At 47.9% G+C, this 206,455-nt stretch overlaps 11 protein-coding genes and 1 pseudogene across 22 annotated transcripts; 8 read left to right on the top strand and 4 right to left on the bottom strand.

The window, feature by feature from the left end:
- Positions 1-18,826: 18,826 nt before the first annotated feature.
- Exoc7 (exocyst complex component 7) lies at positions 18,827-39,506 on the top strand. 4 transcript variants are annotated; one of them, XM_027955650.2, is made up of 20 exons: positions 18,827-18,947; positions 19,130-19,195; positions 20,504-20,688; positions 20,885-20,990; positions 24,302-24,524; positions 28,080-28,247; positions 31,135-31,227; positions 32,085-32,153; positions 33,103-33,248; positions 33,515-33,667; positions 33,966-34,064; positions 34,407-34,469; positions 34,740-34,806; positions 36,265-36,330; positions 36,582-36,702; positions 37,133-37,228; positions 38,523-38,586; positions 38,824-38,865; positions 38,972-39,105; positions 39,332-39,506. In XM_027955650.2, exons 1-20 carry the CDS (start codon positions 18,888-18,890, stop codon positions 39,432-39,434), a joined length of 2,124 nt encoding a protein of 707 aa, XP_027811451.1. In that variant the 5' UTR covers positions 18,827-18,887; the 3' UTR covers positions 39,435-39,506. The 4 variants fall into 4 exon arrangements, with proteins under 4 accessions (XP_027811451.1, XP_027811453.1, XP_027811452.1 ...); XM_027955652.2 differs by lacking the exon at positions 31,135-31,227; XM_027955651.2 differs by lacking the exon at positions 32,085-32,153.
- A 938-nt stretch (positions 39,507-40,444) lies between these two features.
- Positions 40,445-43,553, bottom strand: Zacn (zinc activated ion channel). Its single transcript, XM_071603866.1, has 9 exons — positions 43,475-43,553; positions 43,274-43,398; positions 43,080-43,124; positions 42,861-42,967; positions 42,505-42,674; positions 41,622-41,746; positions 41,281-41,491; positions 41,002-41,163; positions 40,445-40,635 (listed from the first exon to the last, which is right to left on the bottom strand). The coding sequence occupies exons 1-9, from the start codon at positions 43,551-43,553 to the stop codon at positions 40,445-40,447; spliced, it is 1,215 nt and encodes a 404-aa protein (XP_071459967.1).
- A 1,383-nt stretch (positions 43,554-44,936) lies between these two features.
- On the bottom strand, positions 44,937-47,455 carry Galr2 (galanin receptor 2). Its single transcript, XM_027955802.2, has 2 exons — positions 47,046-47,455; positions 44,937-45,749 (listed from the first exon to the last, which is right to left on the bottom strand). Exons 1-2 carry the CDS (start codon positions 47,408-47,410, stop codon positions 44,972-44,974), a joined length of 1,143 nt encoding a protein of 380 aa, XP_027811603.2. The 5' UTR covers positions 47,411-47,455; the 3' UTR covers positions 44,937-44,971.
- Positions 47,456-53,213: 5,758 nt separating this feature from the next.
- Srp68 (signal recognition particle 68) lies at positions 53,214-89,974 on the top strand. The gene is made up of 16 exons (XM_027955723.2): positions 53,214-53,393; positions 55,358-55,424; positions 64,112-64,225; positions 65,826-66,021; positions 66,947-67,029; positions 67,249-67,358; positions 68,094-68,176; positions 69,307-69,447; positions 76,077-76,175; positions 79,857-79,921; positions 83,892-84,048; positions 84,795-84,889; positions 85,953-86,082; positions 87,645-87,720; positions 88,345-88,397; positions 88,833-89,974. Exons 1-16 carry the CDS (start codon positions 53,228-53,230, stop codon positions 89,058-89,060), a joined length of 1,863 nt encoding a protein of 620 aa, XP_027811524.2. The 5' UTR covers positions 53,214-53,227; the 3' UTR covers positions 89,061-89,974.
- Positions 89,975-97,434: 7,460 nt separating this feature from the next.
- On the top strand, positions 97,435-114,556 carry Evpl (envoplakin). The gene is made up of 22 exons (XM_027955761.3): positions 97,435-97,559; positions 99,842-99,941; positions 100,274-100,428; positions 100,508-100,634; positions 101,418-101,543; positions 101,740-101,778; positions 101,929-102,090; positions 102,171-102,278; positions 102,376-102,471; positions 104,036-104,158; positions 104,492-104,638; positions 104,888-105,042; positions 105,216-105,313; positions 105,561-105,709; positions 107,066-107,244; positions 107,325-107,463; positions 107,591-107,784; positions 108,086-108,236; positions 109,405-109,488; positions 109,590-109,700; positions 109,797-109,889; positions 110,580-114,556. Exons 1-22 carry the CDS (start codon positions 97,435-97,437, stop codon positions 114,024-114,026), a joined length of 6,108 nt encoding a protein of 2,035 aa, XP_027811562.2. The 3' UTR covers positions 114,027-114,556.
- On the bottom strand, positions 114,516-119,024 carry Cdk3 (cyclin dependent kinase 3). The gene is made up of 7 exons (XM_027955759.2): positions 118,877-119,024; positions 118,471-118,548; positions 118,280-118,400; positions 117,983-118,153; positions 117,790-117,891; positions 117,299-117,502; positions 114,516-115,226 (listed from the first exon to the last, which is right to left on the bottom strand). Exons 1-7 carry the CDS (start codon positions 118,990-118,992, stop codon positions 115,104-115,106), a joined length of 915 nt encoding a protein of 304 aa, XP_027811560.1. The 5' UTR covers positions 118,993-119,024; the 3' UTR covers positions 114,516-115,103.
- A 624-nt stretch (positions 119,025-119,648) lies between these two features.
- On the bottom strand, positions 119,649-137,673 carry Ten1 (TEN1 subunit of CST complex). The gene is made up of 4 exons (XM_027955750.3): positions 137,465-137,673; positions 128,340-128,437; positions 125,888-126,045; positions 119,649-120,100 (listed from the first exon to the last, which is right to left on the bottom strand). Exons 2-4 carry the CDS (start codon positions 128,426-128,428, stop codon positions 119,979-119,981), a joined length of 369 nt encoding a protein of 122 aa, XP_027811551.1. The 5' UTR covers positions 128,429-128,437; positions 137,465-137,673; the 3' UTR covers positions 119,649-119,978.
- Positions 137,674-137,730: 57 nt separating this feature from the next.
- On the top strand, positions 137,731-164,444 carry Acox1 (acyl-CoA oxidase 1). 3 transcript variants are annotated; one of them, XM_027955748.2, is made up of 14 exons: positions 137,731-137,941; positions 138,376-138,535; positions 151,195-151,355; positions 153,302-153,409; positions 155,155-155,274; positions 155,415-155,530; positions 155,960-156,129; positions 157,657-157,819; positions 158,383-158,573; positions 158,808-158,987; positions 159,113-159,218; positions 159,334-159,477; positions 159,585-159,791; positions 160,314-164,444. In XM_027955748.2, exons 1-14 carry the CDS (start codon positions 137,833-137,835, stop codon positions 160,362-160,364), a joined length of 1,986 nt encoding a protein of 661 aa, XP_027811549.1. In that variant the 5' UTR covers positions 137,731-137,832; the 3' UTR covers positions 160,365-164,444. The 3 variants fall into 3 exon arrangements, with proteins under 3 accessions (XP_027811549.1, XP_027811550.1, XP_071459670.1); XM_027955749.2 differs by lacking the exon at positions 151,195-151,355 and adding an exon at positions 144,810-144,970; XM_071603569.1 differs by lacking the exons at positions 137,731-137,941; positions 138,376-138,535 and adding an exon at positions 144,882-144,970.
- LOC114108158 (U6 spliceosomal RNA) lies at positions 163,109-163,204 on the top strand (annotated as a pseudogene).
- Positions 164,445-164,821: 377 nt separating the features above from the next.
- On the top strand, positions 164,822-188,868 carry Fbf1 (Fas binding factor 1). Of its 6 annotated transcripts, XM_071604002.1 has the most exons (31): positions 164,822-165,512; positions 166,153-166,239; positions 167,150-167,177; positions 167,910-167,938; positions 168,185-168,226; positions 170,587-170,680; positions 171,484-171,535; positions 172,084-172,134; positions 173,774-173,915; positions 174,503-174,580; positions 175,073-175,192; positions 175,483-175,618; positions 175,747-175,880; positions 176,633-176,738; positions 177,613-178,065; positions 179,177-179,278; positions 179,606-179,694; positions 179,857-179,915; positions 180,625-180,879; positions 181,026-181,126; positions 181,269-181,475; positions 182,365-182,472; positions 182,558-182,697; positions 182,779-182,897; positions 183,356-183,478; positions 183,561-183,746; positions 184,868-185,044; positions 185,115-185,252; positions 185,339-185,456; positions 186,726-186,844; positions 187,445-188,868. In XM_071604002.1, exons 4-31 carry the CDS (start codon positions 167,932-167,934, stop codon positions 187,526-187,528), a joined length of 3,540 nt encoding a protein of 1,179 aa, XP_071460103.1. In that variant the 5' UTR covers positions 164,822-165,512; positions 166,153-166,239; positions 167,150-167,177; positions 167,910-167,931; the 3' UTR covers positions 187,529-188,868. The 6 variants fall into 6 exon arrangements, with proteins under 6 accessions (XP_071460103.1, XP_071460102.1, XP_071460101.1 ...); XM_071604001.1 differs by lacking the exon at positions 167,910-167,938 and having other exon boundaries at positions 164,822-165,443; XM_071604000.1 differs by lacking the exon at positions 167,910-167,938 and having other exon boundaries at positions 164,822-165,478.
- Positions 188,869-193,133: 4,265 nt separating this feature from the next.
- Mrpl38 (mitochondrial ribosomal protein L38) lies at positions 193,134-197,940 on the top strand. The gene is made up of 9 exons (XM_027955763.2): positions 193,134-193,236; positions 193,322-193,501; positions 194,833-194,967; positions 195,043-195,251; positions 195,712-195,784; positions 195,951-195,996; positions 196,964-197,122; positions 197,325-197,461; positions 197,603-197,940. Exons 1-9 carry the CDS (start codon positions 193,170-193,172, stop codon positions 197,737-197,739), a joined length of 1,143 nt encoding a protein of 380 aa, XP_027811564.2. The 5' UTR covers positions 193,134-193,169; the 3' UTR covers positions 197,740-197,940.
- A 1,333-nt stretch (positions 197,941-199,273) lies between these two features.
- On the top strand, positions 199,274-206,229 carry Trim65 (tripartite motif containing 65). Of its 2 annotated transcripts, none has more exons than XM_071604050.1 (6): positions 199,274-199,958; positions 202,848-202,943; positions 203,182-203,415; positions 203,521-203,677; positions 203,808-203,879; positions 204,341-206,229. In XM_071604050.1, the coding sequence occupies exons 1-6, from the start codon at positions 199,557-199,559 to the stop codon at positions 204,913-204,915; spliced, it is 1,536 nt and encodes a 511-aa protein (XP_071460151.1). In that variant the 5' UTR covers positions 199,274-199,556; the 3' UTR covers positions 204,916-206,229. The 2 variants fall into 2 exon arrangements, with proteins under 2 accessions (XP_071460151.1, XP_027811552.2); XM_027955751.2 differs by having other exon boundaries at positions 199,275-199,958; positions 203,500-203,677.
- The last annotated feature ends 226 nt before the right edge of the window (positions 206,230-206,455 follow it).

Here is a 206,455-nt window from a genome sequence, read left to right as displayed (position 1 = left end):
GTGCTCTGACCCTCTGCCCTCAGTCACACCATCAGGTCCACTCTATGAGGGACCAGGTTACTAGAGTCCTGATGGGGAAACTGAGGCACGGTACCTGTCTCTAGGTGACAGCCGGCACCATTCGATCCCCTCACCCTAGTTTTGTCTGTTACCCACCTCCCTACCCAATCCCCACCCAACCCCACATACATGCCTCTCTGGTGTGCAGCCATCCCCGGTCCCATACACACACACACACACACACACACACACACAGAGCAAAAAATGGGCACTGTCCTGAGCAATCCTGCCCAGCCTCCATGGACTGCTTTCTCCCCGGTCCCTTTCTTGCTCTGTCCTGAGTTGGGCTGTAGGCCAGCCTGGCACTCCTCAGTCTAACTTGCTGCTTTCACTTGCTAATTATTCCAAATATTTCAGAAGGTCACACACACTGCAGGACAGGCAGGGTTGGGGCCTTACTGAGCCCAGAAGTCAGTCCCTGTCTCCTTTACACAGAGAGGGCTGCCCCAGCAGGGCCTCCACTCCAACAGCTCCTTCTCCCTCCCCACCACCCAACACACCCCTACCTTTCCGGGGACCACGGCATTAAGAGAACAAGAAGAAGGGGAGTCCAGCCTCTTCACTAACACCCAGGATCAGCCTCCAGCCCTGGCCAAGGTGGGTACACCATGGATTGATAGCGGGCGAGTCACTGCCTGCCCTAGCCCATGCTGGGAGGAAGGGGGGCAATGTCAGGGTCACCAGAACCTGGTTGTGCACAGGGCCATAGAGGCAGTGTGAGGCGTGCCCCTGGCTGCACTTGCCCAAGCTGCATGTGGACCAACCAGAGTAAAATCTCTGGAATGGGGCCCCAGCTTCTGCATTTTTAAAGTCCCCAGACACTTCCAGTGTGCAGCCAAACCTGCGAGAGGGCTCTGGAGGGGGCTTGCAGGCAGCGTCAGTGGTAGGGAAAGCCCCATCTTTACACGCCTCTTCATTCCCACCTGCCCCTTAGCAGGGTGGCTTTAAAAAAAAAAAAACGTTCATTTACCTCCTATTTATTTATAGATTCAGTGTAATCTCTACCAAATTATATTTTGTACCATTCAACAGCAAGTTGCAAACATGACACCCTCTTATCACTAAATACTTCAGTGTGCATTTCCATAAAACAGGGACATGTCAGGCTGGGGTTGTGGCTCAGCGGTAGAGTGCTCGCCTAGCACGTGTGAAGCACTGAGTTCGATCCTCAGCACCACATAAAAATAAATAAAAGTAAAGGTATTGTGTCCATCTACAACTAAAAAAAAAAAAAAATAGAAAAAAAAAAAAAAACAGGGACATGTCTACATAGCCATCAAAATCAGAATTGATGATCTCATCCAAGGCACAGAATCCATCCAAATTCTGCAGGCTGTCCCCCAAAAGCTCCTCTCTGCACCAGCATTGTGATCTAAATCACATGATACCTTTGCTGTTCTACCTCATTTAAGCTGTGTGGCTTTAAGCTTCTGACTCAAGTTCTCTGAGCCGGTTTCATTCCAGGATGCAAACCCCTTTTGCAGTAGTGACCAGTGCCTGAGGCATTCATTCTTTTTCCTAAGGGAATGAGCCACTCTTCAGTCCCCAGTGTCCTGCCTTTTCCCTCTAACCCCTCTCCTATCTGCCCCCCAGCCCAGCCAGAAAAACTGGTTCCAGAAAGGGAGGAGAAAGGACAGCAACTGAACTTTGGAGGCTTCCTCCTCCCTTCCCAGGACACTTCCAGTTCCATAGGACAGGCCACCCAGGGGGTATGGAAGTCCCCTGGGGATCCCCCTGGTCCCATACTTTATCCTGCTTTCCTGGAACAAACTGGCCAGGCCCCCTGCAGAGCTGAGCTAGACCTGGAGAAGGAATTGTTCCCACCCCCAGCCCCTGGCACAGACAACCCATACCTGGGGCCCAGACCACTGAGGACAACAAGGGGGAGCTGGAGGGCAGGCAGAAAAGGAGGGGGTGCTAGGAGTCACTGCTGCTCCGTCCTGGGCTCAGGCCCAAAGGTACACAGGTGTATTTGGACTCCAGCAGGGGCAGCGGGCTGGCCCCAGGGGCAGGTCTGGGCCTGTCAGGGTGGGGAGTAGGGTGTTGTTAACAATGGGGTGGGCCATCGGCCCAGGTCCTGCTGACACATTCTTGTATGTGGAGGAGGAAGCAAACACAGGTGAAAAGGGAAGGGAGGACCTAGGCAGAGGAGGGGGCTTTATGAGGCCACCCATGCAGGGCCCAGGGCCAGGCTGACCGGTGTGAGCTGCAGGGTAGGGAGTGAAGCGCACGGGAGCCCACAGGTTGCCTTCCTCCCCCTCCCCGTTGTGTCCACGCCTCTCTGTTGCGTCCAAGTGGTGTGGGTCACAGCCACCTCAAAGGGTGGACATGTTGGGGCCTGAACTTTCCCTGTATGGGACCAGCTGGAAGGACACTGTCCCCCAGAAGCCAGGCAAGGAAAGGTGGGGATGTACAGTAAGCAAAGGGGGATGCCAGGCCCCAGGTCTCTCTGCTGGCCCCTTCAGCTCCCCTGCAGCCCTCAACTGCTGGCCCCGGGCCCCACCCCCACCATAATACCCTCTTTTGAGGGTAGGACTAGAGGCCCAGCCCTCTTCCCCCTAGAAGGAAGCAGCTTAGCTGAGCCCTCAGGAAGCAAGAATACCAGGAACTGGACAGGGTTGTGGCCTGCACACCCCCATCAGCTCACCTCCTCCACCACGGCCCACCCCCACCTGGCCTTTTGAAGCTGAGCCTGGGTGGCCCTCTGCTGTTTGCCCAGGGGATTAAGCTGAAGCTGGGAAGTGGCCAGCTGTTCTCAGTCAGTGGCCCTATCCCCACAGGCCGTCCGCCCCCCTCCTCCCTCACTCAGGCAACTTGCCCCAAGTGAACTGTGCCTGAGTTGCGCAGTGGTGAGCAGGGAGGGTAGAGCAGACGCAGCCCCTATAGGTCCACAGACCCCTGTGGGCAGACAACCTGGCGGTCTTGCTCCTTCCTACAAGTGGAGCCTGCAACAGCGGCCAATGTGCTGAGTGTTTAATGAACAAATGAATGAACGTGCTGACTGGCAGGTCAATCTCTCTCTCTCTCTCTCTCTCTCTCTCTCTCTCTCTCTCTCTCTCTGTCTCTCTCTCTCTCTCTCTCTCTCTCACACACACACACACACACACACACACACACACACACACACACACACGGAAGTGGAAGTGGCCTGGGCAAAATGCTCGACCTAGTCAACATCAAGGGGTTCTCAGGACACTGGGCTGGGGACATTCCTGAAGCCCCTGGAGTCTGTGGTTCTTCCCATGGGTGGGCAGAGGCTGGGGAGAGGGCATTCCAGCCCAGGGAGAACTCCGAGGCAAGCCCATGCTGCTTTGTGGAAGCAAGGACTGGCCACTGCTTGGCCCTGTGTGTTTGGGTGGCTCACCTGTGGAAAAGGCAGTTGGTGCCCTGAATGCCACCTGAGGCTGCCTGGGATTTTGCAGGAAAGGAGCCAGAGATGGGATACTGGGCAAGAAGGAACCCAGAGAGGGAGGCGGGAGGCAGAGAGGCAAGGAGACCTTCATTCTCATCTGCTCCTCTGGCCTCAGTCCCCCTGGGCTAGTCCCAGGTGTCCCAGGAATGAGAAACACAGAGAGCCAAGAAGCAGGGCTGGTGTGGAGAAACTGGCACTCGAGTCCCCTCCTCTTCTTTTATTATTCCATCCAAACCCACAGAGTCAGCAAATGGGCCTTTTACCTATTTGTACGCTGACCACAAGGTCTCCAGAGTGGAGCCGTGCCCAGCTCAGCTATCCTTACCAGGCCCCACTCCACTGTGCACCAGGACAGGACAGGGCCCTGAGATTGCTGAGCCCGGTACTTCAGACCCCTGGCAGCCCAGGTTCATGTGGCCAGTGTCCAACACCAAGGGCGGGGGGTGGACTCAGGGGGAGCCCGAGAGCGCCAAGGCCTGGTATTTAGTTAAAGATTAACCCTGGCTTCCTGGAGACTTCCCTGTCTTCTGGGCAGGATGGGGAGGGGTGGGTGAGTGGACTTCACCCCCCACACACACACTCCCTGGGCCCCTCCAGCTCCCTAGTTCATGTGCAGGTTTTATTGGAGTAAGTGGAGCATTAAGAATGTCCCAGATGGAAAAAATTCAAGCAGGGGAGAGAATAAGCCAAAGACTACTCTCCAATTGGGCCCAGAGAGACAGGGGCCATGAAGAGGAACTGATGTCCATCCCTGACCTCCTGACCAAGCTGAAGACTCTACACCCTCAGACCCAGGGAGCTCCCGTCTGCAGGAAGAGCTTAGGAAATAACCAGGTATGTGGGGTGTGTTGGGGTGGGTGAGGGACGGGAGGCCCCTGGGATACCCTAGGGTGGATGGGGTGGATGGGGAACAGGTCAAGCACCGTGAGCTGTTCTCCATAGGTCGCCCTTAACTCAGGGTGTGGAGTGGCCCTGGGGCCCATCGGTACATCACAGCCTGGTTGATGCCCATAGAAGAAAACTCCCTCCACTTGCCTTGAACATTGATTCTCCATCCTGTTCCTCCAAGACCCCTCCAAGCAGGTGACCTCTGGTGGCCTCCAGCAGAACTTGGGAAAGGCACTGCTCCCTAAGAGAAGAGATGAGGCACAGACCCGAGTGACAAGCAAGATGCAGCTACAGGGCTGGGGCTGGGGCTCAGGGGTGGAGCGCTTGCCTAGCACGCGTAAGGCACTGGGTTGATCCTCAGCAAAACATCAAAAAATAAATAAATAAAATAAGGTACTGTGTCCCTCTACAACTAAAAAAGAAATTAAGCTGCAGCTACAAAATGAAAATCTGGGAAAACTGAGGACAGCTAGGTACATTGACAAGCAGAGCCCACCTGGTCGGGGCATTTGCTGGCTTCAGCACGTCCTATGGAGGTCACCCTAGTGTGTCTAGAGGAGACATCATCAGCAGGTGGCTACCAGAAACCCAAGAGAGAGAGAGAGATCCAGGGCTAAGACAAGTCACAGGGAACATGTGATGAAGGATGCGGCTAAAGGCCCAGGTGCATGGAGTCTCACAGAAATGAGAGCTGGCAGCAGAGACAAGGGATGGGGCTTCAGGAAGGGCCACTGTTAGGGGACAATAAGGCAGGGACCAGGGTTGAGAGCCCCAAGAGGGGAAAAGAGGAGATTCCAGCCATCCAGATGCTGAGCATGCAGGGGGAGTTCTGCCTCCCCCGCACCCCTGTTTCCATGGGCCCCACCCGCACCTTGCAGCAAGAGAGAGTCCACAGGGCCCAGCACTGCCCATGGAGCGGCCGGGGTGGGGTGGGGGGCAGGAAGGCAGCATCTGCCCAGGAGGTCCCTGTGGCCTCCTACAGAGCAATTTTCTTACAGGGGAAGTGGGGATATAGCCAAAGTCTGAGAGCAGGCCCCAAACTCAGCACTCCTAAAAGGGAGAAAGGAAGGAGGGGCAAGGTCAGTGGTTCCAATGAGGACAGGCCTAAGGGAAGCTTTCAAGATTGGAGACCAGAGTGTGTTTGATTAGAGGAGAGAAGGGCATTTCCCCGCAGCCCAGGAGAGAGTGGATCCAGGATGTGGGGGGAGGAGAACACTAAGGGCTAGAAGAGGAAGAGGGTCTCAAATGGGCAGGAAGGGAGGAGAGGGAAGAGGCTGGGTGTGGGCTGCTGGGGTGGACAGGCCCACATGCAGGAGTCCAGCGCTGGCTAGTGGCAGCCAGCAGGGTGTGAGGAGGGGGCAGAAGTAAGGGGGAAGGACACTAAGGGAGTTGGGGAGGTACTGACCACCAGCAGGTCAAACTGTCGCTGGGAAGAAGTGCCTCTGAAGAAGGGTCTGAGGAGTTCCCGAGAGGAGGGGAAGCTGGACTCAGGACCAGCGGGGTCCTTGGCTTACATGATGGAAAAGAATTTCAGGTACACACAGGTTCATTTAGAAAAGTGGATACAGGGCTGGGGCTGCGGCTCAGCAGGATGCGCTCACCTAGCACGTGCAAAGCCCTGGGTCCGATCCTCAGCACCACATAAAAATAAAGTAAAATAAAGGTAATGTGTCCATCTACAACATATATATGAAAAGTACACACAAATTCAAGGGAAAACGCTGCGGCCATCTCAAGAGAGAGATTCCTTTGGGGTTAATCAAGAAATACACATTCAAGGGAGAATGGGGGAGAGAGAAAGAGAGAGAGACATTTCTGGGGTTCCTGGCTCTTCTTTTAAAGGAAACTTGGTGACGGATGGGTATGGAAAGCTGTGTAGGATCTCAAGATGATCTGGTCACTCTCTGGATCCTGAGGCTGACATGATCTGCATTATCCAATCCACACAGTGCTGTAACGTCCCCTAAATTATAGTTTCCTCAAGATATCATATCTCTCTTTGCTTAATCTTACTAATGGGGGATTAAGCAACACTGAACAGGTAGATTTTCGGATTTTTCAGGAAGCTGGGAGTAGCAGACTTGGAAGACCTAGAAGGGAATGACAAGTTTGAAAAGTATGCAGAATTTCTGAGTTAAAATCCCAATTTCTTGTCCTTCCTCTCTGTCTCCTTTCTACACCTCCCTCCCTCCCCCCCTCCCTCTCTCTCTTTTTCTTTCTTGTACTGGGGAATGAACCCAGAGGCACTCAACCACTGAGCCACACCCCAGCCCTACTTGGTATTTTATTTAGAGACAGGGTCTCACTGAGTTGCTTAGCACCTCACCGTTGCTGAGGCTGGCTTTGAACTTGAAATCCTCCTGCCTCAGCCTCCCAAGCTCCTGGTATTACAGGTGTGTGCTACCACACCTGGCTCTTTCTTATTTCTTTTATCCTACCTCAAGACCAGCTCCAGGCAACTCCTGTCTCCAGTTAGAGGGACTCAGATGGGAGCAGGAGGGGGATTTCCAGTGGCGAGGGAGGAAGCCCAGAATGCCTGGTGCTGGACACACAGGCCAGCTGCTCCTCTGGTGACCTGATTCCTAATACCTTTGGGCTGAGTTGGAGCAGGGGTTGGGGGAGGCCACAGAGATGAGCAAGACCTCTGGGCTGGGGAGTATGTGGCCTTACTGCAGTGACTGGAGCGGCCTCTTCAAGCTGGGTCTTCACTCTTTCCCTGATGTGCTGGAAGTCCATGGCGGTGCCCATCAGTATGGGTCTTTTGTTGTTCATTGATGGGCCTCTTATGGACCTTTTTAAGCTGAGAAAGTGTCTCAAGTGATTTCTTTCATAATTTCTTTCCCTTCATTTGGTCTGAGATTACTATTTTCAGATGTTTAACCTTAAATAAATGGATTATCCTTTCTCTCTTGTTTTCTATCACTTTGCCTTGTTTGACTCTCTGGGTGATTGCCTCTGCTTATCTTCCAGTGTTCCAGTGGAACTTTGTTTTTCTACTACCATATTTAAATTCCCAAGACCTCTTTTAGTTCTGATATCCCCCCCTTTTTAAAAAAATATTTATTTATTTATTTTAGTTTTCGGCGGACACAACATCTTTGTTTCTATGTGGTGCTGAGGATCGAACCCGGGCCGCACGCATGCCAGGTGAGTGCACTACCGCTTGAGCCACATCCCCAGGCCCCCCCCCCCTTTTTTTTGATACCAGGGATTGAATTCAGGGGCACCCGACCACTGAGCCACACCCCCAGCCCTATTTTGTATTTTATTTAGAGACAGGGTCTCACTGAGTTACTTAGTGCTTCACCATTGCTAAGGCTGGCTTTGATCTCTATCTCAGCCTCCTGAGCCACTGTGCGATGTGCCACCACAACTGGCTGATTTTTTTTTCCTTTTTATATATCATCTTGGTTTTGCTTCATGGTTGCAATATCTTTTACCTTTCTTTTTTAAAAATATTTTTAGCTGTAGATGGACACAATACCTTTATTTTACTTATTTTTATGTTTGAAGCACTTGCCCAGCACAGTGGCGCACACCTGTAATCCCAGCTACTTGGGAGGCTGAAACAGGAGGATCACAAGTTCGAATCAGTCTCAACAATTCAGCTTAGATTCTGTCTCAAAAAAACAGAAAGGGCTGGGGATGTGGCTCAGTGGTGGAGTGCCTGTCTACTGAGGAGTCTCTGCATTCAGAGCACCCATTTACTTCCCGGCATCACCAAAAGAAAAAAAAAAAAAAGCGCTAATTGCAAGCTCAGCAAATGGAGTAGTTGGTCAAACTATTGGACTTCACTGTGAGATGACCTGGAGCCCTAACAATCAGTACCAGCAGACTACTCCCCTGAGGTCGTTTTGTTAGTTCAGAGAAAAGTCTAGTTTATTCCTGAGGGCTTCAGGCTGATGTAGTGGGTGCTGGTCCAGGAAAGGGGTCTAAGGTCTCTTTGTTCAGGTGGACTTTAACTTAATAGCCTTGTTTTCAGACCAGTGACTAATTCCTACCACCCCAAGTACCTGATGTGCCTTGGTCCAGAGCCTGGTTCCATTGCTCCAGAAAAGGAGCCTCTAATCTCAGTGACGTAGAGGATGAGGAGGGCTACAGTCTCCCTGTGCAGCAGGTAGGAAGATGGGGCAGGGGTGCTCCAGATCTGCTGTCAGTATACACATTTCAGCTCTGTGCTCTGACCTTTTGCAGAATCTGGAGAAAATCATGTGACATCTTTTTGGAATTCTATGCTGCAGGTCCACCGCAGTTCTGTTCTGTGACATTGATTCTCATTGTCATTCTCCTCTGTTCTCAGCCTAACCCTATTGAAACCCCTCACCAGTTTTTGTTTCCTCTCCCCTGTCCCTTTCTGTTTTCCTCTTATGGATTTTTTTTTTCTTGTTGAGGTAAAATTCACATACAATTAGCCCTCAGATCCGAAGCCACTTACTGTTCAGTCATTCTGTTTTGTTTTGTTTTCAGTACTGTGGATTGAACCCAGGGTGCTTTACCCCTGAGCTACATTCCCAGTCTTTTTTTATTATCATTATTATTTTATTTTGAGACAGGATCTCACTAAGTTGCTGAGGGTCTTACTTAACAGCTGAGGCTGGCCTTAAACTTGTGATACTCCTGCCTCAGCCTCCCAAATTACTGGGATTACAGGCCTGCACCACTGTGCCTGCTTGTTCCATCAGTTTTGACAAATGCCTATCAGGACATGGAAAGTTCCCTTGTGTCCCTTTCCAGTCAATCCCCACCAAGACCCCTATTATGGTTTAGACATGTGGTACCCCCTGAAAAGCTCAAGTGGCAATGCAAAAATGTTCAGAGGTGAGGTGATTGGATTATTAGAGATGTGACATCATCAGTGGATTGATACCTCTGGCAGATTGATAATTTGAATAGATTACTGTGTGCTAACTCTAGGCAGGTAAGGCATGGCTGGAGGAAGTAGGTCACTGGGGACATGCCCTTAGGGAATTATATTTTGTCCCCAGTTCCTCGCTCTTGCTCTTGGCTCTCTGACTGCCATGAGCTGACAGCTCTCCTCCCCCCAGGTCCTTCTGCCATGATGCCCTGCCTCGCCTCCGGCCCAGAGCAATGGAATCAGCCAACCATGGACGGAACCTCCGGAACCATGAGCCCAAAATAAACTTTTCCTCCTCTAAGTTGTTTTTGTCATATATTTTGGTCACAGCAAAAAAAAAAAAAAAAAAGACTAACACAATCCCATTCCCAAGCAACCACTAACTGGATATCTATTGCCATGGTCAGTTTTGCCTGTTCTAGAATTTCACACACATGGCCCCATTCAAGTTTGTCCTTTGTGTTTATCTCCTTTCAGCATGTCAGATTTGAAATTCAACTCTGCTGTTGCATGCATCCTCTTTATGGCTGAGGAGTATTCCGTCAGTGGTTATGCAGGTCATTCACTCATTGGCCTCTTGATGGAGATCTGGGTTGTTGCCAGTCAGGCTATGGTAAATAAGCTTATGTACATTCTTGTATGAGGCTTTTTTTTTTTTTTTTAATTCCTTCACTTTTAATTTGGGTGGGGTTTAGGAAGAAAAAAGAAACATAGACAGGTGTGGTACAGCTGCCATATTCAAGGGCACCACCCCAGGTTCATTCTTAAAAGAGCACACATGGACATTCACTTCGAAACCCAGAGAAGAAAGCAGTTCCAGGCGGAAGGAGGGGAGTGGGTGAAGGCTTACAGCTTTGAAGTACAGTCCATGGTTGGCCAGCTTCATGGCTCTGGGCCCGAGGTGAGGCAGACCGTCCTGGCGGAAGGTCCTGGTGGAAGGGAGCTGCTCAGATCATGGCAGGCAGTGGCTGGCAGACCCAGGGAGCTGCTGGACACTCCATACGGTGGGCGTAAAGTCCAGTGTGACTCTTGACAAGTGCACCTTTACCAAGTCACTTCTCTGGTCAGGACACTGCAGTGGCTTCCCGATCGAAATCCTCCTCCTGTTTGCGGCTCATCTTGCCATCCAACCCTCCCCTCTGTGACTAGTCACATTAACATTACTTGGAATCACTATTTCTACTCTTCCAGCCCTTAACCCTGCCCTCTACCCTTTCACCCTGATAACGCCCTTCAGGACACAGTTGTGGGGTGACATGCTCTGAGTCCCCAATCCTGGCCCTTCCATCTGGGCTTCATATGGGTCTGGTCTCCCACAGCATCCTCAACACAATGCACTGTCCTCCCCACACCTGCCTGGGAGACCCCTAATGGAGCAGTGCAGGAGTGCCCGTGATTCCCGTGTTCAGCAGGGCCAGGACAGGTTCACCATACCCAACGGCCAGACCACTCCAGGGCCAATCCTGATAGAACTCGTGCCAACCCTTCCTGCTCTCCTGTGGGAAAAGGCAGTTGGTTATACACATTGGGGGTCTCACACAAACTTGAACCAACCTCAACACTGGCAATGCCACATTAGGCGGGAACAGGGCTAGTGCTTCTGGATGCTCATTCTGCCTCCAGCTGGCCAGAGTTCTGGATAGCCTGTCTTCCCTACCACCCTGACCCCTGGCTCTTCTATCTGGTGGTTCAAGAACTCAGTCTGGGGCCAACCTCCACCATGCTCCCTTCCCCTTTTCACTCCAGCAGTCTGCAGAATGCCTCAAGGTCAAAGGACAAATGTTGGGGTTCTGTCCTCTGCCTGCCCAGCACTCATGCCCTTCCCCTACTGATGGCATAGACTGCTCTCCTGGGGCTCCTGGCTGCTGTCTGCAGCTCATGTTTGTGGGGAAGATCTTGGGCTGGGCCCTGAGTTCTGGAAAAGCATCAGCTGTTTGGCCTCTGGCAGGCAGCAGGCTCTGAGTCTTGTCTTGGGCAGCTAAAGGCCCAGACACCTGGAGGGGTGAGGGTGCCCTCTCTGTGGGAGGAAGGGAGCAGCTGGAGCAGTTGTCCATCATAGAAGCAGGGACCTTTAGTCTGCAGAAGGCCTTGGGAGCCTTCTGGTATGGCTTACATAACAGGTCTCTGAGGTACAGAGGGAGGACACAGCTGAGGACACCAGCATAGACAAGGCAGGCTAGATCCAAAAGACAGAGCTTGTAGCTGGGTAAACAGTGGGGAGCCAGGAGAAACACAGCTCAGGTCTGCAGTCCCTGCCCTCAGAGATCCCAGGCCCAGCCTCCTTGAAATGTGGCCTTATTGAAAGGTAATGTACACTGAGAGCGTTTGCCTGTCTCTGGCCTCTCTATGATCACTCATTCACTCAACAAATCTCAGGTATAAGGAGGACCCTTCTATAGGTGTGGAGGACACGCTTAGGCAGACAGAGGAAAACCAGCTAGGTCCCAAGAGTACACTGGGGACCACTCCCAACCCACAGAGTCATCTCTTGCCTCAGGTAGTTACCAAGCAAGGGAACGAACTCTCTGGGTTTCCAACCATAGTGACAAGACCTCAGCTTGGGAACTGGAAACTTGGCCCTCAGCGGCTGCAGACAGGACTTCCCTTGTCCCCCAGCCCTAGTCAGTAGTTCTAGAGAATCCCCCAACCCACCACCACCACTTCACACAGTGTCCCACTGCCTGAGTCCTGATGGTCTCACTACTGCCTCCCTGCGCCCACTCTAGTTATTGCCTGGGTCACTGGGGTGGCCTCCTCACTTGTGTCCAAGTCACAGGCCATTCTTGCTTCTCAGCCTGTCCCTCTAAGGCTCCTGGCCAAATGCAGCCCAGCCTTAACTGATACCTGGACCCCAAGGATTCACTCCCTCCATTCCTGTCAAACACCTCTCTCCTCTGGACTCTCTGGACACCCTTGCTCGCTTCCCTACTTCCCATAAATAGGGTCCTCTTCCTGAGGTCCCTCTTCGCATCCTTCAAAACCCAGGCCACACACCTGTCCTTCTCAAAGTCCCCTGACCTGCTCACGTGGCTTGTCTTTTTCTCTCCAATCTAGCCCCATAGCCCTGTGCTCCCCATGCACCCTCTGAGCAGATGCATCGAGGCCCTCCACAAGGGAAGTGACTTCCCCAGTGTTCTGGCGGGGGGGGGGGGGCATGTGTGGGGCACCTATGCAGACCCTGTCCCCGTCCCCAAGCCCGGGCTGCGGTCCCGTGCCCTCTAGCCCTGCAGGCCGAGGCCCGGTGAAAGCGCTGAATCACGTTCCGGGCACGCGGCCCCGGGGAGCGCGGCCTGCAGGGCGCGGGCTGTGCCTGGGCCTGCGGGAGCGCGCCCGGGTCTGCGGGGCAGGGACCTCTTGGGGCGCCCGCACCCGCAAGCCCAGCCCCACCGGCGTAGCGGTTGCCAGGAGCCGCGGCTGAGCTGGTGCCAGCGGCTGACGTCACCGCGGCCCCCGGCCCGGCGGGTTGGGAAGAATCCGGAGGCGGAGGCGCGCAGGGCACCCCGGCAGGCCGCCCTCCCGCCGCGGTCCTGCCCGGGCTGCACTCCCGCCCCGCCCGCCCGCCCCTTCTGTGTCCCTCTCGTGTGCCCCTAGTGTTTGCTCCTGTCGGTCAGCACGTTCCTTCCCTGGGCCGCCCCGCGCCCCTCTCGGTTCCTGCTCGTCCGCGGCCCCGGGCCTCGCGGGTGTAGGTCAGCACGGAACGGAGCGAAGGCCGTCGAGAGCGCCCCCTCGCGGCCACAGCGCCAGTCTGAGTTCACGGACCAAGAGCGCCCCCCGGCGGCACAGCCGCGCCGCAGCGCCCCCAGGGCTTGGAAAGCGGGCACTGGCGCGGGACGCGGGCGGGGCAGGGGCTGCTGGGCAGCGGGAAGGCGCTCACGTTTGTTATGGGGCCAGGCGCGGGCCGCGCTGGGAGGGCTGTGGTCTGAAAGGAGGGGTGAGGGAGCGGGGATAGAGAGGAAAGAGGGAGAGGTACATGGGATGGACTACAGGCACAGTGATGTGTGGTGACTGTAGCCTGTGTGCATTAGGGTGGGGCGTGTGTGAGCAGAGGCGAGGGATGGGGAACTGAAGCTGAGAGACAGTAGTAAAGGGACAAGGAGGGCTCCTGGCCCTGGTGGAGCCAGTGGTGAGGAAGAAGCATCTGCCTCTTTGACCTGCCTTGTCACTTCTCTTCCACTTTGGGATCCAGAAGACCTTGGCCAGACCAAAGTCTTCAGGATTCCCCAGGACCCCTGGTTGTTGTGGCCTTCAGGTACACCATCTAGTCAGGTGGGACTGTGGCTAGCTATGGAATGTTCCAGGTGGTCCCAGAAGGGTCATCCTGTTGGTGGGTCACTCTGAAATTGTTGTGTGCAACATCACAACGGACAAAATGGAGTACCTGCTTTCTGGTAGCCTAAGTTCTGGACAGTTTATCCAGAACCTTTGGGACCCTCCCCCTTGTCCCAAATCATTCATAGAAAGCATCTTGAGCCATCTGGCCCCTCATCCCTTCCAGCGAGGCTGCTCTGCAGTGCTTTGTGCCTGATGGGTTGTTTAAAGAGCAGGAACCACATGGCACCCGCTGAGGGAACACATGAGTGGCATTTCCTACGTGTTTACAGGCCAGGAAGTGAGCCTGCAGGGTGTGTGTGCTGAGCCAGCAGCAGCCCATCCTGATGCTTCCATGTTCCTGGCAGCATGCTGAGCCTTGTGAGCTGTTCTGAAGTCCTGAAAACAACCTGTACATGGGGAGCATTGGGGGTGTGAATTATTGTCCTTACAGAAGGAGAGACGGAGGTGCAGAGGCATGTCTAGAAGGTGCCAGAAAGTTCCCTCCAGACAAAAGGAGGTAGGATTCCAAAGGTTCTGGATACATTGGCTGTTTGGACTCAGAATATGTTTCTAAGCCATAAAAGCTCACTTGAGAAGCCTGTTGAGTTCCTAATATACTCCAGTAGCTGGCAAGGGAGTGTAACAAGGCTGCTGGGCCCTGATTAACAGCTATGGAACACTGATTATGTGCAGGCCTTTTTTTTTTTTTTTAAACAAGTTAAGGCTCTTTTTCTTTTCTTTTTTTAAGAGAGAGGGAGAGAATTTTAATATTTATTTATTTTTTTAGTTTTGGCGGACACAGCATCTTTGTTTGTATGTGGTGCTGAGGATCGAACCCGGGCTGCACGCATGCCAGGCGAGCGCGCTACCGCTTGAGCCACATCCCCAGCCCTATGTGCAGGCCTTTTATATACGCTATGTCACTTAATTCATCCCAAATCTCACGGGCTTTTTTTTTTTTCCAGTATAGACTCTTTAAAAAAAATTAAATTTGTTTTAATTAGTTATACATGACAGCAGAGTGCATTTATGCACTTTAATAGATCATACATAGATGGGTATAATTCTCATTTTTCTGAGTGTTCGTATTGTAGCATCACACTGGTCATGCAGTCCTACTGGGCTTTTTGTTGCATGTGGTATGTTACTCAGCTTGACTGAGGGCCAGAGCTAATAGGTGGCAGGGCTGGGATTGAACTGCCATTTGACCTCATACCTGGTCTCTTTGCCACCCAGGGTGCTGGCTGCAGTTTTGACCATGGGGAACATACTCTCATGTGAGTACATGTCCTCAGTTCAAAGTCAAAGCCAGCCAGAACCCCACCTCTGACAGTGCCCTCCTGAGACCACCCTGGATAAGGAGAGAAGTGTGTTTGCCAGCGGGTGTGTGGGGGGGTCTGGCCACAAGAGAAGCAAGAAGAGATAGAGATTCATCAGGTCTCATGCCTGTGCGTTTCTACTGCTCAGGCGTATGTGGCAGATTCTCTGGTCAGAGGCTCATGGTTTTCCCAAAAAGTGCACCCAGCCTCTTTCCTCACTTGCCCACTCCAGGACATGTACACCCATCCCTTTAGTCCTCCCCCACACCACACTCTCTGGATTAGCCTCAGGCACTTGTTGGTTCATTTATTCATCAGCGATTTATTGGGCACTTAAGCACCCCATGTTGGGTCACAGCAGGGAGCTGGGAGGCAGCCCTGAGAAGGCCTGTCCAGGGATTCTGGTCACCATGGAGATTCCATCAGCCCTGCCTGGCTTTCCTTCTGCTTATGTCCATCAGCTGTGAAGAGAGCTGCCCCCACCCCCTTGCCTTTGATCTGTCCATCAGGGCTCCTGCTGCCTGGCCACTCCTCCACTCCAGCTTCGGCCTGTGAGGTCCAGGAATCTTCTTCCTGGCTTCAAGCCTCTCTCTCTGTGGCCATGTCACAGGCGCCACCAGGAGGATGCTGGTCCTCTCTCTCCAGGGTCACCTTCATCCAAGAAAGAATATCCCCACCTAGTTCAGTGGTGGAGAAAATGCCCCTAGGTTCAATCCCCAGTACCAAAATAAAAGTAAACAAATAAATAGAATATCCCCACCAAATATTAAATGCATAATTCAGTTATAAAACTGTGTTACTTTATTTTCATTTATTTTTGTGGTTTGGGGATTAAACTCAGGGACTGGAGGAAAAAAAAGTCTTTTTACCTTATGCCTTCCTTAGAGTTTGAGTTTTATATTTTTGAATAACTGTCACATTTAATTTTAAAAATAGTTTTAAAAATCAAGTTACAGATGTCAGCCCGTAAAGAGATAAAAGCATACAAAGCATTTCCTTTGCTTTCTGTTCCTTATAAGAAAAAAAAAAAAAAAGAAAAAAAGACTGTCCACCCCTGGGCTTTGGGTACTCTGGGCCTGTTTCTTATTTTCATATCTAGAGGATTTCAAGAAAAAAAAAAAAAAAAAAAAAAACAAATCCAAAACAACCCGCCAGGTCCAGCAGCTTGGGATGAGGCTGAGGCCAGAGGATCACGAGTTCAAAGCTAGCCTCCTCAGCAACTCAGTGAGACCCTGTCTCTAAATAAAATATAAAAAAGGGCTGGGGATGTGGCTCAATGGTTAAACACCCCTGGATTCAATCCCCAGTACCCCCCACCCCCGCCAAAAAAAGAAAGAAAGAAAATCCCTTCTGATCAATGTGGTCTCCAAATGAAGAAAATAGACTTAAAAAAATATATATATATATTATGGAAAAAAATGTTTTCTCAGAATTGTTTTAATAGTAAGGTAACTTAAACCAGGTGCATTAGTGCATACCTGTAATCCCTGTCACTCAGGAGTCTGAAGCAGGAGGATTTTGAGGCCAGTCTCAGCAACTTAGCAAGGTCCTATCTCAAAATAAAAAGGCTGGGATGTAGCTCAGTGGTAGAGCACCCCTGGGTTCAATTCTCAGTATATATATATATATATATATATATATATATATATATATATATATATATATAACTAGAGAAAAAGGACTATCTATCTACTTGACATCATTTTAGCATTTTGTGGGTTTTTCCTAAAGTCTTCCTGGTGCAATGTATCTATCATATTTCAAGTGGTTGTGATCCTAGGTTGTGATCCTATTTGGAGGAAATGTACATTTGACTACCAAGAAGGAGCATGAAACCTGGAAAGGAAGTTAGAGCTGAGGGTGTGGTTTGGTGATAGAGGCTTGCCTGGTACTTGTGAATTCTGAATCCCTGGTTCCACCACTGGTACCACAAAAACAAAAACACAAATCACGCTGTTGGGGGAGGAGGGCCTTCAGTCCCTCTCCATTCCCCTTTCTTCCTTCCCACCTTCCCTCTGGAAACAGAATCCCTGTGAGTGGATAGACAGGGGCTTGGCTCTGACTGGCATCTTTGTATTTTGTATAAGTTTGTGGATGTGAAAACCAAGGCTTCTAAAGCTATAACTGAAATATCACTTTTTCCTTTTCAGGTAGCCTGTTCCATGCTGAGCATAGTTGGAGATTTATAGCTTTTACTGAATCAATATTTACTTGCCAACACATGCCTGATATTGGAGTGAAAATGAACTTTTTTTCATTCTGTCTGTCTTTTAGAAGATATACTTGTCATGTCTGTCTTTTAGAAGATATACTTGTCATGTAAAATCAGATCGGCAGTTCACATGATAACAAAACAAAGCTACCCAGCCTGGGACATGGAGACAGCCTTTTTACCCTCTCTTGGCCAGCTGTGTTGACTTAGTGCAGCAGACCTCTGAGCCTGAGTTTCCGCATCTGCAGGAGACAACAGCTGTTCCTGACTTGTAGGTTTACCATGAGGATTAGACGAAATAATGCCAAGGATGGTGTTTGCAACAGAGCTGAGCAAACAGAAGGCTCCCAATGCCCAGTAGTTAGCTGCCAAAGTACATTCAGACTTTCAAGAAAAAATTTTTGATTCAGAAAAGCATATGCATATGTAGTTTCTTTACAAAAATGTAATGATGTGTGTGGCATATGCATACGTAGTTTCTTTACAAAAATGCAATGATATGTGTTTGTGTACAAAATTTGAAACATCATTTCTTGACAAGCATGAAGAATTCTTTCCCTAAGACCTACAGGGCAAAATGTTATCAGTATTTGTCTTGAGCACCCACTACAAGATAGATTCTATTCTCTAACTCAGAGAGGTTAAGTCCTACACCAGCCCCTGTACGATGGTCCAGAAGCAGCCCACTAGCCCTCCTATTCTGTTCCCACCACCTGACTGTTTAACCTTTTCCCCCATTAGTGTCTCAGGACTGCACAAGGCCACCTCGGTAACCCTGACTCTTTATCTTCCCCATCTGCAACAGGGCTGCGCCATATGAGTACTTTCCTCATCACCACCTTCACAGCAACCCAAGAAGTCTGAAATTGTCCTCCTGTGTCAGTGGGAGAGCTGCCAATCCCTCTCCCTACTCTATGCCCCATTTCCTCTTCCTCTTTGATTATCTGGATTCCAGAAGTAACTTGGGAACCCTATGGTTTGGTGCCCCCAGACCTTTTCACCCACCAGCACATGCCTCATTGTCTATCTTCCTTTGCCTGACACAGGACCCACAGAGGAAGTGAAGAAAGCCAGAAGGCCGTTTACCTCCCTGTGGCCATAGGCCACGGGCAGGAGGGCGCAGGCCACGGGCAGGGAGAAGATGAAATGATGGAGGAAGGTTTTTGGAGGAAGGTTTTGCAGGGGCCTGTCTGGACGTCCACCCTCGGGGCCTCGATCCCCTGCACCTCCCCTCCCAGGCCCTGGAGCCGTGGTTAGAGCAGCTGAAATGCTCTGCAGCTCTGGAGGAGGGACGCCCAGGTCCCGCTCAGTGGGCTTTGCAGAGCATAGGGCAGAAGAGGAAACGACCCCACAAGCCCTCGGGAACACAGTATGAACCACTCGGAGGGGAACCCGACCTCGGGGCCTGAACCTAAAACGCGATCTCGAAACCCGGAAAGGGACTTCGCCGCGTTCTCTAGGGACTTTTATCAAAAGGATCAGTCTTCCAACAACGATAGAAAATGAACTGTAGGTGTCCTGCCAGTCGCCAGACACAAGGTTCTTCAAGAACCTTCGGCTGAGCCAGGGAACCGGAAACGAAGGGAAAACAGCATAGGCGGGGGACGGGATGTGTGCGTGCGTGTGCATGTGTGCGTTCTCACGTTCCAGACACACTCAAGATGGCTGCATTCCACAGCCCGTGAACTCCGTGCAGGAGCACTTCCTCCTGTGACTCCCAACATGGCTCCACCAGTGCGCCCTGGGGCGGGGCCTAAGGCGGAAGTGGGTGTGACAGGGACGGAAGCTGAGGAAAAATATAGGAGAGTGCGAGACACAGGATTTGGGACGATGATCCCCCCGCAGGAGGCGTCCGCCCGGCGGCGGGAGATCGAGGACAAGCTGAAACAGGTGGCGCTGGGGCTGGGGAGCGGGAGGAGGGAGGGGACATCTAGGAGGGCCGGGACATCTAGGCGAGGTGGGAAGGGGCTCTCGCTGGGCGGACTCCGGGTGTGGGGCTAGGCCGTGGGGCCCGGGAGCCAGTCTCCTTTAGCCTGGGCTTCTGGTGATGTCCTGCCCTGCATTCCCCTCAGGAGGAGGAGACGCTGTCTTTCATCCGAGACAGCCTGGAGAAGAGCGACCAGCTCACCAAGAACATGGTGAGTCGCCTCTTAGCTGGGAGGTGCAGTCAGGCTCCAGGAGGAGAGCCCTGCGACCCGCGCTTGGGACCTGCCGCCTGGGGTTCTGCGTTGGCAGTAGTGGTGGCAAGTGGGCTTCTCTCGCGAAAGTGGCATCTCTCTTCCCAGCCCCCTTCCACCGTTTCACTGAGGATACTGCAGCTCTACTGGCCTGGACTTTCTGCTTTCGGGCTAAGCTCTCCAATTCTTCTTTCTCTCTCTCAGGGAACATTTAGTGAGACTGCCTAGGTGGGCTGGGTCTGATCGCGTGTCATTGCTAATTCAAGTGATGGATGGCTTCCAGCGAGGTTGACACATTGAGATTACTGAGGGAAGAGAATACTCAGCCTTCACCCCAAGGGACTTTAGGGTAGAATGGGCTCCCAGGTCCAACAAACCTGGAATGGAGTCCTTGGCCTGCATCTTACTTTTGTGGCTCCTGGCAGGTAACTCTTGAGTTTTCAATAACTGGACTGCTATAACAGGGACAAGGCCAGCCTTCCAATATGCTTGTGAAGGAAACATGAGCTGATGCATGTGAATACATCTCACACAGTGCCTGCTATAAATAAGTGCTCAATAAACACTTCTGGGGCTGGGGATGTGGCTCAAGCGGTAGCGCGCTCGCCTGGCATGCGTGCGGCCTGGGTTCCATCCTCAGCACCACATACAAACAAGGATGTTGCCTATGCTGAAAACTGAAAAATAAATATTAAGGGGTTTCTCTCTCTCTCTCTCTCTCTCCTTTAAAAAAAATAAATAAATAAAATAAACACTTCTGTATTCCTTAGAGCAACTGGAAAGTCACAAATTGAGTAAAAACAAACTTGGATTTGTATTTCCTCACATTATTATTATTAAGTCCTAGTCCTGATGTAATGAGATTCACCCTCAGAAAATGGGGTTTGAAGGTACAGCAGTGCATTTGAGGCTACTCTGTATTAAACTACTTCCTGTTCTGTAACTTCAGAGAGAACAGAAATTGATATTTAGCTTTAAAGGATGGAAGTGAAGCCATCCGGAGGTGATTATTGTATGAAGAATTAATTTGATGTTTGGCTTGCCTTCAAATCAAATTTCAAGCAATTTGTCTTGTACCATCTACTAGTTACTGGGCACATGGTAGGTGCTAGAGATACAGTAGTGAGCAGGTAAACCCTGTCCTTTTCTTGCGTGGAACTTATTTTCTAGAAAACTAGAGAAAAGTCAAAAGTGCCAATGTCTGTGGGTGGGTAGAAGCAGTGCTGGGTCATCCTTAAGGCCTGAGAGCAAGAGGCTTCTGTCTTTCAGGTATCTATTTTGTCATCCTTTGAGAGCCGCCTTATGAAACTGGAGAATTCCATTATCCCTGTGCACAAGCAGACAGAGAATCTGCAGCGGCTGCAAGAGAATGTTGAGAAAACCTTATCCTGCCTGGATCATGTCATCAGCTACTACCATGTGGCCACTGACACTGAGAAGATCATCAGGGAGGGGTGAGCTAGGCACTGAGGATCACATTCCTAATGACTCTTGAACTCATGGCCCTAGGCCTTGGAAGGGGAGGTAGAATATATTTGAGCCTAGATTCCCCTGTGTGAATTTGCTTCTTCTTCTTTCATGTACCATGCCTTTAATCCCTCTACTTCCTCCCCGACCCTTCCAGACTGATTGGACCCTTTTCCTTCCCAGCCCCACAGGTAGGCTGGAGGAGTACCTGGGAAGCATGGCCAAGATTCAGAAGGCTGTGGAGTATTTCCAGGACAATAGCCCAGACAGCCCAGAGCTCAATAAAGTGGTAAGGGACCAGTAGAGTAATGCAAGAAGTTTGTAGGCATCAGTCCCTGTCTTGAACTCATAAGGGACACTGGACAAGTTTAAAGAAATATGTAAACAGAAAGATATAATACAGTACTCATACTATAGACATTAAAGTCTCTGCTTTAGGAATTTCATGTATACACTTTTATAATTTAAATTATAAATTATGTTTCAAGTGCAAATTTAACATTTTTTGGGGGGAGGTAATGGGGATTGAACTGAGGGCACTTGACCACTGAGCCACATCCCCAGCCCTATTATGTATTTTATTTAGAGACAGGGTCTCCCTGAGTTGCTTAGTGCCTTGCTTTTGCTGAGGCTGGCTTTGAACTCTTTTTTTTTTTTTAAAGAGAGAGAGAATTTTTTTTTAATATTTATTTTTCAGTTTTTCAGTGGATACAACATCTTTATTTTATTTTTGTGTGGTGCTGAGGATCGAACTCAGCGCCCAGCGCATGCCAGGTGAGCGCGTTACTGCTTGAGCCACATCCCCAGCCCTGTTATGTATTTTATTTAGAGACAGGGTCTCACTGAGTTCCTTAGTGCCTCACTTTTGCTGAGGCTGGCTTTGAACTCTTGATCCTCCTGCCTCAGCCTCCCTCGCCACTGGGATTACAGGCATGAGCCACTGTGCCCAGATAACTTTTTTTTTTTTTTAATAAATGCATTTGTGGTTCTTCATTGTGGTAGAAAATGCATTATCTAAAACTAATTGTTTTACCCTTTTTAAGTTCAGTGTCATGAAGTACATTCACATTGTAGGCAGCCATCACCACAATCCTTCTCTGGAACTTTTTCATCTTCCCAAACTGAAAGTCTATCAACATTTAACACAAACTTTCCACTCCACTGGCTACTCCCATTCAACTTTCTATCTCTGTGAATTAATGACTCTAGGAGCCCGCATCTATAGGATTTTTTGCATCATATCTTTGTGTTTATTTTATTTTGTTTTTTGGTACTGGGTATTGAACCCAGGTGCAGTTAACCACTGAGTCACATTCCTCTTTTATTTATTTATTTATTTTATTTTATTTTGAGACAGGGTCTCTCTAAGTTGCTTAGGGCCTCACTAAATTTCTGAGGCTGGCTTTAAACGTACAATCCTCCTGCCTCAGGCTCCCAAGTTGCTGGGATTATAGTGTGCTGCCACCATGGTTATATATCTTTGTGTTTTAAGTTTTGAGTCTCTTGGATTATCAAAGCAAGATGAGGGAGGCTGGAGTGGGGTTTGTGTTATGTGTGAAGGAGGGAGACGATGTAGACAGGGCAAGTGGGAACAGAGGCCTCAATGACTAAGAGGGTGAGGAGTATCGGAGGTGCCATCTTCTACCCTGTCATTTGGCACACCTCCCTGTGGCACCACATTTCTAGCCCTCCGGTGCATATCTTGCCCAGAAGGGAGCAGGCTGGGGAGCAAAGATGGGAAATTGACTTTTCTTCCAAAGTCTGTACTTTTGCTTAGCACAGACTTGCCACCTTTTCTCCCATCACATTTATTTCCGAAGTGAGGGTATTTTTGTAGCATTCTGGGATGAACTGGTAACCAGCTGGTGGTCTTGGACTGTCTAAGGTCCCACCTGGCTGCCTTGAAGACTGATCCAATCAGTACTTTGTCACACCTGTAACCCAGAGGGGACACACCAGCCCGTGGGTGGGGAGCCTGTGTCTCAGAGATTGGGATGTCAGAAGCCAGAGAAGTTTGATTGTAAGGTTCACAATCAAGTTTTGATCAGAGTGCAGAGTTCTGTATTAGAACTTCAGAGTAGGCTGGAGAGGGAGAATACAAATTGTGAAACTAGAGCTTGGTCCTGGAGGACTGACTACATTCAAGCAGAAATAATTCTTTCTGTCTTTTTTTTTTTTTAAACATGTTCATTGTGATACAGTTTACATATCATGAAATTTACCCATTTAAAGTGTAAAATTCACATATTCATAAAGTTATGCAACCATTATCAGAATCAATTTAGAATATTTTCTTCATCCAAAAAGAAACTTATACCCATTTGTAGTCACTTTCCTTCCTCCTCTCCCCCATTCACTCAGCCTCTGGTAATCCTTAACCTATTCTCTGTCTGTAATCTATAAGATTTGCCTATTTTGAACTGATATACAAATGATGTCATATAATATGTGGCCTTTTATAACTGGCTTCTTTCTTTAGCATATGTTTTCAAGGATCATCATGTTGTGGTATGTATTGGTATTTCATTTATTTTTATCACCAAATAATCTGGATATGGATACACCACATTTTGTTTAGCCATTTATCCCTTGATGAACACTTGAGGTGTTTCTACTTTTTCTTTGACACTGGAGATTGAACCCACTGATCCTTTTACTTTTTATTGAGATAGGGTTGAGCCTCAAATTTACAATCTTCCTAACTCAGTTTCCTAAGTAACTGGAATTATAGGATTATGCCACTGTGCCTGGCTGTACTATGAATCCTTGTGTACATTTGGGGGTTCTTTTGGTGTGGACATTGTATTTTGTTTTGTTATCAGGGATTGAACCCAGGGTCAATTAACCATCAAGCCACATCCCCAGCCCTTTTATTTATGTTTTATTTTGAGACAGGCTCTTGCTAAATCCTTAGGCCCTTGCTGAATTGCTGAGATTGGTCTTAAATTTGCAATCCTGCCTCAGCTTCTCAAGTCACTGGGATTGCAGGCATGTACCACTGTGCCCAACTGGACATGTGTTTTGAATTCTATGTTCTGGATAACTGTCCCTTATCAGATACATGATTTGTGAAGATTTTATCTCATTCTGTGGGTTTTCTTTTCACATTTATTTATTTATTTACTTACTTAGTTTCGTGTTGGGAACTGAATCCAGGACCTTGCTATGCTAGGCAAGTGCTCCACCACTGAACTGTATTCCCAGTCATGACTTTCTTGATGATAGCATTTGATGCACAAAAATTTTCAATTTGATGTAGCCCAATTTATCTGTTTTTTTCCCCCTTTTGCAAATTCCTTTCTAACAAGACAAATTAACATTGCAAGTGAGAAAATAATCAGCCAATACTTTTTCAACAGCTCCTCCTTGCAAAACCCTCAGTCTTATCTGTGGACATCAATTTTGAGAGAACATAGGTTTTTCTTACCTTACCTTCTTTACCAAGGCTGGCTTCCTGATGTTTCTTCTCTAGGCTAAAGGAAGGAGGACAAGCGCAGGGGGAGGCCCTGAGTCAGGAAGGTGGAGCACAGGCAGTGGGTGGGGAGAGCTGCAGAAGGCGGTATAGCAGCAGCAACCTGCTTCCTTCTGCTGTCCCTGCAGAAGCTGCTATTTGAGCGGGGCAAGGAGTCGCTAGAGTCTGAGTTCCGTAGCCTGATGACGCGGCACAGTAAGATCGTCTCCCCTGTGCTCATCCTGGATCTGATCAGTGGCGATGACGAGCTGGAGGTCCAGGAGGATGTAGCCCTGGAGCACCTGCCTGAAAGTGTGCTCCAGGATGTGGTCCGAATCTCCGGCTGGCTGGTAGAATACGGCCGCAACCAAGGTGAGAGGTTGCCTACTGGCTCTGCCTGATAGCAGACCAGAGGGAATGGGAATTTTTCCATTCCCTCTTTATTCTTAACCTATCTGGATTTTTTTTTTTCCTTTTTGTTTCGTACTTCTGGGGATCAAACCCAGGGCCTCATGCATGCTAGGCAGGTACTTTACCACTGAGCTACACCCCCGGCCCCCACCTTTTTTTTTTTTTTTTTTAATAAAAGGAGGTTCAATAGGAAACAATATGAGCAATAATTTAACAGCTTATATATCAAATTGTGAATCTAGCCAAATCCAAGCTTTTTTTTTTTTAGAGAGAATTTTAATATTTATTTTTTAGTTTTCGGCGGACACAACATCTTTGTTTGTATGTGGTGCTGAGGATCGAACCCGGACCGCACGCATGCGGCCTACACTTGAGCCTCATCCCCAGCCCCCAAGCTTTTGTTTTGTTTTTATTTTTTATTTTTTGCACTGCTGGGGATTACCCAGAGCCTCATGTGTGCAAGGCAAGCCCTGTACCATAGAGCTATACCCCTAGCCCAACCAAAGCTTTTCTTTATATACTTTACTTTTATGTTTCTGAACTTTTTTACTTAGTTGCAAAATTTTGAGTCAACAGAAAGCTGTCTGTGAAAAGTAAGTCAGGCCCCTACTTCCTTGATGCCTATGGCATCATCAGCCAAAGAGGAGCACTATGAAGATTGATTTATACCCCTCCAGAAAATTTATGCCACTGTATGTGTGTTTGTGTTTGAGAGATTAAATATGTGCACATCCTTGCTTCACAACTAAATGTCCTACATTTATTCATACAGTGTTTATGCGTGAAACACTGTGAAATATCTACAGTGTTTTAAACACTGTCCTATTATTTTTTTTAACTTCATTGTATGCCTTGAGATTGTTTCATATCAGTACATGTAAATTTGGCTTCATCAGTTTTAAAAGCTGCATAATATTCTGTGGTGTGAAGATACCATTTCTTTTGTTTTTCTTTCTTTCTTTCTTTTTAATATATATATTTTAGTTGTCAATGGACGTTCATTTTATTTATTTCTTTGTTTGTTTATTTACTTATGGTTGAGAATTGAACCCAGTGCTTCACATACCAGGCAAGTACTCTACCACTGAGCCACAACTCCAGCCCAGTACCATTTCTTTAGCCACTCTTGAGATTAAAAAAAAAAAACTTGAGATAAGCAAAATTTCTGAAAAATAAAAGCTCCCTAGATAGTCCATTTTACACTTGTCATTCCTCTAGACTCTTCTCTTTGTTAGTGTGTCTGAATAACCATATTGTCAGTATGTGCTCTCTGATTATCCTGATGGGCTCAGTGGTTAAGTGCCCTTGAATTCAATCCCTGGCACCAAACAAAGCAAAGGGCTGGGGATGTATCTCAGTGGTAGAGCACCCCTGGGTTCAATCCCCAGCACTGCAAAAAAAAAAAAATTGCTATTGCCAGTTGCTTCTCGGATTGATGCCAGTCAAGGGACTTATTGACAGTTCTACAGTTCCATATATACTTAGTCTTTATTAGTCTTTATTAATTTTATCATTTTTGCTATTTGATTGGGGTCCCCCCCCCCCCCCAGTGCTGGGGTTGAGCCCAGAACCTCACACATGCTAGGCAAGTGTTCTACCACTGAACTATATTCCCAGCTCTTTCCTTTTCCTTTATTTTTTCATTATATATATATATATATATATTTTTTTTTTTTTTTTTTTTTTTTTAGTTGTAGGTGGACATAATACCTTTATTTTTATTTATTCATATGTGGTGCTGGGGATCGAACGCAGTGCCTCACATGCACTAGGCATGAGCTCTACCGCTGAGCCACAACCCCAGTCCCTATTTTTTCATTTTTTTGAGATAAGGTTTCACTATGTTGCCCAGGCCAGCCTTGAACTCCTTGGCTGAAGTGACTCCTGCTTCTGCCTCCCAAGTAGCTGGGACTAAGGCTGTGCCACTCCACCTGGCTACACCACCCATGTTCTGCGCAGGCGATGGAAACAGGGTTCCCTCCAGTGGAATGGGCTGGCTGAGAAATAAAGGCTAAAGAAATAAAACGGCGAAATAACCACAGAACACAGAAACTAGTTTCAAAGCTAGGGCAGGACAGACAACCTAATCAGATGGGTCCAGCTTCTAACATACAAAGGAGCCCACAACTGCTTTATTTATATTGGAAGACATCAAAGAAATTCTAAAGAAAGTTTTTCCCAAAATAGGATAAAGGTGGGGACAGGTAGGCTGCTCAGTTCTTAACGGGTTATGCCCATCTCTGGTGCTACTATGAGGGACCTTTCTAGCCCAATGGAAGGTCATGTGCATTGGGTGGTCTGTCTCCACGAGAGAGCCACAGGAAGTTCCCACTGCCACTGCCAGACCTATTCCCTGGCTGCAGTGCTGAAAAGAGGTTCTCATGCATTTCACAGATGGCTTTCCAAACTATAACTTCTATTTTCTCTATTTTTTAAAATTTGGTGTCTGTGTGTGTGTGTGTGTGTGAGAGAGAGAGAGAGAGACACCAGGGATTGAACCCAGGAGGCTTTACCATGGAGCTATATTCCCAGACCTTTTAATTTTTGTTTTGAAACAGAATCTCCCTAAGTTGTCCATTTTGGCCTTAAACTTGTGGTCTTCCTGCCTCAGCCTCCTAAATATTTGAAATCACAGACACACACCACCATGCCTAACTAATTTGCTTTTTTTTGTGGGGTACCGGGGATTGAACTCAGGGACACTCAACCACCGAGCCTCATCCCCACCCCTATTTTGTATTTTATTGGGAGACTGGTCTCACTGAGTTGCTTAGCACCTCTTTTAGCTGAGGCTGGCTTTGAACTTGTGATCCTTCTACTTCACCCTCCTGAGCCGCTGGGATTATAGGCATGCGTCACTAACCCTGCTAATTTGCTTTTTTTTTGGTACCAGAGATTGAACTCAGGGGCACTCAACCACTGAGCCACATCCCTAGCCCTATTTTGTATTTTATTTAGAGACAGGGTCTCACTGAGTTGCTTAGCGCCTCACTTTTGCTGAGGCTGGCTTTGAACTCTTTTATTTTTTAGTTGTAGTTGGATACAATATCTTCATTTATTCATTTTTATGTGGTGCTGAGGATCAGACCCAGGGCCTTACGCATGCAAGGCAAGCAGTCTACCACTGAGCTACAACCCCAGCCCTAATTTCCATTTTTTCATGGCTGAAGATATGATATTTTTTTCATTCATTGATAATTTATTGCCTTTTTACCTCATATAAATTACACCCTTTTACCAAGTTAAATCTGGATGTTAACTTTTTAAAAAAAATTTAAAATAAGACTTACTGTTCAAAACTTGCATCTCATTATCAGTTCTATTGAGGATGGTTTTCTCTTTGAAATTTTGCATGACTGAGATGAGGCCACATGGGTGACTTTGAGCCAAAGCAGATGCTAGAACAGGGTTAGCCAGGAGCCATACAGGGCTCTGCTGCTGCCCTGGGGGAAGTATGGTACTGTGGCAAGCAGCAGCAGGAACCCTGCTGCCATACCTGTGTTACTCTCTCCACAGATTTCATGAACGTCTACTATCAGATTCGCTCCAGCCAGCTGGACCGCTCCATCAAGGGCCTGAAGGAACATTTCCGCAAGAGCAGTTCTTCCTCTGGGGTTCCCTACTCCCCTGCCATCCCCAATAAGAGGAAGGACACACCCACTAAGAAGCCAGTCAAGCGGCCAGGTGAGGTCCAACCTTGGCCATTTAAGCAACAGCTAGAGGGCTGCCTAGAACCTGGGATTGCTTTTGTCTACCCTGGAGTCAGCAAATTCAGATCCCTCCATAACTTGTCTTTTTAATGACCCCAGCTATAGGTACACAGGACAGAAATGAAGGGTCTTCCCCCTCAGCAAGGCCCTGTGGAGTGAGGCCCTGATACTCACCAGTCTGGGAGTTACATAGTGTCTTTGGAATGAGGGGTCACAGATGTGTTCAGTTAGCCCTCCTGAGGTGTGCTGACAGAGCCACTTGGGAGGCCCCTTCCTCTTCCTTCATTGTTCTGTTGGGAGGCCAGGTGCTTCTGCCACCCAGACAATGGGAGAGGATGGGCAAGCACTCCAGCTTTTACCTTCCAGAAAGCCAGGGGGACTTGAAGTGATGCGCAGTGGGGAAGAGGCTGGGGAGGGTTTATACTTTTACAGTCAGTCCCGAAAGGAAAGAAATCCCAAACCATCTTCTTGGAAGAACTCGGACTTGCTTTTGGACTCCAATTCAAAGTCCATGCCTGGTTATGAAGTCATTGAAGGGCATAGCATGGAGAGAGGTTTGGGTTTATGGTCATTGGTGTTCTAGAAGCAACACACTGTTCTTTCTGCTGTTGTTATGTCCCCTGTAGCCTTTGCTCCAGGTGGACATTGTCTCTGTGTGTCAGCCATGGCTTGGCGAGCCTGGCTGTCTCTGCCTGGAAAATGCTGCCCTTGGTTCCAAGAGAGACTGAATGTCCCAGGGTTGGGGCTAGTGAGCTAGTAGCATGGGAAAAGGCAGCCAGTGAAGCCAGGAACTGCACCCACCCTGGGGTCACCCCAGCTACAGCTGCAGGCACCTCGGTAGGCACTGCCCAGGAGATGTGTTGTTGTGACAGCAGGTGGGAGAGCTCACTCCCTGTTTCTCCAGTGCCTAGCTGCCTGTGCCCCTGAGAGAGCAAGGTGTCTGTTCACACTGATGAGATCACCTGCTCCTCCTCAGGCCTTTGATTAGGGTTGGGAAGTGAGGCCAGTGGAAGCTGCCCTCAGGGGCACAAGTGAGGAGCAGAGCATTAGGGAGTTGGGCTGCAGGAGCCCGGCAGGAAGTGTGCTATCTTCTCCCCTCTGAGTGGATGTCCTGGCTGTCCCCAAAGAACTTGCTGCAGTGACTCTACTAACCCAGCCTGCTTGGCTGCGGCTGCCTGTGTAGCCAGCTGGTCTGTCTCTGTGCCTTAGTTGTGTGGAGCAGGAGCTATCCCCATGAGGCTGCCCAGCTGCCGGGCCTCAGCTGCTCTGTGCTCACTTCTTCTGCCTTATTCTCTGACAGGCTCGCTGGAGGCCCTGTAACCCTGCTTGAACTGCCCCAGGAGTGCCCTCTGGTCATTGGGGGCCGCAGAGGCCTTTTGGGAAGAGGCATCTGACCTTGGGGATTGAAATGAACCTAATCTTTCCTTGTGGCAGAGATACAAGCAGGAAATTGGCTGTGAGGACTCCTATGGTCTTGTAGCATTTTCAGAGTTGGCAGGAGCTGGTGGGCTCAGGCCTGAGATCAGGACCAGGGTGTCAAGCTTCTGTTTCTGAACATCTGTTCCCAGCTCTAAGGAGAGGAGCAAGGAGGTCTTGTCAGTGACCTCAACATTGGGCCCTGGTAATTAGGCCCCTAATAGGTTTGGCAGCTGCCAGGTTAGCATCCCCGATCCTCTCCAAGCCAACACACTGCTGCTCCTGTTTGGTGGTGAGGCAGGAATATGATTTGCTCATTAGTGAGGTGCTCACTGAAGTAGGGAACACAGGGGAGACAGATGTGAGCCAGGCCCGCCCAGCTGGGTTATCAGTAGCTAATTGTGATGTAGTGTGGACAGAAAGAATGAGCCATCTGGGCCCTGCCCTGTCTCCCTCAGCCTTGTGGGGAGCTGCCAGGACATGGCAGCCTCACCACAGTCAGATACCTGGAGGGTTCTCCAGGGAAGATGGACCAACTTAGGCTCATGGTGGCCTCCCCTACCCCAGTACATTTTGTCAGCGAGGCAGCAGTACCTGTCTGATTGAGTGCTATTTTTTATGCCCACATTTTCCTCCCCAAGATGTCTCATTCCTGCAGGCGCTGACCCCAGAGGCTGTGGACTGGCAGTTCTGTTGCATTGTTTTCACTTGTGATACTAACTGTTCTTTTTCCCCCCTTGCCAAGAGCATGTGCACTGTCCTCCTGCTCTCCCTCTTGGGTGGTGGCTTCTGTTAGCCCCTTCCTAGCTTTTCAGTTTGTTCCCATTGCTGTGGTGGTTTGGGGAACTCCCCTGGTGTGGGGTCTGCTGCTCTGGGTCGTTTAGCCTGTCTGGGACACAGCTCCACAAGAAGCTCAATCCCATCTCACCACCTCCCAAGGGCTGCTTGCCATGGACTGCTGTTTGGCCTAAGTCCCAACACTTGAGCATGCTCAGGAACTCTGCCTTGGATTTTGGGGCTGACTTCCAGGGGCTTCCAGGGGGCCCCAGGGGTTAGGTCATGCCCTTGGTTTATGAAAGTTTCATCACTAGCTCCTTCATCCATACTGATTAAAATGCTGCTCAGTTGAGTTTTTTACTTTGGACTTTACCTGGTGGATCTTTGTCCTCTTATCTCTGTCATCCTCTGCACTTCCTAAAAGGAACTCAAATCCAGCACAATGAGTGTCAACAGCAGAGCCCAGAGCTACATTTGGAGGATGAAATGTTTTCTTCTCTCCAACCTTGGGGTCTCTGGTGGCCCTGGTGAAGGGCTTGCTAGGAGAGGTGTACAGGGGCATGCTCGCTATTGGGGCGGCGTGGGCCGGGCAGGTGGAGGCCGCTGCTGTTTTCTCTCACTCATTTCCTAGGTCTTCTTATCTCCTCTCTGTGTGGCTCTGGTGACAGGGACGATCCGTAAGGCTCAGAACCTTCTGAAACAGTATTCCCAGCATGGTCTAGATGGGAAAAAGGGGGGCTCTAACCTCATTCCTCTGGAAGGTAATCACCCCGTGCTCCCCTCCTGTTCCTTCCTCCACTGTGTGTCCAATCACTTGGCAGGGCAGAGCCTCCCCCAGGAGGGCCTCAGGAGAAACCCCAGAGGTGGGTAGGGTGGGAATGGCAAGTTCCTAATGCCGCTTAGGCTTCAACAGGCACAGGGACAGTTTTGTGGCTCTGCTTGGCCCTGTCTGGCTGATGGCAGCTCTGCCCTCCCTGAGGCTTCCCATTCCCCACTCCCTGTTTCTGTCCTTGTCTCCCGTGTGAACTCAGAAAATTCTTTGTCTTGGGGCAGCCCTTTCACGCTCAGACCAGCAGTGGCAGGACCAAGTTGATGAGGCCTCCTTGCCAGCCACCTCTTTAGGAAGGGGGCTGTGTGCAGCAAGGGGATAGGCTGTCTGGAGGCCACATCCCCCCCTTCTGTCTGGGTAGGGACAGCCAGATCAGCTGCCCTGGTGGACTCAAGCGTCCTTCATAAGAATCAACCTGGGAAGCAAAGGAAGGTGGCCCCCATTTGCCCTCTCTTACTTGGTTCTCTCCCCAAAGTGAGCTGGGCAAGCCCCCTGGGGATGAGCATCACACTCTCCTGGGTCTACCCATCTTTCTCTCAGCCTCCAGGCTCAGGGAAACAAGCAGCCAGGAATGGTCCTGGGCAATCGCTGCAAATCAGGCTTGAAACGGCTGTTCCCGTGGTGGTTTGAGGCAAAGGAGGGGCTCGGAGGCCTCCCCGATGCTCCCTTCCCTGTGCCACATCTCCCATCCCCCTTCTGGAGATCAAGGGCTTCTTCCCCATGCCCCAAGGCAGCTTCCTAGCCCCTGGATAAATGCTGCTTGTATTTGTGCGGCCGTCCTCTTGCTAGGTCACGAGCATGATTTCCGAGTTAAGCACCTGTCCGAGGCCCTGAACGACAAGCACGGGCCACTGGCCGGTGAGTATCGTAGCCCAGCCTCATGGCAGCCGCTGACACTGCCTTTGCAGTGGTCCCCGGATGGCCTGCTCCTGCCTGCCCAGCCAGGCCTGCTATGCTCCAAGGATGGGCCAGGCCTACAGCCTCACTTTCGCTCTGGTCTCTTTTGGGCACTAGGTCTTCTTGCTCCTCTTGAGATGAGAGTGCTTGCCTGGCTCTTAGGGCCCAGCGAGGGGAGAAGCTGCAGCTCGATGCTCAAAAAGCAGGCAGGAGGGAAGGTCCCTCGAGGGCAAGGAGCCCTGATGTCTGTCTCCTTGGAGCCTGTCCCTCAGCATGTAGGACCAAGCTGTCTTGCGCTGGCTTTGTCTGCAGGCACCCTCCCCCAGCCTCCAACAGTGGGATGTGGTCTCTTCCTGGGGCAGCCTACCACCAAGGAACCCTTCCTCTCCGGGGCCCACATACTTCCTCCCAGATTTTGAGCTGAGGTCAGTTAGTCTCTAAGCCATAGCCCACTGCCCTCTTACACATTCCAGAAGGCCTGGCTGGCTGGTGATGGCTTTCATGAGCCCAGCGTTTTCTCAAAGAGAGGACCCCAGTACCTGCCTCTGGGAGGTGGGCACTGCTGCCTGCCTATCCTGAGCTGCCCTCTTCCAGGCACAATTCAGAATTCTTAGACCTGGGGTCCAACAGGCCTTATCTAGGAAGTAGGTTTAGGGGTCGCCCTTCCTCTCCTTTTATCCTTCTCCTACCACCTCTAGTATCTGATGCTCTGGGGACACACATGCTGTCTGCAAGAAGCTGACAATGAAGCCAGGATGAAGGCTGGTCTTAGCTCCTGATCCCCCCCAGCCCTGGGCCTGTGGCCAGTCTGTGCTACAGGACAGGAACTGGGGAGATCCACTGCCCCCTCCCCCACAGGGTGAGTGGCTTTCCCCAGACCAGCAGCTCAGGAGCACTACTGTTCCCTCAGGGAGAGATGACATGCTAGATGTGGAGACTGATGCCTACATTCACTGCGTCAGTGCTTTTGTCAAGCTGGCCCAGAGCGAGTACCAACTGCTGACATACATCATCCCAGAGCACCATCAGAAGAAGACCTTTGACTCCTTGATACAGGTCCTGCCCTACCTCGCCCTACCCAGAGGCTCTGAACAGAGCAGAGGCACAGCAAAGCTGTCTGTACAGGCTCTGAGTGTGGGGCAGGCCTGTTGTCCTGAGCCCTTATCTCCAGCTTGTGGCCTAGAGCACTGTCCTAGGTGGCTACTCTGTACTTTGTTATTTCCCATCTTCCTGCCACAGCACACTGGCTTCCTATTGTCATCCCTAGAAATCATCTCTCTCCCTCTGCCCCTCCCTGAGCTGGCTCCTTGTCCTTCTCCCAGGACGCCCTGGATGGGCTGATGATTGAGGGGGAGAACATTGTGTCTGCTGCCCGGAAGGCCATCATTCGCCATGACTTCTCCACGGTGCTCACAGTCTTTCCCATCCTGAGGCACCTTAAGCAGACCAAGCCTGAGTTTGACCAGGTGCTCCAGGTATGTGAGTGGAGAGCCCTTGGGGACACAGTAAGGAGGAATCCTGCCTCCCCATATGGCCTCCCCAACTCCTCCCTGAATCTCATTCTGTGCTCTGCACCTCTCTTTTGCATGAATGGAAGCAGTTTCTGTAGGGTCCTGGGCATGTCTAGATGCTTACAGGGTGATTCAAGGAGAATTGGTGGCTACCTTGCTGGAGAGTCAGTCCCCTGGTGTGGGGGCAGGGACATGCACAGCCCACTGTGGAGAGCAGTAGGCTCTGGCTTTGGCTAGGGTGTGCAGCAGTGTGATTTCTCAGGGCACGGCCGCCAGCACCAAAAATAAGTTGCCTAGCCTCATCACCTCCATGGAGACCATTGGAGCCAAAGCACTGGAGGATTTTGCGGACAACATCAAGGTATCTATCTGCCTTCCCTTCCTCTACTACCACCAGGCCTGGCCTGCTGATATGTCTCTGGGGACTCCCCAGAGAGCAGACCTGCAAGAGGGATAGGCTTGCCCTGTAGGAAAACCACGGTACTGCTGGTCCCCTTTCAATCCCCCTTTCCCTCCTGGAGCCCTCAGAGGTCAGACACTACTGTCTTGATTTCTTCCTCAGCCTCTGAGGCTGATGGACATCCTAACATGGACAGACCAGGAAGTGGTGCCATGAACAGACCAATGGGCATGGGGGCATGGGGTGGGCTTGAGGTTGCCTGTGGAAGCTGTTGCAGAGAACCAGGAGCTGTCTTTTCCACAGAATGATCCAGACAAGGAATACAACATGCCCAAGGACGGCACTGTGCATGAGCTCACAAGCAATGTAAGTGCTGCCCGAGGACCCCTGGGGAAATGGGGAAAAGTGGTGTTCAGTCCAGACCCTGGGCACAGCACCAGGGGAGGGGACCTGACCTGGCTTAGAGCCACTTCCTGGTGGAAGATAATTGGTGAGGTGTGTAGCATCTTTAACAGACAAGGCCTGTTGGGTAGCCAGAGCCCCCAAAGGGTGAAACAAGAAAGCTTTTAGCCACCTTCTCACTGGGCAGAAGGGCCTTGCCCCTGACCTTCCTCCTGGACTGTGTCCCCCCACCAGGCCATCCTCTTCCTGCAGCAGCTCCTAGACTTCCAGGAGACAGCAGGTGCCATGCTGGCCTCCCAAGGTACTCAGCACCCAGCTGACCCTGTCTGCCCCACTGCTCCTTCTTGCCTGGGAACATGGATTAGCCCCCCAAAAGAATTGACCTTCATAGGGTGAGGGCAGGGCTTGGGGCGGGAACTCCTCCAGTGCGTGGAGTGGGCTAGAGACAGCCTTTGGGGGACCCTGAGCCCACTGGGCCATCCCAGACTGAATATCAGAAGAGCGAAGTTTGCCATCTCTTTATTGGCCCCCCAGCCCTTTTCCTGCATTCATGGCCATCCTTGCACTGGGTGGGCACTGCTGGTCTGAAGCATCCTTCCTGCCCTCCCCTCCTTCCACATTTCTCTAATTCTTCTTGTGTCTACCTGTTCTCTTAATCAGTCTGACCCTTGGTGGGCTGGTGTCTCAGGGTCAGCTGGGTGTCCTCCCGCTGGCCACCACCCTGGAACTAGAGCATGGGAGGTTGGCAGTAAAGATGAGCACTCCTCCAACTCATTCCACACCCTGTGGTTCCCAGGTCTCCCCTCTGACCCATCTTGGGGACAAGGAGCTAAGGGGCTGCCTCTGCCCTACGGTTCTCCACATCTGCATTCCAGTGTATTGCCTGGTCTTGAAAGGGCTTGCCCTGCTGTGTGCTGCCTGTCTGTGTCTGTGTCTGGCTGTCATGGGGAGAGGTCTGCTTGACTCGGGGTGACATAGCCGTTTCTAACCTGTTTTTGCACTTTGCATCTTTCTCCCTCCTCTGTCTCCCTCTGTCCCCTCTGTGTGCACTGCCTTTCACTCCGTAGTTCTTGGGGACACATACAATATTCCTTTAGACCCCCGAGGTAAGCAGTGCGGCTCTGCAGCCCCCTCCTTCCCCGCCAAAGCCCTGATTCCCTGGGGACCTGCTCTCAGGATCTGTTGGGGGTGGGGCCCGAGGGGACATGAGACCTCCCAGGGTGCTCTTACCTTACGCTGCTCCCTTCACAGCCACCTTGTCCCTGAGCCAGCCTCTCCAGCCTGCCATGTTCAGCCCCTCAGTCTCCCTACTTGGCCTTCTGCTCTGCAGGCAGTGTGCCCCCCTTACTCATAAGGGCCTGGTGGGGGGATTGTGGGAAGTGGAAAGATGATAGACCCCATTCTGAGAGTTGGCTGTTGGCAAATGGGAAAAGTGGGCCTTGTAGGTACCGCCCAGCATGGGTCGGGGCCAGGGGTGGGGAGCCTGGTGTTCCACTCCTGTCCCTCCAGCCTTTCTGCTGACATGGGCTAGCTCCCTAACTATACCAGCCCATCACAATAAAGCATCACCTTGGATGCCCAAAAGAGTGCAGGGGCAGCACTCCTGCCATAGGATGCAACCCAGCAGCTCAGCAGGCACCAGCTCTCCTGAGGAAGCCAGGGACTCTCCCAGCATTTCCTCTGCTGCTCCTTGGGTGGGGGAAGGCCACTGAGGATCTTGGCCATTGCCACCACCATCACAGGACTTCTTTTCTCACAGAGACCAGTTCGTCAGCCACCAGCTACAGCTCTGAATTCAGCAAGCGACTGCTGAGCACCTATATCTGTGAGTGTCTTCTAGAACCTTTTCCCTCCCTTCCCCTTTCTGTGTTCGCCAGCTATTCGTGCATCCCTCTCCTGACCTTAGAATAGCAACCCAAGCTCTAGTTCAGGGGCCAAGGAAGTTGAGAAGGGCTCAAAAGGCCCTCAAGTCAGGATGACAAGGAATAGTCAGGAATAGTCTCATGGTTGGGTCCCATGGTTGGGCCATCTGGGTCAGGCTGCCTTGAGGGTGTTGTCCCATCTTTCCCTGTGCAGGTAAAGTCCTGGGCAACCTGCAGCTGAACTTGCTAAGCAAGTCCAAGGTGTATGAGGACCCAGCACTTAGCGCCATCTTCCTGCACAACAACTACAACTACATCCTCAAGTCCTTGGAGAAGTAAGTGGCTGCAGGCAAAGCTCTGCACCCTCACCTCACTCACCTCAGCCTGGGCAGCCATTCCAGCTTCTGCCCTCCAGGGCTGGCTGCTCCTGAGTGCAGGCAGGGAGGGCCACTTTGCTCTTTGTAGTCCCCAACTAGCGAGCACTGAGTGCTGCTGCCTTCTAGCTCTGGAAATTTCAAGATGGGATCGGGGGCCCTCCTTCCTGGTAATGCTGCCAAGGCCAGCAGCCTCTGGGCCCCAGGAACCCATTCTTTTTTTTTTTTTTTTTAATTTTTTAAAAAATATATTTTTTTTATGTGGTGCTGAGAATCGAACCCAGTGCCTCACGCATGCCAGGCAAGCATGCTAGCACTTGAGCCACATCCCCAGCCCCCCCCCCAGGAGCTCATTCTGTCCTTCTCTACTCTATCTCTTTCCTGCATCCAGGTCCGAGTTGATCCAGCTGGTAGCCGTGACTCAGAAGACAGCCGAGTGCTCCTACCGGGAGCACATCCAACAGCAGATCCAGACTTACCAGCGCAGGTGAACAGCCACCCATCCTCCTGCTGGGCCCAGGCTCCTAGCCACGTCCCTGCCCCGAGCCCACACATAGTCTTCGTTCTCAATGCCTTATAAGAGGAAGTCAGTAACTGCTGCCCTGTGGACGCCATCCTCCTCTTTTTTGTTGTGTTTTGGTGCCTGCGATTGAACCCAAGGCTGCATCCTATGGCAGGAGTGCTGCCCCTGCACTCTTTTGGGCACCCAAGGTCACTGCTTTATTGTGATGGGCTGGTGTAGTTAGGGAGCTGGCCCATGTACACTGAGCTGCACCCTCAGCCTTTTATTATTTTCTTTCTTCACTTATTTTTATTTATTTATTTGTTTGTTTATTTGCTTTTTTAAATATTTATTTTATAGTTGGACACAATACCTTTATTTCAATCATTTATTTTTTACGTGGTGCTGAGGATCAAACCCAGGGTCCCACACATGCAAGACGAGCGCTCTATTGCTGAGCCACAACCCCAGCCCCACACTTATTTTTTTTTTAATATTTATTTTTTACTTATAGGTGAACACAATATCTTTATTTTATTATTATTTTATTTTTATGTGGTACTGAGGATTGAACCTAGTGCCTCACGCATGTTAGGGGAGTACTCTGCCACTGAGCCCCAGCCCCAGCCTTTCACTTATTTTTTAATCAAATTCACATAGTGGAGAGAGGCCCCCCTGCTGCCTGCTGTCCCTTGGTTTCTTCAGAGTGGGCTGCCAAGTATCATGGCTAAGAATAGTTGAAGCTCTGACTGCAAAAATGTGGGTAATGTTTAGCCCAAGAGTAGAACAGAGTTTTAAGAGCCTTGAACTTGGCTGAGCCTTGTTCTTAGGTCCTCACTGCTTCTCTGGCCCTCTGTTCTCCTTGGCTTGTTTCTTTCCCTTCAGTATCTCTCTCTTCTCTCCTCTGCTCCCTCCTTTCTCATCTGTTTCTTCGTCTTGGCCATGATATCAATGCAGTTGTCAGTATCTGTTTAGTTTATTGAATGCCCTGTTTCTTGTTCTTAATTTTTTTTTTTTTTTGGAGTTGATTTTTAATTTTTTTTTTATTAGTTGTTCAAAACATTACAATGCTCTTGATTGTTCTTAATTTTTAAAGTGAGCAGCTTAGACATTTTCTATTCCCAAGGAAAAGATCCCAGTTGTTTTGTTTAGTTGTAATCTAGATCGATTCCCAGCCCCCAACCCCCACTGTAGATCAAGAAATTAAAAAAAAAAAAAAGCCAGGGCCAGCAGAGGCCCTGTCTCCCTAGCCTCATGCGCTCTCCCTGCTTTCTGGCAGTTGGTTAAAGGTGACCGATTACATCGCAGAGAAGAATCTACCTGTGTTCCAGCCTGGAGTCAAGGTGGGCTTAAGGTCTGGGCTAGGAAGAGACATTGAGCAAATGTGATACTTTTGTTGTGTTTCTGGGGAAAAATGGACAAAATCCCTCTGGGATCAGAAAGCAAAGGATGTGTATGACCACGAGGGTAGCAGGTGGGTGGACTGGGACCCACAGTGTTAGGAAAGATCAAGGCAGGTTGATTCTGCACTGAGCAAAGCTTTCTCTGGCCCGCTTCCATCCCTCTCCCTACCCCACCAGCTCCGGGACAAGGAGAGACAGATGATCAAGGAACGTTTTAAGGTAAGTTAGGATCTTTCTACTCTGCTGCTTGTTGCTGCTATTGTGCCATCCCAGACCCAAAGTTTTTGTCTCTGGTCCCTTCTCTTTCCACCCTTTTTGTGGCCAGGGCTTCAATGATGGCCTTGAAGAACTGTGCAAGATCCAGAAGGCCTGGGCTATTCCAGACACAGAGCAAAGGGACAAGATTCGCCAGGCACAGAAAAACATTGTCAAGGAGGCCTATAGGGCCTTTCTGCACAGGTAAACCCTGCGTTGCCCACTTCCCCACTGGGCTTTGTGCCCTCCTTTTCCTCAAGGAAAGGAGGAGGGTGTGGTGGACCTAGGCAGAGATCCAGTCTGGGCTTTGGGACATCACTAAGGGGTATCCCACTCCATCTCTGAAACCCTATCAGAAGTGCCTTAGGTGGAGGGTGGAGTTGAGGAGGAGTTGGCCTCTCCCCTCCCCTTGACCCTGGTGCTTGATCAGGTATGGCAGCGTGCCCTTCACCAAGAACCCTGAGAAGTACATCAAGTATCGCGTGGAGCAGGTGGGCGACATGATCGATCGCCTTTTTGACACCTCTGCCTAAGCCCGCCAGTGTCTCTGCCTGGTTCCACCAGACTAACCATGTTATTGGAAAGATAAACCAGTGTTAACTTGCCTCTGGGCTGGGTGAGTTTGAAGTCCTTTGGGACAGAGCCCTCTCTTCACCACCCCTTCCGGAAGTCCTATCCCTTTAGACCTGGTGTCTGCTTCTTCCAGGCATCCCACATTCCCCACCAAACCAGCACTCTCCCAGAACTCAGAGGCTTTTCCCACCTTCTATGGCTAAGCACAGCTGGAAGGACCACATAATAGCATCTGAAACAGGAAAGAATGAAGACATGGTGGTTCCCCCAGCTACCAAGAGCAGGAGGGCAGACCCTAACCCCAGTCTAGTTCAGAACTAGAGATGGAGATCTCCTTTTTAGCTCAGAGATGTGGGTAGAGATCAGAGGAACAGGCCATACCACAGCCAGGAGGCTAGAGAAAAGGCGATCAGGGCTGACCCACTCTTTTGGAGTTAGTGCATGGTCCACTGTCCTGAGATCTGGGGAAGTTCCACCTCCCAGAAGTTCCCCAGGTGTTGGGGGGCATGACTGCTCTCTCTCCATTCCCTCCCAGGAAGTGTTTAGAGGAGTTCTGACCCGCCCTCTGGGGCTAGCCGCTCATATACCTGTCTCCCTGTCCCTGGCATCAGTGAATGGCAGCAGTGGTCACAGAAAGAGCAGTAAGGTTGAGTGTGTGGGGCGGGACACTGGTGGATAATGGCCAGCAGTTCAGGAGCAAAGTATAAAGGGTGTAAAGTCAGGCCTCACCTACTTAGGATGAGAGTGAACAGTTGGGTTCAATGAAGGCAAACCCTTGAGGTGCACTTGCACCGGGTGATGGGTTTATTTCTCACTCTGCTGCTACACACACAGAGGGGCGAGCTCAGGGTGCTCAAGGCTCCCAAGAGTTAAGCAAAGAGCCATCCCCTCTGTCCAGAAACCCTGTCCTTCTCTCCCTCCAGTCTCAGGAAACCACACCTCATCCTAAGGTCTACAGCACTGGGCCCTGTTACAGCCTGGGTGGCCCACCATGAGGGACAGCCTTGCCAGGGGCTGGGTCAGACTTGCATGTTGCCCATATCCATGTTCCAGCAAAGATGAGCTGGATGCACACCACACTGGTCACATATACGAGGAAGAAGGTATGATCAGCAGCCTCAGCCCAGCTTCTCCTTGACCTCTTTCCTCCGCTGGGGTCTGCTGCGGGGAGAGAGGTAGGGAAAGAAATGGTTCCCAGGGCTCCTTCTCTCAGAACAGAAGGGTAAACCCTAACAGTTACCAGCTGTATGCCCCCCGCCTTAGATTCTCAACTAATGAAATTTCAAATCTAGCCCCTCCCAGGCTACTTCCAGCAGAGAAAAAACCCTCCTAGAGAGTTCTGCAAGACATGGGGTTTTCTGGGGGGATCTGAGGTTACCTGGGCCACTACCCCAGATAGACATGCTTCTTCCCAGGGAGGGCACAGTGGAACCCAGGGACAGTGGTGCCAGCTTCTGCCCTATCGAACCTGCTACTAAAGGCTTCACTCCTCACCACTCTCAAGAAGGGGCCTTAGTGCCTGCCCACCTTCAGAATTAGGCCCCAGGTTCTCCTTTCTCTGCTCTCTTCTTGGGCCTGGGCTGGGGCTACTTTTGTCCCCAAGACTATCCCGAGCTAGCAGCCCAGCCAGCAGCACGGTCTCTGTGGTGCTAAGAAAGAGCAGCAGTAGCAGGACTGTGAAGTAGTAAACTGGGAAGGGGAGGGGACAGGAAATCAGGGGTTTGGCTGGGTAGAGGCTCAGGTATGGGGGAGGGGGGCAGGCCCACTAGAGTCCTACCCAGAGCCAGGGGAGGAAGCAGGCCTTACTGAGCAGTGGGTTGCAGGAAGAGGAGCTAGGCAAGGCCTGCACCAGGGAGGAGTGGAAGACCAGGTAGCCCAGCAGCAATGTCACCTTGTAGGCAATGCGTTCCGTAGCCTGGAGGGGCAAAAGCCCCCCACACACATCAGCTAACAGCAGCGCCTCTCCAGGTACCAGCAGCGCTATGATGGACTTGAGTGCTGTGTTCTTCAGGCTCAGCTAGAAGGAAAAAAGCGTTTCCCAGGGGATGGGAGGATGGGCAGCAGAGGGATGGTGTCATGCCTTTGGCTCCTAACCCACTCCCCTCCCCTTGATCAGCCTCTGCCAGTCGCTTCCTAATTCCACTCACCGTCACCTGGAAGCAGGGTACTACCTGCAGGGGCAGGACTTGGGTTTTCAAGTCACGAACCACATATTCCCTCTTGACACTCACAATCTCATTCACCGCATGGGCCCGGAACTCCAGCTCCCTCACTGAAAGGAATGGGGATGGGAATGGTGAACCACTGGGAAGGAGATATCCCTGCCCTGCCCCCCAATCTCTTGAGGGTAGGAATAGAAACAAACTGGAGCCCAGGGATGATGCAGACATCTGATGACTCTGGGGAGCAGAGATGGAGGAGGAACTGGTAAGTAGGAGGGCTTGCCAGACATTTTGCAGCACCTCAGATTGTCTTCAGTTAAAGGAAGGGTCTTATCAGATTCACTGATGAGTTTTCATTGTAGAAATAAATGCACTTTGTACCACTTGATGGCAGGGAAGTGATCACAGACTCATCACTGGCCCATCATCTCATACCTGAAATATTAGGGTCTGTGGGCACTGGCTGTGGTCTTTCATAGAGAAGAGAGATGTGAGGGGAGTTAGGAATTCCCTACCAATTTAGATGCCACCTGTTTGGTCTGTGGATATTTATTATCCACAGTTTCCTTCAAAAAGTGGGGCCACAGCAATCTGAGCTTCTGGGCTTGACACAAGTGGCCCAGCCACTGCAGTTGGCCCTGGCTGTTGAGAACAGGTGCTCTGGGGAGGGAAGACTGAAGTGAGCAGGCCCCTGGATGAGGGCAGGGAGAATGAGGGGAGATGGGCTGCTGTCTGGGAGGCACAGGTGAGATGCATTTCCATTCAGCTCCCTTAAGCCAGGGGATAGATTGATCTGAACACAGACCTGTGCTAGAGGTCAGGGTCCCCTCCCCTCTGCCCTCACCCCCAGTCCCCACCCTGACAGCACCAGTGTTGCTAAAAGCGAAGAAGCTGAGGCTGCAGTCGCTCTTGTCTCTGGGGAAGTGGAGGAGCTCAAAGTCGCAGTTGGTCTCTGTGGTGAGAGCCAGGTTAAGCTCCACATGGCCATCTGGGTCTACTCGGGCCTGTGGGTTCTGGTCCTTCCAGTCCACCCAGAGCCTGTGGAGAAAGGTGCACAGACAGAGGCCCAGCCTCTTCTTGGACTGGAAGGGAGCGGGGAACTACATTTGGTACTGGCAGCACCAGGTGGGGAATAGCCACCAAGAATGCCTCTGGGCTCTAGGGGGAAGGGGAGGAAGGATGTACACCATGGGTTTCTGGAATGAGAACTTCTGCCTCACTCACGCTTCCCGGATGGTGAGTCCAGGCGTCCAGAGTGATTCACAGGGCAGTGTGACTGCATGCCGAGAGCGCGCACTAGCATTCCAGGCCAGGCGAGCATCCAGCCAGGACTGAGGGTACAAGGATACCATTAAGGTCCCATTCACACATACACACCCCCAAGATTAGCCAGTTGATGAAAGCCACGTTCTTTGTCCCATCTCAGCCAGGACAGGAGCTCACCAGCCTGAGCATCATCATAGAAGACACTGTGTACCGCAGGATGTCCTGGGAGAGGGGAGCAACATATCACCTCACAGTTAGGTGCTACGTGACAAAAAGAGGCAGGAGACCCAGAACTAGTGGACATTAAGTCCTGCCCCTTCCCCAAATCAGCATTTGGGTCCTGTCCCCTCCCATAGCCAGGCGGCACTTACCACATTAAACACATTGGACACAAACACCTGCACATTCACTTGCAGGGGTGCACTCCCGTTGTTAGGAATCTGGATGGTTTCATGGACCTCTAGGGGTGAGTTGAGGTCGAGGGAGGATGGCCAGGCTGAGGGGTAAAGGTTGAAGTTATTCTGAGGCCCCAATCCCAAAGCTTACTCCCTCCACCTGGCAACTAGACTTACATAGGCTGGATCCTTGGACCCAGGATGGGATGCTGCTGAGCCCAAGGAAGGCAAGATGGAGCAGGATCCACAGGGACATCATTTGTGGCTCCCTGGAGGGCTGGATAGAGCAGCAGGTCCTAAGCTGTGACCTATATTTCAGTCACTTACCTGGGGCCTGAGCAATTTGAGGGAGGCAGCTGCTCTGCTCAAGGACTGGGACCTTGGGCTTAGCAACCCCTATGGTTCTGGTTCCGCAAACACCCAAAGACAAAGGCCAGGACCCAGCCCCACCCACCTTGCACCTGCCTAGGCGTCCCTGCCCTGCTCCATTTCCACCACCTGGAACCTATTACCTCATTCAAAGCCTGCCAAAGCAGGTGGGGTAAGCTTGGGACCCCCATCTCTCCCTTACATGGTTCTTCCACTCAGGGACAACCTTGGCACAGGCCTCTTCTATATTTTGGTGGCTGGCAACAACCTGGCTAAACCCTTGTCCAAAGTGGCCTCCTCTCAGCAATGAAATGGGGGCACCTCTGAGTGTCCTTGCCTGTACTTCAATACTGGTCTGACCTTATGTAAAAAGCATTGGCTCACTGGGCCCAGTGGGGCATGCCTGTAATCCCAGCGGCTCCGGAAGCTGAGACAGGAGGATTGTGAGTTCAAAGCCAGCCTCAGCAACTGTGAGGCACTAAGCAGGTGTCAGTGAGACCCTGGCTAATAAAATACAAAATAGGGCTGAGGATGTGGCTCAGTGGTCGAGTGCCCCTGCATTTAATCCCTGGTACCCCTCCCCCCAAAAATAGTGCAATGGCACAAGAACTCTGGGAGTGGAACAAATACAAGGACAGATAGAGACTAGCTCTTGAGCAATGCTGTAGGGTATTCTAAGGGTAGAGTGGCTAGAGAGTACCCAGAGTAGAACAGGCCAGGGGTGAGACTGACATGCTGGATACCTGATCCTGCCCAGATGCAGCCAGGTAAGGAAATGCCAAAACCAAAAATGGGTAGGCATAGGATGCACTCAAAAGGACCTCAGGAAACTGGATGCAGGTGAGGACCCAATGCATTGAATGAATGCAACCAGGAGTACACATTTTTGCTTGTTATTCACAGACTTTATCCAACTCACTTAAATACTAAGCCTCTGTCTCAGGTATTGGCTGATGGTTCGGAGATCTGTATACGTCTGCAGCCTCAGGATGGTCACTTGTAAAGAGCCTTTGGTAGTCCCTCAATCTCCAGCTTCAGTTAGGGATTTTTTTAAAAATTTAACCAGGCTGCTCTCAGTGCCCATTTCAGGTAGCTCAGCAAAGCATATTGCACCCATATTGCACCTCACAGAGGTCCCCAGAGGCTTTTCACACAGGGCATCCTGACTCAGAAATTTGGAGACAGCAGGCATACACTGAACGTGAAATGATTGACGAGTTTTATTAACAAAAGAGACTCTCCCTACAGTTCCCATCCTCAAACTCCAGCCCTTCAACATCCAAGCCTGTTTCCTGTTGGGTGCTCTCAGGTCTCATTAACTGTCAGGATGTTGAGGGTCTTTTGGTGCTGGGAAGGGCCAAAGGCTGCACAGCTGGCAAGATCACGGACAGAGACAGGGAGCCCAGCCACCTCGCTCACATGTGTCAGATCGGTGGACTCACGCTCCAGCACGCTGCCACTGTGGGTGCCGGGTGCCGTAATGCACACGCGACCTGAGGCTTGGCGTGGTGTGCTGTCCAGCAGGCCTGCGAAGATTTTGCGGAAGCCCTTGCGGAAATGCTTGGAGACCAGCGCATAGACGATGGGGTTGACGCAGGAGTTGGCATAGGAGACCAGGTGTGAGAAGATGCGCAGCGCATAAGTGGCGCCCGTGAGCGGAAAGTGACCGAACCACACGCAGAGGATAAGCGCGTGGTGGGGCATCCAACAGAGGCAAAAGAGCGCGGCCACAATGACAATCATACGTGTCACCTTGCGCTTGGCGCGTTGGGCACCAGAGCCCGCAGCCACCGGGTCGACTGCACGCCAGAGGTAGCGCAGAGTGAGAGTGTAGGTCAGTCCAAGAACCAGCACTGGCAACAAGTAGCTGAAGACAAAGGTGCAGAGGTCCATGGCGCGACGGCGTGGCGCGCTCCATGCTGGGTGGCACACTGTCAGGTTGGCCAGCTGCGACTGGCGGTAGTAGCTCAGGTAGGGCCCAGAGAAGAGCAGCGCCAGCACCCAGATGAGCCCGATGGCTGCCAGCGCGTTTCGAGGCGTGCGCAGCTCGCGGGAGTGCAGCGGATAGCGGATGGCCAGATACCTGGAGGCCAGGTCGAGAAGGAAGAGGTCAGGTGAGCCCTTGCACCTCAGGCCCCCGCCTGCTCTCAAGGAAGGTCCCTAAGGCAAGGTTATACCACGTCACTTAGTTAAGCCTCAAAGTGATACAGAGGATGACAGCCTCAAAGTGGTAGAGAGGGTGGCACACTCCTAAGCCACAATTCTGTTGCTCCCCAGGGCTGTGACCACAGCCATACTCCACGTGGGAGGGCACCCACCAGTTACAGAGAACTTGCTACAGGGCTCTGGGAAGCTGTGATTATTCACTAATGAAGGTGACCTGGTAGGAAGAATCCTGGTGCCTGAATCTCTAGAGACAGCTTGAAGAAGACATGTCCTGCAAGGGAAATCCTGAGGGAAGCTGGAGCTCTGTGGGTCCCACCAACACTAGGAACCGGCATACTTAGTGCTAAGTGGAATGGGAGGCGAATGGGGAGTGTGGCCTCACCTCCCTGCTCTTGTGCAGGAGGTCCAGAGGGTGTGAGAGAAAGGGGGAGATATCAGAGTTCCACTGGATTTCTTCCCCAGTTTGAAAGGACACATCCTTTTGAGATTTCAAACTCCACTGAGTCCTGCACTCTCCAAAAGGTGCCTCTCTCACTGTCCTCCTCTGGCTGGGGAGGGAGAGCCCAATGGTGTGCTCCTCTCCCTGACCCCCAGTTTAGAGGAAGGGTGCAAGGCAGGCTGGAACTGAACCAGGGACCTTCAGGCAGTTCACTTGAGCTATGGCTTGGGTCCTCAAAAAGGACCCAAGTTCCACAATCTAGATTCAACCCGACTGCTCCAAGCAACCAAATTGTGGCTTTAGATGGAAGCATGGTGGAGGAGTCTGAGGTGGGCATTAAGAGACTGACCAATTGCTTCAAGAACAAGATTACCGGCTGGCAACTCTGTGCCAGTTATTTTCGACCTATCTCTTCTGTAAATTGGGCACAGAAATCTCTCCCATCCCATCCCACCCCCACAGGACTGTTAAGCTCAAGTGAGCTTAATGTGTGAAAACAACGCTGGGTACCAGGACATGCTGCACAGTGTCAGGCAGACCTGAGAGCCAAATTGTCCAGACTGTGAGGCCCCCAGGTGGCACCTGAGAGACACCACATCTCCCGTTCCTAGTCCTCTTCCTCCTTTTCAGCGACTGCTTGTCTTTTGCTGGCTTGGATCTCTTTGAGGCCTGTGCGTCCTCTCACTTCCTCCTAGGTCCTAGGTCCCCAGGTCCTCCTTCTCTCCAGCCCCTGCCCTGATGCCCAACTCTCAAAAACCGCCAGAGTGTGCTCACCTGTCCAGGGAGACGGCAGCCAACGTGAAGCTGCTGGCGTGCATGGTGAGGAAGATGAGAAAGTGCACGGCCTTGCAGAGCAGCGAACCGAACACCCAGCCGTCCAAGGTGTAGATGGTGGCCTGGAAGGGCACGCAGCACACGATGAAACACAGGTCGGCCACGCCCAGGTTGAGGATAAACAGATTGGTGGTGCTGACAGCCTGGCCGCCTCTCAGCAGCACGGCCAGCACCAGCACGTTGCCCACGGTGCCCACGAGGAAGATGAGAGCGAAGAGCAGGGGCACGAGGACCGCCTCAGGTTGCCAGCCCGCGCCGCCCGCCTGGCTCGCGTTCTCGGCCACCCAGTCTCCCAAACCATTCATGTTGTCGCCTAACTCGCAGCTGCCCGGGATCCTGCAGTCGTCTGGGTCTTGGACCTCGCAGCGCCCCGTGAGACTCAGTCGAGCTGCAGTCGCCGAGCTGGGGTGCGCTGGAGTTAGGGGGTGGAGCGAAGAATCAAAGGGTGGGATTTTCCCCGCGGAGGCCAGCCGCGCAGGGGAAAGTGGCCGCCCGCCGAGTGGCCGCCGCGCGCTTCCAGGCCCAGGCACCCGCAGTCCACCCCGCTACCGAGAGCGGCACTGCCCAGGTCCCCGCGCCCCAGATCCCAGGCTTAGCTGTTCCAAGCTAAGTCGAAGTACTTGGCTTCGGGGCAGACACAGGACTGGAGGGCGCAACCCTGGGACCTGCGTGCGCCCCACCACAGCAAGCGCTCTCCGGGGACCCGCGCGCCCCAGCGCTGCCCTGCAGCCTGGAGGGCGCGGAGCACCCTCAAGAGTTGCGAGGGGGATAGGGAACAGGTGACAGGGTATTTGTTTGTTTGTTTCCCTTCTTTTTCCACAGCAAAGTGGGACAGCCGGCCGGGCGCTGCCTGCGTCTGTCCATTTCTCATTCTTGGGAACATCAGTCCTCACCGGAAACCCAGAAAGCAGCTGTGGGAGGCGGAAAGGTTTCTGTAGGAGCTTTAATTACCTTCATCTCACTCTCTTCTTTCGGTCCACACTTTCAAAAAAGCCAAATTGACAAGAAAGGGACATGTAGAAAACAATGGTGCCTCACGTCGTGGGTTGGCACATACCACACACCTCACTCTCTCCTCCTGCCGCACGTAGAACTAGCAGGATGACTTTGGGTACCTATTAACTCCATTGAACATTTCTTTTCCAATTAAATCCTGTAAATGTTACATGGGTGGTAACGCAGGCGCGTTTTTGATCCCAAGGACTCCAGAGGCTGAAGCAGGAGGACCACATGGCCGGCCTGGACAATTTAGAAAGGCCCTCAACAATTTAGGTAGACTCTGTCTTAAAAAATAAAAAGGGCTGGGGATGTAGCTGGGTGGTTAAGTGCACCTGGGCTCAATCCCCAGTATTGTCCCCTGCCCCCAAATCTAGTAAATATTTACTGAGCTTCTACTGAATGTGCCAGCCGCGGTCTTTGGCACTGGGCCTCCGTTTTCTCAGCTGTAATGTGGAATGGCAACACTGCTTTCTCAGAAGACTCTGGTGAAAATATAGTGAAATGTGTGACTTGAAGCCACTTCTTTAAATCTGAATTAATGAAATATTCAGATCTCCAAAAAGGGGAAACTTTGAGGAAATTCAAAACAGCAGAGTCCCCTGCACCAGCAGCGTTTTTCTGAATAGTGTGTAGGCTGCGATATCTGTTAAGCATTAGTTTCTGCATCAAGCATTGGTAACAGTGAATCATTGCTATTTGTATAGAATATAAGTCTCCCAGTTCCCTAGATCTAAAATTAACTACCTTCTGCCACTGCACCTTTGTTTCTACTTCACCCTCTCCTGCCCTGTTTCTTGGGTCCTAGCCAAGAATATTCTTTTTCCTTTCCCCCAATGATCTCAGACTCTCAGGAAATCAGCTAGGGATTTTTCTTAGTAGGGAGATCTTAGTCTCACTCTGCCAGTCTGCTTACTCATTCAACAGAAAGATGAGGAGGTGAGGGAGCTAGCCAAGCAGACACCTGGGGGAAGAGTATTACACATAGAAGGGAAAACCAGTGAAAAGTTGCTGAGGCAGGAGAGTGCCTGTGTCCCTAAGGCAAGGATTCTGGTAAAGGAAATTGGCAGAAGAAGTAAGAGGAGGAATTTTCCCCCCTTGGTACTAACTATTGAACCCAGAGGTGCTTTACCACTGAGCCACATCCTCATCCCTTTTTATTTATTTATTTATTCTAAATTATTTTTTAGTTTAGGTGGACACAGTATCTTTATTATTTTTTTTTAATGTGGTGCTGAGAATCGAACCCAGTGCCTCACGCATGCTAGGCGAGCACGCTACCACTTGAGCCACATCCCCAGCCCCCCTTTTATTTTTTGAGAAGGGGTCTTGATGAATTGCCCAGGCTGGTTTGGAATTAGCAATCCTCCTGCCTCAGCCCCCTGAGCAGCTGAGATTATAGGTGAACACTACCATGGTAAAAGAAGGATTTTTTCCTACTGTAAGAAGTTGGTGTTTTTTTTTTTTTTCCCTGTACCAGGAATTGAACCTAGGGGTATGTAACTACTGGGCCACATCTCCAGCCTTTTTTTTTTGTTTTTTATTTTGAGAGAGAGTCTTGGTAAACTTCTTTAGGGCCTTGCTAAGCTGCTAAAGCTGGTCTGGCACTTACCATCCTTCTGCCTCAGCCTCTGGAGTCCCTGCACTACAGACTGCACCACCATGCCTGGTAGGATTGTGGCCTTCAGTCTAGTAAAATGAGGAGGCAGTGCAGGATTTTTACTAGAGGACTAACATAATCTGAGCTTTGTTCTTGTTTTGTTTTTGTGGTCCTGGGCATTGACCCCAGGAGTACCCTCCCACTGAACTACATTCCCAGCCCATTTTATTTTTTATTTTGAATCAGGGCTGACTAAAGTTGCCCAGATTGGTCTTGAACTTTCAATTCTCCTGCCTCAGCTTTCCAGTTGCTGGAATTCCAGGCACAAATCACTGTTCCTGGCGTATAACCTTTTTTTTTGTAACAGCTTTATTGAAATAAAATTCACATCATACCATTTTCCCATTTAAAGGATTTATTTGGTTCAGAGTTGTGCAACAAGCGCTACAATCATTCCTCCCCACCAAAAGAAGTCCCTGCCCTTTACCAGTGGGCCTCACTTTCCCTTTTCCATCCCCCTTCCCCAGGCCTAGGTCACCACTAATCTACTTTCTGTCTCTAAAACATTGCCTATTCCTGGTGTTTCATACAAACAGACCATGCAATATGTGGCCTTTTGTGCCTTGCTTCTTTCACTTAGAATAATGTTTTCAAGGTTCATCTATGTTATAGCACCATCAGTACTTCTTTCCTTTCTATGGCCAAATAATATTCCATGGCATGATTTTAGCACATTCTATTTTCCATTTATTTGCTGATAGGCATTTAGCCATTTTAATTAATTAATTTATTGGTACCAGGGTTTGAACCCAGAGATGCTCAACCACTGACCCACATCCCCAGCTCCCCCCCTTTTAAAATATTTATTTTTTAGTTGTAGTTGGACACAATACCTTTATTTTATTTATTTTTATGTGGTGCTGAGAATTGAACCCAGGGCTGTGCTAGGTGAGCGCTCTACTGCTGAGCCACAACCCCAGCCCGCCCAGGCCTTTTTAAAATATTTTAGACACAGGGTCTTGCTGAGTTGCTTAGGGCCTCCCTAAGTTGCTGAGGCGGGCATTGAACTCCCAGTCCTCTTGCCTCCACCTCCCCATCTGCTGGGATCACAGGCATGTGCCACTGCATCCAGCTAGCCACTTATTTTTAAAATCAAACAATTTATTGTTATTTTTGTGGTGCTGGGGCCTTGAACATGCTAAGCAAATGCTCTACCACTGAGCAATATCCCCAATCCTAAAAGAAATATTTTTAGAGCTGGGGTTGTGGCTTAGTGGTAGAGTGCTCACCTAGCATGCATGAGGCACTGGGTTCAATCCTCAGCACCACATAAAAATGAAATAAATATATTATGTGTCCACCTACAATTAAAAAATAAATATTTAAAAAATATTTTTAATTGTGGTTAAATACACTTTACATAAATTTAATACTTTAACCTTTTTATTGGCACTGGGGATTAAACCGAGGGGCACTCTGCCACTGAGCCACATCCCCAGTCCTTTTTATTTTTTATATTATGACAGGGTTTCACTAAAATGCTGAGGGTCTGGCTAAGTTGCTGAGAATGGCCTCAAACTTACAATCCTCCTACCTCAGTCTCCCCAGTCACTGGGATTACAGGTGTGGGCTACTGCACCTGGCTCACTTTACCATTTTTAAGTGTATAGTTCAGTAGTATGTTCACATTGTTTCAGCCAATCTCCAGAACTCAGTTCATTTTTGCAGAACTGAAACTCACTACACAACACCCCATTTCTTTCCCTCCCCAGACACACAAAAAAAACCCCATTATCCTACTGTGTCTAAGAATTTTCCTATTCTAGGTACCTCTGATAAATGGGATTCTTTTGTGACAGGCTAACTTAGTATACTATTCTTAAGGTTCATCTATATTGTAGCATATATCAGAATTTTACTCCTTTTTAAGATTGAGTAATATTCCATTGTATGGATACACCATATGTTATCCTTCAAAGGATAATGGATTGTTTCCATCTTGTGTCTACTGTGAATAGTGCTGCTATGAACGTGGATGTATAAATATCTCATCTGGAACCTGCTATCAATCCTTTGGAATGTATACCCAGAGTGGACTTGCCAGAGCATATGGCAATTCTACTTTTAACTCGTGCAGAGCCTCAACACTGTATTTCACAGTGGCTGTACCATTCTATTAGTTTTTATCATTATTGTTGGTGCTGGGGATTGAACCAAGGGGTGTTTTAGCACTGAGCTCCATCCTCAGACCTTTTTATTTTTTATTTTATTGTGGTTAAATACACAATTTAGGGTCTCACTAAATTGCCTAAATTGGCCTTAAATTTCCTATCCTTCTGCCTCAGCCTCCCCCAGTTTCTGGGATTACAGGTGTGCACCAGTGCACATGGCAGAGAAGAGGCTTACTTTGAAAAGTCAATTTAACTTATTTATTTATTTAGGGATGCTGGGGATTGAACCCTCTGGGGCTTTACCACTGAGCTACATTCTTTTTTGAGACAGGGTCTCGCTGAGTTGCTGAGGCTGGTCTCGAACTTGCAATCCTCCTGTCTCAGCCTCCAAAGTTGCTAGGATTACAGGTGTATGCCACCACATCCAGTGTCAATTTTATTTATTTATTTATTTATTTGAGACAGGGTCTCACTTTACTACCCAAGCTGGCCTCTAACTTCTGAGCTCAAGCAACACACCTGCCTCAGCCTCCGAATTAACTGGGGCTACCAGGAGGCACCACCGCATCTGGCCATTTTAATTTTTAAAACATCCGTTTTAATGGATTATCCTCCTTTCATCAATTTAGAGGGAGATTAAATCACTTGCCTAATATTTCCCAAGCAGAAATGATGCAGCAGGGATGGGAGTCTGCAGATTTAGACTCCAGAAACTGCAGTGCCCTACTGTAGAGCAGATTCTTATCCTCCCACGTCTCAACACTCGGTCCCTGGATTCATCGCCCCACAATCCAGAGAATGCCACAGGTCCAAGCCGCCTGAGAAAGTCCCCATCGGGGCACAGACTGCTGAGTGCGCGACCTTCCTCCAGCCATTGCTCTCACCGTTCGCCCCGGAGAAAAGCCCAGAGGCGGTCCCTTACTATCGGGTTGCTTCGGAACAAGGAACCCCTATCTCCTAAATTCCCATTTAGGCAGAGCGCTCGGAATCAAAAATTCTTAGTTCCGCGCTTTCTGATGTGCGGGACGTGGAGTCCAATCCCCCTTGCAGAAATGCAGGAAGTGGTCATCCATCGACGTTCTTCCCATCCCTGGTGGACCAGAGGTGGGACTGCCCTGGAAAAAAACCTCAGCTGCCAAGGTGCCGCAGAGGTTGCGAACCTCCAACCTCTCCCGCCACGACTCACGAGCCCGAGAAAGCCCAACTACGCGCAGGCGCGCCCCAACAAGCGCACGAAGGGGCGTCCGCGGCGGAGTCCGCCCCAATCCCATCAGCCCGACCGGCCAGGTGCCGCTCTCTCCCGCTGGGTCGTCTCGCCTCCCCTATCCCGTCCTGCTCTGCGGCGCAGGGGCAAGATGGCGGCTGAGAAGCAAGTCCCGGGTGGCAGCGGCGGCGGCGGTGGTGGTAACACCGGTAGCAGCGGTGGACGCGGTGCCGGAGGAGAGGAAAATAAAGAAAACGAACGCCCTTCAGCTGGATCGAAGGCAAACAAGGAGTTCGGGGATAGCCTGAGTTTGGAGAGTATCCTAGAATAATGGCCTAACTCGTAATGACTACGTGTCGATCTGTTGGGCTGGGGGCGGGAGAGGCAGCAGGTCCTGGCACGTCTTGGGCCCGAGAGGCTGGGGGTTGTGATTTCGGTTGCTCCTACTTTTTGACCCTTAAAGGTTCAGGGTCTTTTTCTCGACCAGTCTTTCTTCGCATCCCCTTTGCCTTCCAGGTCGGGGGATATCCTTTCCTTCCAGGTGGCACATAGATATTGGGCAGGATTCTCTTGCTGGCCCGCAGTTGTCCATTTGGAGGGCAAATCCCAGGTTTGATGCTTGTGGCCACGCTGCTGTGCTCTTGCCTTCTTACCTTGAGCCACTGAACTGGGCAGAGGAAACTGACGTTTGAACTTAATGCTCTTGTCTGACAGCTGTCACAAACTGCTGGTTTCCAAGCTTGATGCTTTGGAAGTGGAGGTAAAGATTGACAGCTGAGGAAAAGCTTCTGGCCCGTTTTGAATGTAAATTATCATAGCTTGTTAATCATTTGTGTAGTTTTCTCATAAGTCCATAGGCATTTTAATCTTGTTGGGAGTCTTCAGAAGAGCTGGATTTGTAGTTTTCATTATTGTATATGTCAATGTGTGGTGCTGGAGTTTGAACTCAGGTCCTCACACAATCTAGGCAAGCACTCCACTACTGAGCTACATCCCCCAGTTGACATTTTGAAATGAATAGCAAAGAAAATGTGGGCAAATTTCTGAAATAACACATTCAGCTTAATATCTTAATGTGGTTGTTTTCAGGAGTTTGGATTTGGTGGTATTGTTCCAGATGGATGTTAGAATGCTCTGATCATACTATGGGCTCCATATGTCATTATCACCTTTTCTCCCTACTGGGAACTGGATCCAGGGTCTAGGTGTACTAGGCAAGCAATCTATTATTGAGCTACATCTCCAGCCCTTCTTTCTTTTAAATTTTATTTCAAATTGGTAAGTTGTCCAGACTAGTCTCCAACTTACCATTCTCCTGCCTCCTGAGTTGCTGGGATTATAGGTGTGTACCACCTTGTCTGACTCATTGACCCTTGTTAATTATTGAAAGAATCACTACTTAAAAATAATAACTAAAAAACAATTAATTATTTTATTATTATTTAATGAATGAATAATGGAGAGGGGTTGAGGGAAAGTTAAAAGAAAACTAAAATTGTACATAAAGATCTTTGGGCTTCCTAAAGTTTGGTACATCTTAAATATTTAAAGATTTCCAGTTGGACTTGCTGGTACATGCCTTTAATCCCAACAACCCAGGAGTCTGAGGTAGGAGGATTACAAATTCAAGGGTATCTTAGCAGACCCTGACTTAAAAATAAAAAGAGCTGGGGATATAGTTCAGTGGTAGAGCACTCTTGGTTAAGTCCCCCGTACTGCAAGACAAACAAAACTTTAAAAGGAGAGTTTGGTTAGGGATTCTTCTTTTACAAGAAAAACTTTAATGTTTTTATGGACTCTATGGTCTAGCTTTGTTAACGAGCTAAACATAGGCTCTGGAAGCATCTCAGCTGTTAAGGAAAGTTATATTTGGTAGATGTTGAGGCAAATAGAAGTACATGTCATTTACAACCTAGATATGTTTGAATGAATAAAATGTGGTGTTTAGGTATAAATCAGTGGGAACCACCTCAGTTATAGTTAGCATTTAGAATCCAGCAATTTATTTAAGCTATTGGGTTTTGGCAATCCCCAGTGGCTAGTAATGCCTTCCTTTTTTAGTTTGAAAATTGTAACAGTTCAGACAATCAACTTTTCTGCAAACTTAACCCTATTCTATGACAAGTCAGTTGTTTAAAATTTGTTACAGAATATTTCACTAGTTAATGTACCAAGAATTTCACAAATACTTAATGTGCTGTTGTTTGACACACAGAGTGGTATGGGCTTTGATTTATTTGGATTCTTGCCATTATAAGCTTTTCCTTAATCTTGACTCTAGTTCTTCAGATTATTAAGGAATCCCAGCAGCAGCATGGTTTACGACATGGAGATTTTCAGAGGTACAGGTTAGTATCGTGTATAAGATATGGGGAGATCATTGTGGGATTTTTAAACTTGGTTTGCTTTTGTTAATATCAGTATATTGCATGCCACTAAATCTGCTATATCAGAAAGTATACCCACAAAATTTAAAATTTTATAATAAGCTGAGCACTGTGGTGCATGCCTGTAATCCCAGCGGCTCAGAGGCTGAGGCAGGAGGATTGCAAGTTCAAAGCCAGCCTCAGCAACTTAGTGAGGCCCTAAGTAACTCAATGAGACCTTGTCTCTAAATAAAATATGAAAAAGGGCTGGGAATGTGACTTAGGGTTAAATGCTCCTGGATTCAATCCCCAGTACCAAAAAAAAAAAAAAAGATTTTATAATGAATAAAAGGAGCCAACATCATTTTTATTCATTTTGCCTCACAATTTTTCAGATACATTTGAAGGCTTCTGAAAAATAACAGGTAGTTATAGTAATCATTTTTTATCTTAACCATATACCTCTATCTAATTTTGGGTAAATTCAGTGTTTAGCTGTACTTTTTATTTTTTTAAATTTTTAATTTTTTAAAAATATTTGTTTTGTAGTTGTAGTTGGGCACAATATCTTTAGTTAATTAATTTATTTTTATGTGGTGCTGAGGATCAAAACCCAGGGCCTTGCGTATGTTTGCGAGCACTCTACCACTGAGCCACAACCCCAGCCCTAGCAGTACTTTTTAATATAAGGAAGTCAAACCTCATAATACCTGCAATCTAGAAATAGGTATCTCTGCTTTCAAATAATGAATATTACACAGTCATTTTTTTAAGTCAAATTAAATTCAACTTGAAGTTTGTTATGTCATAGAAATTCCCCTTAATGTTTAAAATGAAAACACTCAATATCTCATTTTCTTTTTCTTTCTTGGTTCTGGTGATTGAATACATCTTAGATTCTTGTTCATCTACTCATTCATTCAAAAACATTTAGTGAGCACCTATCAAAAGCGCAACACTGTTCTAGGCACCAGAGAGTACTAAATAACAGAGGCAAAGTTCTTCCTCTTGGGAAATTTATAAGCAAAACAAATTACACAAACACAATTGTCAGACTATGGTGAAAATTAAAGAAAGGAACTCTTATGAAGGGGTATTAGACTGGGGGTGGGTCAGGAAAGGCCTGACCAGGGACGTGTTATCACAAGCCACATCCCCCCAGGGTTTTGCTAAGTTGCTTAGGGCCTTGCTTTTTGCTGAGGCTGGCTTTGAACTTGTCCACCTGCCTTAGCCTCCTGAGTCGCTAGGATTACCAGCTTGTGTCATTGTGCCTGGGTCAGACAAAAGGCCTTTCTGAGATGAAGCATTTAACAGGAACCTGAAGGCTGAGGAGTCAGCCATTTGGTGATGGGTGAACAGGACTGGGCAGAGTGAGCAAGATGGTGTGAGATGAAGTGGGAGAAATTGACAGGGCTGGAATAATGAGTTCAAATATTAATGTAGGTGTTGCAGGAAGCCATTAGAGAGTCTTAAGCAGGGAACTCTTTATTTATTTATTTTTTATTATTAAGGAAATTTCCAAACACATGTAGAGCTAATAGTCCTTTGAACCCTATGAATCTGTCTCTTCATCGCAATGATCAACTTTCTGTCCTGTTTCATCTACTTTTTTTTTTTTTTTTGAGAATTTTTAATATTTATTTTTTTAGTTATTGGCAGACATAACATCTTTGTATGTGGTGCTGAGGATCGAACCCGGGCCGCACGCATGGCAGGCGAGCGCGCTACCGCTTGAGCCACATCCCCAGCCCCCTGTTTCATCTACTTTTGAAGGATCTTTAAATTTTATTTAAGTATAATTTTTGGGGGTGGATACCAGGGATTGAACTCAGGGGCACTTGACCACTGAGCCACATCCCAGCTTTGTTTATATTTTATTTCGAGACAGGGTCCCACTGAGTTGCTTAGCACCTTGCTGTTGCTGGGATGGCTTTGAACTTTCAATCCTCGTATCTGAGCCTCCTTAGCCACTAGGATTATAGATGTGAACCACCATGCCGGTTATTTAGTATAATTTATAAACAGAAAAGTATATAGATCCTGCATCTTAAAGTATATAACTAGCATCCAGGTTATCAGATAAAACATTATCAATATCCCAGAAATCCTCTTTTGTCCCTTCAAATCACAAACTCTTTCCATGGGTCACCACTATCATGACCTTAGATTAGGTTTGCTTTTTTTAAAAAATATGTGTGCATAGCATCACATAGTACCATACTTCTTCTTTTAGTACTGGGGATTGATCTCAGGTAATGAATGCCACTGGTAAAGCTATACCCCCAGCCCTTTTTATTTGTTATTTTGAGACAGGGACTCACTAAATTTCCCAGGCTAACCTTGAACTTGCAATCCTCTTGCCTCAGCCTCAGCCTCCGGAGCTTCTGGGTTTATAGGTGTGCACCATTACACCTGGCCCCAGCCCTTTTTAAGATTTTTTTTTTTTTTTTTTTTTGTATGTATGTTTTATATGGTACTGGGAATTAAATCCAGGGGTGCTCTACCACACAGCTACATCTTTTGCCCTTTTTTATTTTTTGAGACAGAGTCTGTCTTGCTAAATAGCTTAGGCTGTCCTTGAACTTGTGATCCTTCTGCCTCAGCCTCCTGAGTTGTTGGGATTACAGGCTGCATTGCACCTGGCTTCTTTTTTAAAAATCTAATTTGAGGCAGGATCTTACAAGGTTGCCTCAAACTTGCCTCAAACTTTCAGTCTTTCTGCCTTAGCTTCCTGAGTAGCTTGGATTACAGGCATTTGCCACCATAACCAGCCAAATAAAGCTTTTGAAAAAAATAACCAAAAATACCGTTATCCCACCTAACTGAATTAACCTTAATTTCTTACTATCATCTCATACAGTATTGAGAATAATGTAAAAATAGTCTTTATTGTTTATCCTAATTTCTTTAAAATGTATTTTTTTTAAACACTGAGACTTGTAGAAAAGTTGTAATTACCCTGCAAATAACAGGCCTTTTCAGAATCACTGAAAGTAAATTGCATTTGTGTTGTCAGTTACCTCTGAATACTGTACATTTTTAACAAAGAAGGACATTTTACCATATAACGGCTGCAGAGCAATCAAAATCAGGGAACTGATGATAAATTACTATCTTTTTTTTTTTTTTTTAAAGAGAGAGAGAGAGAGAGAGAGAGAGAGAGAATTTTAATATTTATTTTTTAGTTTTCGGCGGACACAACATCTTTGTTTTGTATGTGGTGCTGAGGATCGAACCCGGGCCGCACGCATGCCAGGCGAGCGCGCCACCGCCCGAGCCACATCCCCAGCCCCTAAATTACTATCTTCTCATCTTCAAATCCCATTCAGGATTCCCTAGTTGTTCCAGTAGTTTCCTTTATAGCTAAAGGATCCACTTCAGAATTGTGCATTGTATATAGTGGTCATGTTCTCTTTAATCTTAACTCTAGCTCAGATCCTCAGTCTTTTCATGGTCTTGACTCTTTTTTTGTTGTTGTTGTTACCCAGTATCGAACCCAGGGGTACTTAGCCACTGATTTACATCCCCAATCCTTTTATTGTTATTTTATTATTATTATTTATTTTGCTGAGTTTCTTAGGGTCTTGCTGAGTTGCTGAGGCTGGCCTTGAACTTGCAATCCTACTGCCTCAGCCTCCTGAATTGCTGGGATTGCAGGCATGCACCACTGCACCTGGCAAGATCTTGACTTTGAACAAGATGACAGGCCAGTTATTTTGTGGAACGTTACTCAGCTGGGTTTATTTGATGTCTCTTTATGATGAGATTTACCTTATATGTCTTTGGCAAGAATATCACAGAAGTGATGTTGAGTTCCTATCCTGCCCATCCAGAGGCACATGATTTCAGTTTGTCCAGTTTCATTTGATAAGGGTGGGTTGGGGCAGGCTTCTCCACTGGAAAGTTACCCATTTTCCTTTTGTAATTAGGAAGTATTTTATGAGGAGATATTTTGAAACTGTGTAAATATTGTATTCTTTTTAAAAATATTTATTTTTTTGTTGTAGATGGACACAATATCTTTATTTTATTTATTTACTTTGATGTGGTGCTGAGGATGGAACCCAGGGCCTCTCAGGAGCTAGGCGAGTGCTCTACCACTGAGCCACAACCCCAGCCCTAAATATCCTATTCTTTGGGTTATTTTTTTGGTTCTACGGATTGAACTCAGGGCACTCAACCACTGACCCACATCCCTGCCCTGTTTTGTATTTTATTAGAGACAGGGTCTCACTGAATTGATTCACTCAGCGCCTTCCTTTTGTTTGCTGAGGCTGGTTTTGAACTCAAGAACCTCCTGCTTCAGCCTTCTGAGCTGCTGGATTACAGAGCCTCTGGGATTATAGGCCTGCTGTGGAGGGTTCTAAATATACTATTCTTAAGGTTACAATGTATTAATTTGTATCTGTATGTACTCATAGTATCCTATTTTATTTTGACGTGTAATCTGTTTAATTTTGATGCTTAAATTGACCCATAGTATAACCTTTCTGGTGGCTACTGTGACCTTTGACACATCCTTATTTATTTTTTTTATAAAGTCAGTTTTATTTAACTATTGTTTATATATAGTAGGTATACAGTTTGAGTTTTGACAGGTGTATGTAGTTAGGTGGTCACTACAAATTGAGATATATAGAGTGATTTCATCATCTCAAAAAGTTCCCCTGTGCACCAGAGTTTTGCTTTTAAATTATTTTCTTTTTCATATCTCTGGCTTCTTGATAGCTCTGTTGACCTCATAGCCTTTTTTTTTTGACCTCATAGTCTTTTAAATATTTTTTTAGTTGTTGAAAGACCTTTATCTTATTTATTTATATGCAGTGCTGAGAATCGAATCCAGTGTCTCACACATGCCAGGCAAGTGTGCTACTGTTGAGCCCCAGCCCCAGCCCCACATAGTCTTTGAGGCTGAGCTGGCTTCCCAGCCTCAGGTCTGCATGTGTGTTATCTTAATTCCATAACTTTGAAGTCTGGCCCACTTCTTAATTCCCATTATTCTGGCATGTCTGCCAACCCTTTTTTTTTAATATTTATTTTTTAGTTGTAGTTGAACACAATACCTTTATTTTATTTATTTATATATTGTGCTGTGAATTGAACCCAGGGCCTCGCACGTGCTAGCCGAACGCTCTACTGTTGAGCCACAACCCCAGCCTCTCTCTTTTTGTTTTTATTTTGAGACAGAATCTTACTAAGTTGCCCAGGTTGGCCTTGAATTTGTGATTCTCTTGCCTCAGCCTCCTGAGTAGCTGGGATTTCAGGTGTGTACCACTGTACCTAGCTAGACTTTATTTTTTAAAAAGTTAGATTTTTGAATCCAGGCGTGGTGGCACATGCCCGTAATTCCAGTGGCTAGATTTTGTGTGCGTGTGTGGTACTAAGGATTAGATTCAGGGTTTCATGCATGCTGGACTTTAAATGGTTTTTATTGCTTTAAAAGGTTTTTATTTGCATTTATTTCATCATGAATGCAGTTGTTCATTGTGTGCTTAAAAGCCACGTATGTTTCTGGGTTGTGGATGTAGCTCTCTGGTAGAATGTTTGCCTAACTTGCTTGAGGTCCTGTGATTGCCCAGCACTGGGGGGAAAAAGTCATTTATTTAGTTTTTTAAAAATTTATTTTTAGGGGCTGGGGATGTGGCTCAAGCGGTAGCGCGCTTGCCTGGCATGCGTGTGGCCCGGGTTCGATCCTCAGCACCACATACAAACAATGTTGTGTCTGCCGAAAACTAAAAAATAAATATTAAAAAATTCTCTCTCTCTCTCTCACTTTCTCTTTAAAAAAAAAATTATTTTTAGTTGTAGATGGGCACATACCTCTACCATTTATTTATTTATTTATTTTAATATGGTGCTGGGGATTGAACCCAATGCCTCACTTTTGAGGCAAGCGCCCTACCCCTGAGCCAAAGCCCCAGCCCCCCTCATGTATTTCTTTTTCTTTTTTTAATATTTATTTTTTAGTTGTAGTTGGACACAATATCTTTATTTCACTTATTTATTTTTTATGTGGTGCTGAGGATCGAACTCAGGATCTCGCACATGCAAGGTGGTGAGCTCTCTATCACTGAGCCGCAACCCCAGCCCCTGTATTTCTTTGCTGTATATTAGAAATAGAAATACAGAGAAGTATTGGGCTGGGGACGTGGCTCAAGCGGTAGCGTGCTCGCCTGGCATGCATGAGGCGCTGGGTTTGATCCTCAGCACCACATAAAAATAAAATAAAGATGTTGTGTCCACCGAAAACAAAAAAATAAATATTAAAAAAAAAAAAAGAAATACAGAGAAGTATAAAGACTAAAACATATTCCCAGTGTCCAGAAGTCAAACCATGTTTGATAAAACGTGAAAACACAACAAAGCAAAAGCCCTCTCCTTCCCAATGTATTATCACGTGTTTCTTTAGTTGATTTTTACATCTTTTAAATACAGAAATACATTTGAATATTTGTGTTCACTAAATACTATTTTTGGTCTCAGTCTTTTTCTACTCATTTTTGTAAGTTTTGTCACATTGTGTATAAAACTTTGTATCCTGCTTTTTTCTGAACCTTATATTGTAAGCCTGTATTTCTCATGCTTATAAAAATGTTTCATACATTTGTTTTATTTGTTGCATTGGAGTCCAATGTATAGCAATACCAAAATTTAGTCCCCCAAATTAGTTATTTATTCAGTACCCAGTTCTGTAGGCTTAAAAGTTTTGTTCCAGGCCTGGAGTTGTAGCTCAGTGATAGAGCACTTGCCTAGCATGTGTGAGGCACTGGATTCGATCCTCAGTACCACATCAAAATAAAGTGAAGGTATTGTGTCCATCTACAACTAAAAATAAATGTTTAAAGATTTTTTTGTGGGGCTGGAGATGTGGCTCAAGTGTAGCGTGCTCGCCTGGCATGCGCGGGGCGCTGGGTTCGATCCTCAGCACCACATAAAAATAAAATAAAGATGTTGTGTCCACCGAAAACTAAAAAATAAATATTAAAAATCTCTCTCTCTCTCTCAAAAAAAAAAATTTTTTTTTGTTCCCATGAATTTCTGTTCATAATTCTTTGTTTTGTGTTTTCATTATTTCTTTTTTTAAAAAATATTTCAGTTATAAATGAACACAATACCTTTATTTTATTTATTTTTATGTGGTGTTGGGGATCGACCCCAGTCCCTCACACATCCTAAGCAAGTGCTTTACCACTGAGCCCCAGCCCCAGCCTCTTGATTATTTCTTAAGTGTAGCGCGGTATAGAAGCAGACTGGAGGTTCAGAGTATGACATTTTTAAGGATCTTGAAAATGCATTCATATTGCCAAAAATATTTACCAATATATATTTCCACCCATAACGTGTAAGTGTTCAATTTGATGTTTGTGTAAATGAGTAAATAATTAAACTGACATTAGGAATTGAGTGGGAAAGTCCAGTTCATAGATTTAACTCAGATTATCATCATCATCATCATCATCATCATTTTGTGTGTGTGGTGCTGGGGCTCAAAACCAGGGGCTTATGCTTCCTAGGCAAGCACTTTACCACTGAGCCACATCCCCAACCCTATTTTTTTTTTTTTTTTAATAATCTGTGTTCTAGTAAGATTTTTTTTGTTCTTTTTTGTTTTTGTTTTGGGTATTGGCAATTGAATCCAGGGTCACTTTACTGCTGTGCTAATCCCTAGCCCTTTAATTTTTTTAATTTTGTGATAGGACTTTTTTTTTTTTTTAAAGAGAGAGAATTTCTTTTTTAATATTTATTTTTCAGTTTTCGGCGGACACAACATCTTTGTTTTTTGTATGTGGTGCTGAGGATCGAACCCAGGCCACCCGCATGCCAGGCAAGCTCTCTACCGCTTGAGCCACAACCCCAGCCCTGATAGGACTTTTTTATTTTACTTAGGGCCTTGCTAAATTGCTGAGGCTGGCCTCAAACTTGTGATCCTCCCAGGTTGTTGGGATTATAGGTGTATGCCACCATGCCCTGGCTGCTGCTTTTTTTTGGCGGGGGGGTACTGGAATTGAACTCAGGGGTGCTTTACCACTGAGCTACATCCCCAGTCCCCAGTCCTTTTATTTTTTATTTTGAGACAGGGTCTCATAAAGTTGCTTGGGGCCTCACTTAGTTGCTGAGTGAGGCTGGCCTTGAACTTGAAATCCTCCTGCTTAGCCTCCTAAGTCACTGGGATTACAGGCATACACCACCTTCCAGCTTGCCTTCTTATTTTTATTCATGATTGCAGTTCTTTTTCCATGTTCTTTCTTTCTTCATTCTCTTTCTGATGCCTCTTCTCCTCCTTTACAGCCATCAAAATCCTACTGATTCTTTCAAGGCCCACCATTCATCCATTCTAGCCAAGAGTTTTAATAAGAACAGAATGATTACACATGTTCATTGAATTTGACAGTTACTTAGTTTTCCTGGTTGCCTTTTTAGCTGCATGATCCTCTTATACTGGAGGGTGGGTTCCTGAGAATGGGCATTGTGTCCTCTCTCTTTTGTGTTTTTACAGTTCCAGTCATACTGCCTTACTTGTTTTTAAGTTTTTCAGTAATTGCCAGCTGATATGTCACATCTGTAGTCGCTTTAAGTGGAATATCCTAAACCTCCAACCTTAATATAGAATATCTTATCCAAAGCACCACCAGCTTGGCTGAAAGAGTTTTGCTTATATTTTCTTACAGGGGCTACTGTTCCCGCAGACAAAGACGTCTCCGGAAAACACTCAATTTTAAGATGGGCAATAGACACAAATTCACAGGGAAAAAAGTAACTGAAGATCTTCTGACTGATAATAGGTATTGACTGCTGAGTGCAAGGCACTCAGTACATCTTGCTAATACATCTATTGAATAGTTACAGTGTGCCAGACATTATCTCAAACCCTTTAATTATCTCATGTGACTCAGCAGCTCTGTGGGATGTGCATTTTATACTATTCCTGTATTCTAAAGTGAAGAAACTGAGGCTCAGAGATTCAGTAGCTTGTTCAGGAACTGTGTTAGGATGGTAAATGTTAAAGTTAGTCATTAGAATCCAGTCAGTTATTTTCGGGCTGAGGGTGCGGCTTAGTGGTAGAGTGCATGCTTAGTATGTGTAAGGACCTGGGTCAATCCCCATTGTTTCAGGGGAAAAAAAGGAATCAATTATTAGATAAGATTGTAGAATGCATATTTCAATGTCTAACACTTAAATCAATATATCTTAAATTTAACTGTGTGTAAATTATCACAGAATCACTTCAGTAATGTCTGTTTCCACACTGAGTACACTGATACTTCACATTTGGTGAAAAATCGGTCTGTCAAGCAACGTGTATTGAATGTCTCCACGTCAGTTCCTCAAACTTCAGTTAGGGCTATATCATTTTCTTGCTACTTGTTTGTGTAAATAAAGTTTTACTGAAACACAGGCATACCAAAACATTTTATTGTTTATGGCTTACTTTTGTGTTATAACAGCAGAGTAGTAGTGACAGGGATCATGGCCTGCAAATCCTAAAGTATGTACTGTGGGGGCATTTACAAAAAAACCCATGTGCTCGCCAGTGGTCTGGTATAAGCTAGATGCCTTGTTGTATATAGAAGAGGGAAAGGAGGGAAAGCTCAGACAGATGTTAGTTCCTACTCTAACAGTGCAGAGTCTAGGAGTCTTGTGTAGAGGGCATAGTCAGAAAACTGGAGTGTAGAGAGAGTGATGGGTTGTGCAGGACTGAATGATTAGATCTCATGAGGTCCATTTAGAGTCAGAAATTAGGTAATGAAATATGACTCTCTTAGGATAGCAGGATTCTTTATTTTGGAGAGACTTAGTTTTTCTAAGTTTAAAGAAGATTAAGACAGTAATTTGAAGAAAGATTCACCCAGGATAGTAATAAAGGAGTTAGCTTATTGAGCACTTAAGAAGTGCTCTCTGGTCTAAGGGTCTTGTGTATATGACTACATGGGAAAGTGAGACACAGAATAATTAGTACTTTGCTCAAGTCACACAGCTAGTGGAGGCACTGGGATTCCAATCTGTTCTCAGGAGCCTTCATTCATTACCACTTCAGTACTGCCTCTTGAGGACTTAGTTTCTAACTGGACTGGGATGAAGGAGGTATTGATTCAAAGATGAAGCCAGATCAGATGCCTGGACTACCACTGTTTGACAGAATTTAGGAGGGAGAGGTCAGGATTTCCAATTAGATGTGCCTAGCTGGTGATTAGAAATCTGAGGTGGAGCCTGAGTTGAGGTAAATGCTGATTTGGGAGTCAAGGCTGATATTGTGAGAGGAGGAGGGAAATGAGATTCTGAGTAGAGAAGAACCCCGAAGTGGGAAGCTGTGCCCCAGGGACTGTACTAAGTCTAAATGTCCTGGCCTTCGTTGTTCAGCTTTCTCACCTCTCTCTGGTCTAGATATTTGCTTCTGGTTCTGATGGATGCTGAAAGAGCCTGGAGCTATGCCATGCAGCTCAAACAGGAAGCCAACACTGAACCTCGAAAACGGTTTCACTTGCTATCTCGCCTTCGCAAAGCCGTGAAACATGCAGAGGAATTGGAACGCCTGTGCGAGAGCAATCGTGTGGATGCCAAGACCAAGTTAGAGGCTCAGGTTAATGTCTTAACAATCCAGTGTTGTTTTACTGTGGAGATTAGAGATGTGGCCTTAAAAAAATAATCTGTAGCTAAACAGAAGAGAGTTTGTTACCTTATGAATTGATAGAAGAGGAAAAATCCTTTCTGAAACTTGGCCTGGAGTTAGGACATGCTTAGCATGTGTAAGGTCTTGGGTTCAGTCTCCAGTATCAAGAAAAATAATAGTAAATAATAAAAAGTGAAATTATACCTCTGTTTTCAAGCTCTTAGGTTTTTATAATTAGCTTTAACTTTAGAAGAAAGGTCATGGTGCTTTTGTTGTGTAGATGGAAAGCTCACATCTTCTACCTGGGAAAGTTCACAAAATAAGTTGTTTTGGTAATGAAAATTTTTTAAAAACATGACAGAAATTGTAAAGTTATATTTAACGTGTTGTTTTGTTTTGTTTTACTGGGGATAAAACCCAGAGCCTCAGGCTTGTTAGGCAAACACTCTACTGAGCAATATCCCCAGCCCTTTTTATTTTGAGACAGGATCTTGATAAATTGCCAAGGCTGGACTTGGATTTGTGATCCTCCTGCCTCTGCCTCCTGAGTTGCTGGGACTACAGGCATGAGTCACCACTCTCACCTTGGCCTCCCCACAATTTTCTTTTTTGGTACTGGGGATTGAACCCAGGGGCTCTTAATCACTAAGCCACATCCCTAGCCCTTTTTATTTTTTATTTTGAGCAGGGTCTCGCTAAGTTGCTTAGGGCCTCGCTAAGTTGCTGAGGTTAACCTTGAACTTGAGATCCTCCTGCCTTAACTTCCCAAGTTGCTGGGTGTATAGGCATGAACCACTGCACTCAACATTGACCTCCACACTCTTGATATCAGAGTTAGGCTAAAGTGCCAGTTCTTTGGTATTGAAGCAGTTCATCTTTCTCCATTCGTCTGCAGGCTTACACGGCTTACCTTTCAGGAATGTTGCGCTTTGAACATCAGGAATGGAAAGCCGCCATTGAGGCTTTTAACAAATGCAAGTGAGTCTTCTGGTCCAAAGACTGTTGAAGTTTTGATTAAAGGTCAAATTCAAGCTGTGGAAATGTTGATTATTTTCTTTTATCCTTAGAACACACTAGTTCTGGCAGTTGGAAAAAGAGTTTCTAAGGACCATTTTTTGGTCTTAGACACCTTTTTCTTTATTTTCTTAAAATAATGCTGCTGTAAATCTGGCTTTTTTTTTTTTTTTTTGCTTGCAGAACTATCTATGAGAAGCTCGCCAGCGCTTTCACAGAGGAGCAGGCTGTGCTGTATAACCAACGTGTGGAAGAGATCTCCCCCAACATCCGCTACTGTGCATACAATATTGGTGAGCAGGGAATGAGGCAGTGCATCTAACATTGGTAGGGTACTTGCTGGGAGTTCTTTTGAGAGCCTGGAGTGTTTATTTAACTTTTTACCCCTTCCCTTGCTTCCATGCTTGGCCTGAGCTTTGATCCATGACAAAAGTTGAGATGTCAAAATCGGCCCTGCTCAGCATTACAGAAGGCAGTTCCTTGGCTTCTCTTACCATCCTGCCACCTTCTTTAACTCCCCAAGAGCAAGCTTAATTCTCTAGCCAAGGTTTTTTTTTTTTTTTTTTTTTTTTAAACATTTTTAGAGCAATTTTAGGTTCATAGCAATATTGAGAGAAAGGTACAGAAATTTTCATTTATCCCCTCACCCCATACTTGCATGACCTCCCCTCTTATCATTGTCCCCCACCAGAGTGGTATATTTGTTACAATTGATGAACCTACATTGATACATCATAATCTCTGATAATCCATAGTTTACATTAAGGTTCATTTGTGATATTGTACACTGTGGATTTGGATAGATTTTTAAAGTTAAGGTACATGGATCTGCCAGAGTGTTTTCGCTGCTCCAGTTAAGTTCATTCTTTGCAAAAGGCCTTATCTTCAGAGAATAGATCATACTGTGGACTTGCTACCATGTGCTTGTGGAGTGGAAAGAGCTCTGTAAATGTGAGCTGCACTGAGTGGTTCTTAAGAAAACAGACCAGACCCTTAAGGATTTTCTCCTTTCTCTGATTCTCTCTCAGGGGACCAGTCAGCCATCAATGAACTCATGCAGATGAGATTGAGGTCTGGGGGCACTGAGGGTCTCCTGGCTGAAAAACTGGAGGTAATCTAGTATGTACATTTTTTTGAAAAACTTTGGTTTGAAAGAAATTCATAATTCCATCCCCCAGGGATAGTTGCTATTAATATATGCATGTTTATATCTATTTTTTTTTTAATTTTGTTTTTTGTGGTACTGGGTAGGGAACCCAGTGGTGCTGCACAACTGAGCTATATCCCCAGCCCTTTTTTATTTTGAGACAGGGTCTCACTGAGTTTCTGGACTGGCCTTAAACTTGTGATCCTCCGGGGCTGGGGTTATGGCTCAGTGGCAGAGCACTTGCCTAGTATGTGTGAGGCACTTAGTTTGATCCTTAGCACCATATATAAATAAATAAAAAATAAAGGTACATCAACAACTAACAAATATTAAAAACAAAAACTTGTGATCCTCCTGCTTCATCCTCCGGAGTAGTCAGGATTACAGGTTGATGCTGCTACCACACCTAAATTGTATCTGTCTGTCTATCTATCTATCTATTTTTTTGGTTCTGGGGATTGAACCCAGGGCTTTGTACATGTGAAGTAAGCACTCTACCAACTGAGCTATATCCCCAGCCCCCTATATATTTAAAAAAAAATTTTTTTTGGTTATAGATGGACATGACTTTATTTTATTTATTTTTATGTGGTTCTCAGGATCGAACCCAGTGCCTCACATGTTCTAGGCAAGTGTCCTACCACTGAGCGACAACCCCAGCCCTGTCTACATTTTTTTTTTTAATATTTATTTTTTAGGTGTAGATGGACACAACACAAATGCCTTTATTTTTATGTGGTGCTGAGGATCGAACCTGGGTCCCGCCTGTGCTAAGCAAGCACTCTACCGCTAAGCCACAATCCCAGCCCCTGTCTACATTTTTAACAAAAAAGTTCTTTACTTAAATACTGTATTTCATTTTATTTATTTTCTAAGCAAGCAATGTAGATTCATAGAAAAAGTAAGAAATGTCAAAGATTGGAAAAAATATATTTGACTTTTTATAAGCTAATTATATATGATATTAGAAAGGAATCTAAGCAAAAATTTTATGTACTCTACTATATAAGGAGTATGATATGTTGATTATAGAAAGAGACAGTAGATTTCTTTTTTTTTGCTGTCAAAGCTTTTAACTATTTACTGTTTTCCAGGCATTGATCACGCAGACTCGAGCCAAGCAGGCAGCTACCATGAGTGAAGTGGAATGGAGAGGGAGGACGGTTCCCGTGAAGATCGACAAAGTGAGGATCTTTTTGTTGGGATTGGCGGATAATGAAGCAGCCATTGCCCAGGTAAGGAGGGAGTCCTTACTCAGTTATGCTTTCTTCTGTGCATGTGGGAGGTTGTCCTCAAGTGTTCAAGACATGGTGGTTTGTTGGTGCTCATTTCTCACAAAACAAAAATTTACCTTAATGCCTTTGGGTATTTAATGTCTTTGGGTATTTAATGCCTTTGGGTATTTGGTAAGACAGGAGATGCACCCTCTTGAATAAAATTATTTTGAAAACACAACTTTATAGGGCCGTTATGGTTAGAAAGCAAAGAGATTGCGATGACAGTCATCCACATAAAAATGGGAGTTTTAGAAGGCTGCTTGAAGAAAGGGGCCTAGCAGGTGGTGCAGCAGTGTAAGACTGAATCCCTGCCTTCCCTCTGACCTGTTGATCTCGACTCCCTGCCCCAAGGTTCATCTCTCATTCTGGGGCTTTTTCAGGAGCACCTGATTAAATCTGAATGTCCTGTCTCGTGTGGGGAATACATGTAAGATTCATGCAGAACTGTGCTTAAGCTGCATGCCTGACGTATTTGCATGTGTGTGGCTGTGAGCAACCAGATGCGTCCTACAGATAAAGAGACTCTGGTGGTCCTGGTGACAGGAGGTGGACAGTGACTGAGGCACATTTTAGAGTTCCTTCTCCATGTGAGGTGAAGGACATCCTTAAAAACAATAGCTGCTGACTGGCCTTTCCAGGGACCAGTGGCATTTCTAAGACTTCTCAGTTCCACTGGGTGTAGGGTATAGAGGGGTGTTTTGCTAATTGTGTTGACAAGTTGTGTTATACATTCAAACTTTTTGACTTACTCCAAAATGGCTACTTTGGGTTGGAACAACATTGAGCAGTTGAAGAATTCGTACTGGTCATTGCCTCTCCCATTTCCCTTTCATTTGCTTAAAGGACACTAGAACGTTACTAGAAAGTTAATTTTTTCTTAAACTAAAAGATTAAGGAGGGCTTGGGATATAGTTCAGTCGGAAGAGTGCTTGCCTCGGATGCATAAGGCCCTGGGTTCCATCCCCAGCACTACACATACACGTATACAAAAAGACTAAAGAGGGGCTGGGGTTGTAGCTCAGTGGTAGAGTGCTTGCTTAACACTTGTAAGGCACTGGGTTGGATCCTCAGAACCATATAAAAGTAAATAAAATAAAGACATTTTATTTTTATTTATTTTTTTTTAGAGAGAGAGAGAGAGAATTCCAATATTTATTTTTTAGTTTTTGGCGGACACAACATCCCCGTTAGTATGTGGTGCTGAGGGTCGAACCCGGGCCGCATGCATGCCAGGCAAGCGCGCCACCGCCCGAGCCACATCCCCAGCCCAAAATAAAGATATTTTAAAAAGAAGGGGGGCTGGGTTGTGGCTCAGCGGTAGAGCACTCACCTAGCACGTGCAAGGCCCTGCGTTTGATCCTCAGCACCACATAAATAAAATAAAGATATTGTGTCCAACTACTACTGAAAAATAAATATTAAAAAAAAAAAAAAGACTAAGGGACTTTTTTTGAGAGCATTTCATGGGCATTTTACCTGCTCTGGTGGTGGTGGTACCTGCTTTGGACTAGGGCTCTGGTAGCAATAGTTTTAATTGTGTAAATGAATTAATTAGATACAGTTTCAAATGCTGGGAGAAGACAGACAGTTCTGTACCAGGCAACAGGGCATTCAGGAATTCTGGCTGGGAGTTTGAGGTGGAGGTCCATAGAGGCACATTATATGGAGGCAGCACCTTAGAAATGTATTGAATAAAGGATAAGAAAAACTAACATTTAAGTAATTTTCTTTCTTTTATTTTTGTAGTACTGGGGGTTGAACCCAGGGACACTCTATCACTGAACTCATCCCAATCCTTTATTTTATTTTTGAGACAGGGTCTCGCTAAGTTGCTGAGGCTGTCCTTGAACTTGAAATCTTCTTGCCATAGCCTCCTGGGTAGCTGGGATCACAGGTGTGCACCATCTCACCCAGCTCTGTTTTATGTTTTATCTATATGGAAGAGTTTTATTTAAAAAAGAAAAGGGAATTTATTAATTTAATGGAAATAGTTAAATTTGTTGGCGTAAAGATTTTTTTGTGCCTTTTTTTTTAGTTGTAGGTGGATACAATACCTACTTTTATTTTATTTATTTATTTTTATGTGGTGCTGAGGATTGATCCCAGTGCCTCACAAGTGCTAGGCAATGCTTGGCAAGTGCTCTACCATTGACCACTGAGCCACAGCCCCAGCCCTGGCATAAAGTTCATAATATAGTATTCTCTTGTCATTTAAATGTGTTTAGTGACAGAATGGTTGTCTCCTATTAGGTGCCTGGTTGATGTGCTAGTTATGGTGTATAAAATTATCTCTGGTTTTTAAGGATTTTGCAAAAGCTTAGAGTCACTTCTAAGTATTGGAGACCTTTAAATAGTGTAGATCTAAAAAACATAGATGAAGAAAAGTGTGTACTAACTCCAGGGCATTCTAGTAAGATTCTAACATTAAAAACAGTTAAATACCTAATGCCCTGTATTACACATATGCCAAATCAAGCCAGTAAGTAAAATAATTTAAGTAAAAATAAAATAAAGTCCTGCTAAATCTTTACATGTCCAGCTCCTTGGCTGGTTGACTGTTGAATGATCTGTGGGTTATTAATATGGGAAAGCCCTCTTTGGGCAATCGAGGGTAATCTCAGGAAGAACTATTTGCCCTCTTGGTGCCGCTGTCAGATTATTTGGCTGAATGTAACGGGTGCCTGGCCAGTTCTCAATTTTGTGTTGAGTTTTTCTCTATACTGGGAACCAAGAGCTACCCCTTAGGGATACATGTTGTTTAACTTCAATGTCTCTTATCCCAGCTCATATTGATATATATCTGCCCCTTACTAGGAATTGGAATGCAAGAGTTTAGAAGCCCTAAATTGAATACTGTAACTACCAATTTATTGAAAAGCATGGAAGGAAAAAATAATTCAGATAGGTAAAATATTAGACTGAAAAGACTTGGGCAGAGAGTTAACCAGAAGCGCTCAGTGGTAGAGCACTTGCCGAGAGTTAAGTTAGCTGTCAGAATCCAGTTTCAAATCCTTAATCTCTTTAGCCGAGCATTAAGTCTTCATCCTTAATATTGTCAAACTTTGTACTTATTTCTATATTGCACTTATTTCTTAATACTTGGTCTCTCCTGAATGGTCACTGGTGGTTACATTGTGAGGTTATTCTTAGTCAACTCTTTTGGGGGAGAGAGCAGTTTTAAGTACTGGTATGTTTAATAATTCTTTAAGTTCTGGCTAATTTTTGATGTTTTAGTGGAAGGGAGACTATTTGTCCTTTTCTTTAAAAAAGAAAATCCATTCTCTGGTGAGATTTGTCCCCTTCTTTAATAGATTTCCAGATTTTTTATTTCCTCCCTGGGCTGGATGAAGCCTGGTTCCTGTCCCCACAGTTCTCCTAGGGGTGTGGTGGGAATGTGGCCAGACTTGCCCTGAATGCCTTAGTCACACCATCATCTTCCAGCAATTTCTATAGACAAGTGAAAACAATCTGGAAAGCTGTCGTTAATAGCAGGGCACATAGCAGCAGTTTGCTCCATGCCTATCAGCCTGAAGACACTGCCTTAGACGTGAACCTGAGGCTGTAGACAGCTCATCCTGGATGTTTCACACTTTATAAAAAGGGAGCTAGAGTGTTTTAATTTTTTGAACTAGTAAGTAACACATTACTTCTGGACTTAAGATGTCTCCATTTCATAGGCGCCCCCTGGGGAAAAGGTCCAGCCTTTTCCCAAATTCTAATGCAGGGAGTTTGCCACTTGTGTTTAAGAACATGTCCTTGTTGATTGGGCTTACCACATGACAAGCTGGTGTGTAGGTGGGGCATCCTGCCCCTGCATGTTGAGAGGTGTGTCTTGTTTCATTGTCCTTTCAGGAGTGATCTTGGCCTCAAGTATAGATTCTATAATAAAGTGTAAGCAGCTAGATAGATATATTAAAGACTTCCTTTTGGAGACATTTTACTCTGGCCAGGAAGAATCATGACAAGTTCTACTCAGAGATTAGTGGTCTCTGAGTCACTGAGCTGTGGGTGTCAAAAGGAAAACATAACTTAGATATTCCCCTTTATTTTTTTAAATGTTTATTTTTTAGCTATAGGTGGACACAATATCTTTATTTTATTTTTATGTGGTGCCAAGGATTGAACGCAGTGCCTCATGCATGCCAGGCAAAAGCTCTACCTCTAAGCCACAACCCCAGCCCCATTAGTCTTCCCCTGTAGATGTGCTTTATTATTATTATTTTTTTCATTATAGACGAATGTGATATCTTTATTTTGTTTATTCATTTTTATGTGGTGCTGAAGATTGAACCCAGTGCCTCACAAGTGTGAGGCAAGCGCTCTGCCACTGAGCCACAACCCCAGCCCCGTGTAGATGTGCTTTATCCTTCGTTATTGTTAAGACTTTTGTAAAATTTCTAGTGGGGCTTCGAATTTTGTGAAGTGTTGGGGAGGTTCGTGTTCAACTCCTTGCTACATAGATTTACTGTCCTAGCAAATAAGGGCAATACATGGCAGTGAAGAGGTTTAACATCCTAGCTTTTTCTTTTGTACTGGGGATTGAACTCAGGGGCACTTTACCACTGAGCCATCTCCCCTCCCATTTTTTTAGACAGGATCTTCCTAAGTTGTTCAGAACCTCACAGAATTGCTGAGGCTGGCCTTAAACTTGTGATCCTTTTATTTCAGTCTCCTGTGTTGCTGGGTTTATAGGCATGTGCCACAGTGCCTGGCTTTTATTTTCAAGCTTAAGCTGTACCCTACCAGAGGGATTGGAGACAGATCTTATGTAGCTGGAAAAATGAAATTTGTTCTTTTGCCTATGCACCCATTGCCTGAATTGCTGATCTATACCCATCTGAAAATGAGTGTTGGTGGCATATTTGTTAGAGTGCATTTTATTCAGACTAGTGCAGAGGTTCATTCTCCCTGCTGATAATGTGGCTCTGGCTCCTGTGTGGTTGGCTGTTTGGATTCTGACGCCCATCAAGGTGCTCACAATATCTTATCCTATTTGTTAAGTACTAGACAGCAGCACTATTCCATAGGATTTGTACTTTTACAAATTTTGGCCAGCAAATTAAAGAATCTTGCCAACTTGTTGGATAAAGTGTATTTCTCTAGAGCAGTACCATCTAGTACAGTGGCCACTCAACATATATGGCTAGTTCCACTTGTTTATTTATTTATACTGGGGTTGAACCCAGTGGCGCTTTACCACTAGACTTTTTTATTTTGTTTTTAAATCTGAGGAAGGGTCTCACTAAGATGCTGAGACTGGCCTCGAACTTGTGATCCTCCTGCCTCAGCCTCCCAAGTCATTGGGAGATATGCACCACCACACCCGGCATCTAGTTCCATTCAAACTAATAAAAATCTCAAGTGCTCAGTAGCAACATGTAAGGATGCCACTGCATTGGATGGTTCAGAGAAAGCACTTCATTGTTGCTGAGAGTCCTGTTGTAGTGAACATGGACCCATGTCTGCTTAGAGTTACAGGCCTGTGCCTCTAGTTTGTTCCCCTTAGTGAAGAGTGGGAAACCCAAGTAACCCATAGGTGGAAAAGAATGTTTGCTTTAGATTGGGTAATTTACAGGGGAGACTTTTTTTTTTCACACTGGAAACTAGGAAAATCATAAGAGTTCTTAAGAGAAGAAAAGAAAATTTTCTTTAAGTTCCTTCCAACCAGCCTTTCTTTGTGCTTCCTTAGAGGTCACTTAAATGTTAAGACATTTTTTTCAGATAGAAAGTCAAGTACAATAATGGAATGTTGATGTTTTAATTTCACAGCAGGTCTGCCAGTAACACAAGTTCAGCTCCTTTCTGCCTTCCGTCCATTCCCACCCGCTCAGTCAGATTCTTTAGGACGATAATGTGGTTTGGCAGATGTTCAGTTAGTGAATCATTTTTTTCACTTCTCCCAGCTGTGAAGCAGAAGGTGACACCCAGTACTTGTTAAAGACTGTCATCTCATTCTTTTCCACCTTGTCTGCTCAAAAAGTTGTTCTCAAAATAGACCACATGCAATATCAGAGTACAGAATGTCTGTGGGAAAGAGAACTCATTATGATATTTAGGAGAAATGCTTTTGATTAGATATTGATTAGTAATGTTTATCACTTGCTTGGATCTAAAAGAAAGTCAGAATTTACACATTGGATTACTTTTGTAAAGGGTAGTTCTATTGTCGTCCAATAGAGCTTGCCATTTTTTTCTGGAAGGAGATTTCTGGTGTGCTGTGCCTTGCTGTGAGTAAGCCATAGCTTCTCTAGAGGTTCCAGGTGCCGATCCTGAGTAGAAGCATTGGAGGACAGCAGAGGAAAGTTCTGTGACTGAGGAAATGTGCAGACCTGCTGCTTGGCAGATCCAGATCAGCCATACAGATGGCTTTCTCATTACCTTCACTTTGAAAATATGATTCCCATTTCTATGTGAATAATGGACAAGGCTGGGATGAAACCCTGGGAGAGGGACAATTAACAGCATCTCTGATTTGGACAGATGTGTGTGTGGGGGGGTGCAGGGTCAAAGCACCGTGATGCCCTCCTCCCCATGGAATACTGAAGTTCATTCAGAACAGTCTCTCGCTCCTCTCTGCCTCTGTTTAGGCTGAAAGCGAAGGAACCAAGGAACGGCTGTTTGAATCCATGCTCAGCGAGTGTCGTGACGCCATCCAGGCCGTGAGGGAAGAGCTCAAGCCAGATCAGGTAGGACCATCAGCTGACCTGCCGCTGGGGTCCTCTCAATCTGTCCTGTCCTTAGGGGGTTCCCAGAGATCTCAGCGTATACTGCCTCAGCCACTGGGCTTTTTTAGGCAAAGTGGTCAGCTGACAAACATCAAGGGCCTCTGGGCTCCATCAGGTTGAAAAAATTCATTTCTTTTTATAATTTTCTTCCTAATGGTTTCATCCTGTGATCTCAATTTTTTTTTTCCATTTTAATTCTAGGTTTATTCAATGAATTTTCTTCATTCTACAGAACAAAGTACAAACACAACTTTATCTATAATGCTACAAAATTACAAAACCAGGGGCTGGGGTTGTAGCTCAGTGGTGGAGAATTTGCCTAGCATGTGTGGGGTCCTGGGTTCGATCCCCAGCACCACATAAAACTAAATAAACAAAATAAAGGTATTGTGTCCATCTACAAATAAAATTATTTTAAAAAAAGTCAACAAAACCAAAACAAATTTTATAATACTGACTGTACAATAAAATCCACCCCCCCCCCCCCAAAAAAAAAAGCAATGTACGTGTGTACATGTTGCCAAGGTTGATCTCAAAATTCTTACCTCCAGGCATACTTCTCTGTGTTCCCTTTTCCTAATAATGTCACTGTGATGCATTCAGCTTTCTGGGTAGAAACCTCCCTGTCACCAAGCCCACTTGCTATCCCTATGTAGTGCCTCTCACCTGTTGTTGCTTCCACCTGTTTTTGTTTTGGTCTTGCAGTGCTGGGGATCGAACCTTGGGCTTTAAGTATGCTATGTGAGTACCTTACCACTGAGCTACATCTTCAGCCTTTTGATTTTTTATTTTGAGACAGGGTCTCACTAAGTTGCTAAGGCTGGCCCCAAACTTCTGATCCTCTTGCCTCAGCTTCTCAGGTAGCAGGGATTACTAGCATGGGCCACTGTACCCAGCTTTTAATTATAGCCTTTCATTGTATACCTATACTATAAAGATCTCTTAATTGCTTGAATCTTTCTAAAGCTCATTCCACTGTCTAATTATAAAATAGTCCAATGATTTTTCCCTAGGTCTTTTTTTTTTTTTTAAGAGAGAAGAGAGAGAGAGAGAGAGAGAGAGAATTTTTTAATATTTATTTTTCAGTTTTCAGTGGACACAACATTTTTTATTTTATCTTTATGTGGTGCTGAGGATCGAACCCAGTGCCCCGAGCATGCCAGGCGACTGCATTACCGCTTGAGCCACATCCCCAGCCCTTCCCTAGGTCTTGATCAGTGGTCTCCAAACTTATTTTTATGATAATGTGCCCTGTAATTGAACATGTACCTCTGATGTGTTTATTTATAAATTATATACCTTTTTATTCTTCTGATTTGTAATATACAAAATTCATTAAAGTAACATTTCAAAACAGAGATAAACGTGACTAGAAGTTCTTATTTCCTCTGTACCTATGCTTCTTGGTCTCGAGTACCCACCCACTTTCAAGACTACCGTGTGGCACACCTAGGACAGGTTCCTTAAGCTGCTCCCCCAGCCTGCTTCTGTCTTGCGCTCTGCTGTCTCCAGCTGCTGCACTTGGTCTTATTGTGCCACTCCCAGCTGAGTGCTTTCCATACTCTTGAGTCTCCTTTTACTTCTCACTCCTGGATGCTCTTACCTCTCCCTTTCTACCTATCCAAATGCCACCTATTTCTTGAGGTTCACCTCATAGCCTACCGTCTCAGAAGTATGCCTATACCATTCTAACCCACAAAAATCTCTGCATTTTCTATATTTCTTTTATTTTTTTAGATGTTGGTGGACCTTTATTGTATTCATTTCTTTATATGCGGTGCTGAGAATCAAACCCAGTGCCTCACATATGCTAGGCAAGTATTCTACCACTGAGCCACAACTTTAGCCCACATTTTCTATATTTGTAATTATTCCAACTGTAATTTCTCTATGGTAGTCAATCAAATATTGCCTATTTCGTTTTTATTATTTTATTTACTTATTTATTTTGGTGGTAGGTATTGAACCCAGGGCCTTATGCATGCTCAGCACATGTTCTACCACTGAGCTACACCCCCACCCCTTTATTTTTACTTTTTTTTTTAATATTTATTTTTTCTTAGGTGTAGATGGACACAACACAATGCCTTTTATTTTTATGTAGTTCTGAGGATCAAACTCAGGTCCCGCCCATGCTAGGCAAGCGCTCTACCACTGAGCCACAATCCCAGCCCCTATTTTTACTTTTTTTATTTTTCTGTGGTACTGGGGATTGAGCCCAGGATCTTACACATACCAGGCAAGCACTGAGCTACATCCCCAGCTCATTTTATTTTATTTTGAGATGGGGTCTTACTAGGTTGCCTAAGCTGACCTTGAACTTGCAGCCTCCCTTCCTCAGTCTCCCAAGTAGCTGGGATTATGGGTGTGTACCCCACACCTAGCTAACATTACCTCTTTCTCAAAATGTATTGGATTTCTATTGTGGGAAAAGATAACAAATTTGCCATCTTTTTTTTTGGTTCTGGGGATGGTTCTGGAGCTGTGGCTCAGCGGTGGGGTGCTTGCCTTGCGTGTGAGGCACTGGGTTCAATCCTTAGCACCACATAAAAATTGTGTTCATCTACCATTAAATAAATATTTTAAAAAATGGTTTTTGAGTTGCTTGGTTTGCTCAATTAAATCACTGCTTACTCCAAGTAGTCATTTGCTTCCTTCTGCCATTAAGCTGTCATTACAGTACGTTTCCCTTCACCCTCAAGTAGTCCTCAGGTAGGCTGGACTCCATAGGACCTCAACAGAGGGTCCTATGGAGTCCAGCCTACCTCACTCACAGGGGTTGAATGCACAGGGGTTGGGGGGATACCTCATAGAATGGAACAAATGTGGCAAAACAAAGCTGCATTTGTGGTAATATTACCACATTCAGTGGCTTAAAATAACGTATTTATTATCTTACACTTTGGGAGGTCAGAATCTGAAGTGGCTTTTCAGTGCTGCTTTCCTGTTGGAAACTATAGAGGAATCTGGGGAGAATCCATTCCCAGTATTCCAGAGAATGCATTTCCTGGCTTCTAGAAGCCATCTGCATTCCTCCATCTTCAAAGCTATCAGCTGAACATCTTCTTTCCTCTTCCCTCTTCTTCAGTTCCTATACCTTCTCTAACTCTGACCCTTCTGGAGCTGCTTCTTCTAAGGATCCTGTGGTTAGGTTGGGCTTATTTGAATGATCCAGGATAAGCCCAGAAGCCTTTAATTTAATCACATCCGCAGTGTCTCTTCTACTTTATGAGGTGACATCGTCACAAATTCTGGAGGTTAGGATACAGGTCTTAAGGGGGCCATTATTCAGCCATCCAGAAAATGCAAGCTCTAAAGAGCACACAGCACAGGATTAAAGCTTGAGTATGAGGCACAAACCCTAAAGGGAAATTGCAGACTGTCTTTTTTTAATACTTGGGGTAAGATTTTGGGAGAATGGGGCAGGGAGCCTCAACTGGTCAGTATTCTGAATTCTGTTAGTCAAGGCCCAGTTTTAGATGACAGTGGTATGCTATAATATGTTACCAAATCTTTTAATAGTTGAGGACCCCCCAAACACTAGTCTGTGTATTCAGGGGATTTTGAGAACCACACCTCTGAAGGAGGTGTTCAGACCCACAGATAGGAGTTTTACTTTTTTACCTTTTTCACCTTCTGCAGAAACAGAGAGATTACACCCTTGATGGGGAGTCAGGAAAGGTATCTAACCTCCAGTACCTGCACAGGTAAGGGTTATTTTACTTTTTCTAATTTTCAAATATGTGTGTGAGTTTATTTTTTGCAGTGGATATGATCAAACCCTGGGCCTTGTTCATGTGAAGCAAGCACTCTATAAGCATTGAGCTATACTGTGAATTTTTCTACTATTATTGTTGTAAAATATATCTATTCGAACAAAAGAGTATAAATGTTTGTGCACATTTTATTTTATTTTGTTTTTGTTTTTGCAATACTGGAGATTAAACCTAGGTGTGCTTTAACACTGAGCTACATCCCTGGTGCTTTTTATTTTGAGACAGGGTCTTGCTTAGTTACTCAGGCTGGCCTCAAACTTGTGATCTTCCTGCCTCAACCTCTCAAATTGCTGGGATTACAGGCATGCGCCACTCTGCCCAGCATACATTTTAATTTTTAATTTCTTGATAGCATGATGGCACACATTTGTAATCCCAGCTACTTGAGAGGCTTAGACAAGTTGCAAGTTTGGGCAACTTAGACCCTATCTTAAAATAAAAATTGAAAAGGGGAAGAAGTTGGGCACAGTGGTGCACATCTGTAATTGCAGTGGCTCAAGAGGCTGAAGCAGAGGGATCAAGAGTTCAAAACCAGCCTCAGCAACTTAGCAAGGCCCTAAGCAACTCAGTGCGACCCTGTCTCTAAATAAAATATTAAAAGGCCTGCTGGTGTGACTCAGTGGTTGATGCAAAAAAAAAAAAAAAAAAGTTGTGTGTGTGTGTGTATAAAATGTATATGTATATATAATTTATTAATATGTAACAAGTAACATTACTGCATATAAGTACATTTTATCATATAATAGTATACGTACTGCAGTTGGGTACAGTGACACACACCTATAATCCCAGTGACTTGGGAGGCTGAGGCAGGAGGATCACAAATTCAAGTTCAGCCTCAGCAACTCTAAGCATGACCCTGTCTCTAAATAAAAACTTTTTTTAAAAAAAAAGGTCTTGGCATGGGCTGGGGTTGTGACAAAGCATGTGTGAGGCACTGGGTTTGGTTCTCAGCACCATATAAATAAAAATAAGTAAGTAAACAAATAAAGGTCTATCAACAACTAAAAAAAAAAAAAAGTCTGAGCATATCACTCAGTGGTAGAGTACCCCTGGGTTCAGTCCCCAGAACTAAAAAAAAAAAAAGGTTTGTATTCTGCTTTGTATTATATAATGTAAGCTTAGAAGGTAGAGCACGATTCATAATTTCAAAGCTCCCTGTGTCCCCCCCAGCTTATTCCTCCCCTTCTTCTAGAGCTAACCACTCTCCTTCCTAGTGCCAAGCTCTGATTTTTATTCACCTTTGTGTTCTGAACATTTTGAAGTTGTCCCTTTCATGTTTAATTTCTCCTCAAGTTTTATTCCATATGCAGTTATTTTTGTGTAAGGTAGGAGTCTGCTTCACTTTTTTGCATCAGGATAATGGGTTATTCTAGTACAGCTTACTGAGCACTCCACCCTTTCTTCATGCTCTGCGGTACATTTTCCTCTTGTGGACACCCTCCACTGCCTTCCGCTTCATTGACCTACTGGTCTTTACTTCATTGGTGCAGTGAATTACTGTAACTTCACATTAAGTCCTGAAAGCTAGTAGAGGAAGTTCCCATCACCAGGTATTTCCCTGGGCGTGTCTTGACCATTTTCTTTGTGATTTTAAAATCACTTTTGTCAGTTTGGTGTGTGTGTGTGGGGGGGGGTGTGGTATAGGGGATGAACCTAGGGCTCCACCCACATTAGGCAAGTGCTTTACCTGGGAGCTACACCTCCATTCCTGGTTTTCATTTTTTTTTAAATATGGGGTAGGGCTACAGGTATAGCTCAGTGGCAGAGCACATGAGGTCATTCAAAAAGAATAAACTTAGGTTATAGGTTATTTTGTTTTACAGAGGAAAGAAGAGTGACCTTTTTTTTTTTTTCCGCTAACATTCTGGGGAGAAATATTACCTCTAAAAACTACTTCTCATCAGACTTTTCCATTTGACCTTGAAAGTTTATTTCTTAGCCACTGCTTATAACTTAGATGATAAACCTACCATTTCCCTTGCCCATCTTCTTCTTTTTTTAATCCTTGTGTTTGTTGCTGTAACCCTGGGCCTTGCACACACTAGGCAGGCGCTGTATTACTGAGCCACATACCTAGTCCCTTGTGATTTTGTTTTTATTTTAAAAGAAAAAAAAAAGGGCTGTGGATGTAGCACAGCAATAGAGCACTTGGCTAGCACACACAGGACCCTGAAGTCCATCCTCAGTGCTGCAAAAAAAAAAAAAAAAACCAGGAAACAAAAATCAGTATACTTTACACTCGGTATCCATTTTTAGGTATTTGGTATTATGTGAATGTCATATTGACTGCCAGATGACTCAGATACATAGAATACTAAGTGAGAGAGGCCCTGAGATGTTATCTGTTTCAACAGCCTGAGGAGAAAGATGTGGCTCCTTGAGTCTTGGTGACCACTTATAGTCACTGAAGAGGCATCCAGAGTTGCTCTGACCTTGAAAAGACTCTCCAAAACCTTTACCAGTGCTGAGGAAGTTTGGAAACCTTGGGTCCATTCTTTCACCTTCAGATTAGCTAGTTTCAGTGTCATGGATTTCCATGATGGGAAGGCCAGATTTGAGGAAAAACAGATGAACCAGAAATCAGGTGGCTCGTATCATTTTGTGTATAATAGTGTTTGGCAGTCTGAGTTTTCTGCAAAGCTTTTTAGGAAATTTATCTCATGACCTTCTCATCCATTTCTTGGAAGCAGCTGTTCTTAATTTTGTTCATGAAATAAAGTCTTTTGGTATTCACCTCCTTATCTCTCTAAATGACATGTGTACTTGCTACTTCTTGATGAGTCATTTTTCAACCTTCCAGTGTAGCCCTAGTCTTGCCTGCTTTGTGTGCACACCACCATTAACTACATCCCCAGCATGGCTTTCCCAGTTTTTATGCCATCTAAAAGCTTATTTGTATTCTTTTATCTTTGTTGTTGTTGAATAGTTTATGAGATTTTTGTTCCCAGCAAAATCTGGTTCTTCCAGGTTGCTTGTTTTCCCTTTGGAGTTTGGCCTCCTCTTTCTTATTAGAGGTTTTTCTTAATGTTTACTGATCTTGCTCCCCACTCCAGTGGAAGGAGGGGGCTTCTCAGGTGGGGTTGCTGTGTGTGTGTGCACGGGGCTGCTCGGGCATGGTCCTTACTTAGGTGTTTGGCTCTTCTTTTCTATGGAAAAAAACCCCTAAGAATCTTACAGGGTTTTCTCTTGGGCTGGTCTGATCCCTGGAATATATCTGGCCGTTCTTGTTCCGGAAGCTGAGTAGAGAGGGCCTGGGGTTCACACTTGTACTTTATAGTCTCTTAGTCCTCATGGACATTATGAAGTTCTTGACCTCCACTGGCCTATGTCCCTGACCTCAGGCCTCTTTTGCATCCTCTCAAGAAATGGCCTCTAGCCGAGTAAGGTAAGGTTTGAGAGTGCTGAATTCTTAAACACTCACCATGTTTTTACTCCAACCTAAAATAAGTATTACATGTCTTCTTATATCCACGTGGCTAGTGAGCACAACCATCTAGAGAGACTGTCTCGAAGAAGGTCATTGAGGAATGGGGGCAGCTGTGCATGCACACACCTGCATAGGCAAGTCTTTGTTCCAGAAACTGGCTTCCACCCATGGACCTTCTTAGAGACTAGTAACAGCCTCTGAAGCCAAGAGCTGTGTGACTCAAAAAATATACAGAGGACCTAATTTAATCTGAAATAAAATTTTGTGATAAGATCTCATTCAGGTTCCCTACAAATTTGCCACTGAATAGCTGCTCAGTTAAGAGGCCCTGTGAGCCTAAAGCCCAGATCAGATAGCCCTGATGTGTGACACACCCTTACTTCACATGTCCCCTAGGTCAGTCCTAACTTATAGTCCCAACTCATAGAGCTTCTCTAAGTATGACCTGAGCTGACACATGGTCCATTCCAGCTACCTAACTTACATCAAGCTGTCGACGGCAATCAGGCGTAATGAGAACATGGCCAAAGGCCTGCAGAAGGCTCTGTTGCAGCAGCAGCCAGAAGACGACAGCAAGCGCTCTCCCCGGCCCCAAGACCTGATCCGGCTCTACGACATCATTCTCCAGGTGACCCTTGGGGACCAGGAAGGCAAGGACTGCCTTCTGCCTGTGTTGGACACCAGTGACTTAAGTTTGCATACAGAAGGGCCATGGCACCAAGGAACATTTAGTAAATGGATGAAAGACAAAGATCTTGGCTCATTTTAGTGGTCTGTGAGCCCCCATACTTCAATGTGTTGAAGTGGAGAGACTCATAAGCCCACAGGTATTAACTTCCCTATGTAAGATATTCTCTCTGCAGCAGTGGTACACCTGTAGTCCCAGCTGCTTGGGAGGCTGAGGCTGGAGGATCACTTGAGCCCATGGGTTTGAGACCAGCCTGGACAGCATAGTGAGACTGTCTCAAAAAATAAGTAAATAAAAAGATATTCTACCAGACGCTCTGGAGACCTGAGTTCCTACTGTCTCAGCCCACTGGGAGTTTGTTAGCTAGTAAGATTGCTATACATGCATACACACACACAAGGTATCTGTATAGCTGCCAAATGCGTGGGTCACTCCGAAATAAAAGTTCAGAGCTGGAAGATCCCTTCTAGTCCAAGAAGTCTCTGAAGGTGGGTGAGATATGAATTGATTGGTAAACTTGGTGTCTTAGAGGGGGCCAGGGGACACCAGATGCAACTATTGCCCTCACAGACTTTGCTCATCATTTTGATCACAGACTTTTTTTCTGCCCTTATCTCTTCTTATAAGGTCTCTGACAAGAACTTGTTCTGAGGTCTTCTCATTTTCTTCTTTCATCTGTTATACAGAATCTGGTGGAATTATTACAGCTTCCTGGCTTGGAGGAAGACAGAGCCTTCCAGAAAGAGATAGGCCTGAAGACCCTGGTGTTCAAGGCATATAGGTAACATCCTGAGAAGGACAGCAGGGCTGTCTTATGCCTCACAGTGGTTCTATAAGTTTTTGGCCATGGCCTACCCCATAGTAGATGGGGTTGTTACCTACTAGGGTTTTTGAAAAAAAAAAAAAAAAAACAGATGAAACAGGTGGCACACACCTCTAATCCCAGCAACTCGAGGGACTGGGAGGCAGGTGAATGGCAAATTTGAGGCTAGCCTCAGCAATTTAGCAAGTCCGTGTCTTAGAATACAACTTTTTTTTTTTTTTTTTTTTTTTTTTAGATGTTGGGTGGGCCTTTATTTTGTTCACTTATTTATATGTGGTGCTGAGAATCCAACCCAGTGCCTCGCACAAGCCAGGCAAGTGCTCTATTACTGAGCCACAACCCCAGCTCCCATGAATACACTTTTTAAAAAGACTGCAGATGTAGCTCAGTGTTAGAGTACCTCTGGATTCAATCTCCAGAATCACAAAAGAAGGAAAATATGAACAGAGATGAGTCATTGCAGAGAGTGGCAAGTGCGATTTTTGGGGGGAGATGGGGTACCAGGGATTGAACTAGGGGGCACTCACCTGCTGAGCTGCATCCCCAGCCCTATTTTGTAATTTATTTAGAGACAGTGTCTCACTGAGTTGCTTAGCACCTCTCTGAGGCTGCTTTGAACTCACAATCCTCCCATCTCAGCCTTCCAAGCTGCTGGGATTACAGGTGTGCGCCACGGGGCCCAGCTGGCCAGTGGGATTTATATTTCTGCCAGACAAGTGTTTCCTCCTGCCTATCCGAGGCTGCCACCATCCTCTTTTGGGGAGCTGTCCTGTGTTTGCAGAGTGCGCTAGTAAGCGAAAGACGGGCTATGTATTGAACCTAGGTGGTCATCTCTGATTGCTGGGAAGGACCTGTACCTTAGCCAAGCAAACCTGACCATTGTTGTGGGGGGTTCCAAGGTGGTGATCCTGAATTTAAAATTCTGTTTCCAAGTTTGAAGTAAGCCTAAACTGCATGGAAAGCTTTGCTCTTGGGCAACTATTGCTTTAGAATACTGTGGCTCTTTTTCCCTCCCCAACAGGTGTTTTTTCATTGCTCAGTCCTACGTGTTGGTGAAGAAGTGGAGCGAAGCCCTCGTTCTATACGATAGAGTCCTGAAATATGCAAATGAAGTGAATTCAGATGCTGGAACCTTCAGGAACAGCTTAAAGGTGAGCTATCAACTGCTCCTTGTCTCCCAAGTCCAGGAGGTCAGGTGGTGAGATGGTGCAGGGGCCCCTCTGGGGGCATGCCTGCAGGGTGCTTCCCAGGCTGGATTCCTGGTCCCCCTTGAGCTGTAGGCTGAGTAAAAGATGGGTGTCTGGGTCCCTGTCCTTGACCACCAGAGAGTGAACATGTACTTTCGAAAGCCTCTCAGTGATTCTAATGTGCAGTGAAGTTGAGAACCACTGGCAAGGCCTTCTTGTACAGAGTATGTCCAAGCCCAGTAGCATGGGGAGCTGGTTAGAATTGCAGACTCATGGGCCCCAGCCCTGACCTTAAGAGTCAAGAGTCTGTGTTTTAACTGGACCCTAGGCAATGTGGGTGTCCAGTCATGCTTAGAAAGTACCCATCTGAAATACAGCCTGAAAGACTCCACAGCTTGCCTGATCTCACTGATTGGCGAGTACTACCTAGCTACATAATCTTGTAGACTGCTGTGAGGAGACATAGCTTTTTAAACATTGGCTGGGCCAAGGAATCTATGTGTGTTTTAGAGTAGAGACTGTTGAAAAGAAAATTAGTTTTACTGTCATTCATGGAGTCACAGTCAGCATTTGAGAGCTGCTGCTTTGTGCCTGGGACACCAGGCCCCAGGAGGAAAAATGTCCTCCTGGTTTTGGCCTTTAGAGAGCATGTGGCTTTATAGTAGCCTGAAGACCCATATGTGGGAATCTTGCAAAGACAGAGGGTTGGGACTAGGACTCAAGGGCAGAGCACATGTTGAGCATGTATGAGACCCTGGCTTTGATCCCCAGCACCACAAAAGAGAGGCATGGTGTACAGACAAGGGAATAGGAAGGAGGGATGGAGGTGGGGCAGAAGAGGGGTATGGATAGTGGCAGCATCACTACAGTGGGATGTCATTTGGGGACAAAGCCACAAAGCAGTATGGATCATTCATCTCTGGAGAAAAGAATGAGCTGTTGTATAAATATCCACCTGACCTTATATGCTGAATGGTTTGGGGGAAGTGTCAGAGAATGGAGGCAGGAAGGATTATGTAGTGGCCAGACCTTGTCAGATCATTACCACTATGCCAAGTAATTCTGAGGCCAAGAGCAAGGTATCACTGTCCTAAAAGTGGGGAGATGTAGTGGCTTTGATTCTGAGCACCTGCTCTGCTCCCCAGGCTGCGGCTGCCACAGTCTTCGACATGTCCACGCTGCAGGATTTTCACCTGCCAAGTGGAGGTACAAATGATCCTAATTGATCCAGAACATTGAATCAACACCTAGGTGGACGGTTTAGAACAATGCTGGCACATGGGACATTTTGTGCATGGTCACTTTATTAATATTACCATTACTATTTCAGGCATCGTTACTGAAGCAATGGCATAGCTTTTCCCTCTTGAAACAGGCCAGTTTTGTTTTTGTTTTTGTTTTAAATAGAACCATTTTAAAAGCCCCAATCCTATGAGAATCCCAGTGGGATCGCATAACCCAGGTTAGTGTGGTGTGCCGCTCCGGCCAGGCCCGCTCCTGAGCGCGCCTTCTTGGAATCGTTGCAGGACCTGCCTGACGTGCAAGAGCTCATCACCCAAGTGCGGTCAGAGAAGTGCTCCCTGCAGGCTGCAGCCATCCTGGGTGAGCCACTTGCCTTGTCTGGGCTACTCTGTCCCCAGAGTTCCCTTTCCTGTCCCTCCTCTTCTCCCCCACACCCTCCCTACACTAGCCACTATTTTAAGCCTAATGTGGAAAAGGGTTGTTGCATTAGTTTGTTTAAGCATTTATTTTTCCCAGGCTTTCCTTCCTTTTTTGTTTGTGGTACTGGAGATTGAACCCAGGGGCATGCTATACCCTTGCCCCTTTGTATACTTGAGACAGGTCTTACTACATTGCTCAGGCTGTCCTTGAATTTGGGGTAAATCTTCTGCCTCAGCCTCATAATTAGCTGGGATTATGGATGTGTACCACCCTGCCTGACTGGGGTCTTTTCTTTTGCCACATTAGGCACTGAACTATACAAAGGGACTTAGAGGAACACTGTCATACTGTCCTTTCTCCCCCTCACCATCTTGCATCCAGCTGTGGCAAGGCCAACCACAATAGATCTGGGAATAATCATTCCTTTATATCAATTCTTGGCAGAATTTGGACCCAGAAGGGAGATGGCTAACTCCCTACATGCTGTCTACCCTTGCTCTTGGATTTAGAAGTCCCGCTTGAAAAGACTTCTCTTTTCTTATTGAATCTCTGTGATACTTTCAGATGCAAATGACTCTCATCAAACAGAGACTTCCTCCCAAGTCAGGGACAATAAGGTAAGCTGGCTGTGGTTCCTGAGGAACTGGAGGATTAATAACTCCCTTGGAATGAGTAAATGTATAGCAGAAGGCCCTTCCTTTCTAGAGAAATCCTCTATTTATTCTCCCCCACCCCACCCCACCATTCTCTTGTTCTGAGGCCTGTGAGTTGCCTGGGTAGTTGGGTGTCTGAATTGCCCTAGGGGAGAACACAGAGGAAGTTGTTGCTGTGCAGCTTTGGAGAGCTTTGACCTGAACTTCAGTAGACCTGTAACCCGTTGGTGTCATTGACTGACCTAGAGTATAGGGCTGTGGTAATGCTCCATCCGGAGATTGTGGGAATGGAAAGAGAGAATGACCATGGGAATGGAAAGTAGTGAACTGGGTGCCCAGAGCATAGTGAAGTCCCGCAGGGGGCTCTTCTGTGATTAACACCTTTGATTTGACCTCCAGCCTCTGGTTGAACGGTTTGAGACCTTCTGCCTGGACCCTTCCCTCGTCACCAAGCAAGCCAACCTTGTGCACTTTCCACCGGGATTCCAGCCCATTCCTTGCAAGCCTTTGTTCTTTGACCTGGCCCTCAACCACGTGGCCTTCCCACCCCTTGAGGACAAGTTGGAGCAGAAGACCAAGAGTGGCCTCACTGGATACATCAAGGGCATCTTTGGATTCAGGAGCTAACCAGGCTCTTCTTTGGAGGCAGGGGAGATTCTGACTCTAAATCTGTTGTGAGAAAGTCCCAGCAAGTTCCATGGTATTAAATCCAGGTCTATATTGGCCCAGGGTGGAGCTCAGCATGCTCAGCCCTGCCTTCCTATGTCTTGTGTGTTTGTGCACTTACGTTCTAACCCATGTTGCAAGGGCACCCTTCCCTCTTTGGCCATGTGTCAGGGTTGCTCTGTCTCTGTACCTCCTAGGGGACCTCTGTTGTCTGGTCCCCTGTGAGCCATGATTGGTTACCTTTGGTCAGTAATACAGTCAGGGTTCCACACAAGGATGGGTGGGGCCTTGAAATGTTAGGTCATGTTTCTTCAGTACCATGGATCTGAAATGAACTCATCCTTGCTGTGAGCATCCAGAATCCTTGAGGTTTGTTGATGACTGTGAAGCATTGGCAGTGTCACCCCAGAGTTATGGTCAGCCTTATCCCCTTCACCTCCAAGTGAACATAAAGTTTCAGAACAAGCAGAGAGCTCTATTTTTAGAAGAAATACGTTACATTCAGAAATGACGAAACCAAATCTTATATTAAAAGGCAAATATGATGGCGACTGTGCCCATTTTTTACATGCCCTCCCTCACATCCAGCCCAGCTCTCCTCGGGGCCCTGGTTGAATGAGCCTGTGAGGTTGAGTGCATCCTGGCTTCTGGCAGCTGGGTATATAGTCCATGCCAGATTCGGACCTGTTAGAAGCACCGTTTTTAAGAAGAGTTCCCAGTCTGTAATTTCAAATGCCATCACATTTTAAATCAGTCTCCTTCTTTACCCTTTTACTTCTCTCCTTAGTCATCCTTTTTTATTTTTACTGTGGCATCAATAATAGACACCAAAAAAGCAATGTAAGAAAGAAGGAATAAAAGTGATTTAAACATGAGCTATATCTGACACCTCTGAGTCCCTTTGGAAGTCGAATCTCACTTGTCTCACAACAAAGAAAACCCACCCAAGAAATAGCAGCTCATGTGTGGTGCAGACATTGAGCAGACAGGGCTGCTTGAAGGGAAGGCTGGAGACAGAGGGTCTGAGACTGTTACTTCAAGGCGGATCCCTGCAGTAGGCACAGCCAGGCTCCCTGTTTCCCAGCCATGGTAGGAAGGGGTAACCTGGAGCTGGACAAAGACAGTAGGAGACCTATGAGGCTTCCCCTTAGAACTACATGTTGTCGAGGGCTCTGGAGATGCTGGGGGAGAGGGGTCTGTTTTCCCCTAAGACTTGTTTGGGGTCAGAGAACCTCAAAAAGCTGTTTTGTTCATTCATGTGTTCAGTTTTATTCTGGTGCTAGGGGTCAAACCCAGGCCCTTGTGCCTGCCAGGCAAATATCCTGCCAGTAAACTGGGCCTCCAGCCTCTTGGGTTTTTTTTTTTTCATTTGAAAGTTTTACCATCTACTTCACACAATTTAGGCATATTTTTTTCTTCCTGCATCCCTTTGAAGGTACAACCCAGTCCCTGCCCGACTCTCTGAGTAGCATTGACTGCTGTTAGCCCCTCACTGACGTAGACCATCGTGTTTAGTATTAAAATTGTGTTTACCCAAGAAGACAGACCTGGCAGGGCCCAGGTCTCTTTTTAGCCCACGCAACCTCACATGGGGTCCCGGGACACTAAGCAGTCGGTGTCGTGCGGAACAGAGTGCTAAAAGCAGGGCTTGTCCTGTCCTCGGCTCCCCAGGTAGCTCTGCCTCTGATAGGACCAGGTCCTGAGTCAGGCCTTGCTGCCCCTCAGCTGGCACAATTTGCTAGAGGGTGTCCCTGAATGAGGTGGGTCCTGTTTCAGCTCATTTCCCTCCTTCCAGATGGACTCTGGTACCAGCAGAGGTTCTGATGCTGTCCATCTCTTCCTCTTTATCAAGACAGGAGGAGCTCCACAGAGAAGCTACTCAGTCTATTTTAAACCCACCCCCCCACTCCCCACCCCCCGGTCTGCTGCAGTAACAGTTTCTGTTTTCCTTTCTGCAATTGCGATGGTCTCCATCTGAAGGGACATTGGAGGCCAGCCCAGGGTTCTGTTTGGAGCAGTAAAAGGAGGCGCGAGAAACCCTGAGCATCTCTGGGTTTTTCCACTCTCCATGCACTGGTTTGATGTACTGTCTCCTCTCTGGTTTTACAGTAAGTCAGTATAAATTCTTGGACACATTGATGAAGTGAAACACTGCTGGGCTTGGTTCCCAACTCCTTCCTCTGGGGCCACCTGAGCATCTCACCATGGCTGCACGGTGATAGCCTGTGATGACAGCATGCCCCTTGTCCCACAATGGCCCTGCACCACAGCTGGATTTTTCCTGGTGGCCTCTGCTCCTCCAGGAGAGGAAGGCTGATGCCTGGGGTTTGGAGTATGAGGAGTGTGCTCTGTTCTCTGTCATCACTGTTGCAATGTGAATTTCTCACATGCAAGGCATCATTAATTACACACACATAAAATCAGTCACGGTTCCGGACAGCACATTGCTGTCTGCAGCCTTGAAACACTTGGAACATTCAGAGGTCTAGGAAAATATCCAAAGATAGCAAAAATATGTGTGTGTTCTATTTTTTTTTTAAAGACACTTGTTGCTACAAAGGAGATGGAAAGCAGATTTAGCTGTAAAATTTATTGATGTTCAAGCAAAAAGAATAGATTGGAAGCAGCCTGCACCAGCGAGTCTGTTGATGTTAAAGACGCTTATGCAGCGGGTGCTGCTGGGCTGCCAGGTGTGGGAAGGGGCAGTGGTTGGGGCCCTCTCTGGGGCAGGCTGGCAGGCAGTCCTTTTCAAACTGTTAAAGAGACTGGTCTCAACTTGTAGCCTGGTGTTTTGTGTGGGCCTGGCTTTGCAGGCAGGATTCTCATTTCTGCTTAACAGCCCTATCTGAGACCATCTGTGTGCTGAGCAGCTGAGACCTGTAGAGATCTTCAAGGAACTCAGGACCACTTTATTTTCTCAGCCATCCCTTTGCAAGCCAATGTTCACTGTTGGAAGAGTTTCTGCAAGGTGCCTGTTTGCAGCGGGTGATTGTGTTCAACCCCATTTACTGTGACGATGTTCTCATGCTCGTCTATACTTGAATGAATGCTCGCTGCTTGGCAGAGAACCACAGCCTTGCCAGTAGGCTGAACTGTTCCCAGGCATCTTGTGACAAGAAGCAATCTAGTGACAATAGATTCCATGAGAGTTGAGCACTGGTAGCTCTATCCATTTGGGAATGGAGAATGGTTGCCTGGCCACCAGCAACTTCTCCAAAGCCCCCAGAAGAGCAGTAGCAGAGAGAGCAGAATCCCACTGGGCACCACCATCCCAGGCCTGTTGGCCCTACCCAACTTGCTCAGCTTCTGAGCAGACTCCTCGCACCTACAGGGCAGGGGCATCTGTTTCTTACTCTGGGAGGAAGATGCATAGACATTTCCTCACTGTAAACTGATAGCAAGGACAGGCCCCCAGATGGTCCAGGCCCAGGATCCAAAGTGAGTTGGTGAGCAATGCACTAAGAGGCCCTCGAACTCGGACCCACCCTTCCCCCTCTGCCACCTTTTCTTTTCCTGTTTTTTTTTTTTTTTTTTTTTTTAAGTACTAGGGCTTAAATCCAGAGAGCTCTACCACTGAGCTACATTCCTCGCCCATCTTTTGAAACAGGGTCTCACTAATTTGCTGAGACTAGTCTCAAATTTGCAATCCTCCTGCCTCAGCCTTCTGAGTGGCTGGGATTGCAGGCGTGTGCTACCACACCCGGCTCCCCTTCTGGCTTCTGAGCAGAGTCCTGCTAAGTCTAAACAAAGCTGTTAGGACAACAGGTAGATAGACTTAGGCCTTTCCAATTTCCTGGTGATGAAGACAAGTTAAGCAAACCTCCCCTCAGCCATGAAGACTGTTGTTGGGTTTGAATGTCTGTTTTATGAACACTTTCTCGCAGAGCAGTGCACCCAGCAGGTGTGCCAGCACCCTGCTGCTGTGGCTCGGCTGGCAGGGCTATCAGCTGCGGAGCCCACAGGCCCCAGACCTATTGATTAAGATCTGCCATAAAGGTACCAGAGGCCCTGAGCCCAAGGGTAACTTGAGGAGGCCCAGAGATCCAGCAGTTCCTGAGCAAGCCTGGGAGGGCCATGCCCCTGGGGTGGGCAGTGGGGTGTGTTACACATTGTGGGAGGGAGGTGTGTGCTGTACCTGCACTGGTCCTACAGGTGATCGCAGGCTGGCCTCTGGGGCTCAAGGCCTGTGAAGGGGATCATTCATGGGGAGCAACAGATATGCCAGGCAGCTTTGGATTTGGGGACTTTCAGTGTTCCCATTGTGTTCTCTGGCCATTAGTATGAGTCCTATTCTCAACACAGGCAGGTTTGTGTTTGGGGGTTTGGTTTTTAGATGCTGCTTCTAGGTCCTCCCTGTAAAAGTTTCCAAAGGAACAGCCAGCACTTTCCCTCCTGGCTGCTCTGGTTAGGAGAGCCACATAGCCTTTGCTTCTCTCCAGCGGACCTTCAGCATTTCTTTTTATCAGACTGTTGGTCAAATTCACATCCAGAAGAGCCTCCTCCAGACAACCCTGCAGATTCCTGGGGCCTCGGCCTCTACCCCAGCCTTGAGACTGTGCAAGTGGAAGGTGGCCCAGCCCTCATATTTCCCTGCCACTTGCCTGTCCTCTCTAGGCCCAGCTGGTGCAGGCACTCTGCTCCTCAGAGGGTCAAGGGGCATAAGGAAGGGAAGGCTATTTAGCCTGGGTCCAAGGGTCTGTTGGCAGAGTACAAATAGCAATTTCCTGAAAAAGCAGAGCCTGTCCTCATCAGGGAGCAGCCTAATGATCCCAGGACAAGAGAACTGCCACCATCTGCTTCATCAGGGCCCCCTGAACTGGAGGAGAAAGTGGACAGCTAAGGACTTAAGCCCAGGCACGCTCACCAAGTGCCACCCTGTGGCCTGGCTGTGTGGCCTAGCTGCCTGTGTGCCTAGCTGTGCGTGGCAGCCTCAGGTGCTGGGAGCTATGCTGCTTTCAGTCTGCTCAGACCGCAGGCCCATGAGCTGTGTGGAGCTCCAAGCTAGCGATGTAAGCCAGCTGCAACTAAAAGTAGGGAATCCTGATCTCAAATCTCAGTCCATGGAAGAGAAAGCCATGAAAAAGCAAGGGAAGGACAAGAAGCCAGATGAGAGGAGATGCGCCAGGGCCAAGACCTGAGGAAGCTGGAAGGAGTCACCCTGTCTAGCTGCCAGGTCAGAGTCTCAGAATTCTATCATGAACGACAAAGGCAGGTCTTCCCTGTATTTCTTTAATTTCCTAATAGCCATATTTATTTATTTATTCTTGTGGTACTGGGATTGAATCCAGGGTTTCTACCACTGAGCCCCAGCCCTTTAGTTTTTATATTTTGAGCCAGAGTCTTGCTAAGTTTCTAAGGCCAACCTCAAGCTTACAATCCTCCTGCCTCAGGCTTTGGAGTGGCTAGGATTAAAGGTCTGTGCCACCACGCCTGGCAAGTGGCTACATCCCCCTACCCCACCCCATGGTGCTAGGGATTGAACCCAGGGCCTCATGCACAACAGGCAAGTGCTCTACCCCTGAGCCACATTCACCAGACCAAGAAACCACATTTTAAAAAGAAAAAACAACAGGTCAAATTAAGAATGCATTTCATTTAACTGAATATACCCAAAATATTACAACATGTAATCAGTATAAAAATTAATAATGAGGGGCTGGGGTTGTGGTTCAGAGGAAGAGCACTTGCCTAGTATGCATGAGGCACTGGATTTGACCCTCAGCATCGTGTAAAAATAAATGTATTGTGTACACTGATAACTAAAAAATAAATATTTAAAAACAGTGAGACATTTATGTTCTTTTCTCATAGTAAGTTTGAAATTCTGTGTGAATTTTACATGTATATTACATATCAGTTTGGGCCAGGCACCTTCAGATGCCCAACAGACACACAACAGGGCTTGTGGTGACTGTGGGACATTAAGAATCTTGGTGAAGGCAATTCCATGCTGGCCTTCTAAATGTAACGAGGGTGATAGGCCAGAGATGAAGCATAAATACAGCTATGCCTCTGCGTGTGTGTGTGTGTGTGTGTGTGTGTGTGTGTGTATGTTTGTGTCCATATTCTTTCTCCTGTGATTTATTCTTGGGGTCAGGGTCACTGCCATTTGAGCAGGAGCATCCCACAGTGATGAGTCACCTCAGTGTCCGGGTGTTCCTGCCCCGAAGCCCTCATCTGGGGAGCCAGTCTGATTTGATCTGGCAGGAGACAGTCATGTCAGGAAGTCAGCTCTTGTTTTTCCAGCAGTGAATCAGTTAGTGCTTGATCCCTGGGCAGGTGAGGGCCCCTGTAGTGCTCATTTATCACCAGGAGAGCTTCTGCAGAGAGTGGCGAAGCTCAGACAGTCCTGACTTTGGCTGAAGTCTAGACATCCCCCCACAGAACCCCTATAGCCACCACCTCCCAGGAAGGGCCTAATGTCAAGGGTGGAACGGGTTGGCCTCTGCACCCTGCTGTCATTTAGATGAATGAATGGCCCCTTCTGAGAAAGTGGATTGCAGGTGTGCCACTAATGGTTATAAGGAAGATGCTCAGGCGGGGGATACAGCTCAGTTGGTAGAGTGTTGCCTCTCATGCACAAGGCCCTGGGTTCAATCCCCAGCAACACACACACACACACACACACAGGAAGATGCTCTCCAAGACTAAAGAAAGTGGGGCTGGGGTGGGGGCTAGGGTGCAAGCTGAGTGACGTGCCATCTCTGGCACTATCTCGCTAATCACACTTTGCCAGGAGCATAAGCCACCTTGGTTCCTGTTGCTACTTGTTCTGACAGGCCTCCTAGGCCCTCCCATCCTGCTCACTGCCAACCCTCTCCTCAGGAACTGGGGACTCCTTGGTTCCCTCTCCAGGGCCAAATTCAGTGGCTTGTCCATGAGACACTGAGCTAAATGAGACAAGCTGAGGATGTAGCTCAGTTGTAGAGCACTTTCCTAGGATGGGCCAGGCCCTGACTTCATTCTCCAGTACCAAAAAATCAGTAAGTTGGACCTCATCAAAAGAGACTCAGGCCTCTTCTGTCCCACTGGAGCATCTAACCTGGATCAGCTTTCATCCCTGGTCTCCTCAGTCTGCCCTTCCTCTCCTGACAGGATGTCCCAGCTCCCAAACCAGCATGACTGTGTACCTGACCCTTGCTCTTCCTCCAGCCCTCCTTCCAAACCCAAACTCTGTGGTTCTTAGAATGAAAATGACCAGGGCTGGGGCTGTAGCTCAGTGACAGAGCACTTGCCTATCATGCCTGCAGCACTTAGCACCACATATAAACAAACAAAATAAAGGCATGTTGTTCATCTACAACTACAAAAGATTAAAAAAAAAAAAAAAGAAAGAAAGAAAAGAAAATGACCACGTCTATAGGAGGGGCTTGGAGCTGGGTCAGTAACAAGAGTGCCTGACCAGCGGTGTGGGGGAGGAATGGGATGGGAGACTACAAACCAGCCTCTCTGTTGGCCACTCAGCTGACATGGTAGAAGACACCAGGACCACTTCCAGGGAGGGGACAGGGAAGGAGGTCCAGGAGGAAGCCCAAGCCTAGTGGGTCAGCTTGTCTTGGGGTTGGGCCTAGCATCACAGCTGGCCAACTGTGGTGGCGCTTGGGAGAGTGTCCAGAGGCCTCAGGGCCTTTCTGGAGCTAACTTGAGACTCTTATGTGGGGTCAGCCATGCCTATGACTCTGCAGCCATGGACAGATGGACCCCAACCCAGCCACAACAATGGGGCAGCAGGACTCAAGGGCGTGTCCTGGTGATAAGAACTTTAGAAAATGTTCCTTGTGCCATTTTGTGGGGCGGATGATACCCCTCTGCCCCATTCGAGGACAGAGCGCCAAGCCCTGGGCTGGCGGGCGGCGCGGTGCCTGGGGCCCGGGTGATAGCGGGGCCTCTGCGCTGGCGGGGGAGTTGGTTCACCCAGCTCTGGGGCCGGGGTTCGCCGCTGGGCCCGCGCCTGCATGAGTGCAGTCTCTGCGCCGCGCCGCCCGCCCGGCTGTTTCCCCATCTGGGTGTGTCGCCGCGCACTCCCCCGGGGCGCGTGGGTGTAACAGGTCCCGGCCTCCGTGGGAGTCGGCTCTGGCCGCCCCGCCCCGCCCCCTGGGCCTCGCCCTTTCCTCCCGGACTGGTCGTGCGGGAGCGCAGCGGCCGCGGCGGGGCATGCGCGGCGGCAGGGCAGGGCGCTCCTGCTCACCTGCGGGGCGGGGCCTCCCAGAAACTGCCTACCCCGGCGGGCCCGCCTCGCCACAGCCCGGCCAGAAGCCAGCCAGGACGCGCGCCGCCGCCCGCTCTCCTCCCGCGTCGGCGAGCCCAGCCCGAGCCGGCACCTGCCTTTACGACCATGTTCAAGGGGCTGAGCAAAGGCTCCCATGGAAAGTGGTCCCCCAAGGGGTCCCCAGCCAAGGGGTCCCCCAAAGGATCGCCAGCCAAGGGATCGCCCAAGGGATCCCCCAGCAAGCACAGCCGGTGAGCAGGGCGCGGGTTGATGTGGGGTTGGGCGGTGCGAACCCCAGATGTTCCCAGCCACCTGGCGAGCAGCTTGGAGTGCAGAAGCCCAGCGCTGGTATTTGGCGTCCGGAGGCCTGGGGGCTTTTCCTGCCTCAGGAGCTTCTGGCCAACTGCAGCCCTCGCAGGAAGCAGCGGGTGGCCTGGGGCTCCCCACCATCTCCAGGGAGGCCTGAGGGAGAGTGCTGGACAGGGGCCGGACAAGCCGCTTTCTTCTGCTGGGAGGCATGAGAGCCTGGCTTCAGCCCAGGGCTCGGACCCCAGGGTTACATTTGGCTGGGATGACCCTTGGGACCTGGGTGCTGGTGGACAGAGGGCATCTCTCCCTTAGGTGAGAGGGCAGGATATCTGCACCTAAGCTGCACCTTTCCCCAGGGTTCTCAGCTGGGGCCTTGAGAGCAGATAAAGAGTTGGGGGTTCCCTTCCATGTGGATGTGGGGAGGGGGTGCTGTGCCTCCCTCAGGTCACCCAGCTCTCTTCAGACAGGCTTGGCTGTGTTTTTCCTGCTCTCTGGCCTCAGCCCCTCTGCAGGTGGAGGTGGCACCCTCCCACACATTCCAGGTGTCAGGGTGCCATGGCATCAAGATAAGAGCAGAGATGAAAGACTGGGGTGAGGATGCCCATTACCCTGATTGGGATCATGGAGCTGACATGGAGGCCGGGCGTCTGGGTGGACCAGGAAAGACAGCCGTTAAGGCTCTTACTGGAGTGACCTGTCCTCCCTGGGGCACCTGAGTCCAGCCCAGGGTGGAGTGAGCAACTTCTTGTGGGAACAGCCCTCCCATGAGACTAGACCTGAGGACAGGACTCTCTTGGACAGTGTGTTGCTGCCCTGGGCAGCTCCATCCACAGGGTCCTACTGGCTCTGGCTGCAGACCCGAAAGTGGGCTCCTCATTCCACTCATGTGCAGTCTGTTAATGCAGCACCCACGATGTGCCAGGACACTTGTAGGGTCTTGGAGTGCTGCTATAAACAGAGCTGAGGGTCCCTGCCTTCAAAGTGCTTACATTCTTGTGCAATAAAATTAACATGTACTGGGTGCTGACTGCACTAGGCTCTGTACTGGTGTTTCTGTTGGGTTAATTCTTTTAACACAGTAACCCTGTGTGAAAGATATTATTAAAATCTCACTTTACAAGTAAGAATCTCAGGCAGAGAGCTTGAATAACTTTTTTTTTTTTTTTTATGGTACTGGGGATCAAAAACCCAGACCTTCTTGCTTGATCATAGATTTCTTTCTTTCCTTTCTTTTTTGGTGGTGCTAGGGATTGAACCCAGGGCCTTATGCATGTGAGGCAAGCACTCTACTTCCTGAGCTATATATCCCGGGCTTCCTTGACCCTAGATTTCTTTTGAACTGCTTTGTCTTCACTGGCACTGCCCTTCTGTCTGAAGCCCCCTTTCCTTTTGCCTTTGATTCAAGTCCCAGCTCAGTGAAGACTACAGGACACCACGTTCATAAAGCTTGGACCACTTGGCCTTTTCTTAGGTCTATTTGACTCTCTGACCCTCTGACCCTCAGAGTGAGTGAAGCATACACTAAAAGCTCTATAGAGTCTTCTGAATAAATGTATGCAGCGGGAGCTCTGTAGAGACTGCTAAATTAAAGCATGGAAAAGAACCCTGGGACCTAAGCAGCAGAGTTACCGTCTGTTTCTGACTTTGTGACCCACAGCAAGTCAGGTCCCAATTCTGACTTGGAACTTCTGAGTCTGGAGAGTATTGGGGTGCCTCAGCCATGTCTTGGCCTCCTGCCTCAGCATTGTGTGGCTCCTCCAGGTGGTTACTAAAACCTTGACCCTGGCAAAGCCCCTTGAAGGGCAGGATGGGGTGGAGGGAGACAGGTGGAGTGGAGGGGTTGGGGTGGAGGGTGTGCACTGCTCCTTTACCCCAGCCAGCCCACTGCTCCTCCATGGGCCCAGCCAAGCCATCTCAGGTATTAACGGGCCACCCACCCAGCAACCTGGCAGGCAGCTGGGCATGGTGGGAACCTCACTGCCAGGCCAGCTGGAAGAAGCTGGTCCAACCTCTCCACAGCACCACACACCCCTGGGACTGTCACTTTCTGAATCCTCATGGGGAACAGTGTCCTTACCCTGTCCCCAGATCTATCTCAGAGTCCCCCAGGCAAAGACTCCTCCATTCAGGCCACACAGCCTGACTGTGGAAGGGTAGGGACTGTACCTGGTGAGGCACACAGGAACCTTCCCCCCATGCTACGCTCTGTCCCCCCATCCGCCAGGGCTGCCACCCAGGAACTGGCTATGCTCATCTCCCGCATGCAAGCCAATGCTGACCAGGTGGAAAGGGACATCCTAGAGACCCAGAAGAAGCTGCAGCAGGTGAGGCGCATGCAGCAGCCAACAGATCGGGTGGCATGGGGAGCCCAGTGTCTTTCCTGGCAGTCCCCTGGGTGCCCTCTGTGATGGTGAAGGTGGGACAGACACCCTAGTCTTCACTGCCTGCTCCCCAACACTGCTGGAGACAGGACTCAACCTTCTTCTCTTCTGTGTTCCCTACTTTGGGGACAAAGGGAGGCGACGAACCTCCCCTGCCCCACATCCCTGGCCTGCTGCGCCAGTGTAGCTTGGGTCCCAGAGCTGAGGCTCAAGCTGGCAATGAGGTCAGCAGGGACAAGTGGGGAGGATGTGGTGAGCCTGTTTGCTGTTCCCAGGACCGGCTGAGGAGTGAGCAGAACCAGGCCCTGCAGCACCAGCAGGAGACTGGCTGCAACCTGAAGGAAGCAGAGGTGCTGCTTAAAGACCTCTTCCTGGACGTGGACAAGGCCTGGCGGCTCAAGCACCCACAGGCCGAGGAAATGGAGCAGGAGTGAGTGGGGCTCATGGACGGAGGTGGGAGCACTGGGGAAGGCCCAGCCCAGCCTGACCTGCCGGCCGATTCTTGGCAGCATCAAGCAACTGCATGAGCGTGTGACCCAGGAGTGTGCCGAGTACCGCGCCCTGTATGAGAAGATAGTGCTGCCCACCGATGTGGGGCCCAGGGTCGACTGGGCACGGGTGCTGGAGGAGAAACAGGTCAGGGGCTCCCCCAATGTTTGAGATGTCCTTGAAGAGCTCAAAATCACACCTTGGCTCATTCAGAGAGCAAGACAGAATGACATTTGTCCTGGGCCTGACTTTGGACTTAGAGATGGCTCAGGATCTAGGAGGAGCCAGCAGAGCAGACAGTGCAGTCAGGGTTGTCTTCCTGCAGAACAGGGCGCAAGAGCGGTGAGAGAATTTAGCTGGGTCAGTGGTGAGGATATTCCAGAAGGAAGGAAAAAAGGCTCCTACTAGGAGGTGGCCTGGATGTAATGGAAAGTGGGCTTTTCTGGGCAGGTGGGCACCACCAGGTCACAGGACACCCTGATCTCCAATCTCCAGGTGAGGAGTTGTGCTTTGAGGCTGTAGCAGGGGTGTCATGATGACAATGAAGGGACGCGAGGAAAGCACCTGGGTGATCAGGGTGTGCTGAGGGTCCCAGAGTTTGGCTGGGGGTATCTAAGCAGTAGGCATTGAGACTGGGACTACAGAAGAGGCAGGGCAGAGTAGGGAGACTTCAGAGGCTGAGCCTGGAACCAGGGGGATTCAGGGACTGTGGTCATGGTGGCACTAGAGAATGGCATGTCCCCTTGCCCATTTATCCAGGCTGCTCACCTGGCTGTCCACCCTCTGCCCAAATGTTCCACACCATATCTCCCAATAAGGATTCAGGGAGGGTGGGAGGTGCTGTGTGTGAGGGTTCTTTGGACTCCCCCTCCAACAGGGCCCTGCTGGCAGTACTATGCCACCAGCACTGAGTGGCTGTCTCTTCTGCAGAAGCAGGTCTGCGAGGGCCAGTACGGGCCAGGCATGGGGGAGCTGGAGCAGCAGGTTGCTGAGCACAACATTCTGCAGAGGGAGATCGAGGCTTATGGGCAGCAGCTACGGACACTGGTGGGGCCGGTGGGTGAGCTGCGCCAGGCGGGAATCCCAGTCCAGCCCCAGCTCCAGCCCCACTTTCTCCTGTCAGAGCAGAGCTAGATCTGCTGGCCCTCTGGGGGGGTGGCAGAGGGGGCAGGGATGGCTGGCCCAGCTGTAGGGTACTACCTTTTGCACCTGCCTCTTATTGGCCCTGTATTTCTCTTTCTGGTTGAGTCAGGACGCAGCCAACATCAGGAACCAATACCAAGACCTACTGGTGAGCAGGAGGAAGGGCCAGGGGCAGGGTGCAGGGGTGAGCAGGGTCTGGTCCCCTGAACCCTTGAAAGGGTCAGTGTTTCTGGGCGCCTGATGGCTTCCGTTGCCACCCCTTTCTCTCCCCTCTCGCGGCTGCTGGTCCTGAGCACAGAAGGCGGCCTCGTGGCGCGGGCAGAGCCTGGGCAGCCTGTACACGCACCTGCAGGGCTGCACGAGGCAGCTGAGCGCCCTGGCGGAGCAGCAGCGCCACATCCTGCAGCAGGATTGGAGCGACCTCATGGCTGACCCAGCGGGCGTGCGACGGGAGTACGAGGTCGGCAGGGAGAGGCCAGGGCGGTGGGGGTGGCCAGGGCCGACCTGGTGCTCACCGCCTGCGACCCCGCCTGCCCCCAGCACTTCAAGCAACACAAGCTGCTAGAGCAGGAGATGAGCGTGAACCAGCTGGAGGACGACGGCGAACGCATGGTGGAGCTCGGGCACCCGGCGGTGGGGCCCATCCAGGTAAGGAGGCCCCGCCCACGGCCCGGTGCTCCGCCCATCAGCGGGATGGAGGGCTGGGGTGGGGCGTGGTCGAGCACTTGGTGGTGCGTTCTTGTAGGTCCACCAGGAGGCCCTGAAGGTGGAGTGGCAGAACTTCTTGAACCTGTGCATCTGCCAGGAGAGTCAGCTGCAGCACGTGGAAGACTACCGCAAGGTGAGTCTGCAGCCAGGGCATCAGGAGCTGCAGGCCCCAGGTGCCTGGAGGGCACCAAGATCACCTGCCTCCGGAGAGGCCGGGCACCGCCAAAAAGAACCGTGTCATTGTGCCTAGGTCCCAGAGGCGAAATAATGTCCTTCCTGACAGGGTAATATTGCCTTGGGACAGGGGTTGGGGGTGGGTAGGGGAGTGTCAAAATTGATTCTTAAAGGTGAAAAATATTTGAACTCTCTCAATGCCAATGCAAAAAGCACAGATCCTACATACAGCAGTGCACAGACGGGCAGCGAATCCGAAATATTAAAAGTTCAGGGAATGTGGGGGAATTTTAAAAAATGACTAAAAAAGCCCTTTACTGGGATAATAATGAAAAAGGGCTGAGACACTGATAATAGACAACTGAGATTTTCTTTGTTATTATAATTTCCACCCAAAATATTTCATACACTTTGTGTGTGTGTGGTGCTGGGGCTGGAACCCAGAGCCTCAAGCTTACTAGGCAAGCACTCTACCTCTCTGAGCTACTTCCCCAACCCTTTCATGCATTTTTTTTTTTTTTTTTTTTTTTTTAACCACAAAAGAATAGGATTTGGGGCTGGGGTTGTGGCTCAGTGGTAGAGTGCTTGCCTACCATGTGTGAGGCACTGGGTTCAATCTTCAGCACCACATAAAAGTAAAATAAAGATATTGTGTCCACCTATAACTACCAAAAATAAATATTTAAAAAAAAACAGGATTTATTCAATTGAGAAGAAAAAAGACACAGCTCCTTCAGGGTGAGAGGGGACCCAGTAGGGTTGCCCCCTTTCATGGACTTTTGACAGAGACAAACCCCAGGAGTTTTCTTGTTTCCTTTGTGTTGAAAGACATTTTCCTATGTAACTACAATACCAGTATGACAATACCCATTGACAGTAATTCCCTGGTGTCATCTGACCATGGGTGTTTTTTTAAATACACTCCAGCTTATTGGGATAAGCCCAATCCAAACACCCCATTCCAGCCAGAAGGACCACAGGTATCAGAGGATGGCAGGTGAGGAGGCCCTCACCTGTGCAGGAAACACAAAACCAAGTGTTTAATGACATGCTTTAAAAAATTAGATTCAGTGAACAAAAAGTGCCCATTTGCACACTCTCCAGGTCCTGCTGCTGGGTGTGGTAGTGCATGTCTGTAATTCCAACAGTTTGGGAGGCTGAGGCAGGAGGATAGAAACTTTGAGGCCAGCCTGGGCCACATAGTATGACCCTGTCTCAAAATAAAAAGGACTGGGGCTGTAGCTCAGTAGTAGAGTATCCATGGGTTCAATCCCCAGTACCAATGATAATTAATAATAATAATGATAAAATAAAAATAAGTAAAAAGGTTCCATTGCCTGGGTAGATGGAGTGGTTTTTTGGGGGGCCAGTTGGGAGTTAGTCTGGTTTGTTTAGCTGGTTTGAGAGAAGCTGGTCTGGGTTTAGCCTGGTTTTCTTTTAGCTCTGTTACACTGAGATGGCTTGCAGGGTCACTGGGCAGCCAGTTACTCCTGGCTCTGTCCTTGACAACTCAATGACCTCAGTTCCAGGAAGAGGCCGACTCTGTCAGCCAGACCCTGGTGAAGCTCAACTCCAACTTGGACACCAAGTACAGCCCTGCCTCGGGCCCCTCTGGGTCCCCCATAGAGCTGGTGCGACAGCTGGAGGTGAGACAGCCCACCAGGCCATAGTACCCTACTCTGCAAATTGTCCTGCTTGTCTTTTTGGGCCCCACTTCTCTCCACCCAGGTTCCTAGTCATGCCCCAAACCCTGAGAAAGCTCTCTAGCCTCCACTCTGAAGGCCTGGGTAGCCTAGCGCTTCCCGCACCCGAAACCAACAGATCCCACACCGGAGCCCCAGGTGGGGCTCCTTTTACTCCAGTATGATAGGACCCTATGATGATGAAGGCCAGGCCCTGATCCTCTTGGGGGGCAGCTATGGGGTAGGTGGTCTCTAGTTCAATCTGGCTTGAGCCCCCACTGCCTGGTCCCCTGGCAGGCAGAAGAGAAGCAGCTGGCCATGGCCGAGAGGGCCATTGGGAACCTGCAGCAGAAGAGCCAAGAGGTCGCCCCTCTGCCAAAGCGCAGGACCCCATCCAAGCAGCCCCTGCACGTGGACAGCATCTGCGACTGGGACTCAGGAGAAGTACGAGCTCTGCCTACCCTGGCTGGACTGACTTCTGCCTCTGCCACTACCCACCCCACCCTGCACGGCCCTCTGCCTCCCAACTCCCCAGGCCAAGGCCCACCTCCGATCTGTCCCTGTCCCACCCTGCATCTCCTTCTCCTGTTCCAGCTGCTCTCCCTGTCCTTTGCCCCTATCTATTTTGACTTTGGTCACTCGACAGCCCTTGCCTCTGAGCTTGCATGAGCCCCTCCCAACCTGTCCCCCCAGGTGCAGCTTCTGCGAGGAGACAGGTACATGCTGATGGACAACACTGACCCACACACCTGGGTTGTGCAGGGCCCTGGTGGGGACACCAAGAGCGCCCCAGCCGCCTGCTTCTACATCCCGGCACCAGACCCTGAAGCTGTGGCCAGGGCCTCCAGGTGGGTCTGCCCAGGGACACTTGGGAGAAGGAGTCCCAGACCAGGCCCTGTGTTCCCAAGGTCACTGCCCACAGACCCCTGCCCAAGTGTGCCTTTCCCTGAAGCACTGAATGCCAGGTGGGGAAGGCAAGAGCCATGACGGTCGTCGTTTTCTGATCTCCTCTTCCTTCCAGCCTGGCTTTGGAGCTGCAGGCCCTGAAGCAGAAGCTTGCCACAGTGCAGAGCAGCCTGAAGGCCAGTGCTGAGGAGCCGTCAGGGCCCGGCCAACAGGGTACTAGGGGCCGGCCAGGGGGTGGGGTTGTTGGGAAAGTAATTCCTATTTTGGTCTGTGATGGGTGGTGGGTGGCCCTGGGTTCAGAACATCTGCTCTAGGGACTCCATCTCCTCTCTGTCACATCTTTGGGGCTGTCCTTCCCTTAATTAGGCTGTTCCCAGACACTCCATGGACATCCAGGGAGGGCCTCTCACAGGGAGACATGAGGTAGGCCCCAGACCCTTACCAGCACCTCTGCCCACAGCTCCAGAGGCCCAGAAGCTCCTGACCCAGATGACCCAGCTAGATAAGAACCTGGGGCAGATAGAGAAGCAGGTGCTGGTCTGGGCCCGAACCCCGCTGAAGCGTACTGCTCCGCTGGAGGACCTGGGGGGCCGTATCCACAGCCACAAGGTGGGTGAGCAGCCAGCAGGGCTGCTGGGATCCGAAGTAGCCCTGCCCTGGGGTGCACACACTTTAGGGTGAAAAGGCAAGTACAGAACAGCTACTGGGGTCCAAGGTGGGAGAGGAAAGTACAAAGGCCAGAGCTCAGACAAGAGGGTTCCATCCTGGCTCCTCCACCAGTGTGCGCTGTCACCTTGAGCAAGTCACTTAACCTCTTTGGGCCTTCATTTCCTCATCCCTGGGATAAGCACAGTACTGCCCATTTCATCTGGTTGTCCTAGGATGAAGGGTAGTAATGCCCAGGAAGTTTCTAGCAGGGGCCAGAACAGAGGCCCTGCCCCCAGGAGGTCCTCAGGTTAAGGTCCTGAGAGCAGCAAGAAAGCTTGGGCATCTCAGGGGGCGGTTTCTCCTGGAGAGGCAGCAGCGTTGGGTAAACATCATTACCAGAGAAGACCGTGTTCTCTACTGGTGAACTCAACATCCCCAAAGTACCTCGAGTAGAAGCTGCCCCTCCCCATGCCCAAGGGCCATGGTCTGGTTATCCTTCCAAACCGGTTTCTGTTCAAATATATTGTATCGTTTGTATTTGGTTTTAAAAAATGTGAACCATGCTGTTCACGTTGTTGTGCAACCTGTTGTTTCCCTTCGATGACACAGCGTGGGTGTTTGAAGGCTGCAGTTCAGCAGGGGGTGGAGGGGTGGGCAGGAGGGGCTTCCCGAGGGGGCAGGCATGGGGCTCAGTGCTGCAGGTTGGGCTAGGAGGCCACTCTGGATGGAGAAATGAGTTGGTGTCCACTGGGATCTTCTGGGTAAGGCACCTGTGAAGAGGGGAAGGACACAGGATGGCAGGGGGCTCACTGGATGCCTCCTGGGCATGGCTGCCCTCAATGTTTCTGATAGCTGAAGCTGTCACCAAAATAGGTCATTGGGTTTTGAAGTCCTCGCACCTGCCACTTCAACAGTGTTGGGGGTGAAAAGAAGTTTTGTTGGATTGAACTGTTGAGTTGGCGCTAAGTCACGATTTATGGAACTAGTTGAGTGACTAACTGGTGACCCCAAGTGGACAGAGCCAGGGCTTTGGTGGCCTGATCCTGGAGCAACAGGGTGAGGACCTGCATGTTCTGGGAGCAGGACAGAGACATGAAGATGGCAAGAGGCAACTGTGTCCTTGCTGTTGCTGTGGAGTGCCCATTTCATTCTCCCGTCAATCATTCCATAGATAAAGAAACCGAGTGTCAGAGAGGTTGGCCTGCCATCAGCCATCCCCAAGGGGCCTAGTGGGGCCCGCCTGAGCCCAGGCTTGTACCCACCACATTCTCCTGCCCCCATGGGCGCAGAGATCACTGAGCCTGCCCTCCCCTCCAGGACATGGTACAGCGCCTGCAGAGCCTGGGAGCCGAGAAGGAGGCCGCCCAGCAGGAGTGTGAGGCGCTTCTGTCTGCACAACCTGTGGGCTCAGCTGCCCTGCAGCTGCCTGTGGTCCTCAACAACGTCAAGAACAAGTACAGGGATGTGCAGGCTCTGTGCACCCTCTACGGGGAGAAGTGAGTGTGCAGGGAAAGATGCTTGGTGGGCAGCAGGGCGTGGCCAAGAAGGCATCTGACCCTCCCCTCTCCTGTGGCAGAGCCGAGGCCGCCCAGGGTCTGGAGCAGCAGATCCAAGATGCAGACAGGATTATCAGAGGGTTTGAGTCCACCCTGGTTCAGGAGGGCCCCATCCCTGATGGGCCCCGGGCTCTGCAGGAGAGGATCAGCGAGCTGCAGGTAGGGACTGATGGGCAGCATCCTGACTGGAGAGGGGGCACAGCCTGACCAAGCATTTGGAAGTCAGTGAAGGTGGACTCGCGGCTCACTAATCTTGAGGGTGTGTGGTGCCATGACCCCCCTGCAGCGCCAGAGGAGGGAGCTGCTGGAGCAGCAGGCCTGCGTGCTGGGGTTGCACCGCCAGCTGAAGGCTGCCACGCACACGTGCAGCGCGCTGCAGAACCACTTCCAGGAGTTCTGCCAAGACCTGCCCCACCAGCAGCGCCAGGTGCGGGCACTCACCGACCGCTACTACGCTGTGGGGGACCAGGTGGACCTGCGGTGAGTGGCTGGGTCCTCAGGGCACAGGCGTGACACGTTCCCATGATACACAGGCTGTTGCAGAACCCAGGCACAAGCCGTTTCCCCCATCTTTTAACTTGGGATAATAATAGCACTTAACACCCTGAGAGGTGCCAGCAGAGACCATCCATTTCATCTCAATTCCCAGCCCCAGCACAGGGGACAGAGAGTAGGGGATCTTGCTGGCAGCTCACACACACAGCTGACCTGTCCCAGGGAGGAACACCAACAGCCTCCCCAGAGGACAACTCTCACCTCTGCCCTGGACCTTGTCCTGCAGGGAGAAGACATTGCAGGATGCCAGCCTTACCTACCAGCAGTTCAAGAACTGCAGGGACAACCTGAGCTCCTGGCTGGAGCACCTGCCCCACAACCAGGTGTCGCCCAGTGACGGGCCCAGCCAGATCACCTACAAGCTTCAAGCACAGAAGGTGGGGCTGGGGCTGGGGCCGGGGCCAGGGCAGTGGGTGGCCTGCCCAGAGCTATTGAATGTCTCAAGCCACCTCCACCTCCCTGGCCACGACTGCCGGTGCATGTGTTGCCCCCTAGTGGCCAACGGTCAAAAGCACACCAAGGCCTCAAAGCTGAGCAAAGGCCTTGGCCCTCCCCCAACCCCCACCTGCAGCGCCCCACCCACTTAGCCCATCTCTGACCACAGGGTCAGTGGGCAATGAACCAGGGGTGAGGGGGCAGCTCACAGTCTCTTGGGGAAAGCTGGTGCAGCCCAAGTCAGAGTGCTGTGGGAGCCCCCTGGTGGACATTCATGGGGGTGTGAACAAGCAGTGCAGAAGGAACCAGTTCCTGAGACCTGAGGAATAAGTAGGGGAGAACTGTCCCTCACAGAGGTCACAGCATGCTGGCGAAAGGAGGGGGCTCATGGGCAGAGGAAGAGCAGACTATCCAGGCCTTTCCAGGCTTGGGAAGGAGGCTGGATTCTGCTGTGTAGCATCTGGGGGCCCTAGGAGGGGCGCCCTTGGATGGGCATTTGTGAGTTGTCTGTGGCTCCAAGTGAAGAATGGCAAAGAGGGAATGGGAACAGCGACAGAGAGGCCCTGAGGGGCCAGGGCAGAAGTGCAGTTGAGAGTGAGTGGGACCAGGACAATTTAGTTGAATAGTTGGGGCCAGAGATTCAGTATCTTTGTTTTTAAGTTCCCAGGTGAATAAAGGGGGCAGCCAGGGTTAAGAGTGATTGTGGCAGAGCAGGGCTCTCAAAGGGAGGTCCCCAGCCTGTAGCAGCAGTGTCACCCAAAAGCTTGTCAGGTACACCTTCTCAGGTACACCCAGAGCTGCTGAGTAACTGGGCACGCAGGCAGGTTAGTTCTGCTGCACGCTGTGGCCACGCTACTAGAGCCACTGAGCCACGACAGAATTCTGAGGGATGCTAGGCAGGAAAAAGAAATACTGCCCAGGAGAGGAAGGGAGGAAGGTCAGAGAGAAGAATGTCAAGGGAAGGAGCAACTTCTCAGGTCTCCCAGCCGCTCTCCCTGTCCCCTTTTCCCTGGCTGCACTGGCTACCTGTGGCCCTGGAGGCCTGGACTGGTGGAAAAGCAAGGTGAGAGAGTTTTCTAGCCTCCCTGACTCTCACCTCCTCCCTGGCAGAGGCTGATGCAAGAGATCCAGGGCCGCGAGCGGGACAGGGCCACAGTAGCCCGCCTTTCCCAGGACTTGCAGGCGGCTCTCCAGGTAAGCACGTTAGCTCGTCCCTTATTCCCCCCTGCCTCCCTCCCACTTCCCATCCTGCTCCCCCATGCCCGGCCTCCCTACTGACTTTCCTCCCTGCTCAGGACTATGAGCTGCAGGCAGACACCTACCATTGCTCCCTGGAGCCCACCCTGGCAGTGTCTGCCCCCAAGAGACCCAGAGTGACCCCCCTGCAGAAAAGCATCGAGGCCCAGGTGAGATTGGACTCGGTGGGTTCCCTAGCACCAGCTGTGCAGCCTCTGAGGCAGGAGCTAACTCCTGCCTTCCCTCTCTCCTTTTGCTCTGTCCAGGAGAAGAGCCTGGCCAAGGCCTATACTGAGGTCACAGCTGCACACCAGCAGCAGCTGCACCAGCTGGAGTTTGCCAGAAAGATGCTAGAGAAGGTACAGAGATGAAGGCCCCTCTATCCTCACAACAGAGAGAGACAGTGACCCCGCTGTCTTCCCTTCCTCTTTCCCTGCAGCCTGTAGGCCCTGGCAGGCTCAGCCGCCAGCTTCCCTCGAGCGGCTCTAACAGGCTAGTATCCTTTCGGTTTAGGTTCTGCAGATGTCCTTCGATGCAGTCACAACTTAGCCACCGGGCAGTTCTCTGATAGGGACAGGACCTCTAACCCCAGAGAGCAGAGAAAATCCTCACAGACTCTTTATCGTTGGACCCAGACACAATGGCAGCAGGCCACCTAGGTCTCCATCCCTGGTAAAGCAGGAGCCAGGCACTCTCTGTGGCTCCTGGTGGCCTGCCAGTCTTCTGCTCCCTGATCTGTACACCAGTGGGAGCTAGAGGAGGAAGGGCCCCTTCTGGGAGCCTGATGGAAGAGGCAGGGGAAAGGTTCAGAAGGGAGTACCAGTCACACTTGGCCTGACCCTGCTTGCTTCCTAACATCATGGCATTGACTAGGTCTCAAAATCTTGCACCAAGCATCTCAGGACTTCAGTCCCACCTCAGGAGCTAACGGAAGTCTCAGGAAGTGTGTGGGGGGGACTGTGTGTCTCTGATCTCAAGGACGGGGTGTAGAAAAATGGGATGCCTATTTCTTTCTCCCAGTATTGTCCCTTCTGCTTCTCCCTCTGCAGAAGGAGCTCAGTGAGGATATCCAGGTGGCAGGTGATGCGCAGCAGGGGTCTGAGTGCTCAGCCCAAGCAGGGAGGGAGTCAGAGGCCCTGAAGTCCCAGCTGGAGGAGGAGAGGAAGCGGGTGGCTCAGTTGCAGCATGAGTTGGAGCAGCAGAGGCAGCAGCTGCTGCAGCTGAAGACCCAGAGGCCCGTGGAGAGGCTGGAGGAGAAGGAACTGGTGGAGTTCTACCGGGACCCCCAGATGGAGAGCAGCCTGTCCAGGGTGAAGGCCCAGGTGGAGGAGGAGAGCAAGAGGAGGGCTGGGCTGCAGGCAAACCTGGAGGCAGTGGCCCAGAAAGTGGTCCAGCTAGAGAGCAAAAGGAGGACCATACAGCCTCCTCACCTGCTGACCAAGGAGGTCACCCAAATTGAGAGAGACCCCAGCCTGGACAGCCAGGCGGTTCAACTGGGCAGAGAGATCCAGCATCTGCGGGGGGAGAACACTGTCATCTCGGCCCAGCTGGAGGAGCTTCAGAAGGAGCTGCTGGCCCTTGAGCAGAAGGAGGTGAGTGTGAAAGAGAAGGTGGTGGTGAAAGAAGTGGTCAAGGTGGAGAAGGATCTGGAAATGGTCAAGGCAGCCGAGGCTCTGAGGCTGCAGACTGAGGATGCCGCTGCACAGAGGAAGCTGGCACAGGAGGCCACGGCCAAGCTACAGGCTCGCATAGCAGACCTGGAGCGGATGATCAGCTCGGCGGAGCCCAAGGTCATCGTGAAGGAGGTGAAGAAGGTGGAGCCGGATCCAGCCCTTCTCAAAGAGTCCACCAGGCTGAGAAGCCTCCTGGAGGAGGAGAGGAACAAGAATGCCATGTTGGCCGGGGAACTGAGGGACCTGCGGGGCAAGTATAGTGTGGTAGAGAAGCAGAAGCCCAAGGTGCAGCTCCAGGAACGGGTCAGTGAGATCTTCCAGGTGGACCCAGACACGGAGCAGCAGATCACACGGCTCAGAGCCGAGCTGCAGGAGGTGGCCGGCAAGAGGAGCAGCGTGGAGAAGGAGGTGGAGAGGCTGCTGCCTGACCTGGAGGTCCTGCGGGCCCAGAAGCCCATGGTAGAGTACAAGGAGGTGACCCAGGAGGTGGTGAGGCACGAGAGGAGCCCGGAAGTGCTGCGTGAGATCGACCGCCTCAAGGCTCAGCTCAACGAGCTGGTCAATGCCAGTGGGCGCTGCCAGGAGCAGCTCATCCGGCTGCGGGGGGAGCGGGACGAGTGGAAGCGGGAGCGGTCCAAGGTGGAGACCAAGATGGTGAACAAGGAGGTGGTGCGCCACGAGAAGGACCCAGTGCTGGAGAAGGAGGCCCAGAGACTCCGCCAGGAGGTGCGGGAAGCAGCCCAGAAGAGACGGGCCACGGAGGCCGTGGTCTATGAGCTGCAGAACAAGTACCTGCTGCTGGAGAGGAGGCGGCCCGAGGAGAAGGTGGTGGTGCAGGAGGTGGTGGTCACCCAGAAGGACCCGAAGCTGCACGAGGACCACAGCCGGCTGAGCCGCAGCCTGGATGAGGAGGTGGGCCGCCGGCGGCAGCTGGAGCGGGAGGTGCAGCAGCTGCGTGCCAGCGTGGAGGAGAGGGAGGGTCTGCTCAGCTTCCAGGAGGAGCGCAGCAAGAAGCTGGCTGCCGAGAAGGAGTTGCGGCAGCTGACCCTGAGGATCCAGGAGCTGGAGAAGCGGCCTCCTGCAGTGCAGGAGAAGATCATCATGGAGGAAGTGGTCAAGCTGGAGAAGGACCCAGATCTGGAGAGGTCCACAGAAGCCCTGCGGCGGGACCTGGACCAGGAGAAGATGCGGGTGACAGAGCTGAATCGGGAGTGCAAGAGCCTGCAGGTCCAGATCGATGTCCTTCAGCAAACAAAGTCACAGGAGAAGACCATCTATAAGGAAGTGATCAGGGTGGAGAAGGACCGGGCGCTGGAGGGTGAGCGGGCCCTGGTGTGGGAGAAGCTCACCCGAGAGCGTGCAGCCCGCCAGGGCCGGGAGGACGAGGTACGGCGCTTGCGCGAGCGGATTGACAAGGCCGAGGCCCTGAGGAGGACCTGGTCCCAGGAGGAGGCCCAGCTGCAGAAGGCCCGGGACCAGGCTGGCCAGGAATGCGGGCGGTTGCAGCAGCAGCTGCGGGAGCTGGAGCGACAGAAGCAGCAGAAGGTGCTGCAACTGCAGGAGGAGGCCCAGCTGCTCAGCCAGAAGACAGAGGGCGAGCGGCAGAAGGCAGCCCAGAGAGGCCAGGCACTGGCGCAGCTGGAGGCAGCCATCCTCCACGAGAAGGACCAGATCTATGAGAAGGAGAGGGCCCTCCGGGACCTGCACGCCAAGGTCACTCGGGAGGAGCTCAGCCAGGAGACCCAGACGCGAGAGACCAACCTTTCCACCAAGATCTGCATCTTGGAACCTGAGACAGGAAATGACATGTCCCCGTACGAGGCCTACAAGAGGGGCATCATTGACCGGGGCCAGTACCTCCAGCTGCAGGAGCTGGAGTGTGACTGGGAGGAGGTCACCACCGTGGGCCCCTGTGGGGAGGAGTCTGTGCTCCTGGACCAAAAGAGCGGGAAGCAGTACTCCATCGAGGCCGCCCTGCGCTGTCGCCGCATCTCCAAGGAGGAGTACCATCTGTACAAGGACGGCCGCCTCCCCATTTCCGAGTTCGCCCTGCTCGTGGCAGGGGAGACCAAGCCCTGCTCCTCACTCTCCATTGGCTCCATCATCTCCAAGTCCCCACTCGGCTCCCCAGCTCCCCAAAGCTCTGGTTTCTTCTCCCCCAGTTTCTCTTTTGGGCTCACGGATGACAGCTTTCCCATCGCTGGGGTCTACGACACAACCACAGATAACAAATGCAGCATCAAGACAGCTGTGGCCAAGAACATGCTGGACCCCATCACTGGGCAGAAGCTGCTGGAGGCCCAGGCGGCCACAGGGGGCATCGTGGATCTCCTTAGCCGCGAGCGCTACTCTGTGCACAAGGCCTTGGAGAGGGGGCTGATTGAGAACACCTCCACACAGCGGCTGCTCAATGCCCAGAAGGCCTTCACCGGCATTGAAGATCCTGTCACCAAGAAGAGGCTGTCGGTGGGTGAGGCCATCCAGAAGGGCTGGATGCCCCAGGAGAGTGTGCTTCCGCACCTGCGGGTACAACACCTGACTGGGGGGCTCATTGACCCCAAGAGGACGGGCCGCATCCCTGTCCCACAGGCTGTGGTCTGTGGAATGATCACTGAAGACCTGGCCCAACTCCTACAGGACGAGTCCAGCTATGAGAAGGATTTGACAGACCCCATCTCTAAGGAGCGGCTGAGCTACAAGGAGGCCATGGGGCGCTGCCGTAAAGATCCACTGAGTGGCCTGCTGCTGCTCCCAGCTATGCTGGAGGGGTACCGCTGCTACCGCACGCCCTCCCCCAGCCTGCCACACTCCTGCGTGCGCTGATGGCCTCCCAGCAGCCAGGGGCGGGTGCCTGCCCCTTCCCCACAGTAGCCTAATCCCAGGCAGCAGCTCTTCCCCGCCCACAAATGGTTTATTACTCAAAGGTTCCTGGTATTCAGTCCCCCCCCAACCTCGGTGTCCATCCATCCTCCCCCAGACCAGATTAGCAGCTCAGCTCTTCCCTCCTCCTCCCCTGCCTGGTGCTTCCAATAAATGAACTCTCCCAGGGCCCTGTGTGCTCACATTTGGGGATGTAAATCGACGTGTCTGGGTTTGCATGCAGGGCAGACTTTGCTTAGGTCCTTCCCTGGGTCAGGGCATGGACATGCCCAGCTTGCTTGCCTGCTGGTCAACAGGATGTTCATGGAGTGGGGTGGCTCCTTGGATTCTGGGCAGGGGTGCAGTGGGAGACCATAGAAAGAGATTGCAGGAGAACACTCTCCCCTTGCCAGCAAGCCCAGGTGTCCCCAGAGCAGAACAATGCCAGAAAACTTAGGAATGTGTCACATTTATTTCACATTTGTCAAATAAAAGAAAACCAACTTCAGTATCTTCAGTGGCGTGACAGCTACTTAGAACAGCCACAAGTGTCCAGACCTCTTTGGGGGTCAGGAAACTGTCCCTCTCCCCTACTCACCCCTCCTGTTTAACTTGGGATTCCCAAATGGAACTTTAACTCCTCCTGCAAACACTTTAAATCCAAAAACACCAGCAGGGGGCTCCCTTTCATCCATTTGGGGTGGGGGGTTCTGGTTCTGCCACTGCAGCTAGGTCAGGTGAAGGGCCTGGGGACCCCTGGAGCTCACTGCCTGCAGCTCTGGGCAGGCTTCCTGCGCTCCACTTGGCACTTGTTGTTCCAGTGCCAGGGGCACCATGCATGGAGCATCTGCTCTTCTATTTTGAAAAGGACCGTCGAACCCAACAAACAACACAGACTTGCTAACCTGCTAGCAGGACTAACCCAAACTCAGCCCTCTGATGGCTGATCAAAATTCCTTAGAGCTTTACCCTCTCCCCAGGTTTGTTCTCTTGGGAGGTGGGTGGGAGGCAGACAGATTGAGGTGGTGGGCCTCAATGTTCTCAGCGGCAGAAACCCTCCAGCACACACTGGGAGGCCGGGGAGGGCTCAGGGGATGAGAAGTATGGGTGGGCAAGAGCGGCCTTGGCCGAGATCCTCCGGCTGGGGTCATACTGCAGGAGTTGCTGGGAGGAGAGAAGAGGCGTAAAGGGGTTGAGCCTGGGTGCGGCCAGACCGGGGAGAGAAATTCCCCTCCCAGGCCCCAGCTAGAGGGCCCAGGCCCAGAACCACATGAAGCCACTTGCCTCCTAGCTCTGGAGCCAGTTCTGGATACTCCCAGAATCTAGGGACAAAGGGTTAGTTCTGCTCCAGCCTTATGAGTCAACAGTCTCCTTCAGGCAACTGAAGCCCAGTCATGCCCCTTCCTTGCTGAGAGTTCCAGGTCCCAGCCTGCTTCTGGCTGAGAACACTGGCGTGTCCCGTGTGTGGGTAAGCAGGCCCCAAACCTCAGGTTTGGGCATACTTGAGGTGGAGCAGGAATACAAAGAGCAGAAGGAGAGGGAAGGAGGAGGCAACAAGACAAGGGACCGTGGAGTCATGGGGAAGCCAGGGTGGAGGAAGCCAGTGCTGTCCTGGTTGGATAATATGCACAGACTTCTGGAGAGCTGGACACGCAGCCTGAAGATGAACTGCCTTCCTCTAGACTCCACCAGAGTAGACAGAAAAGCAGCTCGAGGCTGGGACCAGTGGTGTGTGCCTATAGCGGCTTTGGGGGCTGAGGCAGGATTCAAGTCCAAGGTTATTCTGGGCAACTTAGTAAGACTCTGTCTCAAAATAAATAAGAAAGGGCTGGGGATGTAACGTGGTGGTAGAATGTTGGCCTAGCATGTATGAGGCCCTGGTTTGACCCCAGCACCGAAAAACAACAACAAAAAAAGTGGCTCAGAGGCTTTGTGGTCAAGCAGGGATGGCTTTGGCTGAGGAGGCCTCTGGGCACTCTGGCCAGTCCAAGGGTCAAGGTGGTGCTATAAGAAGGATAAGCGAGGACAGTGGCAGGGTCCCAGGCAGCAGGGAACAGTCTGTTCCGAACAGCCTGTGTGAGGGCACTGGGGGAATACCACGGCAGGAGGAGGGGTGGCCCCTACCTGGGGTAGCAGGCAACTGACATTAGCAGTGAGGTCCGCAGCGGGAGTGATCCAAAACGCCAGGCAGGGCTGGGATGTGGCTCAGTGTAGAGTGCTCGCCTAGCCTGAGCAGGCTCTGGGCTCAATCCCCAGGACCCCCAGAACAAAAAAACACACACACCAACTAGGGGAAGCAACAAGTGCTGTGGCCTAAGAAAAAAGCTCAACTAGAGGAGAGAAGGTTTAAACGGGAAGGTGAACCTTGGACTTATCACAAAGAGGCCTCTAGATGGGACAATCAATACGGCCTGGGACAAGCCAGGTGAGTACAAGGGCCAGGAAGGAGACCAGCCTGGACTCAGAAAGAGTGAGGGTTGCTGGGCACAGTAGCACACACTTAAAATCCGAGCTGAGGCAGGAGGACCGGAAGTTTGAGACAAGCCTAGGCAACTTCTCAAAAAATGGAAAGAGGGCTAGGACTGTAGCTCAAGGGCTGAGCGCTTGCCTAGCATGTGTAAGATACTGGGTTTGATTGTCAGCACCACATAGAAATAAACAAAATAAAGGCATGCTGTCCATCTACAAAAAATTTTAAAAAATTAAAAAAAAAAAAAAAGAAAGGGGGCTGGGGTTGTGGCTCAGTGGTAGAGTGCTTGCCTAGCATGCATGAGGCACTGGGTTCAATCCCCGGAACCACATAAAAATAAACAAATAAAATAAAGGTATTGTGTCCACCCACAACTAAAAATAAATAAATAAATAAGTAAAATAGAAAGGACTGGGAATATAGCTCAATGGTAAAATGCCCCTGGGTTCAGTCCTCCATACTGCCACCACCTCACCCCAAAAAAGGAAGAATGAGGGTTATCCCAGCTACTTGGAAGGCTGGCAGGGGGACTACAAGTTTGAGGCCAGCCTCTTAGTGAGGCCCTGTCTCAAAAAAAGGGCTAGGAATACATTTCAGTGGCAGAGCGCTTGCCTAGCATGTATGCAAGGTCCTGGGTTCAATTCCCAGTAACACACACACACCCCATAAAAGAAGAGGGTTACATAAGAGGCTGGTTACCAAAAGGGACAGTCTGGTTGGAGCAGATGCTGGGGCTAGGAGGCGTTTCTTGCCCACCAGGACCTACCATGAGCAGATCCTTGCCCTTGGGCTCCAGATTAGGCACAATTTCCTCCAACCCCTTCCTGGTCCACTTGGGGAAGCTGCCCTTATAGTCAGGCAGCTGGGTGACCCCTGGCCATGTGGCTTCACTGGGTGTCCCCAGGGTGCGAAAGATACGAAATAGTTGGTCAATTTCAGAGTCACCGGGAAACAGTGCTTTATGAGTCATCTGGAAAAGGGAAGAAGAGAAGGCGTGTGTTTGACAAAGTGTCACAATGAATCCATCCAACGCCAGAGAAGTGGCCAGAACCAGGGAGCTACCTTTAGGAGGTCATTCCCAGGGCTGTGCTAACCGTTCCAGCCTTTTCTGAATAAAGCTGGGTTCCTGGTCCTGTAGCCAGTCCTAGCCACCCCTCAATCCACCTCTAACAGAGGTATCAGTGAGCCCCACCACCACCCCATAGGACACTGCCTATGCCTCCTTGGGACCAGGCTCATCTCTCTCTCTCTCTCTACCATCTCTGCAAAGATGCAACCAATGCTCCAGATATCCACAGCTGTGGAATAAAACTTGCTGCCCAAGAGGATCTCCGGGGCTCGATACCACAGTGTCACCACCTGTGGAGTCAAGAAAGAAATAGCATAATTCAGGGTGGCTGAGAGCACAGGTGCCATCCTGTCGTTCCCTCCCCCTTGTCCCTCACTCTACCTCATGGGTGTAGGTGCGCAGGGGCACCCCGAAGGCTCGAGCCAGGCCAAAGTCGGCCAGCTTGAGGGCTCCAAACTCATTGATGAGCAGATTCTGGGGCTTCAGGTCTCGGTGGATGACCCGATGAGAGTGGCAGAAATTCACTCCCTGCAGTAGCTGGAAGAGGTAGCTCTGCAGAAAGGAGTAGGAGGAGCCCCCTGAGCCTAGGTGGCTGGTGCGGGGCCGGGGCGGGGTGTGTGTGTGTGTGTGTGTGTGTGTATGTGTGGCCGCCTTGCCCTTCTGTCTGTTCCTTGGCACCTTAACTAAGCGCAGGGGGAGCTCTGAGACTGGCATGGAGTCCATGTACTTCTTCAGGTCCTGGCTGAGGAACTCGAACACCAGGTACAGCTTCTTCTCGCTGTGCACCACATCCAGCAGCCTGGCAGGGAGATGGAAGTCAGGACGCCATCTTCTTGGTACCACCTTCCCTGGCTCCTTCCCCAGCTCACCTGACAATGTTGGGGTGCTTCAGTTCTTTGAGCAGGGAGATCTCCCTGATGGCAGTGCTGGGGACCCCCTCCGTTTCCCTGCCGGAAAGGAGGGCACAGCCAACGGGTAAGAGCAGGAGTCACTTCTAGCCAGAGGGATCCACTTCTGTGGTCCTCACTCCCATAAGGATGACCTGTCCTGAGATGGACACCCTGAACACCTCAAGCTTCACACAGCAGTGCCAGGGCAAAGACTGACCAGGGGACAGGGAGTAGGGACGAGGACAAGGGCTGCACCATGGTTGCAGTATGACTGGACAACACCTGGAAAAGGGGTTGAGCCTGAACCCTTGAATTGAGGACATGGAAGGGGAGCTCCCAGGCGGTGGGTTGCTGGGGCACGGGTTCCCATCATCCCAGCACTCACAAATCCAGCCTGATCTTCTTGAGTGCCACAAGCTGCCCAGTCTCCTTGTTCTTGGCCTTATAAACCACCCCATAGGTGCCCTCTCCAATCTTCTCTACCTTCTGGAACACATCCATGTCCGCAAAGCTGTCCAGGAAGAGAGACGATACCCCGGCATTTACACCCTGTGCACGGCACCCCCGCTGCCCGCCTCCCGCCTCCATGTAACACCCTGCCCAGCCCCAGCCTGTGTCCCTGCCCCCCCTGCACACTGCCCATTCTGCTTGGGAACCTGTCCTAGGGATGGCGCTGCCCCTCGCTGGGACGCTGCGCAGCCCCAGACCTTTTGCCCAGTGCCTGGCTACGGAATGCAGGAGGGCCCAAACTTCTTCTGCCTAAGCCCCTGTGTCAGCCCAGCCAAGCCCAGGTTCTGGGAGCACAAGACTGCCCAGAAGGGCTGCCAGGGATGAAGGACAGTGGGAGGCAGAGGTCATAGGTTAGGGAGGGCTTCTGAAGCCATAGTCCTACTCTAGGCCACATGGTCAAGGGCCAGGGCCTAGGCTGGGCCTGTTTGGCCATGTTTAGCCTCCTTTGAGGGCAGAACCTTGGCAGGGGCAATCCCTGTGAGTTCTGGGCCCCCCACCTGGCTCCTGGTCCCCCAAACCCTTCCCTCAGACACCCAGCCCAGAATTCACCAGAAGCCTGAGCGGCTGCAGCCTCACTACCAAGTGGGTTGCCTGCTCCACAGCTCCCCCTCCTGGTCCCTTCCAGCACAACACCACATGCACACACGGAGAGGTCATGCCCACTGGGCCTTTATTCAGGAGGATCTTCTGGAACCTTCTGTGACCCCACAGGAGGCATAGCCCCAGGGCCTTGGAGCTCCACTGTCTGGAGCCTCCTGGAGGGTAGGGGTGTCAGACCTTGACACCTGCTCCTAGGCTCTCATTTCTGGGACAATCCCAACATAGAGGAAGAGGCTGGATTGGCCACCCTGCCCCTCTACTCTCTGGCTCCAGTCAGACGCTGTCATTCAGGGAAGCGTCTACACTTCTGCAGTGGCTCTAGCAGCTCAAAGGTTTGGCCTCAGGAGTAGGTGGGGGGCTGCTGGCGTCCTCACTTCCTATTGGCTGCTGCCTCTCTCTTGCTGGTACAGCCGCTGCTCCAGGATGGCTTGTTCTAAGGAAGGCAGATTTATCCCTTCCACACAGGTCAGCAGCCGGGCCTTCACCACGTAACCGCCATCTGAAAGAAACACCAGGGCATTGGCATTGACTAGGATACACCCAACCTATGCTTCTGGGGATTTCCACTTGCTGGGTCCTGAGTTTTGACAGCTAGAGGTGGAGGCAAGACAGATGGCATGTGCAACGCTGGCAATTTGTCCTCTTGGGCCTCAGAACTGTGGGCCCACATGCACACAGCACATGCCTGGAACTTAGCCAGCATCCCGAACGTTCCATATTTGGGGAGGTGGGTTCTGGAAGATGGACCCTCGACTTCCCACCTTTGCCACATAATTTCTTGGCCTCCTTTGTTCCCAAGTGCCCAGGGTCAAGGAGGGGTCCCATCACCATCCTAGCTCTCCATGTGTCCCAAGGAAAAGGCCTCCTTGGTACCTGGCAACTGGAGACCAGGCAAAGAGAAACTCATGTTTAGTAAATACAAGGGACTGAGTTCAAGGCAAGTTGGTCCTGAGAGGGGCAAGTCACCCAACCCAGAATGAGACTTGGAGCTACTAACACATGCAGTGGTGACCTGATACTTACTATCAATGTTCAGGTGACAGCACACAGGAAGGGCATTGGGGTTTACACTAACAGATGCCCATCTATTTTCAGGTGGACCAGTAGCTTACACCTGTAATCCCAGAGACTTGGGAGGCTAAGACAGAAGGATCCCAAGTTCAAGGCCAGCCTCAGCAATTTAGAGAGGTCCTCCGCATTTTAGTGAAATCATCTCAAAATAAAAAATAAAAAGGGTTGGGGATATAGCTCAGCGGTAAAGTACCCCTGCATTCAACCCCTTAATACCAAAAAAAAAAAAAAAAAAAAAAAACACTTGTGTTCTCTCTGCTCTTTGGACACTTTAATAAATATGTTCAATGTTCCGGGACATTATCCTGTCTTCTTTTGATGCACAGAAACTCTCTGATTATTAGATAAAGACAAGCCTACTCTTCTTTCCAGTTCAGGCCACTTATCCACTTAACACTGCCTGGGGGAGAATTCAGTGTCCACTGTCTAAGAGGGGCTTGTGAGGTTGCCTGTGTCAGCTTCCATCACCCCAGCGCTGGGCTGCAGACATAGCACAGTCAAGGAAGGCATGGGTGCAGAGTTTGGGGATGTATCTCAGGGTAGAGCAATCACCTGAGGCCCTGGTCTCTATCCCCAGCATGCACATGCGCGCGCACACACACACACACACCACACAGGAGTGGGTGCGTTACAAAATCTGGGTCTACTGATGGGTGTAGGTCGTTGATTCTCACCACGCAGGCCTCTTCAGTCTGGTATCTACCCTGATCAATCAAACAGTATTATTTTCCTATTTCCTCTGTTTTTTGTTTTTTTTTTTTTTTTTTTTTTTTTTTTTGGTGGAACTGGGGGTTGAACTCAGGGGCACTCTACCACTGGGCTACATCCCCAGCTCTTTTTATTTTGTTTATGTATTTATTTAAATTTTGGGTCAGGGTCTCACTAAGTTGCTGAGCCTGGTTTCAAGCTTGTGATCCTCCTGCCTCAGCCTCCAGAGTTGCTGAGATTACAGCTCAGTGCCTAGCCTGCCTAATCTTTACTAGACAATGAGAGCCTGGCCCTCTTAGGACACACACAGCCCATAAGGCAGCTGCAGGTGTTCAGGACAACCGGGCAGAACAAGAACAAAATCAGAGCACTTTAATTCACAGTTGGCATTGTTAAAATTTTCAAAATAAGGGCGAGGGGTATATTCAGTGGCAGAGTGCTTGACTGGTGTGCGTTCAGGCCCTGGATTCTATCTCATCACTGAAAAACAAAACTCAAAATAGGATCCTATATCAAATATTTTCATACTTCCTGTATGAAGATTTTCTTAGGAATCTGCCTAAATTTCACAGAATTTTCCATAGCGTATGCCTAGCAGCTATTTCCTCCTTGGGAAACCCAGACTTCTGTATCTATATTGCAAAATATGTTGCTTCTCCTATGAATGAGAAAAGGTATTAACTTGTGGGGGTGTAGTGGTCACACCTGTAATCCCAGCAACCCAAGAGGCTAAGGCAAGAGGAGCCAGCCTCTGCAATTGAGTGAGACCCTGTCTCAAAATTAAGAAATAAAAAATGAGCTGTTTGCATAGCTCCGTGGTAAAGCACCTCTGGTTTCAATCCTCAATACCATTAAAAAAAAAAAAAAAAAAAAAGCATTAACTAAGGAAGTGAGCTTTATGATAGTCACAGGGACAAACTGGGCAAAATGTTATCCATCTGCAAAAGCCCAGAGTAAACAGAATGAAAAGAAGGGTGCTTGCAGAAGCCTGTGGTGTGGGAGAAGGGAAGAGCTCATGACTCACATAGCTGAAGAAATGGTCACTCAGGGGAATTTCTCCTTGCAAAGATAAAGAACTGAGAACAAAGAAGGTTGCAAAATACAGAAGGCAGTGGGCTGGGATGTGGGAGGGGGACAGGGAAATAGGTGTCACTGAGGAAGTGAATCTGAAGGGAAGGAAGGTGGCTAGGCTAGGAGATGCCTCTTTGTTTTAAGTTTGATGATCTTTGTCCCTGGGTTCAATCTCCAGTACCAAAAAAAAAAAAAAAAAAAGTTTAATGATCTTAACTGACTTTAGGGTAGGCCCCGGAGCCCAGCCCAATGGCGCCCTGGTAAGGAGGAACCCCTCTTCTGCTCAGCCTGGAGGGAAGGGGCTACGGAGGGGTGTGTATAATTTGAGGAGGGGGCTGCTGCTGTGGCCTCCATCAGCTGGGGTGTCAAAGGAGAGGTAACTGGAGAGATGGGAAGGGAGGGGTAGCTGGGGAGGAGGCGGACCAGGAGACCTGGAGGGACTTCCAGGCAGTGTGGAGGGGGCCCAGAGAGAGAATGGGTGCTGAAAGCAGGGCGCTCTCGTCCACGGGGGCCTTGATCTGCGCTCATCATCAGGGAGGGTGGGTGTCATTGGGCTGGAATGGCAGAAGGCAAGGGCTGAAACCTCTGCAGAAAAGTGGGGAGAGAGGCGGGAGCACACCCCGGAGTCCCGGGTCCATGGGTCCTGGCCGGCCAAAGAGCAAAGCTGTGGAAGGGAGTGAAGGGCAGGAAGGCACGGAGAGCAAAGTTTCAGTGGCAGAGGTGGAGCCACCCGCAAAGACCAGGTCCAAGGTGCAGGAGGGGGTGGGCGTGCCAGGCGGATCTGGAGCAGAGGTGAAGGGTGGCGCAACTGGCTGGCAGCAGGAGAGGGACAGGGGTGGTTCCATGGACCTGCCGAGCCTGCAGGATCTGGCCTCACCTCTGGGTTCTGTGGGGTGTGTGTCGTGGGAGCCTGAACAGGCCCCAGGGCAAGGGCTGTGGGCCTGGGGAAAAGCCAGGTTTCAGCAAAGGCAAGAGCATAATAAGGGGTCGGAAAAGGAAGGCTTCGGGGGGCACAACAGGAAGTTTCCCAGTGCAGGGAGGAGGGCCAAGGGAAGAACAAGAACAGTGGGATTCAAATAAGTAAGCACGTGTGGGGTCCAGGCTGAGAGCTCCCGGTGCACCTGGCTCAGAGGGACAGCTCCTAGAGCTTCATGGCGTCACTATGGCTGATGACATCTGTATGTTTCAGCATAGCTGGCAGAGAGGATTTTGAATATCCCACATCAAAGAAAGGTTAAACGCTTGAGGTGAGGAGTATGTCAACTACCCTGGTCTGACCATTACACATTGATACCTATACTGAAATGTGTCAGTGCACCTCATAAATTCATATAATTACCATGCGTCAATTAAAAATACTTAAAACAAAAACACAGGTGTGGTGGCACACACCTGTGATTCCAGCTTCTCTGGAGGCGGGAGGATCACAAGTTCAAGGCCAGACCCATCAAGTTAGCAAACCCTTGTCTAATTTAAAAAGTAAAAAGGACTAGGATATAGTCCAGTGGTAAAGCACTCCTGGATTCAATCGCCAGTATTGAAAAAAACAATAATAATTAAAAACAAAATAAACCTGGATTTTGAGCACAGTGGCAATATAATCCCAATGACTCAGGAGGCTGAGGCACAAGTTTAAGGCCAGCCTGGGCAGTTTACCAAGACCCTGTCTCAAATAAAAAATAAAAAGGGCTGGGGTGTGGTGGTGTATGCCTATAATCCCAGCAGCTTGGGAGGCTGAGGCAGGAGGATGGCCAATTCAAAGCCAGCCTCAGCAACTTAAGCAAGGTCCTAAGCAACTCAGTGAGACCCCGCCTCTAAATAAAATATAAAAAAGGGCTGAGCATGTGGTTCAGTGGTTGAGTGCCCCTGGATTCAATGACCAGTGCTGCAATAAAATAAAAAACAAAGTAAAAATAAATTTTAAAAGAGGGCTGGGGGTGAAGCTCAGTGGGACAGAGTATACTTAGCACGTGGGAGGGCCTTGGTTTGATCCCCAGCAGTGCACGCAAATAATAATAAATAAATAAACATAGTTGGCTTTATTTGTTAAAGGTCCCACCCCATTTGACATCCACAAAAAATCCCAACTCTGCTCCAAACCCTGCCCGCCTCCTGGCCTACTGTCTCATCTTGTTTCAACGCCCACCTATATTTGCAATTGGGTTTTAGGTTTCCAGACATGGACCCCGGGGTCCAGAGAGCTCTCAGGATTAACAGCAGGGGTGGAGATCTTTTATGCAAAGCCTCTTTGTGCTCACCCCTGCTCCTCCCATAACTCTCCTCAATCAATTATGAGGGCAGGAACCCTGTGAGCTCAAAGGCTTAAGTCTAATAATGATTAACTTTTATTAAGTCAAATATAATTAAAGTAAGTACCATTTGATTACTTTTTTCTCTGATGTATTTAATCCAGAGTTAAAACACTATTGTGACTTTCAGGAAGTATAAATCAAGAAAATATTTGTATCTTTTAAACTATAAGTTCTACTTGAGGAAACTGCACTGAAGAAAAAGTCAGAAAAGAGACAAAGATTAGTTGGTTGTGGTGACATAGGATGCATCCTGTACTCTCAGTTACTCAGGAGGCTGAGGCAGGAGGATTGCCGAGTTCAAGGCCAGCCTGGAAATTTACCCAGATGCTGTCTCAAAGTAAAACGAAAAGGGCTGAGGATGTGGCTCAGTGGTCAAGTGCCCCTGGGTTCAATCCTCAGTACTACTACAGCAACAAAACCCTTAAAGATAGTGCAGGAGAATGTTATCTGCAGCATTCTTTCTTACTCTTTTTTCTTTTGTTCTCTCTGTTACACTGACGTCCTAGCCGATTATTACATCCCTATCATTTCCAAGCCTTGGTTTTCTTGTTTATGAAATAGCAATAAGACTCAAATTAAGGGCTGGTGGGCAGAGTCAAAAAGACAGAATCCACCTCAAACTAGGCCTGGGCACGTTGTAGCCTTCAGAAATTTGTGGCTTCTCCTATAATCCCAGTGGTTCCAGAGGCTGAGGCAGGAGGATCACAAGTTTAAAGCCAGCCTCAACAACTTAGCGAGGCCCTAAGAAACTCAGTGAGACCCTGACTCTAATAAAATACAAAAAAGGGGCTGGGGATGTAGCTCAGTTGTTAAGCGCCCCTGGGTTTAATCCCTGGTACCAAAAAATAATAATAATAATAATAAATAATAATAATAGTGGCTTCTCTCTCCTCTTTGTCACTTCTCCACAGTCCCTCTCTTTGACTTGGCACCACATGGCAGGTCCACTCTGAGTCTCCTATTCTGTCTGTCTCCCAAGAGTCCGTGACTTTGTGGACTGATTTGGAAGGAATGCTGACCCTAATGAGGCACCCCATCACAAGCCTACCTCCTACTTCCTGACTCACCCCAAAGTGCCCCAACTCAGAACCCAGAGCAGAATGCAGTGTGAGGCGGAAGCTCACCGTCCTCTTGCTCGAGCTCCCCAAGGACCACGTACAAGGAGCCCACCTGGGCCTGGAACGGCTCCACCAACTTGGTACAGACAAGAACCTGGTGCTGATCAGATCCGTGCTGAGCCCTCAGGGTCACCCTGGACTGGGTCACGTCATAGAGGCACAACCTGGAGAGGGGAGGAAGCGAGATCGTTTCTATCCATAGAGCCACCACAGAACTCAAAAGGTTTTAGGAGGCCAATAAACCTGGGGAAATCCACAGCCACCTTCAATGCACCCAAGAAAAAACTAGAAACAACAAGTGTTTCAGTCTACGTTATAGACCAGGGGATGACTTTCATTTAAGTTCCTTCCCCTTGTCTTCACTTTTCTTAATGGTATTTTGTAATTTAATCTTGTTGCTATCCAATGTAGTTTTTTTTTTTTTTTTTTTTCTTGTATGTTTTTCACTTTCTGTGTCTTAGCTGAGATTTCTGCTGATCACAAGGACATTGTGAAGATGTGTTCTTGATTATTTCTGGACATTTCATGATTTCAGCTTGTATTTCTGTGATACAGTGCAAATTATTATTCTTTTGTATGTTGTGAGGTAGGGATCAATTTGTTTTTCTGAGAAGTGAGTTGCTGGGCAATTTTATCACTATGCAATCAGCATAGGGCACACTTATACAAACCCAGGTGGCTGCCTACCACACTATGTTGAACAGATTATGGCTCCTGGGCTACAAACCTGTACCACATATTACTGTGTGGAACATGTAGGCAATTGTAACCCAAGAGTAAGTATTTGTGGACCTAAACATATCTAGACATAGAAAAGGTACAGTAAAAATATGAGGTGAGAGGCTGGGGTACTGGCTCAGTGGTAGAGCGCTTGCCTAGCATGCGTGGGGCCCTGGGTTCAATCCCCAGCACCACATAAAAATAAACAAATAAAATAAAGATATTATGTTCATCTGCAACTAAAAATATTTTTAAAAATATGAGGTAATCATAATTTTTTGGCTCCATTACTCCAATATAATCTTTTTTTTTTGAATGTGTATGTGTGTATGTGGTTCTGGGGACTGAGCCCAGGGGTGCTTTACCATTGGGCTACATCCTTAATCCTTTTTTTGTTTTATTTTGTTTTTAGAATCAGGGTCTTGCTAAATTGTTGTAGCTGGCCTTGGATTTCTGAGCCTCCCAAGTAGCTGGGATTACAGGCATGTGCCACTCACTGTACCCAGCTCCATTTTAATCTTATGGGACCATTGTCATATAAAATCTCTTGTTGACCTGTATGTTATGCCATGCGTGATGGTATATTTAGATGAGGTAGATTTATACACGTGACATGAAAGCACGTCTAGCACATGCAGCTGTGTAAGTGCATAAACGGTACAATATAGAAACACCACAGAACCTCATCTAGGCTAAAATATGTCCTCAGATGTGTACACACATACCCCGGGATGGGCCCCATTGAATTGCATTTCCTGGGACCCACGTCCTCATGCAGAGCCCTGCCATGCTGAATAGGGCTGATCTGGGTAACCAGCGGATTCTGCAGGAATGAGGGAGAGTGACTTCTGACTCTGTCATAAATACATGGTGGCCTCCACCTTGCTTTGTCTCTTGGATCGCTCATTCTGGGAGAGACAGCTGTTAGAGAGAGCCTCACACAGCCCTATGGAGAAAGCCACATTGTCCCCGGCTGAGTGTTCCTGCCAGGAGCCAGCAATAATTTGCCAGCCAAGTGAATGAGTCACCTTGGAAGTGGATCCTCTAGTCCATCAAGGGACAAACGGCACCCATGGCCATTATCTGGGCTGCAATCTCATGAGAGACCTGAGCCAGACCCACCCAGTTAAGCCACCTTTGAATTTCTGACCCACACTAACTGTGAGATAATAAACATCTGTGGGTTTTTGGCGTGGGGGTTACTGGAGATTTAACCCAAGGGTGCTTTACCACCGAGCTACAACCACCAGCCTTTAATTTTTTTTTAATTTTGAAACAGGATCTCATTAAGTTGTCTAGGGCCTTGCTAAATTGCTGAGGCTGGCCTTGAACTTGGGATCCTCCTGCTTCAGCCTCCCGAGCTGCTGGGATGACAGCATGCACCACTGTGCCCAGCTAAGGCACTATATTTGAGAGTGATTTATTATACAGAATATGCAACCAATAGAGTATACATGTACATACATATATTGGCCACCCAGATGTATGTATATACATACATATGAACATGAAAAAGTGTAGAAAGATGATCACAAAATGTTAGCAGTAGTTATCTGGACAATGGGATTGTAAGTGATTTTGCTTTCTTTACTGGACTCCCTATATTTTTACAACGAATACATATTCATTTTTAATAATTAGACAAAACTATATAAAACTACTCTAATTGCTTTATTTTTCAGGGGGGAACCATTTAAACATTCCCCCTCCCACCATGTGACAAGACCACCTTTCTCACCTGCCAAATGTTCTCAGGGTGCCCCCATCAGGAACCTGGCCAGCACTGACCTCCCAGGGGAAGTAATAGATCCCAGGTTTGGGCAGCATTGTTGGTTCCTGAAACCAAATAGGATGGATTTTTGAAGTTTCCTGATAAACCAAGCAAAACACAAAACAGATCCAGAGATGCACAAGACCGACAATAACACCTGGAAGACTAGTTCTAGTCGGGAGAGATATACAATTGAAAACAGTTTTGAGCTCGGCATGGTGGTGCACACCAGTAATCCCAGCAACTTGAGAGGAGGAGCAGGAGGACCACAAGTTCAAAGTCAGCATCAGCAACTTAGCAAGACCCTGTTTCAAAATAAAAAAGGCTGGGGAAGCTAGGCGTGGTGGCGCACATCTGTAATCCCAGTGGCTCTGGAGGTTGAGGCAGGAGGATTGCAAGTTCAAAGCCAGCCTCAGCAAAAGCAAGGCACTGAACAACTCTGTGAGACCCTGACTCTAAATAAAATACAAGATAGGGCTGGGGATGTGGCTCAGTGGTTGAGTGGTGCTGAGTTCAATCCCCGTGTATCCCCCAAAATAAATAAATATCAATTTCATTAAAAGGGAGGGGGCTGGGGATGTGGTTCAGTGATTAAGCACCCCTGGATTCATTCCCTGTCACTAAAAACAAAAATTCTTTTGATAGGTTATTAATGCACATAAAACACACACCCACCCACAGACCATATGGAGAAGTACTGCTTCTTACTCCAATCTCAATGCAACCCATTCCCAGCAATGCCCAAAAGCATGGGTCTGTAAAGGAACAGACAGCACTTCCAGCTTCATGGGCTAGACGATGTCTGTTGTAGCTATAACAATTTTCCTTATACTAGGTTTCCTCTCAAATATTCAAGAACGGGCTGGGCCTGGTGGCACATGCCTGTAATCCCAGCAACTTGGGAGGCTGAGGCAGGAGGATCGAAAGTCCAAGGCCAGCTTCAGCAATTTAGCAAGATCTTGTCTCAAAATTAAAAAAAAAAAAAAAAAATAGAGAGCTGGGGATGGGCTCAGTGATAGAGCGCCCCTGGGTTCAATCCCCAGTACCATAAAATAAAATGTTAGAGAACTAGGGATTCAGGGATAATTAATTGTTCAATGACAAAAGAGTCCTGAAAGCAAGAGGTTTCAACTGTTCCTTGTCAGGACAAGCACATAGAGATGGAAATGAAGATAGATGATAATGAAATAACCCTAAAAACCCCGTAGAAAACAGATGACACAGCCTCAGTCCAGAAGTTGAATATAACCTAGAATCTTGCACAGTTGGTATTGTTACAAGGAGGTCATTGGGCAGTGTTGCAAGTCAATGTGCCACGGACATTTTGAGAAGCTGCCAAGAGCAGGCTTGGTTTGTACAGATCAGGAGCGACGGGCTGAGTCTCAGCTGGCCCCATCCCCTTAAATGTGCATGTCGTGAATTGCCGTGGCCAGTGAGCGGAACTGTCGGTCACTAGACATGAAACAGCCCCCTAATCACCTCTGGCATGACCAAGAAGCAAAAATCGAAAGAAAACAAAAAATAACCAAGGAGAGAAAAAAACAGAGTAGTGGTCCGTTAGGGGTCATGGGGGACAATCCCCTTCAGTCCAGCAAAAAGATGACACATGGTGGCTGTGGTGGCACATACCTATAATTCCATCCACTTGGGAGAACAGGAGGGAGAGTCTTAGCCTGGCAGCTTACTGAGAGCCTGGATCAAAAGAAAAACTAAAAAATAAAATAAAATTTAAAAAGGGCTGGGTATATAGCTCAGTGATAGAGACCCTCTGGGTTCAGTCCCCAGTCCTGGGGGAAAAAAAAAAAGTGGAATAGGTTATAGCTCAGGGGTAAAATCTCCTGGGTTCAAACCCCAGTACTGTTAAAAAAATTTTTTTTTTTTTTGTAGATAGACATAATATCTTTATTTTATTTATTTATTTTTATGTTGTGCTGAAGTTTGAACCCAAGGCGTCACACATGCTCTATCACTGAGCCCCAGCCCCAGCACACACACAGTTTGATTTAGGAAAGTAGATACATATTCAAAGAATTGGGGCAATCTTGAGAGACACCTTTGGGATAAAGTATAAAGAATACACATTCAAGGGAGAATGTGGACTATCTGCAGAAGGAGAGAGTGCCCTGTGTCTGCATTTATTTGTTTGTTTGTTTATATTTTTGGCACTGGGATCTTTTTTTGTTTTCTTTTCTTTTCTGTTTTGGAACTGGGGATCAAATCTAGGGCTTCGAGTATGCGAGGCAAGCACTTTCACATCCCAGCCCTGTTTTTGGTACTGGGATTGATCCCAGGTGCTTTACCACTGAGTTACATCCCCAGTCTTTCTTGATTTTTTTAAAAAAATATTAATTCTTTTAGTTTTAGGTGGACACTATATTTTATTTTTATGTGGTGCTGAGGATCGAACCCAGTGCCGCATGTGTGCTAGGCAAGCACTCTACCACTGAGCCACAACCCAGACCCCTTAATTTTTATTTCGAGACAGGGTCTCACTAAGTTGCCCAGGCTGGCCTCAAACCTATAATCCCCGTACCTCAGCCTCCCAAGTAGCTGGGATTATACATGTGCACCATCATGCCCAGCTTTTAAAAATTTTGTAATGGGCTGGGGTTGTGGCTCAGAAGTAGAGCGCTCTCCTAGAATGCATGAGATTCTGCGTTTGATCCTCAGCACCATATAAAAATAAAATAAAGACACTGTGTCTATTTATAACTAAAAAATAAATATTAAAAAAAATTTGTAATCACTACAGTAAAGACAGATTTGGGACAAATTGTCAATAGATGCTAAAAATACTACAAAAGTCTGATAAGAAATAGGTCTCGATATGTCTCCCTGCAGACTCCTTATTAATTACAAAGGGAAAAGGGATGCACTTCACAGTGGAGAACCTTAGCAAATACAGCTGTTATGGACCTCCTGATAAATACTGAGAAGGCATGGCACTTCTGTTGTATTCCTGCCTATGTGTCACCTGACTGTAAGGAATAACAGCCATGACTGAATTGAGGACACTGTGGGAAACAAGCTTATTGTAATTCTGAAGCGCAACAGTCACAGCAGACAGAGCGCTCAGGTAAGAGATGACAACAACATGACAACCATTGTGGACTGCACTGTGTCCTCCCAAAAAGACCCAGTGGAGAACTCTCAGGACCTCCGAATGTGCCCTTCATGTGAGACAGGTCTTTGCTGAGGTCCTCAGGATGGTCCTAACCCAACATGAGTGGTGTCATAAAAAAGGGAAAATCTGGATATAGAAACAGACACAATTTAAGGAGAAGGTCAATTGAAAATCAAGGCAGAGAGGGTGATGCGAATACAGGCCAAGGGATGCCAAGGATTGCCCACAAATCACCAGACACTGGGGCTGAGGATGTAGCGCAGTTGTAAAGTGATTGCCTGGCCTGCCTTAGGCCCTGGGTTCAAATCCTAGCCCCCCACACATACACACACACACACACACACACACACACAAAATCACATCATTGGAAGCCTTTTAAAGGTGAGGCCTGGAACAGATTCTCCCTCACAGCCTCAGGGGAACCCACTCTGGACAGCTGGATTCCAGACTCCTGGCCTCTAGAACTGAGACAGTGACTTCTGCTGTTTAATCCCCCCAGTCTGTAGCACTTTGTTAGACCACTCAATATCATTTATGATGCTGCATTGGACCTTAGGCTGGAGAAAAAAAAATCGTGGTAAAGATCATTACTGGACAATTGTAAAACCATTTCTAAGACTGCAGATTAGATAACAGTATTGTATTAATGTTAAATTATCTTGGCAACTGTTCTGTGGGTGACCTTGCCCTTAGGAAATAAACATGGGTTCTTACAAGTAAGGATCAGGATTTCCATCTTGTTTTCTCAGATGGTTCAGAAAACAAAAAGCAAGTCAACAAGAGTTGACCTAGCAGCTGTGGCAAAAAGTTAACTAGTAGATCTGGGTGAAAGGTATGTTGATTAACTTTATTCTCCAATTCTCGTATAAGTTCAAAAATATTTCACAATAAAAAGACAAAGCTCACCAGGATCCAGCTCTCCAATGAAGCTACTCTACTAAATGCTGTGTAACTGTCATCGTCACATCCAGAGTGGCGAAGGGCAAAACTACTACAGTGTGAAGATGTCAACCAGCTTTATTTTCCATTCTAGAACCAGGCAATGCTGCATTCCATGGCACAGAATAAGTGTTCCAAGGGGTTGGGCAGCAGAGGTGGGCAGTAGAGGTGGGCTGCAGAGAGAGAGAAGCAGAGAAGGGCTGGCAAAAGAGACGAAGAGCAGAAAGGACTGGTCATTCCAAAGTCGCCTTCCTCCTAAGGCAGGGACAGGGAGACAGAACAAAATAGCTGACAGGTCAACTTCAAGGTTATTTTTTTGTAAGGATTAAATGATTAAGGGACCTAAGGATTAAGGCAGAGGGAATCTCAGTGTCATGCTATTGGCCTGTTTGGGAAATTTGGCTGTTGACTTCATTCTCCTGATTTCAGATGGTCAGGTAACATGGGTGACCCTATCTTAATATTTGGTCTGGCCTGCTGGGTCCCAGTGCAGGAGTCAGAATTGTGGCCTCCTGTAATTTTTATTTAACAAGAACAATTGGCTTTCTAGAATATTAGGACTGGAAGTCTTTTGTTGAGCACCTTCTGTAGGATGGGGGCCTTTGCACTCACTCATTTTCTTTTTGTTTTAATTTTGATGTTGTTTTCTTTGTTTTATTTTATTGTACACTGACCATTTATTTTCTTCCTTCTTCTTCATTTTTTTTTTTCCTTTGCAATACCAGGATTGAACCCAGGGGTGCTCTGCCACTGAACTACATCTTTGCACCTTTTTGTTTTGAGGCAGGGTCTTGCAGAGTTGCCCATTCTGGCCTCAAATCTGTGATCCTCCTGCCTTAGCCTCCCAAGTCACTGGGATCACACTGACCCGTTTTCTTAACATGAACAGTCATGGATCACCAGACATCTGGGGAAAATTGCAATGTGAAAGAAAAACACTGATGAAATGAATAGCAAAACTGATCTAGGAGGAAACCCAAACAGCACAGGGAATAGAAAAAAAAATCATTTTTAAATTTTTTTGTGGTACTGGGGATTGAACCCAGAGGTACTCTACCACAGGGCTACATCCCTGGTCTTTTATTTTTCAGTTTAAGACAGGGTCTCATTAAGTTGTAGAGGCCAGCTTCAAACTGAGGCTCCCCCGGAGTCTCAGGAGTATGCCTCCAGAGCCACAGGGATCATAAGTACCACCTCCAAGTTTGCCCCTCACAGTCCCTGAAATTGTCACCTATCCCTCACAGTCCATGAAAAATGTCACCACACTCCATCGGCTTAAACTTAGGATCATTCTAGATGTGTCCTTTCCTCTCAAGGCCTCATCCAATCCCCACCCTGTCAGCTCTATCCAAGCTGGAGGGTGAGGGTCTCCCTGTCTCCATGGTCATCACCCCGTCCACCCCTTTACCAGGCCTCTAACTGGCCTCTTTCTACTTTGTCCTGCTACAGTTCATTCTCTTCACGGCAACCACGCGATGTTTTCAACAGGAAAAAAATGCTGTAGGGAGTATTTTTGGCCAAAACCTCAAGTCTGAGTCTAGCAGAGCCTCCAGATGTTAACCAACAAAGAACAGAAAGCTCAAAAACAGAGGAATATGTCAAAGATGCCACAGAGAAGGGAAAAATACGGATTGTGGGAAATTCCACAGGAAAAAAGATCCAGTTTCTTAAATAGAAATAAATTGAAGGGAAAAAAACATACAGGAGAAAATCATATACTGTCAAGATTTATACCCACCCACAGCAACTTGTGGACCTTGTGTGGACCCAGATTTGAACAAAGCAACCGTCTTTTGATGGAGGAAACTTGATTATATTTCGGGTCTGTGACATTAAGGAACTTGAGTTAAGATTTCCAAATGTGGGCTGGGGATGTGGCTCAAGCGGTAGCGCGCTCGCCTAGCATGCATGTGGCCCGGGTTCGATCCTCAGCACCACATACAAACAAAGATGTTGTATCCGCCGAAAACTAAAAATAAACATACTAAATCTATTCATGGACAACATGTAGAACTTGCTTAAAATTAATGTGGTAGCAACTGGTTGGAGGTGTAGTTGATCGCGGTGGAACCCGGGTACAGAAGTACATATGGAGTTCTCTATAGGACTCCCCCTACCTCTGTACCAGTTTTCAAATATCAATCAGACCACATGACTCCTTGTTGAAAATCTATGAAAGGTGCCCGATGACAACCACTAGAATTGAGAGCCTTTACTTGGCTGTAATAGCATGTGGGGTCCACTCCTGCCCCACCTTTCTGCCCTTCCCCTTCCTCGGCTCACATCTCAGGACCTGGACCTGCACATTCCTTTGGTTGGTTTCCTTTCTTTCAGGTCCCAGTTCAAATGCCTCTTCCTCTGTGAGGCCTTCCCGGTCCACCCATCTAAACTAGTATTCTCCCCATACCCAATTCTATCCATAACCTGATTCATTTTCATTATTTTGTTTACTAAAAAATCAGATGTCAGATGGCACGGTCTTTTTATTTGTTTAAAGCCTGGATCTAGACTGCAGAGGAGAATTTGAAAGCCTTATTCCCTGCTGTGTCCCCTGTGCCTCATACAGGGTCTGGGACATTATTAAATATTCATGGAATGGGTGAAGAGATTCATCAAGAGAAAAGCGAAAACCAAAACCACCTGTCTCCACACGCAGTCTGGACACTGAGAACCAAAGCTACACTACAGGACTCTGCCAGAACTCTATATTCCTTGGCATTTCTTTACTTTTCTGAACTGTCTACCCAGCAAATGGCTGGAGCTCAACAGCCATTCTGTGCACTGAGATTCATTCAATTTCCTTGACTTGCTGTTTCCAATCATTTTAGACTATGGTTATTTTTTTTTTTTTGGATCAGAGATTGAACTCAGGGGTACTCAACTACTGAGCCATATCCCCAGCTTTGTTTTGTATTTTATTTAGAGGCAGGATCTCACTAAGTTGCTTAGCACCTCACTTTTGCTAAGGCTGGCTTTGAACTTGCAATCCTCCTGCCTCAGCCTCCTGAGCCACTGGGATTACAGGTGTGCACCACTTTCCCCAGCTTAGACTATGGTTCTTGCCTACTCATAATCAAGACCCAAAATTGAAATTCTCAATAAATTTTAACCTTACCATCCCCTCTGAGACACTGCCAAAGTCTTGCCAGATAGTGATTCCCTTTTACCCAGTAAGCAATAAACTCAGCTTTATCTTATCAACAGCTTATTTTAGTTATATTTGTAGTGCCAGCTTTTTCTTTTCTTTTTTTGTACTGGGGATTGATCCCATGGATACTCTACCACTGAGCTACAGCCCCAGCCCCCTTTTTTTGTTTTTTATTTTGAGACAGGGTCTCACAAAGCTACTCGGGGGGTTCAGTAAAATGGCTGAGGTTGGCCTCTAAGCTGTGATCTTCCTGCTTCAGCCTTCCGAGTTGCCACCATAACCAGTAACAGAGTACCAACTTTTGTCAGGAGTAATAAAATCCACAATAACTTGGCGAAATAATGTTTAGTGGAGAAAGAGGTGCATTACACCCGTTAACCTCAGTTAACAGTGCCTTGCCCAGGTATACTGGGCCCGGAGAAAAAGAAACCATCAGCAACAATTATCTTATCTTCATTCAGCATTTTGATATTTTGTTCATGGTGGGGGTTTTCTTCATTTTGATTGTGGGGCTGGGAATATAGCTGGGAATATATGGTAGAGCACTTGCTTAGTATGCTGGAGGCCCTGGGTTCCATATTGCCGGCAAACACATAAACAAACTGCATTAAAATATTATTCATCTTTAGTATTGGCTCTAGAGCCTCCTTATAATTTGTATCCAAGGTGAATGCCAGTACTGTACTGCAAAAACTTAAGTATGTCGAAATTTACAAAAACAAATTAGGGAGAGGTAAAGGATTTGTGTAGTGTGCTACATCTTATCATGGCACGACCTCAAAAGGTAACTAAAATAAATGCAGAAATAATTTTTTTTGGGTTGGGGTACCAGGGATTGAACTCAGAGGCACTTGACCACTGACCCACATCCCCAGCCCTATTTTGTATTTTACTTGAAGACAGGGTCTCACTGAGTTGCTTAGTGCTTCACTAAGTTGCTGGGGTTGGCTTTGAACTTGCAATCCTCCTGCCTCAGCCTCCCAAGCTGCGCCTGGCCAGAAATAATTTAAGTATTTAATTTAGCAATCTTTCGAGCAATATTAACTAAAAGTGAAAAGTGGTTGCTTCTGAGGATGGGGAAGTCTTGCTTTTTATTATGAATCCTATGATTTTTTTGCTCGCGGGTGGGGGGGTTGCGGGGTATTGAACCCAGGGCTTTGTGCATTCAAGGCAAGCACTCTACCAACTGAGCTATATCCCCAGCCTGAATCCTGTGATTTTTAGGCACATGTGCAGTTACCACTTTTTGACGATGATAGCACAAATAAAAAAGTCTGGATGCCAAGATCTCTAAGAACCGCCCTTCAGTTTAGGGAAACAACAACAAAAACTCTGGCCTGACGGGTGATGCAGACATGTAATCCCAGAGACTGGGGAGGCTGAGGCAGGAGGGTCACAAGTACAAGACCAGCCTCTGAAAGACCCGGTCTCAAAATAAATAAAGGCTGGGGATGTAGCTCAGTTGTAAGAGCGCTCCTGGGTTCACTCTCCAGTGCGGCACAGGCGCACACATACACGTAAAATCTATCCTCAAAGGCAGGTCTCAAGAGAAGCATGCCTATCTCATAGGGAACCTCTGTAAATCTGCACCCAGACCTCTACAGCCCACGCTGGCCCAAGCACACCTTTATTTTAATAGAACTTTGTCCCCAATCCTTTTTCTCCAGTCTGGGAAGATTCTGGGAAAACCTAGGTCTTCCCCCTACAATTACGCAAAGACCTCCCACACTCTCTCCGCCCATAGGCCCCTGAGTCCCATCCTTCCACTGTTTCCGGGGACGGTTTAGCAAAAGGATCCGGAAGTGCGGGGCAGACGAGTGCCAGAGCGCAGGCGCAGACCTCTTTCGTGTTGTCCCGCCCTCTCCCAAATCCCCAGCCAACCTGTTCACGGTGTCCCCGGGCCTCAGGTCCCTATTTCCGCTCCGCGCGATCACGAGACGCGAGAGAGGCGCGATACCGAAAGCACCTGGCTCCCCCTTCACGCCCCGGGCAATCTGCTGACCTTCCACCTGGGTCCTCTTGGCCAGGGGTCGGGAGCAGGGGATTCGTCCGCTTTGCGGGCGGTCCCGGCGCGGGCGCCCGGGGTCACGCGCAGAGGGTGGTGAGGAAGAAGGGGCGGGCCGGGGCCAGCGGGGCGGGGACTCGCGACGTCCTGGGACTGCTCTTAGGGCCCAGCCGGCGCTAGAGCTGCGGACACTGTCGCTTCTGCCAGCACTGCCGCTGCCTCGTCTCCGACACCGGCCGATACCATGAACCCGGACCTGCGCAGGGAGCGGGCCGCCGCCACCTTCAACCCCGAGCTGATCACACACATCCTGGACGGCAGCCCCGAGAAAACCCGGCGCCGTCGAGAGATCGGTGAGGGCGGCGGGCCGGCCTCCGTTCTCTCGCAAGCAAGGCTGAGACCCCCTCGAAGAGGAGTCGGTGGCGCTGTGGGGCTTCGGGAGAGCTGAGACTCCCACTTGGAGGGACGGCCCATGACAGGGGTTGGGGGTCTCGCCCTTCCGGAGCTGTGCTCGCGATTCAGACCTGCAGTCAATGAAGGAGGGTCGATTTCGCTGGGGGCGCGGTGGCGCACGTCTGTAATCCCAGCTACCCGGGAGGCTCAGGCAGGAGGATCGCAAGTTCGAGGGCAGCCTCAGCAATTTAGCAAGACCCGGTCTCAATTTTTTCTTTAAAAAGGGCCGTGGTGCTGCTCAGTGTCAGACCGACCTTGGGTTCAATCCCCTGTACCGGGGGCGGGGCTTGGGGAATGTCTATCTTCCTCTTGATGTCCTTTAACTCCCTTGTAGAGAACCTGATTATGAACGACCCAGACTTCCAGCATGAAGACTATAACTTCCTCACTCGCAGCCAGCGTTACGAGGTGGCTGTCAAGAAGAGTGCTAGCATGGTGAAGAAGCTGAGGGAGTTTGGCATCGCAGATCCTGACGAAATCATGTGGTTTAAAAAGTAGGTATACCTTAGCACAGGGCAAGTATTGTTAGCCCAGACTTCACAGCTGCGGACTCTTTAAGCCTTTTATCATCATTCTTGGCATGTGAAGGCCCACACAAGCATAGTTTCGTGCCTATTGAAAGTTGTACCTGTGGAAAATAATGTGGTTACTTTTGTATCTAAGCTTTTTAGTGAGATGACATGTTTGTAGAATGCTGGTAATAAAAAGAGAGTTTTCATTCTCAAGAATTCAATCTCAGGAATCTTTTATTTTTCAAATTCTTTCACTAGCATCTGAATTTGGAGTGATTTTAAATGCAGGAAGAGGTTGCTCTTTCTAAGAAGGAGACCTACTAAATTTCTGAGTTTGGAAAGGTTTTCAGTTGCGAAACCAAATGTTGAAGTATTTTGTAGTAATAGCATTTTATTTTTATAAGATAGTGTAGTTCTTGAGTTTAAAATAATGGGAACTATGAGAATGGAAGAAGAACATTAGTCTAACCTCAGAATGAATTTGAAGTATTCTAAGAACCTAGCATTGTTGAATCTAGTGACAGGTTTAAATGGTTGTCTTGTGCAGGAAATCTGCCTTGGTCCTAGTGCTGGAAGAGAGTCTGTCTTTTTCTCAGACCACCTGTTTTCATTGCACTTGCTTTGGTTTTTTAATTAGATAAAGAAATATGGGGCTGGGAATGTAGCTCAGTGGTAGAGCACTTGCTTTGCATGTATGAGGGTCTGGGTTCCATCCTCAGCACCACATAAAAATAAATAAATTAAAATAAAGATTGTGTCCATCTACAACTAAAAAATATATTAAAAAAAAAAAAAGAAATATGGAGTTTCTGGCTTAACCTAAATTAACACTCCAGTATCAGATTGTTTTGGTCTATAGCATCTCTTACAAGTCTCATTTATTTCTGGGCATCTCCTTTTTTTAAGTTTCTGTGTTTTAGAGGAACTCCAATATTTTCATCAGTAAAGATTAAATTTGGGACTGGGAGTGTAGCTCATGGTAGAGGCTTGCCTAGCATATGCACAAGACCCTGGGTTCAATCCACAGCACTGCATAAAAATAAGTGAAAAAGCTGAGTGCAGTGGTGCATACCTGTAATCCCAGTGACTTGGGAGACTGAGGCAGGAGGATTGCAAGTTCAAAGCCAGCCTCCATAATTTGGAGAGGTCATAAGTAGTTTAGTGAAACCTTGTCTCAAAAAAATAACTGGGGGTGCAGCTTAGTAGTTAAGTACCCCTCGGATCAGTCCCTGGTACCAAAAAATAAATAAGTAAGTTAAATTTTGTGAATGTTGTATTTTCAAGAATGAAGATATACCATCCCCCAAAACCAAAATCCTAACATTTTCTCTGATAAGCAGATGCTGATTCATAATGGAGTGGGGGTAAGGAAGAATACAATTACTTTAGATTTCATAATGGGGTGAGGGAAGAGGAGGGGTTATGGGGGATGAATTATAGTAGAATGAATCAAGACATAATTATCCTATGTACATATATAACTATATGATCAGTGGGATTCTACATCATGTATAACCAGAAGAATGAGAAGTTATACCCTGCTATATATGATGTATCAAAGTGCATTCTGTCATGTATAACTAATTAAAACAAAAAAAATGATTATATATAAAAACATGAAGATATATGAAACATGTTACAAATTCTACCTTTGTGTAGTAATGCTCCCCTATACTACTTTCTCTAAGGCATTTAGCATCGATTTTCAACTTGGCTTAGTTATTATGAAGACGAAATGACCTACTCCGGCCCTTAACACTTTGCCCAGAACTCCATTCAATTTGTTTTTCAAAATTTTTTATTTTTGGTAACACAAATTGGAGTATTCTCCAATTGCCAATTATTCATTTTTGTTTCTGAGGTTTGTGACTCATGGCTGTGAGGATATTGAGGGAGAGTAAATTCTAAATTGTTACCAAATGACCTGAGTTGAGTTTGTAAACTTTTAAAAATTAGTTAAGATTGTGCACCTCTGTAATCCCAGCTCATGCCTATAATCCCAGAGGCTCAAGAGACTGAGGCAGGAGGACTGCTAGTTTGAGGCCACCCTCAGACTCTGTCTCAAAATAAAAAGGGCAGGAAATGGAGTTCAGTGGTAAAATGCTCCTGGGTTCAATCCCCAGAACCAAAAAAAGAATAGAAATTTGGGGTAGTTTTAGTTTTTTAAGTGGTTGATGCAGCCACTTTCAGAATTGGTGTACATTATAACTTGGTAGTTTGTGGTGTGTAACCAAACATAAGTGAAGTCACAGGAACTAGAATAAAGTTTTTGTGTTGGCTAAAGAGCCTGTGGACTCCAGTCAGCTTTTTTTTGTGTATCACTTTTCACCTGAAATATTAAAGTATCAACTTTAACAACCCTTTGGTATCCTCCCAGTGTCCCTAGGCTATGACAGGGAGATCATAAATTAGATTGGAAATTAGTTTTGGCAGTTACTGCCTGAGATCAGATAAGCCAGAGCATATAATCCCATCAATATGATAAACTCATCAGTTGTGACCAATGTTTTGGTTTGCCACTAAAAAAAAATGTGAGTGGGGGCTGTGTAGCTCAGTGGCAAAGTGCTTGCCTAGTATGTGTGAAACACTGGGTTTGATCCTTAACACCACATAAAAACAAAATAAGGGCGTTCTGTCCATGTTGCCAGTTAACTATGACATACCATTAGTTGTGAGATATATTGGATTTCTTAAATGCTAAAATGAGGGGGAGGGCACTAGAATTAATGAAATACAGTAATATTTCTGGGGACTTGGGGCACTTATTTGTCTCTTTTACATCCATTTCTCCTGTCACAAAATAAAACTTAAAGAGCCTGTTTTGAAGCTGACTTAATATTGGTAAAATACTTTTTTAAGATTTTCCAATTTCAACAAAGAACTGTTTCTTCTAGGCTTTGCTGCTTGGAGAAATGTTTTACTAATCTTTCCTGTAACTTTGTCTTTATGCTGTTTGCTATGAAAAGAAAACTGTAAAATATTCTTTTTTTTTTTTTTTTTTTTGGTTTTCTGATTTTGTAATGAGACTCATATCTCATTCCTCATTCTTTTCTCCTCTTTAAACAACATCAAAATGTAAAATATTCTTAAGAGTTATTTGAAATTCTAATGAAGATCAGTCGAGTTTTTTGTTAACCTTCCTAGGTTTTCAAAGCTGGTTTCCAGTGGCTATGGGTGCAGCCCAGGGGTAGAGTACTGCTCAGCATCTGTGAAGGCCTGAGTTCACCCTAGCACCCCAGAAATAAAAATAAAAAATTAATTAAAGCTGGCTCCTTAAAAACCATTGTCAGATGGAATTAAACATCATTTAACACACTCAGTTTTTAAGTTGTTTTTCAGTACTGAGAATTGAACTCAGGGGTGCTCTAATATTCCCTAGCCCCACCCCCTTTTTTTTTCTATTGTGCTGGGGATGGGACTCAGGGCCTTGTGCACGCTGGGCAGGTGCTCTACCACTATGCTATATCCCCAGCCCCACATTTTGTTCTTGAGTTGAATTTTAAATGCCTAGAAACAAAAACATATTTATTAAGAATGAAAATATTTCATAGTTTTATTTTGTATCCCATATTTTCTATTATTTTCTCGAATTATTTTGCATTAATGTCATTTTTAAATTTTTTAATATTTATTTTTTAGTTGTGTATTTTATTTATCTTTATTAATTTATTTACCTTTATTAAATAATATCTTTATTTATTTATTTTAATGTGGTGCTGAGGATCGAACCCAGGACCTCACATGTGCTAGGCAAGCACTCTACTGCTGAGCCACCACCCCAGCCCCCATTAGTATCATTTTCAGAGTACTTTACTAAATTATTTGGCCTTTTAGGTTCTCTCATGGAATGTGAGTGCCTTAATAGTTTTACCCAAATAACCATGCCACTTTTTTGTCTTCTCTTTCCTTTTTTTTTTTTGGAACTGAGGATTCAATTCAGGGACATTTTACCATTGAGCCACATCCCCAATCTTTTTATTTGATTTTTTTTTTGGGAGGGGGTGGTGCTGGGGATCTAGCCCAGGGCCTTGTGCATGCAAGGCAAGCACTCTACCAACTGAGCTATAGCCCCAGCCCTATTTTTTTAAATTTTGAGACAAGGTCTTGCTAAGTGCTGAGGCTGGCTTCCCTAGTTGCTGGGATTACAGATGTGTGCTATGGGTGCCTGGCTCTTCTCTCTTTTTTTCTTATGGTACTGGGATGGAACCCAGGGCCTTTCAAGTGCTAAGCATGCATTCTACCATTAAGCTACATCCCCTGCACTTTTTAAATTTTATTTTAAGCTGGGCTTAGTAGATTGTTCAGGCTGACTTTGAATTTGTTGTAATCCTGTATTGGCTTCCTAAGTAGGTAGAATCTCAGGCATGTACCACCATGTCCAGCTACTGCTTTTATTTCTCAGACATTCTATATGTTTGTTTCTTTATATATTTATGAAAGGAAATGGGAAGGGTATAACTCCTGGTTGGTTTAGTGAGAGGTAGAATGCTTGAGATGTGGTATATTTTCCGAATTATGGAACTTGCATAATAAAGGAGTAAACTGCTGCTTAACTAGAGTACTTAGAAATAAACTTCCCTGTTCTGCATATTCTTAATCCTCCTATTTTCCTCCAATGTTTGGGCTAAAAGGCATTTTACTATTTTGGGGCTTTGTTGTTGTTTATTTCTCTATTTGCTTATTAAGACGTTGGCTAGCCAGTCATTTCTTGGATATTTGTCAGTGTTTATCCCTAGCATTCCTGAAATGTGATTTTCTACCCTAAGCTTATGACTGAAACCATTGGCACAGAGAAAACATTTTTTACTGATGCTAACCAGCAACCTCTATTCACTTTTACACGACTTTGGGTACATTCCTTCTAGTGGGATCTGTAAGAATTATAACAAATCACTGGTTAAATAGAAGTATTAGTATCTAGTCAGGTGAGGTAGCACATTTTTGTAATCCCAGTGACTTGGGAGGCTGAGGCAGGAAAATTGCAGCCTCAGCAACTTAGCAAGGCCCTAGCATCTTAGTGAGACCCTGCCTCAAAATATAAAAAGGAATGGGTATGTGACTCAGCAGCAGAGCACTCTAGGGTTTAATTGCCAGTACCTAAAAGTAATAATAATAATAATATCTAAGAGCATCTATCCAGAGAGTGGTTGATTTCTAATTGGTTTATGATTTGAATAAGATAGAAAACAATGAGATAGTTTGAACAGTATTTACTTAGAAAATAGAAAAATAAGAGGGTGCCTTGTATTTGCGGTTGCTTCTGTTAAGGAAGTAGGATGGCTTCAGGGCTTCCCTAGAGTGGACCGGCAGCTTACTCTTCCATGCCTTGTTCATACTCTGTTCCTGGACAGGCTGAGATATACTGCCTTCCTAGTCATTCATTGAGAACACATGAAGATCAGTAAGATAATATGTATTTTGTATTTTAAGCTCTTAGGATGTGTCAAAGTACAAAATACACCCCTAGAAAATCTACAAGACATCATAACCAAAACATACTAGTATGTGTAATTTGTATTTTGACTATTTCATGGATTTGTATTATGAGAAGATAGATGAGGGCTGAATTCAGTGTGATGTAGAGTTCCCTTAATCTGGGGTAATATTCATTGGCCTTTGGGTAAGTTTTTAACCTGTACACATGACCTATTGCCCATCTATGAACCCTGGGGACTTTTAGACATCTTTAATTCTGTTCTGGAATATACATTTACTCTTTGGTATATTTGCTTAGATCATTTTGGGAAAGATAGTTTAAATTATTCTTAAGAACTTTTGTTAACAGTTCTGCAAATCAGTGTTCTATGGAGTTTCTTTTGATGTTCAAAACAAACTAGTAAAACCTGAAAGTAATGCAAAAACAAATAAAACTTTAAAAAAAAATTCAACCCATCAAACCAGCAAATAACACCAACAAAACCAATTGTTTGAGATTGAGAGTAGAATTTAAAAAGGAATTCTGGGGTCTGGGGGTGTGCGTGGCTCTGGTTAAGTCTTTGCTTAGCATAGTGAGGCCCTAGTTTCAATCCCTACCACCAGAATTATGACCCTGAAATTACCAGAGGGAGAGAGAGATACCACCAGATCCTTATGTTGACTTTTTAGGTAATAAAATAGTAAAATTGACATTTAATTTAATAAGAAAGGGATTTCAGTTTTCCTGACCTTCATCCTAAGGGATAAGGTTGTTAGGATTGGGTGATAGGGATGCAGTTTCTAGAGTAAGGCTGAGATCCTTTTCTTTTCTCTCCTGTAGACTACAATTGGTCAATTTTGTGGAACCTGTGGGCCTCAATTACTCCATGTTTATTCCTACCTTGCTGAATCAGGGCACCACTGCTCAGCAAGAGAAATGGCTGCACTCATCTAAAGGACTCCAGATAATTGGCACCTACGCCCAGACGGAAATGGGTCACGGTTAGTCCACATCTGAGGGTCCGCGGGTAATCCACCTCAGGACTTCACTTAAAAGTGACTCCTGCCATTTTATTTTTATTTTTTTCTGCTGCTAGATGTTTTGGATTTTATTTTTAAATTGTTACTTAAAAATTTGGCTTCTCTTTTTCTCCTAGGTTATTTATTTTCCCCTAAATTGGCCCAAAACTCTGGCCTGTTTACATCCTTCAGTGTTATTTCTTAAAACCTTTTATCATTGTCCTGTGAACAAGTGCTAAGCAGTTTGGAAAGCTGTGGTTTAAAGATATCAAAGCACACTGTTATGTTGGTGCATTTATTAAAAACTTTGGAAATTCTTCAGAGGGTTAGTAATATTTGGAATATGTCTCTCTGCTTTAAGAAAATTAGATGTGGATTTTAATGGATACAGGGTGATGGCAGGTAAACGTCTTACTCTTCCGTTGATCAGTAGCAACCCTGAAGTTAGGAGAAAAATTGCATGGTTCTCTTCATCTGACTCCAACAGTCTTTACATATATTTTTCCATACATATCTGTGGACCCTGTGTTGCCAGTAATTCTTAAATTGTTCCTAAATGCCTGACTACTTTCAGTAATCTGAAAAGTAGTCATCTTAATGTGAAATAGGTTCATTTCATAGATAAAGCCATTGGCAGGTTTGAGTGTTTTGAATTTGAGCCTGCTCAGTCTCATCTCACTGTGAAAATGGAAGGGAAGGTGGAAGGGCTGAAAGAATCAGGAAAACTTAATTTTTAATTGGCTATTCTTTGATTTATGAATTGGTTTAAGGAAAGTGTTAGTTATCAAAATACCTCCATGGGGACTGCAGATTCTGTTCATATTACAAGCTCCTTACTAAAAACTCAAGACGTTGGTGTCAGGATACCAATCCTGAAATTAGAATCAAAGATTTCCTGAGGAAAGAAAGATAACATTCTTTATACAGTCTTCCTCTCTCTGACAGAGTGTGTGTGTGTGTGTGAGTGTGAGTGTGAGTGTGTGTCCGTGCATGCATGAATGCTTGTAATCTTGAAGTAGCTTTGTGGTACAAACCCTTTTTTTTTTTTTTGTTTTCATATATATCACTTTAGCATTTAATTGACTTAATAGCATCCTTCATAAGTGACATAAGATGTGAAATATCCTGAGGCTAATGGGTCTCTCTTTCTCTAATTAGTTTACTACTTCTGCCTCTACAAAGTACATTGCAAATGTGTATTTGCCCTAAATTTCAAAGAGAGGGAGAAAGAAATGAAGACTTGAACTTCACTGATTTGAGAACAGAAATTGGGCTAAGATTCTACGTTGTTCTATTTACATTTACTAAATTTTCTTTCCTGTATTGCTTCCAAATAAGTATTTTCTTATGTTTAAACAGATTTTGTATTAATCTCTGTAGTTTACTTTAAAATAGTGTTGTGAGATTAAGTTTTGTTTCTTGCTGGGATGTTATTAATTTATATTGATGTTTTATGTTGACTTCTATTCTTTTCTAAGTAAACCAGTTACTTTGTTGGTTAATTTGTATCACAGGACAGTATTACCTCATATAGAATAGGTAAGCCTAGCATGGTGATTCACACCCATGTCTTGGAGGTTGGGCTCAATCCCCACTATCAAAAAACAAGCAAGCAATAAAAAGTTTGTCAGCATCAGACAAACAGTCTAGGTGGCAGTCTAGTTACCTGCAGAAAGAGTTCATTACCACTTTCTCTCTCCTCCCACAGCATGTCCTCCCTCTTCTAAAAACATGCCAGAAAACTCGAACACACTTGCTCTGTGGGATTGTGAGTCTTAATTAAAGGCTGAGGCCAGAACCAAGGGGGCTGTCTTACCTGGGGTTCTGGGATTGAAGGGACAGCCTGTGGAAGCTGGTCCAGCATTACCATCCTGACCACACATATATCTTTAGACCACAAGTGGGTAGTATGTTCTTTTAAAAAAAAAAAAAAAATATATATATATATATATATATATATATATAAATTTTTTTGGTTCTAATTAGTTAAACATGGCTGTAGGATGCATTTTGACATAAATGGAATATAACTTATCATTCTTCTGGTTGTGCATGGTATAGAATTACGCCTCGTGTCATATATGCATGTAGGGTAATAATGTCTGATTCATTCTACTAGTATATTAGTTCTTCATTGATCTCTTCATGGGGATTCTTTTTGCCTTGTTTTCTTTTCTTTTTTTTTTTTAAAGAGAGAGAATTTTAATATTTATTCTTTAGTTTTCGGCAGACACAACATCTTTGTTTGTATGTGGTGCTGAGGATCGAACCCAGGCCGCACGCAAGCCAGGCGAGCGCGCTACCGCTTGAGCCACATCCCCAGCCCTGTTAATGCTTTTTTCATGACTTTTTTTTTTTCCTCATGGTATTGGGGGGATTGAATTCAGGGCCTTGTACATGGTAGGCAAGCACTGCCACTGAGGTACATCCCCAGCTCTTTTAATTTCATTTGGGGATAGGGTCTTGCTAGGTTGCCTAAGTTGTCTTGCTAAATTGGCCTCTAGCTTGCAATCCTTCTTAATCCTCCTGAGTAGCTGAGATTACAGGTGCATGTCATCATGCCTGGCTTATTGATACTTAAATATTAAATAAAGCACCTTTTTTCCTTTGAAAGTAAAGACCAGTAGTGAACTTGATTTTTGTAAGTCACTACTCTTTCCTTGCCTTTTCACTACTTTCTCTCCACATGCTAGATAGTCTTCTGTTCTCTTTTTCCCAAATTATTCTCTTTTTGTTGATTCTCCTATGAGATTTTTTCTCTGGATATTTAGGTCATTCCAATTTCCCCACCATTATTGATAATAATATAAACTTTATAAAGATCTATATTCTATGCTGGGGATATAATTCAGTGGTAGAGTGCCTGCCCAACATTTGTGAGGTCCTGGGTTTGATTGCCAGCACCACACATGCAAAACAGTATTCTCTGGGGTTTTATCTTTGGAATATCTTTTTCAGAAATGAATTACTGCTTTGAAGGGAATGAACATTTTCTAGTTTTTATTGCATGCATAGTTTGAGACTTTTCCTAAAACAACAGAACAATGTACAATGTATATTTTTTTAAATATTTGTTTTTTAGTTGTAGGTGGACACAATGTCTTTATTTTACTTATGTGATGCTGAGGATCAAACCCAGTGCCTCATGCATGGTAGGCAAGTGCTCTACCTCTGAGCCACAACCCCAGCCCGATTTACCATATCTTTAGCAACTTCTTTTTAAAAATTTTTTAGTTATAGATGGACACAATATCTTTATTTTATTTATTTTTATGTGGTGCTGAGGATTGAACCCAGGTCCCACCCGTGTGAGGCGAGTGCTCTACCACTGAGCCACAATCCCAGCCCTCATTGCTGTTTTTTAATATAGTTTTAAATCTGATAGGATAAGGCTCCTATTTTTACCTCAAAATACATGTTTGAGTAAAAAAGAAATAACATTTATTTGGTGTTTTGTTATTGTTGTTGTTGTTGTTTGGTACTGGAGATTGAACACAGGTGAACTTAATCACTGAGCCATATCTCCAGCCCTTTTTATTTTTTATTTTGAGACAGATTCTCACTAAATTTGTTAGGGCCTTGTTAAATTGCTGAGACTGGCTTTGAACTTTCGATCTCCTGCCTCAGTCTTCCAAGCCACTGGGACTACAGGTGTGTGCTACTGCACCTGGCAAGTATTGTTTTTTTCTTAAATATAAATCTTATAATATCCTGAGTTAAGTTGCTTAACAAATTTTCCGTATTTTGTTATTTAAAAAAAAAAAAATTATTAGTTGTAGTTGGACACACTACCTTTATTTTATTTATTTATTTATTTATTTTTATGGGAGTGCTGAGGATTGAACCCAGTGCCGCATACATGCCAGGCACTCTACTGCTGAGCCACAACCTGTATTTTGTTATTTTTTATAAATTGTCTTTCTCTTTTCTGGGGTTTCCATATGAATGAACCTAATGAATAAGAATTCAGTAGATTTTTTTTTCCCACTCTGTTTGTAGCCTTAAAGATTTTCTTAGTGGATTATTTGCTGTATTTTGTTGTTTTTGTTAATTTCAGAATTATAATCATGCTATCCATAGAGATGCTATTTTTATTTATTTATTTGTGTGTGCGTGTGTGTGTGTGTGTGTATTAAGCTATTTTCCTCTTAGTATTGGTTTCCATCCTGGTAGCTTGTAGGAGAGACCTGGAAAGGCCGTTTGGTGTATGGTGTAAAAAGAACTGACTCTAGTGCTTCTCTCAGTATAATCTTGGTACTTTGTTGTTTTTTGTTTTCTCATTTCTTGTATTATTGGAGATTGAATCCAGGCCTCATGCATGAGCACTGTACCACTGAGCTATACTCCCTTCCAACTCTTTTAAAATTTTGTTTTGAGACAGTGTCTCGCTAATAAGTTGCCCACACTGGCCTTGGACTTGTTATCCTCCTGCTTTAGCTTCTTGAATAGCTGGGATTACAGCGGTGTTCCACCAACCTCAGCTGGTGTTTTTTAATTTTATGATAAATTAGTTAAAAGAAATATGTAATCATACCAAATCAACTTTTTACAACAAATCTTGGTTTGAGTCAAAAAAAACATCACTTTCTCCTTGTAGCATTTCTAAATTTTATCTACTTCTGAATCATATTTTAATGAGAAACATTTTTTAACCAAAAGTGTTCTTCAGTTTCTGATTGTAGTAGTTGTACCCGCTGCCTTACATGTATTCCATGGTGCCTCTCGGTGCTCAGTGTTACTCCATAGCACACCACACAGGTGCACCCCTTGAGTCTGATGAGGGCTCCCTTGTGGCTTTGCCTTCACCAAGAATCACTGATTTCTAGTAACATAAAATAGCCTCCCATGACAATACTGAAAGCCTGCTCCCAGGTTTCAGTGCCAGTGGAAGGAGCTAAGTTGCTTAATAAAATTTCAATATTTTGTTACTTTTGTACAAAATAGTTTTCTCTTTTTTGGGGTTTCATATGAATGATCCTAATAGATAAGAATTCAATTGATTTTCCCCTCACCCCACTTATAGCCCTTCTCCCATACTGGGGATTGAACCCAGGGATGCTTTAGCATTGAGCTATATCCAGGCTTTTTTTATTTTTTGAGACAGGGTCTCACCTAAGTTGCTGAGGCTTGCCTCAAACTTACAGTCTTCCTGCCTCACCCTCCCAAGTCTCTGGGATATTTATTGGTGTGTGCCACACATTCTTTGATTTTTATGTGGTTGGTTAGCTAAAAGCCCACCTACTTGATTGCAAGTCATTGATCAGCCTTTGTCTGAGCAATAGGACCTCATTATTTTCCTACTTACCTTAGAACAAACTGAGAAATTTAAAACCTGAAACATTGTGTAAGCTCATTTCTAAGATAATTAAGTAGAATAATAGCTACAATATATAGTTGACTAATTGGGAGCTGGAGGTGAAACAGAATGCTAGTGACTTGAAGCACACAGAGGCATATAGAACTGTTCCTATTCTTAGAAAGAAATCTGAGACACAAACTTTTAAGTGGAACAAAATGACCACAGAAGTGATTTAAGACTAAAACCAAGATATTTATAATCATTGGTGATAATTCCTGAATAATTATAATGGAACGCTTGTTATGCATGGATCTGTAATTTGGGATTATTGTAGTCTGCACTAGAAATTGCATGTCTTTTTGATTATTGAAATTATTGGGATGAAGAGCACTGTCAATTTTTGTATTAATTTGTTTCAGTGGAGCATGGCCAAAATATCCCAACCTAGAAGCATTATTGAAATTGCATCTAGGAAAAACTTGAGTGGGGAGGTATCATATTGTTACTCTGAGGGAATTGCAGTTTTCTCCTGTTTCTCTTCCATCAGAGTAGTCTCATTCTACTTAAATTCTCCATTCCATACAGCCTTTTCAAATTTTTTGTTAATTTTGATTTAATTGCTGGACTGGAGTGGTACCTTGTACATGTGGCTTTGTGCTGCATGGACTTGGGGATTGGCAGCTGTCCCTACTATACTCCTTGCCAACTTAAGAAAGGTGGTGATTGCGAAGTAATACAGAAAGCAGCAGTGCTCCCATCCTTGTGAAGTGCACATGACTAATTCATACTTACCCAAGGTTTTTTTTTTTTTTCCCCCTCCTTCCCTCACTCTATCTGTTCAAATTGATGGTTCTTTCACACCTGATGATGCTTCCTTCAAATGCCCGTCCTTGTTATTTCTCCGAAGCTTTGTGCACCGAGGGCGACCTGAGCCTTTGGATCTTCACTTGGGCATGTTCCTACCCACCTTGCTTCACCAGGCCACTGCGGAACAGCAGGAGCGTTTCTTCATGCCCGCCTGGAATTTGGAGATCACTGGCACTTATGCCCAGACAGAGATGGGTCATGGTACAGTGTGTTCAGTCTACCTTCTGGGTGGGGTGTGCTCCTGCCAGCTGGGCAGGTATGGAGTGCCCATCTCCTGTTAGGAATGGCACATCAGCCAACTACGAGCTATTTAAAAGAGCTCCTTCTGCAGAGTCCAGGTTTGGACATAGATAATGATTTGGTCATGGAAATTAAGTTATCATAGTGATTTTTCTGATTAATTTTTTATGGTTCCCATTTAAAAGGTCAAGAATGACAAATTAAGCCTTATTTACCAAATGATTTTTCAAGTTCATTCATGTTGTATAGAATCTACACATAGAATTTGAACCCATATATTTTCTTTGTTACTGTCTGATTACTGCTGATACCCTAATGCACCTTTGCAGATCCCAGAAGTACATATTTAATTGTATGTATGTTCTTTGGCTTGCTTGAGGGAAATGAGTAGCTTAGTATAATGAAAATTTGCAACATTTTATGCCTTGAAGTTATTTATATTTTGATTCAGTAAATTCAGAAAAGTTCTGAAGGTGGCTTGACCAGAAAAATTAAAAGATAAGCTGTACTTTCAGGCTGTTGGCTTCAGACTTGGTATACAGCACCTTTCTTTATTTTCCACCCTCATCTGCCCTGCTTCATGAACCTAAATGGGGTTGAAGGTAGTAGCTGTTCCTCTTATTTGTTCTGAATTGGTGTCTCTTTTGCCATTTACTTAGTTCTTCCTACTTTTTTCCTGCTCTGAGATTTCAGGAAACCTACTATATTGCCTCTTAATTCCTTAATTCTGTAGAGTTGCCTTTTACTACTCAGTGCTGAATAGTAGTTTACAGGATTTTATAAGAGGCACAGCAAAATAATTCAGTTCCTTGTGCATTTGAAAACATTTTGTCTTTATCTGTTCTGTTTAGTATATTTTTGTTTTTTTCTGTTAAAGTTTCTTTGGTGAATGGAATATAAGTGCCTGGGTTCTTGACTCCCCTACAGGGGAAGAATGAATTGCACGTAAACTAGCCATTTCTGTTACTCGTCTTGAAAATTTTGAAATATTTTATAGTTTAAGCATTCAGTGAGATCTGGCATTATCCAAGTAGTTTGGTAGAAGGTCCTCAGTATTTGCTTAGTAGAGTTTAATTAGAGTGTCACCAGGGACATTTTTCTATGGTTCTTTTCAAAGAATTTTAGCTTTTTTTTTGTGGTGCTGGGGATCGAACCCAGGGTCTTGTGCATGTGAGGCAAGCACTCTATCAACTAAGCTATATCCACAGTCCACAATTTTAGCATATTTGTATTAGACTTTAAAACACAAGTCCCCATCATATCTTTAGTAAAACATGAAACTAAGAACCCTTCCCCTGTCGTACTTGTGGCCCAGCTAGGATTTTAAAAGTCCCTCTTTAAGGCCTTTTTCTTCAATGAATATACCTTTTTAAGTTCTTATTTTCCATCCTAGCAATCATTCTGAAATAAATTATCAATTTACAAAAAAAAAAAAAAAACAACTTTAGCTGAAGTCTGTTCCTGTCACTTATTATCTCATTTTCAGTAATAAGTAGCTCCAGAATGTTGAAGTGGTGTGGTAAACACAGTACACATCATGGAAATTTTCACAATTGAAATTCAGAGATGAGTTTAAAAGGACAGTAAACTTCCCTGGTAGGATCATACATTACAATCTTAGGAAAATACGGTTCCAAGCTTCCTTTGCATTTTCTTTTGGTAGGTCTAAAGAAATGTTACAAATTAACTAAATCAGATGTAAAAATGGAACATGCGTGGAAAACTGTCTGATAGAATGGGAAATTAATTATCTTGCTTATCAACCATTTGTACTCATCTACAAATGTAGTGTTGTTAGGTTTTGCTTTTCTCTGAGATACTAGAGCTATGAACTGGGCAGGAAGTTTTACCCTGCACCACTATTTTTACACATGTTTATCCAAAGGAAATGTAATTTATTTCCATAGGAACTCATCTTCGAGGCTTGGAAACCACTGCCACGTATGACCCCAAAACCCAAGAGTTCATTCTCAACAGTCCTACGGTGACCTCCATTAAGTGGTGGCCTGGTGGGCGTAAGTGAATTTTTTAGCATTTATTGGATATTTTGAAGATTTGTAATGAGATTATATGTGCAATGTAGACCTTACGTGAGAATATCATTTTGAAATGCAGAAAAAAAACTTTTTTAAGTCTTTAAACTATTCATAACTTCCTTTCGTGTTACATATTATATATATTTATACATCTTAGCACAGAAATGACTATTATGCTATTTTTCTTAGTTTTTCATCAAATGTTCCCACATATTACCATACTTTCCATCATCATCATTTAAAGTAACTTAATATTGGGCTGGGGTTGTAGCTCAGCGGTAGAGTGCTCACCTAGCTCATGTCAGGCCCTGGGTTCAATCCTCAGCACCACATAAAAATAAATAAATATATATATCGTATCTTTATGTAAAACATGAAACTAATGTCCAGCTACAACTAAAAAATATATATATTAAAAAAATAAATAAAGTAACTTAACATTATCTTACCAAACAGTTGAGTATTTTTAAAATTTTGATTATACATATATTTTTTATTTTTTTTAAGTACTGGAAGTTGAACCCAGGGATGCTTCATGAAGCCACATCCCCAGTTCTTTATATTTCTTTAAATTTTGAAACAGGGTCTTGCTAAGTTGCTGAGGTTGGCTTTAAACTTGGGATCCTCCTGCTTCAGCCCCTTAAACGCTGTTTTTAGTATTTTTCATTCTGAATTATTGTCTTGGGATGTATAGGTCAGATGGCATCAATGGTTGAAGGATTTTACTATCACATTATTTTTGCTATGTGACATTATATTTTGATATGAAGAAAACTAGAATGCAAAAGAATGAATATTATCTCTGGAAGTGCTAGCCAGAGGCCGCCCTGCCCCACAGGAGATTGTAAAGTGGTGGGAGGGTTTTTTTTAAATCTCTGCTTCTCAGTGTGGTAGCCACCTACCACATACGGTTCTTGGGCAGTTGAAATAAGGGTAACTAGGGAACTGAAACTTTTATTTAATTAGAATTAGTTAATTAATTAATTTTACATTTGTAGTTGTAAATGGACACAATACCCTTACTTTATCATGTGGTACTGAGGATTGAACCCAGCAGCTCACATGTGCTAAGCAAGCCCTCTACCACTGAGCTACAAACCCAGAAAAGAAGTAATTTAAATTAACATTATGATGGTTATCCTAAAATTTTCTTTATGTAAATACGTGAGAAATAAGTAGAATAAAGCTATTTTTATATTTTTTATTTTTTTTTTAGAGAGAATTTTTTAATATTTATTTTTTCGGTGGACACAACATCTTTATTTTCACGTGGTGCTGAGGATCAAACCCAGTGCCCTACGCATGCCAGGTGAGCGCGCTACCGCTTGAGCCACGTCCCCAGCCCCATAGAGCTGTTTTTAAATGAAGAATTGCTTTGCCAAAATTTAATAAATTTTAAAAACTGAACTTAAGTGACTTCTTTCTGAAAACTAGGTGGAAGACTGTCTTAAAAAAGGCTGTCTAGGGCTGGGGCTGGGGCTCAGTGGTAGAGCAATTGCTTAGCATGTGTGAGGCACTGAGTTTGATCCTCAGCAGCACATACAAATAAATAAAATAAAGGTCCATCAACAACTAAAAAATATTTTTAAAAATGGGGTCTGTCTAGACAACTTGCTCTGGCTTATGTTAATTTAACACACTGTTGTCCACTCTTCTGTTTGCACCTTTTAAAAATATAAGAGCATCTGCCTGCTCACTGTCTCCTGTTCTCTTTGATATTGCAGTCGGGAAGACTTCAAATCATGCTATAGTTCTTGCCCAACTCTTCACTCAGGGGAAGTGCTATGGATTACATGCCTTCATCGTACCTATTCGTGAAATTGGGACCCACAAGCCCTTGCCAGGTAAGGAATGTTCATTGGATATCAAGGTGAAAATTAAACTGAGCACTTGCCTTGCAAAAAGTGTAAGGCACAACTAAACAGGAGGCAGGAAGTTGCATTAGGGATTCAAGAATCTCATGTCTTTCTGTCATCTGCTGTAGGTATTACTGTTGGAGACATTGGCCCCAAATTTGGTTATGAAGAGATGGACAATGGCTACCTAAAGATGGACAACTATCGTATTCCCAGAGAAAATATGCTGATGAAATATGCCCAGGTATATTTAGCTAGAAAACAGGGCCCAGGATGCCCAGCATGGGGGTGTAGTGGCTACTGATAACCATTGGTAACCATGGGCTAGAATAATATGTTTTTATAAGGTGATGATGTTTTTATTTTTGATGCTTCATTTATTGTGGCGGTGAAATCAGGAGCAGTTGACAGGGGTGAAGCAGTTGACCTAGTTTTTAAACTCTGGTTCTCAAACTTTTACATGCTTTAGAATGATTCAGAGGACTGGTTAAAACGCAGGCCTTGCCCCCAGAATTTCTGGTTTAGTGAGTCGGTGTAGGCACTGAGGTGTACTATTTCAGACAAGTTTCCTGGTCATTGCTGATGCTGCTGTTCCAGGAACGTCACTTTGGAGAACCACTGAACTACCACTGGGCTCACAGAAGGAAGCATCAGTTCTATATTGTTCTTCCAGGTGAAACCTGATGGCACATATGTGAAACCTCTGAGTGACAAGCTGACCTATGGGACCATGGTGTTCGTCAGGTCCTTCCTTGTGGGAGAAGCAGCTCGGTCTCTGTCCAAGGCCTGCACCATTGCCATCCGCTACAGCGCTGTGAGGCATCAGTCTGAAATCAAGCCAGGGTGAGGATAGCATCTGAGATGGTGTAGTACTGATATTGAGATATCAGAATTAAATATGAGTAGAGAAGATTCATTAGCTGTGAAAGATTAGCTAGGGTGGCTGGGCACAATGGCCCATAGCTATATTCGCAATTACTCAGGAGGATTGCAAGTTTAAGGCCAGCCTGGGCAACTTAGTGTCTTACTGCATGAGACCTTGGACTCAGTCCCCAGTACAAACAAACAACAACAAAAATATAGAGTGGCAGTGTACTAGGCCTTTTACTTAGTATCTAGACTTCCTTGTTTTGAGAGGAAAGATGAGAATAACCATCTTACTGCTGCCCCCCACCTTAGGGCTGGGTATCTGACCCAAGGTGTCAAGCGTTTTAAACCAGAACTATATCTTGAGCCCGCCTTATTATTTTTTAGCCTTCCAAGTAAATAGAAATGATGTTATTTGAAGTATTATAAAGGATATGTTCAAAACACTGAAATCAGTATGAAAGTTAAAATTACTGATAATGGTTACAAGTTGTATATAATGGAAGTAGCATTAAACTTGATTCCCTTAAGAATAAAGAAACTGAAGCTGGAGAGTATAGCTCAGTGGTAGAGCACTTGCCCAGCATGTATGAGACCCTGGGTTTGAACCCCAGGGCTACAGAAAGAGTCCAATGAGAGCTGGGCGTGGTGGCACACGCCTATAATCTCAGCAGCTCAGGATGCTAAGGCAGGAGGATCATGAATTCAAAATCAGCCTCAGCAACTTAGTGAGACCCTAAGCAACTCAGTGGGACCCTGTCTCTAAATAAAATACTAAAAAGGGCTGGGGATGTGGCTCAGTGGTCGACTGCCCCTGAGTTGGTTCTTCAGTACAAAAAAAAAAAAAGGCCAATAAGAGCAGACCTTGGGGCTGGGGTTGTGGCTCAGTGGTAGAGCGCTTGCCTTGCACATGTGAGGCCCTGGGTTCAATCCTCAGCACCACATAAAAATAAATAACAAAAGATATAAGAAAATTAAAAAAAAAGAGGGAGAGAGCAGACTTTTATTAATTCTTAACACTTCAGAATATTTATCTCTATGTATTTGGTCTTCTCCAAGATTGTGGTCAAAATAGCTGATTCACCATATGGAATGCTGGACCTTGTTGGCATCCCGTTCCTTTTATGAGGTTATCTAGCTTTGGTTTTGTGCGTTGCCCAAGAAGCGTGGTTTCCTTAGTCATACTGGAAAGACTAGGATGGATGGGACTTTTGCACCTAAAAGATTTTGTCCATCTGTGGTGGTACAGAAAAGAAGCTAAGGGCATGGTCTTACAGAACCAAAGAAACTAGATTTAAGTTGAGGATCTGCCACTCATTAGCTGTGTGACTTCTGATTCTTAACCTGTTTCTTATGTGTAAAATGAAGATAATGACAGCTATTTTGCAGGGTCTTTATGAGGATAAATAAGTGATTCAAGAGTGCTTAGACCAGAACCTGGCACATGGCAATTTCTGATTAAGCATTTATTTATTACTTTTTTTCTTTGTCTATGTAATTTAGTGAACCAGAACCACAGATTTTGGATTTTCAAACCCAGCAGTATAAACTCTTTCCACTTCTGGCCACTGCCTATGCCTTCCAGTTTGTAGGCGCATACATGAAGGAAACCTACCATCGGATTAACGAGGGCATCGGCCAGGGAGATCTGAGTGAGCTGCCTGAGGTACATGTTGAGTCTCATTTACTAGTGGGTGCCCTTCTGTTTCACATTTTTTTTTAAAACAACTGTGTTTATTTGTTTGTTTGTTTGTTTGTTTCGTGGTGCTGGAGATTGAACCCAGGGCCTTGTACATGCAAGGCAAGCACTCTACCAACTGAGCTATATCCCCAGCCCCTGTTTCACATTTGCCTGTTGGGAAATGTCCAGAAGAAACTACACGGGGTGATTTCCTGAAAAGAATGACGTATTCTTGGTACTTTAACTGATTGAAAGTGGGTCAGATACAAAGACATGATTTTAACTTTGTGGGTTTTGTTTTTAAGTATCATAAGTATTGAACCACAGTGGTCATTTGTCAGTCAAGGGAACATGAAAAGGGGTGACTTTTGCTAAGTCAAAAGTTCAGAAGTGAGTGTGAGAGTGTTATTAATTCAGGCCGGTCAACTGATTGCTGCTTCACTTAATTTGAAGAGCAACTGACGGGTTAGAGAAAGGTGTGTGTTTTCTCATTGGAACACAGACACTGAGCACCATAGGTGTTCTTACGGACTGTGCTTGTCCCCCAGCTTCATGCCCTCACTGCTGGGCTTAAAGCTTTCACCACCTGGACGGCAAACGCTGCTATTGAAGAGTGTCGGATGGCTTGTGGTGGTCATGGCTATTCTCATAGCAGTGGTATTCCAAATATTTATGTCACTTTCACCCCAGCCTGTACCTTCGAAGGAGAAAACACTGTCATGATGCTACAGACAGCCAGGTGAGAACTGAATTCACGATGTCTCCTATTAGTTTGAGTCCTTTCCATGGGTTCCTGTTGCCATGCTTTCTCACGCATGTGCATGTATATTTGTTTGCAAAAGACATAGTTTGGCACCTGTCTTGACTCACTGTTTTTATCTGTGGTCAGTCTAGCAGGTCTGAAACACCTGTCACGTGGTGCAGTCTGTTTCAGGAGTGGGGTTACTAAAAGTACATGTACTGGTGATTTTAGGTTCTTGATGAAAAGCTATGACCACGTGCACTCAGGAGAGCTGGTGTGTGGCATGGTGTCCTACTTGAATGACCTGCCCAGTCAGCGTATCCAGCCACAGCATGTGGCAGTCCGGCCAACTGTGGTGGATATCAACAGTCCAGACAGCCTGACAGAAGCATATAAGCTTCGTGCAGCCAGGTGAGCTCACCCTTGGAAGCTCAAAGACCCAGCTGTGGGGGCTTCTGGGCAGGGTAGATTAGAGAAGGCATGAGTACTGTGGATCATTTCCTCAGCTCTCCACTTTTCCTTCATTTCCTTAATAGACTAGTGGACATTGCTGCGAAAAATCTTCGAAATGAAATGAGTCACAGGAAAAGCAAGGAGGTAGCATGGAACCTAACTTCTGTTGACCTTGTTCGAGCAAGTGAGGTCAGTAGTAGTTCTCTCCCCTCCCTCTGCCCACCCCACTTTTCTTTATTGGCCTGGTTGCTGTGTATTGGGGTCTTCCCCAAGGTCCCCACACACTGTTTTCTTTTTTATCTAGGCACATTGCCACTATGTGGTAGTTAAGCTCTTTTCTGAAAAACTCCTCAAAATTCAAGATAAATCCATCCAAGCTGTTTTAAGGAACTTGTGTCTTTTGTATTGTCTGTATGGAATAAGTCAGAAGGCAGGGGATTTCCTTCAGGTAAGAATTCTTTAAGTAGAAAAGATAATTATTATCTATTATAGTTTTGTGTATATAAACCTCTGTGCACATACATATTTTTATGTATTTATTTTGGTTTACTTTAGGGGAACATCATGACAGGGTCTCAGATTACCCAAGTGAATCAGCGTATAATGGAGTTGCTCACTATAATTCGCCCCAATGCTGTTGCTTTGGTTGATGCATTTGATTTTAAGGATGTGACGCTGGGCTCTGTTCTTGGCCGTTACGATGGGAATGTGTATGAAAACTTGTTTGAGTGGGCCAAGAAATCCCCACTGAACCAAACAGAGGTAAGAAACACATTCTTTCTGCCTTCTGAAGTTCTTCATTTATTTTTTTGTAGGGCTAGAGATGGAACCCAGGGTCTCATGCATGCTAGCAAGGCAAGCACTAGGTCACTGAGACACACTCCCAGCCCACTGAAGTTCTTTTTTTCAGTATGAGGTAGAAAAGGCCTCTGGAAAGCCCAAAGGCACTGTGGCCACTTTATTTGAGCAACAGATTCAGAAAGGAACTGGTTTATTCCCACAATAAGCAGGGTTTTAATTTCCTTGAATATTTAATAACTAATTGAACACTTTATTTTGAGACAGAATCTTGCTAAATTGCCAAGAACTTGCAATCCTTCTGTCTTGGCCTTCTGAGTCCATATCTGCTCAATTTGACTCAGGTTTTTTTTGTTTTTTTTTTTTCCTTCCTAATTTGAATCTGAATCCAAATGAAGCCCAGATAACTTCTCATTAAAAGTAGGCTATTTACATGGCAATATGGCAAGGTTGTAACAGTATTTCTGCCCTCTCCTTTCTCTACAGGTCCATGAATCTTATCACAAGCACCTGAAGCCGCTGCAGTCCAAGCTCTGAAGTGTGAGAAGGACAAGTTACGGTGGCTCCAGAAAGCAGCTGTGTGCATCTCTCTCTCCTACCCAAGGCACACATCTTTGCAGAATCTTTATTACATTCATATAGCTGTAGAACAAATGATAAATTGGCCCTTTTTCTCTTTTTATAAATGAAGAAAAAAATGAACAGATTTCAGAGATTAAATTGAAAAAAGGATGCGTTCTAAGTGCAATTAACACTGAAAGAGACTTCTCAAGCATTCAGAAAAAAACTAAAGAAATGGCAGTGTGACTTCCATTTGTAATGCTGCTGATCCCCGTTAGGTCATGACTTTTGATAATTAGCAGAATTTATCTACTAAGTACTTAATTATTTTTTGAATTTTAATTGCTAATCACTGGAATCATGGGCTATTTAAGTGTGTTTAAGCAAAAGTACTTTTTAAGTGGGGCAAAACCCTTCCAAGCTTTCCTGCTAGATGACCTGTTGCTCCTACTAGGACTGGCTAAAAAGTAGGACTGAAGAAGTGGGATGGAGAAAGAAAGGAAAGTAATAAGAAACCTAATGTGAGTGAATGTGTGCTTGGCACATTTCCTGTGTGCTTCTTTCCTTTGCTGATGTGTTGCTCCCTTCTGACCCACGTTAGCATTTCCAAGAGGCCTCTTTGAGAGAGGTCCTCTGCAGGCCCTTTGTCTTACTAGTTAGAGATTCATCACCACTGTAGGGATTTCTAATTGTCATTCTAGGATTATGACTCTTTTTGTCCTCAGCTTCTGGGAAGGAATAGATAGTAAAGTTATCTCTCTATATGACATTTGGGCATTGCTGGGGCCTCAGTCAGTGTGTTCATCTTCTCCCTCCCTCCCTCTTGCATTCCTCTGAAAGAGGTACTGAAGAAGGGAGGAAAACATTCCTTAGTAGAGTACATGTAGGCAGAATCTGCATGCAGCTGTGGCACTGCTGTAGTTTTGGTGACCTTATCAACTAGATTTCCTGGGACAATCCAGATTTTGTGTTCTGTCATTTAGGCATAAGCCATTAAAATACTTGGAGGCTACTAAGTGTTTGGCATTAGAAAAATAAATGAAAATTTCACTTAGGTCACCACTTATACCCAGAAAAACCCTTTGATACAAACCATGTGTTCTGATTTTTGTTTAGAAAATATAATTGAAACGACTAAAGGGTAAATGAAAATTCCATAGATTGTTTCCTATTATCTGGTTTTGTTGTATGTATCAAGGAGCTTTATATGAGTTGCTAAATTATTCTTCCAGTTGAAATCTAATTTGCACAATCATTCTGTATTTAAAGGTTAAACATATACCTTTTAATTAATTTTTTTTTTAATCAATGTTAAAAAATATCACTTGATTTTTTTTTTTTTTTCTTCTTTTCTTTTTTCAATACTGGGTATTGAACACAGGGGCTCTCTACACTGAGCTACATTCCCAGCTCTTTTCATTTTTTATTTTATTTTTAGGCAGTATCTTGCTAAATTGCTGAGGTTGGCCTCACTTGAAACCTCCAACCTCAGCCTCCCAAGTAACTGGAATTATAGGCATGGGCACTATGCCAACCACTTAATCTTTTTTTTTTTTTTTAAAGCCTTTTTGTGATCCCTTACTCATGAAAAAGTTTCTAGGACAGTTTCTGAGAATGAATTCGATGGAAACAATTTCCTTCTATGAACCTGACATAAAATTTGTCCCATGGGAGCTGGTAATATGAGTGAGACTTTTAGGTTACAACAGAAATACTGTCTGTTGACACAGCCTTAATTTTTTCTCTCTGAGAACTGATAATTGTGTTATTATTGAAGAGTTGCACTGTCACTCATTGGCTGTATATTGACAATTCAGATTCTGGAAAATTAAGAAATGAATTATATGACTCCATATTGACCTGTTAAATGTAGAATTGCCAGGCATGTTGCATGCCTGTAATCCCAGCTATTGGGAAGGCTGAGGCAGGAAAATTGCAGGTTCATTTGCCTGAGAAACTTAGCAAGTTCCTGTCTTGCTAAGTTTTTAAAAAATATTTTAAAAAATAATAAAATGAAAAGGGCTGGGGATATAGCTCAGTGGAAGCACTTGCTTAGCGTGTGCAAGGCCCTAGGTTCAGTTCCTAGCAAACACAAAAAAGGAGTTAATTTCAAAATTAGTGTTACAATGCTGTATTCACAGATGAACATTTATAGGCAGCAATATATGGTGTCTGAACTGACCCACCTAATCCAGCTACATAGAGCTGGGATCAGTCTTAGCAGATTTCAGAGATTGTGGGCCCACAAAGTCATCTTCATTCAGCACCTTGAGTTTTATTTTAAAACTAAATATGACATTTGATACTAGTATTTTTCTTAATATTGGAATGTTTTTGTCTTGAACTTTGTGCAATGTAATCAAAGATTAAAAATGTAGTAAAATTTCTGATTTGTACTATTGAGGAAAAGCATGCCATACAAATATGTTTAACTTATGAAGAAATTTTAAATGTAGGTTTGTAAGGTCTTGGTAACGCTAAGAATGAGCAAGAAAGGAACAATGACTGAACAAGTAGCAGATGTAAATGAATATTATTAATGAGATTTTTCTACTAGATAATACTAAACCTTTTTTAAAAATGAAATTTTGACGCTAACTAGATATTTGTTATTTTAAATGGATAGAAATTGAACTTCTTCCTCATTTATTGCCCCAATAGATGAATGCCAAGGTATTTCAATGTTTGGACATTAGTGACCTCCAAGCACAGTTGAGTCCTTGCTTTGGCAGCACATATACTAAAATTGGAACTGTATAAGTTAGTATGGCCCCTATGCAAGGACGACACAAACTTGTGAAGTGTTCCATATTAAAAAAAAAAAAAAAAAAGTTGGTCCCAAGCCTTTGTGGCCTTTAATCTTAAGGACATTTGCTTAAATATGATATTAATTATGTTCACATGCTTTCTTATGATTTCAGATTCCACATATCTGCAGGCATTTTATAGTTCCTAAAGCTAACATGTTAGGTCTTAATTCTTCATTATAATGCTTTGGAGAAATACAACTCTCCATCATCCTGGAATTCTCTGGGATCAGTAAGTCTTTGGACAATTGCTGCTCAGTTTCTTCCCCCCCCCCCCCTTTTCTGAGTTCTTCCCATCCATCTTATTAGGAAGGAAGTGAATTAGTTGCACATGGTCTGTAACACCAGTCAACTTTTATATATGTGGAGGGAACACCTGGAATTACAGATTGTCTTCAAGCAGTAACTATGCTTGGAAATTGAGCCCGAGACCAAGACTTGTTGATTCTTTTTAGATAAGTTTTGATGGTTTTCATGAAATGATGCAGTTGTAAATCAGCTAGCATTCAGTACTGTGTTCTTATATGATTAAAATAAATGAATTTAATGAAGTAATTGTAATTAAATTAAAATAGTGGTGGTAGGGTTCTGCTTACAATTGTCCACACAAAATTTTTCAGTGCCTAGTCATGTGATCTATGATAGATAGTATGAATATATAATGAGTTTTGCTTTAGGGTTACAAACCACTTACTGGTTGCAGATCCCAAGATTCAGGATGTTTTGTCTAATTTTTTTCTAGTGCTAGGGACGGAACCCAGGACCTCACACATGTTGAACAAGTGCTCCACCACTGAGCTACTGCATCATCCCTTGTTTTGCCTTAAATTTAAGTGAGCCATTGATTGTCTTGGGACTGTAAGGACAATTAGGAGTAATTTCAAGAATTCTCAGTAAAAAAAAAAATGTTTTGGTACAATAGTGTTGACTGTTTCATAAGATGATTTCTAGGTAGCACATGTGTGATCTTTAACATAATATTCCGACTGCTGACTCGTTGGTAAACATCTAATTTCCAGTAGCTATGGATTCAACTAAATGACTGGTTTAAGCTTGGTTCCTACTTAATCTGCATTTAGCTGGAATTCGTACTCAACCCTGGCTTGACCATCCTGTGGGGGTGGGAGTGGGAATCATGGGATAGCAATGACCCTCCAGTATTGCTTGATCTGGGAGTAAGCCAAACCACTACTCCTATTTTGCTTTGTGAAACTGAATAACCCTAAATAAAAAGCACAGACAAGAAAAAGTTTTTGTCTTTTTTGTTGGGTAATGGTGTTGGGTTTCACCCTGGCTGCGCAACTTTGATCAATGAACAGGAAAGTCACAGTCACTTCCCTTCAAGCTTTGGGCGTGGGATAAGTACAAAATTTACTTAAGGATTCACCCGCCAACACGTTTCTCAGGTCCCTACCCCGCCACTAGTGAGTCCTCCGCAGAGCGCAGGACAAAGAATGCTCTGCCTCCCAGCGCCGAGAGCGGGCGTGTCCCTCCCCCAAGTGGCGGCCTGGCAGCGCCTGGCAGCGCCTAGCAACGCGCGGAGTCCCGGACGGGCTCGCCGCGGTGCACGCTGGGAAGCGTGACTCTGGGAGCCTCCGTCCTCGGGTGAACGGGCGAGGACTACAACTCCCAGGATGCCTCGCGCTGCCTGAAGCCCCTTGGCGACGGCGCGGCCGGGAGCGGGAGGCCTGGCTGCGTCGCTTGGGCTGAGTGAGACCGTAATCAGCGGCTCTGGCCCAACCAGGTCCCCACGGCCGGGCCTGCGAGCGGACGGCGTGTAACAGGGACCTTAGGGGCTTGGGGGTTGCAGGCTGTGCTCGGGTCGGGATGGGCTGGGCGCGCCGGGGCGACGCTTTGAGCACGCAGTGTCACAGACGAGGGACCCTGAGAAGAGCTCTGGCTTGGGTGGGCTCGGGGCTTAAAAAAATGCCTGACGTGGACCTGGCCGAGTAGACGCGTTGACGCGACGCTGCTCTGGAGCCCTTGGGCCTTTACAAACCTCCTAGAAAATTCCCGCCGCCTGGGAAGCTGGGACAGAAGTCTCCCTCTGCCCCTGTTATGAGCAAAACGCGTTTGGACCTGTGGGTCGCTGAAGTTGCCACTGCAAAGGAACAAAAACACAAGCATTCCAAGTGGCCTTTGTCCCAAACCCCTATATATAAACGTGACATTCTAAAACCAGGACAGGCCAACACCCGGGACACAGACATGACCGCCTCTGACTCCTTTCTAACCTGGCGTGGCGAAGGTGGGTTTCCGTAAAGAGGAGCTGGAGGGAGACAGGTAATTCTGAGGAAGACTTCCAGGTACAGCTAAGGTGAGGGGAAATCTTCCACCATCAGTGAAAATTGAGTCAAGGGGTAACCAAAGAACACAGCCTGCGCTTTGTGCCCAATGCTGTCTAGAAAGTAATCTTGAATGTTGTCTGGGAAGGGAGTTGGCCACCTTTCCAGACACCCATCTTTCTGAAGTGGGTCCCTGTCATTTTCCACATCCTTTTTTAGTGTAAGGACACTGACCACTGCACTTTGTTCAATTATTCAGAACACGTATTATCCAGAATACTTTGCTTCTCATCTGAATCACTTTCCCATAAGGAAATTTTTGGGGGGGGGGTTGGGGGGGTTACTGGGTATTGAACCCAGAGGCACTTTACCACTGAACCACATCCCTGGCCCTATTTATTTATTTAATTTTGATGCAGGTTCTCACCAAGTTGCTTAAGCCCTCTCTAAATTGCAGAGGCTGGCCTCAAACTTGGAATCCTCTTGCCTCAGTCTCCCAAATTGCTGGGATTACAGGCACCATTCCCAGCCTCCCATAAGAATCTTTTAATGTATGGAAGTAGATTTTGTCCCCTTGAATGAATAAAGTGGAAGAAACCTTGATAACCCTAGGAGTCAAGCTCTGTTAAAGCTACGTTGTTTTTAAGCAACCACTTCAATTTTGTTCATCAGGGAGGATGAACCTGATGTGGGCAGAATTCAGATGAGCTGGACAGTGCTGTGAAGGACCTTCAAGCAGCCCCCAAGATCCCTGATATGGTAAGCAAAAGGCATAGGAAGATGTGTAGGAATGCGAACGCCATCCCTTCACCCCACTGTGGGCCCCCCAAATCTTGACTGTATAGAATGCTTTGGGAGATGCATGGCAAGGACCAGGATGTGATCCCCAGAGAAGAGTGATAAGAAAAAGCATTGATATCAAGTTCTCAGACTTAAACTAGAGCAGGTTTTCTCCTGAGCTTCTGAATGTACAGCTGGAAGCATTTTTGGTTTTGTGATACTAGGAATTGAATCCAGGACCTCACATACCCAAGATTAGAGCTCTAGCACTGAGCTACATCCCTAGCCCAACTGGGAGCTCTTTTTTTTTTTTTTTGGTCCTGGGGATTTAGCCCAGGGGCACTTTACCACTGACAACATCCCCTGTCTTATTTATGTATCTATTTATTTATTTTGAGACAAGGTTTTGCCAAGTTGCTTAGGGCCTCACTAAGTTGCTGAGGCTGGAGTCAAACTTGTAATCCTCCTATCTCAGTTTCTCAGGTCTCTGGGATTATAGGCATGCACCACCACACTCAGCAGCTGGGAGCATTTTTTAAGTAACCATCAGTAGTACTGAGGATTCAGGCTCATGGAATAGAAAGAAACATTTTCAGTCATATTGTATCCCAGCTGTGAGGGTTTGCATGTGGTATTTGGAAATCAGGGAAAAGAAGAAATTTCTGCTGCTTATGGGTGCCACTGCTGCTTAGTGGCGGGTCTTGCTATGTTCTGAATAAGTCCATTGTCAGACACAAGAAAACATAAAGGAAATTCTGTCTGAAAATGCCATTGGTGTTTCTTCCTAAAGCAAAACTATTCTTCTTTTCTAGCTTCAACACAAGTTCACCATTTGATTTTGTTAATGTGTGTGTGTATTTGTTTGTTTGTTTGTTTTTCCCATTTTTAGGCATCCAAAACCAAGAAGGGACTGAAAGGTCAGTAGAGATGGAACATTACCCTTAAGCCAGTGTGTCTCTTTTTTTCCCTTTGGTACCAACACAACGTAGACATGTCTGTTTAAATGTTCTTGGTGAGAGTCTTGTTTCTCCCTTAAGACCTCAGGCAGCCTGTGTGCTCCTAGGGACTCAGTATTCTGCCTTTTGGGCTCTTAAGAGAAATTCAGAAATAAATAAGAAATGAGGTTTTGGGGGCTGGGGGTTAGCTTGGTGGTAAAGCACTTGCCTTGTGTGTTGGTTCCATCTCCCACACCCCAAAAAAAAAAAAAAAAAAAAAAGAAGAAGAGAAATGAGATTTTGGAAGAAATTCTTCTCATTGGCTCCTGTATTCAGGCGACCTGATTGGGGTTAAGTGTGGTAAAGGCACTTTCGCCAAGTGGGAGAACTGATTCAGTGTTCTGACCTGGGTTTCCCCAACATGCTCACTCAGGAAGTGGCCAGGGAAGGTGTGTCCAGACCACTGAGGGGGGTGTGTCAAGGAAGCTGTTGGCATGAAAGAAGCTTGCATGTGCCTAGAAATTTGGATGCTTTTCCCAAAGACTCATACTGGACTTTTCAGAGTCCAGAACACTGAATGTTGGCCAGTGTGTTGTGGGGGAGGCAAGTTGAAAGGAGGTTCTACTGAAAAGCTTCACCAGCATCCTTTGAGAAAGTTATTTTAATTGAAGTTTTTTTTCTTATTTTATGTGTTTGTTTATATGCGGTGCTGAGGATCGAATCCAATGCCTCACACATGCCAGGCAAGTGTGCTACCACTAAGCCCCAGTGCCAGCCCGAGAAAGTTATTTTAAATTTATATTTGAGGTATTTCAACAAAGTGTGGTGACTTTGCCAGAGGGTTAGAAAATACCCCAAGGCCAGTGAAGGCAGAGCCACACATGACCCAGCATTGAGAGACCAGGGTCTTGGGGGAGTCCCAAGACTCGAGGTTTGTAAACACTATCCTTCTTTCCTTCCTAAGTCATGCTAGCCCTTTTCTGTTCCAGGCTCCATCGATGAAGTCCTTGGTGACCTCCTGGGAGATGATAGTAAGTGCCCTTTAATTCACAGGCCAGACCATAAAATTTACTTTTTTTTTTTTTTTTAATCTGGTATGGGATTGAACCCAGGGGCACTTTACCACTGAGCCATATCCTCAGCCACCCTCTGCCTTTTTTTCAAGACAGAGTCTCACAGAGTTGCCAAGGCTGGTCTCAGACTTTCAATCCTCAGCCTCCAAAGTTGCTGGAATTACAAGCATGCACCACTGCACCTAGCTTCAAATTTACTCTTTAAAAGTGTACAATTCAGTGGCATTTAAAATATTAGAACATCACCACTATCTAATTCCAGAACATTTCATCACCCTATAAATAAATTCCATGCCCATTAGTAGTCAGTCCTCACTCTCCTTCCCCAATCTTAGGCCACCATTTATTTCTTCTGTCTCTATAGATTTTCCTGTTCTGAACGTTTGTATAAAATGGAACCATACAGAATCTGGCCTTTGCCTCAGACTTCTTTCACTTAGCATGATGTTATCAAAGTTCATTCACATTTCAGCATGTATCAGTACCTCATTCTTATTTACTTATTCATTTATTTTTTGAGGTACTGGGATTGAATCTGGGACCTCCAGTTTGCTAAGGATGCTCTACCTCTGAGCTACATCTCCAGTTTTTGTTGTTGTTGTTGTTGTTGTTTGTTTGTTTTAAGTACCAGGAATTGAACTTAGGGGCACTCAACCACTGAGCCACATCCCCAGCCCTATTTTGTATTTTATTTCGAGACAGGGTCTCACTGAGTTGCTTAGTGCCTCACTTTTGCTGAGGCTGGCTTTAAACTCAAGATCCTCCTGTCTCAGCATCTAGAGCCACTGAGATTACAGGTGTGCACCATCACACCTGGATGAATGTTCTTCTTCTTCTTTTTTTTTAGTTGTAAATGGACACAATACTTTTATTTTGTTTATTTTTATATGATGCTAAGGATCAAACCCAGTGCCTCACACATGCCAGGCAAGTGCTCTACCACTGAGCTACAACCCCAGCCCACATTCTCAACTTTTTTTGTTAAATATATTTTTTAGTTGTAGTTGGACACAATATCTTTATTTTGTTTTTATGTGGTGCTGAGGATTTAACTCAGGGCCTTGCACATGCTAGGTGAGCACTCTACCACTGAGCCACATCCCTAGCCCAACATCCTCAGCTTTTTAAGTTTTTATTTTTATTTTTTTTTTTAATATTTATTTTTTAGTTTTAGGTGGACATAATATCTTTATTTTATCTTTATGTGGTGTTGAGGATCGAACCCAGTGCCTTGCGCATGCCAGGCAAGTGCACTACCACTTGAGCCACATCCCCAGCCCTTTAAGTTTTTATTTTAAGACAGGTTCTCCCTATGTTACCCAGGCTGGCAATTAAATTTGGAATCCTCCTACCTCAGCCTCCCACCAAGCCTCCTTCTCGTTTCTTTTTATGGCTAGAGAATAGTCCATAGGGCAGGTATACCACATTCATCAGGTGAAAGACATTTAGTTATTCCATTTTTGGCTACTATGAATAATGCTGCTGTGCACAGCTGTGGACAGGTTTTTGTGTGTACTTACAGTTCTTTCAAGTATAACCTGGGAGTGGACTTGCTGGGCCTTATGGTAACTCTGTGTTTTGCTCTTTGAGAAACCACCAGTTGCTTTCCGTTGCAGCTGTCTTTGTGTCTTCCCCGCAGCAGCGTGAGGGGGTTCTGGTTTCCCCATGTCCTTGCCAGTGCTTCCCACCCTTTTGCTCATAAGCATCCTTGGGAGTGTAGAGTGTGTATCTCACTGTGGCCTTGACATGCATGTCACCAGTGACTCATGATGGCAAGCATCTTTTCAGGTGTTTATTGGCTATTTGTTTACCTTTTCTGGAGAAGTGTCTGTTCAGATCTTTGCCCATTTTTAGCTGGGTTCTTTGGCTTTTCCTTGTTGAGTTGTAGCAGTTCCTGATATATTCTGAAGACTGGCCCCTTACCCTTTGTGTCTGTGTTGCTGTGCTGAGGAGCAGGGCTTTGGGTTGGGCAAAGTTCACTGGGGACAGTGAGGCTTAGCCTCCCCCACTTGGCAAGGAGAACTCACAAAGTCAGGTGCCCTCTGCCAACCCGGGGGTGCAGTTGGCTTGGCTTGGGTTGAGCTCTTCATGTGACACACACTGATGTCTAGGGTTGACTTCTTCCTTGGAAATGTACCACTCCTTTCCCCAAGGTAAGCACTGAGACCTGTCTCTGGCACCAGTTTCCTTCCTCCAAACTGCCCTTCTTTCCTTGGGAAGGTCAGGGAGACAGCTGGATGCAGGCACTTGACATCCTTTTCATCTCAACTTGGTTCTCTGTAACCGAACAACTTCTCTTCCGTCATCCCTTGTTCCAGTGGCACTACCTGAGAAGCCTGTTGAACTAGCTTCACATGCCAGAGGCTCCACACGTGCACCTCAGGGGCTCCCTTCTTCAAAGAGCAGAGCAAGGTGAGTACTGGGGCGGCCTAGGGATCGTGGCCCATCTAGCCCACTTCCCACTGGTGCATGCCTGCTGCTGAGGTCGGGAACTTCTACCCTCTTTCCTTAACTTCTAGTTATTGAAGGGCCCTAGAGGAGTGAAGGAGAACTGACTTGGAAGTCAGAAGCCAAGCCTTCTGGTCCCTTATCTGTTAATTGAGCAGTTCCTGAACCTGTCTGAGCTTAAATTTTCTTAATAAGGGGATTGGCCCAGATCAGTGATTTTCAAGTTGTGTTCACTCTCCTGACAGATGAGCAATAAGGGAGGAACCTTGTTGTGCTCCACCCTCTACCTTCATTTTAGCTACAGCAGTTGTCTTCCTCTTTCCTTTTTTTTTTTTTTTTAATATTTTAGTTATAGGTGTTGATGGTCTTTTATTCATTTTGATGTGGTGCTGAGGATTAAATCCAGTGCCTCACACATGCTAGGCAAGTGCTCTATCTCCGAGCTACATCCCCAGCCTCCTTTTGTTTCTAACAGTTTGGTTTTAAAAGGTCTCTATCACTTAAAAAAAAAAAGAAAGAAAGAAAGAAAATCACTGCACTAGGTGCTCATGAATTCCTTTTTGCATATTTGTCCTCTTGGAGAAATCTCTCCAAGTTCTCTAAGCCCCTCTTTTTTTTTTTTTTTTTTTTTTGGTGGTGCTGGGATTGAACTGAGGGCCTCATATGTGCCAACCATATGCTCTACCACTAAGCTCTCCCCTCTCCATTTTTTAGAATAACCTGACCAGGTAGAGGGGTTAGTGCTGATTGCAGCAATCTCTTTGCAGGTCCCTCCTGGATGACAATATTTTTGATACCCTGGTAGAAGCTGATGCTGAGGTGAGCCTGGCCCAGTCCCCAGTCCTTAGCCTCTCTGCTTATCCCTGAGAACAGTGAGATTGGTATGGTGGCCAAGGAGCCTCTCACAGAAGTGTGTAGAAATCCTGGCAAAGTCACTTTGTTCTTAAAGCAAAACAATGCCCAAGGGCTGCCACATGGACCAACCAGAACCATGAGCTAGAAGGTAGGCCTCTTGCAACTGTGGGAGCTGGATGTTGCCCTTCCTGTAAGAAGCTCCACATGGTCTGGTCACATGATTGGGAAGCAGTAAAGCTCAGGTCCTGTGATGGAAGTGACTTCTCCACTGGGAGGAACAGAAAGTGGCAGCACTTTACGGGGCTCCACAGCTGGGCAAGTTTAACTTCACTACAGCTGAGCCCCAAGGGTAGAGGGCAAGGGACCCTTCTGTTTATGCCTATTGTCTAAGCTGTACCACTGCTAAGCCACCTACTCCCAAAGAAGCAAGCTAACAGGGGCTAGATCCCTTAGTGCTACTGGGCCTTGACTAATGTGCCTCTCATCTGCATCCTTGCCTCCTGTGGACTTAGATTTCCGATGTGTCAGAGGCAGACCCGCAGGCCTTGCTGCAGACCATGAAGGTAGGGAAACAGTTCCCAGGCCCCAGGGGTGGGCTGGGATAGGGCACTGATGCCTTATACCATGGCTGTGTTCTCCCTCTAATGTCTCCTTTGGTACCGGGGATTGAACCCAGGTGCACTTAACCACTGAACCACATCCCCAGCCCTATTTTGTATTTTACTTAGAGACAGGGTCTCACTGAAATGCTTAGGGTCTCACTAAGTTGCTGAGGCTGGCTTTGAACTCATGATCCTCCTGCCTCGGCCTCCTGAGCTGCTGGGATTACAGGCGTGCACCACTGCATTTGGCTCCACCTATATTTCTGACCCTCTCCTAGTGCAAGAACAGAGGAACCCCTGAGCTATTACCCTTCTTTTAAATTAATTTTTATTGATGCATTATACATATAATATACATATAATAGTATGATTCTTTGTTACAGGTTCATACATGTATGTAACACACTTTGGTCAATTCTATTCCCAGTACCTTCTCCTCCGAACTGTTGCCCTTTTGCTCCCCTGCGTATAATGAGTTTTCTTGCTATCTGGAGACTGGAAAGTCTATACCACAGGCCTCTGATTAAATGGGGCTGGCCTCCACCTGGAGACTCACCTGGAGATCTAAAGCCTATTCTTGACCTGTCCTTAACTTTTTCTCTTAACCTTTTCTGTCCACGTCCCTGCTAACTAGTATCCCCTTTTCGTCACATCCAGCCCAGAGCTGATCTTTTTACACTGGAATCTTAAGACATAAATTCTGAACCATGTGTAAGAATATGATCACACAGTGCTCAGGGGCTTGGTTGTCCCTCACCTACAGCCAGCAGCAGCCTGCCCTCTGACTCCAGGCTTCATGGCCCAGCCATTTACCCCATTTTGTCACAGTCTCTGGGTGAAGGCCGAGCTCTTGGCTCCATCCCTGTAGAGCTCGAAAGAATTGGCATCCATTCCCTTCTTGGCTCTAGATTCAGCTTCTTTAACCTCAGTCTGAAATCTTTCTCCCCCAGGCCAGCTGGCCATAGTCCCAGGCATGACCCTCAGGTCCTCTGATTCTGTTTTTGGTGGAGATTTTGAATCTCCTATTCCCAGACCATGAGCCTGGCCCCTGACTCCACTCTGCTCACCTTCAGTTCCGTTTTCTTTCCTAACTTACTATTTTTCTCAACAGGGTTTTATTTTCCTCTGTTCTCTCATAGTTCGTCCCCAGGTGCCTGCCCCCTCCTTAGCTAGAACCCCTCCTCCCATTCTGACTACCAACTTTACATTACTGCAACAAAGTACCCAAGACGGCTCACTTATAAAGAGAGGAGGATTATTTAGCTCACAGTTTTGGAAGCTCAGCGTCCAATATGAGGTGGAGGCAGGGATTGGTTTGGTTTCATCTCACCAATGAGGTGAGGTGAGGGTGCCAGATGGTGACACATCATGGCAGGAACATGTGTGGGAGCAAATGGTCACATTTGGAACTGGAGCAAAGAAAGAGAATGGCGGTCCCACAGTCCCTTTCAAGGTCCGCAGTTACTTATGGACTTTGCACAAGGCCCCACCTTCTAAGACCACCACTCTGGGGCCAAGCCTTTCACACAGACTTAGGGGGACACTGAGCACACACCACAGCATCTCCCCAGGCATTGTGCCCCACCGTCCTATTGTCTAGGATCTAGATGACATGGACGCCGATATCCTGGGTTTGAAGAAGTCTCATCCAGCCTCTGGCAAAACAGCTACCAAGGGTTCTGGGAAAGAGGAGCTGCCTAGCAATCCCAGACCTGCCAGCAGGCTCGCAGCTGGTGAGAAGGGTGAGTGGAGGACAGTACCTCAGAGGTGCTTAGAAGGACGCACATGTCCTGTGGGTTTTTTGAGCTTGGGACAGAGAGGCCAAGGCTAATTGTGCCTCTGTGTGTGTGTGTTAGGTGGGTAGGGGGTGGTTCCATTTCCTCTAAGTTCAACATGTGCAGCTCCTCAAGGAGCTTTTCCAGTTAAAATGGAAAGTGGGGTCTGGGTGTAGCTCAGTGGTAGAGCACTTGCCTGACCACATGAGGTCCTAGGTTTGATTCCCAGCACCTTTGAGAATAATAATTTCTTTTTAAAAAGGAAAGTTGCACGGTAGCTTCTGCCTCTCCCTGCTCCCCCATCCCTGCTCCCTGTCTGTTTGGAGTGATGCATGACAAGGGGCTGACAGCAGGCCTCTTACCACATTTCCCTGCCAGAAGCCTGGGTGAAAATGGGTATGGACGCTTCCATGGCTGTGCCTGTGCCCACGGGCTCAGGCTTCCTAGGATGAAGTATCCCCCACCCAGGTCGCTAGTCCAAGGTGTGGAGGAGGACCTCAGCCAGGAAAGACCTAGTCCCACAATTTCTCTCTCTCTCTCTCTTCTTCCTTTAGGGGACACAGTTGCCACCAAGCAGCCAACCACCTCTCCCAGCAGCTTTGGGCATCAGTACAGGAAGCTTTCCTTTGGAGGTACCAGAGACCCTAGCTCTGCTCCTAGACACTCGGTTTTGGGAGTAGCCAGGGTAATGCTTGCTGCTTGCCTGAGGTCAAGTCTGTGTATCAGAGGAGGAGCAGAGAGCTGGTATCCTGATGTCAGTCCTAGAGGAGGGGTGAGCTGGGTTGTATTGGCCAGGGCATCTGGGGAACTTACTTGCAAGGACTTGGAAACCAGGTATCAAAGTGCAGACTTTCTGAAGTGTAGGAAAATCTACACAGTGCTCTACTTCTCTTCTGATCCCTTTGGGACATTTCCAGGAGCCCCTGCAGCTAGCTAGTAGAGTCAGAGTTGCCCACCGCCCCCTGTGCGAGCTTTGTCTCTGTGTCATAGCCTCCTGCAGTGGGCTGTTCCCTGCAGTGCTAAAGAGCTTGTTCGTGTTCTGGGGGTAGCTGCCCCAGCCCCAGGTCTGTTTTTCTTGGACAAAGTGCTACAGTCTAACTTCTGCTTTCCCTTTTGGCTCTGAGACTTGGAAGACCCATTGGCAGGACTTCTCTCTGATGAGGAAGAAGACATTGCCAAGAAGCCACCTGTGACAGAGAGTAAAACAGCTTCCAACAGAAGTCCCATCCCAGTCAGAGAGCAAGGTGATTTGGAGGAGCTTGTTCCTCATCCTGGGGGCAGAGTCTGTTGAAAACAGACAATTTTACTGAACTTTCTGGTGTGGAATCTCAGCAGGGTGGGACCACAGGTCTCAAGTCCAGAAAAGGTTATCAGTCTCCAGAAGCAGGGAGCGGGAAGCATGGGCCTAGGAGTGTGGGGGAGTCAGGTCCTATAGGCCAACCAGACAGGTAAACCTGTTACCCGCCTCCTGGCCCATCAGTCATGATAGAGAGCAAGAAGTCTATGAGGCCTGGATCCTGGTTCTGTCTCCTAGGTCCCTGTATTCCTCTAACTCCTGGGGACACTCCCATCCGAAAGAAGGAGTTGCTGTTTGATGATGGGGACGACATCATGGCCACCCTGGGGTTCGGAGACAGCCCCAAGGGAGAGAAGAGACAGATGGGTAACCAGTAAGGATGATTATGAGTGGAGGATCCTGGCTGTGGTGCCACCTCAAGAAAAGCTCAAGAGAGGGGACAGTGTGGTCCCCCTGGGAGCCTCCTTGCCATAAATTCCTTCCCCACATCCCATCCTGCAGGGAAGGGCCCCGCCCTGCTCGCTCCAAGCTGAATGAACTGCTGGGTCGAAGCACAGCCTCAAAACTCCTAGCTCATCCGAGTCCCGGACAACACAGAGAGTTCAAACTAGACAAAAAATATCAGAAACCACAGGGTGAGGAAGCCAAGGGGCAGGATGGGACAGGAGGGAAGGGGAAGGCACCTCTAAACCTGGTCTCTACCACACTGGCACCATGACATGTCGTCATGACACATACACATGATCAACACGTCTGTAACGGAGACAGAAGTGTCAAGAGATAACTCTTACCCTTATCCTGTCCAACATCCTGTTGCTTTATATACATGCTATCTGATTATGAATTACTATTTAAGTTGGTTTCTCTACCCTCTTTTTTCTTTCTTTCTTTTTTTTTTTTTAGGGTACTGGGGATTGAACTCAAGGGGCACTCAACCACTGAGCCACATTCCAGCCCTATTTTTTATATTATTTGGAGACAGGGTCTCACCAAGTTGCTTAGCACCTCGATTTTGCTGAGGTTGGCCTTGTACTCTCAATCCTCCTGCCTCAGCCTCCCGAGCTACTGGGATTACAGGCATGTGCCACCATACTTGGCTCCGCCGTCTTGATAGGCAGCAGCTCGTGTCTTAAAAATTTCTCAGGACCAGTGTTTCTCAAAGCATCATCCCACCAGCCATCTGTTGAGATTTGTTCTTGTGAAACACAGCATTCTGGGCCTGACCTTAAGGGAGGTGGGCAGGGCTTGGCCATGTGTCTCCACAGACCCCGGATGTTCTCATGCGTCCGAAGGGCTTCCTCTCAAGCAACCCCACTCTGCTTCTCTTATATGTAGGGCTGCCAGTTCCCCTGCTCTAGATCATGGTCACAAGCCCCTTATTTTACAGACAAAGAAGAAGAAGATAGCTGGGACAATGAGGACCTCATCTTTGGGGCCTACCAGCCCACTGTGGGCTCCTCCGAGGGTCCACAGTCTCGGCGACAGTCTGTCAGGTAAGCAGGGCCTGGGGAGGCCAGCCTCTGGAAAGGCAGGTCCCTGCAGCTCTCCCCATCCTACCTGACAGCCCTGTGGGGGGCGGCAGGGTGTAAGGCTCTGTGGGTGCTGAAGGGAGAGAAGGCTGCCTGGTCCCAGCAGTTCAAGCAGAAGGGTGGAGACAAGCCCGATCCTGGATTTGGCCCTGACCATCAGCCTCCTGATTTTTAACAGAAGATTAAATCAGTGATGGAATTGTCTGAATTTGTTTTCTGTCAGTATATATGTTAAACTGTATTTTGAAGTAATTTCACACTTCTAGAAAAGTTGTAAGAACAGTACAGAGAATTTCGTCCTGCCCTTCACCAGGCTCAACACGATCAGCTCTGCTGCCCTGGCCTTGTGGCCTCTCTTTCCAGCTACATAACTACTCCACATGGATTTTTCTTCCCAATCCCAGAATGTTTTTTCCCCCCGCTTGGTGCTGGGAATGGAATTCAGGGCCTCACGTATGCTATGCACATGCTCTACTACTGAGCTTCATTGTCCCCAGCCCCTCAGTCCCAGAATATTCCTTTTTATTTTTATTTTTTTGCCACTCTAGGATTCAAACCTAGAGTTTCATGAATGCTAGGCAAGCACGTCACCCAGAGCCACATCCTTAAATAGCATAGAGCATGCCACTGCCCTGCCCCTGGAGCTAATCCAGGGGCCTGCTCATTGGGCCTCATGTTGGTTGTGCAGAGTTGCTGAGCATCTCTGACTCCTTGCTGTGGACCTCATAGTCCACCCTCCCACCTCCCGTACTCCCGACAACAGAGGGAAAGACTGGCAAGGGGCTGTTGGGACAGGGTGCCTCCCCTGCCTGATGCTGTCCTTTCTGTCTTGCAACAGGGTCTTAGAAGGTGGCCCAGACCCCAAGGGAGAACCAGGCACCAAACAAAGTCCTCCAGCAGCTTCCAGCCCAATCTCCCCCAGGAAGGGAGGAGCTGACTGGTTGGGCCTCAAGGATGACGACTTGGACCTGCTTCCTCCCTCTCCCACCCGAGAGTCCTGTCGGGGAGGCTTGGCAATCTCCACACCTTCTGTACCTGGTCCTGTGAGCCAGCACTCAGCCCTAGACCCAAACTCTGCCCCATTTGGGCTGCCCTCCTCAGGGTCAAAGCCACCAGCAGAGAATACAGGGCCATCTGCCCAAGCCAGCCAGTCCTCCAAGCTGCGAGAGTCTGAGGCGGGAGAGGAGGAGGATTGGCTGAGCCATGTCTTGTCTCGGAAGAAGTCCCAGGGTGTGGCCAGAGAGGAGCATGCTGAGGCTTATAAGGGTCCGAACTCAGTGGGGACAGCCAGGTATGGGCCTGGGCTGCTGTATCTGTGAGAAGGCCCAGGCAGGGTCTCCAGGGCCAGCTTTCCCATCTCGCCTGCCACATTCTCTGTGGGAGATGTCAGCAGTATGCCATGGGCCACTCTCAGCTCTGCTTCTCTTCCTGTTGGGCACAGCAGAGAGGGCTGCTCATCTACCCAGGCATGGATGCTAGAGGGCTCGGGGCTGTGGACAGGCACGCCCTGCCTTGGCAGCAGGGACTTACTGGATCAGGCAGGAGAAGACCTGCCCTGAGGTGGCAGGTTCTGCCGTCCTGTGCTCCTGAGCAAGGGCCCTGTCCACAGCATTCTCGGCTGGGAAGGGAAGCCCAGTGTGTGACTGTCAGTGTTTCTGTCAGCCCAGCTGAAGTGACTGAAGTGCATGTGGGTAGAGAGGGTCGCGGCTCTGGGGCATGTCTGAGAAGACGTGGTGGCCAAGACACAGATCCTTGGGAGCCACAGAGTAGCCAGCTGGTGGGGCAGGGTATGAGTGACCTCTGAGGGCAGGAAGGTGAAAGGCCTGGCAGGGCTGAGTCCAGAAGAAGCAGGGAGATGCTCTGGAGAGCCGTGTGAGAGCACAGGGACATCACCACACCCTGGGCTGAATGTGATGATGGCAACAACTTTGACTTTGACCTGAAGCCAAGGGCAGAGCTGTGACCCAAACAGGAAAGACCCTTGCTGCCCTGCAAGCCCAGGGAGGGGTGCAAATAACATGAAAGTAGCTGACGGCAGCTGTCCTAGGGGTGACTGGGCAGAGCTGTGGTTTAAGGCTGAATGGAGCTAGTGGACTGAGACAGGCTTGAACTTGAACTTAACTGCGGTGTGTGTGACGTGCCATTGTCAGTCCATGGACAGTCACTGCCTTAATGGCCACCAAGGTGGGGAGGTGGTTCTGGAAGGGAAGGGCAGCCCACACATTCCCGGAGCTCAGTCTTGGGAGAATCCCCAAGATGAGGGTGGGAACAGAAGGCCAAGGAGAAGCAGGAAGAGGAGAGGGGTGCCACAAGTGTCACACTGGGAGCTCATCCACGGCCATGGTCATCCAGTCTAACCTGGGCCTTCTGTCACCTTCACCTTTAACATGCGCTGTCCTCAGCCAACCTGTCACCAGCACTCAGGGGCTTGATCAGGCAGCTGTGGGAAGGACCTCAGGAGCAACAGAACAAGAAATACCAGCTGCCAGGCCCCTCCTCACAGGGTATGTCCACAGCCAGGGCTGGGAAGGAGTGAGGCAGTAGGGCCTGCCCAGGCCTCCTTCCCCATAGACAGACGGCAGGTGGCCGTGCTGGGACTCCAGGTGGCCACTGGCTGTAGTGTTCAGTGTCTCTGTCAGGCCCACCCATGGCAGATCTGCTGCAGGCTGTGTCCCCATCTCCTTTCCCAGCCACCAGCACAGCCAGGTCCTGCTCTCCTAATAAAAGTTACTTACCTGAAGTTCGCCTTGACTCCTGCTGCCACCCTTTCCCTTCTCTCCCTGTTTCCTGCACAGAGTTCTATTTACCTTGCCCTGTCCCTGTGTCTGCAGGTCCCCCGAGAGTTGGAGCCACTCTCCCTTGGCCCTCCCTGCAGGTGACCCAAAGAGAAGAACAGCCTCTGGAGACCCCTATGGCACCGGTTCGTTTCTGCTTTACTTGGGCTTTAGTCCTGGGTGAGGAAGAGGAGCCTCCTTTGAGGCCCCTGGAAGCCAAGTAACAAGGGACTCTCAGAACAGAGCAAGGCAGAAATCCCTGGGCTCCTCTGGGCCTCCTGATAATTTCTCTGTGGTTTATTTTTCAGAGCCTGCGGTTTGTTTCCCCAAATCTCAGGAACCCACAGGGCTCTCTGCACCTGTCAAGGTAGGGAGCATGGACAAACAGGTACAGGTCTTAGGCCTGGGGAGTTCATCCACGTTCAAAGGCAACTCCAGGAGTTGGCTGTGACAACCTTCTGGGAAAGCAGTGTCAGATATGCCCAGCGTGGTACCAGCCAGAACACTCTGGCACACCTCACCAGTGCTCTCTTGAACTTTTAGCCTCAGGACGCCCAGGTGGTGTTGGGGGTGAATCTGCCAGCATCGATAGGGAATTTCAGGTGGCAGCCAGGCTGGGACAGCCAGGAATGCTGCATTCAGAAAGCAGGGCCGCATCCATCTAGAAAGCCTCCTCTATCCCTGCCATCCTCCCACCACACCTCCAGCTCTGTTCCCCAGGTGTGGCAGTCACCTCTGACACCTGGGCCTGGGAGGTGTGGCACCCAGGATAGTGCTCCTGGAAGACAGTGGGTGAGGGGCGGCTTATAGAAAGCAGATTAGTGGCTGGTCCAACAGTAAGGGCCAGTGTCATAGGTGGGCCACCTGGGTTTCTGGCCCAACAGAGAGGGCCACTGTCATAGCTAAGACTGATTCTTGTCTCAGAAGCTAGAGACGCCAAGGGGAGAATGTCATTTGGGGGGACAGAGGGACACTTACTTGCCTGACCAGAGCTGGATGGGGAGATGCTGCTGAAAGCTCAGTGGCAGGGCCTGGGGCTCTCCAAGACCTTGTCCTGGTCTTGTCCCTGTCTGCAGCCACCCATGAGGGGAAAGCCAGGAAGTCCAGTGAGCAGAGGGCCGGGAGGTAGCCAAGCTCAGCTCCTGACGTGGGACAGCTCTCATCCTCCCCTGCAGTCCCTGTTCCCAGAGTCCCTGGAGCAGAGCCTGCTGCCAGGTGTGGGATACCAGAAGCAGCTCCTGGCAGCCCAGGCGCAGCTTCAGAGTGGCACTGCCCAGCTCCAAGCAGAGCTGCTGCAGAGCCACGCACAGCTGGCAGAGCTGGAGGTTCAGGTAAGGGACATTGGGCATCTGTGGGGGGAGTCCAGGGCTAGAGGCTTTGCCAGAGGGGAAGAGGACTGCAGGCACAAAGTGGTATGGGGCATAGACGCCAAAGGACCTCTCGCCTGGCAGTATGCTGGCTTACCACTGTCTCCTAGGTGCGGAAGCTGGAACTAGAGCGGACCCAGCACCAGCTGCTGCTGGAAAGTTTACAGCAGCGGCACCAGGCAGACCTGGAGCTCATTGAGAATGCACACAGGTACCTAGCAGCTCCTTCCTGTGGTCTGCCTCGGTCTTCCCAGGCTGATGTCCTGCCCCAGCGCTGCTTGCATCTCTTCACTGAACCCCAAGACCATGCTGATATGCTCAGACAGGCCCTTTGGTGGGTATTCTCTTGGCAGAAGCCGCATTAAGATGCTAGAGACATCATACCAGCAACGGGAGGAGCGGCTCCGCAGAGAGAATGAGGAGCTGTCAGCTCAGTATCTCTCTCATTGCCACGAGGCTGAGCAGGCCCGAGCCGAGCTCACAGCCCAGCACCAGCGGCGCTTGGCAGCAGCGGCACAAGAAAAAGACCAGGAGATGGAGCGGCTTCGGGAGCTACAGCGGTGAGGGCAAGACACAAGGGCAGAGAAGAGCAATAATCGAGAGACCCCAGGCTGTGGCTCTGCAGCCTTTGCATGGGGTTTGAGTCCTTCCCTTTGGCCCACTGAGGTGAAGACCAATGCTAAGCACACCAGCCTATTGGCCCACCTGAGTGGGGTGCCACTTCTTCTGCTGAGGCAAGGAGGGGCAAAAGCCAAAAGAGTGTAGCCTTCCAGGAGGCAGGGCAGAGCAGCAGCAAGCACCAGAGGACCTAGCCAAGCTAGGTTACTCCACTCACCTCTCCCATGGAGACTAGTGACTAGCTGCACCGTGGGAAAGCTGTGCTTATCATTGCTGGTGTGTTCATCTGGTTGCCTTTCTGGATGAGAATGAACCAAGAAAAGGTGCCTGAGCAGCCTTGTTAAGACTGGCCCTATGGACCAGACACAGGGGTTAGGCACACAGCTTTTACTCTGTGAAAAGTGGACTTTGCTTAATAATAGGAGGAATCTTTTGGTGCACATGGCCTTGAGGCACCAGGACAGATGAGATAGAAGAGTCAGGAAGCTGGGTGCAGTGGCTCAGGAGGCTGAGGCAGGAGAATTGCAAGTTCAAAGCCAGCCTTGGTAACTTAGCAAGGCCCTGTCTCTAAATAAAATATAAGTTAAATTAAAAGGGGCTTGGGGATGTGGCTCATCTGAACCTAGGTTAAAAATGCCTAGGTTCAGTCCCTGGTATGAAAAGGAAAAAGGAAAGTCATGGAGACTGAGTGTCTGGGGGAGGAGGAGGCAGAGGGACTGCGCAGAGGCAGCTGCTTCCGTGAAGAGCTGCCAGGGTGTTCTCCCCACATCCCGTTTGTGTGGTTCTGCTAGAGTGGCCCTGGGCCAACCGCCTCTGCCACCCTCTCCTCAGGGCATCCATCCTGGAAATGCGCAAGGACCATGAGGAGCAGCTGCAGCGACTGAAGTTGCTGAAGGACCGAGAGATCGATGCAGTTACCAGTGCCACCTCCCACACACGGTGTGTGTCCCACCCAGCACTGCCCACCCAAGGGGCCGGGCCTGGGCCTCCACAGGCTGAGGTTCCCTGATGGATCACCCTCCAGGTCCCTGAATGGCATCATCGAGCAGATGGAAAAGTTCTCCAGCAGCCTGAATGAGCTGTCCTCCCGCGTGGAGGCCTCACACCTCACCACCTCGCAGGAGCGGGAGCTGGGAATCCGGCATCAGGACGAGCAGCTGCGAGGTACCCTACCCCCACCTCAGTAGCCCAGGCTCCCCTCAGGAGGAAGGAGGGCAGGTAGTGAGCGCCCTGTGGGCCACCCAGCACTGCAGGAGCGGCTGGGCCGGCAGCAGCAGGACATGGAGGAGGAGCGTGCTCGGCTGCAAGAGGTCATCGGGAAGATGGAGGCCCGGCTAAGTGAGCAGAGCCGGCTGCTGGAGAAGGTGAGCCTCCTCCTACCAGAGCCCTGGGAGGTCGGCCCTCTGATCTGCTTCCTGAGTCCTGCAATCGCCCAGGCCCAGAGCTCCTCTCAGTGTCCCTCCTGCCCTTCCTGCCTGTGTCTTCCAGCTCTGCCCTACCCTGAGCACTGCCCACCTGAGCACACACGATCTCCCTGGCTGGGCCACCTATCACTTAATTCCTTGGCCACTGGCCCTGGGGCCTCTCCACGTCTTCCCCCACCAACTGTGCTTCTTTCCTCCTGTCACCCAGATCTGTCATGTCACATGACGCCTGTGGCACTGGGACAGATGCTCTTGCCCACTCAATGTCACTAAATGTCATTTAACCTCTTTAGCTGTGACAGATTCATTTGCACACCTAATGTACATTCAAATACAAGAGCAAGCTCTGTTCTTTAAAAAGGACCGACATTTTCTATCTTTGTGCTGGATCATAACAGGAACGCTGGCGTGTGAATGCCGAGCAGTCCAAGGCAGAGTCCACGCAGCGTGCTCTGGAGGAGCAGAGGAAGGTCTTGGCCCAGCAGATCGCCATAGAGAGGGAGGAGCTGGAGAGGGCCAAGGTGAGTCCAGCACCAGGCTCAGCTGCTGACCCACCATTACACCCAGACAAGACGCTCACCACGCCCCCACCCCCAAATCTAGAGCGCCTTGCTGGAGGAGCAGAAGTCGGTCATGCAGAAGTGTGGGGAGGAGAGGCGGCGCCTGGCAGCCGAGTGGGCTGAGTTCTTCACGCAGCAGAAGCTGAGTAAGGAGCGGGCTGAGCGCGAGGCCGAGCGAGCACTGCAGGTGGACACCCGCCGGGAGGGCACCCTCATCAGCCTGGCCAAGGTAGGGTGGCTGGAGAAGGTGAGCCTCCTCCTAACAGACCCCTGGGAGGTCGGCCCTCTGGGCAAGAGCATCTGTCCCAGTGCCACAATCGTGAGTGAGGCAGCCTCCAGAGCAGCTTCCTCCTAGGTGCGTCAGCTTCGGGCTTACGAAATAAGAGCACAGTGATGACATACTTAGAGTGCAGTGGTTAAACAAGTATTGTCACCACAGTAACTCCCTTGCGTCCCCAGAGGCATTTTATACACTTTTTTCCTCATTTAATTCTCATTAGAACCTGGCATGGTCGTGTAGGACTGTAATCCCAGCTACTCAGGAGGCTGAGGTGGAAGGATTTCAAGTTCAAGGCCAGCCTGGGCAACTTCCTGAGACCCTCTCAAAATAAAAAGGGCTAAGGCCACACATGGTGTGCATGCCTGTAATACCCATGATTCTGGATGCTAAGGCAGGAAGATCACAAATTCAGGGGCAGCCTCAGCAAGTTAGTGAGGTTCTAACCAACTTAGACCATGTCTTAAAAAACAAAAAGGAGCAGGGTGGGCTGGTGCACACCTGTAATCCCAGTAACTCAGGAGGCTGAGACAGGAGGATCCGGAATTCAGAGCTAGCCTCAGCTAAAGTGAGGTACCAAGAAACTTGGTGAGACCCTGTCACTAAATAAAATACAAAATAGGGCTGGAGATATGGCTCAGTGGCCCAGTGTCCATAAGTTCAATCCCTGATACTACCCCCAAAAAACAAACAAGAAGCAAACAAAAAGAGCTGGCTATGTGGCTCAGTGATACAGTGACAAAGTGTACCTCTTTTCAATCCCCAGTACCAAAAAATAATAAATAAAAAGGGCTGAGGATGTGTAGTGGTGCTTGCCTAGCAGGCAGAAGGACTTGGGTTTGATTCTCATTAGCTCCTATGACTTCAGTAGTCTAGAAATGAGGAAACTAAGGTTCAGAGGTGAACCTGCTGCAGTTATACAGCTTGTTGGGGAGCACCCCAGCTTGGTCTCATGCCTCTCTGGTCCATCCTGGAAGCTCCAGAAGCAGGGTAGGCAGAGGGGACCCTCGGGTGCTGCACAGCTTGCTATAGCTCCTAAGAGGTGGATGCAGAGAAGATTCTGCCTTCTCCAGGAACAGGGAGAGCTAAGGGTCAGGGCCAGCGAGCTCCGGGCCAAGGAGGAGCAGCTGGCAACTGAGAGGGAGGCTGTGGAGCGGGAGCGGCAGGAGCTACAGCAGGAGAAGGAGAGGGTCAGAGCCGCCAGCCTGCGTCTCCAGCGCCGTGCTGAGGAGGTGGAGCACATGAGCCAGGTGAGGCTGGAAGGTGTGTGGGTTTGGGACATCTTCTGACCCTGGCCTTGACCCTGAAACCTCCTTGCAGGTGGCCTCTAAGAAGTACCAGGAGGGTGAGCAAGCGCTGCAGGAGGCCCGGCAGTTGCAGTCTGAGCAACAGGCCCGGCTGCAGGCTGTTAGGCAGCAGCAGGAGCGGCTGCAGCAGCAGGAGCAGCATGTACATCAGGCAAGGCTCCCCCTTTCCCCTCCTCCTGTCTGCATGCCCAGCCGCCTGCTCGCCCCACTGAGTTCTCCTGTCTCGGGCTGGGGCAGGAACACCTGAGCTTGGCACAGCAGAGGCTACAGCTGGACCGTGCTCGACAAGACCTGCCCTCCAGCCTCCCAGGGCTGTTCTCAACAGGCCAGGGCCCAGCAGCCTCCAACCTGGGTGGTAAGTGGCTCCACAAGGAAGGGATGGGGCTCCGCCAGCCCAGAGCAGGGGCAGAGGAGAAGCTGGCTAACCTCCAGCTGCTCAAGTGAGGGAGCAATGGGTTGTTTTTTTTTTTTTTTTTTTTTGTACTGGGGATTGAACCCAGGGTTGCTTAACCACTGAGCCACATTTCCAGCCCTTTTTATTTTTTATTTTAAGATAAGGTCTTGTGGGCTGGGGTTATGGCTCAGCGGTAGAATGCTCACGTAGCATGTGCGAAGCCCTGGGTTTGATCCTCAGCAGCACATAAAAATACATAAATAAAGGTATTGTGTCCAGCTATAACTGAAAAATACATATTAAAAAAAAATAAGAAGGTCTAACTAAGTTGCTGAGGCTGGCCTCAAACCTGTAATCCTCCTACCTCAGCCTCCAGAGTTACTGGGATTACAGGCATGCACCACCATGCTGAGGGTCTTGCTGACTTGCTGAGGCTGACCTCAAACTTCGAGTCCTCCTGCTTCAGCCTCTCAAATCACTGGGATTATGGGTGTACACCACTGTGCCTAGTACTAGTTTTTTTCTGGGGTTTTGTTTGTTTTGATTTGAGACAGAGTTTTACTAAGTTGCTGAGGCTGGCCTCGAACTTGCAATCCTCCTGCCTCAGTCTCCCAAGATGCTAGGATTACAAATGTGTGCCAGCCTGCTGCCTGAGTCTTAAAGTCATCTTGTTATTTATTTTTTTAAACAATTAATGCATGTTAACTTTAGAGAAATAAGTCAGAAATAGAGGGGGAAACTTTTTACAATATCACACTCAATCTAAGTCTCCAGTCCAGGGGAACCACTTGAACATTTTGGTGCCTGACGTTCCAGACTGATGGATGTTTTCAAACAAAATTGGGAATATGTTTTATAAGCTGGCTTTTACACTCAGCAATACACGTCTGGAATGTGTCTTCCTGTCGGTGATTTAACATTCTTGATCAGTGTCACTTTCCACTCTGAGGCTGTTCCACACTGAAGGTTTTTGTCACTAGGATGAGCAGTGCCTCCCTGGAAACCTCTCTGTACATCTTAGCTCCTTTGTCTGACTGATTCCCTTGAATAAATTCTTAGAAGCAGATTTGTCAGATAGGAGCACATGAGTGTTTTTCAGAGGCTTTTGAGAGTTGGAGCCATGTGAACGTCGGTCCAGTCCCACTAGTGGGCAGCACGTGAGCAGGCCTTGCGGTACAGCCGTGTGGTCCTGTTTTCCTTCCAACACTTTGGCCCTGACTTCCTCCTCAGCCTTCTCAGCTCTCGTGACTCCCGCTCCCACCACCCTTCAGGGCAGCCAGCTGCTGGCCAGCCCAGGCCCCGCGAAGCTCCTTGCCAAGTTGGTGCTGCTGAAGCACACAGCCGAGCAGGTGAGTGTCCACTGGGCCTGGGTCCTCTTGTTCACTGTGGTGACATGCAGAGTCCCTCCAGCTCGGGGCAGAGGCATCAGGGAGCATGTCACAGCTCTGGGGAGCGCTGACCCCAGCTCCTGGAGGAGACTCAGAAGGCAGACTACTCGGCATGCAACTTGGAGGCTTCTGCTCTAGGCCAGGTTCTGTACGCAACAGCTGGCAAATGTCATCTCAGTTAAACCTCCCGACAGCCTGTGAATGCAGTGGCCACTCAGGGAGCATGTCCTGTGTGCTGGGCTTAACACTCAGGCTTTATGTAGATCAGCAACTTCACCCACACTCAGCTCTACATGGGAGAGATTCTTATCTCCAGATTAGAACAGGAAAGTGAGGCTCAGAGACAAGAGGTCATGTGCTGGAAATCAGTTCCACTGCTAACAAGTGGCCTCCCAGGACTGAGACCAAAGTCTGCCTCACTCTACGCCTGGGCTCTTTCATGCCCCCACCCTGCCTCCCAGAGCTGACCGATAACTGGGAGAGGGAGCCCCAAAGTGAGGGCTGTTTGGCCCCCCTCTCAGTGCATGGAAGTGTGAGCTCTTTTCCGAATCTGCCTGGCAGGACCGGGACTTCTTGGAGAATGAGCAGTTCTTCTTGAACGCCCTGAAGAATGCGTCCTACAACATGACGTCCCATTCCACTTAACATGGACAGCTGCCCCTCGGCGAGCACCTGGACCCTGGACTCTCCCTTGCCATGCTGCCGGGCCCTACCAGAGCCCTCCATCCGGACAGCCTGCCTGTATGCTCTTGCCAGGCCCTGCACCTTTGGCGCTCTGACGTGCAACAGCCCCCAGGAGCTGAGGGTGTCTCATCACAGACTTCTGGCTCCAGTCTGACGGTCTGAGGAGGCAGCAAACTCCACCAGCTTCAACCATAGGCAGCCGGTTCGGGTCTATGTGCCTGGGCCTTTTCAGAGGCAGGGGTTTTCTTGGGGGGGGTACCATGAACAGCCTTCTACCTTCTTTGCCTGAGAGGTCCCCTCCCTAATGGGGACATGGACAAAGGCCTCCTGGGCAAGTGAGTGGGAGGTCTGGTGGGGGCAGGGAGGGCACCATGCCAGATTCTTCTCACGGTTCCATGAGCTCCTGGGATTCAGCCAGCCACTCCACCCCCACTCATTCTCAGCTCTGCCCAAGTGGCTGACCAGCTCAACATGAACTTTGGCCTCCAGCTTCTTCCTCCTCAATTAGGCCCTCACCAGAAGCAGGAGTAGGGAACTGTGGGTGATGTTGGGGGTGTGGAAATGGACAGGGAAGGAAGACAGCCAGAGCCTCTGTCCCTGGAGGGGAGAAAGGTGACCTATGGGTCCCCATGCACTGCTACTGCCACCTGCGCCTTTGCTGGCCTCCACGTACGTACAGGCCGTGTGCCAAGGTCAGCTGGAGGGATGCCAGGATGGGGCTGGAGGGGTACTCATTGTACCCAGCAGACCCAGGACAAATCAACTCGACTAATAAAATTGCAGTTGCTGCTAAAACTGCTTCTGTGCAGGAGCGATTCCTCACCTTGCATCCCAGAGGAAGCCATCCCAGTAAGCAGGAGGGCAGAGGAAGAGAACACGAGGGAGAAGTGGCACCATCTGTAGCTCTCTGCTCTTTGGAACAGCTTTCAGAGGGACCTAATTTATTTGCCAACAGTTTGTAGCTTTGGTCTTGAACACATTAAACTATTCTCTGCTTACTTACTCACTTACTTATGGTACTGGGGATTAAATTCAGGGGTGCTCTGCCACTGAGCTATATCCCCAGCCCTTTTATTTATTTTATTTTGAGACAGAGTCTTACTAAGTTACCAAAGCTGAACTTGAATTTGTAATCCTCCTGCTTCAGCCTCCCAAGTAATTGTATTTTTCATTTTTAATTTGGGGGGAGGGCTGAGATAAACCCAGGGCCTCTTAAATGCTAGGCAAGTGCTCTATCACCGAGCTTCACCCCAGCCTATAAACTGTCATATTCTTAATGATTAAATTCTTTTTTTTTTTTTTTTTAATGTTTATTTTTTAATTATCGGCAGACACAACATCTTTCTTTGTACGTGGTGCTGAGGATCGAACCCGGGCCGCACTCATGCCAGGCGAGCGCGCTACCGCTTGAGCCACATCCCCAGCCCCTTAATGATTAAATTCTTAGAATTTGCTGAGGCCCATCAGGATTTGTACTTACTTTTTAGAACATTTTTGTTCTGTATCCCTTGTCTTTGTTGGAAAACAAGCCTCACAGAGCAGTCAAACATTCCTATAAAAAGCCAATTTGTCATGCTCCTCTGGCCAAGTCCTTCCCCTCCAGGTGCAGTCTGTCAGGACAGAGAGCTCAAGTGGGTAGTATTACCATCCCTGCTTCAAAATGAGGAAACTGGAACTGAGGTTGTAGCTCAGTAGTAGAGAGCCTGCCTAGCATGTGTGAGGCACTGGGTTCGATTCTACCATATATAAACAAATAAAATAAAGGTCCATCAACAAAAAAATATATATATTTTTTTTTAAAATGAAACTACCTGGGTGCAATGGCACACACATATAATTCCAGCAACTTGGGAAATTGAGGTGGAGGATCACAAGATCAGTTCAGCCTCAGAAACTTAGCAAAACACTGTTTCAAAAGAAAAAGAAAAAAGATGAAGAACTTGAGACTCAGGGAGACAACATACCTTGTCCAAAGTAACAGCAAATAGTAATAGAGCCTGGATTTGAGTTCTGCTCAGGCAGATTCCCAAACCCCAGACTCTCAGCCACATCCTTCCTGCCACCCCCTAGAGAAGCATACCACACAGTGCACTGTAAGGACAAGATGTTTATTTACCTCCACTTACCGAGTTGGTGTCCGCCTGAGGAGGGAAGCATCATGTGCCCGCCAAACGCTTGTAAAAGCCTAGGATTCAGTTCTCACAACACTCCTAACCAGGTCTGAGCCAGATGTGGCAAAGAGACAGGAGTCAAGGTTGGGTATATCCATGGGCAGTTATGGGGACAGCTGTTGCTTCTGTTTTGGTTTGTTTTGTTTTTTTGGTACTGGGGATTGAATTCAGGGGCACTTGACCACTGAGCCACATCCCTAGCCCTATTTTGTATTTTATTTAGAGACAGGGTCTCACTGAGTTGCTTAGCACCTGCCTTGCCGTTGCTGAGGCTGGCTTTGAACTCGAAATTCTCCTGTCTCAGCCTCCTGAGCAGATAGGAGTACAGGAGTGCACCTGGCAGCTGGTGTTTCTGTAGTCAACTGGAAGACTTCTCCCAGACCACAGACATTGTAGCACACAGGGTGTGTGGTGCAGGGCAACCCAGGACCCTGGCCTTCAGGACACAGTAACAAGAGTTAGGGAGCAAGTAGAGGTAATGGCTTTTTATCTTGTTTTGGTAATATGGTTGAATCCAGAGTCACTTAACCACTAAGCCACATCCCTTTTTTTTTTTTTTTTTTGAGACAGGGTCTCTAAGTTGCTTAGGGCCTTGCTTGATTGCTTGTCTTAAATTTACAATTCCCCTGCTTCAGCCTCTGGAGTTGCTGGTATTATAGGCATGTGCCACCACACCCAGCAGCTTTATATATCTTGTTAAAGTATTTGAACTTTTATCTTCAGGGAAATGAGTATTCACTGAAGAGCTTTATTTGCATTTTAGAGAACCCATTGTGGCTGTGGGGTGGACACTAGGGCAAAGTGGGGACAGAGAAAGTGTTAGAATACTGCAAGGGTGTGGGGGAGGGAAAAGAGGGCAAGATCACCCTGTATGTCCATGAGGAGTCACAGAAGTGCCCCTCTGGAATATAGTGCCTGGGTATGGGTCACGTGTCAAGGAGAACCTGAGATCCCTGACTTGGGTGACCGTAGTGTCACTCATGATGAGAGAGTGCTCTTGTGATGGCCAAATAGAGACATCCCACAGGCACTTGACTAACACTTTCCTTGGTGCTGGGAACTGCTCAGTGTTGCTGTAAACACCATTTAGCTGTTTGCTATGTAAGTAGCCTAACTAATACATTTCTTTCTCCCAGGCCACAGACATTGTAGAGGGCTGCATACAGGAGTGAGTATTCAGTATCTATTGGTCAGTCTTACCCTATTAACAACTATAGCAATTCCTTTTGGGTACAGTGGTACATACCTGTAATCTCAGCTACTTGGGAGGCTAAGGCAGAAGGTCACAAGTTTGAAGCCAGCCTGGGCAATTTAGCAAGACCCTGTCTCATAATTTTTAAAAATGGCTGGGGTGTAGCTCAGTAGTAGAATGCCCCTGGGTTCAATCCCCAGCACTAGAGGAGGAAAATATTGTAACATTTCCTTCAAGGTCATAATCCAAATGCTTAATTCCTGTTAGAGAAATATTGGTGGACCCATTGCTTCGAGTTTCAAGAGTTGTTCACATGTATTATATGCTTCAAATTGTCATGTGATAATCCATGCTAGTCCCCTCAAATAATTGGATTCTAAGTAAGTCCCATTCTTTAGGGCCTTCCATGCTGGAAGAGAATAAGAAAGGAAGTACAAGCCACCTGGTTGAGCAGCAAGCCTCAGTGCTGCTGGAGACCCTGCATAGGACCCGGGTGGCTTTACAGGCACATAGAAGAGGATTCAGAAACAAAAGGAAAAGGTAAAACAGCCAAGGAGGCCACAATGACCATGCACAATCCAGTTGGGCCAACACTGTTTGGTTCCACTGTGTATTAGTGGGAATTTCACAGCAGCCACTCCTTAACAGCAGGTCTGGGTGTTACTGGCCTATGAATCGCCCTCACAGCTTAGCAGACAGCAGGTACAGGCTGTTATGAAGTAGAAGTGATGGTGACAGGTTTAGCTGTTTGCTATGTATGGAAATGAGAGACCCCAGCCCAATAACTTTAGGCCCAGTTACAAAATCATCAGGGCATGCTACAAACCTGCGCAGGCACCAGATGTGTTTTTCAGATAACCAGTTAACAGGCACCAGATGTGTTTTTCATATAACCAGTTAAATGTAACCGATTAGGAAAGAACAGGATGGTTGGGAAAGAACCGGGTAATTGTGTCCCAGGACACGATCGGGCAAACCGGAACAGATAAGCAGGAACAGAACCGGGTAATTGTGTCCCAGGACACGATTGGGAAAACCGGAACAGATAAGCAGGAACAGAAAGAATGGAATGTAAAACCGTGGGTTTTCCAGAAACATACAGTGAAAAACGACCTTGCTCTTTAGGTGACCTATATGCTAGGTTCAAAATGACCAATAAGAAACCTGTTGCTTGCCGCGCGCACGAAACCTGCTCCTTTACCCCATAAAAGATCTGTGCCCCAAAGCCCGGTGTGCCAGTTCACCAAAGCTCCGGCTGAGGTTCTGCTGCGCACCCGCAGGCGCCTGTGTACCAATAAACTGCCTCTTGCTTTTGCAGCCAGTGTCTCGTGCGTTCTTCCTTGGACAGGGAGTGGGAGGGTCTTTCAGAAACAGGTATGGCCACTTCCTACTGGATGGAGAGACCCCGGCGTCCACTTCAGTGTGAGTGTGAGGGTCAAGCTTCTGCTGGTGTCAGAGCAACTGACCCTGCCACCAGCCCTCATTTGAGATGTCAGGGTAGACTTCCCAGAGGGACCATTCTACTGGTGCTGCAAGGCAGTCAGGCCACAGAGGGAAACGTGAGGAGGTAAAAACAGAAGTGATAGCCTGTGGAAAAGCTTTGTGGCCTGCAGAGCAAACTGTGGAAGAACAGAAGGTGTGCTGTGCTGGAAACTTGTGTTGTTCTAGGACAGAGGGACTGGGGCAGGGGCAGACAAGGGTCCATATCACCTGGGCTACCAAGTTTTACCTTGTTAGAACTGGATCCCAGAGCAATGCTCAGCCCTGATCACGTGTGTGGGTGAACAGGTCCCTTATGCTGCTGCGTGGATAATGGCAAGCTGGAGATGATCCAGGGCACGTATTCTGATAGATGTTAATTCATTTCCTCCCCCTAGCAGCTCTATGAGGTGAGCACTATTATAACCTGCTTCTTGGCACAAGTGAGGGAACTACAAGGGCGACGCGAAGGTTTCCATCGGGAACTTCAGCCCGAGCGCTCTGCGGAAGCCATGAGCGAACTGTCCCCGCGCCCGCCAGCGCCCCACAGCGCAAGACGCGCTGCAGAGGCTGGCTGAGCGCCCCGTTCGCGGTTCAAGGCCAGGCTGCGTCGCCCCCTGGTGGCCGCTAGCGCTCCACCGCAGGCCGGTCCCGGACACTTCCGGAGGCGGCCCCGGAGGGGGAGGAGTCGGGCGCCGGGGCGGGGCCTCAGGGGCGGGCGCTGGGCGGGTTCCGAAGGGCCGTGTCGGCCTGCGGGAAGATGGCGGCGCCCTGGTGGCGAGCCGCGCTGTGCGGGAGGCGGGCCTGGCGAGGCTTCAGCACCTCGGGTAAGGGTCCTGGGGCCGGGAGCTCTTGACGACTTGGGGCTCGGCCGGGCCGGAGTCCCCGTGACGCCCCGCTCTCCGCCCGCAGCCGCCCTGAGCCGCCGGACGCCCCCGCTGGGGCCGATGCCCAACGCGGACATCGACGTGAGCAACCTAGAGCGGCTGGAGAAGTACCGGAGCTTCGACCGCTACCGACGCCGGGCGGAGCAGGAGGCGCGGGCCCCGCACTGGTGGCGGACCTATTGGGAGTACTTCGGGGACCAGACAGGTGCGGGCCCTGGCCCTCCGGGGAGGAGCCGCCGGCGTGCTCCGGGCCATCCTGGACTGGCCTTTCAGCCCCCTGATGGGCACCCCAACAAGGGTCAGAGTTCCAGCTTCTAGAATAGCCACTCCTAAAATCCTTTCCTGATCGTTCCTGATCGTTCCGGGTTGGGACTCCTCTTCGTGCTCCTAAAGTGCTCCACGTAGCCCTGACAACTGGGTGCTCTCCGCAGTTAGCAAGCGCCCTGCAGATCATGCCTGACTTGCCCACCTTTGGATCCTTGCACCCGCACGGTTCCTAGCACGAGGTGTGCGGTGCCTTGCTAAATTAAAGCCCCGGACCGGATAACAGGAATCCAGCCTTTAAAGAACTCATTCTTACTGAGCACATCCTTTTTTGGAAGCATTTATAGAGGCAGTTTTTATGATGCTTACAGGCATACTAGATAGCCTGATTTAAACCGCAGCCCAACTTCTTTCCGATGATGTCCCTAAGCTTCGAGTAAAATGAAATAATTGTGGCTTTGTCACCAAATTTCTGTGAGGATTAAAGGATGCAGAAATTTTTACACTAATACCATTCCGAATGAGGGCTCAATAAATACATGGTTGCCTCTCATGTAAATAGATAAAGGTGATAGATTGAAAGTTCTCCAGGGCTTTACTACTTAAACTGTGTTCTGGGACCAGAACCGCAGGCAAAGTGTGCTGGTGTGGTGGTTCAGGCCTGTAATACCAGCTACTTGGAAGGTTGGGGCAGGAAGATGGGAAGTTGGAGACCAGCCTCCATAATTTAATGAGACCCTGTCTCAAAATTGAAGGAAAAAAAAATTAAAGGATCAGGATGTGTTAGACTACTTAGGTTCAATACCCAGTCCTCCACCCCCACCCAGAAAAAGAAAGAAATGCAGGGCCTGAATCAAAATCTGAATTTTAACAAAATTCTGAGGCTATTCGATTTATCTCCCCATTAAAGGTGAGAAGTGCTTCTTTGATCCTTCTGACTTCAGCTGTTCATTCCACTAAGGACACAGGTGCATGTCCATAGCCCACTGTGAATCCTAACTGTAATTATGACATCTGCCTTAATTTTCCATGACCCATATGATTCAGTGAGACCTAGTTTAGACATCAGAAAACACAACCTCACCTTATATCTTATTTGTTTAGCGGGGCCCTGTTCAGATCTGGGAAGCAGACCGCACAGTGTGTTTTAGTTTTGTGAACCAAAGAGAAGGACAACAGCAGAGGCTGGAACTACAGAGCAATAGAACTAGGTAGGGGCAGCAGCTTAGCCTAGAGATGTAATCCTGCTTCCTCCAACACACTCCTCCCCAGATCCCAAAGACAAAGTTGACATTGGACTGCCTCCACCCAAGGTCTGCCGTACCCAACAGTTACACCAACGGAAGCAGGTTCTAAGGGAGCTTCGGGCCAATGTGGAAGAAGAGCGGGCTGCTCGCCTCCGCACAGGTAATCCCTGACGGGAAGGGTCATAGGTGGGTCCCTGTCCCCACCTTGCATCCAACTGGCCTCACTCCTTCCCAGCCAGCATCCCCCTGGAGGCTGTGCGAGCTGAGTGGGAGAGGACCTGCGGCCCCTACCACAAGCAGCGCCTGGCTGAGTATTACGGCCTCTACCGAGACCTGTTCCACGGTGCCACTTTCGTGCCCTGGGTTCCCCTGCATGTGGCCTATGCTGTGGGCGAGGAGGACCTGATGCCTGTGTACCATGGCAATGAAGTGACTCCAACTGAGGTACCACGCAGCGTGCCCTTCTCCCTGTCCTGTGTGCACACAGACACATCCCATTGCACCATCACAGCTCCCAGGTGTGGGGTTCTGTGGTTCTCTCTGTCTTTTTGATTTTCTGGGAAACACAAGACAGTTACAAAGACAATAATACAAAACAGGAAAAAGAAGCTCCATCTTTGTACATTCCTGGGACTAGCTACTGTCTGGAGTTTAGTCCCAGGCCTTGTCTCTTGGCACATGGTCCCTTTTGCATTTAGATCTCACGACAGGCAACTCTTCAGGGCTCCTTCTGTAAGCATCTCTGTCTACATGCCTCTGAGCAGATGTCAAGAGGCCTGATTTAGGCCAGAATGGACACTGCCTTCTGCAAGACCCCCCTCAGGCTACAGCCCTCCAGAAAGAAATTGTTTGTAACAGCTTATCCTTGGTTGGAGTGGCAGCTCTCCTGTTCTCTCCCTGCCAGGCTGCCCAGTCCCCAGAGGTGACCTATGAAGCAGACGAGGGTTCCATGTGGACACTGCTGCTTACCAATCTGGGTAGGTGTCTGCGGTTTATTGAGCCTCCTTCCTCCCCTTTCTTCCTCCCCTTTCTTCCTCCCCTGGGTCAGGGCACTGGGCCAGGACCAGATGGAGAGCTCCAGTATCACCTCCTTCCAGGGGAGGAGAATCAGGACCCTGGTTAGTGAGGTGTGTTTCTATGCAGATGGACACCTGCTGGAGCCAGATGCAGAATACGTCCACTGGCTGCTGTGAGTATCTGGTCGGGAGTGGGAGCGGGTCAGGGGATTGCAGAGAGGCCCTGGGAGCCTGGAAAGAACAGCCCCTGGATTTCAGAATTGGCTTCACCATAGGTTAACCATAGGATTTTGAATTAACCTCCCACCTCTCGCCAGTGCCTCCTGAAAGCACAGGGGCCCTTGAAGATGAGTAAGGAAGGAAACAGCAGTGGCCCTCGGCTGGCTCCCACGGCCTCTTCATCTCAGAACCCACAGCCTTTCCTGTAAAACTGGGATGTTGCCACCATGTTTCTTACCTACTCTGAGGGGCACTGTGACTAAGGGGGAAAGAACTGGGAGAGGCCTCTGGCAGTTGTGACATCTCCAAACAGTCTTGAGCCGCTGGGCTTTCCTTCCCCAGGCAATTCAGACTGGGGTGCCCTTCGTTTTCTTGGTGGGTCTTGGCTCTGAACACTAGGCCAGGGGGAGGTCAGGCAGACGACCCCAGCTTTGAGACTTCTGGGTAATTAAAGCCAGTTAAGTGGGAGGCTGGTTTGTCATTTTCATTCAACTGTAGTTACCAGCCTGTGGAGCAGGACCCTCTGGAGAGTTGTACCTGGGCAGGTAAAGTTGCCACCCCAGTGCCAGGCCAGGCCAGCTCTTCCGTGACCAGACCCTCAGGCCTCAGAGAGTCAGCCCAAAGGTGGTGGAGCTTTCCAGCCCGAATGACTAGGGCAGACCCCCTGGCTCCCAGGTCCTGGTAAATGGGCTGCTCGGCCTTGCTGTCATCCATGTGGTCTCTGGAAGCCTTGTCCTCAACCTCTGGGCCCCTCTTGCTCCCTCCACCTATTTGCATTATGTTTGAGGGGGTCACAGAGCTCTGCTAGAGATTGGTCAGGGTCTGTACCCACAGGGAATGACATCAGCCTCTAAGGTTTACATTCTAAGGGTGTTCTTGCCATCTCCTAGTGGCAGTTAATTACTACTTCCCTCCAACCAGAACCAACATCCCGGGCAACAGAGTGACTGAAGGACAGGAGACTTGTCCTTATCTCCCCCCCTTCCCTGCCCAAGGCACCGGCTTCCACCGCTTCGCCTTTCTGCTCTTCAAGCAGGACAAGCCAATCGACTTCTCTGAGGACACCCGCCCTTCACCCTGGTAATTTGTACCCCACACACGTCTGTCCCAGACCTCAGAGCAGCTTCCCCAAGATGGTGGTTCTTGCTTTGGCTCATTTGACCTACACCTTGAGACTGGTAGAACAGTACACCAGGCCAACCCTAGGAAGCCTGCCAGATTGCCTGTGAGGGGGCAGGGCTCTGGTGCCCCCTCCCACTCTCAGATGTTCCCCATCTTACAGCTACCAGCTGGCCCAGAGGACCTTCCACACTTTTGATTTCTACAAGAAACACCAGGAAGCCATGACTCCAGCTGGCTTGGCCTTCTTTCAGTGCCGCTGGGATGACTCAGTCACCCAAACCTTCCACCAGCTTCTGGGTAAGGGGGAGTGGGGTGGGCCTGAGCACATGAACCTTTCCTGTGTGCCTTGGTTGGAGATGGCTCCTGGCAGGCCTGCTGCCCCTCAGGTGGGCAGTCCCTGGCAGGAGTCCACCCCTGGGTCCTTCACTTTTCTTGCAGACATGCGGGAGCCCGTGTTTGAGTTTGTGAGGCCACCCCCTTACCACCCCAAGCAGAAACGCTTCCCGCACCGACAGCCCCTGCGCTACCTGGACCGGTATAGGGACAGTCATGAGCCTACCTATGGCATCTACTGAGGGGTCATAGTGTACCCACTTTGGAGGGTCTGCTGGACTGTCAGGAACAGGAAAGACAGCTCCTGTGGTCTGAGCTCTGGGGTTCTGGTCCCTGCCTGAGGCAGCCCCTCTATAGGCCTGTCCCATCAGGCCCAAGGCTGGGAGCAAAGGAGGTTGTCAGGTGGGAATGGAAGGGTGTGAATAAAGATGACTTCTGCTCTTGCTGGTCTGGGTCTGTATTCTAGGAGAAGCCAGAGCCCCCTGGTGGAGCTGTACTGCTTCATGGGTGGAAGAGGGTTTCTTCTCACCTCCACCTTCAGATAGGGCCAGAGCACTATGATCCAGTGGCTTCAGAAGACACAGAAGAAGATATGGGCAGTGGGCCTTGGTTAGTCCCATAAGCTCTTCCCCACCACCCCGACTTTTTTTTTTTTTTCAATGCTGGGGATTGAACCTAGGGCTTTGTGCATGCAAGGCAAGCTCTCTACTAACTCAGCTATATATCCCCAGCCCCTATTTATTTTATTTTATTTTTTTTTTACTTTTTAAAATTCTTTTTAGTTATGGAGTATGACTTCCCCTTCTTATGGTTGTACATGATATAGATATGGTCATGTATTCATATACCCATAAGCTCTTGAGCTACGCCAGCCCTGAGCATCGCTGCCTCTGCATGGTGGCAAACTCCTGCCCCCATACCTGGGATGTAATACCTGGCCAGGCAAGGCAGCAACTCATTGCAGAGACCTCTGACCCAATCTCCACTCCAGACCAAGACCCTGGATGACTCACTGGATGGCTAGGTGTTTCCCCCTCCCTAAAGGTCTTCTTGCAGAAGGTCAAGGGGGGAATCTATCACCTTTTCCAGAAAGATAACAGTATCACTGTAGAGGGCATGGTGCTGCATCTCAGGCATGTCAGGCTTGCTTGGTAAAAGGAAGTGTGGCCGCCCCCTTACCACCCTATTGACTTGACCACACAATTGCCCAGGGTGGCCATGGGCAAGTACTCAGGCCCCTTCTACTCTGCTCAGCCACAGGGGAAATGTTTGGGTTACCCAATAAAAATGGGGTTCAGGGGCTGGGGTTGTGGCTCGGTGGTAGAGTGCTTGCCTAGCATGTGTGTGAGGCACTGGGTTCAATTCTCAGCATCACATAAAAATAAATAAGTTAAAGGTCCATTGACAACTAAAAAAGGGGGGAGGGTGGCGTCCAGGAACAGCTTGAAGTTCCAGACCAGGAACTCACCCTAACAGGAGGTCATATGAAGCCCAGCAGCTAGAGGGTGACTGGGTGTCCTCTAAAGGGGCCCTTGGAGAAGAAAAAAAAAAAAAAAAAAACTTTACTGGTTTCTTGGTTATCAGAAATTTCCATCTAACTGTTTACTTAAAAAAAAAAAAAATTACTCATAACCCAGAGAAGGGAGACGCCCCAGTCTGGCAAGTGCCTGGGAACACAGTTCCAGGAAAAAGTGCAACAGCGTCTCCGCTCTGGAGGGAGCATTTATTGAGCTGTAGCTGTGCCCTGGGGTTCTTATCAGGTCCCACCTGTCTAATTTATTTAACTGCCCAAACTTGCCGGGGGTGAAGGAGGGTCTACTCAGATGAGGTTCCTTGATGGCCCCTGGCCCAGAACCTCCAACCCTGGCTACGCCTAGGGAAGCGGGAGGCTGTCGGTCGGAGAAGGACCACGCAAGAGTCCGACCCGCGGTGCCCAGCACCTGCCCTAGTGGGTGCGTTGTCTTCCTGGGCAGGGTGCTGGCTCCTCCTGCGGTAGCCACGCCCGCAGCAGTCTCGGTCCCTTTAAGAGACGCCGGCCGGCCTTCCTGCTGCCTCTGCCATGGCCGCGCTGCAGCTGGAGGACAAGCTGACCTGCGCCATCTGCCTGGGGCTCTACCGGGACCCGGCGACTCTGCCCTGCGGCCACAACTTCTGTAGGGCCTGCATCCAGGACTGTTGGCGCCGCTGTCAGAAAGAGTGCCCCGAGTGCCGCCAGCCCTTCCCCGATGGCGCGGAGCTGTGCCGCAACGTGGCGCTCAGCGACCTGCTGGAGTTGCTGCGCCCCGGCGCCGGCGCGGACCCCCGTGCGGATCCCGGCGCTAGGGCGCGCTGCCCGCGCCACGGGCGTCCGCTCGAGCTCTTCTGCCGCACTGAGGGCCGCTGCGTGTGCAGCGCCTGCACCGTGCTGGACTGTGACCTCCACGAGCGGGCGCTGCTGGACGCTGAGCGCCGCGAGCGCGAGGTGACGCCGCGGCGACCGGGCGGGAGGGGCCGGGCCTCGAAACCTCGCAGACGCTCGGCGCTGCGCTCGCGGGCTGGGCCGGGCGGCTGAAGCAGAAGGCTGCAGGCCCAGACTGAGTTATGGGGTAACCAGCCCCCGCCAGGGCTCACCAGGTCTCCGGAGCTGCTCAGTGCAGCCCTCCGGTTGGTTGAATGCAAAGCCAGGGGGTTTGGAGTGGACCCCCATTCCATTCTCGGTCCCTGGTTAAATGCTGTGTGCAGCAGTAAATGCGCAGAACCCCTGCAGTATGAGGGGAGGGGGAGCATACTGATCAATAAGTCATCTGTGGTCTGTGCCCTGGAGAGGCTTAGGATCCACTAAAGGGGTCAAGGTCCCATTAAAACCTAAATATATTGTCGAACACCAGGGCTCACACCTGTAATTCCAGCAACTTAGGAGACTTATGCAGGAGGATCGCAAGTTCTGCAACTTTGTGAGACCCTCCACAATTTAGTGAGACCCTTTCTCAGAAATAAAAAGGATAGGGATGTAGCTTAGTGCTAAAGTGCCTCTGCTTCCATCCCTCCATACAAAAACAAAACAAAAACCCAGTGACACCCTGAACAGCAAGCTGTATTACAGAGAGCGTGTCCTTGCAATAGACAACAAGGCAACCCTGCTTAAGGGGGCCATAAGGAGAGAGGGGAAGTGGCCTTTAGGTGACCCTTGAGGGCTGAAGGAGTGCCAGCCAGGAGGAGAAGGATCTGGAGAAGAGCATCCAGGTGACCAGGCAGCCTGGGCCACAGTCAGAGGGTGGGAAAGAACCGGCACTCCTGGAGGCCTTCCAGGTCAGCAGGGGCCAGACTATGAGAGGCAGTGGGGCCTGGTGAGGAGCCCACTCTCTGTAGAAACCCAGGGGTGGGGAACCCTTGCAGGCTTGGAACAGGATATCAATGAGATCCCACTTCAGCTTTGTGAAGATTGATCCCTATTGAGGTGTGGAGCGGGCAGGAGGTGAGACCCAAGTAGGTAGGTCCACAACAGGAATTTAGGGACAAGGAGAAGCTGAAGTCAGGGGAGGAAAATCCATGAGTAAAAGTCATAGTCCCTTGTGGAGGTCGGCAGCTAGGGACTTGGTTTCTGTCTTGAGCAAGTGCTGGGGCTAAAGTGTGCTGAGAAGTGTGAGTAGAGAGCAGAGTTTGGGACTGGGGACACCAGTGGGACAAACCAGGAGAGGGATCATAGGCATCTGTTGCGATCTCAAGGACAGCTGAACAAGAAGGAGAAAGATGGTCCCGGAAAGGAGTGGGGTCTTCTGCTGAGCCCAGGATAGAGGAAGCCCTGCCTGCGATCAAACCAAGTAGGAGCTACCTGGGAGAGTGCTTGGCATGGTGGCAGGGGACAGTAGATTGCAGGAAGGAGAATGTGATCTGGGGTGCTCCATGATGCTAGGAGGTAAGAGGATGAAAATGGCTTTCGGATTGACACCATTAGTGTCTGGTGCCCTTGCCCGTAGCCATTTCAGCAGGGAGGATGTTGGAATGAATTCTCTGGGGATGGGGCAGACAGAGGGTGTTCTAAGGAGCGGCAGGGTGCTGGTGCATGGTGGCCAGGAGGCCCATTGGACAGGGAGGCAGAGGGTTGCCTACTTGGGGCATGCCAAGGTGGGAAGATGGGGGGACAAATGGGCTGGAACAAGTAAGGGACAGGAGGTGGTGGTCAGAAAATGAATGCCTGGAATTGAGATTTTGGATCTGGGGCTAGGGTTATCATGAGGTCACAGGAGTGAGTGGCTAAGATGGAAAGAAGGCTGTTGGAGGGTGATCCCTGTGGCTGCTGAAGCCACCGAGAATGAGGTTGAGATGTTTCTGCTCATGGCAGCCGCAGGAGACTGAGCTAGGCCCCTGAGTCTGCAGCAGAGACCATGAGACCACTGCTACAAGGAGCAGGGCCAGGGCAGGAGATTCTGCCAAATGGCACATGGTCCAGAGGAGCAGAGTTTTACTGCAAAGGGGAGTGCCATGGGGTGGCTGGAGAGAATACCCAAGGGGTAAGGGGACAGAGGCTTGTCCTTCAGGGAGGGTTGAGTGAGCCAAGAGGGGCTGTCCCCTCACTTTGGACATCCCCAGCGGGTTGTAATGCTGGAAGCAGAAGGTCTGGGCAGAAGCCACAAGTATTAGACTTAGAAAGCTCTGAGAACTGACCAAATTGTCAGCCTCTCTCAGCCCGTTTCCTATCAGTGGATACTGGTCCCACCTCAGAACGGTACTGGGAGGAGCAGAATTGAGTAGTAAGGTTCTTGACCAGGTACAAGGAACCAGTCCTAGCAGTGGCCGGGGAACAGGGACTCCTGGCATCAGCATGGTCTCCTGTTCCCATGAGAACACATTTTGTTCCTCAAGGGAATCAGCGCAACCAAATAGAGGTCCCCCTCCCACTTGGGCCCATATGCACCAGAGCACCCACTTGTCAGACAGCTCTGGTACGTTGTCAGATGCCCTTTCCCCACAGTTTTCCTGCACCAGCATGATTGCTCCCATCTGTTGCTTGCGGGTGGAGAAGAGGCTATTGCCCACAGAGGTAGAGGCTCTGCCCCAGTTTGCTCACACTTCAAGAGGCATAAGTGAAGCAGGAACTGGAAGTTGGGTCTTTAACCCAAGGCTTCTGTGCTGCCCATGCACCATCTGCAACAGTGGAAGCTGAGGCCTTGTCCAGGCCTCCCTGGAGTTTGACCTTGCTCTCCTAGGCTTATGCTGAGGCTGCTGCTGTGTGCTAACCCTCTGGTCACCCCAGATTTGGGCAGCATGCAGAGGGTGCCCAGCTTCTGCTAGTGGTGGTGGTGGTAGTCTCAGGGAGATTTCACAGCCAATTCTGGCCCTCTCTTGTTCGTCCCCTGGATGGGCACCACAGGTCCAGCTGAGAGCCAAGCTGGAGATCACCCAGCAGCAGGCCACTCAGGCCAAGACCCAGCTCCAGGAGCTGCAGCAACAAAGCAGCCAGATCCAGGTAGGAGGCCTGCCAGTGGTCATCCCACTACATCCTCACTCTGTCCTGTGGACAGCCACCAGATGGTCCCTGGATATGTGAGCCATCTTGAAAACACCTCCTGGCAGCAGGGAGTGAGGGCCTAGGCAGGATTCTGCCCCAGGGGGAAGAGGTTCTCCGCATCCTACACCTGAACCCAGGTCTGCCTTGGCGTGGCTCAGGCCCTGGCCACCCTGATGCTCCTCCTGTGCCCACACAGAACTCAGCCTGCAATCTGATCTCAGTGGTCTCTGGCAAGTTCAGCTGCCTGCTGCAGGCCCTGGAGATACGGAGGGCCATGGCGCTGAAAGGCATCGAGACTGCCAAGACACAGGCACTGACACAGGCCCAGGATGAGGAGCGGCGGCTGCACAGCCACCTGGAGGCCCTGGCTCAATATGGCCGCAGGGTACAGGGTCTCCTGGAGCAAGTGGATGACCACACCTTCTTGCAGGTACCAGCCTGAGGGCAGTGGACCGGGGCCAGGCTTCCCTGCCCTTGTACCTGGGTTCACTGTGGTTTTCGCTGGGGCTCTCAGGAGTCACAGCAGCTCTTTGAGCCCCCAGAACCCCTTGGGCCACTGACCCCTCCACAGTGGGATGAAGACCAGCAGCTGGGTGACCTAAAGGAGTTGCTGAGCCTGCTTTGTGGCCTTCTCCTGGAAGAGGGGCACCCCTCCAGAGTGCCAGCCAAGACTGCTGACTCGGGCCCTCTGGGTAAGGCTGACCCCAGACCTCCCCCTACCTGTCTGGGCCCAGCTGTTCCTCCCACTAAGAGGCAGAAAAGGTCAGGGGTCTGCCTTGCTGGCCTCCACATCCATTCCCCTAATACTGCTTTGTTCCCTAGAGGCCCCGCGTCCCCTGGCACAGGTCCCAAGCACACGCATGCTGTGTCCGCTGAGGAGGGAACTCTGGCAGAGTAAGGAGGCCCAAGGCCTGTCTGTGTGTACTGTGCATGCATGTCTGTGCATACGTGTGAGCGTGTCAGCAGGCGCCTGCTGTGACTGTCCTGTGTAGGTCATCTGTCCTCCCGTCCTTCCCGTGCATACCTATTGCAGGATACACACCGCGTCCACATCCACCCTGCACCAGGTGCAACCAGCATAGTGTTAAAGGACAGATTCTGATCACATAGACATTAATCTATCATGATTCATCTCTCACTTGATACCCAGTTAGCTTATCTATGAGCCGTGAGCCTCAGTTTTCTCACCTATGAAATGGAGCTCATAGACGATTCCACCTCTGAAGAAGCAGTAAGGATTAAATGCTGCAAAGACACCCAGTGCTCAGCCTGGCAGACATTTGGTGGTTGCTCACCCCCCGCCCCTGGGGATAGGATGGCACCTTTACCTACTTCTGTCCGTCTCTCCCCAACAGATTATCGCAATCTCACCTTTGACCCAGATAGTGCCAATCGCCACTTCCTCCTGTCCCACCAGAACCAGCAGGTGAAGCACCATCGCCAGCCCCAGGGCCCAGCCCGGCCAGGGAACTTTGAGCTCTGGCAGGTGCAGTGTTCCCAGAGCTTCCAGGCTGGACGGCACTACTGGGAGGTGCGTACTTCTGGCCACTCAGTGACCCTGGGTGTCGCCTACCCAGAACTGATGCGACGCAAGCAGGGAACCCACACAGACAACATCGGCCGTGGACCCTCGTCCTGGGGCCTTTGCGTACAGGAAGACAGCGTCCAGGCCTGGCACAAGGGAGAGGTCCAGCGCCTCCCCAGCTTGTCTGGGCGGCTGGTGGGCATGGATTTGGACCTGACCTCAGGCTGCCTTGCTTTCTACAGCCTGGAGCCGCAGACTAAGCTCCTGCACACCTTCCATGCCCTCTTCAACCGGCCCCTTTGCCCCGTTTTCTGGCTCCTGGAGGGGAGGACCCTCACCCTGTGCCATCAGCCTGGAGCCGAGCTCCCTCCAGGGTCCCAGGAAAAGAGCTCAGGTCTCAGCTGAGGAAGGCACAGGGTGGAACTCTTGGCTATGGACAGGTACCACTGTGCCTCGTATGCCTAGGTGCAGGCCAGCCTCTGACCTGGGGACCTGAGGCCAGAGTCTAAAACAACAAGGTATTGGCCTCTGTTGAGTCAGAGGGAGGCAATGGGGAGCCCCAACCGAGTTTCCTTTCCAGCTACTTGGAAGGAAACGGGCCAGAAGGGGATGAAATAGGAGACCCTATCCCCGAGCAGAACCTAGTTCTTAGCATTACCTGGGCCTGGCACACTAGAGCAGCGCGCGTGTAGCCTTCCAGGAGAGCATGTGGGACCAAATAAGATCTATCAGCCCTAGTTTACCTGCCAGGAGACCATGCAGATGGAAGGATCAGTCAGCACGTGGGCAAGTGAGCCACAAACGACTCCAAGAAACATTCTAATGACTCAAATTTATTTTCCCATTATTGAACATTTAAATTGTTTTATTTTTGGCTATAAAAGTATTGCTGATGAATACTTTTAGCAGGAATTTTTGGCCATATTTATGGTTAGGCTAAATTCCTATAGTAAACTTATTTGTCATTAACACAATGAGCATTTATTTATTTATTTATTTATTTATTGTTCCCAGGGTCACTTTAACCACTGGGTCATATCCCCAGCCCTTTTTATTTTGAGAGTCCCACTAAATTGCTTAGGGACTCACTAAGTTGCTGAGACTGGCTCTGAAACTTGTGTTCCTCCTGCCTCAGCCTCCTGAACTGCTGGGATTTTTTACAGGTGTGTACCACTGCGCCCAGCTCAGGTAATGAGCATTTGAATTTTTTTTATAGGCAAGGCTGCAGTGAAGCAGCCTTGAGCCACATGACTGCCCCCCACCGTCACTGACCAGCCAGGTGACTTAGGCAAGTTGGCATGACAGGTACTCCAACTCTCATTAACCCAACCTGTGGGTTATGGGAATCAGATGTATGGTGGGTGTAGGTGTTGGCAAGTGTGAACTCCTTTTGTTTCAGTGTGGATTTTGCTATTCCAGAACATGTTTCCATGAAGATGTTTGTTATTTGTGCTCATTTCCAAAAAGGGGATGCTAGACTGTTGGCAGTTTTTGCTTTGTTTCTCTGGGCTGGGGATGGATGGAACCCCAGACCTTGTGCATGCTAGGCAAATGCTCTACCACTGAGCCACATACTCAGCCCAATGTAATTTTTTTTTTTTTACTTGAAATGTTCTACTTTCATGGTCTGGGTGGTGTTTACAAGGGTGTTTGCTTTTTTAATTTTTTTAAACCCTTTGCTGTGTTTTATATACTCATAAATAAACATTTCACAATAAATGTTTTAGGTTTTTTGGGGGGTGCATAATGGGGATTGAACCCAGGGACACTTTACCACTGACAGCCACATCCCCAGTCCTTTAATTTTTTTTTTTTTTTAATTTTGAGACAGGGTCTTGTTAAGTTGCTAAGGCTGGCCTTGAATTTGTAATTCTCCTGCTTCAGCCTCCTGAGTTGCTGAGATTACATGAGATTACAGGTGTGTGCCTGGCACAATAAAGATTTA

The sequence above is a fragment of the Marmota flaviventris genome, chromosome 17 (genome assembly GCF_047511675.1).
Source record: "Marmota flaviventris isolate mMarFla1 chromosome 17, mMarFla1.hap1, whole genome shotgun sequence".
NCBI classification, from domain to species: domain Eukaryota; kingdom Metazoa; phylum Chordata; class Mammalia; order Rodentia; family Sciuridae; genus Marmota; species Marmota flaviventris.
Note: the sequence above shows the minus strand (reverse complement) of the source record. Positions and strands in the feature narration are given on the sequence as shown.

Excerpts from the sequence above, each read along its gene's own strand:
- Exoc7 (XM_027955650.2), top strand. The coding sequence starts at position 18,888 with ATGATCCCCCCGCAGGAGGCGTCCGCCCGGCGGCGGGAGATCGAGGAC. Across the intron at positions 33,249-33,514 it reads CCTTTGACTCCTTGATACAG|GACGCCCTGGATGGGCTGAT; the intron begins GTCCTGCCCTAC and ends TCCTTCTCCCAG. Across the intron at positions 39,106-39,331 it reads TATAGGGCCTTTCTGCACAG|GTATGGCAGCGTGCCCTTCA; the intron begins GTAAACCCTGCG and ends GTGCTTGATCAG.
- Zacn (XM_071603866.1), bottom strand. The coding sequence starts at position 43,553 with ATGTCCCTGTGGATCCTGCTCCATCTTGCCTTCCTTGGGCTCAGCAGC. Across the intron at positions 43,399-43,474 it reads GGTCCAAGGATCCAGCCTAT|CCTGGCCATCCTCCCTCGAC; the intron begins GTAAGTCTAGTT and ends TTTACCCCTCAG. Across the intron at positions 43,125-43,273 it reads TGTCCAATGTGTTTAATGTG|GACATCCTGCGGTACACAGT; the intron begins GTAAGTGCCGCC and ends CCCCTCTCCCAG.
- Galr2 (XM_027955802.2), bottom strand. The coding sequence starts at position 47,410 with ATGAATGGTTTGGGAGACTGGGTGGCCGAGAACGCGAGCCAGGCGGGC. Across the intron at positions 45,750-47,045 it reads GCTGCCGTCTCCCTGGACAG|GTATCTGGCCATCCGCTATC; the intron begins GTGAGCACACTC and ends CCTGGCCTCCAG.
- Srp68 (XM_027955723.2), top strand. The coding sequence starts at position 53,228 with ATGGCGGCTGAGAAGCAAGTCCCGGGTGGCAGCGGCGGCGGCGGTGGT. Across the intron at positions 84,890-85,952 it reads CTGGTGTTCAAGGCATATAG|GTGTTTTTTCATTGCTCAGT; the intron begins GTAACATCCTGA and ends CCTCCCCAACAG. Across the intron at positions 86,083-87,644 it reads CCTTCAGGAACAGCTTAAAG|GACCTGCCTGACGTGCAAGA; the intron begins GTGAGCTATCAA and ends GAATCGTTGCAG.
- Evpl (XM_027955761.3), top strand. The coding sequence starts at position 97,435 with ATGTTCAAGGGGCTGAGCAAAGGCTCCCATGGAAAGTGGTCCCCCAAG. Across the intron at positions 99,942-100,273 it reads CCCAGAAGAAGCTGCAGCAG|GACCGGCTGAGGAGTGAGCA; the intron begins GTGAGGCGCATG and ends TGCTGTTCCCAG. Across the intron at positions 109,890-110,579 it reads CCAGAAAGATGCTAGAGAAG|AAGGAGCTCAGTGAGGATAT; the intron begins GTACAGAGATGA and ends CTCCCTCTGCAG.
- Cdk3 (XM_027955759.2), bottom strand. The coding sequence starts at position 118,992 with ATGGATGTGTTCCAGAAGGTAGAGAAGATTGGAGAGGGCACCTATGGG. Across the intron at positions 118,549-118,876 it reads AAGAAGATCAGGCTGGATTT|GGAAACGGAGGGGGTCCCCA; the intron begins GTGAGTGCTGGG and ends CCTTTCCGGCAG. Across the intron at positions 118,401-118,470 it reads AAGCACCCCAACATTGTCAG|GCTGCTGGATGTGGTGCACA; the intron begins GTGAGCTGGGGA and ends TCTCCCTGCCAG.
- Ten1 (XM_027955750.3), bottom strand. The coding sequence starts at position 128,428 with ATGCTGCCCAAACCTGGGATCTATTACTTCCCCTGGGAGGTCAGTGCT. Across the intron at positions 126,046-128,339 it reads ACCCTGAGAACATTTGGCAG|GTTGTGCCTCTATGACGTGA; the intron begins GTGAGAAAGGTG and ends TCCCCTCTCCAG. Across the intron at positions 120,101-125,887 it reads GGAGCTCGAGCAAGAGGACG|ATGGCGGTTACGTGGTGAAG; the intron begins GTGAGCTTCCGC and ends TGTTTCTTTCAG.
- Acox1 (XM_027955748.2), top strand. The coding sequence starts at position 137,833 with ATGAACCCGGACCTGCGCAGGGAGCGGGCCGCCGCCACCTTCAACCCC. Across the intron at positions 137,942-138,375 it reads CCGGCGCCGTCGAGAGATCG|AGAACCTGATTATGAACGAC; the intron begins GTGAGGGCGGCG and ends ACTCCCTTGTAG. Across the intron at positions 155,275-155,414 it reads GACCCACAAGCCCTTGCCAG|GTATTACTGTTGGAGACATT; the intron begins GTAAGGAATGTT and ends CATCTGCTGTAG.
- Fbf1 (XM_071604001.1), top strand. Across the intron at positions 175,881-176,632 it reads AAAATATCAGAAACCACAGG|ACAAAGAAGAAGAAGATAGC; the intron begins GTGAGGAAGCCA and ends CTTATTTTACAG. Across the intron at positions 181,476-182,364 it reads CGGCTTCGGGAGCTACAGCG|GGCATCCATCCTGGAAATGC; the intron begins GTGAGGGCAAGA and ends CCCTCTCCTCAG.
- Mrpl38 (XM_027955763.2), top strand. The coding sequence starts at position 193,170 with ATGGCGGCGCCCTGGTGGCGAGCCGCGCTGTGCGGGAGGCGGGCCTGG. Across the intron at positions 193,502-194,832 it reads GTACTTCGGGGACCAGACAG|ATCCCAAAGACAAAGTTGAC; the intron begins GTGCGGGCCCTG and ends ACTCCTCCCCAG. Across the intron at positions 195,252-195,711 it reads ATGAAGTGACTCCAACTGAG|GCTGCCCAGTCCCCAGAGGT; the intron begins GTACCACGCAGC and ends TCTCCCTGCCAG.
- Trim65 (XM_027955751.2), top strand. The coding sequence starts at position 199,557 with ATGGCCGCGCTGCAGCTGGAGGACAAGCTGACCTGCGCCATCTGCCTG. Across the intron at positions 202,944-203,181 it reads AACAAAGCAGCCAGATCCAG|AACTCAGCCTGCAATCTGAT; the intron begins GTAGGAGGCCTG and ends GTGCCCACACAG. Across the intron at positions 203,416-203,499 it reads ATGACCACACCTTCTTGCAG|GAGTCACAGCAGCTCTTTGA; the intron begins GTACCAGCCTGA and ends TGGGGCTCTCAG.